Below are 278,313 nucleotides of genomic sequence, written 5' to 3'. Positions count from 1 at the left end.
TTCATGCAGGACCTGACTCCATCTGGGAAGACAACAGTAGAAACTGCAGACTCGGCCATCGGTCTAAAATCACAACCCTGAGGAGGTCACTGCAACGTCAGCGCTATGGAAGAAGAGCGCCACGATCTCGACAAACGACCACTCTGAGCGGGTCACATTCAAGCTGTTCAACAAAAACAAAAGAAAAACGATGTTGAGTCACCAAAGACGATGCTTCAAACGTTTTTTCTCTCAGGTCGATAATCCTCCCACAGATTAATCCAACGTGAACTAATCTCCCCTCAAAAATAAATGTACAAAGATATATTCAGCAGAACAGATCACAGAGTGTGAGTTGTCGTTTGTGGCAAAATGAGGAATAAATATCTGCATGTGATTTTCAAACGAGAGAAAGAAAAAAAAGAAGAAAAACAACAGATACTGTACACGCTACATGCTAAGAGAAGAATACAGGCAGCTGTCTCTCAGCATAAGACAAGAAGAAGAAATGTTCCTTTTCTTCCGACTATAAAAATACCTAGAATCTAGAATGAGTGTAGAAAAAACTTTACATGTACAAGTCATTTACATCCAAGGCCATTTTTTTCCATGGGAGTGGCAGGTGAAGAAGAGCAGTGGACACAGATGTGAACAGGGTGAAAAATAGGATTTCTTCTTCGCGTATTGGTGCAGAATGCCATGCTGCTGGGACGAAAGACCAACCTCCCAGATTTACCCTTCAACTAGAAATCCGTCAAGATGTCTGGTCGGTATCTTATGCGTCCCCAAAGTCCAAAAGTGATGGCCGTGCGGTATCAGTCCAAAATCAGTCCGTAACATCGTCGAGGAAACAGATGCTGCTTCAGCAGAGGAAGTAAAGAGCAGATTTGTTTCATCCGCCCAATGTCCACTTTCTTGCCGAGCAGTTATTGCCACTATTCAGCCAGCTCTCTTCAGTGTTCTATATATATATATCTGGTCTGGAAAACGGTAAAACTGGCCAATAGCCAGCAAAAAAAAACAAAAAAGAAAGCTCGTCTGAGCTGCTGACGGCTGATAATACAATATGTAACTGAAAATTGAACTCATCTTAAGACATGGCTGCAGAATGTAGTTTGTAGTATTCTTGAATATTTCCAATTCAACACAAGATCAAAATTAGTGTGAGTTTCTTCTTCTCGTGGGATGTCGCCCACACCAGTCCCCACTCTGCAACAAATCCCAGCCGCTATCAGACGGGCTTCAAAACTATCATCATTTTATCGATTTGATCCCTTCAAAACAATAACGAAATTAAAACAAAACTTAGTGCAAAGTACAACCATTTGATTATTCACATACAACTTGTCAAATGTCAGTAATTTTTCAGTCTCGATAACATTTATTACCGACAATAAATCACTTGTGCAGCGCAAAAAAGAAAAAAAGGGTCGGTTACCTGGATAAGCTTGCTCCCCCATTACTTTCACTCAGCAAGAGAACACTGGAGTCAGGTGGGCTGTACTAAAAAAAACATGTGACTACAATTCCCAGAATCACCCGTCAGTTTCCCTTCATGCCATTCAAGCGTTAGTACGAGTTATATTTTGTCAGTTAGAGCACCCAGTCTACACGTAGTGAGATCAGCTTGAGTTATGTCAGATGTTTTTTTGCCAGGGAGTGATGGGAAATGTTTCTTTTTTTTTTTCCACTTGAGGTTTCCAGCCCACCTGAGCTCCGGGACCCTGTTTCATTGTAAAACAAGAATAAATGAGATGAAACAAATTATAAACCACCCATGTTCCTTCATATTACTCACTAGTGTCACCAAGCTGTTTTTCAAAGCTACATAAATATATATATATAGCTAAATAAACAAAACGGAATAGTCAAACACCTCACACACACACACACACACACACACACACACGCACACACACACACACACACACAGAAGAAACCCTCCGGGCATTTCTCATCATCCACCCTTAGAAACGTCCCTCACTTGGGTTCACTGGAAAAACAGTTGAGCTCGGTTAAACGACGAACTGTTAAGAGGGACTGGTAGGCAGCACCGCACGCTTTAAAACACATTAAAGACTAATTGAAAAGAGGAAACTGCCGCTCCACTCTCCTGCCCAGCGCTTCATACGGCTTTCTCACATTTGAAGTAAAACACGACTCGGCCTGGGTCAGGAGCTCACAGCCCACATACCTCCACCGTCCCAGTTAAGCTAGTTAACATAGCCTGTACGGCAGAATCAATGACTACTGGGATCACCTTTCATTTAAGGCCTGTCGGTACTGTAGAATTGTCTGATTGTGTTTTTTCTTTTTTTTTTTAGCTCAATCAAACATTGACACTTTGTTGTTTTTTTTGGGGGAAAGGAAGATTTGTTTTCCCCTGGTTATGAAACTGACCTCTTGCACACATTAACACATTCACACACTCAACAAGGGAGACTCGGGTCCCTCAAGCCAAATACATGGAGGTCACCAGAACCCAAGTGTGTTCAGGAAGGGGTTAACACATACACTCACAGAGAAGCACAGACTCAGGGGATATCTAACTGAACGATTGCTTATTCTCACTGACAGCCATGGACTTCTTCAAAATCCTTCTTTCCTTTTGGGGGGGGGGGGGGGGGGGGGGAGCTGGATGAGTTGAGTGCGTTGTTGTTTTTCCTACCAAAATTATTTTCACATCGTCTCCTGGTAGTTCTATTTTAGCCAAGTCTCCGATATTTTTAACAGCCCGAGGCGTCACTGTGCGCGGCCATCTGGCTGCCTGGTGTCTATTTGACCTCCAGGATGGAGGGGTTGCACTCCATGATGGCCACAATGATCTTGTCAATGTAGTCCTGGAGTCTGTAGTTGATCTCCTCCTGTTTGTGGACCGCCTCCATCAACTAGAGACAGAGAGACGGAGCAGACAGCCAGGGTTAAAAGTGATAACAGAGTCACGGGACAAACCTTTTGCTTGAATATGTTTCACAGATTCTTTCCCGTTTTCTAAAAAACCCACCTCTACGCGAGACACATTGTTGATCTCAGCTGCCAGGGAGTCGGAGAAGGAGGCCGACATCAGGTTCTTTGCTCCCTGGATGCTCAGGTTGATGATCTGGCCGTTTAACTCGTCGTTCTGCTCTTTCAGGCTGCGGTTGTCCTGGAGAGTTTATAAGTCGAATGTAAACACGTCGTGAAAAAGAAACGGTACAGGCCTGATCCTAAATCATTCTTCCAGTCGTGCAGCATGTGCGTGCTACCTGTTTAAGTCGCTTGATCTCCTGCTCCAGCTCGGCTTCGCGGGTCCGTGTCTGATACTCCTGCAGCCCCGCGCCAGGTGTGCGCCCTCTCTTTGCTTCAGCCTCCAGCTTGTAGAGCTGGAGGTGCTCGAGCTGCTTACGCAAGTCCTCGATGAGCTGCGGCGAAGTAAATCCAGAGACACCAGTTAGTTATTAGGAATCTTATAACACAAGGGGTGTAGGACAAAAGACGGAACGTTTAGTACATGACAAGGATGTTATCAAACTCTACGCTGTGTTGGAATATTTTGTACGCAGAGTAGTGTTTATTTTGGACATAGAGAAGCCAGTCCCACCTCCTGAGTGCACTCTTTCTCTTTCTGGCACTGGTGGCGCTCGTGGCTCAGCTTGTCGGCCATCTTCCTGCGGGACTCCGTCTCCTCCTGCAACTTGTCGGACATGGCCTCTGTCTCATCCTGCAGCTTCCTCTTCTCCTGGACGATTACAAAAAAAAAAGAAAAAAGGGGAGGGTGAAGAGGAGTGTTAAGGCTGGTAAGATAAGGAACAACAAAAAAAAGGCAAAACAAACCAATAGATGGGATATTGTTGCTCTCACCTCCTCTAGTCTCTCGATGTTCGCTCGGAGACAAGGAACGCATGACCTCAGCTCACTGTTCTCCTCGTCCAGCTGCTGCAGCCTGAGAAGCAAACACAGACACACATCAGAACCCTACGTCACAGCCACAAGGGGACACTGCTTGTTGAGAGTAAACGACGCTCTACCACAGGGAAACAGTTTACGGTCAGTGGCAGGTTAGTGCCACAGGGTGGCAGTGTAGAGCCACAATGAACGCATGAGACAACAAAAAGTGCAAACTTCTCAGGGTGTCAAACACTGTAAAGATCCAGTTAAAATGATCACAGCATATCAAAATCATCTGCTGGTGGCAATTATTATTTTTTGTTGTTTTTAACTCATCAACATAACACACAGATGTACAAACCTGTGTTTAATGAACCAGGTAGCATGTGCAGACTCCTGTCATCCATCTGTTCTACAGTAAATAAATACATTTAGCCAAAGTCTTTTCTCTTCTGCTCACCTGGCCTGCAGGTTTTCCAGCTCCAGCCCCCTCTCCCGCTCCAGCTTGATCAGGGCCTCCTTGTGACGACGGGTCTCCTGCTGCAGCTGCTCGTCAGCCTGGAGCTCCTGCTCCTTCAGCTGCTCCTCCAAGGCGTTGGCCCGGTGCACCAGGTGAAGGTTCTCCTGGCGCAGCCGCGTGTGCTGCTCCCCGGATGACTCCGACTCCTTTTCCAGCTCCGCCACTCGACGCTCCAGGAGGAGCACCTGGGGGGAAAGTGCATGTCTGAATGTTAGTAACGCAAAACATCCAACGTGTATTGTAATGCTCCTTCTTCCTTCAACAACTACTGTTAACAGGTGAGAAAGATGCATCAGTTAACCTCCTTGTCAGATGAGCCCTCACCTTGTCTGTGATGTCGTTGTCCGCGAGCTCCAGGATGTCCCGCGTCAAGTCGCTCATGGTGTCCAGAGTCATTGAGCTGTTCTGGAGGAGATGTCTGTTCATGGAGAGGAAACAAAAAACATCAATCCCTCGAGCCAGTTCACGTTAGAAAAACTACTGATTTTGTAATATCGATCTTTAACAATCATAGTAGGAATATAAAACGTACTGAAACCAGAGCAGCTGTTTGGCTTACCTTGCTACTTTCTTGCTGGAAAGCCTCTTGCCAGCACTGGATGGGGGGATGGGGGGGGAGACACACAAAACAACAGGAAAAATGGTCAGGAAGAGAAAAAGGATAAAGGAAGGAGACACCATCTCCTGGTATTCGTCCAATCCAACCCCCGTCCCTCTCTCTGCTGGCAGAGGAGCCCCACAGAAAACAGGACGTATTGAGGTGGTTCTTCACTGAGTTTTGTTGAAACTAAAGCCACAAGATATTCACACATCACAACAATCCAACACAAACACAGCAGCCTGTATCTACAGAGTCTGACAAGTGCTGATTTAGGCTAAGTTTTGACCCATTACAGAAGCTTTAAATCAAACCTAAAACAGGAGTTTCATAGATTTCTAAATTCCTGAAAGTGAATTCTGAAGCTCAGAATCACGACTTATTGCAAATTCAGATCAAATAGGATTTCAGCATTACTACGTTTCTGTAATAGAGCTACTGGTCAGCAATCCTGGATCAGCAAGTCTGTTCCGATAAAAGCAGTCTCTTTGAAAAGCTTTACTCCACTACCAGCAGTCATGTTGCAACAGCACAAGTGAAGCATGGGGGAGAATGACGTGGAGAGCCGAATAACACTGGACACCACTCACCTGTGATACCTGGGGTTATTAGTTCAGATTTCTACAATCAGCTTATTGTCAGATGAGCAAAATGTTTGTTATGCACGAGTGACAAATCATAATTTGCACAGATGGCAACAATGAGAAGGAGCTGTCTAACGTGCATGGTAGCCACAGAAATACCTTCAGTGAGTTTTTCCAATCAATGAATACCAAATGTGAAATATTAACACACTGCAACTCACACACAAACGGAGAGGACAGGGAACAGTGGGCTTAAAACCCACAAAATAAACCATAATGAATGTGTGAGAGTACAACGTGTAGCACACACCATGCCAGTACAACACAGTCCGCACACATTATGAGAACATGCATGGTGCCGTATCCAATCAGCACGGCAAACACGTGCACACACACAGCTTATAGACGGAGTGGGTTGTGACGGGCGCGTTACCTAGTCATCTCTAGGAAATTGAGGCGCGTGGAGAGGTCCTCGAGACGACTTATTTGTTTGTGACACTGGCTACAGAAAAAGTCCAGCGCCTCCTCCCTGAGGAAGCTCTGAAAGCGGTCAGGGAGAGGAGCGGGTGCACTGGAAAGAGGAAAACAGGGAGGAAGAGGAGGAGGAAGTGGTGAGTGACGGACAAGAAGGGGTGCACTGAGGTGGGACAGGAACACCTCTGGGGTTGCAGGAGGTGTTAGTGAAAATACACAGGAGAGTTTGAAAGAGTAAAGGAAGACAGCGGGAGGGAGGCGTGAGAGAGACTGCAGTGTGGCTTTGATTTGTTTTCCGGGCGGCGTAAGGAGACATAAAAAGGAGATTTTATTTCCCTGCTGCCAAACATTGTTGTCTATTCAACATCTTTGCTGAGAGATTAGAAAACCTACGGTCGCAATTAAGTGAACAAAAAAAACTCCTCTCCTCACATCACCTCTGCCAGCTGATTGTTCATTCGGGGGACCGAGTCAGGTCTGAATTATGCAACGCTCTGGCACAGCTTCCTGTTTACGTAGGCGGAGACACGGCGCGGCTGACTTGGAGCGAGTGGCTGACTTGACGGTCGTGTGACGATGTCGTACCCGAGCCATTTGCAGCGTTAAGGATGAGATTGTTAAAACCATGCTCGGAGCGCTGTGTGTGTGTTTTTGAAGAACAGACTGTCCCAGCAGTGTGTGTGTGTGTGTGTGTGTAGTCAAAGAGCTGTGATATGTACTGTAGATGGATACATGTGTGGGCGTGTGTGTGTGTGTAGGCAGCGCTGCTACATGCGCCAACGATGAGCACGATTGGCTCAAAAACACGGTGACGCATTCGTGAGTGGGTGAAGTTTGTGGGATGCAGTAATATCTTTTGGGGGGTATGATTTTGTTTTTTTGGGCCCAACCACCACCAACTTGTATGACATACTGCATGTAATTCACTGACTTAAATGCATTGATTTTGAGGATTCATAATCATCAATATCTGTATTTTGTACATCCTTTGTTTACTTTGTGTCCGAAAAAAATCTAACAAACAGCTTGCAAAGCATTCCTAACAGTAAGGTTGTACCTCTTATTTCCCTAATTGTCAATGAGCTTCAATAACAGGGCAGTTAGTTGTTAACAGCTTCCTGGCAAATCACAGAAATATCCCCAGAGTGGGAATTACGCATTATCCGGCTTTTAGTCTCTGATGAAAACAGAAGGAGGAGGAGGAGGAGGAGGAGGAGGAGGAGGAGGAGGAGGAGGAGGGAGGACGAAGATGACTGGGAAAATGCTACAAAACAAATGAGTAGTGCCACAGAGAGAGACGTGCGTTATGCATGTGTAGACATTTGTCACACGGTTAAAGTCGGCCTGTGTCTGTACGACAGCTTGTTATATACTCCGTCTGTCCGTCCCAGAAGGCTTGGCAACAGGCGCCGCCCTTAAGACTTAACTTACATAACATTTACTCAGACTACTCGGGATCACACGAGGGCAAATTAAAAAGGAGGCACACTTTTAGAGCAGGATTTAGATAGATAGATATATAGATATATACTTTATTCATACCCAGGGGGAAATTTGTAAACTTTGTAAATTTGTATTTAGCCCAATTATCCACATTTCCAATAAGCGTTGCGACAGTGAGAGTAAGACTGACGCCGGAGTGAACTTTGTATACACTTCATTAATGTTCGCCCTTCGCCAGAAAAGGAGGCAGATAAGGGCGGGAAGGACGTCTCCAGATAGCTCTTATCATCGTTCGACCTCTGTGTCTTTGTCGAAAGAGAAACATTCTCTCCGAAGAACGTAAATAAGGGCATTAGAACCTGGACAGCACAGCTGAGAACGTATCACTGTCACACCTCTTATCAGTGGGGGTTGATAAAGGAGAAAGTTACAATGACATCCACATCGTTAAAATAATCTTCAGGCGAAATGACTTCATGCAGCATTAGAGGTCAACGTGTGTAAACTTTGTCTTTGTCAGAGCTCCTCATACCTGGGAGAGAGCAGCGAGGAGCCATTGATCTGCTCGGGCGGCTCCGCGAGAGGGGAGTCGCCCCCCCCCCTCGGTCCCCTCCACGCCGCTCTCCAGCAGCAACTCCGAGGTGTTACTTTCCCCGAAGTCCTCGAAGTGCTCCTCCTCTCCGCCGATGACCGTCACCAGCGAGTGGTTATGTAGCTCAGAGTTCAGGGAAAACCTGAAGGGCACATAAGAATGGATTAGTGTTGGTGTGTGTGTGTGTGTGTGTGTGTGTGTGTGTGTGTGTGTGTGTGTGTGTGTGTGTGTGTGTGTGTGTGTGTGTGTGTGTGTGTGTACAACAACAGAGTAGTTCACTTACGGTCCGAGACAGAAATAGAGGGAAATGTGCCAAGTTTAGACCGGATAAAAATGGAGATCTGACTGGGTATAAACAGCCATTTACAAAACCACAACGTCAGCCAAACCAAACAAGGCCTTTTTGACTTCATTCAAAGAAAATAAGACATGCTATGGGACTTGACTGTAATACTGTCTGGATCACAAGTTGTTGGTGTTTTGGACCCAGAGGCCTGGAAATGACTAGAGCCTGCTGTAAAATCCCAAAACAGGTACAATGAATCTCCCCCCCCCCCCCCACGAAGAGAGCAACCGGACAAGTTGGACGATCGCTTGTCTTCAAAAGGTTAATCTGTTAATTCACATTAATCCCAAACGTCTGCTTTGGCTGAAACTAAATGCTTTGTGTCTCGCTGGTAACGCTGCACCACGATGGGGCACATGTGAGAGGACCATAATGGTAGTTTAAAGAGGGTCAAGCGTAAAACATGTTCTTCACTGCGCTGGCAGAAAGGGCTACGACTAGGACTTTCATAACTGGTTGGTTATTTTACACAACTGAAGAAAACCCTCTACAGGCTGGATCTGGAAGTCGTCGCTGTGAAGAGTCTGTAAATGAAGTCTTTGATGCTCATTTCACAGGAAAGCTGGAAAGCCGGCCTTTCCTGTTGTCCAACAGGATGTGCTCCATGTCTGAGGCGCACACACACAGGACGAGGACGTCCGAATCAGCAGAAAAGCTTGCCTTCTCAGCACACAATGGCAGAACCCCATTCTGCTTGTTGACAAGACAAATGACACTCATCGGTCCAACTTTAAAGCTAAAGCATCACCTTGATTTACAGAGTGAAAACCTAAAATCATTAACTGTTACACATAAAAAAAAAAAAAAGAAGCGGTCAGGCTGCAAACGTCTCTTTTAAGCAGACGACAATGCAGTTCGAGCTGCAGCAACGTTGGGCTCAACTGGTTAAATAAACAACCAAGAGTCACTTACCCTTTACTCAGGCTCTTACGACGTGGCCCCATATTGAGGTCCCTCACGCAGAGCGACGGCGACGAGAGCGAACGCATCTTTGAACGCCCTCCACTGCCCTGGCGTGAAAGCCGCGGAGCAACTGGAGTCACCACACCGGACAACCAGAGTGGAATCCTGAAGTTTCACAGGGTACGCCGATTTAAAACAAAAAACCCACAACTCTCCAGCGGGGAGAAAAACAAAAAGGGGGGGGGTCTGCTTTTGAAAACAGGCAACGTCTGCGGTTCTAACGAGCTGCCTATCAGTGCCACAGGACCGACGCCGCATCGTCCGTGCCACCCGAAGGACCTGGAGCTGCTCCAGAAAGGCTGGACTGCGAGTGGACTGCGAGTGGGTTAATCAGATTTGAGGCTAAGCGACGGCCGACAGACAGTCCCGCTGACCGTCCGAGGGCCAAATGTGTGTGGGGACACGGGTAAGACAGGGGAGGTTGGGGGAGGGTGGGGGAGGCTAATCCTGTTAGATTCTTAATCCCCAGTCCAGTGCATATACTCCTACCCTTAATAAGGCTAAAGTTAGCAGGGCTAACACACGGCAAAATCTCAGTTCACATATTGACCTTTTTGTTGCATTTACTCACAGTCAACATGGAATCTCTGTGAGTAGCAAATTAGTTTGAGACTTTGAGAACCCCTTAAAAAGGTTTGGGCATGAAGAACATGCTCATATTTTTCATAGAAGCGGATACTCTACTGGTAAACGGAATATAAATGTCACAAGAGTGTTGTTGTTCCCGTCAGCAGTGGACAAGTGGAGGGGAGAGAATTGAGCCCACGTCAAAGACAGAAGAAGAAAAAAAAGGTGAAAAAAAAAGCGCTAACTCAACACTTCCTGGAATTCCAGGCTCAATCATGGAATAGGAAGTCCAAACACATCCCCGTCAGGCAGACCACTCCAAGCAGTCACCAGGCCGGACAGACGGGTCACAGCGTCAGCAGATAAGGCCTCGGTTCTCTCTGCACTTCCTCCCTTGTGTTGACCCGGAGTGCTTTATCAACGAGAACAGGCACGGACAGGCACATAGACCTCATCTGCAGCAACTACCTGTCTTTAACAACAAGAGAATCTCCAACTCATCTGACGCAAATAAGTCTACGTTCACATTGCAAGCCTGAGCGGTCAATTCGGATTTATTGCTCAGATCAGATTTCTTTTTTTTGTTGTTTTTGTTTGGCTGTTTACATTATTTTCCAAATGTGGCCGATATCAGTTTCCAGTGTGAATCGACCCACGTGCACGAAAGACAATAACAACGACGTCACGCGCTGACGTATGGAAGAAAACACGGGAGGCCACTGAAGTCGGCGTTTACGGTTTCATTCGTAAATTCCACAAAAGTGTGAACAGAGCCTAATGGATGACAGCTTAATGCTGTGTTTCTGGTCCAAAAGGATTCATTACTTTGTCATCATCACATGTAGTTCACTGTGGTGCTACTTTGTCTAATGTGGTAGAATTAAATGGATGAATTGCTTCTACTAAAGACTCAACACTAAAGTCCGAATAACGCCAACTCATCTTCAGAGGACACAGACTGGCAGCTGTGCGTCAGTAGGAGAAACTCATCACATCAGCCCATTTGCAGGAGATTCAGATTGCAGTAGTAGTCAGGAAAGAGCAAATAGCCTTTTCTATTTTCACTGCTTTGAGTGGGCAGTGCTGGTGTTGATGGGGACTTAGATAACTGGGTACTTTTCAGCGCACAATGTTAATTATGTTAACATCAACTTAACATGATAAGAAAAGAGACAAATAATCAGACTCCAGTCCGAAGCAAACTTTACTTTGTAACATTGTGATATTGTGCACAATTGTGAAATTCAGACCGACCTATTTCCGCCGTCTTCAGGGTCGTGCAGCGTGGCTTCGATGCCGCTGTCCGTCTCCACGTCCTCGTGCATCTCGGGCGGTACGAGGGCCCCCGTGTCCTCATCGGTGAAGGTCTCACACTCGCTGTAAGTGCTCTCCGAGCCCAGGTACGCGCTGTCCGTCACCTCGTTTTGCTGCCGGAACAAAACAAAAAAAACAGATCGAAGAACAAACGCGTTACAGTTTTGTCCATCGAGCAGTGAGCAAAACCGATCTGAATAATTCATCCGAGGTGACCACAGGGCATGAACACAAACAGAGTGTGTATATATAAACATACTGTGTTTCCTGATTAAAAGAATAACATGGCTCGAGAAAACTTTGCTCCAGTAAAGCAATACGAGTAGTGCCCATCAAGCTGTTGCCATCATTGTCATGATAAAACACACTTACAGGTTGATCAAACAGTGTAGAAAAAATGTCAAAGATGGTCTATTTTGAATATTTAGGTCCAGCCAGTAGTTACCGACGCCAACTATGCCAACAAATCCCAGAGCAACAAACAGGCTTCAGAGACAGACTGCTGTGATTCAGATGGCTGTTCCAAGTAAAAAAAACCTGCTGCATCGACACCTCTAAGCAACGAGTTCAAACCAAATGAGATTAGCTGAGGCTTTCCGAGCAACAAGCACCAAATGCTCAGCACAAAACCCATACGTGCCAAAAAAAATAAAAAGAACATCTGAATGCTATGCTATGAAGGCAAGGCAGGTGAGTCCTGTTGGAAAGCGTAACGTACCATTATAAATGCAGCGTCGAGAGGAGAAGCAGGGCCCAGAACCATTCTCACACCCGACAGGAAGGCCAGCCTGCAGTGAGAGCTAATCACTACAAATGCCTGCTCACCTTCACTCGAACACAGAGTACATTTGGAAAAAAAAAAAAGGGAAAATACTGTGACACTTCGTTGAGCTCCGCTGGGTGGTCAGAGGGGAGGAGACAGAGACAAAGTCCAAAGAGTAGCAGGAGTCAGCTGTAACGCTCTCAAGTTAGAACTGTCTGAGCCAATAGAACAGAACAGGAACATCCGCCAGTGCATAACCTGCATCACTGTTGACGATTACGGTTGTTATTTGGTTCTATTTAGGAGTCAAAATGTGAGATGGAAATGTGAAATTTAGCAGCGGCAGAAAATATTTATAAAAGGAAAAGCGTGGTGGACGGGGCGTTGCTTTCCTCTGGTGCCAGGCCTCGGCTGAGCGGCCTTACCTTGCCTGTTTTGAAAGCAAACAGGTCGAGAACAGCACGGCCATTGAGAGAGAGGAACCCTTCTCTGCCAGAAACTCGGGAGGGAAAAACAAGGCCACGGACACAGGTGTGGCGTCTACCTCAAACATAAACACAAACTTCCCCCAGAAACTCCATTTACGAGTTCCAGTAAACAGCAAAGAAACTTTGACACACCACTGGACCTGACACATTGTTAGGGGCCGTTTTGTTTGTCCAATTTGTCACATTGGAATAAAACATGAAGGAGCTTATCGAATGATCGTATGTAACTAAACATAACATTGACAATTAGACCTCAAGTGAAAGAACTAACCCAGATAGACGGAGCATTCGGGAACTATTAGAAAACAGTTTACTGTTTAGAACACATGCAATTATATACACGGATCATTTAACATTTTAACTCCACCATCAACTTGGTGGTACTCTATCCATTTCAATCTATAAAAAGATCGAACTACTTTTAACTCGGCTTTCATTGTGTTTTGGAGCCATTAAATACAATGAGACTGTACAATACATGAGGCACTGTGTGAGTGTCTCTTGAATAAAGCGTACTAAAAGGATGCATTTCAGACAAATGCCTGATTTAATCATGAAATCATCAACTCATGAAGTGGAGGGAACCTCCTTTGTACTGACCTTTGGTGCATAGGCCTGCACTTCTAACCCACACCGAGAGAGGGAGCTGACACTGTGCAGTGTACAACCACTAAAAACAACACTCGTAGCCCTGCACTGCTCAAAGTACACACACAACAGCAGAAACGTTTCAATTTTGTGGAGCGCAGCAACAATGATTAAATATGTTAAATATACAAGTTACAGCGCACAGGAGGAAACAGGAATCCCAGATATGCGGACCACAACTGTAAAAACATGAGAAAAAAAAAAACTCAGGGCACATTCCAGCTAATTCAATATTTGTCAAAGAATACTCGAAAGCCTCGCCAGCCAGATGCTGTGGAACATTCACAGAGCGGTAATGATAGCTCTGCAAGCCACTGGGTGAATTACAGTGGGAAGAGAGTGAGAGTGCACACGGAGTTCAGCCCTGTGACCTTCACACTGTGCTGCTGTGTGCACCGATGGGAACCTAACGCACAACTGGACCACACACACACACGCACACACACACACACAACTGCAGAGGCTAAGCTCTCCTGTGCAGCGCCTCACCTCGTCGTACTCCTCGGGACAGCCCACAGCTCCATCGCCTGGACTGTAGTTTACATTGTAGAGCTGCGGCTCCGGACCTGCGCATATGAGAGGGAGAAGAAAGGGGAGAGGGGGGGGGGGGGGGGGGGTTAATGTGTGCAGAACAAACAGATAAAGTCAAACAGCGAAAAGGAGGCTCAACAAAACACAAGACCGGCGGGAGCAGCACCTACGCCCGTGTGCAAACAAACGAAGAACTGGAGAAAGAAGGCGTCACAGCAGAGTTTATCAAATGTAGCATGCTACTACTAATAGACCGCAAATCCACCGTTACTGTGATTCATTTTCTTCTTCTGCATTGTGAACCAGTTCACAATTTAATTTCCAGGAGCCGGTGGGCATTGTTTCTGAAGCGCACAGAATGATAATGAGACAGCAATCTTGGATATTGTTTTTGTTCGCGCCCCGCTCTCTGGTTAACGATATTAAAAATGTTCATCTAAATGTCTGCCGAGATCTATGACGGGGCCGAGGCCACTCTCTTCATCTGAAGGTACACGGGTGGCTGCTACTGCAGGCCTGTGAATGTAATCATGATACATCTCATACAGTATAATGCTAACATACTGTGTAATCTATTTGCATTACAACCGAATGCTTTCACACATTATTCTAATCTAATAACAGTTTACAATGCGTTTGTGTATTATAACTTCTCTAATCTACATTAACATGAGTTTACTCTTAATCATGAGGACATTTTATCTGACTTTCTGTCACATAAAGTCTTCCATTTCTCTTTGTTTTGCAAAGGAATGCATGTAACTCCACTCTTAACAGTGAATATCTGTCTTTGGCGATCTGATATTTCTGCCTGTAATGCGTTTGCTCGAGTACGCAATCAGCACATTTTAGAGTGCGAGTCCGAACGGCCCGACTCCGGCATATTTACAGTCAGCAATCTCAGCGAGACCTGACCATAAACATGATGTAACTTTTACACACTCGCATTTCAAGGGCTGTAGAATGTCATGTAATGAGTGTATGGGCAAAATAAAACAATAAAAAGAAATAAAAAGGACAAGAAGCCACTCATATCCAATTCAAATGTGTCAATACGGGCTTCTGTGGAGAGCACCGGCACACAAGCGATGTAACCCGAGCCAGACGAGATGGAGCCAGTGTGGCTCGTGTATCTGGTAAACAGAGCTGTGAGTGGCACCCTGCTGAGAGAATAGAACACAAACAGTGTTCTCCAGAGCTGCCAGGACACCCAAAAAAGGGCTGCTGTGCCCCCCTCGTCTTATGCAACCCGTTGCTCCTCGAGACTCGAACACATCGCAGGCTGTTTAAGTGAAAGTAATCCGCACCGAATGGGAAAGCCGGCTTCTGTTTGACCGACACACCTGCAGTCTGTTGGCGTAATGTCAGAGATATCAGCGGACTGAGAGGTTTTCTAGACCAACTGTTGTTGTTCCAGACATGCCACAGCCACGACAGGGGGCAAGGCATTTCCACGGCCTGCGGGCCTGTCTTTATTAAAAAAGGTATCCCTGCCAGTAACAAGTGGCGCAGAAGTTAAATTAAAAAGAAGGTGGAGCGCAATTAAGTTTGTATTGAAACGGGACAGGAGGTTTGGGGGGGGGGGCTGGAAGGAGCAGGTTTTTGCCCTCTGATTACAGCAGAGGTGGTGGAGAAAAGGATCTAAAATTAAAAAAAAGCGTCTCTGCTGCACTCCCCCCTTTAAACAAGCATAGTGGAATTCAGTCAGCATCGTGGGAGTGACCTGGGACGTCACAGTAGAGGTCTGTTCTTCGCACACTTAATGTCTCCCAGCGAAAACGTATCTGATTCACTCTCCGTATTTCTGATTACACCAGACGGGAGGCAGTAAAGACAGGACGTTGTGTTACGGGAACATAATGATCTCCGGCTGGATTCCGCCCCATGACATCATGGTTACAGGATACGCAAGTCAGCCAAACAAGATGCCAAAATAAAACAAAACAACTTCAATGACACATGACCACAATTCATACATGACAGAGAGCGTCATCTACCGCCTGTTAAGGCAAACATTTCAGATTGCCTATGTTTTTGGTGATGTATAAGCACAACTTGTGTTTTGTTTTTTTAAATACGCCAAAACAGGCAGGTCTGTGTAATCTGACTTTACAACACAACTCGTGACACGGCGGGTGAAACAGAGAGGACGGTAAATAATTTAGGTGAATAGGACTCTCTGCCCCGAACCCCGTCTCTCTGCCACTCCCGCTCTGAGAGCTTGCCAGTGAGCCCATGTGTCTGTGTATCTCATGCTTTCCAGTGCATGACTTATTGATGGCGAGAGTAACCGGAGCCGTGCAAACCCAGAACGAGTGGGGAAGAGCGCTTCCAATCGATTATGGCGCACTATCGCGATGACGTCGCCGCAAAACCCTGTGCAGCGTGTCAACACAACCAGCTTTGTGAAGATGTCCATTTGGGGCGTCGAATGTGCACTTCAGTAACGGGTATGACCATTGAAAGTAATATAAAGAGTTAGATTAGATTAGATTTACTGCTGAGGTGACCTGGAGACATAACTGTTAAAACAGGATTATAAAATGTTTCCATTTTAAGGGGGAAATACAGCGTGCGAGTCCTTACAACTCACAGCATTCTTTTTCAGGCTCGTAAAGTGGAACAGCAGGGCGGTAAAGTGGTTAAAGAGTCCAGTCAGAAAGAATTTGGGTCAGTCTTCTGCCTCTTGTCAGCTGAGCGATGGACGTGAACATACTGTGTTGACGACAATATTCGGCGCGGCGGGGGGACGCAGAGATGTGAAGCCAGATGCTGGAGACTAAATGTAGGCGCAAGAGTTTGCTGCTGAGGTTGTTTTAGGTTATCAGCAGATAAGTCACTCAAAAAAAAAAAAAAAACACAAAGAGATTTAGATGTCACAATATATTTAGTAGGTAGGTTTCACAGATGATTCAATGTAGAGCCCCCAGAGTCTTAACCAATCAAGTCCATAAAAAGGGAACACGAGATTCAACACGTGTCACTTCCTACATGACATGGCAGGTGTGTGTTAAGACGCGCGTCTCAGGACTCACCTCCATTGCTGATTGCAGAGATTCCGCGGTGGAAGTCTTCAAAGCTGATCACTCCCAGTCCACTGGGATCCAAAAACTTGGTCAGATCCTTTACCTGAGGGGACAAAAGAAACATTCAAATATCATCAGTTCTGCCTGGATGCTTCCAGATTATGTCATAAATTGAGTAATGGGGCGGACACTACTTTACTGCAATGTTTGCATGCTGACTTCAATGGGAAAAACACGTACAGAAGAACAAGTCAGTCACTGAGCTGAGCGCAAGCTACGCTAACACGACTAAGAACTCTTTCTTGGGGTAATTTCACTGACACGACAGTTTTACTGCAGAATCATGTGAACTCCAGAGATTATGATTACAGGAGCAAAACGTCAATAAAAAAACGACTTCTGGCCTCCTGGAGGAAATCATATTTTGCCGACATCAAGTGTTTCTGGGCTTTATTGGATTCAGGGCAATAGTGAGTTTACCAGGATTTAAACGTGTGCAAAGGGTACGGCCTTAAAAGAAGAAATAAAGCTTTACAGACAACTCGTTATCACCAGGGTCATGTTTTTAGGTAGTAAATAATCAACGCCTTGTGGAATCTTTCTGACATTAGACAGATATCTTATCTTAGACGCACATTTATTGAAATGCCTGCGTGTATATATAAATGAAGCACTACAGCCTTTCATGCACAGACACTTTGTTGCACTCAGCTGTTCGATGAGTTACATAAATGCACCTACACGCTGTATATTCCTACAGTCAGTAACATGGCAACAGGCGGATGTGCACTTCAGTAACTACAGGACATCGGAGCATAATAATACATTTAGTTGTCTGGCTCCCAAAGTCCTAACCTGGGTACTACATATGCGTCTGTATCTGTTATTGATGGCGCCGAGCAATCCCAATCTATTTACATAATTAATAGACAAAAGTCAAATGTCATCTCTCGGGCTCCCTCCCAGCATTACACACTAACCCTGTTATTACAGTCAAATTTAAAAAGGCGTGCAGTCGCTGACAGAAGACGCTGGGAAGGAGCCTGAGAGTATGTCGGGCGAGGTTTCTGTGGTTTCAGCTCACTTTATTCCTCGAGGAAGCGAGCACACACAATGTGAAGACGAGACTCACATTCTGTCTGTCTGTGTCTGTGTGTGTGTGTGTGTGTGTGTGTGTGTGTGTGTGTGTGTGTGTGTGTGTGTGTGTGTGTGTGTGTGTGTGTGTGTGTGTGTGTGGCTTCTGTCTTCAACACTTTTTTTTTATATCAGTTACACATAAAAACAAGTTGATCTGCTTACAAACGCCGAGCTGTGACTCTGAGAAAGCTGAAACTCCCAACAAACCCCGTGGCTCATGATCTGGGTTTGGTGAATTAAGCCCAGCTGTAGTTAGAGAGAGGAGGAGTGTTGGTTCACACTGCAGCGCTAAGTTTAGCATGCGGATGCAGGGGCTCATCCAACTGCCATCTGTGACATGCTCAACCTTTCCATGCAGTTTGCTACCGGCCGTAGGCTGAGGAAGGGCTGGTGGAGAAACCGGGTGTTTTAACTTGTGAAACTGAACTTCTGACGTTCGGTTGAGGTCACAGCGGTGGGCGTTAGAATGCAGCTTTTTAGTTTTCCGTTCCTCAACGCAGCGTCGCAGCTCACAGGAAGTAGTGTTGTTCCATGAAGCTATATCAGAAGCACCTCTGCTAGGTGAGGGTGATGAAAACTTAGGCGACGGAGAGATGAATCACGAGCGCCTGGCTCTGGTAACTTCTATGACATGCAGTGAATTATTATTATTAGTTATTGCGTCTGCAGTATGTAGGGCAGCGTACTGTAGTGACATAGGACTTAACGGGCTGGATGAACCGCTGTAAGAGCCGAGGCAACCAGAGCACTATATGATGAGGAAGCGATCCATGGCCTACATCAGAGTTGTTAAGCTTTTTCAGCGGTGCCAGGTCCCTCAGGTCTTGTGAGCAAAGCCTTTTGGCTATTCCTAGGTCTAACCTAAAAACTAAAAGGTGAATGGGATTATAATCCAGTTGTATTTTGGCCCCTGAGACCCTGGAAACGCCTCTCCACAGCTGTTAAACCCATTTATATTTATTAATTTAACGTTGTGTTGCCCCTGGATTATCCAATCTATAGTCTGTTGTTTTTTGTTATAATGTATATTTGACCTGCCGTCTGACTGCCTCCATTGTTTTGGGTCTCGCAACATGCTGTATAATTACAGAGTTTACTGGCATGACGTTCCGGCAAGCTAAAAATGTACTTCTTAAAACTATTTTACAATGGTACTTTCTGGATAAGTATCTAAAATGCAAAACACAGCGTTGTATAGATACTGCATTATGTATTGTTACAGCCCAGAGAGAGAGTGTTAAGGCACATATAAAAAAATAAAACAAATAAACTCAAAGGCAACTCTGTCAGCCTCCACAGCGGAGCGGAGCAGCGAAGGCACTGTGTGGTTTTTCTGTTTCCTCTATTTGTGTCTAATCAGTGGCGGGGCACGCCTGACCGCCTCCACACAGACCGCTGTTGTGCGTAACCCCATGGAGAAGAATACGCTTTTGGTGAGAGTCTTTCCCTGAGGGGGGGGGGGGGGGGGATTTCACAATAGTCCCAAAAACAAAACTGTGATAACTGTGATCATGTAAGCCTAGCGGGGTTGGCGGTAGATGATGAACAACAAGGCAGAATGATCTTAGGGTATGAAAACATTAAAACACACACATACGCAGGAAAAAAAGTGAAGTCAAGAGAGGGGACGTTTCAGGCCATGGGGGACATTCCATTGTGGATTAGAGGGGCAGTACATAAAAGCAGCGGGTGATGGGGAGGGAGGCTGGCCAAAGTAGGTTGGGAGAGTCGACTGACACGAGAGACACGACCACAATGCAGTTCAATATGGCTTTTGTGCAGAATTGGGGTCAAAAGCAGTGAGCGAAAAGCAGTGAGCGTGGGGGTTAGAACGATCTTTTCAATCACTGAATTCGAAGATTTGGCACATGCCTGCCGGACATTTCACGTGTGAGGACGATGTCTGTCTTTCAAGACACTAAAACTACAGTAAATCAGACGGTTTCATGAGGCTTCAAATCAACCTTCCAATAGTTGTGAATAGTGTAAAAAGGGGTTCTGCTGAGAGAGATGTCCCAGGAAAGCGCTTGTTGAAATGCGTTTAAAAGTTGACTTTATTTCTACATGACATGATGCTCATATTCAAACCACAATGATGTACCAGCGAGTGTGTGTGTGTGTATGCACTTGGTCACTATCGTTGGCTGGAATCATTCTGGAGACAACATTTGCATGCTTAGCATACAAGCACCAGCCGAACACACACATGCAAATACCTCCTGAATAACTTCCTGCTGAGTGTGACGGGTTGCTGGCATATTTGCAAAGTGGTACACAGTAATACACATGCGAGGCCTGCTCCTAGCCCCCAACTGCACTATGGGAAATGTAAATATTCATACTAAATCGTACAAAATTGCCTCTTTTAGAGGAATGGCAACTAAAGTGGAAGAGTGTAACCGTTAACAAGACTTCCACTTGGCTTACATCCCTAGTAGCAATTTAAATTCTTATTGTTTTAAAGTGTTATTTATGGATGTCCTTATGATGAGTTATGACCTTTTTGCTCGTGGTTTTCTCCACCACACTGCTGAGATACTTGTTTTCCCACCATGGCCCACAGTATATTTCACTAATCTGCAGGCGTGGAGGCTTTTCAAACCACTTTTACCTCCAGAGGACTGAACTACGAGGACATGTGAGGGCAAAGCTTATTCAAATATGAGAAGCACACACGTACTGCAAGCTGATACGAGGAGAGTGAACCGTCGGCTACCTCAGCAAAAGAAACAGTCTGACTTTGGCTGCGTGTCGGCCTTGTTAGATCAGACCCGACTTTCCCGCTGGTCCTTGAGTTCAGCTAATGAATGCTAAATCCACGGAAAGGTTTCATGCGTTATGTAACATTCCACAAATTCTGAAGATAAGTCCGTCTCCGTCTCCTGCGTGCTCACTTATTGCAAATGAGAAAGGCAAAACATGCCAAAGCCTCCGTCTCTCTCTGATCACGAAAGGAGGGAAATCTGAGACGAGTTTCCTGCAAGAGCACAAATTAGCTCTGGCAAACCCCAAAAAAAGCAGGTAATCAATCTGCACAATTTGGTTAGCAGTCCTTTTTAAAGAAACAAAGATCCAAAGGGATCTGCTGGAATCTAAGCAGCACGGAGGAACAGAAAAAACAGATCACACCCATGGAATAAAACAAACTCCCCGTGTCATGTAAATGTCTCACCTTTAGCACTGCCTAGCAAAACAACAGGTGGAAATGATTTACATTACACTAACATGACAAAAGCTCTGCTCCTCTAGCCCTAAAACAAGGTCATGGGCAGTTAGTTGGTGGATTGGCACCCAGACCATGGACTCCCTCTGACTCAGGGAAATACATTTTACTCTTAATCCTGCACAGTTCCCCCCCGCCTGGGGAGCCACAGATACCTACGGCGAGACACGGGACGGGTCAGGGGCACCAGGGGCGCTTTGAACCGGGAGGGACGGGATTAAAAAGGGTTAGCGAGCCAGCGTCACACTCTGTGTGTGTGTGTGTGTGTGTGTGTGTGTGTGTGTGTGTGTGTGTGTGTGTGTGGGGGGGGGGGGCAAAGGCCTTGCTCAAAGTCCCTCAAAAAGAGTTTTTTAATTGAGCTGGTTAATATATTCTTTAATTAAACATGTTGCTTGAATCAGCAACCGTCTAAAATCAACACAGGGACCCATTTTTAAATGGATTATAAATACTGCAAGTATCTTATCTTCATGAAGAAATAGAGATCAATAAATGAGTTTAAAAAAAATGTATCTCATGTATGTTCATCAGGACAGTTGTGTGTTTCAGCTACCGGTTAGGTTACATCCTTGTTTGCATTTTGCTGTTATTTGCAAATGGTGTGATCACCTGGTGAAGCTCAGTCGGATTCTTGTAAACAAATAAGATACAGACGAGCACGTCTGACAGGAAAAGAAAATGACATCATTGTTACTCCGGGGGCGCGTGTCAAATGTGTGTATATTGTGAATTTAACTTCCGGTTGAAGACTAGACCAACGCCTGAGCCTCAAAAGGATCTGGGTACAGTTTAGTTAATACCTTTACACAGATTAAACAACGACACATTCCAATGAAGCAAACTGCCTCTCTTCCCTTTCACTGCTGGTATAAGTAACGGTGAAACTATTTCACTAAAGGGGCCGTGAGCAACACATGGACGAGGGTCATGTGGGTGGAGGGACTTCTCCAGAGATTATCCCCAAATATGCAAATGAGACAATGAGGTTTTTTTTTTTCCCTTTCTTTTGACATATGGAGGAGTGCCGGGCCGGAGAGAATTCATTACAGCCAATATGCTTGACATATTTATCTGGATGATAACCCAAATCCTGACTCTTGGACACTCACCAAACATAGCTGACCGACTAATCCAGGCATGGTTTTAATAATACGCAGGGGGTATTAGCCAAATCTATCACATTGATTGTACCACATTGACTCACTTTACTTTTAAAAATAGTGACTTGCAAATAGATTAAGATCCTAACCGACTTGAAGTGCTGATAGCAAAGTGACAGATAGATTTCAGTTCATTCAATCAAGCAGGCTTTTTTGCAAGAAGCTCTCTCTCTCTGAGGTTCAGCAGAAAAATCTATTATGAACCATTTATATGGTTTTACACAGAGTCCACTCAGCATGCATTACCCAGAGGCTGCTGCTGCTGCAAGCTTCAAAAACAAGGACATCAACAGAAAAATAAGGCATCTCACCTGATCGGCCCCGTAGGCGGCGGCAAACTCCATGAACTCCTCGATACGGACGAAGCCGTCTCCGTCCTGGTCTAAAGCGTCGAACACAGCTTTCAGCGGGGAGACGTCTTCCTCCCTCGTATTCACAGCCGAGACCATTGGCAGTGAGTCATCTGCCACCATCTTAGAGAGAGAAATGGTCTCCACAGTTTGCTCACTAGTCCATCCGGCCTCAGGAGAAGACGGGTGTAAATCCGGAACGGAGAAATCAAAAGAAGCCACTTCGTGACAATCTGCTCCTTCGAGCCGGTTCCCGTCCGGCAACCTCTCCTCTTCCCTCTGTTCGGTTGCTGGATCGGGAACGCCTCCATCCTGGACACCCGGCCGAGGTTTCAAGTCCCAAGTTTCCTTGTCGTGGACCTCGTCGTGGACCTTGCCGTGGACCTCGCCGTGGACCTCGTCATGGACCTCGTCGTGGACCTCGTCGTGGACCTCGTCGTGGACCTCGTCCGCAGTCGAGCACAGGTCCAACGCCATTGCCTCATTCCCTTGATTTTGGGCCTCAGAACAAATATTGTCCTCCATCAAATCCGCAGACTCATTCTCCACAGAGCAGGTCTCAGTGGTGGAATCCCCCTGGACGAAGACATCTTCAGCCAGAGGCACCGTCAGCGATGGAGGTTCAGCTGATGAAGGTTCGGCTGACGAAGGTTCGGCTGACTGACGCAGAGCAAATGAGTCATTCTCACCTTGTTGCTCTGAAGTCACACTTCTATTTACAGTCGCTCCCGCGTGTTCCACCTCCGACTCCTCTGCTGATGAATCTAACGGCACACCTGTGCAGATAACAGCGGGAGGACTGGCGGGACGCAGGCTCAGACTGCCGTCACAGTCTGGAACCTCCAGGTCCAACAAAGGCACAGATCCTTCGCAGCGCTCCAGCGGTGTGTGCACTTTGTTGGGTGGGAGGCAGTTCTCAGGTAAACCTGGCAGGGTAGAGCTCCAGGCTGGAGGCAGATCAGTCACTTGATCGGGGAATAAACCTGTGTCTCTGGTTTCAAGGGACAAAGTCTCCCTCCCTGCCTCCTCCTCCTCCTCTTGTGACAGGTCTACCAGCTCCTCACTGACACCCTGTGGGTTTGACTCACCCGAGGAGTTTGGGGGGAGACAAGAGAGTTCATTCGAGAGGAGGTCTACCAACAGAAATGGATCCCCCGTGTTGGTCTCAGGATGCCTGTCGGAAATGTTCGACGGAGAGGCCGGCACACTGAGCCTCATTAGCTCAGCCTGACTACTGAGGGTCTCCAGAGGGCCCTCCTCACGGGCAGAGCTTTTTCCAACCACATCAGTGAGTTTGGGAGAAAATAGCCACGACAAAGTGCTACTCAGCTCATCGGGTCGCTTTCCTGTGAAGGACTCTATGTGAGAAGTACCACGAAGAGGAGCGTTGGGATTATTGGACTGATCTCCCTCAAACTGCAAACCTCCATAGGAAAGACCAGAGATATCTATTAGGTCGTCCAGCTCTACTACCGGCTTGTCCTGGTAAACGTTTTCTTCCTCTTCACTTTGTTGTTCCTGGTCGCCCTTTCTGAAATCCAAACCTGTCTGGCCACCCTTGTTTTGACCGAGATCACCTCCATTGTCTGAATCCAGTGGGTGAAATCCGAGAGGAAACGCATGTTCTGACTCCCACTGTGTGAGCCCCAAAGGGCCAGACAGGACGGTGGGTTCCATTTATACTTATGTGATCCACTTTACACAAAGCTGGTGTACTATCTCACTGCTGTCGTCGAGATCCAGCTCGTACACTTTAATGCCATGTTGTTAAACGTCATCCTGCAAGCATTGATCAACGTTAGGTAGGTTTAGAAACAGTCAGGCAACGGGTTAACAAATACTATTTGTTGTTTTAACTCCAGTCGCTGTCATCCACATATTGGCAACTATGTAACGTAAACTCAAAATCCATTGTAATGCCTGAGCCTCGCTGACGGTAACGTGTGTTGACCTACTATGTGCCTCAGCTCTGTCCTCAGATCCACGTCTGGTTGTTGCCAAATGGTTCGGCTTCAGCACATCCAACGCCAACATGCTTCACCTCGGCCCTGGAAGCTGACAATAAAGTCTCAGAAAACGACCGACAGCATCTCTTCTCGTGAGCCAATTTGACAAATAAGTTAACGCGTTAAGTCGCCAGTGTTTGTCAACATTAGCTTTCTTAGCCGATTATCCGATTCTTATCCAGCGCGAGCTAATTTGCCGAGGAAACGATGCTGGCAGACCTCGAAGCTAAATAAACCTCGAGCTGTAATGTTAAATCTCTCATAACGACACGAACAGTCATAACCTCCCACTGAATGCATGATAGCGACCAACGTTAACTCCTCCTTCGAGCATCCCACTTCTTCCGTGCCATTGGCCCAGAGACGCTGCTAACTGACTAAGCTAGCGAAATTAGCCTATTAGCTAGCTTAACGCGCGAGCCAGTCCAGCTCGTACCCCTTCCAACTGAACGTAACCGGAGAGTAGCCGCGCTATCCGGCTGTTTAAAACGAAACTACGGACACTGTCGCCTCCGTGATAGTCCACGGTTATGTCTTCATTTCGACACCCGTTTTCAAAGCGGCAATCCACCTGTGTGTCCGTCAGCAGACAGGCCACACGAGTGACGAGACGAAACCTCTGCAGATGCTTCTATCGTCCTCGTCTCGAAAACACTTCAGCCACAGCGTCCCTCCTCGAAGCCAGTGGTGAAACAAAAAGGGGGATGAAATAAGAGCAAAAAAGCTCCATCATTTGGCAGTCAGTCCACCTATGTTGATTACAGAAAGCTCTCGCATCAGCATCAGCAGCGTCCCATCATCCTCCTCCTCCTCCTCCTCCTCCTCCAGCCGCATACACAGCGCTGACGTTTCACGCAAGCGTACAAAACACCCCGCAGTATCGGGCTTCAGATCGGCTATCGAGCGGTCCTAGTGTTGGTGTTGGATTCAAAACAATGTCCTGCACTCGTGTAGACACGTTTTAAGTATAAGCAGCCCTTCACACAGGTTACAGTTCAAGGTCTGACATAGAGGAGCACTCAACTGCTCAATGACATTTCAGCAAGGGACCGTTTCTTTAAGCATAACTATTCCACAGTTGATATATAAAAAAAACATTTAACAATATGAAATAGTTGGAGAGCTCAAGTGGACAGATGTTTATTATTTTTATGAAATAGTGACTGTTGAGTGGTTGCAATTGTAATGTTTTGGCGCCCCCATCTGACCTGCAGAGGTTGTTTTCTCTTCAGGTTTGCAATTGCTGCATCTCATTTTGTTCATTTAATCCTTCAGAACATAATCAACATTAGTATAAGTCACAAGAAAAAAACCCTCAGATGTGGGGTCCCAACCCCTAGGTAGGTGGGGAACCACTGATTAAATCTACTGGATTTGCATTACTAACAGTCCGCTCCTCTCTACAGGTACAGTCTAAGCCTCAGAGATTAAAAAGGGAAACGCATCCTTCTGCCAGGTGAACAGCAACCAGAGGACAAGACAGACAATGTTCGTACATTAGCAAAAAAAAAACAAATTACTTGCAACTGTTTTATTAATAAATCAGAGGTACTCAACAATCACATTAAATGGCATGTAATAAACATCATTATACATGAAATGCATGATGACAATACACAGCAGTGTAATGGGTGAAAAATCCCCAAATTGTTATATAAATTGATTTATTACTAAGATTGTAAACACATACAATACAGTAGGTATACAGTATGTTAGTGTTCAACTCCTCCTGCCACTTAGTAATACACTCTTGGAGCAGCAGTGGGTGAGATAAACCACAAATACTGGAGCATGATCCGTTCTACAGATGGCCTTAATTACTCTTTTGTTTTCAGCATTTACTTGTCTATTTTCTTTTCAGATGACCAATAACCTGAAAGAAAATCAGAGAGACAAAATCAAAATTAATATAGGTTATACTGTTTTCCCGTCATTTAAACAATTTGACTTTAACTCTCTAAAAAACAGAAACAACAACGCAGAGCACAACCACCATGGACCTCCAGCTGTCCCTCCTCCTACACACCTGGGTCAGGAGGAGGACAAAAGAGCCCCTGTTCAGAGTTTAGCAGATTTAGAGGAGGCTATACCCAGCAGCATGGAGACGTCGTTGGCCGAGGTCAGCCACGATCCGCCGTCCGCCACCAGGATGGCTCCGGTTACATAGGAGGAGGCCCGGCTGGCCAAGAAAAGAGTGCAGTGGGCCATCTCCGTCTTGTTGCCGGCTCGCTGCAAAGGAATGGACTGGAACGCACCAGCAGCCTCCCCTCTGGGACCACCTGAAGGCATTCAAAGTAAAAAGAAAATACATCCCGTTACGCTTTTTATGGCGGACCCCTACAGGCCTGTCAAATTAAGACAAGCTTCATCAGCTCCACCTGTCATGTTCCAAATATGATTCCTTTTGTTCCTTTTGAATGGAACATAACTTTATGTTATTTAACACTATTAACTATTCAATTTGTGACTTTGGTATTATCAGCCGATAACAATAGCCTAAAAAAGGTACGTTTCTGGACAACCTCCCATCTGTTTGTGAGGGTTATGCATTTGTTTCTTACTGTACAGAGATCAAACCGTTGTTTGTAATAAAAAGATACGAAACGACAACAAATATTTAGTTGAATCTTTACCCAGTCTGCGGAAGCCCTCCGTGCCAGAGACAGGACCTGGAGCCACAGTGTTGACTCTCACCCCACTGGGCCCCCACTCCACAGCCAGGTGCTTAGTCATGGCATCTGGGGACAGCAGAGGCAACACTGAGTCACCGATTCTAATTTTGATATTTAATTGCAATAACGGCAAGAAAGCTCTCACCATTTGCAGCCTTGGCAGAGCCGGCATGCACCTGGAGGCCCTGTCCCCTGTATCCAAGTGTTGCAGAGATGTTTACTATGTTGCCACCATGAGCCTGCATACAAAAATGATGGAAAATAATGCAATGGCTGAACAATCTAATCTGCTTAATAGTGCAGAAGCAGCAGTTTAAATCCCCTTTAGAGTCGAGGTATTCAGTAATCTCTGATCTTTACTGGCCTCTTGTGGTGACCAGAGTGAACTGCAGAGAGTGAATCTTATTGAAAATTATTCATTAATAACCTAGTTGTGTTCCCTAAGATACAGTATTACCGTGATTTCAGCGCAATGAGGTCATAATAAACGCATACTGTAGCTCCTGAGACAGGAAATGTACTTTACCTGGAACCACTTCTCATAAACCACCTTGCTGGTGTTGAATGTACCCATGGTGTCGATCTCCATTACCGTCTTGAAGGCATTGAAGGAGAGCGAACTAGCCGGGCAGAGGAAGTTTCCAGCAGCATCTGTCAACAACAGCCACCGTGACTTAAACCGAAGCCATTAAAGCTATAAATACATTAACGATGTTAACACGTACAGATGTTACGTAGTGACGTTAGCAGTTTGTAGATGGGACTAGGGTGCAAAGATAGAAGATAAAGACAGATACAGCAAAGGGGAAGTTGATGATTAAACTAAAATCTTTCACACTCGACCTTGTGTTCAAAAGTACACGTGTGCATATTCACGCTTACAGACACCTTAAAATGTATTTGCGCCCATGTTGGCGGGATGCATTGTACACTGACAAAAGAGTGTGAGGGTGAGAGACTGTGTGCTCCCACCACAAACGCAGTGATCATCTGCACAATAACACTTTTTTTCCCCCGGCTCGTTACTAAGAGGTCACATACTGTTAATGAGGATGTCTACGCGTCCCAACTCTTTCAGCGTCTCGTCCACGGCAGCTGCGATGCTCTCAGGCTGCCTCACATCCAGACACATGGGCAGGCAGCGGCGTCCGGACGCTGCAGACAGCTTTTTAGCGGCCTAGGCAGACATTATTAAGGCCAATGCATTATTATCTACATCCAGGCGTAAGGGATATCATTTTAGGATTGTGGAAATGATGCAAGAAGAATCACCTCTTTGAGCTTGTCCAAGTTCCTGCTTGCAATCACTGTGTCGCAGCCATGCCTGAAGGAAAGGAAAGAAATGGTTAAATGGACTGTACTTGGAGAGTGCTAGTCTTCTGACCATGTAAAGCGCAGTAACACTACACCACGCAAGGTGCCACCGGCCCATCAGGACTCTATTTAACGATTCACACCGCAGGCACAGCTTGCGGGAGCAATTTTGGGGTTAAGTGTCTTGCCCAAGGACACATGGGCCTGGCGGAGCCGGGGATCGAACCGCCGATTGACGCTCTACCACTGAGCCACAACCGCCCCAATAACAATATTAATGACCAAAGGCTGTATTGTGTTGATTAGAACATGAATGTTCAAGTCAAGAGCAGTAGCTTCATGTCGGGGTTAATCTGACTGGAGGCTAACTAGACAGCCAGGACAACAACAGATGCAATAACAAGTGTGTGCTGCTGGTCATCATGCTGAAAATCATCCATTTGTGCCACATGAGTCAATTATTGAACTATTTCAACTTTGTCACACAAGCGGAATGATGGAAGTCTGACCGTCAGATAACAAAACCAGAAGGTTTAAAGTGCACCTACAGAGAAACAGGCAGGTTGATCCTCTCACCTCATGAAGATTTCGGCTATCCTGAGTCCAATGCCAGATCCACCACCTGTAATAAAAGCAACCTGATCCCTGAAAAATAAAGCAAACCCTCAAAAGGTCACTACTGTTATTGCAGTAGCAAGCATATCAACAACACTTGTTTCCCTCTAACATCACACCAGGCAATGGGAACTACATTTAAAAGCATATATGCTTCCACACGTACTTCAGCAGATCCGGACTGTAGATGTGTGTGTATGAAGCCAGGCAGTCATCGGTGCCAACATCTTCGGGCAGCAGCTCTCCTTTTCTCTGTGGCTCTGCCATGCTGGTGAATAATGCGCGTTAATTAGATGCAATCAAAGTGGCATTAACCGTAATCACAATGCAGTAAAATGACATGGTCTGTGAATGCAGGCGGTGCACAACATAACAGAAACACCTTAAGTTACAATGGTGCTCTGCAGCAGTTTGGTGAAGCTAATAGTTGTTGTCAGGTTTGCCTTTAACTCTCAGGATTGCGCAGAGAAGTTCAGTTGACGCGTAAGTTAACGAGAGCTCGCTACTGTCACGTTACCTTCTGGGTAAAACGAGTTCTGTCGTCCAGCTGCTCTTTGGTGAAACACGACTTCCACACGAAGCAACTAACTAACTCGGGAAAGGCCACTTCACATTTATGCCTCAACCCGCTACTTGTGTCTTTTCAGCAGGAACTATTTGTACCTTGGACGCTAACTTTTTCGCCATCCTTGAGCGATGCATGATGGGCAATGAAGTCCGGTCGAGGTGCGTTCAAGAGCACAACTATCTTGCAATCCTAACTTATTCTCGGTTATTTAATACAGAATATGTTATTACAGGAAGTATATGCATGAATTGGGGTTAAAAAAAATACAATAAATACAAATAATACAAATAAAACACTGTGAGCACTGGACTTTAGAGGTCAGGGTTGATTTGATTCAAACTATATCGGAAAGCATCTTGCTAGAGAGGCTGTAAAGGTCTTTGCCAAGCTGGAGCGCAAAGGAGAACCCGGTGAGTCTGTTGCTCATCTACAATAACATCATCCTCTAGGATGGCACCAGCGAGGGAGTCCACCGGTAAACCAACACTGAAATGAACGATCCGTGGTTTACGGTTTCAGGGCTGATGCTGATCAGTGGTGCATTAGTCTGAGAGTGGCCCTTATTGATCTGTACTCTGGGATTTACTGTTGGGAAGAGCCCTGTGCAATGGATCCCTCACATATGTTGTTGGGATGGATACCCGTCTGTGCACTGAGAGGTCTGAGAGTATCAGAATTGCAAGATGAGTGCTTTAGTAACTTGATTTGTTTTTCAAGAGGCCGGAGTAAACAGCAAAAGCAGAACAGTAGAAGATTAGAGGAGATGATAGTGGATGCTTTTAACACCACAGAAGGTTTTAACAGGGTGGGTTTACCTCAGACGACCTTCCAGTGTTCTGACCTTTTTCAAAGTATAGCTATATACTTATATATACTTATATATAAGTATGTATATAAATATATTATGTTTGGGAGGTGTTTGTCTACTTTCTTAATATTAGTTTCTATTATTCTAGTATAATATATTATGCAAATCACCCACTTTGTGATGAAAATTAATTTGCATTGTCTTGTTTTAATGGTAAACGTTATATCATGTATGTAGGGGTAGTTACACTGCACTGAATTACCATGCAACATTAATACAAATCATCTTGAAAAGCAGATGTTTCAGATGGATTACCAAACTAACTTTCTTATCAAGTTCTATTAACTAAATAAAAAGGATTCCAAGATGAAAGAAAACATTCACAAACTTGAAACAAATCGGGATAAATGGTCAGCAGTTGTGTACACATGACCTGTACGAAAAATGTCAAAAATATAATACGAGTCTGTAATTTGATGCCAACAGCCAGATGGCGCCATTTGTATCTTCTGCTTTAATCCACTGATAAAACTATTCGCAGTGCTCTCAATAAGTACCTACAGTAAACATGCAAGAGAATGCCTCTCTCTGTAAATCATATATAATATATAATAAATATACATATATGGTTCAAATCACTGAAACTTGATTCACTTGTTTTCCTGGAGTCTGTGTAGATAAAGTACGTTAAACACTGTCTGTGAAATGTTCCAGCGGGCATAAAAACAACAATGGCTCAAGAGATTTTGATTTACAGATTTTAAAAAGCTTGAATAGTCTTGTTTTACGGTGGGGATTTTAAGATTTTAAGATTTTAGTGGCTTTTAGGGTAATCCTCCTTTCCTTTCTGTTTTTTTCCACCAGATTAGATGTTTCTCCAAAGCCCCTTCCAGTTTTAGGACACAATGTAAACCAGACTTTGGTGTTTCATTTTTACCTCTTTACTGTTATTAAACTAGTTTATTTCTTTTTGCAGCACTGTTTATACCATTTTCCCCATTTGGTTTTTGAATTAATCAAAGCAACTTCAAGAAAGATGAAGTAACTTATTCACTGGTAAAGGCTAAAACCTTGTTCAACAGTAGCATAAGAGGAGAAGAGTTACGAAGTCAACAAAACAAACAAAGTGACTCACTAACGCGAGGTTACATCCGCACTAATAAGCTTCCTGTAGTTACGCAGCAATATCTATTAAAAGGTTGTGAACGTTAACTAACATTGGCCACCATAAGCTGCTGGTAACACCAGACCAAGTGAGGCTGTAGCAGCAAAACCCCCGAGTGTGTTGAAGTGAGTGTGTTAACACTTGTTTCTAACAAATTACAGTTTCTCTTTTTTCTTAAAAATGATACAAAGTCTCGCTTTAAAAAAAAAAAAAAAAAGAGTCCTTTGTCAAAGAGTGCTTGTTGAACATGTTTTAAAGAATCCTGATGCAGGAACATCAAGGCATGTACAAAAGACTGTCTTTATTCAGACAACCAGACTAAATGACTCGGACAGTTAATTGTTTCATGGAGCGAGACTCAGCTCAAGCTATAAAGGTCCATTATCCCCTGCCGGCCCAGAGGCCAGAGCAGGCCTACAGCCCCACAGCTGGTCCTGGACTCTGTCCGTGTCTCTGCTCGTGGACAGTCTGTGCAGCTTTGCTCTGGACTTCTGTTGCTGGGTTTGACTTGTCGGATTGTCCGTTCTCCTCCAGACCCACCAGCCTGCTGCTGACCTCCCACAGCCTGCGAGCTGCCTCCTCGTCCAGGGCTTGGGGCGCCGGTTCCTTTTCTGTCATCACGTCATAGTAGCCCCCCGTCACCCCTTCCATCTCCTCGGACACTGCCAGGTAGACGCTGGGCTGGGCCCCCAGCTCTGGGCTCTTTACCAACAGGGAGAAAAAGGGACCTGCAGGGGGGGGGGGGTTGGTGGGGACCACAGGTTTGCTGGTTTAAACTCAGCAGGAATACCATGTTTGAACCATCTTTCAGATCCTCTCCTCTATTAGATTTATTGGCAAATGTCAAGTAACAATCCCGGAACTTACTGGATTCATGTTGTTGTCCAACGACAAAATGAAACGCTTACATGAATGTGCAACAATTATTGTTTGTTCATATCCAAATCTGGCACACGTTGACTCTGTGGATTTGTATTATCTTTTAAATGATCACAATAACAAACACGGTTCTCCTGTGGAGAGGATTTTTATTACCTTTGAGTGCATGTATTAAAAAAAAAAAAAAAAACTCATTGCACTATAAAAAAAAATGAACGAGTGCAATCACTGAAACAGTAACGAGAGCGCGTATCAGCAACAACATTGGTGTACTTTGATTTCAGAGGTTTTATTTGAACTGTAATATAATCTTAGTTGATGTGATGTAGACACTTTATAATGAATGTTTTTGCAGTTCAAATGTGGATCGGAAACTTTTTATGAACAGAAATGCGGTCAGTTTATGTTTTATATTTACACAGACCTAGTAGAGTAGAAGAGAAAACTCACTGAGCAGACCAATGCCATGTAGCAGAGCTCATACAGCCCGAGCTAATTGTTCCATGTGCATTGGATATAAGCATTTATTGATTTCTCTAAATTCAGAATCCAATAAGAAAGCCGGATACTCACTGAGCACAGAGCTGGAGAACCGGGATTGGTGCAGACCCGTGTGCCTCCCGAGCTCCGTGGCAACAACGCCTGGGTGCACAGCGTTCACTGTGACTCCTGTGCCTGTTAAAACACACACACACACACACACACACACACACACACAGTATTGTTTAAAAATACATATCCACTGGCCAATTACAAACAAGAACATAGGCCGTACTCCCTCCCACACATGCCCACATAAGCATCAGCCCGTAGACTTGCCTTGTAATCGCTTGGCGAGCTCTCTGGTGAACAGAACATTGGCAAGCTTGCTCTGACAGTACGCCTGCTTGGTATCAAACTTCTTCTTCTCCCAGTTCAAGTCCTCGAAGTCAATCTTTCCAACGATGTGGGCGAGCGAGGCCATGTTGATCACTCTGCTGGGGGCGGACTCTTTCAACTTATCCAGCAGAAGGTTGGTCAACAAGAAGTGGCCTGGAGGAAGACAGAAACCACCGGGGGGTCAGGTAGGGACGGGGAGAGCGAGGCTTTGTTAGAATTAAAATATAGTTTAGATACATTTTGTCACAGAGAGTTGAGAAAACCCAGACACCCCCCCCCGTCTGTCTCCGTTTGCCCGTTTGTTCAGTTAAAGTCGGTACCTAAGTGGTTAACTCCAAACTGCATGTCGAAGCCATCTTCTGTCTTCCCTGCTGGACATCTCATGACTCCGGCATTGTTTACGAGTACATCCACACGCTGCTCCTCTACAAGACAATGGACTTGTTATTTAAGAAGCTGTTACTGGGTGTGCTTTGTTTCAGTAACTGAACACATAAGTGGAGAAGTGACACAGCGGCATGCTTTGTTTTCTCACCTCGTTGGATTCTCTCTGCAAACTCTCGAATGGATTTCACGGAGGCCAGGTCGAGGTGACAGGCGTAAACGTGAGGATTCAGGGTCTTCCCTCTTATTTCCTTTGCAGCTGCCTCGCACTTCTCCATGTCCCGACATCCCATAATGATCCGACCCCCTGAAAGATGCCGAAATGGGGGAAAGGAGTGTGTCATTGAGCGCAGAAGAACTGCTCAAGATTTTATAATTTGTGTTGGGGGTTTTTTGCATTAAATTCAGAGTTATAATTATTTTCTCCGCACCTCTCTTGGCCAGTTCTTGGGCAGTCTCCTTCCCGATGCCTGTGTTGGCTCCTGTTATAACCACAGTCTTTCCATTGATGGTGGCCTTACTGGGACACCGGCCTCCTGTCACATGGTTCCTATGAGAAGAATTGAAGTTCAGTGCCATCTTATTTAATAGCACGCCTCCTATTTCAGCATCACAACCAGGCGTCATGGATTTCTCCCTGAAAACTGAACCTGGACTTTTTATATATCTTGTGCCAAAAACAATTGCCAAATGGGAAAAGCGGGCCAATGCAACACGGCCCCAGAACTTCAAGGGCCCAAAAGAAAGCTCAAGGCTTACTGTGTGTGAACTGGTTTGTGCTAATCTTATTATTTTTATTTAATAAAAAAATTCTCTCTGTATATATATATATAATTATTATACTGATGAACTGATGTAATAAGGGCCTTAGTTAGGTGGAGCTATGCTTGTAACCACATGATGTCACATAAGTGAAAACACCAGTGTGGCTTGATGGACTTTATTGCTTAGGCATGAAAAGGTTCCTTGTGTCAAAATCTAGTTTTAAGTCCTTCATTATTTTAGTTTTGTGTTTATATGTTGCATATATGTTGTGTTTGATCACCCAGCAATCTCTGGGACATCTAAGAACCCAGAATAGGAATACTGTACAAATTGCACAAAGAGGGGGACGAGTGGGGGCCAAACAGCTCATGTGACACAAAATAGGAATTCTTTTTGTATTTTGAGCTCTTAAATCCAGGACTTGACTTGAAATCAACTGTTCACACGTTCTGTTTTGCTCCTTGTACGATTGTGTAGCATGTCCTCTCAGGTTACGTGGTGGAGAGGAGGTTGTGTGGCTCAGGCTCTAGCTGTTTAGCTGTTTGGCGACACCTGGAAGCTGCATGACGTCCTCCTGGATCCATCTATTTCCCATATCTTCACCATGTTGTCACATGGATTGTCTATAGTGCAATTGTATTATGTTAGTCTATTCTATACTGTACACACACAACATCTATTGCAAGTCTGTCTGTCCAGGGATCCCTTCTCAGTTGCTCTTACTTGTTTCTTCCATTTTTGACCCCTGTTTAAGGGGTTTGATCGGGCTGTATAAATATAATTGTCATGACTGTTACACTGTTCTTAAACAAAGAATGTCCTAAAGTTCAACTAGCCTTAATAACTGAATGAGCGAACAGAATGTCACCTTTACAATCTATTCATTACAATACAATAATGTTATACAGCCATGGAGCCATGGAGGTTGTACTTTGTGGGCTTGTTGTGCTGGCTTGTGTACAGTAAGTTAGTAGTTAAGTGCTGTCTCCTCACTATGAGAACCCGAAGCTCAATACCAATGTTATTTCCTTAATAACTTGACATAACTAGGCTACCTTTCAACCAACACAAACATTACATTCAGGCCCGTCTGAACGTATCGCTAGCAGCGTAACGTTACATGTATAAGCGGGCAAATGTGACACAAGCAAGTGTAAAACACACAGTTACATCACGATACAGTGGGCATATCTCTACTCACTTCAGTAAAGCAGCAGCTCCAAACACTGCTCCAAAAAAAGAGACTGGTAAAACATATTTGCTCATGGCTTCCGAATAATGCGGACGGCATTTATAGCTTAAAAAAGCTGGTTCTAACACCGTTTCCACAATTTGGTTTGACAATATACTCCAGTGCCACAAGGTTAAGCGCGCATGTTTTTAGCGTCATCGACAGAGCATAAAGCCCCATGGCATTGTGGGAAATGAAGTACAGAAGGAAGTGTACGTCCAAAACAAGCAATAAACGACTTTTTAGCAACATTGTTGCATTGATTTTGTAAATAACAGACACAGTTATAAGAAGTACTGTAATAATGTGAGTGATTTTATATCTAGAGAATGTATTGTGTGTTTTCTGTTCAAAAACATCTTTACAATTAATTCTGACGTTTGCTTTTACTCCTGAGATGTATGAAAGTGATGCTAACTCAGGGAATCTCTCAATTTAATTTACATTTGTCCTTGCCATCACATGTTGGGAATAAAAATGTCATGAGAACAGAATAAAATTGGGGGCTTATGGGATGATTTTGAGTCCCTGGAGAAGGTAAGGATTATATGATTTACAGTGATGTGGTTATAAATTGCTTTTTTTGGATTGGAAACAAACAATGTGAAATTACTTTGCTGTTCTATCTTTTGGGGAGCCAGGTGAGACTGAGTGGATGAGGCAGAGGGAAGAGGCATCTATGAGATGGTCTGCTCGCTGCTGTGGAGGGTCACACTAATGCATTACATTACATTAAAGTCATTTAGCAGACGCTTTTATCCAAAGCGACTTACAATTCAGATTCTATCACACCGTAGGCAACGGGAGCAATTTTGGGGTTGAGTGTCTCGCTCAAGGACACATCGACATGCGACTAGTGGAGCCTGAACTGCCGATCCTCTGATTGAAAGACGGCCCTGCTCTCCATTCAGCCACAGTCGCCCCATAATGCCTGGAGGTGCGAGGGCTGGGGTATAGCTGTGTATTCAGCATCATTTTGAGTTCAATACGTGTTACTCCACATGTTCTCTAAAGTAAAAAAAAAAATCTCTCTTCTTTTCAAAGTGTACCTGAGATTTTTTCTGCCCAAAGTGTTTTTTAAAGTAAGTACTGGTCGTCTACTCATTCACAAGACATTCTACCTCCCTCCCACTTTTCCTCATGATGAAATCACCTAAGACAATTGTATACTTTCTCTCTCTCAGACATATTAAGTGTGGTTTGTGGAGTGCCCTGACAGTTTAAGGCAAACACTTTCATGGTTTTTAAAGTTCTTGGACTTCCAATCCACAACAGTTAGGAAGAAACAAGAAAAACAGTTTTTGTGTTCTTCAAATTATCATGCTCTTTAAGAGACCAAAGCTTGAGGCCCTGCGTTAATATCCCTCCACTATGACGATGCAGAGCAGCTAGGACACAAAGTATGTGCACGAAGATACATTTGAGAACAGTGAAAAAACAAGGCCACCTTCTTGCGACAAGATGTAGAGAACTTGAGGTGACACATAAAAAGTAAAAACTAGGACGTGAGTCTGGTGCCTGAAAAAATAGGAGAGAGGAGGCGAGGGAGGAGCAGCCCTGCTCTATTTGTTCACACCTCAGAGGTGTGGGTCCCCGGTGTGTTTTGACCCTCCATGCTCTCTGCTGGCAGCCCACAGAGCTTTGACCTTCACTGTGATTTATGACGGGCTCTGTTTCCAAGATGACCTCAAGGGAACTCTTCGCCTCGCTGCCTGTTGGCCTCACTCTTCCGTGTGAGACACCTGAATGTCTCAAAGAGTCGTTGAAGATGTATTCAATCTGCCCAACTAAAACAAAGGGATCAGAGTCAAATTATCTTGTTTCAGGAGACATGGAAGATCATATTCCCCTTTACTGACTGTTTTTTCCTCTTAGGCTTCATTCTCTCCCCCCCCCCTGTGATCTGGACAGCTTGAAAACAGTTTATCTTTCACTCTTCTCAGCATGAGCCGGACCTGCATCTCTTCAATGTAAATCTGGGCTTGGAGAACAGAGGAAGCAGAAGAAGGTATATGCATTGACGTAAAACCAATAACTCAAAGGAATAAAAAGAAGTTGCTCAAATGTAATATATGTGACTGAGGTTTGAGTGTGTGAGGGGAGATCAAGACAAGTAAAATATCCCTTCATAGGGATCTTCAGCCTTCAACCCATCTGATCAGTGGTATTTGATGATGCATTAAGGTTATCTCTGTCGATACTTTCTCAATCCAATCCGTTCTGCTTGGCAAACGTGTCTGGCAGGAGGCCTGTTGTTAAACATGTATACAGTAAAAGGGGAGCTGCCAGGGCACTGAATTCATTCAAAAGTCTTGCCTTGGTGTTACCTAATAAGGACAGTTGGCAAAGTCACCGCGTGAAGAACTTGAGGCAATACGCTGTTGAATTATGCAAGAGAGGGGCAGCTTGTTGTCCCTTCAAAGCATGAATCAAAAGTTTTTAAAAAAAAGCTCACGGACGCATTAGGGTCGGGTGGTTCGATGCTGCGTCCAGGCGCTAGGACCCGGGGCACGTGAGCGTATTAGTTTGCTAGAGGGTGGAGACGGCGAACAATGAGGGAGCTGACTGGTAGGACCAGCAGAGGAGCAAGATCTGAGACCACCACCACCCCCCTCCTCACCCACAGAGTCCCGCTGGACCATAGGACTAAACAGACTGACCGGCAGACAGCGAGAGCAAAGACGCAGAGCTGAGTTTAGAGAGAGTGGGGACATGTGGGTTGGTCCACGCATGCATGAGAGCAGAGGTTTGCTGAGTTCCCTGCGTGGATGTGAGTGAAAGGGTTCGCCTCAGCGCGCGTGTGTGTGTGTGTGGTGCTGAACTGGGTCATGCGGACCACTGGTGGAGCGAAAGATAAACACGCACCCTCCTCCCGCTGCTTGGCAGGTTGAGATGGTGGGCGCTCAGAGGAGGGATCCCAGCCTGTGTCCTCATCTCAGCCTCCAGCATCAGATGATGCTTTGATTTATTCAGCCTCCGAAGAAAGTGAAGAGCTTCTCAGGAGGACTGGGATCTTCTTGGGCGGGCAGCAGGCACAGCATCAACGGCGAGATCTCATCCGAGCTTTAATTCCATCCGTGAAAACTGCGAGTTTTTGTTTGAGGTTTTTAAATGGACCCGCGCGTGTTTTTGAACACCTATACCTGATTGATAAGTTCTTAAGCGAGGAGACCCATCGATCGCTTTCTTGCAGACCGGAGCGGACCGGAGCGGACCGGAGCCCAGCAGCTCTGCTCGCCGAGCGGATGCAGGACCATGGAGGAGAGAGACAGGTCGCCAGCAGGTGAGCGAGCAGCCCAGACGCACCCTGAGGTGCCTGAAACCGAAATGCCAAAGATAAAGGTTTAAAAATGATTGATTCATAAAAAATACATCGTTCAGATTTGTGGATTTGAATTGTTTTCACACGTAATTCTGATGAGTGTGAGCTATATGTACGTTGTGTTGACGGAACTTGGACTCATTCTAATGGACAATATTCATATATGAATAATATATTCGCTTACTGCCCGCTATAGTCTATAATAACAAATCAATGCCAGCAGTTATACAGCACTACAGCTGCATTTACCACTAGGATGAACTCTAACTCGAGTTAATTGTTGCGCTGCGTCTACATTTGTATCCTCACCCACATTCCTTCATTCATTGAAACTTTTTGGGATTCTGTCTGTGCTAAATGGACGCGAGGGGATCCACATCTAATGACCCTTTTATACTTTGTCCAGCGCGGACAGGTGATATCTCATCGTTAAAGCCGTCTAATGCATTTAAATTAGCAGCTGACTTGATAGAGCATGAGCCTGTAAAAGCAAAGCGTGGAGGTAATGGACTCTAAATGAAAGGCAACAGCAGCTAATACACAAGGATTTGCTGTAGTAATGGCTGGGACCTTTTTAAAAGGAATAGTTCATCCCAAAGTCAAGCAAAATTCTGAGTCCAAATTGCGTCTCTGGGAACAAGTATGTGTATTATTGCCCAACACACTGTAAACACTGTAAATGTATACAGAGGGAAAGAGTTTAAACATCAGCTATTACACTTAGCATTCAGTTCCACCTGAATCAATCATCCCTATTAATATGCATAATGGTAGAAAATGCTGCACTTTCCAAATACAAACACACCTTAAAGAGCAGATATATGCGTATAAGTCTGGGATCTTAAATTAAAGTGGAGTCCAAAAGAAAGACCTAATCTTCCCTCAAATGATCCACCTTGAATTAATCAAAAACATCCGGAGAGTCATCCCAAACGTGACCTGCAGAGCTAATAGGGCGTCTGCCACTACGGACAACAAATAAAAGGACTGCAATCTTACGGCTTAAACAGATCCCAGAGAAGGACCCAGTCCAACAGCTGGCACATACACACCAGCCAAACCCATCACTGCCCCTCACATGGCCACAAAACTGAAAGAAAGGCACACACACAGTTTATCAATGAATACGGGCAAAATGGTGTTCAAAGAACATCTTACCAACATTTAAATCAGTTCAATAAAAGGAAATCAGAGTCAGCAGACACAGTGTGACACATAAACAGAAATTATGCAAACATTGTCAATTAGTACATATAGAGGACGTGAGTCTGTGCCTTGCTGGATGGATTAAAGAAATAACACATCACATAATATCTGCACATTACGTCCTAACCAGCAATTATTAGTGAGAAAACAGTGTTTGATTTATGTACAGTATGTTCTTGTCTTTAAGTGTCTTGTACATTCTGTCCTACACTCGCTTTTGCAGCAATAACTTATAACCTGCCATGCAATTAAAGCATAGTTGGGTTTGAATTTGAGAGCGGGGGAGAGCGAGAGAGAGAGAGAGAGCGAGGGAGAGAGAGAGACAGAGAGGGGGGGGGGGGGCTAATTGCAGCATCAGCAATCAGCATTAGTCCATCGATTGTGGTTAGAGGCTGTATTGTACGTGAGCGCGATCACAAGCCACCATATACTGTTAGTTTGTCTTGAAGTGGAGGGCGAATCGGTCAAAAAAAAAGGAGCAGTGTCCTCCTTAGCGATGCTCTTACATCATTTAGCCACACCCCCTTTTAGACCCCATTTTCTGAGCTCATAATAGGCTCACATTTCCCCATGTATTTGGCATCAAAGGGACAGAGTCTACAGCATGTGGTACAAAGAGAGGGATGCTTCAATTCAGTCTCACTTCACCCAATCCCGCTCTCTCTCTCTCTCTCTCTCTCTCTCTCTCTCTCTCTCTCTCTCTCTCTCTCTCTCCGTCCCTCTCTCTTGTCACATGAAGCCTCCCTATTGGAACTTGAGGCCATTGGATTGTGAGAGAGTGTGGGTATGGTACATTATTCCATTATTGCAGTGAAATTTCACTGTGAAAATATGTTTTACGGTACATGATTATGATGACAGATGCTCTAGAGTTTCTACAAGATTGATTTTTTCTGCATTGGCATGTTTGTTTTGGCTTACCAATGTGCCTGTTTTTTGTCTTTGTCGGTCATTTGTGGTCCCTGCGCAGTACTAGAGCCAAGTGTCCTTCGCCTCCCATCGCTCATCTCCACTCTCAGTCATTGTTTGGATCCCTTTAACCTTGGGTTATCCCTTTCCAGGCTTCAGTTCGTCCCAGCAGGAGGCCAATGGCCGGCGGCGTTTCTGCCAGCAGGCAGCAGCGCATGGGATGTGTGGCATACAGTTGCGAGAGAGAGAGAGAGAGAGAGAGAGAGAGAGAGAGAGAGAGGGATGATGGGAGGGAGAGTAGAGGCGAGATAAGTCAGGGATGGGTTACACAGCACTCGGTCCCAGCAGGGATTCTCCATATGAACAGCCGGGCCAAGCTGAGAGCAAGTGATTTGTCAAAGTGAGTGGCCGTGGCCCAGGCCGCTAGTTCACCTATCACAGCACAGCGGGAGGTTTCTTCAGCCGCGTGTTGACGGAGGCACTAAACCCACCTACTCACCGGCTCTGATGTTCCGTGTGAGGAACAGAGTGTCCTGACAGCAACACAAGGAAGCCCATTTTGGTCGTTTGATCGAATGACAGATTGTTTTGGATGGCAGTCATTTGTTTTTTATTCTATACACACTGAGACAACAAGGAGAGGGTCCGACGGATGCATAATGTGCGTCTATGCATGCAGTTGTTTTCTCTCAGTCAGTGAGAGAAACCACGTCCGTCACATCGTATTTCCCTCTCTGTTCTCGCTGTGACCCCAGAGGCGAGGCACGTTGGGCATTTTGACAGTAAATTGGACACAAGAGATCAGTCTTCACCCATAATGACTCTTCTGCCGAGAGCAAAGCATCTAGTCCATTAGTAATGGAGAGAGGTAGCACCGTGAAGCAGGCTCTGCAGTCTATTTCTTTCTTTCATTAGTCCCTTGTTTACATTGTCGAGAACAGACAAGAGAGAGCTAGGAGAGGAGGAAGGAAGGCAAAACGCTGCGTGTAAAGCGGCTGATATATGCGTTGTGTACATTGAAAGACATGTGTTAAAGATACAGATACAGCTTCAACTCTGTTGCCCAATTTTTCATCTTTTCCACGACCACGATTATTAAGCTCATCCCCTGTATGTGAACCTGAATTCATGTCTGAATCTTAGCCCTATTTATGTGCTACTCAATGTCATGTCACAGTTTATTGAAAGCAAAAGTCAGGGGATCACCAAAGTCAGTGGGATTGATCATGTGGGGGAGATCATGAATGTTAGCACAACATTTACCAATAGCTTCCAATGGCTTCCAATAGCTCAATAGTTGTTGAGATATTTTAGTTTGGACCAAAGTGGGGGACAGATTGGCCAAGCAGCATAGCAACATTGCCATCATGGCTAAAAATAAAGCTTATCTCTGAGAACAGTTGAAACGTGTGCCACCTGAAGTCCACATTAACGCCTAAACTCACAAGTGTAACCCTCAGAGTTCAGAGGCCAGATCACAGCCCGAGGCTGTGAAGAGACTGTCTGTGAAAAGAGAGACGGTTGTCAGCTGCATCACAGGATAAATCTCTGTTCTCATCTTCAGGTAGGTGTTTATTGAAGAAAAAGGTCGACTGCTTCTGCGGTTTAATCTCATGTGTGACACTTGCAGTCAACCACAACAGGTATCCAGACCGGCGCTGTGGTTATTAGGACGTGAAACTGGATGTTTTTTCCGGGAACGACGTGTTTTTTAAGAGGGTTATACTGCGAACGCACTCAGCTCTGTTTGAGTAATTGCTAAATGGACCGAGATTGCCAATCTGTATTTGAGGGGAAATTAGTGGCAGGAAAACAGATCATTGCTGCTGAGCGAATCTCTTGCATCTGCACTTTTTAGGAATTTGGAAAAAAAAAACAGGCTTGTTTTCAGACTGTCACTGCATTTTGGAGTTTATTTACTGAGATTTTTCAAACGGTTGTCAAACACTCAAATGTCAGGGGATTTTTCATCACAATTAAAACATGAAAATCCCAAATATTGTTGTTTCCAGGACTAACCTGAACAACAAATAACAATACAAGGAATAAGTGAGCAGCCCAGGGAACTGTTGGCACAAGGCAAACAGATGATTGACAGTGAGTGGGACTGGCTCAAAAAATACATTAAAAAAATTTGCCTCAAGCCAAATCATCATCTGCATGTTGAGTGGGTTGCTGTCACCTTATCTTTGAGGACAGGAGAGGAGCAGAGGGCAGCATGGGAGACCAGTGGGGGCATGTGGCTGTGGTCGAGCACGAACGCTGAGCCGTGCGGAGGCTCACAGCTGCCGCCTCTCAGAGGTAGGAGCACAAAAGGCCTTTGAGTGTCACTGTGCGACTGATACACCGGACCTCCCCGCCCCCCCTTCTCACAAACACTCACATACAATAATCTCCCAGAGACCACATAACTTCATCACCACACCTCCAGGCGCACTACACTGCAGTTTTTGGTTCACATTTACAGCATCATTGCAGCTACGGGGATCACCGTCTCCCAACTACTTATCACATTTCAGAACTCTTAATTCAGTTCTGCAAAGGAAATGAGTACAACGCATCCTGCACTGATGTGTGGTGGTGGGGGGGGGCTTTTGTCTTTGTGGGAGCTGAGTAATGTGATTAAGATCCATGCTGCAAAATTCTGCCCGTGGAGCTGACGGGAAGAAGTGCCAGTAAACAAGCGCTCCCTTCGCCCTGCTTTGCTGCCGCTGATGAAGCCTATGGGGCCATGCCGGGTGGGGTTGTCAGAGGAAATGTGCTTCCAGTCCGTCTGTCTGTCCTGTTTAAATGTTTAATCACCAAACCTGGACCGCGGACCGGTCAGGATAATGACCAACTTTTGTGTTGACTCGCTGGCGGCTGTACAGTGGGCACGCTCAGAATGAGTAGGCTACAATATTCATAGTCTCTTATATAAGCATCACCATGATAAAAATCAAGAAGCAAGTGTTAGAGATACATTCAGGGGGCCACTTTCTATTTGCGGAGTTTTCTTCTCCGACAAAGAGTGATGAGCCAAGAACGCCAGGCTGCAAATGGCCGCATCCTATTTTAGTTTTCGCTGTAATAGCTATATTTATCACTCTCTTCCCACAAGATAGCAGAGGAACCTCAACACCTTTCAGAACAAAACCTCCTGCGCCGTGTTCTCATCAACTGTACATTTGCTATACTGCGCATTAATTCAGTGCTGCAACCCCCACGATCATGCACCTGCCTGTCGACACAGACACATTTGAGATACTCTCGTTCAAACCAGTGGTGCTGAGAAACTGGCTGCAGGGAGACAAGAACAAAGTGCAAAGCAGTTGCCTTTGAATGATGGATGAAAAAGGCCATCAGCTAAATTGTTTGCGCTGATTTGATGCCCATTAGTGGGCCTGTGTGTGTGTGTGTGTATGATGCGCATGATTGGATGATTACATTTGATTTTGTATGGAGGGGGGTTGAAGAGAGACAATGGGTAAGATCATTAGTGTGATCCACTTCATTTCCTTAAAAGGGTCCGTTTTGTACAGTTTGGTTAATAGTTTTATTGTTTGCTCAATCACTGTGGCAGAAGCTCACCTGCACAGTCGCTCATCTCTGATTTTTAATTTGTTGTCAGTTGGTACATTTAGTGTGCAGCTGTATTTTCCCTCCAGGGATCAGTTTGACCTATTTCAAACTTGGCACTTCTGAAAATCAGCAATCATCTTTCTGTTGCAGTATTTCTTTTCTTATAAGCTCGTAAGCAACCTCTTTTCCTCACAGCACAGCTGGCTGTATCTGCTGTTTTGGAAAATGTATGTGTATGTATATACCTCAGAGTGGTCACAGATGATCTATGGCACGCCTTACCAGCGTGTATATGCCATGGCGCTGTCAGCTCTCTCCATTTGTTTCCATTTGTTTGTCCTTCTACCTGGTCGTATTGATTTTCCCATAGCTGTCTGCCAGTAAGTGCTGTCTGAGACCAGCCATATCTGAATGCTGGCCAGAGTGATCTAGAGGGACACCAGGGGGTTTAATACATTTACTGAAAGCACTTCCCATGTTGATGCCTTCCCTGAATTGATTGTATGGAAATGAAGGTCTGTTAAAGCCTCCCTGATTTAACCACCCTTTGGGACACGATGTGCCGACAGCTAATACAAAAATACTTGAGATGATTCTGTCATAAACACATTCAGGCAAAACATTTATATCGCATTCATTTTTTTTATCTTGTAACTTTTTTTTTATCATTGTCACATTTTGTTCAAAAGATGAAATAACTCCTATAAATGCAAAATAACAAGAATAATAAGAGTAATGTTTGTAAAATACCCCCCCAAAAAACACACAAATCAAATAAATATTCCCTCATTAATCTGCACCATTATCTAATATCGTCATCGTAGCAGATGAAAACCTGACTCTGAGCGGTGTGTGTTCCTCTTCATTCAGTCTGCCCCACAGCGTCAAGGCGAGCCTGTCTCTTTCTCCGTCTGGGCCGGGACGGGTGGGCAGTGGCGGGGGCTCCCCTACATCCAAGATGGGCTACTGCGGAGGGGTGCCCGTGGAGGACATGCAGGCCCTGGCCATCACCTCTCTGTCGGCAGCAGACATTGCCAAACAATATGAGCACATCCGTGAGCTGGGGAAGGGCACGTACGGCAAGGTGGACCTGGTGGCACACCGGACGCAGGGTGAGTTGGTTAAGATCTTTACCCTTCATCTCTTGTATTAGTGTGTCTTGAGCGTCGAACATACAAGCACAAAAAAAAGACATGTCGGACAGCAGATTGTTCAGATCTCCTGCATTGTGCCAGCATTGCTCACAGCTGAAGATAACCAGCTAAGGCAGAGCAGCATGTTGTAAAGTCTCAAAGCACGGCGCTAAGACATTAATTTCGGCAGTTAAAAGGGTTTGTTGAGGATTTATTTAGGGCTACTGTTTAATCCTTGGTTGTAAGAAATTCAAGGTTACAGAGCTGGCGTGGTGTGAAAGCGGAATAACGAAGCAATGTGAAGTATTGCAGAGTGAGGCTGAGAGGCTGAGAGGGCGGCGGAGATTTAAAGTGCCGCATGCACTCCAAAAGAGCCTCTGTATTTCTGCAGCTGCGATCTTGAACAGCTGACTGTAATGTGTGTAACGGAGAGAAGTTTCATTCACCGTACATGTTTATATGAATGAATGTAGCAGCTGTCATTAACACAGCGTTCGGTAGTCGGCAACCTCTCCACTCTCTCAGAGTGTCAGGTGACACTTTCAAATTCACTGTAGGTGCTTTTTTCGACTTGTAGTGTTTTGGATAGTAAAACGTGGGCAATTTGATGTTTAGGTTTGATCTACATGTTTATGTCTGGATTTTTCTTTTCTTTTTTAGGCACCAAAATGGCACTCAAGTTTGTCACCAAGAACAAGACTAAGCTCAAGAGTTTCCTGCGGGAGTACAGTCTAACTGGCTCACTTAGCTGCAGCCCTTTCATCATCAAAGTCCTGGACGTACTCTTTGAGACGGAGGACAGCTATGTGTTTGGACAAGAATATGCCCCCGCCGGGGACCTTTTCGACATCATCCCCCCGCAGGTAAAGCAATCATTCTTCCTTTCACCAATCCCCGTCCTCACTCAGCCAGAGCTGCTCCAATCAGCCCCCATGTTCAAACAAGGCAGTTTTAACAAGTTCTCCTGGGATTGGAGCCTTGTATTAGTCCCGGTTTTCTCTCTGCGCAGAGCTCTCACTTCGTGCTATTCCAGTTGATGCGATGGGTGCTTGACTTCAAGGTTCTTCTAAAGACTCATTAAAAATGGTTGCAGCGGAACTCAAAACTTAGACTCTTTTGTTTCAGTTTTTGTTTTTGGAGCGCATCACTTTTCAAACTGTTCTTTCATCCCACCACTCAATATAACCATCACCTACTCTTTTTCAACTGTTCTGTAACGTCCTCACCACGAAGCTCTTTTTCTGGTATCACCTCTCATAGTCTCACCTCCCACACAATGTACTGTATATATTAGACTGCGTTAATCCAAATCGCTATTTTTTCTGCCTTTGTTTCTCCAACACTTTCCTCCGCTCTCTCCTCTTCTCAGGTGGGTCTGCCAGAGGAAATGGTCAAACGCTGCATGCAGCAACTGGGCCTGGCTCTGGACTTCATGCACAGTAAAAGCCTGGTGCATCGGGACGTCAAGCCTGAGAACGTGCTCCTGTTTGACCGTGAGTGCCGCCGCATCAAACTGGCTGACTTTGGCATGACCAGGCGCGTGGGGTGCCGCGTAAAACGGGTGAGCGGCACCATCCCCTATACAGCGCCAGAGGTGTGCCGCGCCAGCCGCGCTGAGGGTTTCCTCGTGACCACCAGTCTGGATGTTTGGGCGTTTGGCGTTCTGATCTTCTGTATGCTGACGGGCAATTTCCCCTGGGAGGCAGCGCTGGCGGCCGATGCCTTCTATGAGGAGTTTCGCCGCTGGCAGAAAGCAGGGTGCCCTGTGGGGACCTACCCGTCCCAGTGGCGCCGCTTCACTGACGATGCCTTGCGCATGTTTCAGCGGCTGCTCGCCCCCGAGCCGGAAAAACGCTGCGGAGTCAAGGACGTCTTCTGCTTCGTCAAGTACGAGCTGGTCAGCGAGCTCAGGCGCAGAGCATCTTGCCGAGCCAAGAGAGGCGAGAGGTCAAGCTCGGGAGTGTGCACCGGCAGTTGCACTCCCTCCGCATCCTCCACTTCATCACGCTCCTCGCACAGACACCCGGAGCCCTCCACCCCTCCAGGAACAACCTGCCTGCGCCCGGCACCACTCAAACGCAGTGTCCTGTCCGACCCGCTATCTCCCAGAGAGGACTCTGGGCAACACCAGTCTCCAGGCCGAGATAAGAACAAAAGCCAGATGGTAATGGCCACTGCCATCGAAATCTGCGTGTGACCACGCGAACGTTAGCAGCGGAGACTAGATGGCTTTTCACAGTAATGACAAGCTGTGAAGAGGTGTTAACGACTACCACAGAGACTCCACTGACAAAGAGGTAGCCTACTTTAACCACGAAAGAGAAGCTCAGGATCACATCCCCAGCTGTGGAAATGGACACCATCAATTAGCGGTACACGCTTGGACAGCTCATCACTGGCATATGCCGGTTAGGTTTTTGATTTGTGACCAAAGACTGCTTCCAAAGCTGAGAAGCTGTTGAAGAGTCCCATGATGTTGCTCCTCTCAGCGGCTCATCCTGCCATCCAGATATTTGTGTTTTCTGCCGTGGTGGTGCTAATGATTCTATAATTAGATACTTCATAAAAAATGGATTCTGTCTTTTCTCACTCATCACTCAGTGTCTCTTTACTTGAGTTTATGTTACGTGTCTTTACCAGTGTTTATTCATCTCAGAGTATAAACTCCGGGGAGGCCAAAACATCTGATCTGGTGATGCCGATCAGTGCGAGGCCGGTGATCCGAAGGCAATCTACGCAACCTGCCGTCTCTCAGACTTCCTGCCAACTTCCGATGCATAAAATTTGTCTTTTTCAAGAGAAAGTGTTATTAAGAGAAAAATAAGAAAAATAAGAATCGAAACCTTTATGTAGCAGTTTGTACGAGATGTCTTCTTCGTGTAGGTGACTTACATGAAGTTCTCAGAGAGAGGCATCACCTCAGGACACTTCAGTAGGTAACTTCCTGTTTTATTATTAATGGCAATTCATTGACTGGCTGAAACACTCATCTGTCACTTTTGAACTGCTCTCAATGAGATTTATTTCCAGTGTAACTAAATAGAATACAGGGATTGTACATTTTATCAGTGAAAAAAGGTGGTGAACAACGAGCAAAGAAGACGAGCAGAAATGTCTTTTTATTGTTTCTTTTCTACCTGCCTCGTGTGCTTGGATGTGTATGCGTGTGTTTCAAATCCTAAAGCACAAGATTTTTGTAAAGGAGGAGAACTCTTAGTGAAAACTACGACTCTATATTGTAAATAATTTGATATTTCTAGGAGTGCACCATATTATCAGGTAGTTCAACTATGTAGCGGTACTCATTTTCTACAACAGGGAAAAGAGGTTTTAGGGTTTTGCAGTTTCTGTCGGGGCAATGCATTGTATGTAGCAACAGAATATGACGTAATGTACAGTATATCACAACAAATTAAATATATAGAAATATGATCAAGAGCCTTTCACAATGTTTAACATGGTAGCAGCAGCAGTTCTCTTTTTTATTTGTATCGTTTTGGGGTTTATTGTCTGAACTGAACCAAGCTTTCGAGACAGATTGATGACACACACATTGATGAATAGACACCACTCATTTCTGCATTTTCCTGTCACTACAATCGTATCGTGAGCAACATCCATTTCCTGTGTAAAACATCATCGTGCTTCCTGATTGTTAACGAGTAGAGTCCATTCTTCTCATTCCACCCAGTCTTCATTCAATCAGCAGTTCAACGCCTTCACAAATGAATTTGCCATCATCACAAAAGGTGTTCTAATGTTTGATTATCAACATTAACACACAGAAGATGTTGTTGCACCCCGTATGCTCACCTTTAATTTCATTTGCCTCTCTCTCTGGGAATTCATCCAAATGTATCCCTTGAATAGCGGAGCCCAGGTGTTTGTTTTCTGTAGGGATGACCTCTGTGTCAGCTATAGATGGTCTGCGAGCTGATGATAGACCCTGACCAGCGTTCTGCTTCAGCTTCCAAAGAGATACTCCTAATTATGAAAGCATCTAAAAAGCAGAGTATGTTCAATGTGAATGCTTCAATGCATGCTCATTACCATTGTTTTTCTTGCTTGAATTGCGTTACTCAGGTGTGTGCGTGTCTATGTCAGTGTTTGCGTGTGTGTGTGTGTGTGTGCGTGAATGTGTGCTTGTCTTCTCTTTTCTTTATTTCCCCAATCCTCCCATGGCAGCCCATCAGCTCTGTCGCCATAGTGACAGTGCCAGTGCTCCCCTGGTTCGTCTTCTGTCCTCTTCTTGAAAATCAAGTCTAATTGAGCCCAAATGAAACAACTGGTCACCAACCCCCTCTTCCAGTCACCCACAGCTCCTCATGACAGTTGCTTAGCTTATTATACTGGATGACACATTTCTGCAGTTACACATTTTCCTGTATTTTATGAGCCAGTTCACAGACCTAAGTCTTTATCCAGTCTCATCAGGCATAATCTAAACCGTCAATGGTCCCAATCAGTTTCTTTGTCTCTTTCCATTCTTACTCTTGAGTCTGCAAAGGTATCTGATTGAGGCTGAAGACTTGTCAAGGTGATGTGTTGTATGCTGAGGTGTTGGCTGCCTCATAGGATCTGTCAAAAGGTAATCCATCAGCATATTCTGGTGGAATATGAATTAGCCCTGCCCTACATCTTGCTTTTCGGTTTGTGGGATAACGTAGGATCTACACATAGTAGAAAAAGACAGGGATTAGATGGACGGTGTGTTAAAGGTTATAGAACGTAAAGCCACTCAACGTAACGCAACTCAATGCAAAACAAGTAAACATAGCGCAACTCAACATAACTTGATGCAACTTAAAGTAACTCAATGTAACATGGCGTAACATACTACAAAACAGTACGTAAAGCATCATGGCATGAGAAATCGTGTCATGACAAAATCAGTGACGCATCATAACATGACGTTACATGACGCAACATAACATGTAGCAACATAACATGAAGAAACGTAACGTGATGCGACGTAACATGACGCCACATAACATGAAACATGACGCCACTTAACACGAAACATGACGCCACATAACATGAAACATGACGCCACATAACATGACGGCACATAACATGACGCCACATAACATGAAACATGACGGCACATAACATGACGGCACATAACATGACGCCACATAACATGACGCCACATAACATGACGCCACATAACATGACGCAACGTGTCGTTCTGATGTGAGCAGCTGTGGCTTTGTTAAACATCCATTAGCATCGTTTAGACTACTATCAGTTGTTGCAATGTGCTTTGCTGTTTCTCATGGACTGTTATGACAGGAATTGTCAAGTTTATTGATGAGGTGTCAAATTATATCAAGTTTTGCTGACGTGCTAGAGCAGCCTTCCGTTTACCCAGATTATCCTGATCCAATGATCAGTGAACTGTTTTTTCTGCCAGCAAGTGTTGTAGAATTTAATGTAAATACTATATGTACTGTGTCTTTAACGAAATAAAAAAGGATTCAACTAAATATCCATATGTTGAAATAAATTCATGCAGCACATCTTATGGCTCCAGGGTATTTCTGTGGGTATTTAGAAATACTGTGGCGGTATTTTGTTTCTGCCTCTGCAGGCAAAGCTCATTCAGACCAGTTTTGTATGGTCCCCAGACTCCACATTAGATGAAGGTCAGCTTGAATCACATGTGATTTCCCGAGGCTTTGGTCTGGTTCGCCAGCAAACCCCCAGACTATTTTAATATGCTGACTTCCTTCTGAAAGCCCAATTAACACATCTGTAGATAGGAGTTATCTGCAACCCTCAAAGAGCAAATGAGTTCAAGGGCGGTTAGAATATGGCACCGAAGACGAGAACAGCAATCAGCCCACCAGCCCTTCATACTCTGCTGTTGTGTGAGAGTGGAAGAGTTTGCTCAAGTTGTTATCAGACTGAGTTAGGACAGTGGCGGTAAGCTGTGGTGTATCTGCCACTGAGAAAAACTAATCAGTTCAGACAATGCAAGACAAAAGAAAGGTCAACCATGACACACAGGGCTTGTGTAGTGAGTGGAAGCTTGTCCTTTGTGATAACCTGTTCTCTGCCCTTAAAGGGCTACAGCAGTCTAGTGTCAGTGTAAGAGTCCTAATTGTGTTAGCTCAAACATACATCTGAGAAGATGGAAAATGTTGAAAAGTGGAGGCATTTAGTGGAGACTACAGTTGTATTTAAAGGGTGAGGTCACCCAAATCACAAAAACACATTTATCCTTTGGGGTATCTATTTTTTTGGTAAAAGCATACTCAATAGCAACTTTTCTTTCCAGAAACAATGTCTTATTTCTCAGGATAGCTTCAAGACATATTATTATATTGCTATCTGCATGGCTATACCAATAGGGTTAAGTGTTTTTTTTTTCCTCTTAATGGGCTGAAATGACCCTGTAAAGGTTAATTTAGCTGCAGCTTTTAAAAAACTGTCAGCTAAACCAAATTGGTTCCCGGCAGGCCTGGGGGAATCTGGACGTTAAGCCTTTAGTAGGTGGGCAGGAGCACGGACCGCTAAGAAAGTGATCTCGGCAGCTGTCTCCATGAGCTCAAGCGTTATATCTTCAAGTGTTAAATCCTCTTCAGTCATGCTCTCTCCACAAGGGCTAATGTCGGTAACATAAGGTGATTGTGTGACTTACGGGGCGACCGTTCACTGTTCTGACTCTTGTGACCATGATCTCTATGATGTATCGCTTGGACAAATATTCAAATATTACAACATTTCAAGTAAGTAACAGTCTCCCCCGCAAAGAAATCCCACTCAGTTTGATGTTATCTCTGCATAAAATGTTTGACAGAAAAAAAGAGGCTATCAATTCCTTGTCGATTTATATAAATCAACGTGAACTCAAAGAAAAATAAGAAATTCAGTTGTTCTTACAGAAAATCCTAATGAAACAAATTCACTTTAACATTTCTATGTAGCTTATTCAGCTCTGGGCATGTATTGTAGCTCACAATCTCTAAATTCTGCCATGCAATACTTGAAATACTGTATGTCTTTTCCAAAGCTCTGTCACACATGAAGATGTGGAAACAGAGGCATGTAATTACTGAACATGCCCGTCTTGCTGGTGAACAATAAAAAGATACAGCTGCTGTGTGCTTCACATACACCACCCAGTGCGAATGGCTTCAATTCTGCTGTGTAAGTGGGCAAACATGTGCAGGCGAAGCATTCTTCTGGAGGCTGAATGCATAGTAAACAAAGAACGATATTTTTAAGTTTTCCAAGCCGCATTCTGCAGAGTAATGCTATTCCCTGCTAATTTTAACACCACAGGAAACATACTGTACAGTAATAAACCTCCTGCGTCACCTCAGCTTCCTGCCTCTGCACCTACAGATGAATCACTCTGGATCCACCGAATGCACCATGAACTATTCTTCCGTCCCTGATGTATTCTGCAAAACAGCTGCAGGCATGACGCTGGAAATGAAGCCGGAGATTTGAAAAGAAACTCGCATAGTGATGGTGATCTCACGGCAGGGGTTGACTGTGAAGGGATGTTCCCCCGCTCCCTCAGATCTGGTATCACGCATCACGCGAAATAGTGTCTGATCTCCGCTGGAGAGCTGAGAAAGAGAAAGGTGAAGAGACGAGAAGAATGGCACAGCAGGAAGCGATGTGTCAAGTGGGACAAACGTGTTTGTGTGTGTCTGCTAGAGAGGGAATCACACAAGGACGAAGAGAGTGTACACAAAATATTCCGAGCTGTGGAGTCCTTAAAAAATAACCTTCTGTATACTGAATGTGCCCTTATTTTAGGTTGCTGAAAACTTGTATTTCATCAGGAACCCCTTTTTGTGTGTGTGCTGCCTGAGTTGTGACACTAAATTTTGTCAGTGGCAGACATAAACTCTCAGACAGTGTGTGGTCATCTGCCAGCATTGCTATAGCAACTGAGAAAATCTCATAGAAGAGCTCTAAAAATCTTGTTTTAGAAACCGGCACTGTACTCCTATGAGCACTTACTGAGTATTTGATTGTGTATTTCTGTTGTGCCGAAACATTTTGTCCTTTATGTTGGAGTGGGTGTTCTGTCTCCAGCACGGATGGCTCATTAAGTTGGAGGATGCCGGTTTGGCTGTATTTTCATCATATTTTCCCTCAAAACCCAACTGCGCTACCACAAAAAGTCATCCTCCAAGCACGTATAATTTCATTTTTACCATGATTTTTCGAAACATCTAGAAAACCACTGAGCAGATTGCTATATGGAATTAACCTTTACTCCCAGTGTGTGATACACAATTAATCTAATGGCCCTTTGACCTTCCCTCTAGCACCACTTTGACAGATTTCCATCAAATTTGCTGTGGACATCCGTGGTCCATAGAGTATGAATCATCGTGTTTTTGTTGACCTCCTGATCCGTCCTCTAGTGCCACAATCAAATATGTAAAGAACAACGAAATCGTATGGGAAGATTGCCATCAATTATACCGATAACATTCATGCTCTCCCAAAACTAAAACCTTTGCATCTTCTATCATCATCTATAAGATTTCCTCTTCTGCCACCCTCAGGCCAAAAATTAAATGAAATATACAAATTTTAATCTACCATACCAAATGTCATAATCTATCACAATTGTATGGGCAGATTGCAGATTGTGTGGGTTTATTAGCATTTCAGATGGATTTTAGATCCACTCTGGACGCTTAATGCTGTGTAATTAAAAGGGATCTTGAAATGAGAACAACCCCAATATAAAATACATCAAAATATTTTCTGGATAGCAGATGTTTATTTGAGCCATGAGACAATACATTGCCAGATCTAAAGGTCATTTTAAGAGGCTGGTGTGCTTAGTTAAAATGTCACGTTGTATGCTTCGATGTTTTACTGCTTCAATTCAGAAGTCACATTTGTATCCCGTCAATCATGAAGAATACTGTTGTCGATTTTTGTGGCTCCAAATGAATCATGACCACAGGAAACTTCACATTCATTCATATTCATACTAGCACCACTCAGCAGAAATTACACCGAAATTATCTCTGCATTTTGAAAGCCTGACTGTGTGCTGTCTGCCATGAGACCTGCTTGTGCCACCCACAACATCTGCCATCTCCCATGCTTCAATTCTTCCAGGTCTTCACTTCCAGCTCAAAAGACAGAACCACCACCTTGTTATGTATCACCAATCTGTGATGTGAGGCACAATGATACTTATCTAACGGCAAAGTATCATGGCAGGTCGTGAAATAGTCCCAGAATGCAATCTTTTGCTTTTGCCTACATGAATTGTCCATGTTTTTGTGTCGCTCAGCACAAAAACAATGCAGATAGAATGGTCAATCAATTAGGATCCTTTTTTTGTGGTGGACACACAAATGAAACGCATGCAGCTGGTGACTTAGTATTGATTAATTATCGAAAAGACGCTTAAGGTGGGTGGATGGGTCCAGCAAACACAGGTCTTTTAACTACAAGTCCAGTCTTCATCACTGTGTCCTGAAGTGTTGTTGTGAAGTGTATAAACTTCAAATAAGTGGAATTCGTGTTTTGTCAATGATAATCTCAAAACATCAAGTAAGCTATAAAGCTTTGTAAAAATGTCGACTTGCGGACAATGTGAGAGGGAAACACCCACATGCAGACTAATTCTACACACACATTTAAATGTAGGCTATGTGTATACACACACCTAACGTTTCTCCATCCTGTGATGACCACCAACCAGCTCTGCTCGTGTCCTGTCTTTATCCTCCTCCCTGTTGTTTAATGACTGCCTGAGCTACAGACTTGAACCACCTGTGTCCACCTACTTTTGTGTGTGTGTGTGTGTCAGTGGATGCAGACATTTGCTCATGCATGCACGTGTTGAGTGTGTCTTTGATGGAGAGTAGTCATTGAGTTAGTTGCATTAGTATGTCCCAGAGATCAGCAGACCCATGAGCCTGGGTTGAATAGGATATTCCCTGGAGCAGCTGTATGGTAATTTAGCACTTTGTTAACAGAGATCAAGCTGATAAAAGCTGTGCTGGGCTTTTAAATGCTAAGTTCATCATACAACATGACATTATTTTGGAGAAGAATGTCAGTGAAAATGAAATAGATAGTTTTTACATAACAATACAGACTGGTGGTGTTAGAAACCCATGTTTTCCAGATTCACAGTCGCATACATTTCTACGGGAAAATGAGGCTGCATCACTAAAAAATGTCTACCATGCGGAAGTTATGACGTCATAAAATCCTAAAAGACACATACAGGGTTTTTGCATTTGCTAATCACAAAGTTAATAGATGCCTATTCAAAATGGCAGAGCATATTTTCTTTATCTTTCCGGCATCTTAAGGGTGCTGCTCTTATAGTGTGGGTCTCAGCCACAGGAGGTAGTTTTCAAGCAGAAAAGCCCTCAAAGTGGCCTGTAAAATCAGTTTTTTTCAAGTTCAAACGTGGAGATGAAAGAAATCACTACGGCAATGGTATAAAGCTCTGCAACTAACTTTATTTGTTGGCTTTGTGTCTTCGCCCAGTGTGTTCCGCCTCATTTGCTCTCCACAGTGACTGTTTACCTGCATGCAACCAAAGACCGCTCAAACATGATCGGTCCATACTATTAGGACTACCAATGGACACAAGAACGCTTCCGATTCCAAAATTGTGTCCCGTTGCGTACTGATTCTGTATTCATGGGCAGAATCTGTTTATAGAGACGAGATGGAACAAAACACCAAAATAAAAGCCGACATAAACCACTATAAAGTGCTCTGTGACCATGTGAAGTTATTTAAACTGATCTGCACCTTGATGTCTGGTAATCACCTTGAAATTTAAATCTTTTTAAAAACCATTAAAAAAAACAACAGCACGAGCCATCATCTCGAAACTAAAAGGGACATCTGAAGACATTTGAGACAGCTGTAGAATCATGCTCAATTTCATTGTGCGTAAACCTGCCTCTGTAGTGCATTAAATTCCTGTGGCGCATTAATAGTCTATTTAAGTTCAGCCATGGCTACATGTGATGCTCCTATATAAATAGCCTCAACATTATTTCATGAGCAAAGGTGTAGGTGCACTGCATGAACAAGTCTCATTGATTAATTTGTTCCACGACAGCAGGCTAGACTTTTCATATCTTTCTCTCCAGGTCCACATGGAGTCATCCTGCCAATGTGTCGAATTAGCCTTCCTCTCGAGAGACAGAAACAGTTATGTACAGATGGTGAGTATGTGGCACCACGAGAAAAGATATGGTTCTACAGAAAAGAGAATAATCCTATTTAGGTATCAGTTTGTCAGAAAGGCTGTTGAATAAAATCCTTTTATGTGAAAACCCCCCAAATTTGAGAAGGAAGTGGAAGAGAGGCCAGGTAGGAGGGGCTTTTGCTCTCTCTTTGAATCATATGGAAAAAAAATGGAGTTATGGCCACAGATAAAAAATATTGCACTCTTCTTTTTGGGAAAATGTTGCATGTTTGCATGCATTTTGTTGTGATTGTGATTGTCCTAAATGAGAAAAATGCAAATAAATAGGTGGTCAAGTATGTTTCTGCCAGATCTACTTTGTGTTTGTGAGTCTTTGCTGCCATTGAACATTTTAACATTTTGACATTTGTATTCTGTGTTCTTAAAACACATCGTTTTGAATGTTTTTTCACTTCAACAACACAGTCAGAAAGTGTAATATAACGGTACAGTCAAGGGATATTACTTACCCTTACGTGTTAAAACCTGTATATAGTTATTGTACACTAAAAATGTCAACCAAACGTGCAGAGCAGGAGATGTGAAAAACATTTATCACTCTAATATTACTCTACAAGTTAGCTCTGTTACCAATTTCGGTGACAACCAAAGCATCTCCATTTCAGAGTAACCATGGGCTGTGATGTTAACTAGCCGTTAACATTTTAGTTTTAATGAAGTGCCTTTTAACGGCACCTCAACATTATAGCCTTGTTCGCGTAACGGTCTGTCGTCTAATTTTAATTACTCACATTGGCTAATGGAAAAAATAGCTAACTAGCTAAAGTTAGTTGATATTTATTACAACACGTGCAAGTTGGCTAGCTAGCTGACTGGACATAAATGTTTGTGATGTTGGACTTGTTGACAGTCGATGTATCGATAATGGTGTGACATGATATCAACTGCACTCATAAAACATGTACATACACTGATAACAGGCAGCTTCTATAAGACGAGAGCAGATGTAACGTCAGCATAAATGTCTTGATGGGAGTTAGATGGGAACCATTCTTTTTCTGGCCAGTAAATATAGGCTACTAGCGGCCTACTGCTTTAGTTTAGTTTAGCTTAGCTTAATTTAGCTTGGCGTAGCTTAGCTTAGTTTAAAGACTAAACAACAATTAGGAAAACAGCTGTATAGGTAACAACAGTCTTTTTTAATTTTTTTGGACTGTATCAGACCATCTATTTCCCCCGATTCCAGTCTTTTAGCTAAGCTAAAAAGACTGGCTGTAGCTTCAAATGTCGAAATATTCCTTTCAACATTTTAGCTTGTATGCTGGAAATATTGACAAATCAAGTTAACCTGACAAATCAAGTTAACCCCAGAAACTTGTCAGTCTTCTCAAAGGTATTGGGATGTTTTTCTTTTTAAATAGGTGGTACGTTTTCTATTTCATTTCTTCCACTCAAATAGTTTTTTTTTCAACGAGGGAGAAGGCAAACTCCATAGCTCATCTTGGAAGTCAGCATTGGTGACATTGAGACAGACATGCTGAAACACAACATAATAATTAATCACAACTTTCTTGCCTGTTAACAGCACAACTCCCTTTTGGATTGTGGTAGACAATAGCATCGTCCGCATGTCATTGTCACCTTGTAAATTGCAAAGACCGCTGGGATTCTGCTCAAGCGCTTCTCATAATCAGTGTCGTTACTTTCAATTATCTACTAATGAGTTTCGGTAACAAGTGGGGAAACAAGAGGTGCAGCTGTGACAGAAGAATTACAGCTCGCGGCTCGGCGGAGATGATTCATGTCCACCACCATTCCCTGTTTGCAGGAAAACAAACCGCCACATCCGGCTGGATATGGGGAATGCTTTCCTGCATTGTCTTGACTGGATGATTTAAATGGCTTCTTATTTGGCAAAGACAAGCAGAGGTTAATCATTTCCCCTGATTACAAACGGGCCAGAGCAAGATTTGGTTTCTGCAAGGAAGCCAATATTTGAGCTGCACACCTCAATGTGACATTTTACGGAAAACTATAGGAAACACTTTCCATCAATGCTTTCACTGGCAGCCGTGTTCGGTGACTCCCCTCCAGTCGGTCTCTCAATTAGTGTGAGGGGTATTTAAGACACCTGTCGGGATATGGATTTTGTATTATTGAGAAAATAGCCTGGTGGCCAGGATCGTCCCCCTTGGTGAGGTCCCCTCAATGCATGCGGTGGTTAAAGAGCACAGGCGGTAAATGCACCTGTGGAGAAAAAACACCACAGCTGTTTACTCTCCCACTCCCACACTTTTTTTTGACAAAGCCCTGGTAGTCGTACTCTAAAACAATAATATTTAACTGCTAAATATTTCTTTCATTTGTTAAAACAATATGATTACCCCATATGCTCACAATCTTGAGTGGCCACATATTTAACGCCTTTGACCTTGAGTAAGTATTAAAGTGTTTCTTTTTTTCCTGAGCCCGATGAAATACAGAAGCAACATTTTTCACCGAGAGGGAGAAACCTGACTTGATTTTGAAAGCATTCGTCCTCAACCTTCCAGTTGGATCTATAGGTTAACACATACGCCATCTTCTGGATCTCAGTGTTTGTGTTGCCTGAAGGGCCGAAAATATGAAGCTGCGGTGATCAGGACGGTCAAAGGAAGTCAGCCTTCTCCGTCTGGCCTTTTTTGTTCCTCGCCCCGTATCAAATAGCTGCTACAGTATATCCTGTACCCGCAGGTTTTTTTGAACATTAGTGGCTGGTTTGATGAAGCTCGCTGCCCCGCTGCACTGACAGCTAATGAAGAATCCTCTGCGTTGACGTCACACACTAGACTTACTCACCTCAAGACCAGCCGCACCACCATCAGCCATGGACGAGTGCACACCAGAGACACTCTCTGGGAATACAGCCTCCACACACTCTCCTGTCTGCAATGGATGATTCAGCCAGCGGTGACCCAGCGCTGCATGCTGTCACTGCCAGGGAGAGAATGAATCTATTTCAGCTCCTGTGTGACATACTTATGGAAGGAGATTAGAGCCAGAGAGAGATGGAGCTGGAATTTCATGAATTTGACTTTGTCACGCTCATGTTGAGTGGTTAAATAAAAAAATTACAAATTAAAAATGATTTTATGAGGCAGAGCTTGTAATTAAAATGCAGCAGCCTGAAGTCCACTTATTTCAGTTTCACTTTTCTCAATTTAAGTTCACGCTCTTGTTATACATACACTTAGGGGTGATACTGTAGTAACTGAGTACATTTACTCACGTACTGTACTTTATTAAGATATTGAGTATTTCTGCTCAAGTAACTATTTTATTTATTTTCAAGAATTTCTTGATTTCTTCAGAATCAATTCCTACTAACTTCTTAGGAAGTTTCCTAGAGAATATGTAAAATCTTTATAAATTAAGCAACTACTAAGATACACTAGCTGACAAATATTGGTTACACTTCATGGGTTCATAAATTCTGTCCTTAATTAGAAACTGTCCAGTTAATTACAATATACCTTTTGATCAGATCACAGAAGGCGAGCGGAACGTGGACATTTCTATTCCCCCAAAAATATGATAATTTGTGAATATTCACTCGGTTCAAACGTGTTTCAGGTAAATTTGCAACTAAGTTCGAACCCAAACAACAGAAATGTTCTTCACCGCTGCATACGGTGCTGTATAAAGTGGGGGCAGATTCGCATGTAGCTGAAAATAGAAAGTAATTGAAAAAAGTTGTGTTTATGTGCTGCAGGTCGAGGCCTGAGTGAGTCATACTGTACACCCCTGTGAATGAACTGAAGAAGTGAATCACACTCACTACCAACAGTCTCATGCTGCTCTGAATCTCTTTGTCACAACCTGTGGTCTCAGTGATGTCTCTGCTCAGACAAAGTTTGATTGGGGACGACAACACACGCTGCTGGTTTTCCAAGAGGTGATTAAAACGAGTCAGTCTGAAGTGGTTGCTTTGCATCTGGCGTAAACACACGCCCGCCCATGTTGCCAGGGTAATCTCAATTTATCACCGCGGTGGGTAACAGGATATGACTGGATGCTTGTTGTTTGTCATTAAACGGCAGCGGAGAGAAGCTTTTATGAAGCAAACGGCAATCCCTCCCGAGACAGCCATCCAATCCTCGTAAAATACATAACACATCGTGAAAAAAGACGAGACGCATTAGAAAGGCAGCAGCTTGGAGGATTTCTTATTTGACTGTGGGACTGACAACCACTGAGTGTTTTGTGTTAATGAAAAAAGAAAAATGACTTCACTCTTGTCAAAGCAGGAGAAGAAAGACACAATGGCTCTACAATATATCTCATTAACGGCATTAACAGTAGAAATACGAGGCGGCATAGACTACCTCGTTAATTATCTCATTGTATATAATGTAATTTCGACAGCTCTGCTGGCTCTTCAATTTCAACACATCATTAAAGCGAGCCGAGGCTCTGCTCCAGGGCTGTATTGCTCGGCTGATGAGGTCACCAAACAGTTGAGGGTCAAACTAATATCCGAGCAGAGACGTTAGAAGCAGTATTTGTCAAAACGTGAAGTTTTTTGGGGGGGGGTAAGCAGAGAAACTCACTGCTTCTCACCAAGAGACAGATTTAAAAAAAAAAGAAAGAAAAATGCTCTTTTCCCCCGTCATATCTGTGATATGCAGGCCGAGAAGAAAAGCAATTTGTCGTTGTCTTCTTGATTGTCAGCAAGCCTGCACGCTCTCAGTCTTTGCGCTTGATTCAGAGTGACATAAATAATGACATTTGATTATCAACACAGAGCGAAATAATACTTATTAAAGACAAAGTGCTGCCAGTTGATTACTTCTCTCATACTGACAGATTCTGAAAGAATATATCTTTGTCTGAGCAGTGGACTGTTTGAAAAGAAGGGGGGTAAATCTATAAATCAACTCAAAATAAATGAAACTACCTGCCTGTCTACCTGCAATTACTCTGCACGTGCACTCATTGAGTGAACCAGAGCCTCCCACAAGCTGCTATCTTGACAGCTGTAAGTGCCAACAACAGCCATGTTTATTGTTTACGTTCATAATGATGATTTTGGGGGAGTGGCTTTGAAGAGAGTGATGCCAATTTGACCAATTTCTCGCTAGATTTATAGATTTTGGGATCAGGCGCTGCTACTTTCGTTGGATAAGAGTTAGGTTGTTTTTTTTGGTGGTATAATTTTTTTTAAAACCTAGTTTACGCTTACTGGAATCTCAGGATTACTAACTGTAGCTTTAAGTCTTAAATCTTAAATCTTGGCTTCGGAACAAAAAGAAGAAGAAGCATGAAGGGAATTACAGTGGTTGCTGTTAAATGAACTTTATGAATGTTTGCGTTCTTTGTTGATTTTTCTTTTCTTCTTTTTTTAAGCATTCCCATATGGGTGGAGAAAATTCTCCAGATAAACCATAAAAAAATATTGAAATACAGTAAAAAAAAAGAAAACACCACAAAGCTGAAAACAGGGTTTATAAAAGCGGACTATTTGGAAATACATGGTTTTCACAGGACAAAGATGAAATGCAGGTTTATTGTTCAAATAAAATAAAAGAATACATTCCTAAATGACTTTTGGCAGCGCAACTGTAACCTGTTTGATTAGGGGTGTCAATATTTAGTGACTTATTTTAATTTTTTAATTCAGAAAAAGAAAACACTGAAGTTGTCGAAGCTGTGACTCAGTCTTCACCCTGAGATGTATCAGCATTGAGCACATCAGAAGCCCAAGAAGAGGAGGAGATATTAATAGTCTTCATCTTTGAAGGGAAGGTATTTTAACCATTTAGACATCGTTCTTCTTTCCTCTTCCGTTTATCATTCACCCTCCAGATTTGTCTTGTGACCCTTTGGAGGGGGACTTTCACTGACTTGAAATGAAGTATTTATATAATGTTATTGGTACTTTTACTGAAGTGAAGAATCTGAATGTTTTCCAGCCCTGTTTATGGGTTTAACCTCATCTGTTAAGAGTATTCAACCTCAATATTCTACACATTACACCTGTTATCAGCTTATCGGTAAATACAGTAGGCATAATATATGGAGTGATAATCTCTGTCAAACATTCTGACCTGATCAAGGTCCGGCTTGGTTTAACACATTGTCTTCTCCTATATAAATAAATGAGTGAAATGTGTGCAGATGTTACTTATTTAAGTGTCTTAAGTTCTCAAATAACAGCTTGTGAAATGCGACATTGTCCTCAAATGATGTATTATATATATTATGTAATTTCCAGATATACTTACCTTTAATGTTGAAGAATAATGAGAATCATGGCCTTCACCTATTGATTATGTAAGTATCACTGGGCTGAATTCACATGAGAATATTTCTGTCCAATCTCCGGACAATTCCATCAGAAAATACAGCTCCACCATCGGACCAGAGTTATAATCAGAGGTCACGGAGGGCAAGCTAAACCTGAGAATAAACTCAGTCAACACAATCAAAATAAAAGCATTAACAGCACCTGATTAAGTATAAATGTCCTCTATATCGGGATCAGGTGTTCAAGATATAATTACAATATGTTCTGGGGTTCCGGTTAAAGCTTGTTACGCAACACACTCAGCGGTTGATTAAATTTTGTCCGCTTACGTAAGCCTTTCTTGAAAGCTGGGTCTCCGATGCCGTACACTGGAAGGCAACGGGAAAGGAGTTTAAACTTTAATCGTTCTTAAAGTACTTTGGCCTGTCTGACTGAACCAGCTGAGTCTTGGCAACTTAAGGTTGGCCCAAATCAAAACAGATGCAAGGCAGCAATTTGGAAGTTAAAAGCAGCCTTGACTGCAAACGATCCTCATTTGAAAACCGTTTGGACGGACAGCTCAGGCAAGTGAACGTTTGCCATTGTGAAACTCCAAGACACAACGTTCAGCTTTGGAGTAAAATAGATAAACATGCTGGCAACCACACACACACACACACACACACACTCACAGCCGCCAATAAACAGCTTTAAAGTTGAGGTTGCCTAGCAGCAAACAAAATGTAGCCGGCAAGGTTCCTCTATCTCTGCTCTTCTCAGCAAGCCCTCTGTGCAGCTGAGAGCATCTCTGATTTGGATAAATTAATACGATGAATGGAATCAGAAGTCGACAGTGAGCCCATTCCTTTTTGTTCTGCACAAATCTATTCATTTCCTCGTGGTCGTAATAATCCAGAGAGCATATTCTTCTGTGATTAGGGTGCTTCGGTAATATAACTCTTATCATAATCACAGAAAATAAAACCCTCATATGATGGTTTCCATGACTTTCTTTATTCGATTTCTCATGTCTCGTGAAGAAGATAAAAAAAAAGTTTGCTAATTAGCTGGGGTTACCTAAGAGTCTGCATAAAACACATTATTTAAAGTAACTATGCATACCAAGTGAATTGAATTAGCATTTTGCATGTAATGCACAGTACTGTTTTACCCGTGCATTACTTTTCTTCAGCATCCTCTACGTCCCCTTCTTCATTCATTTTTCCTCATCTTCATTTGCATGCGTGATGGTTTGATTCCCAGCTGTCACTCTAAAATGCCATAATACACAGCAGAGTATCTTGGGACATGAGTATTGTGTGGCATGCATAACTTTTGTACTTGACTGATTAGCCCGGGACAGTTGGCGCACTTCAGAAACACGATAATTGTGTTTTTATACCGTCCTGATGAGTCTGCTACGCTCGAGCACTGCTGCGCTTTGTACCGTGCTGCAATCATCCTCATTATCATCCGCTAAATCTTTTAAATAAGTTAGTGTTAGTGTTCACATCACCAAGAGGAAACAACAGCTTGGCCCGCACACACACGGCGGTGTTGTTTATGCATGTAGGAGTATTTCAGGCAGGAGTTCATTTCCAGGTTCAGGTTCATTTCTGGATTAAGAAATCCAGGGTGGTTCTGTATCTCAGCTGTTTCTGCTGAGTTTAAGGAGGATGTTGTGACATGCAGATTGAATTACTGTAGGTATACAAATAGCACATTTTATTAATAATGCTAGTGCTAAATACATTCACCTATCTGTCTTGCACACCCGATACAGAAAACGTTGTGTCAGCTTTATAAAGCCTTTGTTTACTTGCTTTGAGAACACCAACTGTGAAACGTTTCCCATCATGCCGTGCAAAAACGTAGAACTGAGAAGTATCAGACGCACTATGAATATCATATCATATCTCCAGAGTGCATACATTAACATGTTCAAGCTGAGCCATCCTCGCTGCACCCCATTTTTCTCCTCTCCCACTTTTTCCCCCCCTCTCCTTTACATTTCCTTCTCGCACCACTTTCTCACCGCCATCCATCCTTCCCCCGTAACTTCCTCTCTATTTATTCCCCCTGTTACATCCTGCCCCATTTCTTCCCTCTACACTTCACATACTCGCTTTTTGTGGATGGGGGTGCATAGCAAAAAAAAAAAAAGCATTCTTCCCCCGCAGGATCCTGAAGTAGATCTGACGTAGTTGCATGGGAAGAATGACGCAGATGTATTCATGAGAGTAGGGGGTGTATTCCGCAGAAGTGGAACAGGGGGGGGGGGGGGAAGGTGGCAAAAGGGGTGCAGGGGACCGAGCAAGAAGTCAGGGAGAAGGGTGAGAAACGGAAGGAGACAAGGGAAGGGGAGTGGAAAGGGAGGTGACTGAGGGAGACAGATGAAGAGGGGGGCATGTGAGAGGGGACAGATTGATGGATGAATGTTTGCGCGAAGCAAATGCCAATTTACTACACCAAAGCAAGTGTTTCAAATTGAAGTGATGTTGAGAAAGAGGCTGGAGGGGGGGGATCCTCTTTGGATTCATAGCTCCCCCTTGTTTTCATCTTCACATGCCTCCAGAGTGGAGATTTAAAAGAAACTCACCTGAAACCAAAATAAACCCAACAAATGATTTAACCATTACCCGCGCGTGTTTGTTTGCACATTGCCAAAACACTGTGCATTGCACTGTGTCCACATAACAGCTACAAGCTTATGTATCAACAGAGTTACACTTGACTACAGATCGCAGGAGCTGAATAACAATCTCCTGCATACGGAGAGCTTTTGAAGCTCTGCAGACAGGATTTTTTACCATTTGTCAAAATACATAAAAATGTAAAGTTCTGTGGTTTTGGTGTTCTTATTCATTGGATACATTGTTGTTATAAATATAGACGACTATAGCCACTTGAAATGTCATGCGTGTTGAATTTACAGCCCTATGAAGTCTCAGCAGTTACACAGTGACACCTCCTTGATAGAGAGAGCGCAGCATGCTCGAGAAAATCTCCTGTCAAATCGATTTCCACGATACGCAATCTGTGGTGAATTACATTTAAATCCTTTTCACTGGAAACGGAATTTAAAGCTCAACCAGTGTGAGTGAAAAAACAAAACAGGTACAACGCACTGATAGCCTCAGCGGAGAACGTGCCTGTGCAAATAATAGGATATATATCCAGGACTGCTGATAATAATGTTTGACAACAGGTGCGTAGGGCCCCTACGTGTGTGTGTGTGTGTGTGTGTGTGTGTGTGCTCTTAACGTTGTTTTCCACCATGTGATATTTACCTTAACTGAGGACATTTGTCATCTGCCAGTTATCCTTTCAGAAGGATACCCTCAATATATAGCTTACTGTTGAATTATCTTTTCTGCAAATGCTGCCTTCTCCACATAACAAGGAGTAAATTAAAAATGTATATATATATTTTACTGTCCTAAAACTAGTCAAATTTCAACAACCAGAGTCTAAAGTGCTGGAATTTTTTGGCCCATAAAATATCCGACATGTGCACATTGTTTATTGTACAACGCGATCTCTCCCCCACAATGCACCATGTTTTCAGTGAAAGAAAGCATAATTCCTTGTACTAACCTCGGTGCATCTCTCTCCACCGACTCATGTGACCTGTTATCTTCACTCTATTACTACATACAGCAGCTGTCCCCTGACACTGCGTTCAAGTGACATGCTTGAACAAAGATTATCCAAAATGTAATGGTCCATATTGCGCTCTCTGCAATTTATATGATCATCCCAACTCCTCTTCAGGTGGGGGGGGGGGGGTTGCATTCATGTCTCTATGGACGTGCCATAACGGTGGGTTCCTCACAGTCATATAGCCCATTGAAGCTCTTACATCATCGTCAGCGTCAGAGAGGCCCCGGTCTGGATTGCTAAAAAATGAATCACGTCGAAACTGGCAGATATTAACAGAAGACCAAAAATACACCACCTTGCACACTTGCCAAGAAATGTAAGCAGGGTATCGGAAATTCAGTTAACCGAGGAAAGGACTCGCGGAGGTGAATTCGTCAGTGAACGGAAACGTTTTTTTTCTCTTCTGCTTTACAGTGTTCTGGTTTGTTTAGTTGCCATAAACCAAATGTATTCTCTTTATCTTGTGCTTTTTTTTTTTTCCAGCCATGTTTATTTCTTCTTCAGTCTGTGCTCTTTATGCCATGCTCTTTATTGGAAAATAAAAAAAGCCTTGATGGCTTACAGGGGAAGTGCCATCTGTTCTTGGCAGACTTGATCCTGGCTCTGATTATGACGAGCTGCTATAAATATAATCAGGACATATGTGATGGAAACACATATGTCTGCAGAGATTATATATAACGAGGATGACGTGATTGCGTTAAGTATCATTACAAGTGTCAATATTGACGGCCTTTTTTTAGGGTCCATGTGCAAATGAAGCTTGTGCTGCATTTTTCTTTTTAAATCAAATGAATGGATTTAATTGATTTTGCAAGCTTAAGCAACAGAAGAGGATGATTAAGAGATAATCAAGAAGGTGAGCAGGCTAAAACAGACACTTTCTCTGCCTCCCTATTAAAAACTACCCCCCCCCCCCCCCCCCCCACACACACACACACACCCCCAACACACACACACACACACACACACACAGTCCCCAACACAACGCTCCTCCCTCTGTATCATCAGATCTTCATCTGCAGCTCCGTGTTATTCTTCTGGACGATTGATTTCCTTGATGCACTGAGTAGCCTCCTCCCTCAGCGCAGGAGTGTGTGTGTGTGTGTGTGTGTGTGTGTGTGTGTGTGTGTGTGTGTGTGTGTGTGTGTGTGTGTCTGCATCTGCATGTTGGAGCAGCAAGCTGAGGCCAGCTGTGTGCTTTCCCTCTGTCCCTCTTCGCTGTCTCTGTCTGACCCATTTTCCTCTGCAGGCTGAGGACAGCAGCGACAACACACGTGAAGAGGACTTGATGAAGCAAAGTGATGATTCGGGGGTGAGAATGTAACAGATTTAGAGGGGGGGGGACAGTTGATGTATTAAATGCGATAACACTTCTGTTGCGGTTAGTGGTAATTGTTTCACAGATATTCAGAGCAGCTTTAATATTAACTTATGCAGAACATCGGCAAGTCTGTATGAGGAATTTCTTCTCGATTAATATTACAGAACCAGACCGTGCTAAGCTGCAGTGGACAGCAACTATCTATATGGGACTCTCTGCTAACAGTTTTCAATTTGGTCATCGTTCTGCACTTCCTCTATGGGTGGAAACTCAATATTGCACTTAAAGGAGGGACGAGGGTTCTCTTCCTTTGGTGCAAACTGTGGGGAGGGTGCACCTTGAACACGCCTGGAGACCACATGCTGCAGGTGGCCTGGGACCATTTGCGATCTCCCAGGGGGGGGGGGGGGGGGGGGGGAGCTGAACAATGTTGCTGGGGAAAAGGACGCCTGGGTGGCTCTGATCACCCTGTTGCCATGGCAACCCTGTGCCGAATAAGTGGTGAAGAAATGGATGGATGGATGGATTAGTAGAAGTAGAAAGTTGGGAGTGCCCAAGAATTTAGCACTGGCTGGAATAACATTTGGGCTGAAACACCAAATACATGCAAGCCAATGCACGGGAAAAAGGACAGATGTCACAAAATATTGAAATTAGATAAATCAATGCACATCACTGTTGGCGTTGGCTTACAAAAGAAGACATTTGTCCACGAGTCATGCACTTTTAGCACTTATACAAACAAGCAGACAAACACGCAGCAAGCAGCTGTGTTCATTGAGGTTATTTCAGCACACCCTTAAATAGATTAACAGCACCACCATGCAGCAAAGCGTGTTCGAAGAGGCTCGGATGTGAAGGGTTTGTTAAACAAAACATGAACAACATGACAGCAAGTTTGCTGAGTATATTTTAAGAAGCAACGTGTAAAAAAAAAAAAAAAAAATGACTTATGCAGAGACAACTTTTACTGCAGGCAATGATACAAACACATAAAGTCAGGATGTTAATTAATCTCTATGTCTTAAGATAAGAGTCTGCATGGAAACAACAGCGTAGCGACGCTCGTCACGGCACTAAAACGGGTGCAACAGAATAAAGTGAACAACAAATGTGGTAAAAGATCAGTGCAACTAATGGATAAGCCTCGTGTGGCTGACATGGAAGAAATGGGCCCATGTCCTTCTCGCTCTCTAATGAGGAACTGGTGGTGAACTAAACAACCCTCTACATGATTGAATTTGTACAACTCATTAGGCGGGAGTGATTGAATATGCAGCCGTATAAACGGTGAGGCCCACGTGCCCGTGACCTTGCAGGCTTGGAACACACGCACCTTTAACGTTTTTTTTTTTAAATCTCCTGTGATCATTTCTCAGCACAGCCAGCGGCAACCGATGCTGGCTGCAGCTGGGAACGATATTCCCAGGGTGGTGACCAATCAGAACTCCTGTCATCAGAGCAGTAGAGTCAGACTTAACAATCGATTCATTCCTGCTGACAGCCTGAAGCCTGGGGCAGGAGTCTCGCTAAAGTAATAGAGGTCTAACCTTCAGGTTTCCATGTAAAAAAAAAAGACACTTTGGTGGCCGTGGGTGATTGCATGTACTGAAATAGAGCCGCACCTTCGCAGTCTATATTTTGTATGAGTCATACTTTGAACATATGCAGCTTTTCTGAGAAGATGAATGCAGTGTTGTAGTCTTTTCTCAGAGGTAATCACTTGCTAACACTTCGTATTCTCCCCAGCGCTGAAGACACTGAGAGACACATGATTGCCAACGACAAAGAAAAGATAGGACACATGGTCTACCGATGTCATTGCAAAGGTTTTAATAGGATGAGCTGTGTGAGAGGCTTGCACGTGTTGTTGGGGGAGCACTGTGTTTGGGCACAGTGCTGGGAAACAAAAGCTTCCTCTTCATGTTCAGAAAGTAATTATGACAGGAGGCGAGAAGGGTCCAACAGGATTTTTCCATAACAAACGGTGACGTACTTAAAAAGGAACAACAAAAAGTACTGCACATTCTCTCTGTAGCAGCCTATGTGTCTAAATACCTGTATGTGTTCGAGGTTTGCGACTACCATGTCTCCAAAGAAAGCAACTCTATCTATGCATGCGTAAATGATCTCCAAGCCACTGACATCTAATCACATTGTACTTCTGGGTGTGAGGCGGCACATCTTCTCGACTGTTGAAACATTTGTTGGTGAAAACAATGACAACTGTGGGAAAAGCGACGCGACTATAGGCACGGAGTAAAAGCTACTAAATGAAAGGAGACATTCCGACATGATTAATCCGGGTGCCAAGTCAACCAGCTCGCCTTCAAGCTCAGGGTGAAAACACAAAGGGCTTTCAATGTAGAAGGTTGTCTTCCTTTATTTATTTTTTTTTCTGAAGTATTCATCACTAGTGAGGCAGTCAAAAAATAGCTTGCTCGTGTTGCGAATGCAGAGATGAAAGAGTGCAAAAAAGGCACTTCGGGGAGAGAGAAGGCTTTCCAGGCTAATTGTGGTGGCGTCTCATACATAGTGTATCAGCACACAGGGTGCCGTGTCTGTCGACTTTGTGCCCAGCAGAAACAGTCTCCTGTGGGCAGCTGTGAGGAAATGAACTGTGTCTAAAATGAAAACAATTTGTACCCAGCATTTCTTTTTAAAAGGGACATGGCAGAAATCGCAGTACTTTTTGAATGCACTTCTGTTATCAGGTGTATCTGTTAGGTGGAGAGCAAGAGTGCACAATGAATAGAAAGAAAGTCTGCCTGTTTACAGTATCTACGGATATTTGGAGCAAGATCTCAAAGTGGACTCACTGACAAAGTGACGCCCAATGTTGTTTTTGCTGTGTGACGTCCAATGCGTGATGTATTATCTATCTTACATCATTTCCCCCATTCCCATTCTGGAAAACCATTACAAATTAATGAACCCTCAGAAATGGTTGCTCTCCAGACTATAAATTCCATTTTTAATTATTATGACGCATTCAGGCAGAAAGATTCCCAGGGCCTCATGCAGCTCAACTGCACAAGATATGAAATCGGTTCCTGGAAGAAGAGATAGCAAAGGTGAATATGTGCTATTATAGGCAAAACCCACAGGAAGTACTGTTGCTCACACACTGTGGGGGGGGGGGGGAATACGTCTCACCAAGTGCATCAATTATGACTTTGAGGAGTTTTACAAGTTTTGGTTTATAGCCATGTCCAAGGCATTGAAATAAATGAAAACGTTATTTGATTTGTGGACCGAATGAATAAATTGGCACATTCCCCACACAAATAAATTGCTCTATTATCATGCAGTTGGATCTCATTATTTATTTTTTTTGTCTTCTCTTGTCTCAGCAACGATTAAGAGAGTTACCTCTCTGTAAAGGAAATGCAGACGGTTTCACCTGCAGCTGCTGTCTGTGCTCTGCAGATAATTGTGAGCAACCTGCTTTGTACAAAGGAAGCAAGTCTCTCCTGTTTTGACAGTTTGTGCTCCATATCATCCTCCACTGACTGAACCTGACAAGGCCATGTGACTGTATTGTTCCCGAAGTGCACACTCATCTCCACTCTGGCTTTCCAATCAGTGCAGCACATTTTGTACGGGCGCAGACGGTCGTTTTTCTATATATGATCATGTAAGTGCTTTACAAATGGTCCTGAATTTTGCCACAAAACTGTGAAAAGGGACGATCGTTAGGTGGCTTTATTCTCCCGGCCTGATCCTCAGCACAACGGCTGCTAATAGATGTTGATCTGAGTTCTGTATCTTCATGCATTTTGTCCCAGGAGACGTGCCCTGGGCTCACTCATTCCTACTTCTTTATGATGATGAGAGATGAGAGGGAAAAGAGATTTTTGTGAAAGACGGACCAATAGAGTATTGTCGAGGAAGTTAGTTATATTGCATATTCTGGTCCTCGCGTGGCATTTATATATGAATACTGTAATGAGCTGGCATTATTGAAGTCCTTCATTATTCATGGAGTTATAAATCTTATAAGATATGAATAATTTTAGTATGGCTAGAAGACATACGGTATAACATGAAGACAGAAACTGCCACTTAAAGTTAAAAGAGTAAATTCACACTTAAACGTGTTATTAAGCTAAAAACTAAATCACACAAATCATAGATGATACTGCATGTGTGAAGAAGGATCTGCACTGACTATAAACTAAATCAGCAAGCAAGCAGATAAGTCTTAACAGCTTCAAAATGAATGAACAAATGGTTGAAAGATATAATGAATAAACAGTGAAAGTGTTAGCTAAAGGTAATGGACAAACAGTTGAAACAGATAGCTGAACGTTTTGGATGAATGGTTGAAATAGCTCAAATAAATGGTTACATTGTTAGTTAGCTAAAGTTATGACAAATGGTTCAACCAATCATGGGAAGGCGTATAAACAGCATATTTTAAGGACATTCCACGTGTCATGACAACACATTTTAGGCTTTTATCGCAGTGGTGATGACAGTGGTGCCAAGTCTTCAGTCTTATAATAAGAAATAATGTCATTGGTGTCAAAAGTTCACTCCGTGGCATTGCTCTCATTGGGATGCAAGGACTATGGCTGGCTTTTAGCAAACACACTTAGTTAGGTACACCTCATATGCTACTTTTCTGGCCCACTTTCCTCCATTTTGGAGATATATTTGTCGAGGTGAAAACTGGGCCAGAACCTTCCCATGAGCCTCCACATGTAGACGGGAATTAGATTTATTACCCAGAATGCCCCACAAGGGAACCCTGTCCCCTGCCCTGTCTAGGCAGAATCAATGAAACATGGAGGGAAGAGGAGAGGAGAGGAAAAGAGCAAGACGAAGAGGAGCGGTAACAGCTATTTGGATCTACAGCGCACCCAGGAGAGTAAAGGGAAAGAAATCCAGCGAAAAAGAGAAAGGGGGCAAGTGAGAGTGCAGAAGGTCCACAAGAAGTACAGATGAGCTCTACATCCATGCAGGAGCTGTCATACCACTTGTTAGGCGATAGACAGTTTTATTTAAAGCTGCTTTTGACAGTATTTTTACATCAACAACACATGATGACTCCACAACAAGGGAATTAAAGCCAGACTCTGCAGCTCCCATCAGCTATCATTGTTTTCTGGTGCAAAAGTGTCCGTTTTGGTTCACTCTCACTGCTTTCACAGCGTTGTCTTTGGCCGCAGAACGCAACAGTTTCCAGTGAAAAAGCACCACCTGCTCAGCACCAAATGGCAGACAGACACAGTTGCAGTAGCAACATAGTGGAGCATTTTGTGCCTACATAGCCGTATGTTTCACTCAGGAGTTGGTGGGGGGAAAAAAAACAGATCTACAAGGAGTCTTAGTTTATTATCCATCCTCTCATCCATCAGTCATTGATAATCTGTCAGCAGACTCCACTGTGTAATCTACTGAACTAGACTCTCTGGAAGTGTGGAACAAAAGCAATTTGTATTCAGGCACCAACAGGTGCATCTTTTGAGCGATAACAAACGTCTATAAACACATCAAAATAGACCGAAAGATTGTAGAATGAGTTCTACAATCCAAGTGTAATAATGCGAAGTTGTTGCACGCTTGAGAAAAAGTAAATGCCAAAAAAAACAGGAAGGATGAATAGTTGAATGTCTTCAGCTCCAGTGGGTATGTGCGTCTGTAAAATATGGCACCAAACAGCAGCTGTGGAAGTTGTGCTCAGATCTTTTACTTCAATAAAAGTAGCTGTTCCAGAAACACTGTCACAAGTAAAAGCCCTTCATTAAAGATTTTATTTAAAGGCAGAATGAGCTGGATTTGTCGCTTGCGGTTTGCAAACATAACATTCAAATTCTATTATTACTGTACATGTATATATGTACATATATATATATTCAGTCATATGAAAGGAATAGAGTAAGAGGTACAATATCTGTCTGAAATGTAGTGGAGTTGAAGTGTAAGTACTTGTACTTGGATGAAGTATATTTTAGTAACTATTTGTGGCTCTTTTTAAAATTGCAGGTACTGCCATCTTGTCCCAAATGATATGTCAACATACCCATAATAATTCCCTCATAAAGTCGAACACAGCTCGTCTCAATGTGACGTCCGGCCATTGTTGACACGACTCATTGACAGCGCCTGACAGCAGCTCCTGGCTCCTCTGTTTGTTCTTGCCGTCTCTGATCAGACTCATTCAATAACCACTCAAAGTCCCCCCGAGCGTCTGCACAATGCAACAGTAACAGATGGTTAGCGCCTGTTTGTGTACATACGGCACATATGTGGGTCAGGTGCGCCACGGGTCGCTGGTTGCCATGGGAACTGGGTATCAAACATGACTGCGATCTCTCGGAGAAATCGACTTGTGGCCAAGCTCCTGCTCTCGCACCTCTCATCCCCTCTCAGCAGTTAACCCGTGCGGATTATGAGGGAATATTCAGTGGGGGGGGGGGGGGGGGGGGGGGGGGGGGGGGGGGGGGGGGGGGATTATTATCATCAAAACAAGCTGGGACTGAGCTGACGAGAAGGGAGATGAAGCATCACTTTAGATCAATAATCCAACACGCATCTGGTCAGCCATGAAGCACATTGGTGTTGCCTTTGCTGCCATTAACCTAAATGTACAGTACAAGATCCTAATCCCACACTTTGACCTGGATTATCATCTCCACCTCACACTTGGCGCCTGTCTCGGATCTGCCTGTGCATGACCTTGGGGATTCACAGTGAACACAAAGGGATTCTCCCTGCCTGTCTCTGCCTGTCTCCCTCCATCACACACACACACACACACACACACACACACACACACACACACACACACACACACACACACACACACACACACACACAAGCACGCGCTCTGTATGGTAAGCGCACGTGATTGGATTCAGTGAGCTGGTGATGCATGTTGAATGCTGATGAGGTTCTCTGGGTTCTTTCTTGAGAGAAAAAAAAAAAAAGAGGAGAAGCGGTAGAAAGCTTCCTCTGTGCCTGCAAGACAGAGAGGAAGGAGAGGAGAGAGAGAGAGAGAGGGGGAGGGAGGGGGGGGGGGGGGAGAAAAAACAGACCTACCACAATATTCATCAACGTCAGACCCTCACCTCCTGGTTAGACCATGCACGTGCGTCCAATCACATATCGACACACACATAGGTGGAAATACCTCCACACACTCACACTCTCTGTGATGCACTGCTGCCCTTTCTCATCACATAATTCATTGTCATTGTGTCTTTGAGGACTGTAGTGTACAAACGCTCCTGTTAACATGGCCTCCCTCTCCACTGCATCTTCCCATGCTTTCCTGCCGTGGATATGTACACAAACCTGCTTTGTCCTTGCAGTGTCCCAGTTTTTTTTCCTTTTTTTTTATGTCTGTTCAGGCTAATGAGGTGAACAATTAGCTTGTGGCACACCAGGGAAGCGTTTCGGGTCAGCAGCATGCAAGGTAATTTTTGGTGTGAGAGAGCTGCAGACAGGGGATCGCGTATTTATATACAGGATGAAGAAAAGATCATATTAGGCTATTGATGACATCAGTTGTCAAGTCAAGTTACTGATTTTTTGTGAAGCAGCAAGTTGGTCCCAAGTCTGGTTATATTCATTACTTCTCTTATTGTCAACAATCCAACAAAAGCAAACAATTAATTGATTAGTATTTCCTGTGTAGTAAAGCCTGATATTGCTTATTGTTCTGTGCCATAGAGCTCCATCCAACAATGAACATGGACACTGTTTATAGTCAGTCCCACAAGCCTGCTGCTGCTGTAAATACCTAAACACTAAGTGCGTATTACTCCGCTTCTGAAAATAGTCCCCAGAAAAAAGCACTCTTTCCTCCTGTGTGAGCTGCATGTTTTAAAAACTACAGTGACCAGCTGTTTCAGGAACGGAAAAATGAAACTCTGTATTTGTTTTATTAAGACTTGGGACTTCAGTAGTGACAAATAGGCGTCACAATGAGTGCCACGGACCAACCTTGTCTTTTACAAAATGACGTTACCGTACTATTAAACTGCATTCTCAAATACAGTATGTTGGAAGTAAAACGCGTTTTTTCCCAAAACTACTTGGATAGGTTTGTAAAAAAACCTAGGTTTGGCTTAAAATACCTGTTTGGTAGGTTACAGACCTAAATCGAAACAAGTCAACGTGGACTATTGTTTCACACGGGACATGACCGACGGCCTCCTGGGTGATCATTTTGCTGTCAGTTAGAAGCCTTGCCTCCCTTAAATGTTAGCTATTCACTAACTGGCTTGACATTTAATAGGACAAAGGTTTTAAAACAACACTCCAGGGAAACCCCTATAGGAAAAGTGTTATTGTTTAAATATTAAAGCCCCAAAGATAGAGTCACAATGTCAACAACAGTGCTTTGTAATCTGTATTTGTAGTGGATACAATTTCCCCTCAGGTTAATCAAACTGCATCCAAGCAGAACTTCATGCTTCAGTGTGAATGGAACTCTTAAAACATTGCCCAACTGCAGTGTAATAGATGTCAGAGTGTACGTGGTCTTCCATTCAGTGGCATTCTGCTCCAGTATTTGATCTGTCTAGAAGTTAGTCCCATACTCCCGGTGGGTGTAAATATCCTCCCAGGCCTGCGACGGCTGCTCCTGAAATCCATCTGATGATTGAGTCCGGAATGATGCCGGCTGTCTACACTTCTGACAACATGACTCAACACTCGCATCCAATCGCCGTCGCACTCAAACAAGTGACATGACAGCACATTAGCCTGAGATGAAACGTGCACCCTGCTGCTTTTTTTGCACCGCTGGCATGCAGATTCTGATTTCTTTCAGTGACTTGAGTGTTTTTTTTCCTTATAAATGACACACTAAACCAAAAAGGAACTGTGGGTCCAGGGTATGTAAAGGTCGCCAGTTTTGCAATTATCATAAATTACTATCGCCGTGTGTAACTCAAAGTTGTTCATTGGATGTATTACACTGAATTGGCATAATAAAGCTTTGTCACTGCTGAGTAATTGTCTGTCAGCTGAGATTTATTCAATTCCCATTCTCCTCAGTTACCTAGAAGTATTAAATGAAACCCCAATTGACTTTAAAATGATTCTGTTGGACAGATGAGCCTGTATTAAATCTTTAAATGTATTAGGTTGCTCTCCATGTTACACTGAGCATCAGCATCTTTCCACATTATCTGCAGGGAAGAGTGTTTTTCCAGACGCAACGACATCTAAGTAGAGAGTCATCAAAACAAACCAGCCAGGTGAATTAGATGTACCTTGTCAACGAGGTTGTTGACTCTTTAAAAAGCGAGCGGTGTTATGACAGAAGTTCAATTTAAATCTTCAAGTACCTGCTCGCACTGCAGCGGCAACTTCGTGCACACACCGACAAAACGTGTCCATCATTAACATTTCAACTGACCTTTTCTGTGTGTCAAAACACACCCAGCTATGTCACGCAGCACCTTGAACGTCAAAGAAAGACCTTTATGTACAAGCAGAGTCCCCTGTAAACAGTGTCACCACAGGGAACCTCACCTACGAGAGGCATTTTGTGCTTATTTTGTCCTGCTGAAGGTTTAATTTAGTCCACAAGCCCACAGTACATCAGATAAAAAAAAAAACACAGCCATGCTTGTAGAGCCATCTTGTGGCGTTTAGAGGTATTAAAGTCATTCACACCAGAAAAGGTTGCATTACAAAGGCTTGAAAACAAGAAGAAACTTGTGCAGTTTCTCACAACCGGTTCAAGCATACAACTTCTGACACATCTCTAATTTGTGAAGCGCCTCACTTTCCACTTCCTTTTAGTAAGCACGTACAGTACGTTTGTGATGAGTCTTTTTTCTGACACTTAGACATATTGTTTTTCTCACCTCTTCTCACTTCCTGAATATTGTGTAGCCTAGAGTGCTAATCTTGAGTGAAGATCATCAGTACGTGAGGCTCAGTGTGAAAACATTGGTTGGTTTTGTGAGTGTATTCTTCTGAGACCTTCAGGCAATCTGTATAAAGAAGTCACAGCGAAAACATATGCGATCTTATCTTTAATATTAGAAGCATGTGCTAACCGTCGACGGACTGGAACGCTTGTTCATTGCTCACATCACCCCTTTTGAACTCTGTCTGTTACTGTATACTGTTTAAATATGTATAATATATCTGAATAGTGATTATAATTGATATCTGAATAAACGATTCACCACTGAAAATGTACTTAAATTAATTTATCTCCCAGCGGCACCCCGGCAATAATATATAAAAAAGTAGGTGAATATAAAAATACTATTTAAACAAATTGTTAACTTACATTATTCTCTGTATTATTCTCAATGTTATATTGATATAACAGAGATCAATATTAAAATGAAAAATATGTTTGTAAAAGTTTTCTTCATAACTCTGTTTAAAGTCATGTGTATGTTTTTTCATGCTATTGACTGCAGAACAACATCCTCAGAAACCCACTTTGGTGTGTATTTAGGTGCAGTTTTGAGGTATTTCTACTTTATTTGAATATTTACATTTTCATGCTACTTCTACTCCACAACATTTCAGAGGGAAATATTGCCAACTATACTCCACTACACTCATTTGACAGCTGCAGTTACTTTTCAAATTAAGATTTTACATTAAAAACAACACCAATTGTAAAATATCGGTTAAAGATCAAACCATGGTTGGTCTAGTTATTTCCATTGAGATGTCCTTGACTTGTTGATGTGACCTTTTAAACTTTCTTGATGGTTTCATTCAAATAACGATTTGAATCCCATAGAAATCAAACTATCCAATATTTCACTAAAGATTAAAGATTAGAGAAAAAAATCTGATTTGTAGAGGCCCAATATAATGATCATTCTGTACTTTTACTTTGGTAAGATTTAAAATTGTACTTGCAATATAGAACTTTGTCTTTTACATTGTAGTATTGGTACTTTTACTAAAGTAAAAGATCTGACTTCCACCCCTGGAGGAATGCGTCTAATAAAAAGTCTCACAGGTCTCACAGGTTTGCTCATATAGTGTCGTAACATATTGAAACATTTGTTTAACATTCTTCTTATTCTCAAGGGGAAGTAAATTAAATCGAGTCAGTCAATTGATATGTAATTTAGATAACTGCTAAACAAACATGACCTCATCAAAAATCATTATAATTGTATCAAGAAGTGCTGCTTCAGGATCTACAGTTAGTGTACACTGATAATGAACCCAATATGACATCCTTATAATAATAATATTCTCATAGAAACTTACAGCGCTCTGGGTGAATCTCTAATGATAACAGATATTGATAATGTTTTTATGATATTCCAGGGACTTAGTTTTGCTCTAAAAAGTTGCATAAAATACAGGAGCATGAGGTCAGTTTACAGTTACCGCAAACATGCTCTATATTTTAAACATGTAGCTGAACCCAACTGTCTTTTTTAGGTGATAATTTGATTCGAGGTTCGTTTAACTGTATGGAGTAGCCGCATACTTTATTCAATATTATCTATTTCCTGTGTCATGTCATGGAAATATCCTCATTTGTGTTCTGTAAAAACTGTTGTTTCCTCTTCTTCCTCTGTTATATTTAAGTATATATAAGTAGAGGAACCTGGTGAAATACAAAGCTAGAATCTTACACAGTTTACCGGCAGTGAAAGATTTCTTTTTTTAATAACTCAAAAATCATAATGAGTTGTGTGGTGAAAGCTACATAAGTTACGACTTGATGATGAGACGTCAACCATTAAAGCGTTACCACTGAACCCGCTGTCCCCTAAATTCACAAAGTGGGGTCCGGGGCCCCCTTCAGGTCTTTTACGAGGCTTCTTGGGATGAACTCGAGGCCGCCGTCCCCTTTTCTGGCTCTTAAAAACAGGAATTACCACAGTTTTACACCGTCGGTAGTGTTTTGTATAGCGGCAATATCCACCGAGGGGTTACACTTTACCCGCTTTTTTCTTCGTTTCGCCGGCTTTACTGGTGTTGTGTCTTCAGCTGTGGATGGCTGAATGGTGCATGAGCCGTGGAGAAAAGAAGAGAGAGAAAAGAGAGAGAAAAGAGAGAGAGAGAGAGAGAGAGAGCTTCCCCTGGCAGGCATCTTCCCCCTCAGTCAGTCTGACCGCCCACAGTCCGGGGGGAGAAAGTGCTGCTTTGTGAATGAAGGGAGCGGCGGAGGGCAGAGAACTAACTTTAACCAAAATTATTTCACAATTCAACCGGAGGCGCCTTCGACGGTGCGACACGCGGACCAAGAAAATACAGTAAGTCACGACGGCCTTCTTTTTTTTTTTGGCGGACCTTGTGTGGCATTGATAGAAAGCAGATTGACAGGCTTTTTTTTTTTTTTTTCGACGGAAAGATGCATGCATAGCAGCCCAACCGTGACTGGAATATAACTGTGGGCGAGATGGGAGATAATTTCAGGGCAGCATTGAACTCCCACAGACTTCGTTTTTTAAGACGTCTGTTTTGTTGCGTGTTTGTCCCAGCGTGGTTTCCCTAGAGAGTGGCTGTCGGGCAAACCAAATGTAGCTTCTTTAAAGACACTTTTGGAGTGATTTCGGGATGAAACGGGATCGGCAAACCGCATCATGTGTTTGTAACTTGCTCCCCGAGAAATGACACCGATCCGAGTCGTTTTTTTCACACGATCTGGCCCGTTTTTTTGTCACTTGATCCTATTCATTCACACAGCTTTAACAAAAAGCATTTCACAGTTTCATGCAAAGTTTCCGTCTGCTTGCCAGCGTATTTCGCAACATTACATGACTCATGCCGAAGACGTGCACTCCCGATGTCACCATGAAACAAAAAAAATAGACTCATAGAAGCCTCATTCATGATATTAGGAGGCTTCTCCTCCTCTAGGGAGTCTGGTCTGCAAGTAGTAAACATGAAATTTGATTACAGTTCTGCGAACACGCTTCTGGTGCTCCAGTCAGTCCCTTTCTCTGTGGCTCAGATTGTGTTTCACTATTATGTTGTCCTGTGAATGAGATCCCAGCATTGCTTGGTTTTAATCAAGCAGAGTATCAACACTCACTCGGTTCTTTTATTTGACTGAGGAATGCCATTTTCTTCTTTTGCAGAAGCTCCGCTGTCTGGTTATATTCGGAGAAGCTGTGAATCATGGCGGTCAGTTTGGCCTGCCTCTGCCTGGTGGTGGTGGTGGTGGTCAGTGGTGACCCCTGCCTCATCATCAGCGAGATCAACGCCGACAACCCCAGACTGGACACCACTGAGTTTGTGGAGTTGTATCACACCAGTGGACAGCGGGCTTCGCTGGACGGCTACACCCTCGTGTTCTTTAATGGCAATGGAAACATCGCCTACAAGGTGCTGGACCTCAAAGGCCACAGCACAGACGACAGGGGCTTCTTCCTGGTGGGCTCGGTGGACATGCTGCCCAAACCAGCCATCCTCCTGCCTCCCAACACGGTCCAGAACGGCCCGGACGCCATCGTCCTCTACCACACGTCTGCCTCTCGCTACAGCGAGAAGATGAACGTCACGGCAATGGGGCTGGTGGACGCCGTCGTGTACATGACCCGCCGCACCGGGGGCGCAGAGTTCCTCGCCGAGACTCTGACGCCAGGGGAACCGGCCTTCGTCGAGGATGAAACGGCCCTGGAGGGGGACGAGTCGATCGAGAGGTGCCTGCTGTCCGAGGATCGCTGGGGCTTTCAGGTGTCCTCGCCCTCCCCGGGTCAGAGGAACAACTGCACCCCGCCCGCCGCCCCGGCGACCATTCTGGTCATCACTGAGCTGAAGCTGGGAGGAGGGCAGGTGGACGGGTTCGTGGAGCTAACGGAGGCTCCGGCTGCTGGTCCTCTGGTGCTGGTCGTGTTGGATGGGAGAACAGACCGGGTCAGCGTGAGCGTGGACGTGAATGTGGACACCCCCAGGAACGGGTTGATCTCTGTGACCATAGAGAAGAGCTACATGAAAGGTCAGTGTTCCCCCGAGGTAGTCGTGGGTTAATCGTTGTACGATCGCTGTTGTTTCAGCTCTTTCGTTCATCAGGTTTCACATTTGGTAAAGCTACATATCGGTTTTGTTAAATCTTCATTCATTCACTCACTTTCGTTTGATTGTGAATTCTTTGTTCCTGTTCTGATTTCTTCCCAAGGAGATGAGTCGGGGGCAGTGGCCGTTTACAGTGGCAGAGCCTCAGATTTCCCCGTGGGCAGTCCACTGAGCCAGATACAGCCTCTAGACGCCTTTGTGTTTGCCGGACCGGGAAACAAGCCGAGTGCCAACCTCTCAGAGACTCTCATCCCAGGCAGAGAGCCCTACCAACTCAGCAACAGGCAAGACACTACGATGGTTTCCCCCCCGCTCCTTTTTAATTTTAAAAGTACCCCGCCACCATTTGGATGCAGTACATCCAAGAGATGGAAAGAATCGGTGCTAGCTTGGTGAAGCTCGTGGCCTATTTTTAAGACGTGTTAGTGACATTCAGTGGTCATTTTTGAGGCGAAAGTTTCAAGTGTTGTGAAACTGTGTTTTACTCGGAAAGGGTCAACTTGTGACCGCTGTTCCTCTTTGTTAATGCTTTTTTTCCTTCTTTTTACTGTTAAGCGTGCGTCATCACCGGAGCAGTGCTCCCACGTAGGCTCTAAATCACACTGAGTCAAAGTAACCTAAATGGATTTTGACATGACGCTCAAATTTGAGCAGGAAGTTTAATTCACACCTCACTGCTGAAAACTGAGCGTCATAGAACAAAACTGACATTTGCTCCAACTTAAAATGTCAAACCTACTGGTGGCGCTGGATGACAAGTCAGGGGATCACTGAAGTCAGTAGGATTCATCCTCTGGGAACCATGAATGTCATGGCAATTCATCCAAACAGCTGTTGAGATATTTCAGTCTGTGTTGCAACAACTGACTGACCGACTAGCGAAGATCTCTAAAGGAATGTAGCATTACAATTGTTTTTTTTTTGTATTTCAAGATTATATTATTGGATAGCCACTGCAAAATATATGAATGTTCCCTACAACACAAACCAATTTTAATATTCTAACCCTGTGAAATAAGGCTGAACTCATAAGGGTTGTTTTTATTTTGTCAGTTTGAGAGAGGGAGGCTACTATCTGAGTCGCTGTGGTGTGGCCACCTGGGCCAGAGATCCTGGGGTCTTCTGGGAGGCCCCGCAAACCCCCGCACAGCCCAACCAGTGCCCCTGGCCTCAGATCTGCCCCTACAGTAATGGTGAGTGTTTGAGTTCGCTTCATGCATTTGTATTAAGACGCTTCACATTATGGAGATCTGAATGTTGTTTGACACAGCTTATGGGATTTAGTCAAAGAAGAAGGGTTTTCTGCCGTTTACATGCAGTAAGGAAGGGAATAGGTGACGATAGAAAGGCAGTCAAACATGGAGACTTTCAACTGGATTTTTTATTCATCTTGAGGAACCAGGAAGTAAATCTCAGAAAGAGATACACGTGCTCGCGCACTACATCAAATGCAGACAGCGTGCTGAACTGTGAAGGAACTGAGGATCAATGGGACACGTAGTGCAAAATAGCAACTGAAAGTTTGGCGGGGGACGCTGCGCCAAGAAGGAAGCGGCATAAAAAGAAATGAAAGATGAGGTATCAGTTGCACAGAGGAAAGCCTGTGATTCATGTGAACTCCCAACAGGTGATGAGCTAAATGTGTGATGGAATATTCTAAGGATCAGCTGGATTTGTCCAAATTTGACAGTGAAAAAAATAAGTCACATGAAATACAAGAGTAAGACTAAATGGACGTCGTGGTGAGATTGTTCTCTCAGCTACTCTTTCGAGGTCAGGAAAGATCTTTGAACCTCAATATCCTTATCATTTGGAGAGATTAAGATCTTTATTTATTCCAATATTAAGCATGATGTGTGAGCCCTGCCCGGGGTTACACCCAGATAAGATCTCCAGGTTAACCAAACTTAATTTGGAATAGAAAACAAAAAAAGCTTTTCATTCATCTCTAACCAGCAGTACCTCAGTCAGAGACGCATTAAGGAAATCCAATTTTGTGGGAAAGACTTTGCTCTCTGAAGGATCTCTTATTGAGTCCTCGGCAAGTCAACAGTATCAATCCTTTAGCAGGAGGCTGGGGAGGTGGAGGGTGTTGCGGCAGGAAGCGGTGCTGGTGTGAGGGGAATCAGCAGAGGACAACGATGAACGAACTGTTCCCTTCTCCTTTTAGCCATGCTGTTCAGTCTGTCACTTGAGTTGAATCAATGTTCTTGCTTTCTGCTGAATGTTTGTTGCAGATTATTGTTTCATTAGTATAAAAGCAGTGTGTTCCTAACAAATCTGTGATAAAGGAACAATCCTACTGTAAACTCATGTGTTGGCTTACTGCATGCAACACCAACAATCAGCCAGTGTGTTTATATTTAACTTCAGACCAAAAGCTTCTTTCTACAATAAATGATGAAATAAAGGCACATCAGGTTACAACTAGTGTATATAAAAAAGACAGTCTAACTAATGAATATGAACAAGTTAATACAAAATACTATAACTCATAACAATTGACAACATATAATCAAGTTCATATTTATATAATATTGTACATCTATATATTGTATGCAATATCATGATGCAACACTGCCATCTATTGCCATTATTAGGTACTGTGTTAAAGCTGTACTAACCATGAAATAAATGGAAAAGTAAACATTGTAATTAGGATATTCAAATGCATTATAAACAAAGCAGACAGACTTCAATGTGGTTGTCTCATTCGTCTACATCCCTCCTGCTCTGAAGTGCACTCATCTCTTATGGAAACTTCCAAAGTTTTTTTTTAAGAAGCTTAAGTGTTTGTAACCATCTCCATTATTTCAACAAATCCCTGTGGATGCAAAGTATCTGCCACAGGATTGTGGTTTTAGATACACTTATCCGCTTTCTTGCTAATCAGAATACGCTCATATCCATCCAAATAAAAATCAAAGTGAAGTAAAGTAAAACTATTCCTTTAACAGCGGCCAATTGATAGCTTCCTGTTATGCTTTAGTGATTCCAGGAGGTACCGATTCACCATCTCACCTCCCGCCCTGGGGGAACAGTGACTTCCTGATCAATGAGCTGAACACTGACACACCTGGCGCAGCCGAGGACGGCGAGTACATCGAACTTTGGCACCCATCAGGACGCCGGGTCTCCCTGCAGGGCATCTGGATACTGCTGTTCAGTGCACACAACAACAGACCCTACAGGGAGATCAGCCTGAGTGGACACTTCACCACATCTAAGGGCTACTTTCTGCTGGGCAGTGACAGGCTGGTGCCAGCTCCGTCACTCCGCCTGCCTCCTAATACCATCCAGAACGGCCCAGATGCTGTGGCACTCTATCGCAGCCCGTTTGGTCCGCCGTCGGCGGCCCAAAGGGGGATCCCCACCAAGGGCCTGCTGGATGCGGTGGTGTACCGGCAGAGAGGATCGGACAGGGAGGCGCAGGAGCTGAGTAAAGCTCTGACGCCGGGACAGCTGCCTCTGCTGGAGGATCCAGAGGTTCTGCCTGGGGATGAGGCCCTCAGCCGCTGTAGAGGCCTTTACCCCTATGACCTGTCTGCTTTTTCAGTAAGTACGAAGTGTGAAGGTTTCAAAGGGCACCCTGAAAGTAGAGAATCTCTTTTACAAAGTGGTGGAAACACAACATTGTGGATAACAAATAAAGACGAAGGCTCATTAAAACCTTCGTTTCTAATGCATACAAATGGCAGTAATTAAAGGAAATAGGTTGCCATTTTGGGGAATTTATTTCTTGCCGAGAGTTAAATTACAATATCGATACCACCCTCATATCTGTGCCCTAAATATGAATCTACACCCTGTTAGCTTAGCTCAGCACAAAGACTGGCAACAGAGGGTAACAGCCAGACGGCCACCTCCGGTTCTGAATAGTAAAGCCAAGGTGGAAGTGCCTTAAACCTGCATTCTCTCTACTGGCCAGCAGGGGGTGACACCTCCTGGTTACAAAAAGGAGTCCAATTCTATGTCTATGAGAAAATGAGCCTACTTCTCACTTGATTTATCACCTCAGTAAACATTGTGTACATGAGTTTATTGTCTCAATCGCTAGGTTCAAGTCTTCAATACAGCATGATGTTCATTTGGTAAATGACGGTCCCATTTATAATAAAATAGGAGTCAACGGAGTCTTGTTGAGACTCCAGGAAGTTGCTGTGCGTATTTGAACTCGTCCTTTAAATATTTGGCTTTTTTTTTTTTTTGTCTTTAAAGCAGAAGCTTTAAAAAAAATGTGTTTCCTCCTATTTGAATTGATGCAGATGAGTCCTTATTGGATATGTTGCAACCGTTAGAATCATAAATGTCTCAAACGCATCAATCAGGTGGCTCCACCCACACCTCTGAGGGAGAACAGCTGCCCCCGCCCCCCTCCAGCCCCTGAGGGTGTGGTCATCAGCGAGGTGGCTAGTGGCCACTGGACCAACCACAGCCAGCAGAGGTCCTTTGTGGAGCTGCACGGGCCCCCCATGACAGACCTGCGGGGCCTGGTGCTCTCCGTGTTTGACCAGGAGCACAGTGGGACCGTCATTGCCCTTCCTTTGACCGGATCTGTCGACCAGGATGGATTTTACATCGTTGGAAATGTCACTGGAGCAGGTGAGGACAGGAGGAGACCTTGTTGTTCAGGGATAGAGCTCCTTTTAGGAAGACAAAACTAAGAAAACCTCATTCTTAATCTCTCTCTCTCTCTCTCGCTCTCTCTCTCTCTCTGTCCTCCCCCCTCTTCTTTTTCTTGTTTTGTACCCATTCCCATCATTCTCACCATACTCCTTCACCTCCTCTCTCTGCGGCATAGATCAGACTTTCCTGGAGGGCTCCGCGGTGCCGGTGCAAGGCGCAGTAGTCCTGTGCTATGACCTGTTCAGTGTCTGTCGAGCTGGCACTGCTCTGACAAATTCCAGCCTCAGAGATGTGCTGGTGTTCAGTGAAAACCAGCGGCTGCTCTCCTCTCTGTCCACCACCAGAGGGAGACAAGTCATTCCAGCTGCCAGGTAAAGAACAACGCGAATAACTGACAACTTTTACATGTTTGAACTTTTACACTAATTACAAGTCTTTAACCCAATTAAGGCTACAACCAGACTGCTGAAAATGTCACACAGAAGCCTTCATCTTAATTGAGGCCAACGAGGGAAAGATCCTGGTCAACGACTTTGGTTCCTACTCAGTTGTGTTTTTTAAAAAAAATCACAGCTGGTTGTCTTTTAACAAGGAAAGATTACGATGCCAGCTAATCCTGCACCGCTAACCAGGGCAGGTGAAACTGTCAAGACAAACAAATCAAAACGGCCCGCCTACAAACCACTCAATAGTCTGACATATAACAATGTTTAAACACCTTTATTCACTTCACCATCTATAATTATTCCTCACATTTGAGATCTAAGAAAACGTTTAACCAGAATGAACATGTTGAATAATTAAATCAGCATGAAGCCGTGGCGGGGGGGGGGGGAAGAAAAAAAAGGAGAAACCCTTTTCGAGTTTCGTTCCAGGTGGGAAATCTTTGAGGTAATCGGTCACAATCAACTAGGGATATATGAAGGTGAGGGGGCGGCGCCGACCACCTCTGCTTACCAATTTCCTGGGGAGAGCTATTGATTCCCGACTGTGATTGTGTCGGTGTTAACTCGTTACAGCAGCGCTCGTATTCCATCACTGCAGCTCAGGGGAACACGAGGCGGCTTTGCCGACAGACAGTGTTGTTATGGAGACAACCAGATGATGTTGCGAATCCAGGTTCATGAGACCGATTATCCAGGTTCACCAAAAATAGGCTGAATGAGAGTCAGACTTAAGGTTGTCATACGGGCTCCAAATAGTGCATTCATACAAAGTTTAAACATCGTATAGTGCATTTGAGTGGTAAGCATTTCTGTGTATTAAAAGAATCTATGTAAATGTTGCAAAATATATTATTACCTTTAAACTAATGCATGCAAACCAACCTCTGTTTAGCTTCATGTCATTCTAGACTTATGATCCCTGTGGCAGCTGTATGTATATGTTCGTTATTCATACATGTTTTGCACGTGCAGGTCAGTGGAAGATGGTCCTGTTTCCCTGAGCCGGTGTTCGTGCTGCGAGGTGAGGAGCCCCTCCTCCTGGACGAGCTCCTCGCCCACACCTCACGGCACAAACCTCTGTCCGAGCTCCGCCTTCTCGAGTCACATTGACCTTTGCCTCGGGCCGCTGTCCAGCGACTTGCAGGAGCAGTCGGCAGGTGAGGCGTCATAACCTCAGCCTAGGTTGAATTGTGCAACATGTGAAAGTGAATAAAATATGGTCTACGGATAGATAGAAGGTGTCATGTCGTAAAGCTCATTTGAGGCCATTTGAATTTTTTTATTTTTACACATTCATTTACTTCACATGAATACAAACATTGTTTACACACATACAGCAATGAGGTATGTCCTGGTGCCTTGTTGCTGCGGCATCCTTTGTTCGATCCCAGCTGGGGATTCTTTGCATGTCATGACCCGCTCAACAACAACAAGAATTTACATAAGAATGAATGTAAAACTACACTTTTTTTGTTGTTTTATCTGTCTGTAAAAAAAGATTTTTTTCTTGTCTAATGGTTACAGTAAATATGCCTTTTTATAAAAAGCCGACATTCTTCTTCCCTGTTTTTCCCAGACTGCAGTGGTCTGGTCCAGGGCAAGAAGGTCGCGGAGGTGGCTGATTACCTGGAGCAGAGGTGTCACTGTGGCATCTCAGCTTTGTATCTTCAAGGTGAGGCACTTTCACTCAGTGTACACAGGCTGAAACTTATATAAAAGAAATTACTTGTATGTTCGGTGAATCGGAAAGAAAGGATTATAGACCGCTGACACGCTGGGGGAGAACTGAATGTTGCTGTTACCATGGCGTTGTAAAGTAGGGATAATTCAGCTGTCATGTTGAAGGAGGGCGCCGTCGTAGCGTCAATAGATTCTGAGTGTAGCGTGGTAAGTAATTCTCACGGAGGCTCAGGTGTGACTATTTCCTTTCACGTCCTGCATCCCTCATGTACACTAAGTAACTGTCATAAATTGTGCGCTTCAGATGTAAACGTCCCGTCCTGTTTCCCATTCACGCAATCTGCCAAGCTAAAGCATGACCCGAACACATTCATGCGTAGATAATGAAACATTTGTCCGTCTCTGCGTGCTCCAGGAGCCAACTTTTCCTGTGTGTCTGGGTGGCTCCGAGTGTGGGGGAACATCCAGGCGCTGTCGGACCATCAGAAGGCCCTCATCATCCAGACGTCGCTCATGAAGCCCTCATCTGCGCAGGGAGACGTCTGCTCTGCTCCGACCACAGACCGCTACACAAGCACAGGTTAGCGTGACAGAAGCCTACAGCCGAGTATGTGCTGAAGACGTGTCGCAGCTCAAAAAGAAAGCAGAAGCTAATCCGCTAACTCAACCGGTTAATAGTCTGCTGTACAAATCCAGCTTCTTTAACCTCTAGTATGGTCCCCTAGGGTCTAAGCATGGCAGCCAATCCTTGGTCATAAGTTGTGGATTTCTAAAGGGAACAAAATGTGTTGCTGCTTTTAAAAGTTTCATCAGGATGCTTTTAATGTATGAACTGTTTATTTGACTCTCTCCTAGCGTCTGCCCTGGGCTTACAGATCGGGCTCATAGTGGCCGTGCTCCTGCTGCTCGGACTAGGAGCCGCTCTGTTCACATATTTCTACAGGAGGAGGTGAGAACTCCTCTTATGTTATTCTCCTCGTGTCTCTCTGGTCTGCTGGACGTGCCGACTGATCACAGACGTTTCTAAGTGCCTCCTTTGCATCACGTCGACAGCATTTCATTTCTATATTCTTTGCTAGTTTGCTGGAACTCATCGCCAAGCCAGATCATCAGCATAATCGTTTGACTTGCGATGCCTCTTTCAACTACACAGTGATTGAGTGTGAATAGCATATTTGAAAATAACTGTGTGTAATTGAGAGTCTATATTGCTCATTTTACCTTGAAGATGTGCTTCTTTAAGATTGATGTCCCTCTCATGTCTGTACGGTTACGGTAAAAATAGAACTACAGCCAACAGAGATTTATCTCAGCGTAGCATGAAGACAGGAGGAAACAGCTAGTCTGTCCTATAGCAGCTCATAACCTGTAAACTAGTGACCTTCAGAGGTGCTGGTAGGCAGATGTGTTTACATTTAGGGGGGAGCCAAGCTACCTGTTTCCCCCTGTTCCCAGCTTGGTATTTAAAGAAAACACGTTGCATCACTATGAATCTGTGTGGCTTTAATCCATATTTGTGGCCCGTTTTCAGTTTGCAGAATAGCACATTTGAAATGGTGAAATATCAGCAGTAAATGTCAGGTTTTGGTGTCAGACTGTAGTTCAGAATTAAAGAGCAAGACCCTCTTAATTGTCTTCACATTTCTACGCTAACGTAGGACAGTCACGAGTTTGTGGTCGAGATGCAGATTTCTCTTATTCTTGGCCAGTAAAACTAGCCCTGTGTGTGTGTGTGTGTGTGTGTGTGTGTGTGTGTGTGTGTGTGTGTGTGTGTGTGTGTGTGTGTGTGTGTGTGTGTGTGTGTGTGTGTGTGTGTGTGTGTGTGTGTGTGTGTGTGTGTGTGTGTGTGTGTGTGTGTGACTCAGACACGGATAAATAAACCATGAAACTCCTGAAGTACTTTGAGTGACTGGAACCTAGTAGTGTCTCTGAACGAGTTAAAGCATGACTATGTCTCTGTTCTCAGGCGCCCTCTGGACTATTACACCATGGAGCTGAATGAACATGCAGAGGGACTGACCGATCTATAATCCAGGCATCTGGAAGTGCTTGTGTGTGCTTGGGGAGGACTTGAGCAGAGAGAAGCGGGGGGGGGGGGTAATCAGAGGTTCATTTGACCTGTGCGTAATTGATTGTTTCCACCACAAGTGTCCTTCTGTGTGTCTTTGGAAGATCACCGACAAAAAATGACTCGTACTTGTCTGTTAACGGCACGGTTGGATCCGGTGTGTGCGACGTGTGATATTTCATGGCACCCCGGTGACACTTAGAACAGGCACAAACATGTTTTTCTAAAGGCGGGTGTACAACCGTTGCCTATGAACAGTGCTGGTTACTACTTTTACAAGGAAAAGGAAGAATCTTTTTGTTAAATATTTGAGTTCTAAATGGTCATTTTTTTTCTTGACTTGTTCATGTTACTGTGGAAAAAGCCTTTTAAATTAAAAAGTTTCAACAACCATGTTATGCAGGAAGCTCCATCAACTAAATGACCTTCATCACATTCTCAGCTGGTAACTCTTTAACCAAGATAATATTCGCCGAGCTCCCATTTAGTCTTCAAAACGATCGACTTCCTGCTTTGTTCTCCTGCTACTTGCTGTAAAAGTCCATTTTAGACTCTAGTCGCTCAAAGGGCTTGATTGTCTTTTAAATGTGAATGTCTTTAGCTAACCTGTGGTGAGTGTCTGTAACCACTTTTGTATGCTGACTTAAAGCAAACTGTTTACATTTTCTTGATCGAAAGTTTGAAAAAGGAATGTGAGAGCAATTTCTTGAATGAAGAGTATTTGTTTTTTTTTTTAGAAATGAGAGATTGCTTAAGAAAATCAGAACTACTTTTATGTTTCACTTGTGTGTTTTTTTTTTTTAGTGGCTCGGAAACTACTGTGCCTTTGTACTTGTGTGTTATTTGATCAGCTGATTCCTCATCTATTTGAGTGCAGCCATCTCGGCTGCAGCCATAAGTGTGAATACTATGGATATGTTGTTGGTTATTGTTGAGGGGGAGGGGGGGGGGGGAGCAGTTATTGCCAATCTGAAGGGATAACTTACTGTGGAAATGCAGAGATTAGTCGGGTTCAGAGCAAAACGGGAAATATTTTGATAGGTTGAGTTCATTCATTCCGCTTTTTTGAAGAGATTCAAGAAAGTATGAAAATAATCATACAATTGCCAATAGAAAGTGTCATGAAATAATGTGTAAGCCTTGATATGCTCTATTTGTAATATAGTTGAAGTGCCGCTTACCTTGTAATGATGCCTTTCTCATCTGCTGTAGTGCACAGAATTTGAATTTGTTTGCTTTAATTGTCTTTGTGAGGAAACTTTCCTCCTCCGTTCTAATTTCTCAGTATTGACATGGACATACTCCTCTGTCACGCAAAATGAACCCAATGAAATCAAATGTATTCTACAGCAACACTGCTGCTTTCATATGAGTTCTGATACTTTGTAAAAAAGGAAAAACTTAAAACCAGCAAAGTCATGTAAATGAAGACTCCCCCTCCATTTTATTATGTAATGTTCATACAATGTCTTATAATGTAAACTTCTATATCTGTAGGTTTTGTGTCAAATGGTAAATTTCCAAAACGAAATGCTTAAATCAAAAAGCAGAAGTAGGGAATTTCACCACAAGATTGCACCCTATGTAATATATTGCAAATGTGCTGACTCTTGAATAAGATTTGAGATATGTTCGCACTGAAGAAGCCGTACAATGCTGAAGACGCCACTTCTGCTCAGAGCACTTGTTCATATGCACTGACAACAATCGTACCAAGTGGAAAAGAGCGAGATCAGGAGCAGCAAAGTTCAAATCTCAAATCTAACACATCTGCAAGAGAATCCAGACACGTATACATTTTTTTGGGGACGAAAAAGTCTGCGTACATGCAGAACATGTCAAAGAAAACATTGGAAAGAAAAAGTTTGTATCATCTGCATCCCCAGGTTGCGATTTCAAAGCGTTCTTCCCGGTGTTTGCCTTCCAGTTTATTTCCCCCCGTTTTCCTTCCAATGTCATGCACATGTAGCAGGTTTGAAATAAAATACTTCTGCAGACGTGCAATTTGTGCAGTTTCACAGTTGTTTTTCTCCTTCTCGCTGTGTCTCGGCTTTCTGTTGGATGTGCTCCCCTCAGTTAGTTATCAAATATAGAATTATTATGATCTCCGGCAAATGCACTTCCAAACTACTTCTGTATTTGTTGATGTTGTGTATAATTAGAGCATGACATTCACCGGGTTATACTTTGCGGTAGCTATGTATTATTTGCTTGAGATGTTTACTTCCTGCCGATAACATATAGAATCCTATCTCTGCTCTTTACAGATTTATAACAGGCAACATTGTCCCCCCCCCCCCCCCCCCCCCCCCGTCTGCAGTCGTGCTTTCTGATGCATTTGAAACCTGAAGCTCTTTATCCTTCCCTCTGAAGAAACCTTTCCACCAGTAATCATGTCTCCTCTCAGCTCAGCTCTCCTTTGTGGTTCAGCAACAACTGCACAGTTGAGTATCTTGTCTGAATTTGAGGAAACCAAAGCATGGTGAAACATTCGGGCCTTGCGTGCCGAACAGAAGTATGTTTCTCGTTCTGTCTTGTCACTGTTCAACCTGCTAACCACAACACAGGAAGGCAGATGAGCTAGACAGGAAGGAGCTGCAGCATGAAACCGTATCTCCAGCAGCAGCACTGACTTATGATATGACGGCTGCTGTGTATTTTTTGTCTCGTTTAATTAGCTCGCTAGTCCTCCATTAGGTTTCACTCCGTTGAGCTTCCTCCAATTCACACTTGTCCTACACCTGTTTTTTGGAAGAATGATGGCGTTACTGCATAGAACATCTGTGTGGGCAGCGTTTTACATCCTTTGACACATTCAGACGACTTCAACAAGCCCAAGGTGAGTTACCACAGCTTTGTGTACTGCACAATAAACTGTATATTTTTAACCCTCACAGTGACTGAACGATTGTTAAAGTGACTCCAGTCATAACTATTAACTGTCGAGGCCAAAATGGTGTTTTGAAATAGAAAAAATAAGATCTTCATGACTTTTACTCACTTTAAGCTTCAATACTGACATACTGGCACCTCATTGACATGTTTTATTTCATTTACAAATGATCTGGATGGCTTTTTTTAGTATTTAGTAGCAAATGATAGGCCCCTGCTACCTGTTTTTCATTGTTGCTGATGATGAGTATTGTTGTAATTATTATGAATGTTTCTGCAGTTACTGGACGCCCGCCAATTTAAAGCGGTCGAACACTCGCCCCAACCCATTTCTACAGTGGCAGTATGTTATTAAGTGGTAGGAGGTCTTAAGTATGTCTGTAAACTGAACAACGGAAGCTGGCACGCTGTGTCGAATACATCTGAGTATTTTAATCAGCTTCCTTTGTGAGAAGTGACGTGATCAGCAACACACCACACAGGAAGGCGTTCGCCATTTCCCGTTTAGTCTCGATGAAACCTCAAGCATAATTTGAATTTATGTTTGCAGTACTTTCACTGCCACTTGTGATTTGAATCATATTAATAATAACCCTCACTTATGTGGCCATTTCATATAAATAGATGCAATACTATGCAATGATTTGCACAAGATAAATAAGAGGAAAGATACAATAGATGGTCTCAGACCAGTCAATAGTTTCCAGTTGTGCTTAGGAGTGCAGAATTAAATGTTTTTTTACATGATCTGATTAGTGCAAATAAATGTATTTGGAGCAACATTTTAATGAGACATGTAGAATGAATTGTTTTTATTCTACATGTCCGGCTATGATAAATGGTATATTTTTGGTGATAGTTTTTAAAAATACATACATTTCGGGCCGGCAGCTTTTAGGGTTCAGAGTGTTAAGATGCGTCTTGTAAATGAATATATACTCTCAGAGTATATGCAGAATAGCCATCCGTTTAGCAAATGTGTCTGAAATTCAAAATAGATCCAAACATTATCAGTGACGGCTTTAGAACAAATTGGATTGCCTGACTTAATACACAACATAAGCATTAAGGATAATAGAGCATGACGTCTTTGGAAGATATTGAGGCCTCGGTTAATTTTCTCACCTCGCTTCATCACAGCATGTCATGCCCAGCTAATGATAGTTTCACATTGTGTATGTAATGTTATTTTATATTGTGTGTAGACACAAACAGGAACGTCTGAGGGCAGAAACTATCCGACTTTCTGATGGAGAGGAGGGCACATTATGATTCTATCATGGACCGAAGCAAACGCATCACGTGGCAGGACGACTGCTACGTGGATCTTCAGTCTGCATCCGGCTCGTCCTCTACACAAGCAGAAACAGAGGGTACGAGTTTCCTGGACAGGTTCATCGTGTACTGTCAGCTTTGGAGTGGTTCAATTTTGATCATTCTCAAGAATTTGTAACCACAAAATACCAAAACAAGCGGTATGGTTCTTTTTGGAAACACTAACCAAACCTTACCTGGACGTTTTTCGAGTTTGCAAAGAGTGCTTTTTAACTTACCTGGAGAGGATGGCTGGGGTGACTGGCTTTGCTCAATATTCCAAGGAGATTTTTAGAAAACGTATGTGTCACATTTGATAAAACAAATGTTAATGGCAGATACTCATGTCTCGGGGTTGTACAGCTTTTAAATTCAAGACTGAAGTGGGAATGAACAATGACCAGTGTTTTCTATTCTCCCTAAAATACTTTACTTCCGATATCTTTAAATGCCACCTGGACGTTTTTGAATGCATCATTGAAGACCTCTTGAAGCAGAATTATGATGAGTACATTTGTATTGTTTGGTGAAGTTTGGAAAAGCTGTTGTGGTGGTGTGAAGTGGTCACATTTGTCTTTGGGTAATGCTATGATCATATGTTTCACAAGCACTGGTGATAATTGCTGGCGCATGATAATTACTGGAAAAAAACACTGGAAAAATCTTGAGCTCCTGTTGTTTGGATTATTCAATTAGCTGTTGCGCTGTATGTTAAGTGTTTTTCCTTGAATGACTGCATACCTCAGTCTGATTAACACCAACATTATTCAAATACAAAAGGAATATTTTTCTCCTCGAGGCTCCCTACATGCTTGTTAAAGGTCGAATGATGAATAAATGCTGTAGGACATTTGGATGCTGTGGTATGGTAAGTCAGGTAAACAAGAGGCTGTGTGAGGCTTTTCTGAGCTGAGTTCTAACGTTAACATGCTCACTATGTCCACGCTTACCCGCTGATATTTACTAGGCGTATGTAATGTAGGCTACAACTACATTTTCATTTCACCATTTTAGTTTAGCATGTTAGCATGCAAAACCAGGAGGATTCATCATAGATCATGAATATCTGTATCAGATTTTGTGGCAACCCATCGAGTAGATTTTGAGATGTTTCAAAGAATATGTGAAAGTTTGAACTTGCTGGATTTGAACACACAACATCACCGGGTGGTTTCATCCATATTAGAGGATCTAAGGACAACGGGTGTCGTGTGCTTTAAAATTGACTAGACTTCATTTTATCTTTCATGATCACAAATGTCTGTGCAAAATTTCATTGTAATCCATCCAGTAGTTGTTGAGACATTTCAGCCCGAAACCAAAATGGTTTACCAATCAAACAACCAACAGACAGACAATGGATTGTACAAACCCTCAGAAATACCCTTTCTTTTTACAGCACTTGAAATGATGATTACAGCACTTGAAATGATGATTTGTTTGGGTATGTTGTGAGATGATCAATATAAAAATAGCTTTTATGGAACAAGCCATCAAATGAAGAGGAAGGACCTGACCTTACATACAAAATTCACAGGAAAGATAAGGAAAGGAAAAGAGGAATAGACTGTTAAATCAGAAGAAAATGCAAAGTACAAATTTAAAAAATATATATAACTTTGAATATTCATGGGTATATGAAGCAGTAGGTGCCGGCTTAAACAGCTTAAAGTATAACAGAATAATGTTTTAGGGATTGACAAAGGATGAATCAACAATGGCTGACAAAAAGATAAAAAATAAACCGAGGACAACCTGCTCCTCTTGTATGGCAGCATATTTTCCTACTGTACATCAGAAAGGGTTGTTCTAGCTCCAGAAATTGTCTCTTTTATTTATCACTAGAACATCTCAGTAATCATTTCTTACAGGTTTTATCTGCCATCTGTTTTTGTTTTAGATCTTGACTGGATCCAAAAGCATCAAGACCAGCTGCAACGCTTCATTACGACCTCCTTCCTGGAGGGGATGTTAGCCCACCTGAGAAAGGTGGATGCGGTGAGTTCAGCCGAGGAGACCAAGATCAAGGAAGCCACTCGGCTGCAGGACCAGGTTAACATGCTCACAACTATTGTCGCTGGCAAGGACACTCAAAGTTCGGATGCTCTGCGGGGCTTCATCGAGAGCTCAGATTCTCAGGTGGCCCAGCTCATCATCAACCACGGTAAGGGGCTTAAATGGGATTTGCTCTCTGCGTATGTCTTTCTTTTAAAGGGCGAAGATCATCATAGCCGGGATAGTGGTTTGATAAATGAATCTCCTTAACAGCTTTTTAGCCTCAAACATGATGGGTCCTGTGTTAAATGTAACTCATTGGAAAGCACTTTGCACCACTCTTAGGATAAATACACCCTATAAATAAAATCCATTTCCTTGGCTCTAACAACTTGGTACTCAAAAGATAAATAATCCGAGCCAATTTCCTTTTCTGCAGATTCCATGGTGAAGGAGCACAAAAAGGTGCTGTTACGACGATATGAGCAGTACAGAGACAGAGATTCAGTCAGCTGCCCCAAGCTGAACATCTCCTCAAGAACGTTACTTCTGGTCGATGGACTTTCCGACATCCAGCAAAAGGAACATGACTTAATGCAGGTGGGGGCGACTCGAGGCAGGAAAAGAAATCACCTCAGACCGCTGGGGTTGACCAAACTCTTGGACCCCCTGACACGGGTCAGTTTACCTCCCCGGGTCTCCCTCACAGTCGGGGTGGCTGGTATCGGTAAGACAACCTGGGTCCGACATTTCATTAGACAGTGGAGCCAAGGAGCCATCTGCACAGACGTGAGCTTTGTCTTGCCTTTCACTTTTTGTGAGCTGAACTCACTGGAGAAAGTCTCTGCTGAGAGGCTGGTGAAAATGGCTTTTCCTCATTTAACAGATCCCAGTGTGGTCCTGAGCAGCTCCTGCCGCACACTGCTAATACTTGATGGTTTGGACGAATTCCGCTGGACTTTAAATTTCTCCGATGCGGCTCCTTGCAGCGATCCAAAGAAAGAAGTGTCCGTTGATGACCTAGTCACTAACATCATCCGGGGTAATCTGCTCCCTGACGTGGCGGTGTGGGTGACCTGCAGGCCAGGAGTGGCCTCACTCATCCCTGGAGGATTGGTTGACAGGGTGACTGAGATCCCAGGGTTCAGCCCGCAAGACATCCAGCTCTTCCTAAACTACCACTTCTCTGAAAGGGACTTTGGCAGTAAGATATGGGCGCACTTGGAGTCCCATAAGATCCTCATGGTGATGTGCTACATACCATGCATTTGCTGGATCGTAGCTGATACTCTGATGTACATCATGCAGAGTGAAACGCAAGAGAGCCTTCCAAGGACTTGTACTGAGCTGTACGCTCACTTTTGTTCCATGAAGGCAGAAGTAGGTGAACCAAGAGGCAGGGAGCCCGTGAAAATTGAGCAGCTTCACGGGAGCAATCGTAAACTGCTGGGGAACCTTGGACGACTGGCGTTTTATGGGCTCCTCAAACACAAGTACACCTTCAGCGAGCAGGACCTCAGGGCCTATGGAATAGATCTCCTGTTAAGTCAGAGCAGTCTTGGTACCGGAGTTCTTGTTCGGGAGGAGTTGGCCATATACACAACATACCGGTTCACTCATTTGACTCTGCAAGAGTTTCTTGCAGCTACCTTTTACCATATCTCCTCCAAGCGGGCCATCTTTGACTTATTCTCAGAGAGCACCATGTCTTGGCCAAAGATTGGTTTCCAGAACCACTTCAGAAGTGCCTTTCAGCACTCGCAACAAGCTGAAGACGGTCACTTGGATGTGTTTGTGCGCTTCCTGACGGGCCTGCTGTGCCCAGTGGCCCAGAAACCTCTCGCTGGGCTTCTTGCCCTTGGAAAAGATGATGGAAATCAGAAGGCGTGGGCAGCGGGGTTCTTACAAAGCCTCTTGGTCAGCGGGGGTGCGGTGGTGTCCCTGCGTGCAGTCAACCTGGCTTATTGTTTACACGAGCTGCAGCACACAGAGCTGTTGCGGAGTGTGGAGGAAGACTTACAGCTCGGTAGCCTAGCAGGGAAGCTAACACGGGCTCACTGTGTTGTGCTGGGCTACCTTCTGCATGTGTCTCCAGAGTGCAGCAAACAGACCAACCTAACGGGCTCTCTGAACTACGCAACAGTGAAATGTTTGCTCCCACAGCTGCTGTACTGCAGCTATCTCAGGTCAGCTCCCCCACAAACACCATCTCCTTGTAAACTAAAACTCAGACGAAAGATTGCGGTGTGAAACTTCTCCCTTATCTACTCCACAGGTTAGAGAATAATCACTTCAAAGATGATGTCATGGAGTTGCTAGGAAGCCTCCTGAGCGCCAAAGACTGCCATATCCAGAAGATGAGGTGAGAGCACACTCAATAATGACCACGTGGTTGTAGGATTGCTGTGGTGGTGATTGACGTTAACATTTTGTACATGTGTGTACATGTGATGGTGACCTCTTTTATTTACTCCCTCAGTTTGGCAGAGAATGCCATCAGTAACAAAGGTGCCAAAGCCCTGAGTCGAGCCCTTTTGGTGAACCGGACGCTGACGTCTCTCAAGTGAGATGCCTTTGACTGAAAGTCCCTGAAATATGTTTAAATGTCTGCACAAATATACATTGCTGCATAGTATTTCTACTATGATTCTGTATATCATCTAACCAGCTACTTATTTATAATTATATGTAATAATTTAGTCTCCGGAACAACAGCATCGGCTCTAAAGGTACAAAGTTCCTGGCAGAGGCTCTGAAAATGAACCAAGTCCTGGTATCAATCAAGTGAGTCAATTTGGTTGATTTTAGTGCATACAAACAATTGTCCTACAAGATGTCAGTGTAACACTTTCATTTGGTCAAATGGCTCAATGTCCACCGATCCTCAGCTTCCAGAACAATGCAATTGAGGAGGAAGGTGCTCAGGCCCTTGCAGAAGTACTGCACTGCAACCGCAAACTGGTGTGTCTGAAGTAAGTAATGTCGGCCTTTCCCTTGTGTTTTTTGCATTATCCTTTGTGTGTATAGTGTGTGTGTGTGTGTGTGTGTGTGTGTGTGTGTGTGTGTGTGTGTGTGTGTGTGTGTTTGTGTTCATGCTAACAATGAAGAGTATTTAGTTCATTTTTCTTATGCACGTAATGATTCAGCATACGGAAGAATACGATTGGAGCGGGAGGAGCCAAAAGGATTGCAGAGGCACTGAAGACGAACCGGACTCTCACAAAGCTGATGTAATCTTAAATCGATAATATTCACTGATCATTTCATATAATGTGCAATTATGCATACATGTTGTTACATTCAGATTAGATTAGATTAGATTTTCCTCTGTTCTTTCCACCTTTATTGTGGATTTATGTTTACAGTAGCTCACTGATAGACTAACTTGGGGCTTGATTTGTTTATACAAAAGGCTTCATGCTAGGATAGCATAAATAATACTGTATTACAGATCCAGTGATTGGGTCACATACTGATCGTGAGGATTGATGATTTAACCTTTTTTTAATGTGTCCAGTCTATTTCTGTTCTTGCCTGCAGTCTTTGCAGTAACCAGCTTGGGGACAGAGGGACAATCGCTCTGGCAGAGGCTTTGACAGTCAACCACACTCTGCTCTCACTCCAGTCAGTACTTTGTGCACAGGAGTGCATTGTAGCATGATCCCTAACTTAATATTCAAACGTCTACTGCTAATGCATTTTAACATTGTGGGTCGTTACACTTTTGTTCACATACTGTGCATAAATGACACAGTTTGTCTTGCAAGTGATTCACGATGGATGTGTTGAACCTTTCTCTTGGCAGACTTCAGAGTAACTCAATCAGCAACAGGGGGATGACAGCCTTAACCAAAGCACTCAGGCTAAACCGAGGCCTTGTCTCCTTGAAGTAAGTATATACCTTCGGCTAAGAAACCTCTGATCTGTTTAAGCAAAGTGTCATCTCTCATGTTCTTTACCTGGGTCAATCTTATTAGAATTATCCCTCTTTTAAGAAGTAGATTGACAATTTGGGAACTGTGTTCTTCACTTTCTTACTGAGAGTCAGATTAGAGTAGTTATAGCACTCTCATATCTGTCCGGTAAGCATATTTGTATTTCGTACGATGGCACGGTAAGCCAATCAGAAGCAGAGTACGGCAGATCAGAGGCAGAGTAGCGCGGGTCATGCATTCACCATCTGAGGAAAAACTCATTTGTGCCCGGTAAATAGAGGATTGACACGACATCCGGGCTTACCTACGTTCCACTAGTTTAATTTAAGGCTCATGCCCAATGTCCACAGATACGGACTCACAGAGTTTGGGGCACGTTTCAGCAAAGTCTGTGAGGGTGTAGCGTAAAGTGCATGAGGGCTCTCTGGCAGCCATTTTGAGCCCTTTATGTGCACTTTCCATAAGCCTGCATTTCTGCAGCCTTTGCCAGAGGGGATTAGCTACAATTAATAGCATCATTACGTTAAACACAGGGTTACCAACAAGTTAACAAAGAGGACGGCACATGTGTTCAGTCTGGCATAATGACTTAACAATAAGAATTTAAGATTTAAGGTTGTACAAAACAAAACATGAAATGCAAGCAGAGGCTATATTACACACCTGCTTTTTCATCAGTCATTTCTTTAAATTGTGCTTAGTGAAGCTGCAGAGTAAACAGATTACTTGACAATTACCTCTCATCTCGTAAAGGCGAGAGCCTGGAAGAACAGAAATGTAATTGTAATGTTTAAATGTAATGTAAAAAACCCGCAATTATAAATAACGTGTTTTGTTGTCATCAAGGTAACGTGAAATGTGAAAGGCAAAGTGTTGTCCAATCATATTCAAACCATTACTTGCGGCTTCTGTCACTCAGCAATATAACCAGCAACACCAGTTTAAGTGCCTGAGGGTTAAGGCTTAAGGCTATAGGGGGGACATTGGCGTTGGGCTTAACTCTCGTCATTTGTGGAGCTTGTGACGTAACCCGCAATGATCTAGGGCTTATGGGAAATGGTGTTTAAAAGCTGCTAAAAATAAACTAAATAATATTATAAACAACAATGCTCGATTTGTTATTATTACCATCCTTATCTTATAGTTTTGTGCGTTACTATAGATGTCTCCGAGGTTTTCTTACCATTGTAACTGAAACCTGAAGTTCTGGTTTCACATCAGCTCCCTATCCAGCGACAGCCAGCAACACGTTAGCTTAGCTTTAGAGCTTTAGAGGTGCTGGTCGGGGGATTTTGACACCGCTGGGCAAAGCTAGGCCAGCTGTTTCACCCTGTTTCCAGTATTTATGCAATGCTAAGCTAAAAGCCAAGCAGCCGCTGGCTGTGGCTTCATTTTTAATGTACCGACATTTGAGTGGCATCAATCCTTTTTCATCCTAAACCTAACTCTCAAAAAAAAAGCAAATAGTGAGATTGTTGGGAAAACTTTTCACTTATTTTCCTTTTATGTACGTTTCTCTCAGTTTGAGGGAGAACTCCATCGGGGTGGAGGGAGCAAAGAACATGGCCCATGCCCTCCATGAGAACAACTCTCTGCAGGACCTCGAGTGAGTCACACCTCATTAAAAGCATCGTGTAGAGAAATTCCCCACAGAGGCATAGAAATATCCGACTGTTCAACAAATGTCATTCCCCCATACTGTGGTATGTCACTTTGGGCTATTGTATGAGGGGACACTGGAAAATCTTGTGAGATCACTGAATGAACGCTGTGGTTATAAGCAGATATTCACAGCTGAACTTCAAGGCATTAATCATCCCCAGTTTTTATGATCATTTCCATTATCGCCAAGTTAGTAGTTTTGTCTGCTTGAAAATGTTGCGAAAGCAGTGACAGACTTTGAATCGCACCTAATTTTGACACTACTATAACACGTAACGTGTTTTGGTGAGGATTGTCTGGTTGGTGTCTTTATTTGTGTGTGTGTGTGTGTGTGTGTGTGTGTGTGTGTGTGTGTGTGTGTGTGTGTGTGTGTGTTTGCATCACAGTCTCACAGCCAACCTGTTGCATGATGAAGGGGTTCAAGCTATAGCTGGCGCGATCAAGTGTAATCGCGGCCTCACCTCTCTGCAGTAAGTGAATCCAAATGCAACAAGCGCGCATCTAGACGCACAGCTGAGCCGGCAAGTAGTTCAAGCATCACCAGCTTCGCTCGCTTTGAAAATATTCCTGAGCTACACGATGATGGCACAAGCGTAGACCAAATGAGCCACCAGCATCAACATAACCTTGATTCAAGATTCCCCAAAACTTCTCAATGCAGACAAGTTAAGTTCGGAGCGTATATGACGTTTTTAATTGTTTCAGCAACATTTGAAAGAAAATCAGAATACATAACAATAAAGAGCTGTTAAGCTTGATTAGAAGTTCCCTAAATGATCAGAACCAGTACACAAGCACACGATCACAGCACACAATGCTTTTGTGAACAATGTTTCCTTAATACTTTTATTCTCCTTGCTTGTGACACATGAGAAAATACAGAATTTGCCTCACAGTTAACCTTGTGTGCCTCTCTTTCTCTGTTTACAGTCTTCAGTGGAATTTCATCAAGTCGTCTGCCACCAAAGCTCTGGCCCATGCGCTCCTCTCCAATGCCACAATGCAGCTCTTGGAGTAAGGCCACCGGTTTAGACCTCGGCATCATTACCCCATGATTTCCAATCAGCTCTTTTCCACACACTCTTTTGTCTCTGTGATTTAATGTATCTCCCCTCTGTTGACATTCTCTCTGAACATATGGTTAGCGACATGATTAGATCGACTGATTGTGGTCTTATCAGCCACGAAAGAGTCGTCAGGTCACAGGTAATATTTACAGTTGTCTCCGTTTGTGTTTGTGTCTCCATCTTCTCTGCAGTCTACAGGAGAACGCCATCGGAAATGAAGGCGTGATTTTTCTTGCCGAAGCCCTGAAAACCAACGCGTCCCTGCATACATTATGGTTGGCATTACAGCCGTGTACAATGGTTGATCAATATTTAGATCTTTAAGTTCAAATGAATGACAGAAGACAGTTTTCAAACACAAACATATAGCTATAAAGTTACATTTAAAGAAGTTGCGATTGACCAAAATCGTTTGACATGTTTGACAATTTGTTGTTTTTCTATTACTTTCCCATGTGTCTCTTTAGTCTCCAGGGAGTCTCCGCGAGCACAAGTGGCGCAATTGCAATGGCAGAGGCTCTGATGAGGAACCAAACCCTGCAAACGTTAGAGTGAGTCCAAGCTCTATTTTGTGTCAAGCTGTTTGTTTGTTATTTGACATTCAGCCACATAAGCAGCTCATTTAAAACCAACAGAGCTCAATCTTGCTTCTCAGTAATATTTCTGTTTTTCTCTTCCTGTCAGTTATTGATTCTCAGTGAATTTTGATTGATTGAGTGTCAGTCAATTAACCAGAACCAACCAATGTTTTTAATCCTTTACATCCTGTTCTTTATTTGATTTCCCATTCATTCAATTCGGGCTAGACAATATTTACTTTGTGTCTATATGAATTTGTCAATTGTCAGATTTGTTTTTTAAATCCTCTATTGGTATATTGGATCACTGTAGGCAGTGGGACATGTTTTATGATTATATTGAATTGTTGATTTATGAATCAGTCTGACAAAGAACATTGACTTGTGAGTGCTCTCGGTCTCGGGTGTTTTCTCATATACTGTAGATGGTTTCTTTCAGTCTTTATAAAAAGCTCAACTCAATTGAAATTAAAAATGCATCTCCGTCTGTATGTAATTAGAATGAATTCAATAAGACAAGAAAGAAGAACAGGTTAAGATAGAAAAGTAGTATCAGAAAGTATAATGTTTAAGGTTGTCAAAAAGAAAATGACACGTTGTGAACTGAAGGCTGCAGAACAACAAAAGCCAGAATGAGCGTTGGGAATTACGCTCTTTGTGAACCTCTCTAATTATGCAACAAACACAAGGCAGCTCATTGTGAAGCTGTTCATTTCCCTGGCTTGGTGAAGAACAATTATTTTTTAATTGCAGACTGTGTTGAAACAACACTCAAAAGTATTGTCATAAATTGAGAGAAGGATAATGTCTGGTTCTATAAAAATCCTCCTCAGTATTTAGTATTTCACTTCTGTCTCTTATCTTTACAACTTCCTGTATTTTACCTTTATAATTGATGCTGCCAGTGTTACAACCCACTCATTGGTCATTTATGTACAACAACTTTTATTGTGTTACCGAATGATAGCACATTTCGCATTGTTTCAGTCTACGTGGGAACACTGTGGGGATGGAGGGGGCGAAGGCTCTGGCTAACGCACTGAAAATCAACCGAAGCCTCAAGTCTCTGAAGTAAGTCCCGACTGGAGTTTGTCCTGATTCATGTGAACCAAAATTTCAGTATTTGCCCAGTTTAGACAGCATAAAGACGGTCATTTTCATTTGACCTACTATACTGTGAAGAACATGGAAACACATGCAGAGAGAGGAAAGCAGAGCAGGATGCCAGAGCAAACACCCTCATCTCCCCGCTGTTTACCCTGGGCGCTGTTGGTTTTTCAGGGGAAGTAAATTGTTCCTGGGTTGCCCAAATCAACTGTGGGAAGAAGTATTTATTTCCATTTTGAGTTTATACCACCCCATGCTGGATGTTTTGTTAAATTCTCTTCTCATTTCAATCACAAATACCAGCAGATGCATGACAATTTGCAAGTATAAACACATATATGTACAATTATCATTACACAGACCAGAGTTTGATTTACAGCAGCCTATAACTACAAACATGAGCTTTTATGATTGGAATAGTAATTTCTAAAAACAAAGGCAGATGACCAGAGCAAATAATGGAAGAGCTGATTTATTCAGCAATATCATTAAAAGAAAGACCAGACCAAAAACAAAAGAAACACAAATAACACCAGTCATCAGAGTGCAGCTCTTCCTCACAGCCCTTTTTGGCATTGTTAGACTGGACCCACTGTCTTCTCTTTCCTGCCCAAAGAAGAAAACATATGAAAGAAAATTGCTAGTAGTCAAGGGTCAACATCAAACACACTACAGGTGGATATGGAGAGGCCAGCAGCTGGATGAAAAGGGAACGATGCTCTGCTGAAGTTGAGAGGCTGTGCAATAGCAAATCTTAGACATTTCATCATAAACATCCTGATAATCTTTGTCGTGGCTAATGTCACGTCACCAACATGGTTGAATGTTGCTGGTTTCATAGAAATTACATCAAACATTAACATTGTAGAGAGAGAAAGGAGTTCAGGACCTTCAGTGGCCACATCCTGCTGCCAACGTCAAAGGCAGTATTATTACATACATGCTCTTATTAATGTCTATGCATCACAATAGTTTATACATTTTGATATCTGGGTTCATCAAGGGTATATACCATCCGCTCGCTCTCCAGGAGATGGGGGGGAGATGGTCATGTCCCCAAGCAGACATGCTCATTAGCAATGGAGTGCCATCGGGGGCAGGAAGCTGAGGACTGTGGGAGGCACAAGAGGGAGCACCGATGTTTTTACAATAAACCTAAACAAATATCCATAAATAAAATCAACTACGATGTTAAAAAAAGTGAGTTACCTATAGGTTCTTGGTTTATACTTCTGGTCAGTCGGTGCAGCTGTGTTTTGGGGAAAGCTGCTGTATCCCTAATCCCTAAACACAATCGGTGAAAATACACAAATCTGTTACAACACATGCCATACTTGCTGCAAGTGTTGTAACTAAATCCAGCATTTTGCATTTGAAAATAAAATCTTTATGCTTTCTTATGAAAATGTATGTTTGTCTTTGTGTGCATCATCAGTCTTCAGGAGAACTCTCTGGGTATGGACGGAGCCATATTCATTGCAACAGCTTTGAAGGGAAACCACCAATTGACTTACATCAAGTGAGTTTTCTTCGTGTGTGTTTGTGTCCTTTCAGGGATGATTACATGCTGTCATTTTGCTCCCATTAAAAACGGCATTTCTTCTGCAGTTTGCAGGGAAATGGCATTGGAGAATCAGGAGCGAAGGTCATATCTGATGCTATAAGAGCCAGCGCTCCGAGCTGTGTGGTGGACATCTGATCAAGGAACACAGCCTCTACTGAGGAAGGTCGCACGTGTAACATAGTAATAACAGTATAGTGTTATCAGAAGTAGGCGTATGTAATTTAGGTAAAGCTATATGTTGGTGCTGAATATCCCTCTGTAACTGTTTCACTGTATTTTAAGAGATAGATATTCACATATTTATTATGATATTATTATTGACGGAGCAGTTGCCATAAGGGATGAAGTCTTGAGAAGGGTAAAGATATGTTGAGTGGCAGCATATTTCTGTATAAAAAACACACAACAGCCACACATCCATTACATAGTGGAGCAGCAGCCCTGTTATCTATCCAAATCAAATGTCAATGTGTACATATGCTTTATTTGCACAATGAATCTGGTGTATAGCAATAAAATGTAGATCAACTTTTATTGTCCAACATTGAACTCGGCACAGCACACAGTGAAATGTAGCCTCTGCATTTAACCCACCCAGTTGGTAGCTGTGGGCAGCTACTGTACAGCGACCGTGGAGCAGTTTGGGGGTTCTGGTGACTTGCTCACCTCTCCAGCTACCATTCCACACTTTGCACTTGGTCCATGCGATAACTTGTTTCAGTGTATTTGTATAGCTCCAAATCACAAATTTACCTCAGAGGGCTTTACAATCTGTACAGCACATGACATCCTCTGTTCCAGGACCCTCGCAATAGGAACCTTTAGTCGGAACAAAAGAAAGAAACATCTGGGAGAGCAACAGAGGAGGGAACCCTCTCCCAGGATGGACAGATAGCAATAGATGTCATGTGTACAGAATGAACAACATAATGGAATTACAACACAGTCAACACCTGATATACAGGATTCATATAATGAGAGTAGTAAGCAGAATATTGATGGAAACATTACGACTATAATAACAGCAGCAGTGGATATAACAGAATAATAATGATAACAAAAGCATTGCAGTAACAGAAATGTGACTAATAATAATAATAGTAGTAGCAGTGGGAGTCAGCAGGGCCATGACAGGAGGCACGACCACGGTCCAGATATAACCACGATCCACGGAAACCTGCGAGGCGAGAAAGCACAAAGACTCCAAGGAAGAAGCAAAATTAGTAATGAGCATTAATGGGACATGAATTCACACAGAAGGAGAGAAAGAAGAGGAGAGAGGAGCTCAGTGTATCCAAGGAAGTCACCCAGCAGTCTAGACCTATAGCAGCATATCTAGGGGCTGGTCCAAGGCAAACTTGAGCCAGCCCTAACTATAAGCGTTATCAAAAAGTAAAGTCTTTATCCTCCTCTTAAATGTAGTGTGTCTGCTTCCCAGACTGAAAGGGGAAGCTGGTTCCACAGAAGAGGAGCTCGATAACTAAAGGCTCTGGCTCCCATCCTACTTTTTAGGACTTTAGGAACCAGAAGTAACCCTGCATTCTGGGAGCGCAGCTCTCTAGTGGGGTGATGTGGTACAATAAGCTCTTTAAGATGTGATGGAGCCTGGTGGTCTTCCACACTTTGGCTTACCATAGAAAACAATGTGTGTGTTGTGGAGCCCCAGGCCCCCAGGCTGGCAGTGCCATTTCATCACTAAAAACAAAAATCACAAAAAACACACACTTGCACACCCAATCCTGTCCTGGGATTCATAGGTTCAGAGGCTTGATGTGTGAACAATGCGCAAGTGTTACACACTGAACGATGACAATGTCCATTCAGTTTTCCAGATGAATTTATTGTGCTGTGAATACAACAAGACAGTCTCAGATGAATATCTGCTTCTCACAGAAATACACAAATTCCCACACGTCGTCATTTTCTCTAACCGACTAAAACAGACAGAGGTACAGGTACACATGTGCCGACAGATGATTAGAGGCACGTGTACAACCATTCATGGCAGTGGGAGTGGAAATAGGGATTGTGTACATGCACGCATTCATATTGATTTATATATGTAAATCACGCCTACTGCTTAATGCTATACATCTAATGCAGTGTTCTATGCATATTTCAGCGTTTTTTCATCGAGCCCAGGGGTTGCATTATGCTCCCACAAAAATCCTGTGAAATATTTTTCCAGCATTCAAGACAAAGAGCTTGTTTGTCTTTTTGTCATTTTGCATTGCAGCTGCGGAGTCATCATTGGATGCTTACAAATTCCTAAGATTGTATTCGGCCTGCACGTCTTACTCCACAAAAATACCAAATAGAAAGAACATTTGAATGAATTCTTTGTGATTAGAGACACTTGAGCATCATTGAGTCCAGTCATAATCAACATGAGTCACTACGTTTATTATCCTATTCATCATATGGGCATCATTTTATGTTTGCAAATCTGATCACAAGCCAACTTCAGAGACGTTTTCGACAATCACAAACGGGGAGTGAGAGAAAGGGTAATTGCATTACTTTAATTTATGTCTGTAGTGCTTGAGGTGGACAGAGTGTCAGAGGAAATTGCTCTCTACATGCAATATTATGAACAACATCAACATGAGCCTAACCGAAAAGAAAAATAAACGACTGTATGGTGACAGTTTGAGTGGGTGTGATAATTACTAACCAATGTGAGCTGGCCTGGGCACACTGTGAGTACGACATGAAAAAACAGTAATAACAAAAACACAGTAATCAATCATATCTATTCAGCCTGCTCTTTAAATGAAACTGTCCAATAAATTGAAAAGCAGTCACACAGCACATCCTCTCATAAAGCACACAGAACACATGCCTGAGACCGTTTAAGCTATAGACTTGTAATGCTGCTGCTGAGGATAAATATATGTTTCTTTACTCCTGGTTTGATTGACAGTTGAAGAGATAACGCGTGCCCTCAAACAGCTGAATGTCCTTTTACAGGAGCTACTCCAAATAAAGAATCCGAGTGCTGTACTTACAATCACAAAATGTTAGAATTCCCATATTTTCAGACTCCAGGGCTTGGGCTTTGTGCATGCTTTTTGCTTCTTCTCTCCATCAAGTCACACAATTACTTTGTTTTGATCATTCAAAACAGCTCTATCCCTCTCCATTTAAGGGCTCAGTATGCGTGACACACAAGTTTGCATACAGAAGCTGTGATATGAAATGTGTTTCTTTGAAGAAACCTGCATTAACATATTTTTTTGGCCACTCGGGGACACCTGAGTAAAAGCCAAACCTTGATATACTCGTGGATTCAAACCTACATCACAACAAAGTCAGTTCTTACAGAAATAGCATCGAGAATATGAGAAGTCACTGTAATGTGATCTTCTCAGGTCTTTGTGTAAAAGCTCTACAACAGCTGCAGCTCATTCAGAGCGCTGTATGGTTGAGTCCATAGAAAACTAAGCGCTCCAGTTTTCAATGCTCAATGTTATAATTAATTCCACTTTGCACTTAAATCAGTTTATTTGTGCTACCATGAGACATACGGCCCTGAAAAGTGTTAGAGGTGATACTTATGGAGGGAAAGAGATAACATGATTTGTATCGATCCACATATGAATTTAGAGAGGTGATAGAGAAAATGGCTTTCCCACTACCGAAAAATGCCTATTCTGTTGCTGTCGAGCATCAATTCTGGCTCAGACCAGGCCAATTTGCTCTCAGGCCTCTTTTCATTCATCCACAATTTGTTTTCCCACTAGCCTCCAGACTATAGCCTCCTCGTGTTGTTGTCTGATGGACCGAGTCTGAGGCAGCATCAGACCCATGTCCCTGGATCCCGATACATAAACTTCAACAATGACAAACATTCAAATGCAGAGTGAACAGACCAGCCACGTTTCTCCTTTACAATTCAAAAAAGATAATAAAGTTCAACTGAACTCAGGGGCTGAAAAACAACATCACAAAAACAGACTGCAGGATGAAAGAGTCTAATGAAAACCCGATGGAGATGTAAATACCAAAGCTCTCACAGATAGGTTGTGCTCAGGCCCTCATCAGACTCATATCATCCCCTGAATGAAATAATTCCTCGAGGACGACAGTAAACAGCTTGAAGAGAAAGCTATCCTTGGTTTCATTATCACTGAATACTCTATTGATCTGTTGTGGTATAAATGCCCCGATGGTTTCATCCAAGCAAGCCATTCTTCCACATTTACTGTGCAACTAAATCCAGAGCCTCACATATGAAGCTGATGTTTAAAGGTATCATTTTAGATACCGTATGTAGTCTGTCTGCACTGTTTATAAGAAGCTACTGACAGCAGCCAGTTAGCTTAGCTTAGCACAGATACTTTCTCCGGTCAAAGCTATAACTTTTGGCAAGAAACCTTTGCCTCAATTTCTAACCCTAAGTTTAGAAAATCCAGAATCTATAATTAAACCAAAGCCACACACATAATCGTAAAACATTTTCATTATGAATTTATCTTTTGATTTTTTTTTCAATTGATCGTTGTGACAAATCTAAACATTATATTAAAAAAAAGATCTTGTCAAAGGCCCTGATGATGGCTTTAAATCACTTAAAAAGTTGGAACTTTTGACTGGTTTGGATTTTTGGTGGAATAATGACTTCAATATTTAAAGATGATCCAAATTGTAGGTGATTGATTTTATGCTGATGATCAATAAACCTATTTGTTTCAGCACTTGATTAAACCTAAACCAGACAATGAATAAGTCACTAAAATTACACCCAGAAAAAATATTAAGCCCAAAAGGAGACACAGCTGATCCTTAGTTATCTTAATTATCCATTTCATTACTGTACAACTTTAAAACCACAGGCCACCAAGCACAAGCTGGCGTTCTGATCTTGTCTCCGTAACAAGACGCTCACACGTTCATGTGTCAGTATTGGTAATGTGTGTGAATATTATGGGTGCTATTGCTAACAAGATCACACTATGTGCAGACTTTGACCCAATTGACTCAATGAGTCCAGTCATGATTAAAAAATAAAAAAACACAGCAAAGGTGCCCTCTTGGATGAATCTGTAGATAAACATGTTAAAGTGCCCTGGTTGCCCAATATGTAAAAAAAAAAAGCACACGATAAAGTTGGCCCACTTCCCCACAAAGGGTCCCTCTGTGCCCCTCAAACAGCATAACTCCGCCACTGCCATTTATATGATCAGTAAGTGGTCTGTATGGTGATAATATGGATCATACAGGGGACTTTTGTTCAGTGACAACTTGATGAATGAGACGTTTCGCAGGCTAATTCATCTAAAAGTTAACTTATTTATTAATGATTTGCGGGAAGACCCTTGATTTAACAAAAAAAAGCTGTGACACATTTTTTGCAATAATGGACCCATTCTGCAGCGTTATTTTGCTCCTCCAGCGCCGCGTGTTCAGGAGCACTTCTTTCTCCGCAGGTGTTTTAATGTTTTGAAGGAAAATGCCTGAACATTTCTCAGTGGAGAAAGCATTTTGTGTCCATTTCATCAATCGCTCATTCTGTGTGCGTTCAAGAAATCGTACCCTATAGCTGCTCGCCTCTATAGGCTATACCTGACACCGGTCTAAGTGGTTTAAAAGTCACTTTGCGCCGCATGGTTTCGCAAACTGCTGCGTGCAGCTTCAGGTGCAGTAGCCTACGTCACGCAGCACCATTCAAGACGGAGCGTTTCTTCACCGCCGCATCTCAGTCAGCAGCGTTCTCCTTTTCAACGGACCTTCTAACTGTAAGTCTCATGCGAATGCTTTCTCTTCTTTTGTTTTCAGCCAACTAGAACTGTTTTATGCAGAATAAGTCCCAAATTAAAAGGGATTTATCCATAACGCATTATGTATTTTAAAGAAAATGTTAATACCATAATAAAGAAAAATAAACTTGATGAACAATATTAGAGTTTCTTTCATACGATGTATGTGCATCTTTATTTTTGTTTCCATTTCTCACTGAAATGATTGTGAGGCTATTTATTACAAAAATAATAATTATTATTATATGTATATATATTAAAAAGGTTATTATTGTCTAATTGTCCAATTTAAGGGAATGTAATGCCTGCAGTCTTTCAAAGTCAATTCTTTAAAGAAGCCTGTAATAGCAAAACTGCATGCACCATCATCTAGAAGCATTATAAATTGTGCTTGAGGTTTTTTTGCACTCTATATCTTCATTTTGCTCAACAGTGTTGTTTTGTGTCTTCTTTGTAACTTATGATGACAGCATTACATCCCTTAAATATCTTCAGAAGCTTCACAGCTTGTTGAGTCACACCAGTTATATTAACACTGTTTTTCTTTTGATAACCTAACAGTTTAGGTTTACACCTGATGGTGTTAGCCAATAAGTGTGTGTGTGTGTGTGTGTGTGTGTGTGTGTGTGTGTGTGTGTGTGTGTGTGTGTGTGTGTGTGTGTGTGTGTGTGTGTGTGTGTGTGTGTGTGTGAGAGAAAGAGAAAGGAGGATGGTTTTATGGAAACACACTACTGGCTTTAGATAATTACATATTGTTATTGATGTTATTAGCCACTCAAATCTTTTTGATGTTGCTAGAATAAGTCACATTATGATTCCTGTAATCATGTCACACCAAAGAGAAACCATGAGGCAGTTCTTGCGAAACTGATCCCGATGTGGTCTCATTCCTTGAGCTGCTAAAGGCAATGACTGTCAATACCTAAATCAAGTCAGTGTTTGGGTAGTCTGTTGAGATACAGCAGCTGGCTGCGCTGAGCCTAAGGCGGGGCCCCAACAGATAATGGGTGCATGGGGCTTTCTGAGCTCACTATATGCTAATAAATGTGGTTCCACTTGCAGGGCCACAGGGAACACTGTCAACCTCATATTCATCAGCACAATCATATTTATTGATTTATTGTACAAACACATAAAACCAATTTCATCCAATTCCTCTGGGTAATTTTCACTGCCTCTGTATCTAGATTGACAGAAAATGGACCAAAAAAAACAAGATGCCTTATGATAATCTCCTCCTAGAATTTAAAAGCTATTCATCATTTATATGTTTTGAGATTGACGTTATCTGTTTTAAGTGTATTCGATTTTTAAATTGTTTTACCTCAACTGTTCTCACACAGAGTTATGCACTGTGCCATTGTCTAACAGACAACTGCTGCAGGAGGGATAAATACACATAAATAAATGCACAAATGTGCATAGTGATAATGATGGTAATAGAGTGTGGATTTTAGAATCGTTGAAATTATTTTGATGGCATATTGTTGTGTTTCCAGAAAAACAAGACAGTCCGGGTGTGTTTCAGTAAGTCTGCAGGTCCCAGTGAGTATGTAATGTGTGCATTCTGGAAAAGTGAAAATTTGATTTCATCAATGAGTAACAAAAACAAGATTCATTTGCATATTTAGATGGGTTTGGTACTTTGCCATATATTTGAAGTTAAAATGCGAGCTTGCTTGGATGTGACTGTGGCTGAGTGGAGAGCAGGGCCGTCTTTCAATCGGTGGGTTGGTGGTTCAAACCCTGGCTCTGGCTCTGGCTCCGGCACCACTAGTTGCAAGTCGATGTGTCCTTGAGCAAGACACTTAACCCCGAAAATTGCTCCCGTAGCTGTGCCTACGGTATGATAGCATCTAAAATGTAAGTCGCTTTGGATGAAAACGTCAGCTAAATGACTGTCATGTAATGATGTTTGAGCTTCACTGAGCAGAATGATGATTCTGCAGAGTTTGACACTAGAAGGCCGTTTTCACATTAATCTGTTGAGGGAGGAAAGTTTCTCTGTGCTCACCTTGAATCTCATTTTAAGACGTGTGCGTTCAAATTGATTAACTGGAAATCAATCACGGTCCAGTGTGCAAATTCCACATCCACTGATGTGGAAACGTGAAACCTCCAGTTAATAACACACACTGAGAATGTACACAAAGGAAGCAGCCGTGTGATTAGCATATCCATAGTTTTCTTAAACAGAATGTTTATTATGTCTTTAAGTATCTTTCTTTTTGCTTATTTTATCAAAATTGTTGAAATCAGACGTCAAAGACTGTGTGATCAAAGAGCTTTTGGCTTTTTCTTTGTTTAATTGGCAGCGGCACCTCAATGTCCCTGCAGTTTGTGTCTGTGTCTAATACAAAACAGAAAACATTGATTTCTTGGATACTAATTGTAAAACAATATACAGTATGTTGATGAATTTGACTGTAAAGGACACAGCATACTGTGCATCACTTTGAACCCATTAACCACCTTTAGGACTCATCGCAGTCAGAAATGTTTAAATCATCTGCATAGGGGATTCAAACATATACACTGGTCACGAGAGAGGGAGCAACACACGGATGAACTGGCACTCCCTAAAATGTATTTGAACCTTGAATTTGGCCAGCACGAACTGAAATCTTGAAAAAGCGTACTCCTTGAGCTGTCTAAGCTGTTCTGTTCTCCTTCCTCCTCTCAGTCTTTCCAATGACGAAGTCTGCAGTGATGGACACGTCACAAAACATAATGGCTTTGGTGTGCCTACTCTTTCTCAAAGTGCAAAAGGTTAGTTTTCATGAAATATAATATCAATCCATGGATTGATAATATCAGACAAGGACGCTTTTCAAAGTAAACCTACCTGCAGAACTTTCTTTCCTCCAAAAAAGGCTAAAATGTTGGAGTATTTGTTTTTGGAAATGCCCTTACAGTGTGAGATGGCCAGTGGGAAAGTCTTAGAGGAGACTTATCTGAAGTGGGTCCAGTATAAAGAAGACTGTGTCAGAATGATAGAAAATGAGCCGCTCCCTCAAGGTACGGAATAACTTCCTTCATACAGAGTCCTCATGCAAAATGGAATATGCCAAGAGGTGGAAAAGGGGAGGAGAGAGTAACAAGGAGAATGTCGAATTATGCCATTTCAATTTGCACCAAAAAGGATCATCTATGGCTTTTTTGTTGAAGAACAGGTATCTTTTCAGTTTCTTATGGTTTGTCTTCCTAGCTGGCTTGTTCTGTAACAGGACATTTGACCGATACGCCTGCTGGCCAGATGCTCCTGCTGGCTCTGTGGCCAACATCTCATGTCCTTTCTACCTGCCCTGGTATGATCAAGGTAACTCACCCTTTAAGTGAGTCTAACATTGACAGAACAAACTGAAATATAAATGTATTTCTTGTTGAGTATGTTTTTGATGTGTGGCGAGGTCGGTGTTTAACCAACAGTACTGGAAACTGGTTAAGTGGAAATTTGCTCAAGATATTCAATTTCCCTAGAACTTAACGTTTATATCCTCACTACTGACACTGAGAATGACAGCAAAGCATAGCCTGCAGTGTGTAGGGGGTGACAAAACACGACAAAACAACCGTTTTGGGAAATGTATTTATTTGTTTTTTTGGAGAGGGTTAGTTGAGAAGATTGTTGTCGAACCATATCTTTAAAGCACTTTAGAATATATCAACCTCGTGTCACAGCAGTTTAATGAAATAGAGATGTGTGAACATGGACATGAATACATGCCCATAATCTACCTGTCGTCTGCCCAGTGGCGTCTATGCTGTGATTGGTTTGAACCCCCTGTGACTCTAATAATGAGTAAACTGATTGACGGATTGACTGACTGCTTCTCCTCCAGTGTCCCGGGGAGTTGTGCGTCGGCTGTGTGGCTCTGACGCCCACTGGGAGAGAGATGACAACGGCCAGGTGTGGAGGGACATGACCCAGTGTGAGGAGGAAAAAGAGGTCAAGTCTCAAGAGGTACGAATGTCGACGAACAAAATGTCACCAGCCTGGGTGTCACTGCACTGCTGAAACTGGGGTGGTTTCCTGTCAGACCAAAGCCATCATGTAAACAGCTGAAGGAAAAGAACAAACTCTGCAGTGATATGAACCCATCACACATTCAAATTAGTGCCAATTAGCATCAATTGTAAGAGGTACAATGAGACATATAGAAAGATAGGCCTACATCAGAACAGGGCAAACCTTTCGAGCCTAAATCAAACACTAATTGCTTAATTAGGAATATAATGGTGACAATAAGGAGTTGACAGCCTAACACGACTCGCCTTTTCAACAGTGACAGGAATCCTTGGCAGGAATCCAGCTGCAATTAACTCAGTTTTATAATATAATCTTTATTATTTATTGGTTATTTTTATACAGCTGTTTTACAGAGTTTTTTGCCAATACAAAAAACCTTAAACACTGAAATCCTAAATACCCACAAGTATGCCTCAAATGCCTAGTAAATATGTAAATTACAAGAGTAGAATATCTATATAACATCAATATACTATATACATCAATAATATTGTGTTTATATGTGGATGTACAATGCCATTAAAATAGACCTCTAAAAGTTCACTAATAGTTGCAGCTGCCAGTGCACAGAGCAAGCCTACACATTCCCTAAACTCTAGTGCAACATCCCATCACTTTGGCTTAATCAGCATTTGACATCAGAACATTACTTGGCAAGGCTTCATGTCTGCAAGATTGTGAGTGTTAACAAAGGGAAGGTCTGGGTAGGTTTATGACTTTCAGCTCTCACCTCTCTCTCTTCCCCATTTCATATTTTCCAGGCATACAGTCACATCTTTCATTCTTAAAAATGTATAGCAAAAATGAGAAACTTTGTGTCTAAGTAGGATTTAGAAGAGTTAATTCACGCTTTTATTTCATGAAGGGTGGACTACTGTAAGGCACTCCTTACTGGTCTCCCCGAGGAGACCATTAGACAGTTGAAACTCATTCAAAATGCCGCTGCTAGAATACTGACAAACACCAAAGAGAGACAACACATTTCTCAGATTCCTAGATCTCTCCACTGGCTTCCAGTTAAATATAAAATAGTATAAATTTCAAGACCCTACTTAATGCGGTGAAACGGCTTTCAGCTATTATACTGCCCTGATTGAGTCAGCTCCCTTTGGAACTATATGCTCCAACTGTAGCCATGTTTGAAACCAAGCTGAAGACATGTTCTCTTTTCCACAGCGTGTAATTGATCAGTTCTTATGGTATTTAATGTATTTCATTCTTTTCATTTTAAACGTGTCTGTTCTATTATAAGGTTATACAAACTTTTCTGTACTTTCTTTACTTATCTTATTTTCTTTCTTTCTTTTTTACCAGTAAAGCATTTTGATGACCTCTGTTTATGATAAATTTCTGTATAAATAAACTTGTCTACCTAATGTTATGTGAAAAATACAAAATAGGTTCATGAGGTGCATTACCAATAGATTTTTAGGATGGATTTGACATCAAACTATATTTTTTTTATTGTTTTCATCTTTATATTGTAAACGCCGCTACCATAAAAAGACGTTATGAGGTTCTACTTCCCGTGACTGGTGTGGATTTGTCTTCACAGCTGTGGTTCAAACAACTGATGGTGAGCTTCAAGATGTTGTACACGGTCGGCTATTCCTTGTCCCTCTTCACGCTCGTTACGGCTCTTATCATTCTCCTGAGCTTTAGGTAAGCTAAACGAGGTAAATGGGTAAATAACAAATAGCCAATCAGATAACTGGCTGCATCATGAATTCTAAATACAAATCAGTTACCAAAGAAATTGCACGTCTTCAACAATCATGACAATCAAATATTAATGCCGGTAACAAGGGTTGTATTATTAAGTAAATGTTGAACGGAATCAGCAGAACCCAATTTTGCAGTTTTATGTGACTAATTGTATAACCTTTAGCGTGCACAGAGAGGAAGAAGAGAAGTGATTCAAGGGTGTCAAACAATACATTTATAAAAATCAAAGACAAAGACAAATAGATGTTAATGATGTGCTTTTTCGGGTCAGATAAAAACAGCCCATTAGAAAACCAACAAAATCAAGAACGGAGACGCTGTATACAAATTCATATTTAAAGGGTCTAATTTGTGGTACTGGTTTGTCCCCTGACAGGAAACTGCATTGCACCAGGAACTACATTCATGCTAACCTCTTCATGTCCCTCATCCTGCGAGCTGTATCTGTTATCATTAAGGACACAATGCTGGAGCGCCACTGGGGAAGAGAAATCATGAAACACGGAGATGTGAGTGAGATGCTCAGTCACCAGGTGGGTCTCGAACTGTAATGAAGATGGTTTACTGTTGTTATTTGTTGTAGTTTAAACATTAGCCTTTTTGTAATGTGCATTCTTTCGTGTCGATTTCCTCCAGGCTGCTATTGGCTGCAGGGTAGCACAGGTAATGATGCAGTACTGTGTCCTGGCCAATCACTATTGGTTCTTTGGAGAGGCAATTTATTTGTACTCTGTGCTTATTGCCTCAGTGTTCATCGACAACAACAAATACTTACCTTACATCTGTCTTGGCTGGGGTAAGTTCCATCTCTTTGTGCCTCTTTGTGTACTTTCTTAAGTGACCACAGAGCATACCCTATAACAGCAGTGTGGCTTTTATAGATGCATGCCACGGGGAGATTTACACAGCATCCACGTGTGATGCTGTTTTTGAAAGCACCTACAGCACTGAATCCTGCAATCTTCTCTGTCTTTAGGAACTCCACTTCTATTTGTGGTTCCCTGGGTAGTGATGAAGCAATTGAAAGAAAATAAAGAGTAAGTGTGTGTGCAGGTGTGTGTGTGTGTGTGTGTGTGTGTGTGTGTGTGTGTGTGTGTGTGTGTGTGTGTGTGTGTGTGTGTGTGTGTGTGTGTGTGTGTGTGTGTGTGTGTGTGTATGTGCCTGCTCCCTTTACAAATTACAAACAGCTGCCTTTCCTTCCCAGGTGTTGGGCTGTCAATGAGAACATGAACTACTGGTGGATCATTCGTTTCCCAATCCTTCTTGCTTCACTTGTAAGGAAGCCTTCTCAGTGCATGAGTCATCATCATGACATGTTGGTCTCCTCTGTTAAATATATTGCATAACATACTTTTTTTTTTTTGCTCTGGATACAGCAATTCATATTTAGATTTTCTAATCAACAGATCAACTTTTTGATTTTCGTGAAGATCCTGAAGGTCATTCTTTCGAAATTACGAGCCAGCAACCAGAGTGGATACCCCGATTACAAACTTCGGCAAGTTGCCTCAGAATATTTTCAATGACGATGAATTAGATTTGTTCTAATCTTTTGTCTATTTTCTCAAACCACGACTCTACTGTTATCGTTCCGTCAGGCTTGCCAAGGCAACCCTTACCCTCATCCCTCTGTTTGGGATTCATGAGATCATATTCATCTTTGCGACAGATGAGCAGATAACAGGTGTTCTGCGCTACATTAAAGTCTTCTTCACCCTTTTCCTCAATTCATTTCAGGTAGGTTCAATTGGACCCAAGAGTAGCTGAAACTAAAACAATGTAACCATCCAGACATTATCTAATGTGTCCCTGTACAGCAAATATAGTTAACAAGACTTTATGGTGACTTCTCTGCAGGGTTTTCTGGTGGCTGTGCTCTATTGCTATGCCAATAAAGAGGTTTGTTGCTACATCTTATATTCTCATTTCATTTTATGTATCCTAGAAGACTAACATAGTACCAGTCACAGTATCTGAGAGATAACATACACACATCTGCATTGATGTAAACCTTTAGACTTTGTCTTAAATCATATTGAAACAGTAAATAATCCTGATAATGGTAGTGATAATCTATTTTCATCTTCTTAAGAAACCCCTTTAGTGTTCTGGTGAGGACGGGAAGCTGTACAGATCATCCAAGGATGCATTAGAATGAATATTATTTTAAGTCATCCATTTCTGTTCGGTGTCTAATGGACACCATGGTGTCACCATGGTGATTGACTATTCAGTTTCCATTATATTTTCAAGCACCAGACTGAAAATTACACAAAAAGACACATTAACTCTAATGGCTCCCCTCTCCACTCTGAGTGCAGGTTAGGACGGAGCTGAAGAGGAAGTTACGCAGCTGGAGGATAGAGGCTGAGGTTGTCTGCTGTGGACAGTGACTAGCCGTTCCTGACCCTCGGGTAGACACGTTGTCCATCGCCACAGTGCCAGAGCGCAACAGATCCTCCGCCACAACAATGAGGGCGATACCCGATGGTTCACCCACTCCTGAGAGTTCACTTGATTTTAGGCGGCAAGTTCAGACAACCTCCCCACAGCCTGATGCTTCTTCGCTGCACCGTCCATCAGTGGTAAATGAAGACAAAGGCCCGCAGCAAGGGGATCAGGTTGACACTGGACAATCGCCTGAAGTAATGCAGGTGTCTTTCGTCATTCACCTTCGAGACCCAGTGGAGTTACTCCCACATGTTGTAAATATAGATTCAGATTGAGTACATTTTGGCATTCCCTGTATATTTAAAAAATGATTTGTGGTTTGTTGTGAATATGTAAAATTGTGAATTAGTGATTGTTACTATGTAAGTTGTAAAATTGTGAATATGTGAATATGTGATTGTGATTATTCAATACAGGAGACATTTGGGCTATATGAATAAAAATACATTTGTTTACGTTGACTTTTTTCATGTGTGATGGAAGCAGTGCATACGTTTCAGGATGGGTAATTCATTATCTGTGTATGATAGTGATCACTATCACTCGATATGATTGATGGATAGAATGAATAGTAGGCTAGTGAACAAAAGCAATAAAGTCAACAAAAACATAAGTCCCAAAACAGGTTGTAAATGTCAAAGTTAATCTACACCAGAACTGTACATGTCTTCTTTACGACACGCATTTGGGAGATTCTCTTTAGAGTTCCTTTTTGGCGAACTTCATTACCCAGAAGCGCCAGGGAACGCAACGCAAAAGACGTCATTAACGTCGTCCTGTCGGCGGAGGCTGGAGCGGGAAGGATGTGAGTGCTGCAGTGAGTCAAGACTGTTGTTTCCTCGGTAACGTTAACCCGGTAGAGCTGGAAAAAGCCCTTTCATGTCACAATGACGTGAAACTACGTATATTATCATTTTTGGTCTGTCGGAAACGGAGAAGGAGCTTTTTCCGCTCATATAGCTGCTTGTTTTTTTGCAAGCTAACGTCTCAGCTGCTCGAGTTGAAGCAAGACTGAGACAGCAACAGGTCTCCAATGGCCTCTAAAGGTAAAACAAACTGTAAAGAGTTTAAAGCAACAGACACCGTGAGCTAGAAGCCGTAACTTGACAGTTCGTGCTGTTATGATCCACTGTCACTGAACCCTGTTTTGACTCGTGCAGGTTGGCAGCATCCCTACGTCAACATATTCAAACATGTCAAAGTTGAAGACTGGAAAAGGTCTGCAAAACAGGGGGAGGTGTCAACACACACGGTAACCTGGCTACACACTGTTCTGCTTAAAGTTATACTTTACCCCCCAAACTATCTTTTGAATCTCAAACACTGCTGTAGGCTTGAGAGGTGGCTGTACACAGTGTGTAGATGTGTCCCCCATGGTAGCTGCGCTTGAATTTCTTGTCAGCTACAGAAACCTTGTGGAGAGAATCACTTTTTCAGACCAAAGTTTGTTCACTTCATGTCCACTTTTGCTGAAATCCCCACAGGACAAGAGACTGAAGTGTTCAGTGTTCAGGATCAGGGGTCCTGTTCCTGCCAACAGCTACATCCTGGTACCCAAAAACAGCAGCCAGTCTCTGGGGCTGGTAGGGCGCTACTTCTACCTTCTCTTCAGGCCGGCCCCCGGCAAATACTTTGTGGCCCACCTGGATGTCTCTGTGGAGGTATCTGACCTGATTTTAAGCGTGTGTGTGTGATGAGATCAAGTGTATTGACATACCTACACTGTCTCAACGGGACTGGAGTTTGTTTTGACTGACAGACTAATCCACACTGCTGCTTTTCTTTGCTAATTGCAAACTCTCTCTCTCTCTCTCTCTCTCTCTCTCTCTCTGTCTCTGTCTCTGTGTGTGTGTGATGTGAAGGAGGGCCAGGTGGTCCGTATCTCTTTTTCCAACATGTTCAAAGAGTTCAAGTCCACAGCTACCTCGCTTCAGTTTCCTTTCCTCTGCGGAGCCGCAAAGGATCCACTCTACGAAAGCACGGCCAAATCGGCAAGACATGGTGAATACGTGCACACACGCACGCACGCAACTGTACCCGTGAGCTATTGTTCGTATGCGTTTTGCTTTGATAATTTGCCGTCCGTTTGTATATGATGTAAATAATCTTCCGACGTGTTCCAGGTGTGGTGGGTCCAGCCCCCGCTTCAGTGCGTTGGACCTGTTTGATGCTGGATCTGCAGTGCACACTCTCTGCCTACCTCAACCGCTGCCACAGTCAACTAAAAAGCGTTAAGCTTTGCGCCAATATGGAGGTGAAAAACATGTTGACCAGCGACCTGCTGCTGGACCCAGGTGAGCCTCCGTTAAATAGATAGATTCTTCACTGACCTGTTCCAGGGAAATGTAGTGCCGCGGTCTTTGCAGAGCCTCCCATGCATACATTATACGCCGCAGCATAACGGCATGGAGCAGCAGATACATCCACATTTATTCAAACATACCTAGAAAAACAAGGCAGCTACATACATGGCTGTTACTGGTGTGTTTTTTTGAAGTGATGCTAGGCAGAGGGGACAAAACTCGACATCTGTACACTTTGTTTCTATATGTGAAGATCACCGGTGAGTTTCTGCAAGCTTGGGAATATGTCATGTGGATAATAAGAATAATACAAAGGGATGTTCTTTAAAGGTTACTTAGATACAGAGATATTGCCGAAGGTGCTTTGAGCGAAAAATATGGCTTTGTTATTGAAGCGTTGACGAGCCCTGTCATTGTTAAACTAATTGTTTATTCAAACCACTCAATTCAAATATAGCCCTGAGTAAAATACATTGAAATCAGACAGTGTTTTTAGAGCACTTCAAATATTTTCTTCACATTCCCTTCATTTAGTATCAGACTGCATCCTCAGATGTCTACTTCTTCTTCGTGGATGTGTGACATCTTTACTTTGCGATTGTCTCTTTCAACAGGAGTTTCCTTCAGCGACGCCAAGAGGATGGGTCTGGCTTCTTCTAAGGGAACAGGTCCGATGCCCAGAGACATGTCGTATCCTGTGCCCAAGGGGGTCTCCTGGCATGACCTCTATGATTATATCCGGTACGGTAACCTCACCTGGGACCACAATGCACATCACTGAAATAGTGCTAAAAGCTAAATCTGCCCTGAAATGATTGTATCAGTGCACCTTTAACAGAGATTAAGAAATGGATTTTTACATATTTCAGAGACACTACCATCTTTTATATATGACTAGTATAGTTATTTGCACAAAGCACATGTCATATAAGATAAGATCTTCAGTCTATATTGTTATGAATCCAAGAAAACTAAAAGGTTACCTGCTTCTGTCACCATGTACGGCTATGGAGTCCCTTATCTTATCCTTCTCCAACAGGTTTCCCTCGGAGGGAGCAAAGTTACCGTTTGACTCCATTCAAAAAGGTAATCTCGAGCCCGAGGCTAGTAAGTCAAGGAATAACACACTGTTCATCATTTTCATCATGAAGTATTTTCGGCTTTTACTGCCCTTACATGGGTCTGACTTTTTCCAGCTGCTTTTAAAAAGAAATTGTCATTATTTTTCTTTTTGCTCTGCACCACACACACAATTATTCTATCATTTATTTCATTCCGCTCTTACCTGTTTTGATTGTTTATTGATCAAAGAGTTTTTAATAAAAACAACACTATTACCGAACAAATTCCTTGGATGTGAACGCCTGCTTGGCAATAAAAATGGATTCTGCTTCAAATACATGGAAAAGTCTCTCCATTAGGAATGTATTGAAGATGACTGGCTTTCTCTCCCAGACTGTGTCTCTGACCAAAGAAGCCCAACTAGAGCGGAGTCTAGCTGTGTCAACCTCAGCCAACCAGTTCAGGACCGTGTGTCTCACATCCAGCGGGTCACCTCTCCAAAACCAGTAAGACTCAAGTATCTTTAAATCCATTCTCTCTGATTCCGATCAGCTTGACTTTTGTCTGTGAAAATATGGCAGATGTCAGTTTTTCCTCCTTCTGTCTCCTCAGCTCCTGAGGAATCGAACACCCGTGGTGACCGACCTACCGGACCTGGGCGTAGTTTCCACTCAACAGAGTGCTGACTGGCTCTCCCATAACAGGGACCAGCATCAGCAAGAGTCGACAAGCTCCAGTTCACGGCCGTTCACATGCAGGCCTCCCTGGGATACCGATGACGGGGGAGTTCATGTGCACGTTCATACTGAGGACGGCTTCAGCGAACGTGAGGAGGAAAGTGAAGAAGAGGTGAAGCTTCTTATTGACTCAATTCAACCCAGACATCCAGTTCAATACCACGTTCCTCTCTCTTTGTGCAACTTTGTGGCAGCATTGGAAACTCTATTAATCTCTTTACATTCCCAGTTTGTTTGCACTCCGGTGCCACATCCTGTCCATCTATCATTGTCCAAAGAGCCCAGGCAGGAGGTGAGCGAGACGAGGGCAGTAGAGAGTGAAATAAAACCAGCTGCTGTACGGCATGTTGTTTGAGAACTCATCACGATTCTTTTCCCTTTTCCTCCTCTCCTTGCTAGAAGCTGCTTCCAGACCCGATTCTCAGGCTCGATCGAATCATCGGCTTCGGAGGAGCCACCACGAAATGTGTACGCTCATGCGGAGTTAAACCCTTATCAGGCCGGCTTCACGTACTTTGTGATTTTCATTAAATGCATTCAATCAAAGACTTAATGGGAGTCTAACAGCTGTACTTCATGACACTGTAGGCCCTGTGGAGCAAATCGGGTGATGCGGTGGTGTATCCGTGCCACGCCATTATCGTCTCCATGACAATATCGTCGAACCAGCAGAGGTTCTTCATCGGCCACACTGATAAGGTAAATGAGCTGCGATGTGATAAGGTACAGCCTTTTGATGCAGTTGGATTCTGTGTTTATTCCCTCCAAAAAAAATGTGTGTGTTCTCTGTAGGTGTCTGCACTGGCTTTCAATGGCAACACAACCCTGCTGGCCTCGGCACAAACTGGAAACCACAGTGTAGTTCGAGTGTGGAACTACCACAGAGGAAACTGTCTGGCCATGTTTAGGATTCATGCTCATTCATTATCATCTCTTAGGTAACCAACTGCTCATGCACACGCACACGCGGATGATAAGATGGGATAAGCCTTGATGTACAATAATACAATCAGGTCGAAGCTGACGTCGATCACTGCTCGCTCGCACTAATTTTGTCTTTATTTGTTTTCTGTCCCTTGTCGAAGCTTCTCATACGGCGGCGGTGTTCTCTGTGGAGTGGGTAAAGACAGCCACAGTAAAACAGTAAGTGACAAATGCAAATGTTCCCACATTAATATTCAAGTAATTATTTTTCTAATTTGTGAATAAAGGTAACAAACACAAGCTGCGCTGTCGCTAAAATCTGTGGCGAGAGCCGTGGGAATTATTAGACAACGATGGAAAAAGTGCAAAGAAACACCGTGTACCATTACTTCGGCTGATATCATTTTAAATGTCACGCTATAAATCAGCTCCTCTCATTAGAGGCGATGACTCGGCAAAGCTTTAAGCCGACTGTCTGTGTGTGTGTGTGTGTGTGTGTGTGTGTGTGGCGCTGATTCAACCTTTCATAGATGGTGGTGGTGTGGAACACTTCTAACGTCAGTAAAGGTGGAGAGGTGACCATCTTAGCCAAAGCACACACCGATGTGGACGTCCTCACCATGAAGGTCGCCTTCTTTGACGATACAAGGTACCCTCCCTGCTCTGCGTTTGTATTAGGGTTGATTGTTTGATTGTTTGATTTAGCCAACGGTGCATATTTGCATATTTAGGGACGTTTTTGGATTGTAGTTTATTTCACACATACTCCTTATGGAATTAGGAGTTCTGCAAAGCGAGTTCTGTTAATCCTGCAGATGTGTCATGACAGATTTAGGTTCACTCTTACACACTTGGGCTTTAGTAAAGGAAGGTGTAGAGGGCCTGGTGCAAAAGTGCAGTTTTTATGGGTAGTGGCAAAACCTACAGTATGTTACAAGAGTGAAATGCAACTGGTCTCAAGAAATGTACCAGCCACTTCACTTTAAAACACAAGCCAGCTCAAAAATGATAATTACCAACATGAATCACCATGTTCTGAACAGACAGAGTACAAACTAACTCAGAAAAACAGTTTGAATGTCAACGCGATGAATGAAGCTTCGAACTATCCGGAACAGCCCTACAAAACCACACAGGCCTTGGATGTATGAAGAGAAAGACGGTGGGAGCTAGAAGGACAGTAAATTTAGAAATCGTGCTCTCTTAATCTACGAGTGTGCTGGTTTCAGGATGGTGTCGTGTGGTCGCGACAATATTCGCCTGTGGCGAGTGAGGAATGGGACGCTGCGCTCCTGTCCAGTCAACCTGGGTGAATACCACTCAATGGACTTCACTGACGTGACCTTTGAGGAGGGAAATTCCTCCAACCAGCACCTTGATGAACGAACACTGTGAGTGAGCAAAGCGGACGCTGACACTATCCTAGTTTACGAAGGATTGGCAGAAGCGTGAACCTCATCCACATCCACCGAAAACATTATTATTAAATGATTACTGTTTCCCTTTTGTGATTGTCTTCCCGTAGATTTGCCAGCAGTCGGAGTGGCTACATCTTTGAGATCGACTACAGCAGAGTTGGTATTAGAAATGTCAGGAGGCTGTTGCCTGCACAGCAGCAGCATGCAAACCGCCGGGAGAAATTGACTTTTAACACAGGTGTGTTGTTTAGTCGTTTTAAAGAGGGGATACAACTTTTTAAGAATCTGTGGGTCATTTTGTGTGTGTGTGTGTGTGTGTTCCAGGTCCAGGCATTGCCATCAACAGCATCAGTGTGTCCTCATCATTTTGTTCCACGGGCTCTGAAGACGGCTTCCTGCGTCTGTGGCCCCTTGATTTTTCTACCATCTTCCTGGAGGCTGGTAGGCGTAATATTTACCTGCAGCAGCAGCCTGACGGGTCCCAATACGCATTTATAATCTTTAATACATGTATGTTTACAGCTGCATCTTTGCTATTGGCCCCACATGGGTTTTAGTACATTTTGGCAGTGCAACCCAGGTCATTGTTCAAAATGACCGACATTCAAATCGTGAATGTGAGATGATGTACCATCCTCACACAGACAATGACTCGGACACGTGTCATTGTTTTCAAGAGCACGAGGGACCTGTGAGCCTGGTGTCGGTCTCCTCAGACGGCCTTCGGGTGCTGGCAGCCTCCTCCACTGGTAGCCTGGGTTTCCTCGATGTGAGCAGCCGTGGTTACAACACGCTGATGAGGTCACACACAGACGCCGTGCTCGGCTTCAGTGTGGATGGCGTCCGTCGGCATCTCACAACGGCCTCATCCGATGGCACAGTGCGCATTTGGAATATGGATTCCTTGCACCAGGTCAGTCAAAACCACAATTAGTTATTTTGTTCACCTCTATTTCTACTGATTTGAAGATGAGTATATCTTTACACCAGAGTAACTGACACTGCCTGTTATCGACTGTTTAACTGACTGTCTGTTGTCTCCTGTGCTTTAGCTGTATGACTTCGTGTCAGAGGACGGCCCCAGTTCAGTGGCCTTCCATCCCAGCGAGCAGGTCTTCTCTTGTGGCTTCAGCTCCGGCATCGTCCGAGTCTTTGACATCTCCAGTGCCAAGATGCTGGCCGAACACAAGTACGTCTAAAACTATAGTGGAAGCTCCAGCTCCACCAGTGACTGCAGTTCTTCATTTTGGATACCAAAAGCTTGCGTCTGGGGACAATCACTATATGCTATTGTATGATATGTCGAGGTGTATCGCATTACTTGAACATAGAGACCATAGATACAATTCTTAGCTGCTGGCCAACTGCTAGAAGAAAATACACGATAACGTGCCTGGAATAGTAAACCTACTTTCGCACTGATGATGACGACTGCATTCGTGCTCTTGTTTCTCTGTCTGTTTGTTTGTATGTGCCTGTATACACATATATATTACAGGCAGCACAGAGGTGAAGTGGTGGGTCTTGCCTTCTCTCCGGATGGGGAGTTCATGTACAGCGCTGACTCTCAGGGCTCTTTGGCGCTTTACAACGCTTCTGAGGAAAACCACAATGTGATCAGAGTCGTGTGTATGTATACACACACACACACACCCACAAACGAATGCACGAACACACCTTAACTTCACTTATCAGAAATGTGAACTGTGAAACTATCAACACTATAGGACAAGGCATACACTTCCTTATATGATGTGTATACCAGGCGGTGTGTTGTTTGATTCACTCTCTACCCGATTGGCTAGGTAATGCGTTGGCCCGAGGCACCGAGCGCGCTCCCGACGCTCTCACAGTGAGCAGTGACAGCCGCTGTCTGGCTTTCATCGGCCCCTCGGAGTACATTGTCACCATCGCCGACTCGCAGTCTCTGGACGAGGTATCTTGCACACTGTCGGCACCGCGCCATATGTCGCATTGCTCAAGAAATAGTTCGTATTAATATGCATGTTCTTATGTGTCCACCTTCACCTGTTCCATCTCTGTCTAGTTGCTCCATGTAGATGTGAGTATTTTGGACGTACAAAGCCCCCGTCTTGATTCTGCACTGAGGGTCTGCTTCGCTCCGGCCTCCACTGAACACTTGTTGGTCGCCACATCAGCTAACAAGATCCTCTGGGTTAGCACCAAGACGGGCCGTCTACTCCGAGAGGTAAAACTGCTGAGCTCCTTCAATGTACAGTTTGCCTCTACATGGTCATTTTATTCTTTTTTTTTTCAATCGTATGGTGGATTTCTGTCTTCCTGACAGGTGTCTAAGGTGCACAAACACCAGTGCTCGTCCCTGGCTGTGAGCGAGGACAGTCGATTCCTGCTGACGGCAGGACACAATGCTGTGAAAGTGTGGGATTATAACACGCAGCTCGACGTTAGCTCGCAGGTAGTCAACAATTAAGGATTTTCTTATGTTTCTCGCTATCATAGAAAGTCTGTTCATTTAAAGCAGCAGTATCAGTAGTTGATGTTGTGTCAGTAGTAACTGAAGCGTGGTTCTCTGTACCAGATGTTCATAGGCCACAGTCAGCCCATCCGCCAGGTGAGCTTCACCCCCGACCAGCTGGGCGTGGTCTCAGTGGGAGACGCCATATTCCTTTGGGACTTCCTGGCACATCCTGTTGAGCCCTTAATAAAAGACAGCCGGTAATAATCGCTGTTGCATGTTTGAATCTTGTCGATAATGTGCGCGTTACACTTTTTACAAGCGTTACAATTTTTTTTTTCTGTCCTCACAGTTCCTCTCTAAGATTAAACTACATCTCAACTCCTAAATCAGGTAACTCAATTTAAAGTTTGTATCCATGCTTCTATGTTCTAAGATACACCTGATTCAAATGTTCTTACTCATGAAAAAACGGTGTATTTATGTACCAGCTCAACCAGACGTTAGTGGAGTTCAGTTGTCCAATGGGATGCCTCGACAGACGGCACCCCTCCCCTCCTCACCGCCATCACGGCTGGACATCAGCACCCTAGACCAAGTTGAACAGGGGGGTTAGTTCTCTTTCACACTTCTAACTACTGTGAGGAAGGTTTAACACTGTTTATATCTTAGCTCTCAGCAATAAATATGTAGCAATACCAAGAGTCACGCTCTACACATGTATCAAGCATGTATTTGTTGCTAATGGCCGTACCAGAGGTGTTTAATGGACGCAGGGACTTGGTTTATTGTCACCCTCGGTCATATTTTCTCTCCCGTTACCCTCCTCCAGCTTTGGGCTCCTTGTCGATTTGTGATGACACCCCGACCATCCCCACCGCTGCAGCCACTGGTCCAGGTCCCTCCTCTGACCCCAGACCTGCCGTCTCCTTCCTCCAAGTCACAGAGCTGGTCGACACATCACCCTTGAACACAAGTCACATGAACACTGGTAAGTGCCCCACTGCATTGTCCTGCATGAACAGTGAAGGGGCTTTCGGTTGATTTTTTTTTTTTTTATTCTCTTTTGTCATTTAGTTGAGTTGAAAGGGAAGAAGCCAGTCCGTCCTGATTGTTACAGGCACTTTATCCCACGTTTCAAGACCTCCACTCTTGATCAGGTAAAGACTATGACGACCTTATATAATGATAGACTCTTGTCACTGGGCGTATGTTAGTGTGTCTTAACGTTGTCTCTGATCCAGGCTGCTGTGGCTCCCCAACCAGGAGAAGAGGGCATAAAGCTGAAAGCAGTGATCGGCTACAATGGCAATGGGCGCGGCAACATGGTGTGGAGCCCTGACCAAGGTTATTATAATCTACTGAAAGTGAAACAAAAACAGTAGATATCTTAGCCTACCTCCTCACTAATGAACTCTGTCTCAGAAATAATCTCCGGCCACACTAACGTGCCAGAACACTGGGACTGGTTAATGTTTTGCCTCACCCAGCAATCGATTTCTGTTGCAGGTTTGTTTGCGTACTCGTGTGGCTGTGTGGTGGTGGTGGAGTACCTTCATACAGGAAGCCAGAGACACTTGCAGGGCCACAGCGAGGAGATCTCTTGTCTGGCCGTCACAAATGATGCAACGGTATAGTTCATAGCTCTAAACTTCACCGTTATGACCGTGATTTAAAAGACGCTATGTGGGGCTTTGATGGGGACAGTAATTACAAAGTAATGACAAAGAACCAACACAGACTGAATGAAGAAAATTAGGTGAATTGCATTGTGGTCTTTATATTTCACAGTGACTGACAGCAAATCCGGTTCAGCATTAGCCGGTGTGTGTCCAAAGCACTAGTGATCTCATGTCATGTGATAGCCCTTTAAGTGTTTCTGTGTGTCCAAATTCTAAGAAAACATATATATATATAATACATATTGTGGACATTTGGTGCCATGGGGAAGTATCACAGCAGATGGTGAACACATTTTTCATGTCCGAGGGTCATTATTAGATCAAAATAGACTGAATAGACCTCAGCTGGTCAACACAGCAGGGCAAGAAATCCAGTAAATCAGCTGGTTGGTTAGTCACTGCAGGAGAACACGAATGCATTCGCCTCAGTCGTTAAGCTAAACAAGAGGAGCTGAAGGAAACTAACATCCTTGAGTCCATTCTCAGCGGGAGACAAGAGAAAGGAACATCCTATCAGGAGATGGATGGACTTTCACTCACGAGTGGGATATGGGGTCAAATCACAGTCGATATCCGCGAGCACAGATGCTTTGAGCGTCCCCTGGCACACGATTTCTATCGCTGTTCTTCTACTAGAAATTAACTTATTTATTTGGAGCCGCACAGTGTGCAGACCTCGTTTGTGTCCTCCATTTAAAACGGATGTCTTTGTCTAAGAAAGCGGGTTAAAGGGAGTCTTCTCACAAGCTAATGGATTAGATGTCTGTGCATCATCTCTAAGAGAAATTCAGACCCGTCAATCTTGGGGCACAAGAAATCCAGGACTTTCTCATGTTCGGCATACGTCCCGTTAGTCCTGTGTCTTATGGAATCGTAGATCAAACATGAAGGTGCCTTTCTGTCTGTTTTACTTCCGGTCTAGACGGTGGCATCAGCAGCCGGTGGCAGTAATGGTAGCAAGAGCCTCATCTGCATTTGGGACGTCCAGAATGGAACTTGTCGCAATACCATCTCCTACCACGGGGGCGCAGTGCAGACTCTCGCTTTCTCTCGGGATGATCGCTTCTTTCTCTCTGCTGGTCAGTCAAATGTAAATTAGACTGCATCAATCAGTCATTAGCATTTAAACTTAAAGTTTAGTGCCGGTTTGACAATAATTGATAACAAATTTAAAAAAGGCCGATCGAGGTACTCTGCTACTACTGACCACTGATTCTTTCCGAAAAGGAGACTTTTCCGACCCAGAGGTGGCTCTGTGGAGCAGTAGCACCTTCGAGCTGCTGTCCAGTGTGAGGGTGTCGGGACCGATTCACGACGCGGCCTTCAGCCCCTCAACAGCCAGCCAGCTGGCCTGTGTGGGCAGCCAAGGGGCGTACTTCTGCCTCATCCACACGCATGGCTCGGATGTAGACCTCAAGGTAAATGACCACAGAAAAACACGCTAGATAAGAGAGAGTGATCCACTATCTTAGCCTAAAACATGCGATCAATGCAGTCTTCTCAAGCACTCAACTACATTTTGAATGGGTAAATATCTTAGTTGTCCTTGCGTTGGTACATGAGGATTAACCGCTCCTTCACACGTGTAGGTCCAGAAGGTGAAGGCGCCAGTAGAAGTGGGCGATGTGGAGCTGACGGCTCTGTGCTACCACATGGACTCCTTTCTGTTCACCGCCACCAATCGGGGACACGTTTGCATCTGGGACGTAAACACACAGCGCTGCCTCATGACCTGGGAAGCTGATCAGGAGGAGATCGGTACAAATGGACCCTCTGTATATTCCAACCAGCTAATTTGGCTTAATGCTCTTTATGGTTCTCAAAGAAACAAAACTAGTCTTGTTGTTGCTTACATGCATTCTGGTCCTGGGCTTCTACAAACAGTTATAGGACTGGTATGGTTTCTTGGTTTAGGAGTGCTGCAGTGTCGAGGGAACCGTCTTTTGACAGGCAGCAACACCCGCTGGTTGCGACTGTGGGAGGTAGACGCGTTACAGGACGTGAAGCCTCAGGAGAAGTACTGCGATGGGGAAGACAGGTCTGTATGTGTCGGTAAAACGGTATATTTCTGTTTTATGTATAAGGTTGACCTACCCTTGTACTTAACCTATACAGTCCTCTTAAGAATATCTCTAGAACAAGTTATATAGCTGTTATTTTAAATGATGGTTTAATGTAGTTTTATGGTGCTTTTTCATTTCTGCTTGGCCTGACTAAGACAAAGAATTGACAGTTTTGGTTCCACCTCATCCTCCAGTGGCCATGCCAATAATAAGGGGTTCATTGTTTTTGGTCTGTTCCTCAGTGGGATCATGGTGGTGTTGGAGCAGGAGATAATGCTGGATGGGACGACGATCAGTGCAGCATTTGATAACACTATGGACATGGGCATCGTTGGCACCACAGCGGGAACCATCTGGTACATCAACTGGTCAGACAGCAGCAGCATCCGGCTGGTCAGCGGGCACAAGGCCAAGGTACCAGTGTGAAAAATAACCACATGCACATCTTGTGTCTCCAGCAGGAGCTGGAACACACAGCTTATACCTGGGAGGCAAGTGTGCTGTTTAGCATAATCATAATGGGTTGATGGCACGGTCTGCCCGGCTGCATGTTACCCGTAGTGACTTTCCTAAAGCTAAAGCTATAATTGTAAAATATGTCTAATGAACAAATATTATAAACGCATCTGTTACTGAGCTCTACAACAGCTTGTGTCCTGTTTACCGAGCTCACTCTGGCTGAAATGTGAACTGCCAATCTTTTCTTCCTCATTTTAAAACAGTTGCTGCTTAGATGTGTTTTATGGTGAATAATCAGTTTTTTGCTCTGTGGATGGCGATGTGAATTGGTTGTTTCCACCACTTTGGTCCAGACTGAAATATCTCAACAACAAACGAGATGGTTTGCCATGAAACTCTGTATTGACATTCATGGTCCCCAGAGGGTGAATACCTCCGACTTAAGTGATCCCGTGACTTTACCTCTTAGGCCATCAAACAGGCTTTTACTAAAGAATCTGTATTAATGGCCTGTCAATCACACATCAGAGGCGATCCCCAAGGAAGAGGAGTATTTCTTATTGTGCTCAGTTTGCTGAACGTTTGCACCAGGAAATAAAGATGATCAAGTGAAGTAATGAGGAATACGAAGACTCACTTTTTACATTGTTGTTTCTATGATTTTATTTATATTTATGTATTTCATATTTAGTTTCTATTGATTTACCTGGCAAAGGAATGTAGCAACCGCACAAAAATGACCTTATGTGACTCCTGAGGAAGCTCTGTGAGAGGGTCGTGCTGCTAATGTTAGCATCTTGTACCAGTATTGACATTCTCTTCCTGTGTGTGTGTGTGTGTGTGTGCTCCTCTGCGCTGTCCAGGTGAATGACGTGGGTTTTAGCGCTGACGAGAGACATTTTGCCACCTGCAGCGAGGACGGCAGCGTGAGGGTGTGGTCGGTCCCTGGCAACGAGCTGGTGGTGCAGTTTCAGGTGCTCAGTCAGGTGAGAGGATACGCTTAATATCATAATGTACTTGTTATATAAGTGATAGTACAAGCTGAAGGACCTTGATGAAGCATCTGAGACAGATTTAAATATTGTGGTGAAACGAGAATGTTTATGACTTGATCTGATCATAACAGCATTCGCCCCTTACATAATACCCCCCCCCCCCCTATGTTTCTTTTTCTGTGGGTCAGGCCTGCGGCTGTGTGTGCTGGAGCCCTTCTTCCAGTAAGGAGAGTGCATGTGTGGCAGCAGGATACAGCGACGGGACCCTGAGGATCTTCCGGCTTTCATCCTCAGAGATGGAGATGAAGCTGCATCCCCATCAAGTGGCTGTCACTGCCATGCAGTACTCTGCTCACGGTGAGAGAGGATAGCAGCAGCTTAATAACCTGCATCTTCTGCTTTCAACTTACTTCATGATGAAATGATTAGAGGGCCGCCTCACTTAGCCCCAGTCTTCTTAGTCTCCGTCTACTCCTTTTTGTGAGTGTTTCTTTTAACATCCTCCAGAGAAGAGCCATCATCCACCAGGTTGCTGTTTTAGTGGTCAAACACAAATAGAACAATGTATAAATGATCAAAGGACAGGTCAAAGCAGGGTTGAGTAGTCAGGAGAAGAACTTCATGATCAATTCTATGTGCTCGCAGTAGGTTTCCTGTTATATTAAAGCAGCTATGTTACATCCGGTTCTGCTCCGTAACACCTTTTGGCCCCCTACAGGTCATGTGATCCTTTCAGCGGGGAAGAATGGTCTGATAGCTGTCAGCAGCCCAGTGAATGGAGCGACTATACGGGTTGTCAAGGACCACAAAGGAGCGCCGATTACCACCATCCAGTGTGTGAACGAACAGGTCAGCCCACTGAATCGGATCAAGGAGTGAAGCTTTAACAGAGCGTCACATGGCAGCACAAAAGAAGAATAATGAGAGAAATTAGAATAGCACCTGAACGGCCGCAACAATTAGTTATGAACCACTAAGTGCTGAGGCCTTTCTTTAACAGCAATCACTTATCAATCAAACATTTTCGACTTCCCCATGGACACTGATTCTGCATGATGTTTGAATTTCTTTCTCCAAATGCGTGAGGAACTGATGTTACTACATATCACCTCTGACCGAAGCTTGTCACTGTGAATATATACTCTGAAATGACTTGTTTGACTTGTTTGTTCTTAATAATCATATAGAAATGGAAACATTGACATTTATACATATGAAAATGTCATCGGCCATAACTTACAAATGTGGGTTTTTGTTCCAAGTGCCATCAATACATTTAGAAACGGCGTCTAGTCTCAAAAAGCCACACGGAATCGATTTCAAATGTTGATGAGTGACTTGAATATTTGTATACATCAGGCAGAATAATATAACAATAGCAGCCTGATTGTCTATTTCATACACATTGAATACTTTCCTGAATAGATATACATGTGTTCTGTTTTCAATTCAGCTTCACTTTACAAAATCCCCTTCATGTATCGTACAACGCATACGTACACTTGGCTTCTCCAGTAACCGTGCTCTTGCTTCTCAGTACAAAAGGTTCCCTGACATTTCCTTTCCTGCCTTATGACATTTTAATGACATTCTTTCATCAGTATCTGAAGCCGTCTATCTTCCAATCCTCAGTGTAAGAATTTCGGACTGGAAGGCAACGAGATGTGGTTGGCTGCCAGTGCCGACAGACGCGTCAGTGTGTGGGCTGCCGACTGGTTGAAGGACAAATGCGAGCTGCTTGACTGGCTGACATTTCCTGCTCCGGCCTATTTTGGGGTACCTTCTGTGTTTTTAAGTAGTAGTACACGGTGATAATGACTAGAAATATCACTCCAAATGTTGAGTGCTGCTTTTTATCTCTTTTTAAGTCTTGCGGATACTCGATCCCCCTTTTGTTAAGTAAAGACATTATCGGCATACTTTATAAAAGTTTAATATTTAACTATGATGCTGATACTTAACCTCTAAGCCTTTTCATTCTAAAGTATTATTTTTACATTTTTCAGCATATTGTTGCAACCTCCTTTAGGAAATTTGCTAAATAAAAGAGCCTTTTCCGTGTCAAACCTTTGCACGTCTAATATTTTTGTAACCCCTTTGTGCTGTAGGATGACCGCCCACCTCCCAGTCTGGCTGCCTTCTGCCCTGCAGACCCCAGCCTGGTGGTCTACACTGGCTATGGAGTAGAGAAGGAGCTGTCCTTCTACAGCCTGGCTAAAAAACAGGTACTAGAAGCACACCCACCGCTTCACTCCTCTACCACAGTGATGTTCCTGTACCTGTACAGAGCAGATGTTGCTGGCAAAATGTCCACAGGTCTGCGTGTAATCTCACACAATATGTTTTGTTTTTTAACTACAGATAATGAAGAAGATTGCCCTGCCCGACTGGGCCACATGCTTTAGCCTGTCCTGTAAGAGTCAACTCATAGCTGTGGGATCAAAAGGTAAACTCGGGCCTTGTTTTTCATGGTGTAAATCCGTATGGTTACAGTGAAGAAATTAGATTTCAGTATTATAAGTTTGGAGCACGTTTGTGAATATTTTCTCCCTGTTGTGTCTCATTTCTTATCAGAGCGAGTGTTGAAGTTGATCAAGTCGACCAGTGGCAGGTTCCAGGACTTCCTGCAGCACAGTGACTCACTGCAGACGTGTCGCTTCTCTCCGTCAGGGACGCTTCTTTTCACTTTAGCTTATAATGAGATCCTGCTGTGGGAGGTGCAGGGCCTCTGAGGGCCTCACATCTGTTGATCCCGGTTCACAGGTTCCTGGTTTAAATCTTTATTTTATGTAATTAGATTGTTCTATATTTATTTTTTTTAATTCATTGAATATTTGTAGAGAAGCTTTGTGTGAAGTTGTTGTTGTTTTTTCATGTGTATGGTTTTAGAATACATTTTTGTTGAAGAGATTTGTTGTTGCCTGTCCAGTCATTTCTAATTTCTGACTATTTATTTTAGATTTTCTTACAGTTGCTGTCCTGTCCACTGTTTTTCAGTGGTAAATAGAACCATAGTTTGTAGGCTGCTGCGGGATTGGATGGGGTTTAAATGAGAAGCAGCATGAGCTGTTATCGCAGCATGAGCTGTTATCACAGCATGAGCAATAACAATCTGTAATGTAAGAGGGCTCCAACAATGCCGGGTTTGTGCACGCACACATACAAAAGGAGAGACTGCTACAGCCAAAGACGTGTACTTTTACTCATCTCTCCACCAGAATGATGGAGGACAGACGTACTGTTCAGAACATTTTGCATGAATCTTTTGTTAACAAAGCTCTTTCTGTCACACTGGAACTGGGATACTGTCATTATTGAGAGCTCAAATGATCCTCTCCATTTCCTCCCTTGTTTTTGCTTTTGGAGATTTATGTATAATATACACATAACTCCTGGTGATCTTCCTGTGCAATGGATTCCGCAACGAAAACCCCAATTTTGATTGCTTTTTTTAAAGCAGCAGTGGAGGTTTGCATGCGGAAAGGTGGAGATTCAGGTTTTGAGAATCACCCCAATAATGTCAGTTAGATATGACCGCTATTAACATTTTGTATTACAATTCATTCTTGATTCAGATTTCACAGGCTGTAAAGAATAATAAAAATAGTTTCAACAAGGCTTTATCTTTAAGATTTAGGCAGCGCCATCACTTTGATAATTAAACCGTATATTACATGATCATGATAGTGTTATAAGGGATTGTTTTACTCTGAATAATCACCTCACTGGAGGTTTATTAACATACTGAGGTGTTAGACTCCCTGAAAATATGACAGCCATCCATCTCATCTCTGTCTTTTCAAAAGTGCTGACATTTGAATATAGCTATAAATATAATTAATCTTAATTGGTTGGGTTTAAAAAAAATAGGCTGTTTATCGTGGTTTGATATCGTTTCAGTAAAGGATTCACCAATGACTTCGCTGTTAATGGGGCACAATTTTGGGCAGAGGTGGAAAGCAACAGAACATTTACTGGTAGCTGTGCTCCTGTACAAGTTTAAAGATATCATCAAATGCACATTAATTACAGAAGCAGTCGCTGTCAATACATATCTTGCTCCATCCAGCAATGCTAATTAAATATTATTAGCATAGGCTTACTATGTTATTGAGATAAAGCTTCATCTCTGATGAGACTTTATGCCACTATGAACATTTTTATTTTGTTGAACGTTTTATAGGCAAAACACGAGAAGCTCACGTGGGCTGCAGGGCGTGTGTTCCGCCGGCAGAGGGCGTGGTTTCACCGTCTCCTCTGTGAACCGGAATGATATGGTTTCACCTTGGGTGCTGTGGAGAGGCACACGTTTGATTATAGCTAGACATTTGGCATTCAAATGAACGATAAATGTCACTGTAGGACTGTAGCGCGTGTGACTGCTGGTCAACCAGAGGAGAAACATGAAGCAAGACGTCAGGATACTCCTGCTGGGGGAACGTAAGTCATTCGCACTGACAGCTGACCACAAGCTAACAAACTAGCGTTAGCAAACATTAGCTCTTGTAGCTAACTTACGAACTTGTCGCTGGATTTATGTTGGCTACTCCTGGTGGCATGGTGGAGATAACAGGGACATTTAGGTCTGCACTAATATATATATGTCTTCTTTCCAAACGGTACTTTCCGCTATGCTAATTTAGCTCAGAGTAACTTTAGTTTCAAGTTGTGAACGGTTAGCTAACTTGGTAACTTAACGCTAACTTAGTTAGCTTAACTTAGCAGCCGAACAGAAGTTAGTAAACGTGAGTTTTGTTTTCGTGAGATAACATAAAGCCGCATTACACAATAAATACATTTAATTGTCTTATTTTTTTAAAAAGTTCTCTGAGTCAGAGCATCGACGTGTTAGCAAACTAACGCTAACTGTAAATATAACGTTAACGGAAGCTGCAGTCAGACCGTTGCTTTATAAATTAACGCCAACAGAACGGTTAACATAATTAGCATTAGCATTACCTCTCTTAACTATAAACATAACCATGCTTTAGTGAAAGTGACACTTTTACTACACTTTTTATTAGCTAGCTAACTGTTTATAGAGGGTAACGGTTCAGTATGACCGTTATAGTATGTTCTGTATGTGTATCAATGACATATTTTCTGTGGCTGAAGACTCAACTGTATAGTTGCAATACGACAGTGTTTACTAACTACATGCCATATTAACGAGCAGCACTATTACACGCTCTGTAATAACGAATAGTTATGGCTAACTTGCTAGTAGCTGATCGATGTCCTTTTACAGGAAGTGCGATCACTTCATCACACAAGTCAAATAAGGATCCTAGAGTCTTTCTCTGGCAGCTTCTCTCCTTCACTTCATGTTGTCTCCTCCAACAGCCAAGGTGGGGAAGACATCCCTCATCATGTCTTTGGTTGGAGAAGAATTTCCAGACGAGGTAAAAGTCTCAGGTTGTATCTAACGTGGGCTTTTGCAACATATTATGGCTTTTGCAGCATGTTTGTGCTTTGTTTGACATGTTCAAATCAACTCATTCTGCTCTGTACTATGTGGCCACTGTAAGTGTTTCTGTGTGACCTTTAGCTTCTTTTAGTTTAAGTACACTTACTGGCAAATGTATACTATTGTAGGTACAACAGAATGCACAGAGAAATGTTCTATATCATGCATATGGTATAATGACTAATACATTTTGCACTACTGTTTTTGTCCCCCAAAAATTAAACTTTGTTTACTAAATCCATGGTTAATACACCATGGAAAGTGTGTGTGTTTGTGTTATCCTGATTAAGTGATGGTTGACAATTTGTCTGCGATCTCTGAAAGGTTCCCTCCAGAGCTGAAGAGATCACCATCCCTGCTGACGTGACTCCAGAGAAGGTGCCCACACATATAGTGGACTACTCAGGTAATACGGAGGACCACCGCTATTCATTCCTCTGACTGGTCTCTATGCTTGTTGCACATTAAGACACAAGCTGCAAAACTATTACGTGTGTGTGTGTGAGGTTTGTTGAAACATAAAGGTCTGAGTATCTTGACTTTGATATCCGTTTGTGTCTGTCTTTAACAGAGAAAGAGCAGAGTGATGAAGTCCTTAGAAATGAGATCATCAAGGTAAGTACACCTTACACCACTAATGAACATACTGAACACGATCCGATCTAACAAATGAGATCAAAACCAGATGCACTGAAGGATTCCTTTGGGCTGAAATAATGTTGAGCAATGCTGTGCCACCCCTGATTAAGAATAACAACTTTAAAGCCATGTAAATGGATGTCTTTGTTTAGTTTTAGTAGCATTTTATTATAAATGTATTCAAGGTTTATTGAATTCTTACAGCTGTTCTTTCTCTAACCCACACAGGCTAATGTGGTGTGTGTAGTGTATGATGTCACCAATGAGGAAACAATAGACAAGGTAGTAACCTGCTAACGTACAAGCTTTCCACATACTGTACATTACAATTACTAAATGCATTTAAAATACAAATTGCACTTGTTTCTGCCTCTTGTTTTTTTTTCAGATCAAAACTAAATGGATACCTTTAGTTAACGGTGACGCAGAGAAAGGGAACAAGTATGTTTGTATGCTGTTGATGGGTGTGTGTTACCTGAGCTCTTCTGTGCCAATGTCCTTTGCACTCTTCCCTACTGTTTGCATGTAATGTTGGCAAACTTGGTAATCGGGAATTTGTAGCTAAATTGTCCAGAATAAGACCCTGCATGCAGTACACTCCGTTTGAATGAGTACTGATTTACAGTATTTACAAAATAAACTGTTTTATTGAGATTCACCCTGTCTCCTTGTGTTTAATCAGAGTTCCCATCATCCTCGTGGGAAACAAGTCTGATCTTCGCTGTGGAAGCTCGATGGAAACCATTCTCCCCATCATGAACCAGTTCTCTGAGATTGAGACGTGTGTTGAGGTGAGACGTATCCAGTGTGCTTATCACTGCAGTCTGTTTACACCCGCTAACTGTAGCGTTGAAATGCACACGATTGCTGCGTTTCACACACACATATTTACACGTGCACACTTTATCTAAACCTTTAGATTGTTTGGATGATTGTATCTGTGTTCTTTCTGCCATTCTTTCTCTTTCAAGTGTTCTGCAAAGAACTTGAAAAACATTTCCGAGCTGTTCTACTATGCACAGAAGGCCGTTCTTCACCCCACTGCTCCTCTTTATGACCCCGAGGACAAACAGGTCAGATGTTTCTGGAAATGTGATGCTAACTGTGGAGTCAGCGTGTCTGTCTCTCTCTCTCTGTCCACTTATTTACATCTGTGCATGAAAATGATTGGTTGATTAATAATAAGATTTTTGTCCCCAGCTGAAACAACTGTGTGTCCGAGCCCTGAGCAGGATATTTTACATATCCGACCAGGACAATGATCGCATCCTCAGTGACGCTGAACTCAACTGCTTTCAGGTAACCGTTAAAAATCACTGAACATAATGTCTTCTTGGCACTTATTTGCACGTACGCCATTTGTTTGCTATATAAGAAAATGTATCTTTATGTGTAGAAATCTTGTTTCGGGAATCCTCTGGCTCCTCAAGCCTTAGAAGATGTGAAGACAGTAGTTTGGAAGAACACCAGTGACGGGGTGCAGGACAATGGCCTGACCCTAAATGGTAACAGCCGGTCATGAATGACAACATGCAACTTTAAATGGTGTCGTTGCAAGGACACACTCAACTAAGTGTCTTCTTTTTCAGGCTTCTTGTTTCTGAATACGTTATTTATCCAGAGGGGCCGACATGAAACCACGTGGACCATCCTCAGGAAGTTTGGTTATGACGACAACCTTGAGCTGACTGATGATTACCTTTACCCCGAGTATGTCCATGACACCATTGTACTGTATCCGTCATCTCGGATGCAAATGTTTATACTGCTGATAACTAGCGTTACAACAAGCTGTATTGCGATATCTTTGGAGAATAAAGGTCCGTGTCCGTGGATTCTACGTTGCCATCTGTCTCAGATTCTCTGTTTCCATTTGGCTTTAGCTTTGTGTGTGTATGCACTAGCTAGGAATGCTCAGGTATCTAAATATCAAATTGTTGTTTTTCTGTTGTCAGACTACGAGTTCCAGTCGGCTGCACCACAGAGTTCAATCCTTTAGGTCACCAGTTTCTCCAGCGGCTGTTTGACAAGTACGATGAAGTGAGTAGCAAACCTAGTCGCCTTTGGTCTCAACGTCCCACTGGACAGTAAAGTGTATCAGTTAAATGTTGTGAGAAATGTCATTGAAACAATATGATTATGTGTTGAATATATTAGGGGGAAGTATTTCAAATGCTGTCTTAGTTTTCTCCATGTCACATGCAATAAAGGAGTGTTTCCTTGTTTTTCCCTCTCAGGACAAAGACTGTGCCCTGTCACCGGCGGAGCTTAAGAACCTGTTTTGCGTGTGTCCTTACATGCCGTGGGGTGCAGAGGTCTACATGACTGTCCCCACCACAGACGAGGGCTACATCTCTCACCACGGCTACCTTTGTCAGTGGACGTAAGTATCTCACCTCTCGTTAATGATATAATGTGACTGCATGCACTAGCGTTACACTTTTTGTGCACTTATAAGCAACGTATGTGCCGCACAGTTCAAAGTCACATGTATGTCAATCCCGTCTCACGCAGGCTCTCTGCGTACTTTGACATCCACCGTTGCCTGGAGCACCTTGGATACCTCGGCTACCCGATCCTCACTGAGCAGGAGTCCCAGACCGCCGCAATCACAGGTGTGTGTGTGTGTGTGTGATTGACTCAGTTCATTCATACATGTTATTTTTGTGTTTCTTGTGAGCAGTAACTAAACGATGACTCACTAGTGATAATTGAGGTAATATGAGGAGCTTTTACTTGGCTGTATCTTGTATTAGTGTCTCTGTGCAGACGTAGTGTGTATGAACAAGTAGCAGTCCGAGGCCAGTCACTGCTGCTAGTCACACACATTCTGTCTTCGTCTCAGAGGTCAGGCTTTTGGTAACCCTGCTTTAGATGTCATAGAGGCCAGTAAGCCACAGAGATTAGCGCTGATCTTTTAACAAGGGGGCTAGTTACAGACTCAACCTTTCATTTAGTAGTGTTGATGTTGTTATTGTACATTTATTTTTAGCCGAGCTAGCACCTCGCTCTCAGTAAAGCGATGTCGGTTGGTTGCTCTGATCGCCTGTAAGTTGGGTTATTATCAGACTAACACGTTGGTCCTGAGTGAGACGTCGCAACGACTGTTTGATGGATTAAAGTTTTTGTGCACAGATTCATTGCCCCTAGAGGACCAATCCTAAGGTTTTCATCTAGTGCCACAACAGCTGGGGCTGACAAAGTAGAGTTTAGAGTGATGAATAGTTGAGTCAAGGCGACAGAAAAGCTAAGTCCCAGATATCCTAAAATGGTGAATGTACAGGCAATACACCCTCTTGATTGAACTTTCCAGTGCCAGCACCTTCGAGCCAAACTTTACAGTTTTTGTCCCATTAGTGATTTATTTTGTAGTTGGTTTCTCCCGGGTCATCTTTTTAGTTATTTATTGTTATAGTCACACTTTTATTTTATGCTCTACGTGTCTTGTGACGATCAGTCGTTTCCTCTGACTTTCCATCTGTAATGTCGTGTTGCCTAAAACTGCACTTACACGGGTGTAATGTGTACCGGCATTGATTTCTAAACCTAGTTGTTATGCCCTGTGTGTTTGAGCATTGTGTTCATACTGAGTGTTTCTGCTTGTTTACATGTGCAGTGACACAGGAGAAAGAGGTGGACCTGGAGAGACGCCAGACACAGCGGTCAGTGTTTCTCTGCAAGGTGATCGGACCGCGGGGGACTGGCAAGACCGCCTTTATCCAGGCCTTTGTGGGCCGCAACGTTGTGGTACGGCACCATCTGCTAGTCTGGAACCGAAAATACGAAGCTTTGCATAATTAACACTTCTTCTCGTAACTTTGGATAATGCTAGGTAGTAGTGGTTTCCTGTAATACTTGTTTGCCTTCTACAGAATAAAAGAAATTCCAGCAGTGCCTTTACCCCCTACGCCATAAACACTGTCCAAGTCAGCAACCAGGAGAAGTACCTTATAGTAAGTAGCTGCCATCCTGAGCCTAATGTTGACCTTTAACCTCTGACCCTGATTAACACCATGCGCACACTTCTCCTCCCTGTGCAGCTCAATGAGGTGGATGTGGAGGTCGAGTTCCTGAAGGCGTCAGACGCCAACTGTGATGTGGCGTGTCTCATGTATGACGCCAGTGACCCACATTCCTTTGACTATTGTGCCAGTATATACAAGGTGAGTAACGCCACAATTACAGAAGCATTTCATTTATTAATTATCATTTTTAGTATGTGCTGTTGACTGAATCCAGCACTTCAGAATGGGCAAATAAGAGACGGAGCTGCTTGTAGCTTATTATTATTATTATTATTATTATTATTATTATTATTATTATTATTATTATTATTATTATTATAGTATTTACTCAGATCAAGGTGTGTACAAGAAGACATGGTGTTGGTCTGTTACTCTGATTATTAGTGGAATAAAAGGCCCCATGTTAACAGGTCCTGTATTACCGGCTGACATCAACACTACTACATTTTCATTTAAAATGGCCTTTTTAAAACGAAAACCATTTCTGTCCACACAAGCGCTTCAGCACCGTTTTATGATTATAATTTCCGTCCACACTACAGCGCCTGAAAACGCATATCACATGACCACTCGCGTACACTGGGCCTGTGCGTGTAAACAGGAAGCAGACTTTACACACTCTGCAGTTGGAAAAGAGGGACCAGAGATTTATTTTTGCTTGGAGCGATGACGAGCTCGAATAAAAGTGATTTATTCTTTTCTTCACTTTGTTTACATGTACTGTGTATCTCAATGAGGTTTACATAACTTCATTATGACCGACTTGCAAACGAGGTAGATTCTCTTCTCTCTCAACTGACGTTTTTTTTTCTTTTTACTCTTAATCCCATTTCTTCCTCAGCAACACTACATGGAGAGCAACATCCCATGTGTGCTGGTCGCCTCCAAGGTGGACCTTCCTGAGGTCAAGCAGTTCCACGGGACGACTCCAGCAGAGTTCTGTTATAAACACCAACTGCCTCCACCTCTGCCCTTCTCCAGCCTGTTCCTCGACTCCAGCAGCAAGAGCATCTACAAAAGGCTCGCGTGGGCAGCAGTATACCCGTACGTAGACATTGAAAATATAAAGATCAGTTACAGTAGAATGTTTAAAACATTGACAACAGGGATCGGTAGAGATGTAGGTAGCTAGGCATTTATTTTGCTCATGGTTTTAGTTGTTGCATTGTGTGACTGGACCTATTTGTTCCCCCCTCTATTCCAGACACCTGAATGGTTCCAACATGAGCAACACATCATTCTGGCTGAGAGTGGCGTTGGGCTCGGCTGTGGTTGCGGTTCTCGGCTTTGCCGTCTTCAGAGCCGTCGCCAGACTTAAATGATCAACAATCGGCTTCTTCATTTTTTTTCCCAGCCTGACGCTCCATCAATCCATCCACGAAGGCAAAAACATCAGAGACCAGATTCAAAGCCCGCCGCTTCGTTTTACTCTTCATATCTCTGCTCCTCTTCACTTTGTCCTTCCCTCCGAGTCCGTTGATTGCAGCACTTCAAAGGAAACTGGATACAAATTCTTCCCTGCGCTGCTGTGCTCAGCTTTTTCTGCCTTACGTCGTCCAACCAGGTTTAGTAGGAGTTAGCCTGTCACCGCTCACTGCATTGAAACACGACCAACTGTTAAGATCCAAACGGGTGCTTTATCAAAGGGTAGGAAATGCACCAAGATGTTCCCGTCTAACGTGTATTCAATTATGTGTCGGGTGTAAATGGTGAGATTGGGGAGTTTTTATAAACCTACTGTGTTTCTTAAGCGTAAAATATACAAATGCCAAATTGACTAGACTGAAGAACCAAAGGTCAGCACAAAGGGCAAACATTCTGACTGGCTGCTGCTGAATATCTCCAATGAACTGCACTCATGCTTCTGACCATGCCACCTCAGACACTAGATATTCTTATCTGACTTGCCAAATAACTCCAGCGGCAATGAGCAGTCAAAAGCATGTTATTTGCCCCCTTTAAGCACATTGTTATGCCTACAAATGATAAAATGTTCATGTGTATAGCAGTAAGGCCTGCCTCCACTCCTCTGCTGTGGCAGGGAGCGATGTGCATGAAGAAGAATGGTGGTTTGTTGATACATCTGCAAAAGGACAGAAAATATTTTATGCAGTAAAAGGAGGCCAAGCAAACCTTAAATATCTGGTCAAATGAATCTGCTTCTTTCTGTTCACATTGAAATGGAATTCATTGATTTAGATTGAGACTGAAATAAGTTAATGATCTGTGATTTTTTTTTTCTTTTTTCTATTAACATACTCTGTGCATACACTTTGACCTTCTTACATAATCTGCCATTGCGTTGTTTTTCCAACATGAGTCGGTCATGTTTTGTGCGTTTTGTTGCTTGATTTAGCCGGGGACCTGGTGTTTCTGCAGAATACACTTCTGTGACTTTTAAAACATGGCTGTCTTTCTTACAGACATTGAACTGATTTAGATGCTTAATAAAAAAAGACCAGATGAGACTGGATGGGGAGCTTTTGCCCAAAAGACGTTGTGGATGATGGGATGAAAGATGAATGTTGTTCACCTTGTTGATTCTTTGCATCTATTTTTTTATAGCTGATAAATTTTGACTGAATTTTGATTTGTTTTTAATTCATACACAAGTATTAGACTTCAGAGACCTGACCACACACATTTCGTTTTAATATCTACCTTATTGACATGTTCCACATACCATATTATCATCACAAAACGTGTGTACTGAAAGTCATCGGGGCTGTCAAAATTCATGTTGGGTTACTCCAATATACCCACATCAACACCATGCCTCGGTGAGTCTGGATGCATTGCTTTGATCACTCGGCTTACTTTGCTGATACCAGCTCTGTTTCTAGAGATAATAATGAATAACACTATCAATGGTAATTTTTCTGTGTGTGATCTTGACTTTCATCAGTTTGACTCCGGCCTGTGCTTCTGACGTCTCAGTCCCAACTGCAGTCCAGAGGAGTCGTCGATTCTCGGGAGGACACCACCACTAGATGGCGGTGTTGCATGTCGGGTGAGAGGCCAAGTAGTGAGCGCTGGGTGTGTCTGCAAAGCCGCCACCCCGCTGCTCTGCAGCCGCACTGATACAGTAGTGACATGTGCAAGAATAGACTGCGAAAAAAAATAGTAACTGCTGTATTTTAACCTTAATGTTCCGTATTTAGTACAGTTTTTTTGACTAAACATAATATTCAGACCAGTTTAACAGAGGATTCCCCCCGCAATGTAATCTCTTGGCCTCATTTACCACCGCCCTATCACTTTCAGTGACTTTATTTTGTGCACGTTTATTTCACCATGAATATCTATGATACACAGGCGTTTACTTCATAGCAAAGCGTGTTCTGCCCCCATAACTAGTTGGTAAAGCAGTTAAAAGGTAATTCAGAGTGCACGATTCTGGTCATTTGCATGTCATTAACACGCGTAGACTAACTTAACAACATGCAGTCTTCTAAGTGTCAGTATTTTCTGTGTTGCATGTCCTCTTACGTGTATCTGCCACAGAACCCCCCGCCGCATTGGAGCTTCCATAGGTGGGTTTTGTCTGCATCAGCTTAGTGTAGCTGTAATTTAATGCAGTGCCCTTAATTGGTTAACATGTCTGATATCTAAAGGCGACAATGTCTCCAGGCTATTAAGCAGATTACATAAAACCTGTTCTTCAAAACACAGAAATCACTCTTGACTGCTTCACAAAGCAAGTTACGCACGCGTAAAATGCGCGCAATAAGTTGAGCCAACACATTTAGTAGAAGATGACAAAGGTTTATTGAATTGCAGTAAAACCAGTCTTTAAAAGTGACTGAACACAGTGGGATGTTTGTATAGTATGAGTCGTCTGAACATGAGGAAATATACAGAATGGAGCTTGAATGACATCTATAGAGCCGTTAGGAGAATCTTGCTGACGTCCACTGCCTATGGGCTGTACATTGTAAAGGCTCAACAATGCTCTCCATTGTCACATTCGTATTTTCAGTATGCCCCCGTGCACTAACGATGACTATTCATAAGTTCAACTGTATGTAATTTTTTCCCCTTTCAGAACGACGCTAGTCTAGCCAGTATGTATCCAAGGATCGGATAGAAATGAACAGCATTATTAAATAAAAAAAATGCTCACAAGTATGTCTACAGCATCTATAAGCTATAGTGCAATGGAGAGGAAACTACTGGTAAAAACAGCATAAGTTTGCATGAGAGCTTACAAAAATAATACATATACGAAAACATTTCCTTAAGTATTTACAGTGACTTTGTCTCTCTGATATTGTCCTTTTACTTCTTCTTGCCTGTTTTGGCTCCCTTTTTGGGTGACTTCCCCTTGGGCTTGGTTGCCCTCCTTGCTGGTTTTGCCTTGGGCTTGACTGCCTTGCTTGCTTTCTTGACTGGTGCCTTTTTGCCTTTCACCGGTGTCGCCTTTTTCGCGACCTTTTTCACTTTCTTTACAGGTGCCTTCTTGGTTTTTTCCGGCGTCTTGGTCACTTTCTTAGGCTTGGCCACCTTTTTGGGTTTGGAGGGCTTCACTGCCTTCTTTGGCTTGGCAGGTGTCGGCGCCTTGGCTGACTTTTTGGAGTCCTCTGGTTTGGCCCACCTGAAGGATCCGGACGCGCCGATGCCTTTGGTGTGGCGCAGGTTCCCGGCCGCCTCCATCCTTTTAAGGGCCAATTTAATCTGCACATCGGCGTTCTCGCCCACCTTGTAGTTCTTCTTCACGTACTTCTGGATGGACTGCCGGGACGCTCCGTTCCTGCTGGCGTCGTGCGCGATGGCTGCCTTTATCATCTCCGAGTATTTGGGATGAGAAGCAGGCTTCTTAGGCTTGCCTGCCTTTTTGGCTTTGGCTGGAGTGACCGACGTCTCTGCCATGGTGACTTTTCTTTGGAGTTAGTTAACAAAAAAACAAAAAAAAGTCCAATGTGGTGTAATTTCAGCCGACTACACCAGAGCGTCAGAAACAGAAATATATACGCACGGCCAGAAATAAAGCTTTTCTTCCAGAAAGTCCGAGTCGGCAGACAATGCCACACTAACTGCTGTCACAGTAAAAATGAAATAATTGTCCTCACGGAGTGACGCGTCAGTGCACCGGATCACTTAAGTGTCTTATTCCACGGGCGCCTCAGTGAGCCTATGAAGCCTATCTGCGGACGTGATTGAGAACACCAACTGCCAGCAGCTGATCTAGCCGACTCCATGGAACTGGCGCCGTCCTGTTTGTGTTTCTTCATCCTCCAACTCCTGACAAATATAAAAGCTACGGCTGAGTACTGATCCACAAAACATTATCGGCTGATAGCAGAGACATTGGGCTTCACGTGGACACACTTTTTGTAAATCCTCCGCGGCGGAGAACAACTTTTATTCCAGGAAAACCCGCTGGAAGTAATGCGGGCTGTGAACAATTTTGCACAATTCGCGTTAAATTGACCCAAACAGACGCAACCTCGGGCAAAATCAACCAATGCATATCGAAATTGTATCTATGCTTAAGCGGATGCACGCGGTTCGGTCGAGTTCTCTTTTCGTTTTTGCTTTTAATACATCGATACATTTCCCCAACTAACACAGTCCGGCCATTGACTTTGAATGACGTGGTCGAGATTATTTGCTGTTAAACCTCCTATAAATTATATGTCACGATATCTAAGTTACAGGTGACACTTGGGACGATGATGCGGGTTTATGTGGGGGGAATACGATGGATAGGTTCGCTGTTTTTGCTGATTTTTCGACAGAATTGCTTATAGCTGTCACTATGGCAGTCGCCACTCGAGGTCCATTGTCAGGAAAGTTGCCAACACCTCCAAAGATCAGGGACTCTGATACCGGATCCAAAAATGGATCTCCATATTTCGGATAGTGGTGCAAGTGGCTGCTGTGTGACCAGGTGTTAGTCCAGCTGCAAGGGGGACTGCACCCGAAACGAAAGTCCTTTTAATACAAGGCGCAGTGATGGCTTTCTTTTGTTCAGGAACTGGCGCATCAGACCACAGTCAATAACAGGTTTGACATTTGGCTTTTCCTCATTTTTATGAGGGTCTGTGGAGCCGGTCCTAAACAACACAAACCTCCCAAATTACAAACTTTAATCTAATTCTCCTGTAATATTTATTCTTATAATAGCAGGTCTGATGTCCCTCCCTGCAACGCCATTTTGATTCCTAAAGTCACAGCCACTGGAGTAGTGCTTTTCCCCGACTTTTGTGGCATGGTTATCTGAGTTATTGGACACTATTTTAAGATTTTTAAAAATCCCAATTCTGTCCTCGTCCACACCATCCTCAATGGTACAAAGTAATATCAGGCTGTTTGTCCAAGAGGTGGTCCTCTACACTGTAGAGTCTACAGTGTAGACTACAGTGGGATACTGCTTGAAAAAATGAAGGGTCCACTGTTGTTCAAATAACATTATGCCCAATTAGCTTTATTAGTTGGCATAATGGTATATAACCTACATGTGTGCTGTGTATATTGTAGCCGATAAATAGTGTAAAAAGGAAGTTAAACTACTGAGGAAAACATCAGTGCCTCTGCCCTTCTATCTCCACCTGTGTCCTTACAGTGAGTTGATGGCTGAGAATTTTGTTTTTTTTTGGTGCGTGTTTTAAATGGAGGGTGGGTGAGTTAGTGAGCAGGCAGGGATTGAATGAGTGAAAACGGGGAGGGAGGAGTGAGTGAGTGAATACGTGATTTTTTTTTCCCGAGGCACAGGGAGGGAGTAGATGAAAGGGTGAGTTGTACTACATAGCACAAGTGCATGAAAGAGGGAGGGGGGAGTAAATGGCCGAGGGTGAAGGAATGAATAAGTGAGTGAAGCGCGTAAGGAGCGCTGGAGTGAATACACATATTTGTATGGCGCAAGTAAAGAGGGGAGGAGCACAATTAAACCACGCAGTGCGTAGCTTATATGCGTATAGCTATAAATACACAGCAACGTCTCCACGATAACATGAACAACATGTCTATTGTTTGCGACTCCTTTTCGGGCCATGTGTTACACGGCTATAGCTTTCGGCCTGTTTTGGCAATTTGGGGGTTTAGGGTATTGGTCCGTTGTTTTTGGCACCGTTTGTCCGGAGTGATGTGTTTTTGGCCGCTTGTGCCCCGTTTAGGAAGCGGGGCTGAAAAGCAGCCGCCAAACACAGACTCCCCCCCCCTTAGACCACTCCCTTTATTAGCCGACACAGGGACGTCCTCCCGGGCCCTGCCCAACGCATTTCAAAGTAATTATCAGTATAATGAGATGTTGCTTAATGACCAATGCGTTTTATTAGGCCTTCCTGATTCAGAGGTGACTGATAATTAGAGGTTAGTAGTTATTCAGTGATTGTTTGTGAATTGTCCCTAACAGAATGATATACACCCTGCTGTGTTTTTTTATTTTTATTTTTGAGAATTGGTGCCTTTGTGGCGTGGGCAGAGCTGATAACATTAGTTGATTAATGTAATAATTAATTCACAGAAATTAGTCCTCACTCCATCTTTTGGTGCAGTCATTCACTACTGCTGCCAGCACACTGGAATCTAGCTTCACAGTTGTATAATTGGGGTTGCCTATGTCTGCCATAATGTTCAACTTACATAATGCTTAATCCAGTGCTGGTTTATTCGTCAGAAGTTGGAGAGCGTCGAGTGGGAGGTATACATGTATTTACAGAAGACAGCTACACCATCCTGTCAGGAGTGTGTTAGCGTTGCATCTCTAAATTTATCCAATGCCAGTTTGTAATTTTAGCTGAACTAAAACCTTCTCAAGTCCAGTCATGGGTATTCTGGGTAACATCACCCACAATTTCACTACTGAGGGCCTCCTGTACTCCATATCAGGGCTGTGGATCAGTCGCGTGTTAGGTCCAAAACGGTCCAACACATGATCACATTGTGCTCCGTTAAAAGCATTCTTTCTGAGGACTGTTTGGTCGTTTACTCTGACTTTGAAAGTCAGATAAGGTCAAATTCAATCAGATCTTTTTTATTTACCCAGGTTGCAAGAGAAGACGGTCTGCAGACAGGTTTAAGATTAGATCATTTCTCTTTTTCCTGCTATGAATCCTCAGGGTTTCTTTACACTTTTACAAACTAATTTACCGATTCTTTATATGTATTTTGCTCATATACTCATATAGAGTTTATAGCTTTTTGATTCACTGAGATTGCATCCAAATCAAGTTTCACTCAGCCGGTCAATAGAATAGGATTGTGAGCAGTATTGTTGTTTCAAGGATGTAGATTTTTTTCACCCATTTGGTGTATTGCTATATAATTATGTTGCATGACTTTGACAGATCAGATGAAGTGCACTTCAGCTGTTAATCACAGTTACAGTCTCAAAACTAGTTGTTTGTTTTTTTGTTGTAGATGTTAGATTTTTTTCGCAACTTCTATAATATTATTTCAATGGAAACCAACTGTGTATTCATCAACATTTACTGGCTTCTGCCATCATCTGCATGTGACAGAGTGTAACACTGGTTCCTCTCTAGCAAAGCACTTTAAGTAAAACACATAAAAAAAAATACAGAACAATGCATACAGGTATAGTTTATAGTTTATTGGCACAAGAAGATTGTCAAAAATATAGGAAAAGTATTTTTCATCTTTGACCAGTTGCATCTTTCCATATATCCCCGTGTGCAGTTTTAAAGTGCCACTTGGGCCCTTGAGCTGGACACCATTTAGTTCAGCTGCCCATTGCGCTGCCACGGTTAAAATAATTAAAGTTTGCTCTAAACTTTGCTCTAGACTTGCTCTAAACTAACAGCATGCCATGTTGAAGACAACAAAAGTGAGAACAGGACATTGACACACTGGCGGTTTTAATGCACGTTTCCTCGGGCCAGCTGTGGCGTGAGTGTGCTCTGTAGAGGTAGTGTTCGGGTATGTTCGGGCTTCGACAGTTGTGACAACACTTGGATGTGTGAGCAGGTGTCAGCGGCCAAGTGCTGTGCTGACTGCTGCACGGCCGAGCCAACGAAGGCCCGTCAGTTTGGCCCACACCAAGGCTCTCTTTGTCAATGTCTTACCACTCGCGCTCCAAACACACACCCCCCACACACACACACTCCACTCCACCCTCCCTCATCTTATTATGTAGAGCAGGTAACTGTTTCCACAATGTCAGCTGTCAAACAACCTCTCACATGACAGGCTTGTCATTAGACGCAGTCTTTTCAGAGCACCTGTGGTCTATCAGTCAAACCAGCAGAGATGACTCTGACTCTATTCTACTGTCATTGTCTCTCATGCTACAAGATGACACAGCAGTTTTGTCAAAGGGTGACTTTAAACCGAGGTGCTCAATTTAAAGATAATCAGTCGGTTATAACGTTCATATTAGTGATGCAACTAAAACGCAGAGTTGCTGCTTTATTTCCAAGTTGTTGCACATGTGACGTGTTGCCCACGAGCCATAACGTCTAATTTGACACTGATACATTACCAGAATGCTACATTTAGCCCTAATCCTGACTTTAACCCTTGCCCCTTTAATACTTGGAGACTTAGGAAGAGTACACGAGCAACTCAAGCTGCTGCAACAGGCTGCCACTAAACCAGAGCCATCTACTACGTCTAGAATTCAGTATAATTGTGATACTTCTTTAAAAAAAAAAAATGCAAACTATCAACGCTCTTTAGTTTTTTGGACACAATGAGAAATGACTATTTCATGAGCATTTCATGTCTTTGTTTACTTTGTTTTGCGTCAAAGTTGTGCACTAAAAATACCAAACAATGATTTAAATCGGTTTTTTTATTGTTCTAATGCGCTCTTTCTACTTTAATGTACAACATTTTCCAAATGTATAAGAGCTGGCAGAAGTATTTTGCGCAATATCCTCATACTGTATACTGGTGACTTCTGATCGTAGCCGCGTTTACCAAAAGAGGGCAGTAGCAGCTTCAATACAAGGAATTATTTGTGTTATTTGCAAACATTATTACCTCAGACTTGGTTTAAACAGAATTAGCACTGCTACACAAACAAAGGCTAAATTATTGTCAAAGAGTTACAGTAGATAGTAATAGGTGTGTAAACCGTACAGTACATGTACGCAGTAAAGACACTTCGGTATGTTATCGATCTATGCCCTATCCTAAACACGGTCTTAATTAAAGTACAGGGGTGATGAGCTCTGATTATGTCAGGTTTAGTCAGGTGAGACATCATAACTGGTTTGTCAGCATTTCTTTGATACTCTGCGGTTTGTTCATGTGGATGTCGGCCAACAGGGCTGCCCTCAATTTAGGATGCAACTGCACGTTTGGACACCAGAGGTCTCTCCAGACTTAGACTCCAGAGACTGCTCAGGAAGCCTGTGCTCAGCTCAACCGCTATAGTGGCACCGTGACACCGGAATGTCAGAAATAACAATTGATGTTTTTGGAGACAGACCTGTCCCAGTACGAGATGTTAATATTGCAGCAATGGGGCTGAAAATGAGGCTTCCCTATGAATTCCAATAAATTACAGTATTACAGAAATGTTAATACGCCCTTTATTATTTACACTTTTGCCTTTTGCGTTCCCTTTCTCCTCTTAATTCTTTCCCCTCTTCAACCTCCTTCCTCTAACTCACTGCTTCCCCTTCCTCGCTTCTTCCGTTTTATGTCCCCGAGAGATCTTCTAAGTGGAGCAGTTTGGACTAAAACTGTGTCACTCGGTGACCTGATTCATTTTTCTGCCATTTTTCATCATGCGGGTGATTCCCTCTATTGCACAATCCCTACTGCTTGGCATTTGGCGGCTCGAGTGTTGAAGCACCATCTTTTTAAAATCACATTATTAACAGGTTCCAGACAGCCACCGGAACAACTTGTCTTCCTAATTCATAAAAGATAAGGTCAGCTAAGGGAACGTTAGAGCAACACCGTAATGCTGTGATCCTGCACAGTGACAATACACTGCGGAGTGTTTAATTGTATTTTCCAGACTATAGTGCCAGTCTTTATGAGCGTTACCAACCCTTTGAACTCACAATCTTGTGGTCAGGTCTTGTGGTTGAAGTTCAATTCCCTCCTCTGTTGAGCTTTCTGACCGTAGCTCTTCACTCTGCTCTTTTAACTGCAACTTATTTTAATGTTTGCTTCCCATCCCCGTGTGTTTCAGGGTGGTTGATGGCTGGAGTATTTCCCTGCTTACACTGGACCGCTTTCCACCTCCCTTGGATGTCTCAGAAACATCCTGATCAACCTGTGCGGCTGTCTCCTGTCGGTCCTTCGCAACAACCCGTTTAATTAAGCTTTCATGAGGTAATGTTTTATTATTGCTTTCTGTAACACAACATATATTCTTCTGACCCGATATAAGCTTCAGCAAGGTATACAAGAATATATTTTCTGGTAGCAGTTTGCCAGTCCGGTGCATAAGACTAAATGTGTGAGATATTGTGTAATTGATAGTTTATTTAAGTATCTTGCACCTATTGTTATACGGGCTTATAAATTACTAGACAGCAAAAACAACCAAGGTGCTCTCATGACAGATCATTGCATACAATTCCACGAATCCAAAATGAGAAAGTTTCTTAACATCCTCTACTTATCCCGTCTGTCTACGCTGCTCTGCATTGTCATATCTAACAAAAACAAAATCTCCTCCCTTAAAAGACAACTCAACATATCGCCTTCAGACGACCAAAATAAATCAGGATTATTCAACATTCTTTTTTTCAGCTAGCAGACTTGTTAGGTAGATATAGATGAGGGGAAATGAAACACAAAAGGTAATTCGTCCTCAACTCCAGCAAGATCACAGGGTTAATGTATCGGCTCTTAATTAACACGCAGAGACTTCCGCCTTCTGCATAGTATTTAAAGTATGCTGAGATATCATTTTAAAATTGCTTAGAAATTACTGTTATTATAAAATGTTGCTTTTACCATTTATGCATTTAATAGTACAGTATCTGCATCTTAAAATAATTAAATAATTGGGAGGTGTACTATTCTAGATTTGAACTTTGATCAAGTACTATAAGGTTGCCAGCATTGTAAAAAACAACTCTTGTCAATGCTGAAATTGACATTGCAACAGTCAAAATTGAATACACCACAGAGTGTTTTTTTTAGTTGACATCTCTAAAACTAGACTGAGCACCAGGGCTGAATTTCATCCAAGTTAAAGGCGGACCAAACCTTTTTCGAAAGTTTTGGTGCAGCAGAAATGTACGATAAACAGTGATTAAATCCTGGTGGAAAGTTTAGTTTGCAACCCATCTTTTTAGACTGTAAAGTTAGAGGAGCGTATTGTGCACATAAACAAATCCGGACAGTTTGCTTACACATACAGTAATTGGTGTACATGAGGCGACCGCTGTATGAATGAGTGTACAGCAACCCTGATGCTGAAAACCTGGCAAATAGACTCAGACCTTTTTAAGGCATGCATTTCTAGCTCCTTACCATCCGTTTCACTGACAGAAACACAACTATCCGCACACAGACGGCAATAAATAAACACCTGCCTCATGGACCTCAAGGTCATTAAGATGGGGAGGAAGAGTGCAGATTGCCGGTCTAATTAATGTGCCCTTCTGCCTCCCTGAAAGACCTTGTTATTCTCTCCCTGCTCTCGCACAGAAGCAGTGTTTTGTCTGCTGCTCTCAGGCCTTGTTAAAGAGGAGCAAGCTGCCGGAGTTCATTCTGCCGTCTGCATCCATCCACCAGGGGTGAATGGAACATGAAGGGTTTAGTCAGGCTCAAGGGAGGCCATTCAGTTGGGGACGCTTCGGGCAGCAGAGACCGTATTTCACCGGAGGCTTATCTCGCGCTGTCAGTCATCCGGATAATGTCATTTGGTAGCAGTTTAATGGAAACAATGATACTGGATTGCTGGATGCTGGTGTGACCCATGGTGGGGCTGAGTTGGCATCGTATGCGTGTATTTGGGAATGTTGTGTTCCTGCATCGAGCCAAGACTGTGTTTGTGCTGATGTTACGTATACAGCTCATACACTGACATCATGAATTCACCCTCTTCTTCAGTCGTACACATGCTAGTGCCTGGGTGTTTCTTCCTCACAGGGTTTTCTGCTTTATTTTCTTCCTGCACAGGAGGCTTTTCTTTAGTTCATGGTACTCTAGTCTATCATCTTTTTGATGGGAGTCGTGAGGTTACCAAGGCAACTGTTGCATTCATTTTCACTTCACTTTGGCTGCTCTTTCAATCTGTCTCACTTATGGCAGTTTGCAAATTCTCCAGCCCTGACCTTTATAATTAGATTTGGCTTATTCATGCTCACAACCACAGAGTATTGTCGACAAATCTGAACATTGATTAGTCGTTGAAAAAAAAGCCCCTCGTGGAGTGACATCCGTCCTGATGTTGCCTTAGACTTGGACGGTCATTATTAAGGTTAAACTTAAAGTGTTTCAGAATGAAAAGTCTGGGAGCTCTTCTACGTTCAAGGTGGCATCGGCCCAATCCATTAGGAAAAATAAAGCAGTTACTCGTGGCGCCATATAGTCAGCAGCCTCCGTTTTTCTCGCATTAAGAAGGATTTATAAGCCTTCCTGCCTGTAAGAAAATGAAAGCCCAAACATCTGGTGCAATAATGGCACTTCAACAGGCAGAGGCTCAGTTTGTAACCGAGCCAGAGGCTGAGTTACACCGCTGGTGGTGAATCTCACAGGGAAGGGTTGAAAAGACGAGAAACACTCCTGCCTCAGTGTAGGCTGAAGTCATCACCAGGTCTTTAACCCCGACGACGTCTTCAGCTCCAGGGCATTTAAGGGTCTTTCACTATTTTATGAGGTAAGATTCACGTCCCGGCGCTGCTCCCTCCCCCTCATAGCCATTGTCCTGAGGAGGAGGGGTCACTGCGGATTTGTGCAGAAGGAAAACACCATTTTAAGTGGACTTCAATGCAATCAAGCACAACAATTGCCCGCCGCCCACATGAGCAGTAACGCGTTCCTTTCAATCATTCGTATATTCTGACCCTCTCGCTCTGCTCGCTGCACGCCACTCTCTTTATTGTGCATCAGATTAACATAATAAGAGCCCTTTTTCTCTCATTACTTCTAATGACGTATCATATTGTGGTCTTGTGTTGTTGTCGTGGTGGTATTCATTGGAGGATCACTGAGCCATCTAAACAGTCTAATTCTATGTTATGTTTGTGCATGTGTGTTGGGGGTGGCAGTTTGCTTGATTGTGCAGCAGGGCATACAATGCGCTAATGTGCCAGTGCTTATAATTAGCACACAGATGTAAAGGGTTGCAGAGCAGTCTATGGTTTTCTTTGTGCACCGGCAGTGCTATTGATTTCATTAGTAGTTTCATATTGTCCCTTATGCCATTCATCTCCTTTGTCTTCTGTAGCCCCTTAAATTAACACATGGTTAGGATTTCACCATATGCCTGCGTCTTAGTAGCTTTTGTCTTGTTTACAGTGTGTGGGTTTGTGTGTGCATGCCTGTCAGTAACAGACCAGACGTGTGTGTGTGTGTCTGTGTGTGTGTGTGTGTGTGTGTGTGTGTGTGTGTGTGTGTGTGTGTGTGTGTGTGTGTGTGTGTGTAAGCGTAAGCGCAAAGCCGCAGTGGAGCCCATCCCCTGAGACGCCTTACTTGTAGTGAAGAGAGGAGCTGCAGCCCATGGCCACTCCCTCCCCTTTTCCAATTGGAAAAGAGAGGACACCTCCCTCCCCTGCCTCATTGGTATGCAGGCAGCGCAGCGTGTGTGTGTGTGTGTATGAGGAGAGGGAGAAGAGAGAGAGAGAGAGAGGTAGCAGTCAGTGCAATGGGATAGAGGAGAGCGAGGAGGAGGAGGAGGAGAGTGAATGAGAGCTGCTGGATCTGCCTTGCCTGCCCTGCCTGCCTTGCCTGCCTGTCGTCTGCTGAAGCTGGGTTTTGCCGCCGCGCCACGCTGCACTGGCACAGAGCAGAGACACGGCCCATTAGCACCACCACCGTCCACACTCTCGGCACCAACACGGAGCCACACAGCACCGGTTCTTACTCCAGCGACACCACCAGCACGGAAAAAAACCAGGGAGAGGGCTCACCGGGCTTTCTCCATCATCAAGGGGGGGAACACAGCAGCCACGAAAGGGGCCTGGCGTTACAATTTTAGGCACCAGCTGCTACCTCAACCAAATCCCCCTCCACCTTACCCCCATCCTTAACACCACCACCACCACCACCACTCCTCTCTCGCTCCTCCCTATGCCCTTGTCCTCGGCGGCTCCTTTCACCTCCCTGGCCAGTATATGGATAGAAGCTCCCTGTTTCAGCTCATACAAGAGCAGGTAAGCGAGTGAGCAAGGCAGCGGCAGAGGTTTCTATGGTTACGGGCTCCCGGCCACCTCGTCGTCTGTCCAGGGAGTGAGACGTGGAGGCTGGGGTGAGAGCTGATGTTGCGATTGATAGCAGGGGCTGTTTGCACGAGCGAAATGAGAGCGTGAGACAACATGACGGACGCAAGCATCATGGAGCCATGTGGGCCCAGAGAATGTGAGGTCAGATCATGGCTTATGGGAAGGAGGGGGGGGGGGGAGGGGTGTGTGTGTGTGTGTGTGTGTGTGTGTGTGTGTGTGTGTGTGTGTGTGTGTGTGTGTGTGCGCAAATAGAGGATATGCTGTGTGAATGGATGTACAGATGGAGTGATTGGAGCATTCTCCATTTGAGGAATGCCACACAAATTGTGACTGGTCCATTACAGCTGCTGCATTAGCGTTTGTAGAAATCCTGCTGTGTGCGCGTGTGAACGGTTTGTGCGTCTGTACCTGTGAGTGTGTCTCCTTGTGCGTTTTCTATGTTGACCACATCCACAATCTTCTCATCTCAGGGTCACAAGAACCAAAGATTGCAAGATTATTCGGGTTTATTTATTTCAAGGGGTCAAACGACGAGGCGGTTCCTGTGGAGACCAGGTCACGGTTTTCTTCTAGAATAGAAGCTGTTATTTGGCTTTAAACTTCTTTTCTTCTTTTTCAGCCCTGCTGTTGAAAACACAGCGTTAGTGGTCATAGTCAGGCCATTGAAAAATGTTCCTCTTGACATCTGGAGTCCTATACCCAAACTGCTGCTTTGTCTGTCCAGTCGGATCTATGTTTGAGTTAAGGTTTGGTCTACCATCTCCAAAATTAACAGACCAGTATGGATTTGAAAGCAGAAAGCAATATCTATATTTGGCTAGTGCTTCCTAAAGACGTGTGTGTGTGTCTCCAGCTCTATTTCATGTCTTGCATTTAATGCAATCTTGCATTCTGTCTCATGCTTTTGATGAATGGGGATTTTGGCTGATTGACAGAGCGATCGGGCAATCATTCTGTCCACTAGGGAAGAATCAATTATCTGCTGCTGGGTTTAGGGGTCACGAGTGGCCCATCAGCAACACATTGATCAACATGCTCAAGAGCCTTTAGGGAGACGTGTGTGTGTGTGTCTGCGATCATGTGCACAGTTGCTTTTTTATGAATATGTGTGTTTGTTTTTATACTAAGTGGAGGAAACCCGTGTGGGTTGAGTGAGAAGATGCTCTGTGGTCACACTGGTGAGTCACGTACTGTATAAACACGTAAGTGATAACAACTAGTTAGTGATGCCTCAACTACACATCTTCCTTCATAGACACATGTTAAGGCGGTATCAAAGAGGCTGACTCATCTGTGTCGATGTAGCAGGTCTTTGGGCGCGAGATGAAGCCAATACGTTGTAAACGGCTGGTTGTTCTATTGATTGTGGGGTTTACTCTGCTTGCGTCAGTGTGATCATATAGACAAACTGCGGTCCTTCTTTTAAGCTCAAGTCTAGACCAAATCACTCACACTGGCTGACGACGAGCCTTTTCCACCTTTGGGAGTCCATGCGGCGGCCTTTGATTTGGAAACGGTCTCTCTAATTAAAGTACAATGAAGAGAAATCTGCCAACAGCATTTGGACTGTGAACAGGCATGCTTGTTTTTAGCCAAGCCTGCTGCTGGTCTAAACATTTGGCACTTTATGCTCATCTTTATCCGGGAAAATGTTTTGCAGAGTATGCCTCTTTCTTTTTCCTTTTTTTTTTCCAGTTCTGGCCACCAGATTTGAAATCGTCCCATTCACTGGAGGCTCTGCACAATGACCACAGAGTCCCGCCGCCTCTACGCAAAGCCACAAGAGCACCTGGAGGTCAAGGGCTTTGCTTGAGGGCATCTTAGATTTAGCCATTTGTAAAAGGAAGATTGGTGTTTTCCAGGAATGTACCTCAATTAGGATGTTTTGCTCCAAAAGAAAACGGGGCATGCTTAGTTTATACGTGCACTGCAGGTATAAAGGAGAGGAGATATTGCAGCCTTGTCATACAGAACCACAAAGAAATGCTGCAGGGGGGAGAGAAGGAGAAAGCAACAGTAGCAACATGAGTTTTTTTTTTTATTAGTCTTTGTCTGCAGGAGGTTGCAATGCTGAGCTCAGGCTATTTCTGGCCTATGCAGGCTCACACATATGCTCATGATCAGAGTACACACACAGACGCAGTTCCTCTGACAGTCTTTGTATTGCAGCAGCGCCACTGATGGTCGGCAGCACTAAGTGCTCCACCATTGGTGAATATCTCTCCATGTGTCATTCAGTTTTTATTTGGCTTATTTATATCTCTCCCATAAGGACTTTATGGCTCTGAATATGTTGACATATTTATGTCAAGTAGAGAATAAGGCTCTTATACACTGTCCCCTTTCATCATTCTCTGACGCTAATGTACATTGAGCTGTTTGAAGACGCCTCTGGCTTGTTTGTACTGTGTCTAAACGCCAGGAAATGGAGTCAGATGATTGTTTGCATCAAGGAATATCCCCTCTGTGTCTCGCTACAGTAGTCTCCACTTGAGGAGAGAGTGGTTCGGATCTTACGGCCATCACATCGCAAAGCCACCGTGGTAAAATTTGAGCATAATGATGGTAACAGCGGGGCAGAACATAAAATTGTGATAATTACAGAGTCGGTGGCCCCAGTTGTTGGTGAACACCAGTGAGTCCTGAGGGCACCAGACACAAATCCAAAGTGTTTTTATCTTGACGTCATGCAAATATGCTCAGCCCTGTAAATGCCACTGCCCTCTGCATATACACAGCCCTGTTCAAGCCTGACAGTCTTGTTCACAGGGACCAGTCTGTAATACTGGCTCTGTGCCACAGGGTTAGTTAGTGAGTGCCGTACCAGTGCTGGTGCTAAATTTCCACCTCATGGAAGTTATAAGTAGATACCGTTCAATCAACAACTATCAACCTTCCAAGCAATTTCACTTTCAACATCAAATAATTGATGTATAGTGAAAAAACTAATACAACTGTGCCATCTTGAGTTGGCTGATAATTAAGGGGAGTGCATGCAAAGTGTGACCATTGGAATCTTAACCATCTCTACTGTACTCTCTGCCTCGTATGACATGACCACAGTTTTAGCTACAACTGGCTTGTGCCACAGTCGGAGGGCCTTGTCTTGGTTGTGTGTCGGTCTTCTGCAGGGAGGACGATAGAACTGGCTGCGCTTCAGCCCACTGACTAGAAGTCAGTCATGGCTGGGCTTTGTAGTTTGTTCCCAGGCTGGAGGATTCATTCTTAAGCCCCTGTGGAACGGACGGATAAGTCAGTTGCAGGCTGGGGTCTCTGAGCCTGAGATGGAGGTAATAGAGGTCCCGGGGGTTAACAGTAAGATTATTCCCCTGCAGTCAGCATTTTACTCCTCTTTGCCCTCTTCCTCATACTCGTGAATACATTTTTTTCCCATGTCCAACACCTTCACCTTCCATCCCTAATCTCTCGCCCCGCCTCACTTGACATCTACACCCTTCTTCCGTCTTATTACCGCCTCATTCGTATCTCATTGGTCTCTTCTCATCCATCTGTAATCTATTTCTCCTTCTGCTGCTCTGTACCCTTTTCTCCTTTCATCGTCTCTTTCTCCCCCCCCCCCCGTTTGTGTCTTTCCTTTGCCTCTAGAACTCCAATATGTCGGGGAAAGAAGGTGGGGGGGGGGGGGGGTGGGGGTGCAAGAAAGGGAGGACACACACGGCGACTGGTAACCATGGCAACGCATGCAGCTTGTCAAAGTGTCGCCCTCACCAGTGTTGTATCGCTTCAATAACTGCTTCCCTCTCAGCGCCTTTTCCCTCCTTCTTCCAACCCTTTCTTCCATCGGTCTCCCCCTAGTTCATGGACGTCATCAGCCGGCCCAGGAAAAAAAACAAGCTCTTCTTGCCAACACTCATTCATCTCAGGGTACCTCATCTCGCTAATTGATAACCCTAATTGGCTACAAGAACCAATCCTCCACCTCCTTGTATCCTCGGCAGACAGTCTCCCCTGTGTAGCGTTCTTCCTGAATAAGGTCAGACCGTGGAGGGAGTATAGTAGGCCTATCTGTGCAGTATGACAGCTCGGCGTCAACACTTGGTTTGCGTCAACGCGTGCGACCATATACGGTGCGGCTCTGTGTCTGCGCCGCTGCTGTACGCGTGGTGATGTGCTGACATATGGAGGCTGACGGTAATCAGACGTCCCCGGTGTGGCTCTCTGCTCCCCGCGTCAGCCCGGGCTGAGCCAGGAGCACATTAGAATCTGATCTATCTCCCCTCTGTGGCAAGTGGATGCAGAGCACTGGAGTGTGTCACAGCCCTCTTATAGGAAAGAGAAGAAGAGCCCGACTGCTGGGTTTGGCAGATGCACAGAATAACAGACATTGGCGAGGGATTTTTATTCTCTGTGCGTCCTTGTTTCATTTCTGGCTGTCTCTGTTCTTCTCATCTCTCTTTTCATACATTCTCCTCCTCCTCCTGTTCCCTCAACCTAATCATTTTTCATTTCTTTTATTTCATCAACCTCTGCTGTTTTTTTTTGTTTTTTTTTATGTGCTCCCACGTATCCCCACATGTCATCACGGTGCCCAACACGTCACAAATGCTGGCCATATCTGCACCATTTTGCCTCAAGCTTCCAGCGGAGAACGGAGTGTGTTTTAACAAACGTCCATGGAACACACAGTTTAAGGGGATTATCTAAAAATAGAGCTGGGCCCGTTTTCTTTCTCCTCTGGGTTCATGAATTTGCTTGTATGCCTAAACACGGCTGGCTGTCTGACTCAGGAGCTGAGTGCTGAGATTATATGGAGATGTATGAGGGACAATGACGAAGAGGGAGGTCTTGAGTATTGTATGGATTTTGCCATTCAGTGTAATCAGTATATGCCCTGTGGAAAAGTGTGTGTGTGTGTGTGTGTGTGTGTGTGTGTGTGTGTGTGTGTGTGTGTGTGTGTGTGTGTGTGTGTGTGTGTGTGTGTGTGTGTGTGTGTGTGTGTGTGTGTGTGTGTGTGTGTGTGTGTGTGTGTGTGTGTGTGTGCGCATGTGCGCATAATCTTTATTAATACGGATTGAGTCATGTTGGTGTTCGGAAAGTATGTTAAAGTATCAAAACTAACAAAATTGCTTCCCCGCATCAACCAGCAGTGAGAAAACACTCATTTCCAGTCAAGCATCATAAAATTAACCAATTAGTTCCTGCCTTGGCTGTGCTCTTCCAGGTGAATACATACATACATTTTCAGTGGAGTTAAAAAATCTGATTAAAAAAAGAAGGATGCTTGTGTTCAACTAAATGACCGGGGTGGCGAAACTGAAGACAGTGTTGGGGGAAGCAGAAGCCCATACAGTACACTTGTTCAGAAGGAGATGCACACACACACCAAAGGATTCCCGGGTTGATCCCTAGCTTCTCAGTTGAGCAGTGGAGTTCTAAGCCTTGAGCCTCCTGCAGTAGGGACAGACACGCCGCAGCGTATAGTTTAATGCCGCTCTCCACATGCAGCCAATGAAACGCCTTTGTCTAACCATGTCAGAGCGGGCCAGGTCCAGGCCGAGGCGGCCTAGACATGATTCGCCTCGTGGACTCATGACACGGGCAACGATGATCCAACACGACTGACTCCACACTGACGCAACATCTGAAAGCTCACTCCTCCCTGGGGCAACAAGAAGCTGTTGGTTTACTATCTGAAACCTAATGAGGCTTAGTTAGCATTCAGGAAACAGTCAAATGAGAAGCAGCAAGGGCTCCTCCCATGTGGTCTCTTTGTACTGCTACAGATTGTCCTCTGGCGCATTTTCACAAACACAATCAGATGTACTAAGGAGAGCTGGCATGAGAAATTAACACTCCATTGCAGAGCAATTGAGTGCATTTAAGAGGAGGAGAAGGAGAGGGAAGAAAGGTCACGTAATAAGCATGTGAAGCTGCTGCCCCCCCCCCCCCCCCCCCCCCCACCCCCACCCCACCAAAAAAGAAACACATTACATAAACCATACGTAGATACACACCCTATACTTTACAAGACATTTTTAAGCAGGCGCTATTTTAGACGACTACACTCAGCCATTTTTATGACACTCTCCCGATTAAATCAATTACGGGGAGCAGCGCTGGCGTACAGACGTCAGCAGTAATAACCCATGGGGCCGTGGGTCTCAGTGAGTGAGTGGTGATTAAGAAAAACCGCACTGACTATATGCTACAAATGTGACCGGGGTCGGACTCACACAGTCAAATGAAGCATCCGCTCAGGAACAAACACTGAGAAGTCGAACCGCATTTAATGCTGAGGGATTTCTGTTTTCGGGGGAAACTGCAGGTCACTATATATTAGAATGAGGGGGCCGCCTGTCTCTCCCTCGCTGCTCCCAACAACAACAACCACCCCGCTGTTTGCTTTGACAGACCTGCTCCTTTTAATGAGGTTGAATGGGTTTTTTTTTCTCTTTAGGCAGGTCTAATTCTTTCAAAGGCATCATAGAGGCAGCACAGCTTAATTATTACTGGTGTCGCTGTCTGAGCTTATGCCTTCAGTCTTGTAGCTTTCCATTTATCTTTATCTTTTTATGTATTATGTTTCTGTGTATACGTCTCAGCTGTCTCGCACTGATGCATTCTCCCTCAGGGCAAGCTGACACTTCATCTCTGCAGTGCTGCTCGCTATTACAAATCACGATGCATAACTGAAACAACATCTTCAATACATGCGTTATCAGCGATGTCGTGTTTTTTTTTTTTTTTTTTATCCCAATGGTCTGAGAGTGGGCTTTTGTTTTTCCAGCTGGACCCAGACAACACCGGTTTCATCGCAGTGGAGAACTTCACCAGCTTGGTGGAGCACCATGAGCTGCAGCTGGACCCGTCCAAACTGGACATGCTGTTAGCCCTGGTCCAGAGCAATGAAGAGGGACAGGTGTGCTACCAGGAGCTCATCGAGCTGGTGAGTGGAAACCAGACGCACGCACACAGATACAGGTCGTAACACAGAGGGATTTAATGTCCTGCAGTACAGACGCACATTTCGACACACTTTCAGAAAGGTTACAGAATTGATTCAGACAGAGCCGGCAAGCTCTGCAGTGGCGAAAATTGACTCGACCATTCAGGTCGTTGTCCTGCAAAAAGGAGAATCAATCTCTTCAGTTAATGTGTCGGTAAATCCAGACACTTAACCTCCACTATAGCCGTGCTCGACACCCACACCAAGCTGACAGAGCCACCGAATTAAAGCAACAAAATGTATTTATTCTAACTCATGAATTCAAACACAAGAAATATATTAAATAGTGAAACAGCAACAAAACTGAGACTGGGAAGAAATATGTTTTATATACTAGTTTGAGAACAGTCTGTGTACTATTATATTCTCTTAATATGCCTCGTTCTAAGGCAGCTTTACAATTGTTTATTAGAAATAATGTAGAGTGCAGCCTCCTTTACATCAGCCCTCTTTCTGGGATGTGTACAGCTATCTTCCTCCGCTATATGTGGTGCTATTTTTTGTTTGATCCAGCTCATTTCAGTGCATTCTCATCTTCAACCCTCCCTTCCTCAAGCTAATTTAATATTACCCCCCCCACCCCCCCCCCCCCACACACACACACACCCCCCTTCTTTTTTTTTCTTTTACCTGCCTCCTTGAACCCTCAGATCTCATTTCCTTCTCTTTCATTCTACACTCTTGAGCATATGTTCGGTGAAAAAAAATAAAAAGCCTGCCTCGCCTCCGAAAGCATCAGGGAGACACTTTGAAAATAGCCCATCAGCCAAATGCAAATTGTCTTCGATTAGCCCAGCGTTGGTAGTAGCAGGCAGTAATCTGAGGTAATTTAAGAACGCCCAGCCTCACACAGATATCGACCCCCGGGTCTGATCTTAAAGATGTGTCTGATACACACACACACACACACACACACACACGTGAACGCACACATACCATACCCACACCGTTATGTGCATGCATGCAATTTGCATATACACAAACGCTTTCGCTTCTTCATTATTAATTAAGCCACCCACTTCCTTTCTGTCCATCTCTCTACTCCCCCCCCCCTCTCCCTGATGTACACACACTGTCTGAACCACAGACTCATACACATGAGCCCTGCCAGTACAGATTTGCTGACTAATTTAGAGGATATTCAAAAGTTGATGTAAATCTGCCCCCCCGTCGCCCCCCCCCGCCCAGCATGTGATGCGTGAACTCTGCAGATTCTCTATGATGAGCTCCAGGCTGCCACTCGAAAAGTGCCGCATGTAGCATGACATTTTCAACCAGGTCAACCTGCAGCCTTCTTTCTCCTCTCACTCTCTCCAGTTTTCTTTTTTTCTTTCGTCCCTCTCTTCACTCACTCTCTGTGTGTGTGTGTGTGTGTGTGTGTGTGTGTGTGTGTGTGTGTGTGTGTCCTCATTCCATGCCTTTTCGATGCTTTCAGCCCACAAGATGTTTGCTTCTGTGTTATGTCTCTTAACGGGTGTGTTCAACATTTTCTGATTTGTTGTTCTACACAGTGGAGCCGTGAATCCACACTGCTTCTTTCGACCTCAGTGGGTGTAAATGTGTTTGAATCGCACTGTTGGGCCTCTCAGTTGTCTGTGTGAGTGTCTGTGTCTGTCTGTGTGTGTGTGTGTGTGTGTGTGTGTTTGCACAAGACTGTCTCTGACATCGTTCGTGCTCAACCCATCTTTCATGCAGTGCGATCTTAGCCGGAGAACTCCCATCAGTTCAGCCAGAGGGGTGAATAAGTAACGCTCTGCTAAAACCTCTCTTGGGGAACTGTGCACACTCGCGCGCACACACACACACACACACACACACTCACTCATGCACACTGACAAACCGTATACTCTAGGTCTGTATCAAACCACAAATCCACATCAGCACAAACATCCTACACAGCAAGACAACCAGCACTCCTTTTACACGCAGTGACACGTTTATGCACAATTACACACAAAGATTTTGTCGACGCGGGAGGCTGACAGACACCAGAGGTGTCATAGTTCACACATGGTGGGGCTTTATGGGGACGATTCTGTGATAGACGAGTGTCTGTGAAGGAACTGAGGGTAAACCTGAAGTCGTATGTATTCCTCTGTGTGAAACTGCACATATTGATTTCTTTAAATAGAGTCAACCGACGCTATCATGTAGCAGTTGTGTAATTGAAGATGTGTGTCATTGTTTTCCTTCGGGTGGTAATTTAGCTAATGTTCGACGGAGATCCAAAATGGCTGCCATGGTTCATTTTACGGCTAGAGGGTGTTGTAGAGATTAGGATTTAGGATTCTCTTTGTTCAGGTTGGAGGATTTGAAGACTGATGCTTTGCGCCTCATCTTTACCCTTCTGCCCAAAACATCTCCCCTTGTTACCCCAGGAGACATGGTTAGATCAATGCTTAAATAACATGTTCTTTCATTTTCTGCTGGATGAGTGTTTTGTCACATTTAAAGTAGTTTTGTAAGAAAGAGAGCACTTACAGAGAGCCGAAATGAACTTCAGTTACAGTCCCAGGCTAGAGACACTCTGTAGTTTATATACAGTATTTAAAAGTTTGTCATTTGAAGTTGCATTAAGTGCCCACAGTGCATCTGTCTCCAGGGACGCTACCTATCAACATCGTATCCCACACCAAACTCCAGTCAAGGCTTTCTGTTTTAGATGGATTGCCGACTAAAAGTGATGCACTTTGCTTAAGTGTCCTGCAGTGAAGGGTCCCCCCCCCCCCCACGAGTTTTAGCACCGTGATGATTAAACCATAAAGCAAGGCTGGGGCCACAAACTGCTGAGGGAAAAATAGATGGACTCTCACTTTAAAAGGGTTTGGGCAAGAAAGAACCTGAGTATGTGGGTCAGGGTGGAATCAGAGAGGCTGAGATCCACAGTGATTTAGATTCTGCTGTGAGAGTGCATGTGTCAGAGAGAGAGAGCAACGGAGAGGGGGTTTGGGTTCTTCTGAATGACTCACAAATTAGATGGCAAACCGGTATAGTGGCACTGGTAGTGAATCACTATGTAAGCCTGGTTAATGGGCGCAGCCTTTTAATATTCTAACGATAAAGGATTTATCGTATGTGTGTCAACCAATGTGAGTGAAAGATGGCCACCACCATAAACTAAGCAAAATTAAAATAATGTATCCGATTGTTTTTGTATCTGCAGTGCAGTCGCCTGAATGGCCTTTAAACCGTGTTTTTTAAAAATTGTTATTACTAATTAGTATTGAGCTGTGAGGTATCGACCGTGTGGTGTGGCTAATTAATCCATCAAGGACAATTGACTAAAGCTGAGAGCAGCATGTACAGTAGACAACATGCAGCTACCAAGAGGAGGAGGATGGACTCTTGCTGTTTGACACACACACACACACACACACACACACACACACACACACACACACACACACACACACACACACACACACACACACACACACTGCTGTCAGTTTGGCCCATTCAGCTGTCCCTTAAGGGGAATACTATCTTTATCTTTGTGCTCTTAGCCTCAGCATCAATTATTCCCTGGCAGACGTTGCCTCGTCAGGAAACGTCCACGGTTACCGATGCACAAGTCAGAGGTTTTCCCCCCCTCCAACGTTTTATGTGATGACATGTGATTTTCGGTGCACCTTGCTCTCTGTCACTCCTCTGTGTGTTATCTCATGTTTTGGCTGCTCAGGTGTGCCTCGTCGTCTGTTCGCCGTCTTCTCTCTCCCGCCGTCACTTTCAAAAGGCTGCTAATGCTCACTTTAGAGGCGGCAGTCCTGCATGTCAGAGGAGGCGAAGCAGAGTGATAGCTCTGCTTAGCCGTGTCTCCGCGGGAACAAATTTACACAGAGGCGGTATGAATGGGAGAGGAACCGGTGCGAGGTGGAGAGGGCGGCAGGTGTCGTCACCGAGCCAAATAAACTCAGAAAGCTGAGACTTCATTTTCGAGAAGAAAGCCAACAGAGGAAGAAAACATAATCATATTTACGTCCCTCAGCCTCTCTCTATTCCACCTCTTTTCTTCAAATTGACACGCTCATCTTTATTCTAAAGATATTTAAAATGAAAAAGGAGATGTCTCTTCATCACTGTCCATCGGCGGCACCTAGAATCTGAGAATCAAGCTCACCTTCCCGTCTTAATTTCCATCTCTCTGCCTACTCATGTCCCTCTGCTCCTCTTCTTCTGCGTTCACTCCCTGCTTCATGTATAGCATAATTACATTTTCCAGGCCTGATTTCCATAGTAAATATGCATCCCTCCATCTGCGGGAGAGCCAGCAGCCCTGCTCAACATCGTTCTGGTTATCATTGTGCAACAGGCCCTCACACCCTCTCTGTACAACCACTATAGTGTCATAATTACCCTCTTAGGGTAGTTACCACTTCCTGCTCTGCTAACTTCAGGGATTAGCACTTTTTTTCTTTTCGTCCTGTTTTTCCTGAGCAATTTCTTAAAAAAAAGAAAAATATCGGCAGCTGCTCTGTTTATGGAGCAGTCTGTTCATTACTTCTTTATTATTTGCTCATTTATTTACAGTCTTCGTCCTCCAGTATATTTAGCTCATTAGCTTTTATAGATATTGACCCACAGTTTCATTCACCTGTTGTGTCGACATATAATGAGACTACAAGCAGCAGGACCCGGCTAATGAATTACCAATGGTATACTTTAATGGCGGGTTGTACTTCCTACAGGCCCCCTCCGGAGGTTTCATAACACTTCATATGAGGCTGCCATGTTGTCTAAGGTTACTATTATTAGAAACCTATACATAAGGTTTGCTGTTGTGGGTTTATACTGTTACCAGTTGCAGCTGCTGCCCACGTCACATCACATTATTGCACATATTGTGATTGAAGGATAATTATATAGTAAGCCAGTTGTTCTCAAAGGAGCTGTATTGTTTCAGCTATACAGGAGACTTCAGGCATCTGGCATGGCCACCGAGTGCCTTGAAGTAGCTCTTACCTGGGAAGCATGCACACTGGTTTTCTATAAGGAAATGGAGATATCTGTTGAAGATCCCTGCTGTGAGGAGCTGGTCCAGTATTTTCAGTGGTAACTCTGGTGGAAAAGATCCCTCTGTGTTGCTATCCAGACAGTTCTCTGCCTCGGCTGTCAAAATAGTGGCATTAGGATAGTTTTCATCCTAAGCCTTAAAGAACGTATCAAGAGTTGGTCCCGCTGACCTGCAGGCTGCTGCAGAGCTCCTGCACACTAAGCAAACCTGGAGTCTGTGATAACATGAATACACACACACACACGCACGCACGCACACACGCTCGCACACACACACACACTTTCCATGAAATAGTTCCTCTTGACACAGATTTACTTTTCAAGGGCAAAATCACCCCGACAGCCCATTTGTTATGATGTCTGAACTGCTCTGCCATCAGTCACGTTTATATTCTGTTTAAATCAAAAACACTTGCAGTTCTGTCATCTCTCTTGTGGTAAAAGAAAGTGATCGCCAGTTGTTTATACATGTAACATGGCTTTTATATTAAGAGTTTAATTGCTGCTGAGATATATGGGGGAAAAGATATTGTATGCCCAACGTCGGTTAAATAAAATGTACGCTGTTCCCACGCTTTTAACGCATTAAGGTTTACACCGCCTACTTTCTGGATTCATTCTTGTAATATCTTCAACCACAAGTTGAGTGAAAGTTGAAGACTTTTCTCTAATACATTTTATTGCACTCATCTGACAGATTTCTACCAAACACCTGCATAATGCTCTCATTACTTATATATTTTATCTCTGTGTCACATGAAAATAATGTAGCAGTTTTGAGGTCCTGATTAATATTTTCGTGTGAGAAACTTTTTTTTTTTTTGCCATTTTAGTTTCTTTGTGTTCTGAATAAATGATCGACCCTGAAGTCACACATGAATTGATTGTAAAAGTACATACCAGGAATGAAACAATGAGCTAGAAGTGCAAAAGAAATACTGCCATTGAGCATGAATACCAAACGAGAAACTTCACTCTTCACTGTCTCCTCTGAACAATATACGCAGAACCGTCTTCAAAGGAAAGAAGTGTCATTTCTTTCCCTTGACTATTTGATTATAAAAGAAGAACTTACATAAACCGTCGTGCTATCCCTTGTGAAATCCATACTTAATAAATGTTGGCTCCCCATCGAGGATGATTAGTCACATTGATGAGCTTCCCTCGGTTTATATGAAAAGTAGCTTCCCCTCATTTACTGATGCGTGATCCAATTAGCGTGAAGAAAGTTATAAAATGAAAAATTCAGCAGCGTGATGAGATCTGTTCTTCCTGGTAAGGAGTCCTCCAGCTGCTGACAGTGATGCTCATAAAACCACTTGAGACAAGTTTATTGGAGTTAAGTCATCAACAAAACGAACAGGGAATGAGCTTTCTGCTGATTCCTTGAAGTCACAATGAACTATTTTGTCAGCTTAAAAAACAGTTTCTCATCTTTTTTTTTAAAGATGTAGAAATATGCATATTTGCTCTCTTGCTGAAGGATAGGTGAGAAGATTGATACAAATATCTGTCTGTTGAATACAGGGCTACAGCGGTTAGTTTAGCTAACTTAGCCGTGCTCTGTCCAAAGGTAAAACATCCACCGACCAGCACCTCTGAAGCTCACTAAATAAAATGCTAGTTTATATGCCAATTGTGTGACTATTCTTTGACCTAGAACTGGCTGCCAATCTCAACCTCACAGTCAAGATGTCAAGAAGTTAAACAAATTGCAATGTATTAGTTAATGTGTTTTAGAGATACTGGTTTATTGCCTTTGGAGAGAGCCGGGTTAGCCGTCCCCGGCTCGTTTCCAGTCTTTATGTTAAGATAAATTAAAAGATTGCTGGTGGTAAACAAGAAAGTGGTATTGACCTTCTCGTCTGACCCTCAGCGTGAAAGCAAATAAGCAATAAGTCTTATTTGGAAAGAACGATGTCCATCAAGTTTCTTTCGAATCCGAGCCGTTGCCCACAAGAAATTGCACTGAACTCTTGAGAATAATGAGTTTTTTCACCTTTTCCTCAGATGAGCAGTAAGCGCTCCAGCAGTTTCCGACGGGCCATTGCTAATGGCCGCCGCACGCTGCAAAGGGAGATCCTGCTGGATGAGACGGGACTGGGTCTGTACAAACGTTTTGTTCGCTACGTGGCTTACGAGATCCTGCCCTGCGAGACAGACCGACGCTGGTACTTCCACCAGAACCGCCTGTGTCCCCCACCTGTCTTCATCGCCATTGTCACCATCGTGCAGGTGAGATCTAGGAGGAGACACCATCGACATGTCAGACAGTGAACTGAATATAGACGATCCTACCGATGTAGCCGACTGATTCAAATGTTCCTGAAACATTCTTTACTTGAGTCTGTGCTACTAACCCACAACCCTTATTTTAGACTGTTCTGTTGGCTCAGTCGCTTCAGACCCACCGAAAAGGTTTTCTGCCTTTGATCACACGCTTTCACTGTGAGCTCGATATGAGCTGGTAACCCATTTGGGAGTCAGGGGCTTAGTTGGTGCATTTAATGCCATTCCTCCAAAGCTGAAGCCCTCTGTCATTCAAGGGTATTTTAGACACTGATTTTGGGACTTGGAAAACCAGGTTAGTAAGCACCGTGTGTCCACCACAGTGACCCATTATGTTCTTTTGGTATCAAAAGAGAACCATTAACATAGAAGCCCTCACAGACCACTGTTAAATGGTTAACGGTTAAACGGCAAAAATAACCTCCAGCTTTTTCACAAAACGTCATCATTTCCCCTGAAATCATCATAATTCACAGGAAAGAAAGCCAAGTGCTCTTATATTGCCTCCAAATGGCAGTGAATGGTCTGTAATGACAATGAGGCTGTGATAATAATGGTTCACATTCATTTTAATTCGCAGAGACAATGAGTCATTATTCTATGAAAATAAATGAATGGAATTGAACCAGATGTGCCATTTTCTTCTTCTTCTTCTGCGAGCAGTAAATTGTCTCCACAAGTCTAATAAGCGTCAGCTGAGGAATACAGAAAGAGAGGAAAACGTCTTGTGTCTTTCATAAAGCACGATGGGTTTTGCGCCTCTCTGCAGAGAGAGCGTGTTATGAGTATGTCAGCAAGAACTGACAGTTTGGTGTCATTTCTGTGTCTGTTGCAGATTATCGTGTTCATGTGCTACGGCATCATGCTAAACAAGTGGGTACTGCAGACCTATCAGCCCGACTTCATGAAGAGCCCCCTAGTCTACCATCCCGGCCACCGTGCACAAGTGTGGCGCTTCTTCAGCTACATGTTCATGCACGTTGGGTGAGTTCACAAACCTCCGCTTGCCTCATGTTGATGTCCGCAGGGCTGGTTCTGTTCAAATCTGTCTGGTTGTTGCAGATGATGCACTCTCATTTGCATTTTGTTCTCTTTCTGTGCTCTCTCCTCAGTTTGGAGCAGCTCGGGTTCAATGCTTTACTGCAGCTGATGATTGGCGTTCCTTTGGAGATGGTCCATGGCATCTTACGAATAAGTCTGCTTTACATGGCAGGAGTGCTGGCCGGTGAGTGTCTTTTTAAAATAAGTGTTTCATTATGTAAAGCAGCGGTTCTTGAAGGGAATGTCGCGGGTGCCTCAAGACGGATCAAAGGGTGCTGCAAGATTTTTTTCTTTTTCCATTTTTCATTATTTAATGAAGAAACTTAGATTAACCACAAGTTAGCAGTTTTACATTATGTTTGCAAACATATCAAAATGGAAGAAATAGGAAATAATAATGCAACAGCTAAGATTGGTGACAAAAAATAAAGTTCAATATCATTCTGCAAATTAGCACAGCCTCTTAGCCTGAAACTGGTGACTTCTTCTTTTCCGAGTAGTTGTGATAGGGCCGATATTATTTAAGTTAATATTTACATTCGTTCATATGCTGTATGTCATAATACATCTGTGCTAGTTTGTTAAGATACAGCACTATAACAGATATTCATGGAGTAATTTTTAGCTGAAAACTGTGTACGTGTGTTGCGTGAGTGGACATGGGGTGGGGGAGCCATTGGGGTAAACGATGTAGTGATGTAGCACATAGTTTAGATAATGTTAGCAAATGTTCTGACAGTTTGAGGTCATCTGCAGTGCAATATGGACAGTGCTGTCCCTTTTTTTTAAACAATGACATAAACAGAAAAGACAGTTTATTCTCTGTTCAGCCCAGTGGCAAAAAAACAAGCACTCTCAGTGGACGGCGAGGAGTTGCCCAGAGCGATTACATTGCAGCCCGTTTAACTGCTGCCGTCTGCAGCGTTCCCATTCAATACGGGACCAATTCCACAAATTGTTGTCCCCATTAGTCACTTGGACACAAAAAACATTGGTTGTAAAATACTGAAGTTACCCTTTAAAGAGCTTGTATTGGACCACATATTTGCTGTGTATAAAACAGCAATTACTTTTAGCAAGTAATTACTTTCCTTACCTCCAGTGAGGCTGAATTTGTGAGCATCTTGTCCTCAAGCTGACACCCATGAGTGGCCTGTTTGATGGTTTTGATAATAAATCTGGCCCAGCTGGTGGCCCAGATCTTTGAAAAAAGAAAAGTCTCCAAACTAAATGCAGCGGAGTGATTCATGGTGCCCAGAGGCGGGGATGCAGCACTCGAGTCTTTTGTTGACAAGAAAACGTATTAACTTTCATCCTCCTTCAAGCCAGTTAGAAGATTGGAATTTCTTGTTGCGGCTAATGCGTAGAAGTCACATCAACACTGCTGCAAAAACCTCTTTCCCCTTTCACCATTATTTGATTACTGTCGAGAGCAATAACATAATTAATATTGAGTTATATTGGTTCATTTTCCGTGACATGAATTTGAAACTTTCTTTTGTATGTGACAAAAACTCTCTGCGCGTACAGTAGTGGAATGGAGTTGAAGTTGCTCAAACCTCCTCCTGCTGTGTAAGAGTCAAACCCTCACTCCCCAATGCACACACACACTCCTAACACTCATGAATTATTGTAGCTTTGATTTATTTTAGCTATGATGACAGAGAAAAAGCAAGCGAGCATGGGACTTAGGGCAGGATAAAGTAGGAGAGTGATGCAGGGGTTCTCTCTGGGGAATTAGTCTAAGTGCAGTTTGAGATGCTGTTTGGAGATTTAAGCTGCTGCCTGAATCAAAAAGGAGGAAGCAGAGAGGAGATGCTGGTATTTGTACCCCCAGAGCCCAGAGTTGAACTGCATTCATTAGAACTTCTATGCTCGACTGATCGTAGTATTTAAAAATTAAATTTATGTAGTACTGTAGTAGTGTGTAACTGTCTGGAATTAGATTAGATTTTCTTTTTGCGTTTAACTTTCAACACGACACAACAAATCAATTCCTGCTAAGCTGTAAGGAAGAGCTGAGCTGCCTCAAGGTCACAAGATGATGAACGACTTCAAGCAGCGAAGTAATTTCACCTTCTGATTCTGGTTGATGGAGTGGACATTGGAGCTGTGCTGGCACACATGTTGTGATCTATTGGGGGGTGAGTCCTTTAGAAAGGAAGTGCACTTGGACTCTTTGTAGGTGTAATTCTGTGTGTTCGGAGTTTTGTGGGAGTCAGTGGGTGTTAATGAAAGTTCAGCGGTCAGTTGGTGTCGTGAGGCACACTATGGTGAGGACGGCAATGTTGCATGGAGAGATCTTGAAGTCAACATAATGAATTTGCAATCCTTCAAATTGGCAAATATATCAATCACTTTTTTTAAATTTTTACTTGAAGGTGCATCATACAAGGTTGAAATGAAATGACAACAGAGGACACATAACAAATGTGTGAAAGCTCCGAGCAAACGATCATTCAAGGCCTTGTTTGACATTTTCAGATTAAAAGAATATGAGACACTCTTCGGAGACACATTTTTGCATGAACAGCCAAGTTTTAATCAAAGGATGAGAGCACTAAATTAAATAAATGAGGCTCCTGGCTGCTTTTATCTTTAACCTAATTTGAAGCTGAAGTTCATACAACAAACTGTATAACCATACTAGCTGCCCGACCCTCTGCTAGGTGGACAGATGTATTTGTTCATTCCTCCTTTCACTGATCTATTTAATATCATCATCAACCATTGTTTATTTAAGGAAAAAATTGACTGAGCATTAAGGTCGTTAGCAATACCCTGAAACCACATTTATATGTGCATGTCTGAGCGTGTGTGTGTGTGTGTGCAGACATTTGTTCTATAGTGTTTCACTGCCACACACACGTTGCTTTAGATTGCTCAGTGAAATTCTTAATTTTTCGTTGCCCATGGCTGTCTCATGTTTATATTCATGCAGTCTTTTTCTTGCTCACGAGTTCAATCATGACGGCTGTTGCTATCAGCTCCCGCACGCATGTTGCTTGTTATTTTGTTTTTGTGGGGCAGCGGAGCTTTCAGGTTATGGCTGCAGTCGGTGGGTGCGTGTATGGAGCGGCGTGCTGCAGGTATTGTGCTTTTATGTGTGTGCCTTAACACTCTGCAAGACTGTCTGCACCGCAGGGCTTGCTTTCAAACCCAAAAGAAATGTTTTTATTTTGCTGCTGCAGTCTTTATGTGGAAGATCATACGAATTGACATTTAAAAGAAAAGATAAATAAGTTGGTTAAAGTGCAAAGTTTTTAATTGTGTATAGCCTACCCTACGCATTTGTAAACCTTGGATATTGCTCGGGTCCTGTACCGTAGTACTGAAAATAAAGTGTGACACTGTACATTCTGTCCTTGGATGTGTGCTGACAAAAGGAAGAATTCTCTAATTGCTTTCTGCCGTTCAGACCTTGTCATCTCTCGCTTTGCTCTGCTGCAGTAACAACAGATGAATAGCTCCACTTGAATGTCGTGTTTCGCAACACGAATAGATACAATTCCAGAGAAGATGAATGTAAAATGTTGAGTCATGCTCAACGTTTCAGTCCAGCTCCACGTTAAAGGCGAGCAGCTGCAATATCCCTTTTTTTCCCTCCTTGCTCCTTTGGGTCTCCTTCTCTCGAGCCAACAGCTCCTTCAGCTTCCTCGTGTGCTTCAGGACACCAGCAGGTGCCAAAACACCATGTTTTTCCTCGTAGCCCCATGTGAGCCCCAGGCTGTCTACCTGCTCTAACGCCTTACATTTGAGACAATCCAAGTCCTCCAGCAGCATCTCATAACAGCAGTCTGCTGTGTCACCATGTCCCACTCAACTTAGGAAGCAGTGTGTTGTAGAGGTTTTAGTGTTGATATACGATGTATGATTTTGTCACTTAAAAATACCTGGGATCTCATTTATGCTGAAATATCAACAAATTATTGAGGAACAGAGTGTGTTGCTGTTTCAACAAGAGCGCATGGTTGTAAAGACAAGTGTGTGTGTGTGTGTATGTGTGTGTGTGTGTGTGTGTGTGTGTGTGTGTTTAAGACCCTTATTTAGAGAAAGCAAGTGTTTGTCATGTGTCTTGCATATTGGTTGTTGCCGTCATCCAACTCTATTTTCTGTTTGCTGTTGTGGAAAACCATCTTATTTTTTTTTTATAAATATCTTAATTGGATTTGTTTTGTTTATTTTTATGGGGACAGAAACAGACGCACAAAATATTCACTGAGCAGAACAATGCCACAAATCATAGCATTTAATTGGCAATGCTTGTCCCCAGATGGTCTTTTATAAAAACAAATACATAAGCAGTGCAATAAAATAAGGATGATGATAAAAGTAAGTACCATCAAATAATAAGCCCCCCCTCCCAGACTATATACCTGATTGTTCTATCTAATTTAGATTTAAAATTATTGAAATTATGAAGCTGTTTGTCTGAATTCGCAGGCCAGTGGGACTGTGGTTGTCCTGAGCATCTTTTATTTTCCCTGTGTCACCTTAAGTTCTTAAGACACATTAGACTCATAAACCTGCAAACATGTCACTAAAAGAAAAGGTGTTTTTAATATCATTATTTTCTTTGGATAATCAGCATCTAACTTCAGACAAAAACAATAATTGGACCGACATATGAAGTCTATAATAAGTTCCCTCAATTATTTATTGTATTTATCGTTATACAAAATAGGATGCATAGTTGCATCGTTTCAGCTGCTAATACTTCGATACTACTTCAGTATATTATCAGAATACTTCTTCCTCCGCTGTCCCTTAGTAAATAAAAGGTTAATATAAAATGCACCTCAGTAACTAACCTGTAAACCCTGAGAGGTTTCACTTTAAGAACCTGTGGGCTGGCTCGCCGACCTATGGAGCCTATGGTTTGAATTATGCAGGAGCATTTCCTCCCCCTCATGTCCAGGAGCCTATAAACAGAATCTACCGTTTACTGTAATACACTGACCAGCCAGTGTTGCATATTACTAGCCTCACGCAGCTTATTGGTGTCCTCAGTCAGGGGAAGGAAGAGACACATATGGCCTGATGTCGTTTGTGGCCTGTTGGGAAATTGTAATGGAAATGTGATAAATGGCCGCATGTCAGTATAACCTCATTGTTGCAAGCTAGCTGATGTTGTCATTACTTAAAAGCGCCATGCCAAGTTCCATGTAATGTTTAATCCTTCAGCAGTTGATTAATGTTGTTCTGATATCAGGGAGGACGGCGGCGGTGTTGGCTTTCCTGCTGCGGCCATGAGGCTGGCTTTATCTTGGGCCTTAATTTAGACGAATGATCAATTCTGCATCCTCTCAAGCTAATAAAAGCTCATTCAGTCTCTAAACGACTGGAGCACTTCAGGCTTATTTTTTGCGTGTGTTACACTACCTGTCCCATGTTCCTGTTGTACAACTGACTGGTGCTTTATAAAGGCACACTGCACATATAGGCAGGGTAAATATCATTATACGTGCTGCTAGTGAATAGAGGGCCTTGGTGTGTGGCCAAGAGTGACTTTGTCCATCATCCATTTTTGCTGATGTTTGATGTTTGGTCGAGGCACACAAGCTGCAAGTATGTCTATTATATGGAAATCCCTAAAGCCTAGAAATACAGCTTTCTACAAGATTAATAAATTAAATTGAGTAATTACTACTACTTTGATGTTAGATTTCCAATTTTTATTTACTGTTCTTTGTTGATTATTTGTCCTCTGTTCATTTGTTTGTGTGATGAAGTAGAAAGGTATTATACGACTAAGTGTTTAAAAGAAACATTTAAAAAAATCAAAAAAATACACCTTGAGTGCAGTGTAAACATTAGTTTTTGACTTTGGTGAAGTAGTATCTTGACTCAAGAAAGTTACTGCCTACGGGGAGACGTTTGGATTTGTTTTGGAAAATGGGAAGTTTTTGTTGGAGCAAAGTTCAGTCAGATACACAGAACCTGATAAGTGAGGGCAGAACGGAGAGAGGAAGCATCAGAGAACAGCGGTGCTGGATGAATTACTCCCGCTGCCTAATGGGTGAGACTCTGACTCTCAGACTTTGTCTTTCTGGTACACTGGTTTGACCGGCTCGAGGTGAATCCGTTTGTTTTTTTTAGGCCCGTCAGAGCTGTGTAGTTGTCCTTGTGTTGCCATTGCTTGCTGAATACCAATTATCTCTTGCTTGCTCACTCTTTGAAGGCCTGTTGGTGGAGTGTGTCGCTGTGAGTGACACGTGCAACATTGTCGGTAGACGAGGTCAGATTTCTGTCTTTTTAGCCGACCTCAGCTGCAGACCGCTATATGGGTACAAACCCTGATGTTGCGTACCGCGCCGAAGAGTCTGATCCTGTGTTTCTGGTGTACTCCCCTGGTGCTGAGCTGAACTGAGCACTGAGGAGGCAGGGTGACCTTGGTGCGTTGCAGAGGCTGCCAGCGTGATTATGGTAATTCCCAACCCCCCCACCATCCCACCCCACAGTCAACTCTTCCGAGGTGACACCGATCTCACTTCCTCCACAACCCCCCCCCCCCCCCTGCAGCCCCGCTGATAACAACACTGAGGGAGATGAATATTTCTACTGTAATGCAGCCTAATTGAAGGTAGCCCATTGTGTGGCGCGAGCCCACGGTGTTTACGGGTCTCCATTTGCATCGACTGTGTGAAGCCTATCCAGGACGGCAATATTTGTCGCAGACACTCGGTTAGATTCAGGAGGACTCTATTTCTCTGCTCCGTTTAAATTACATTTACTTTGGTGTTTAGTTTCTCCAATAAAGAAGCACATCACACTCGCTGTATAGCCACTGCCGTGGCTTCATAACGTTGAGCACAGGAAGTGATTTCATGCTCTCTTTCATTGGGATGTAGAATTTGAGTCCAATATCAAGTCCCAAGGTCAGCTATTGTGCTTGTTAGCTGAAAGGCAGTCGTGAGTGATAACCGCTTTGGTCGTGACAGGAATACAGCTCTTCTTACAGAAACACAACTCCGGGAGCACAGTTTGCACGTACGCTCACTAATTTCCAAATTGTGTCTCTTTGCTTCTTCAGTTAAAGGCATGCTTATATGCCCACACACACTCACCCAGATCAGATATGATTATACTTTTCCACTAACGGCTGGTGCTGCGCTCCGCGTCTCTCGGCAGCTCGGCGGATGTGACTTGCGGAGACTATTGATTTTCCCTGATGCCCCCTGGGCTCTGGGGTAGCATAAATATTATCATATTTTTTCCCCATGTGGCAAATTTAGACAGGGCAGAAAACTGTTAAATAAACCAAATCAATCTCTACGGAAACCAAGGGCAAGGTGTGTTTACAGTGGCCATGTTGGCACACTGTGAAAATGATGAATTGTATTCGTTCCTCCAGGCCAGAGCTTGGCATCGATGACGCTGATTGTTTTCATGTTCCCTTTTTTTGTGTATATATATACATGAGGGGTCCTGGTTAATATTGTTTCTCTTCCCTGCTCCTCTGCTTTGACTGCAGTGCGTGAGCTCTGTAGTGTTTTAACCCCTTAAATGATGCCGGTTTGGATGCCCCTCCACATCTTGATACTAAACATAAGTACAATTTGCAAGACTTCCATCTTTGCGTTCACATCATCTAAAGGGTTTGCTTCCCTACCGCCTGCGCTCCAGCAGGGCACGAGGAGATGGATGGAGATGTTAGATTGGATGAGGACCGATTGCAAGTCGTGCTTCTCCACTTTAAGGAAAGCGCCAGCGACGCAGATGATATTTCCCTTATCGCTTTCTGCCTGGATCACACAGACGAGTCCGTCTCCTTCCCAGGTAGAAAATGTCTTTAATAGAGCTCCCCTGGTCTGACAGTACTATTATAGTTGAAATGAGGCTTTGAAATGGATGCGACTCTATTAAATGACATTTGAAAAGATGAGCTTTTCAAATGGACTGTAAAATAGACAAAAGACCATGTGACAGATGGTTCTGCCTCCTGTTGAGTCACCCTGACATTTGCTTATTTGTACTCCAGTCACCTGCATACAGTGTCTGCTCATATACCAAAAGCAAAAGAAAACCTTCTTGACGCACGAAAACGAGAAAGCAATTAGTTGCTACAGAATTAATATAAAATTATTTTGATAATCAATACATCATTGAAGTCATTTATACAACACAAATGTGTGTGAGAGAAGATGAGAGAGAGAGAGAGAAGGCGGGTATGACGCACAACAAAGGTCCCATAGCTAGAATCGCACCCAAGACATTGTGGTGATATGATGTGCTGTAACCACTGGGCTACCAAGGCGCTCCTTGATTAGCTAAATTAATAGAATCTAGAGCCCTATTTATCTTGTAATTGAGCAGCAGTGTATTTAAAAAAGAACTAAAAATGTTTAGTTATGATGACATGCTTGCTCTCTTAGTATGCGTTCTGTGTCACCTTTCCTCGCGCACTCACTCCTCCACTCTTTCCATCCGTCTCCCTCACTTCTTATTTGTGCTTAGTAAATAAATCTGATCAGGCATTTCCCCAGTTTATTAGCCAACAGAGGCAGCCCTGTGATTGCAGGGGTGCTGACTACAGCACATCTCTGTGCCGGGCTGTGAGATTTAATGCATACGGGAGGCAAGTGCACACAAATACTGCGACTTGAATCTTAAAGGCAACAATCCCATCGTATCAACGGGCTGAGGTTTCCCTTCCTGATGCTGTCCTGTGAGCGTTTCACTTTACTGTTAAAAAGACAAAATGGTAATCATGATGGAATCTACTGAATCTTTTCTTACAAATTATTTCATGTCTTATAATGAAACATGACAAAATAAATGTAAGTGGTTTATCCTCGTAGCTTATACCAACAGACTAAATAAATGAGAAAATAACCCCACAGCGGTGGGTTGACAGATTTGCTTGTATGAAATACTGACTCAATCACCTGAATAAATAAACACACAGTGTCCTTTAATTGTCCTCTCCTGAGTAATTTATTGGCTGACCAACCAAGAAATGCAAATCAATGAATATTAATGTTCTCAGACATCCATCTGGTAGACATGTTTACAAATGAAGTGTTAGGTGATATGTAGTTTTGCTTCCCCGATTACTGTCTTAACTCCTGACTAAATATGTTTTCATTATGGTGTCTGTGGGTTAAAGCCGCACTAATTCATGTTTTTATATTAACGATGGGTCTGATGACTATATGTAGCCCAGCGTTAAAAGTATCACACGTAGAGATGAACCCACGGAGAAATATCACCTGACTCTGCAGTTCCCTACAGCTCTACCGAGCTTTACATCTTATTGTTTTGGTTCGGTCCCACCGCTCTCACCAGCTTCAATCACGAGCGGGCAGCTCTTTTTAGCAAAAAAAGCTTGCAATAAACTGATGAACATAGTTGAGCACTTAGCAGTTAAAGAGCCAAATATTTCCCTCAGGAGTTGATGAAAACCAAACAGAACTAAAGAAAACGAGTGAATATTGGATTTACATTTGCTGGGCTGCCTGAAGCACATCTCCAAATGAATACTGATGTTTTTTTGTATCAGCTAGATGTGTAAATAGTAAACTGCTTAAAATATCTACCATATCAACTGAGTATATGTCCATGTTTACAGCTTGTTATGCTGCCTCCAAAAAAATCAATAAATGCAGGTTTAACTTGTGGGTATGTATTTTACACAAAGCAGTGAATGCATTCCAAGACAAGTTCTGAATTTAATAAACATGCAATGTGCCTAAGTTGATCTAATATATTCAATATATTAAACCATACGTTTCCTAAGTGTAGTCCTATAAACATCTTTTCGACAAAATGTGATCATTAGAAATCAGCCACATTTCTCCAGGGCCTCTTGATAGAGAGCAGATAGTCTCAGTAATCACAGTTGATAGCTGCCCACGCATACAAACTATAGAAAGCACGCAGTGAAAAGGTCTGTAAGTGTTTGTGCAGAGGCATATTTTCCCAAGGATTAGAGGATTTTTTTTTTTTATTGCGACACTTACTTTGCTCTAGCGCAGCCTCCACTGGAGTGGCTACAGAGAGGCGCAGCCTCAGGCACTGTCAAGCCCCGGCCATGGATCAGCTTACCATCCCTTGTTTGCACCTTATCCCCGAGAGACTGAAAATACAAAGTTGACCCATAGCTTAAGGGCAGCCTGGAGTAACAGTAATGATGTAGCAAGTTTAGTTTGACAGAGAGGCTCAGTTCTCGGAGCTGCATTGGGGGATTATACTGCGGTAGATCATAGCCCTGAGTGTGGGGTTGACTTATACTCCGCACAAAGTACATAATTTTCACTGTCTACACTGCCGTGCACTTTGAGGATGTTGATGACGACTTCAGGATGGCAACAATAAATAATCTGTGCGTGAGATGGAATGTGTCAGCTCTGCGCTAAAATAATCGCACAACTTCGCGTCTCAGCCACTGCTGAGTGCGAGAATCCTAAATCTTAAAATCCCCCTAAGCAGGAGAGCCCACATGACAGGAGTGTTTAATATTCATACTGTATATGGGAGCCTCTCACCAAAGCACAGCGAGCAGGAGGCGAGAGCCGTTTGTTTCCTCCCCGTGGAGCCCGGCTCTTCCTCTGCGCCGGAGGTCTCAGGTTGTCTTCTCCTCTTCTTCACCCACAGATGGTTGTGTCACATCCCTGAACAAGTGTCTCCAATGAAGAGGGGATCCTGGCTGGTGTTAACTGTCATGTTAGAAACCGAACGGCTTAAAAGACTCTTAAAGCTGCTTTAGTTAACACATCTAATCAACACATTTGAATCAAGTTACAATGTGTAATGTGGAGGGGGTTGATGGTCGAGGGTATCCCCCGAGTCTGCAGTTCCCCTCAGCAATGAGCTTTAACTTATTGATTTCAACCCTTTAGTTTTAGTGTTGCAGCCAACAATTTTGCTCTCAAAGCATCGTTTTCAGCTGCACATGGCAACTGTTTTTCGACAAAAGAAGCTCTAAAAGCTCACTACAAATGGCAGCCAAACAAACCTCTTCTACAGGTAGTGATTAGCTGGTATCTTCCCCAAGAGTTGGTGGAGAGACGGACGAAGCTAAAACAAGAGTGAATATTGGACATCAACATCCTCAGGTGGCCAGAATGTGTATGTAGACTAGTGTCTATAAGGTGTTTATAAGGTGATAATAAGTCAGTGTTATAGAAGAAGTACAGTATCATTCTGCCTCCACAATCTTTTATAAACATAGGAGATGTTGAGAAAATATTTATTTTTTACTCAACACTTCAATATATACTGGAAGATGTTAACTTTTTTTTATCGTTCTCTTTATTATTCACTTTGTTAAAGCAGGAAAATAAATTAATTAATTCGTAAAACTTAATTGTACTGAATTAAGAGCAACAAAAGACAAAATTAACTCACAAAACTCTCGACATATCGCTCATATTCTATCAATATTTCATCAATATATCTCCCAGCTCCACTGCTCTGAAGTAGTAAAGGAACCGAAACAAATTGTGAAGCTCCAGAAAGGACTAAAAAAAGACCAACTCAGATGTTGATGCTGCTCCAAATTTAAATTCTCCTTCACTTTGAAGAGATCGGAGACCACATATGCTACACTGTGTAATTGCAATTTTGTGGAACCTCTAAAAATGGAGCACTGTAAATCTCCTCAAATCTTCAGCTGAAGCGCCAACCTTCATATGCCCCATAAATCCATGTAAAATAGCCCATAGGCGTCGGAGCGGCGCGAGATGAATGACTCTGATTACCATCTGTCTTTCCATGATCATCACTGCCACCACGGGCTGACGAGGCGTTCGTTAAGACGATGTTTACTCTGTGCGGCCCCACACACACACACACACACACACGCACGCATGCACATAATGTGAATGTTACAACATGCATTATAGATCCGAGATCACAACTCCAGCAAACCCCAACTGTGATTAAAAAGAGACTGTTTTGTTTTATCAGTCCTCTCCGCTTCCCTTATCAGCTCATTTGCATAATTAATAGTGGCTGACGCTGTCCTCACGAGCAACTGCAACTGGGATTTTTCCTGCTTGGAATGCTGTCCTACTTCGTAGTGTCACTGCAGCCTGGTGGATGCACCGTGCTGCATTCGGGATTTTGTAGCTTCGCACACTTTTAAACACACACTGACTGCTGAAAACAGCTGCTGTTCTGCATTCTGTGTGGTCCATTTTTGTCTTTTGTTTGAGGGTATTTTTTGTTATTCTCATTAAAAAGTGGACATGCGTTACACTGAGATACACAACAATGGACATGGCAAAACGTTTCCTCCTTCTACCTTCGAGAATGCACACACAGCAATGTGCAGACCAGAGTGAGCGCCAACACTGGTCTGTCACAATGCAGTCACGTCCCACAACTCTTCAGTCATCTTGCCTTGACCAGGGAGGCAGTCATGTGACCTATAGACCACCATAGATAGTACCAATATGAGTTATACCATCAGCATCCTTTTTAAATAATATATACTATTTACAAAAAAGAAAATGTACAATATTCCAACAATCTTTTCAGAATATTCTTTAGCAAATACAATCTTTCATCTTAACCCGTCAACGGGTAAGAAAAGTTGAATGTAGTGATGCACCGACCCGACGTTTTCAGTCCCGATACCGGTACCTAAACGAGTACCGACACAACACCCGTTTTTGATTCATCATTTATTAGTCCATTACAAAAAGATTTAGCAGTTTGAATGATGAACATTGCTGGGCATTTATGCGCACTAAAAAGACATTTTCGTGAGAAATGCAAGTGAGTTTAGATACCCCCTGAAATTTTGCAATTGAGGCTTTCAGGGGGTCTCAAGTGTCAATCAACGTATTTCACATTGAGGGAACCTCTGAAAGATAAAAAAAATAGTTAATATTCAATATTTTCACCCATCAATGGGTTTTGATGAAACACTAACGATAAATAACATTTTTCTGCGTCAGTCCCTGAAAATTGAAGAGCAAAAAGCATTGTAAACTTTGCACTGACATTCAATATTCGTACCTGATTAAATCTGTGGTAGAAGAGGCTGTTTGAAACCTCTTAAGGAAAGAATGAGTTTTCAAATGGCCTTACTCCTTCAAATAGTATGAAAGGCAGACGCAATGTAATCAACCGGAGCAATTGAAAACAACGTGTGTAAGTGCTCACACCAAGAAAGTAAAGGACAAGACTTCAACATCAAATAACTGCTTGAAAAGGATTATTGTTCATACATAACTATTAATTAACAGGGATGCAGTTATAATATACTGTAAGTGTGCAATCACTTTACATTACAGTGTTATAATGTTCATGTTGTCGTCACTGCCACGACCGCTACTGCACTTTTCGTATTCTAACTTTTTAAACAGCACATTTGGCTTCTGTCCATTTCCACATATCCCAGATTGCATTTTGCTCATGAACATAACCCGAATAATCTTTAGAGCACACAAAATTGGAAATGACCCTCTTCAGTGAGGTTCGCTGTGTTCTCCTGACCTCACTTTGATCAGAGATCATTTTTAGATGGACTTTTTTAATTGCAGCATCCTGAAGGAAAATCCAATTAGGAAATATTCCATTTCAGTTCTTTACCATTTTAATATAATTAGTCAGCTGCAGCTTTAGCAGACGGCTCCTCTGCAGGAACCTCCTTAATAACACAGAGCACGTGGATGTGAGTGTGTTGTGTATTCTGGATGTCAATTTAAAGGGCATGTGAGGGTGATTTTTACTCAGAAACTTTTATAGAAATGCTCCTCGGACGGTGACTTGAGCTGCTGCGTGATGAGTAATCTGACTCCCTTTTTGCCCCTCTGCTGTCCTTTGCTCTTTCTCTCTTCCTAACCACACACACACACACACACACACACACACACACACACACTGCGTTGCTACTCTCCCTCTCTTACATTTACGCTCCTAATGTCACTCTCTCTCTGTCTCTGTGTCTCTCTGCAGGCTCGCTGACGGTGTCCATCACCGACATGCGTGCTCCAGTGGTGGGCGGCTCCGGAGGGGTCTACGCTCTGTGCTCAGCACATCTGGCCAACGTCGTCATGGTAACTGTCATCATCATTGCCTCCATTGTTGCGTTTGAAAGCAGTTTCCAGCGGTGCCGAAATGTCAGAGCCATCCACATGGCGTGAGATGGACACCCACCACACTATAGCTACTATGCTCTCTCTCTCTCTCTCTCCCTCCCTCCCTCCCTCCCTTTCTTCTTCTTCTTCTTCTTCTTCTTCTTCGTCTTCGTCTTCGTCTTCGTCTTCGTCGTCGTCGTCGTCGTCTTCTGCTGACAATAGATGTTTGTTGCAGGTTTTCTCTTGATACATCAATTTGATGTATGTATTTTCAGCTTTTGGAAATGTGCCATTGAATATTCCATGTGACCTCTTTGAACTTGTTGAGTAGCTTAATCCACCACAACATGTTTTCACTGTGCTTGTCATTTGTATGGATGAATCTAAAGTGAACTGGCTTTACGGACGCTTCCGTTAATTATTGAGACTGTGTTTATTTACGTCCACTGAACACACAAGTAGTGGATTCCCTTGATGCTGCTCGAGAGCTTTTTTCTCAGTATTTATTTGTTTACGTCAAAAGGTTTGTATGTGAAATGCCTTCCACATTCTCTCCAGCTCTCGAGGCGGTGTTACATCTGACGAATCACTTTAACTAACGTTGCCGTTCACCGTGGGCAGCAGAGCTGCCAGCAGGGATAGAAATCAAAGTGCACCGACAGGCCTTCAGCAAAGACTCTTCTGACTGTGTGCTCTAAGCAGCTAACAGATAGTTTATTTGGTCTTTTTCGCTTGATGCCTGTTTGTAGCTGGGAAATCCTTCAAGGCGCGTCTTAGTTCTGCTGTGATGAGTTTGTGTTTTTGAAGGAAATCTTGAAACCTTGTCCAGTCTCGTCCTAGTAAACTCCCAGCCATCTCCCATCAACCATCATCATCCGTTTCACTCAACAGACATTTTCAAGCGTCGCTGTGAGCATGACGACCCAGAAGTCATGCAGCTCCAGCTAAAACATATTGGAACCATGTAGTGCACAAAGTCAGCTGTTTTGGTTTTTATATTTGTGTCTTCTAATCAACAAGCACTCTTTCTTCGAGTCTCTGAATGATCCCCTGCACCTCACACACACACACACACACACACACACACACGCACACGTATGCAGATTACCTCAGCAAGTCTCCATTTCAATGTCGGCAGTGTGATAACAAGTCTAACAGACTAAAGGGATTGGCTGTTGTTTGGTTTAAGATCGCCCTTCTCCTCATGTCACGTCAAAGCAAATTGCCTCCCATCAGAGAGCAACATCACCACATAACACCCAGCTCAGACTTCCTCCTCTGCACCACTACGTTGACCTCTCCCCTCCATGATATTAATCATTTATTGGTGGAAATATATAATCTATATATCCTCGCTTGCTTTTAAAAATATGGTCGCGGCAGGTTTTATTTATATTCTCCCGTCTTTAATTTTGCATTTATTTTTGCACTGTGAGAGAGGAGAAACACTGGGTGCTATGCTAAGAACTTAAGGAGGGATGGGATTGGTACAATGTTTCATCCTAGGGAGCAAATGTGTTATTCTAAATTAGGATGCCATTGTTCTTTCCCCCCGGAGAATCACAACGGCTATTTATTGGCCCATTTTCCCCGTCTGTTAAATTATCTTAGCCCTAATTAATGGAGTGCCACTAGGCTGGAACCAGTAAGTGGAGAGCAGCCAGGTGTATAATCGCGTCTGTGTGTAGTGTAAGTGCTGCCTCCTCTCTCATATGGATCTTGGTTGTGTCTCTTTCAGGTCTAAATATGTCCAGAGGATGGAAACTGACGCATTTATTTTGCTAATGCACTCGTATATTTGTCATGGTTGTTTTGTGTCGTGATTGTTTATGCTGACGAGACACTTTTCGCTCCGTGTTGCAGAACTGGGCCGGGATGCGTTGTCCATACAAGCTGCTCCGCATGATCCTGGCGCTAGTCTGCAGTAAGTTGTCCAGATTTACTCTCAAAGCCCTGCACTTGTGTTCTCACTGTTGCTTTCTATGTTGAATGATGGCTCTATCATGGAATTGCGATTGTGCATAACCCTATTTTTAGCATATTTAATGTCTTCACACCTGTTCACAATACAAATGTCTCAGCAACAGACGTGCTACTCAAGCTGTATTTGTTAATTGCGCAGGGTGAGAGGCTCCACGATTAGACGTGTTGCTTTGTTTTCAAAGCATTTGAGTCGTACCACTCGTCCCTTTTCTCTCCACGAGGGCCGATACACTGTGACTTTCATTAGTGAGCAATATGTTCCATCCATCTGTCCCGAGCCTGACGCCCCCAAACTGAGAGAGCAGCGAGTCTCTGCTGCAATGTTTATTTCCTCCTCAGTGTTTTACGAACAGGGAATTCAGCTTTTCTCAATAAAATGTGACACATCGTTTTTGTGAGTACTGTTAGGACTGAATTAACATTTGCTCTGGTTTTATACTAGAAGTGTTGAGTATTTTTTTTCAGCTAGGACTCTGGGAGAACAGCAAATAACATTTGAAAGCAATTTTTTAAGTAAAGATCCATATAAATCCTCTTGTGAGCTTTCTTTGTGTGCAGAAGTAGACTTTGATAAAACACCTACTTCACTACACAGTATAGCTCAACTTTAGGCAATTATATAAAGTCAACACTGACCTAGGCCCTTTATATGTGGTTTTACAAATGACTTCTTTTCTTAGAAGGATGATGAAAAATAAAGTGTAAGTTACAGGGAAAGCCAGATAAACCCATCTAAAAGTTGCACACTAGTGAAGCCAGAAAACACAGTATTTAACTCTGACTTTATGACAGGGATTTGGCTTTTGGAATCTCAAAGATACTTAAGATACGTAGATACGTAGATTTTCTTTCCTTCGGACATAGCCAGGCCAACTGTTTCTAACTGTTTCCAGTCTATTTGTTAAGCTAAGCTAACCAGCTGCTGTAGCGACATATTTACCGTGCAGACATGAGTTATTTTAAGCCGTGATAGAATAACAGGACGGCGGTGTGGTCTGATGTCCTCACAGCAACAACCATTAGCAGATACTAAGGAGGTTCTGTCTTTCATCTCTCCTCTCTCCTCCGCAGTGAGCTCAGAGGTGGGTCGTGCAGTCTGGCTTCGCTTCTCACCGCCGCTGCCCTCCTCGGGGCCCCAGCCCAGCTTCATGGCACACCTATCGGGGGCCGTGGTCGGTATCAGCATGGGGCTTTTGATTCTGCGCAGCTACGAGGAGAGTCTGCAGAAGCAGTGCTCCTGGTGGGTCATCGTCTTCTCCTTTATCACCTTTATCCTCTTCGCCATCTTCTGGAACATCTTTGCATACGAGCTGCTGGGGGTGCAGATACCACCTCCTCCCTGATGAAGGCCCCCCCACCCCCCACAGGCCCTCCTCCACATACACACTGACCCCAACCCTGCTCCAAACAACGGTTCCCCCTTTGACCATAGTTAGCATTTCCTGTCAAGTTAGCCCAAAATGAAATGATATGAAATCATTCAAAACTAAAATTGACCAAGAATCCTTTTTTACAGATACTTTGCAAATCAAAGAAATATGTCTCTTTTATTAAAGAGGGATTACAGTAGCAACAAGTACAAGTGAAAGTCCCTCAGATCCATTTTAAAGAGCATTATATCTTTTTATATATACGTTGAAAACTCATCCACATTACCAGCACGAAACGTTTTTCATCAACCGCTTCTTTAACTGCCTCTTTCATTTACGGAAGGAAGAATCTGTGTTTGATTGCCTGTGGTGAAAAGGAAAGGGAATTAAAGGGAGGAAAGGAATGTGTGTGCTTCGGCGGTGACGATGCTGACCACACGCTACGAGAAATGTTCCGTCTTTGAAGGTCAGAGATCAGCATCAGCTGCAGCAACGCCCCCTACACTTTGCTTGTAGCACTTAAGCAGAGTTCATGGCTGAGTCTGAGACCTTTGGCTGTGCTACAAATCAGAGCTGCAACTGCTTTTAATGAAGAACTAAAGGAGAATTTCAGGAAGAGCACATTTATTTCTGGGGGCAGCAATCAAAAAATACAAAAGCACCAATGAAGTATGATTGCTGATATGAATATTTATATTCACAGCCCTGCTGCAACTCACAGGGACTGTGACTTTTTGCTGAATTGCTGACACACTGATTCAAAACAAAAAAAACAACTAACAGAACGTTTTCTTCAAATTGAGCTGCTAAGCAGGATCTCCTGCCCGATTATAAAACATCAGTCAAAATTCTTTGCAGCGCAAATGGCTTTCCCAGAGCAGTTGTAGGAAGAATGGAGTAAAACGTTTTATGTGGATTCTGTCATCTTCAAGGAGGCATCACCGTCATTTTCATTTCATGGGGTCTTATTTAGACATCTGTTTTTTTTGTAATGTTATTTCCAAGACATAATACCAACACTGTGGATACGGACTCATAGTTCACACAACATAGACAAGACGTGAAGAGGGGAAATGAAAGCGAGCGGACAGGAGAGAAAAGAAAAGGTACATCATGAGTAAGGGATCGCTGAAGTTCCCTGGATGGTCAACACTTAAGAGAGTGAACTCCTCTTGTTGCTGTTTCAAACTAACCACCAACTTGCTAGGCGCACCGTGTAAAATATGCCATGTCATGCTCCGTGGCTCTCAGCGAGACAAACACACACACACACGCACACACACACACACACACACACACACAAGCATACTGGCCTCTGCCTGTTCTCGCTCTGACAGACTGAACTGGGGAGGGCAAGGATGTGTCATCGCCTGACCTCTGACCTTTGTGTCCCAAAGGGCATTGGGGTCTCTATTTCGGGCCCAGTCTATACCTCAGTTTCTCATTCTTAGGGACTGTATACTTTTGTAAAGGAATGTACCTATAAAGAAGAAAAAAAAGTGTTATTAAGTTGTCCCCGTTTTTCATTTGATAGTGGATGTGTATAATGTATGTTCATAACCAAGAGTATATTTATTTGTATTTTTTTCCTCTTTGAGAGGGAAGAGAGAAACGTTTCAAATGGTGCAAAATTAATGCTATGATTGTTGTTCTTCTGATAACTCCTGTACGGCTTTGATCCTCTGAAAAATAGTCTATGTGGCAGAATCCCCTGGTTTGTCAGATGACCACCGATGACTCGAGCTTGATTTTATAAATCTTTAGTGCTTTACAAAAATAAGCCATAGAAAGAACTGATTGGAGAGGGTAAAAGAAGAGGAAGAGGTTTGTTGGTAGCTACAGTGCAACTTTGTTCTTCAGTGTGATCAAACATCATTTCTTCATTGTGAATATTTAACAGGTGAGGTGGAAGGAGACAAACTGTGCCAGTACGAGCCTGTGAAACTCTGGACTGTTTGAGATATTTTCATGTAGCGAGACTCATTTCACAACTTGTTTGTAGTCGTTGCAGCTTAATTGTGCAAGTGCCCACATCTCCGAACTCTCCCCGCGCAGAAGCCTCGCTGCAGCTCTTCTTTTGCAAATAGCAAATTATGGACGACGCTTCTGTCCTACTTTTTATCTCCAGAGTGATTCAAGCTTTTTTGGAGAGCTGAGGCGAGGATAGCAATTACACTTACTCATGCTACGTTCCGTTTTTCAGTCTTTCAATCAATAATTCATTTGAATGTCCACTGGCTGCCTGGGGCGAAAAATGTAATGCATTTGCCAATTTTGATAGTTGGTCATAAATACGGTCCTCCGCATTTGTTTCCACATGAAACTGTCAGAAGTAACAGAAGACTCCGTGTTAAATGAGGAAATCCGTATGAAATAGCCATTTTCAGATGCATTAAAAACAGACAAGATCAGCCAATACGTGGTCGTAATGGATCTTTGAGAGAAACCCTTGTGCATACTTGGAAATATTATTGCTTGGTATAGCAAAGATGCATCGCTGAATAATGCATACATGCCCTGTTGGCCTATAATGAAGATGAAGAGGATGCCTGAGAGGAGGTTAATGTGCCTCTTTACTTGAAGATTCATAGTGAAAAGGGCTAGTGAATAGCTGTTTTTGTAGAACACATTAACTGTGAATATTACCCCTCCTGGAAGTACATGCAGGATGAAAATCTAAGGCTTGTGAATTCTTGTTGCCCCGAAAAAGATACTCGACTATGTACTACTCCTCATACAAGGTGTTTGGTTTATTATGTTTATTAAATATCTTCTGAAAAAAGCACACAATAGCATCATAAACAGGAGAGAAAATGAGCAGTGTGTGTATCTTAAATTACCAAGTGCATGGGGCTATACTTTTCAGGAGTAGCTTGTGTGTCTCTCTCCTAAAATATGCCGCCGCCTGTCTGATAAAAGCCTCCTCCTGCTCTCAGACAGCATCTTAAAGGAAATGAGTGATTGAGGCCTGACTCGCATCATCTGGCTTGACAGTATGTGTCGGTTTATGGTTTGTGAGGGATGGCGGGACAGCGGAAACAACAGTGTCGGCACTCTTCATAAAACCTCGGCAGCGTACGTGCCACGTGTCACAACACCCCCGGTGTCAGGATGATGCATGGCTGCTGCGGGGATACACCGGAGCCCAAGGCTAGGACGTAAACAGGATATCTTCCTTCAATAAGTGGATCTGACAGGCTGCATGATGTTAATTTAATTGCCGCCTTTTGAGTGACACGTTTGTTTTCAACAGTATAAGAAAGGCACGGGGAGAGATTGGCATGAGCTGAATGGGAGCAGACTATCGATAACATGTGATCCATCACTTTGTGTGATCCACACGCCTCCCCTCTTGATTGGTTTCCATACAGCCATGACTGCGATACGAGGTGATGTTAAAGGGTCAGCGCCAACTTTTGAGTCTCATTCATACGTGAACCCTTGTTGGTGTGACTGCACACAAGCTACTGTTCATTTCTGTGCTCGTCTGATTCAAAAACAAAATGCAACGTACTTGACATTTTTCTGCTGTTTCTTACTTCCTGTTCCTGTGTTTTGTCATGTGTGGGCTTTTCTTTTTGCAGTTCTGATGATGTAGTTAACTGACATGTTGCCATGTGCCATATTCTCTACTGCCATAAACATGCTTTGATGCTTTTTTACCTCCCTATGCCAATCCATTGTGCTGTTATGCCCAATGCCTTGTTATCGTATATATGTGCCCAAAACTAAGCACCGGGCAGAAAGGCTGCTTTGCCGTGTGGTGTATTATTTTACATGATCATGCACAGAATCCATAGGAGACATTGATATTGTTAGTATATACAGTAGCTGCTCAGAACTGCTGCTCACCAACAAGCCGGCCAGGTTGCCTTTTCTTAGTGTTTATTGCTACTTAGATGTATATCTCACTGCAGGACTTTGCAGGTAACGCAGGCTACTGTAGCTCCAGAGATGGAATTGTTCTGAAAAACAAAGACGTTGAAATATGAAATGCTGATCTAGGGTTCCAAGGCCCCCAAATGTACAGTCTTTAGTTCTCAAAATATCCTGGATATTGATGCATTAAAATGTTTAATGTGGTCAGATTTAAAGGGTATAGTATCTGGTTTGGAACAGAGAACATTGCTAAAGTCTTTGTTTCACAGTTTCTAGCTTTGGTACGGATTCTTTTCATGTTCCCCAAAAACTGCCTGAGCCACTCGGTGTAATGCAAATATCAACGTGGAAGTTTCTTAAAATGAGTCGTTTCCCTCTGAAGGTTTAGAATTCTAAAAAAAAAAAAAGAAAAAAAAAAAAGTCATATCTGTGCTGCTGTGGTAGTTTTTCATGAGCTGCTTACTTGTATTGATAAAAATGGTGCCAAGCTTACGAGGTTCAATCTCTGACTTGACGAGAGGTTGTACCAACACAGCGTTTACAAAAAGAAGAAGCAGAAGCTATTTTTCTCGGTCATCAGGAAAGTAAAGGAAAACTAAATTTACATATGGATAATTTATATCAAAGTCCTCATTAATTATTTCACAATCTATTGTACTTTTTAAATGTTCTGAACGGAACCATTTTATATTGTATATATATGAATATATTTTGTTTTATTTTGTACTGTTCATTGTACTTTGCTTTAATTTAGAAACTATAAATAAAGAACAATACTGTGGCAACGTCAAACCGCTGTTTTTAGTGTTTCAGCACAAAACCATTATCATTGTGCTGCAACGTACAACTGTATGACTGGACTACGTGATACCAAACAAAAAAAATGCAAATACTCTATATACTCCATTTGATATAAAGGCTTTATTATTTTGGAAAAACACAAAAAAAAATCTGACAAACAATAAAGCAAGTTTAATGTAAAACATACTGTGCACTATTTGTTTTTATCTTGTTTTGAGCTTCTTTGTTGGTCTCTGGTCAGTGTCGGCATCTGAGCGCTTCTCCTTCACATCAACCTCCTTTAGAAGTGGGAGCTGGTGCTGTTTGGCTGTGGTCAACGCCCACAAACACAACTCCAGCCTGTGGGGCGTCCAGTCCTGCTGGGGATCCGCTGAGAACGAGAGGGGAGGCCAGAAACCACAATCAAAGTAGAGTTCATGTGGCTTTTTTCTTCTTTACACTGATATTAAAAAGGTATTTTTATGTTCAGAGTGTCCTAAAAATAATTATAAATATAAATTCCTTCTGATGAAATGTTGTACAGCAATAAAAGATGAAATCTTCCACTTTGTATAGGCACTGTGAAAGTTTGAATACAACTGTTTAAATGGGAGAATAAAAGCACAGCGCAAACTACAAATGAATAGTCCCACATTTAATTCAAATAAAAGGCAGTGGCAAATGGAAAAGTTTTACGCCTCGAGTTAAAAACAATTGTTTTCTTGAACTTCAGATATGTGGTGCATAAAAACTGAGCACTGCCTCTCAATGTTTTGACCCTGGGGACGGTAAGCAAATACTGCATAAACTAATGTTTTATTTATTAGTGGCTTCATATTTTGTGTGCTGTATTGACAATATGGGTGCACCCACATCTCTTGTGTGCCCGTCATTAGCTCACCTTTGTTTAGTTTTTCAGTGCACTCGACCATTTTGCCCAAGTAGAGAGTGTAGTGCTTGGCTGTGTATTGGATGGGCTTTAGTCCTGGTACACTCTCCATGGCTTCATCGGACATGAAGGCAGCCTGTTCCGGAGCTCCTGCTGCCAACATAGCTGGATCAAAATGGACAGTCAGCCCCCGAGCCATGCTGAGTGTATTCATGAGGTCAATACAAACTATTTATACATAGCAGGGAGTCCCGGCCACTCAGTCCACCAGTGTATGGACTACTCTGTGCACTAACTGACAAGGCTTTCACTTTGTGCTTTAAAAAGTATCACACAGATGTTTTATCAATAGGAATACTTTTATCAATTTGCTGAAAGCAGAATCGATACAGTGTCTTCAGAAACAGAAGGGAGACGCTGTGCTAACCTGAAGCGGTGGCTGGGCCGACGCCTTTCAGGGAGCTGAGCTCTGCGATCGCTGCCTGCACATCAGGCAGGAGGCTGAAGGCCTTTCTGGAACACGTCTCCACGGTGTCCTCGCTGTTGGAAGCCACCAGCTGCTGCAGCCTCGGCCTGAACTTCCCTCTCTGCAGGAAAGCACACGGGGGCCACTCACGGACACAGCTGATGCACCGTAAGCGCCTCTTCTATAGCTAGCCATCAAAGCTATATGTTTTGAGGGAATATTTACTGACAAAAGCTTTTGTTGTGGGTGGGTTAAAGCTCCTTGGCGTTCTAATGATGTAATGTCTAGACAACACTTACAGTGAGCTTCCACTCCATCAGTTTCACCAGCTCTGATTGAGTGAGATGAATGTCAGGTCGACTTGAAATGAGTGCAGGCAGCTCCTCCTGGTACCTGACCACAGATGAACGCAGGTTAGATTCGGTTACCTTCAATCTTATTCTCAAAGCGAAGATTGATTCAACTTAATTCATTTAACACATTTCATATACAGTGATAACCATATTACTTTATACCTAAATTTACAAAAAAAGACACACTAAACCTTTTGTGACAATCCTAACTTAAGGTCCACTCACTAGCTTCTTCCAGATCTTTATCATGTGACCTTCATCAACAGATGGGAGTTTTCTCAGTTATGGAAATAACTTGCATGAAGGAGAAGTACTGTCATGAAATCGTAAAGCTAAAATGTCAACAAATCCATTTCCACTACAGCTGAGCAAACCCTCTCTGATGATGAAGTCCCTGTGATACAGTTGAAAGCCCCAGAAAAAGCTTTTGAGTGGACCTTGAGTTGGGATTGTTTTGTCAAACTTCTATTTCCTGGTCAAGAATGAACTTTGACGCTTAAATCAAGACATGTATTTTGAATGACTGAGATAAATCAATTGCATAAAATACTGGAAGCAAGATTTACTACAGAGTGAAATGAATTCAGTGAAATTGAATGAGGAAATGTTAGGAACAAATGATTTACCACTTGTCGAGGTTCAGCAGCTTTCCAGGTTTCTTGCTTTTGGACTTTGCCTCCACTGCATCCCAATATTTCCCATACACACTCCTCCATGTGGCTGGGTCCTCACAAGCAAACAGAGCACTCATGTCAACAAAGAGCTCACACCATCACCTGCAAACAAAGACAAACGTGATCTGAATGTCAGTTTGTTAAACCTCTGTTCTACAAGAATGGACTTCAGCATCACACCATTTAACATGCGATAGTACTTCACCTTCCTGCTGAAACAAAACAAAAACAGATGTTCTCTACTAAACTACTGAATCAATTGTAGTCGCGTAACGTGGCGATGCTTCCGTTATGAGGTACGGAATTCCCGCGAGAAGATACCCGCGCTAAATACTACTTCCATTAGAGAAGAAGAAGAAGAAGAAAAAAAACTACTTCCGGTGCCGCAAGCATTGAGCAACAATCTCAGAAGGTTTGTCCCCTGAAATACTTTGCATTGACTTTGCGTAGACACTGTCACCCAGCAGTATACATATATATTTATGTGTTTTACATTTCTCTAGCCGCCCGACATACTTGTACAACTTATGTCGCGCGCGTTTCGTCTTTGCAAAAGTACTCGGTAGCTAGGTTAGCCAGCTAGCATTAGCATCACATTCCAGCCGTGTCTGTGGTGCAAGTACACTGCAGGGCGAGTTTAGCTGTTTGAAGCCTTAACGTGAAGGAGCTAACGGATATACGTCACATTTAACCCTATTTTTGAGGAAAGTGAACGACCACCTACGCTCGAAAGCAAGGGTCTAACATTAAGTTACTAGTCAAACTGAACATTTTGTATTGTTAATGCACATGTCACTGGAGTGAGAAGGCTTTCCCACTCTCGGGATCGCTCGTTTTGTTCTCCACTGCATCGTGAGGTTAGAGCAGCTATTAATCAATCACCAGCACGAGGTAGAAGGTGATTGAGTCAAACCAAACTTCAGCGAAGGGGAATCCCAGCACGGTAGATAGACAGACCACACAGAGGTAAACAAACACTGGTAATCTGACATTATTTAAATCTAGAAATCATAACAAGTATGAAAATATAACGCTAAAGCAGGAAGGTGACAGACAGCTACTAGATATAATTTGGTAACCCCATGATAACGAGATCATATATTCTCTCTAATAGTAACTTGGCTCTCATGGGAGCACATGAAGAGGACTCTGTGCTGCTGCAGACATTGATAAAGCCGGCAGTTCTTCCACAAGTAAGTACTGAAGCCGTTTCACTGTCTAAAATGTTACACATACACACATGCTGTACATACTGCCACCTCTCCTGCCTCCTGTATCAAGTACTGTATAGATCTAACGTCGTGTAGTGCCACCTTCTGGTGGATTTTCTGAACTGCCTTAAAAAACATTTTACATTCTGCTCCGATTTCTTTTTAAAGTAGAGCTGGAAAAGCAGCAAAATCAATTGCTGTTCACCTGATGCATCAGTGACGTCACTGTTGTCTGCTCCAGGAACATGGAGAAGATGTCGCGTGTTACCACAGCCCACAGCAGCAGTGCCATCAGTGGCCGAACTATGTTCTGCCACTTGGACGCTCCGGCCAACGCCATCAGCGTGTGCCGGGATGCCACGCAGGTGGTGGTGGCCGGCCGCAACATCTTCAAGATCTACGCGCTGGAGGAGGAGCAGTTTGTGGAGAAGCTGAATCTACGTGTCGGCCGCAAGCCCTCGCTCAACTTTAGCTGTGCGGACGTCATGTGGCACCAGATGGAAGAGAACCTGCTGGCCACGGCTGCCACCAATGGGGCGGTGGTCACCTGGAACCTGGGGAAACCCTCTCGTAACAAGCAGGACCAGCTGTTCACAGAGCACAAACGCACTGTCAACAAGGTGTGCTTCCACCCCACAGAGGTTTACATGCTGCTAAGCGGCTCGCAGGACGGCTTCATGAAGTGCTTCGACCTGCGCAAGAAGGAGTCGGTCAGCACTTTCTCAGGTAGAATATTGTGTGATAAGCAGCAGATTATTACCATTAACTGAAATACAGCTGCTGAGTGTTTCGCATGGCATGAACTTCCTCTTAACAAGTCTTTACAGTGTTGTTTTTCTGGAAATCTTTTTTGTACACTTTAACTTTTCCCTTTGCCTCCAGGTCAGTCAGAGAGCGTACGGGATGTCCAGTTCAGCATTAAGGATTATTTCACGTTCGCTGCAACCTTTGAGAATGGCAACGTCCAGGTGTGGGACATCAGGCGGCCGGACCGCTATGAGCGAATGTTCACCGCCCATACCGGCCCTGTGTTCTGCTGCGACTGGCACCCTGATGACAGGTACATTAAAATGACTTTGTGACACAAACCAACTGAGAAATCTTGAGGTTTCTGGGGGTCAGTAGGGTGTTTTTTTTTTCTATTATTGTCATTTGTTAATAGCGTTCTCCCTTTTTCTTTCTGTTTTAGGGGATGGCTGGCGACAGGGGGCAGGGACAAGATGGTGAAAGTGTGGGACATGACCACAAACCGGGCCAAGGAGATCTACTGTGTCCAGACGATCGCCTCAGTGGCGCGGGTCAAGTGGCGGCCTGAGAAGAAGTTTCATTTAGCCACCTGTTCCATGATGGTGGATCACAACATCTACGTGTGGGACGTCCGCAGACCTTTCATTCCCTTCGCCACATTCGAGGAGCACAAGGATGTGACCACTGGTATTGTGTGGCGCCACCAGCACGACCCTCACTTCCTGCTCTCTGGCTCTAAGGACAGCACACTCTACCAGCACATGTTCAAGGACGCCACTCGTCCCGTGGACAAGGCCAACCCCGAGGGTCTGTGCTTTGGACTGTTCGGTGACTTGGCCTTCGCAGCCAAGGAGAGTCTGATCAGCAGTGACGCCAACAGAAAGCCTTACCCTGGAGGCGACCGGCGCTACCCCATCTTTTTCTTCAAGAAGCCCGACCCGACAGAACAGTTTGCCCATGTGTCCAGCGCCCTCAGTGTCTTTGAGACAGACTTGGACAGTAACCGCATGGACTGGTTTGTCAAGACGGCACAACTCTACCTCCTGTGTGGGAAGCCGTTCACTGAGCTGTGTGATCACAATGCCAAGGTGGCCCGGGAGCTCAAAAGACCTCAGGTCAGACCGATCAATACAGGAACAAATCTATTCTTGGTGCTGTTGTTGCTGTCTTTTTATTTTATTTTTAAATAATCCTGTAGGTTTTGTTGTTTTCAATTTAAATGTGACCATGACGGATTATGATTTATTCAAATTGATAGACATAATACTGCAAAATAATGACTGTGTGTGTGTGTGTCTGTGTGTCTGTGTGTCTGTGTGTCTGTGTGTCTGTGTGTGTGTGTGTGTGTGTCTGTGTCTGTGTCTGTGTCTGTGTGTGTGTGTGTGTGTGTGTGTGTGTGTGTGTGTGTTCTATTAATCTGTTGATTTATTCATCGTTTGGTCTTAAAATATCATAAAATCCTATAAAATGCCCTTCATAACTTCCTAGAGCCCATGGTGATGTCTTAAAATGTATAGTGTTTGTATGTAAGTCACTTTTTAACACTTTACTTTCAACAGTAATTGTGTTCGGCATGTGTGATCTATAACTTGTCTTCTTTTCTTTAATTTAAAGGTTTCCACAACATGGACCATGTTGAGAATTATGTTCTCTGACCCAGCAAACCCCACGACGCCCGGTCTGAACCACAGCCTCAGTAAACTGGGCGCCTTGCCTTTAATGAACAGGTAAATGACCTCCTCAGTGTGCCGTTGCAGCAGCAGCAGCGGTGTCGGTCGTCATCTAACGCTGATGCACATTTGTGCTTTCAGTTTCAGCATGAAGGAAATGGGTCCAGGGATGAGCACAGAGAGCAGACTGGAGCGCAGTAAAGGTGAGAGCAGGCAGGACAACGTCCACCTGGAGCCGGGGAACTTGCACCTCAGCATTAATAATGAAGGTGAGAGTGGCCATTAAAACTTCGAGAGGCTCATCCGTTTGTCCTTTATGTTCTCTGTGTAATATTCAAGACTTGTTTTGATTTCCCCTCAGAAAATGAGGAGACGGAGGGCAGCGAGGGCCAGGCTGAGTATATGTTCGGGGATGCTGAGCTGGATGACGATGACCTCTACTCTATGGAGCAGGAAAACCAAACAGGTCAGTCCCGGTACCGTCTCTGAGGAAACCAAAGAGCTGCCTACGTAAGTGACTGCTATTTATAACTTCCTCCATGCGCAGCACTCTTTTGTCTAATATTATCTCTGCTCCCCTTTTTGTCCCGACAGAAGAGCAGGAGTGCACGCTGCCCCAGGAGGCCTTCCAGCTGCGCCACGAGATCATGGACAACCCGTCTGCCCCGGAGCACCTTCAACAGGACAAGGCCGACTCCCCGCACGTCAGCGGCAACGAGGCAGAGGTCACCTGTCTGACACCCATCGAGTCCTTCTCCCTCATCTCCATTTCCCAGCCGCTGTTTAGTCCACATTTACCCGCCAGCTTCTTCTGTCCCATCGTGCGGGAGATGCTGAGCTTCTACGCCGAGCAGGGCGACGTGCAGATGGCCGTGTCTGTGCTCATCGTCTTGGGGGACAGGATCCGCAAAGAGATCGATGACCTCACCCAGGTCAGATGGAGATAGGTGTTGAAAAAAACTGCATTAGAATAATTCATGGACTCAAGGACTCTGGAGGTTTTTTTGTGTCGGCAGGGGCATAAATATAACATTTCTGGTTCTTATGTACTCCTAAGAATGACTTACTGACTTCAAGCTGATCTTAAATATCTGATAAATAAGTCAGAAAGGTTACCGAGATAAATATTTTAGGTTAAATGTATTTCCACTATCGTTAGTCATATGGAAAAAAAATCCAGCAACGTTTAGGGATTCTTTAGGCCTTATGTATGACGAAGTTGTTCACTAATAAAACAGCAAAGTCTTCAAATTAAATTACGCCGTTGCAGTTCAGAAGACCGAAACCCTGATCTAGTTGTGCTTTTGTTCCAGGAGCACTGGTACATGTCCTACATAGACCTGCTGCAGCGGTTTGAGCTGTGGAACGTGTCCAATGAGGTCATCAAGTTGAGTACGTGCAGCGCCATCACCTGCCTGAACCAGGCGTCGACAACACTTCACATCAACTGCAGCAACTGCAAGCGGCCAATGAGCAACAAGGGCTGGATTTGTGACAGGTATGAACCGTTGGTTGGTTGCCGGACTGCAGACTTTTTGAGTTTTTGTTATTTATTTGAATTCTTACATGACCCGCGCCCTGCGTCTCTCCTCTAGGTGCCACCAGTGTGCCAGCGTATGCGCAGTGTGCCACCATGTGGTCAAGGGACTGTTTGTGTGGTGTCAGGGCTGCAGCCACGGCGGACATCTGGAGCACATCATGAACTGGCTCAAGAGCAGCGCCCACTGCCCCGCTGGCTGCGGCCACCTGTGCGAGTACACCTGAGCCCATCACGAGCCCACGATCACACAGCCGGTGCTCTGTGGGACTGGGAATCGGATCACACACAAAGCACATTCCTCTACATGGGCCTGGAGTCTCTTATCACTATGGGTAGAAGGACGACTCTCTGTGTGCGTGTGTGTGTTTGTGTGTGTTTGAAGTGAGATTAGTAAAAGGTCTGATATACTGCGTCTAAAGGAGGAAGAGGATTATATGCTCTCCTGGACAGCCAATTCAAGAGCAAACGCGTTCATGTTTGAATTGGTGATTATGAGCCAATGGTGGATTTTTGCATAAAAGCGAATGTTACAACAGATATTCACAGAATATAACTATATTTTTGTTAATTCACACTTGCTGCGTTTTACATTGTTTTTAAAGCCCTCAGTAAAATCCTGAAGGCTGTACAGGAGGAATTGTCTGTTCATCTTAAGTGGATTGTTAATGTTTGTACATAATGGTATGTCTTATTTTGAAGGACTGTAGATAATGTTGAATTAATTTATATGAGAAATAGCTCTATTCAGGCAATACATTAAAGCAATACACTTGGATTAGTCCTGGACCTGTGACGTCTGTTTTGTCAACTACATTTAACATCCTGTCAGTGTTTACGTAGCTCTTCTGATGAATCAGTCGATGGAGCCTGAATATATGAAGTTCAAATGTCCTGGATTCATTCATCCGCACAGTTTCACACCTGACTGTGGCCCACTACAGCTCGTCTTCTACTCCTGTGTGCTAAGCCGTTCCAGTGGAGCAGTCGGGATAAAACGTTTAGCTCGAGGGTACCTCAGTGAGAGGAAAGAGACTACTTATTCATTTTCCCCCCGACCACACTTTTCTCTCTTGGGCCCAGAAATCCCAACTGGCAACCCGCCAACATCTCTAGCCTCAAGTCTACACGAACTCCTGTCTGTTGTCCTCACTGGTACAGTAATCATCATCTCTAGTAGTTTCCCCACTATTAAATCTTGGGTTGTCCTGATGATCATGGGGGTCAGAGCAGTGATGCCTGAGTCGGCCGGAGTCTTGAGTTAATTTAAGAACCTGCAGGCTGCAGGCTGGTGGATCTGCATCAGCTGCTAAAGCTAAACTCGGCCAACATCCGTATCGTGCCAACGATGTTAACTGAGCAGCAACCGTCAACACATCGCTTCGCCGCCAAGGCCCCGGGCACAGTGGAGGATTTTCAGATGTACTCCGTACGAGGACATCCCGACCATCGGGAGGGAAACCTCAGACCCAAGAGGCTCTGCACAGAACGGCTCTGTAGTTTTAGCCAATTAAAAAGTGACCGCGTCAATAGAATCAGACAAATATTGAGCCACTAGATTAGAGATGTCAGGACGTTAAGACCAAGCGTGAAGACAATATTAAGTGTTAAATATAGTCTATAATAGTTTGTAAATGTTCCAATATATAATATATTTCCTGAACTGTAATGCAGAGCTCTATAAGAACCATGAATCCAATTTGAAGGTTTAATAAGTAAAAAGGAAACCAGACTGTTCAACAAAACTGTTAATGATCAATTAACTTATGATGCACAAACGTTATGCATTGTGGATTCATCTCATCGCCACAAAATTGTCAATCATGAATAATATTGCAGTTTAACAGAAACAAAATTAACATAATTATGTTACTTTACCTCTGAAAACATTATACAACTGATCATGGAATCTCTCCCAAAAAGGCTCATTTTTATATATATATATATTTATATTCTTTCTAAATAGTTTGGATCATTTTGTCGTTTCACCTAACTAACATAAATACTGGACCTCCAATACATTTGCAAATATTCTCTTCAAGCTGTCATGAAATTTGTTTTGGTCACATGTTTGCAAATGAAGCAAGAAAATAGCAACAGTTGTCTTTCTTACAAGGATGTGCTGCTCCAACATCTGATTATGTTAAAATTGAAAAAGTGTCCACACTCAACTTCCAGGCAACACGGGTTTTAATACAACAAAGACTATCTGACATTTGGGAGAATTTCGGGGTAAGACGGATTACATTTAGGAAGCTACAAAGTAAATCTGAATGACATACGAACCACTTCATTGCACCACTGACATCTGTTGTAACAGTAATGTATTTCTGTAAATGATTAACTGACAGTCTTCACACTTTTCCCTTAAATGCATTCAGCAGGACATTATTTTCAAACAGCATACGAATAAGATTTCATTCAAATAAAGTTCATATAACTCTGCAGAAAGTCTTTGACTGCTCTTCAGCTTGTGGCATCATTTAAACCACATTTCATGTTGGAAGAGAGTTCAGTTTTTCTTGAAACATTTCACAGCATTACAGCCTCTGATCCGGGGTCAGTCCCTTCTCCTGGAGTCCAGCATACAACCAGCACAAGCGAGTGAGGATCAGGTCCCCTTCCTGCCTGTTTGTCATTACACTGCAGCAGCTGCTGCCGCCGCCCTCGGCCTTGTCCACATCTGGCGAGCTCTGGTCCGTCGGCCAATCCGTGAGGAGCGGCAGGTCAGCTGTCTCCCTCCCTGAGGCAGGGCCGGCCTCGTCTTTTGGCCTTCTCTCGTGTCAGTGAGATTGTTCAGGGTGGTTAGATCACCCTCCGTCAAATATTGTCAAGAAGCCTCCTCGAACACAAGAAAGAAAAGTTATTTTCTCTTAAATGATCAGCGCTGGAACTCTTTCAGCACTTGTGTTCATCCAATGAAATTCATAAAGAGTACTCACCTGTAAACGTTAAGGCCGTTCCCAGCTATCGGACACTTTTTCGGGGGCACTCAGTCGCCTCAGACTGTGAAGCACAGTTTGCAGGGTCCCCGCTGTAATGGTGAAACAAGCAGTCGACAGGATTAGCATTAAGCGTCACTGACGACACAAACTCACTGAGCATTACACCGCCTTACCCAGTTCTTCTTCATGGGAACCCAGCTTCTTCAGTAGCTCTGCAACACTGGAGCGTGTAAAGCCCTCTCCAGCTGCAAAGAAAAGTAAAATAATGTATTTATTAATCCACAAAAAGGGAGTTTTCCAGCAATGGCCGCCTCAGCTCACCTTTAACACTATTGTCACCTTTAGTTTCATCTTCCACGGCAGCACATGAGCTGCTATTCCCATCCGTAGTGAAACAGGAGAGCAGTTCAGCGCTGCAGGCCCTGGACTTCGCCAGTGTGGCGTTCATGTCCTGAGCTAAGCGGTGGTTCTCCACCAGCTCGCCGTGGACCCTCCTCCACGCCACCTTGTCCTCCATCAGACATCCCTCCATCACGGTACGCAGCTCCTTCTCCTGAGACACTTGGCTCTGAAGGCTCTCCGCCTCCTCGCAGTGCTAGACGAGGAGGAAGTTAGTTTAACGGGGGGGGGGGGGGGGGGGGGGGTCTACGATTTTTCTGAAATGTGACACATTTGCATCGCTGTTACTTTGTGTAGCTGAATGGCCATCTCCTGCATCTCGGCTTCCAGCTGGTCAGCGTAAGCCTGTTCCAGGGCGTCGCTGGGTGGCCGCGCGTTGCTGTGCCATCTCGCTATAGCCGAGGTCATCTTTCGCTTGGGTCCAAACAATCTGGGGTGCGAGAACGGATTCAGCATTTCACGAGTTAAAACACAGGCTCGTAATGCGCTGGGGGTTAGTGTGGAAGAGTCTCTCACGTGATCCCTATTTCTTTGAGATCATTTTCAGTCAAGGTGAGAAATATCCGCAGGTCAATGTCTTGCTCTTCAAGAACGGGGAGATACTTGGAAAAGCCAAGTTGTTCCAAGAACTCTGCCAGATCCTACAGAAATAAGAAGATTTTAGACCCAAGTCAGACCAGAATAGACCATGAACACACACACCACACATTAGGGGTCGAATTATGAACACATCAGAAAGTAAGCGACGGTAGACCTGCCTTTGGACCAGCGTAAGAGGGTGGGAGACCACCATGTGAGAGCAACCCACAGTTCCCTGTACCGCTTGAGTGAGACGCATCGTGGCTTCCGTGGCGACTCTTGCCCTTTGAGTGGTGGCCCTTGTTTACTCTGCGAGAGCTGCTCTTCTTGCACTGGTCCGAGTCCTGGTGGAGAGAGGGACACCGTGTCACAGAGCGATCGAAGCACAATCGGGTGTCGAGACTCCCAAAGTGAAGTTGCGCTCACCTCGTTACTCTCCACCGAGCCTTCCCAGTTGAGGCCAGTCACATGAGGCAGGCCTTCGCTACTGCTGGTGCTGCTGCTCCTCATGGTGGGCATGTCGTTTTCGAAGAACGGACTGTCATCTGTGGCGGCGTCATAAAAACATTGGATTGCTTTGGCAGACACCCAGTGGACATTACTTACATCACATTGCAGTGTGTCTCCCGGGGGGGGGGGGGCTTTCTTCCAAAGACACATTGCCGATGTCACAGAGCACTCGTGATTGTGTGCCTCTCACCTCTGCTGCTGTTGCTCTGGCCGTCCAGCTCGTTTATGGGCGAGGTCACATCGCGGTAGCGGATGCCCTCGCTCTGTTCTCCGACATCAGTAATTGAGCTAGGCGGCGCTGCAGGAGGCTCTGTGAGGAGAATAGTAGTATTAACAAACGGACTATATTTATGAATTAACCGTAGGTACTAGATACTCTGAACATGTGTCTGGTAAGGAGACGGGATATCTCGTGTGACAGTACCACACAGCTTGCTGGTGCCTCCTACTCGGAACTTGGCAATGGCCTGGGGCCCGTCGTGGATGCTAACGCCTTTGGCTCGGTTGCGACTTGGCCTTGTCCGCGGCGGTGCGCTGTCCGAGTCCTCGGAGGAGCTCAGGTCTTCAAAATGTCCTGACGGGTTGGAACACACACACAGAAAAACAATCAATAAGAATATAAAAGACACGGGATGACAACATATTTAGTATAAAATAAGCAATGAGGACCTGGTTTGGTCCTTGGAGAACGTAAATCAATGAGGCTGATGATCTTGGTGTAGCCGTAGAGCATGGCTAGGGCACGGGCAGTCTCTCCTTTGCTGTTACGGTCATCCACCTTAACTTTCTGGAAACGATCAAAACAAAGCAGGTGTCATGATCATAAGGTGATCATCACCCATCCTCAGCGGTGTGCAAATGTAACCCACTCACATGATCTAGCAGGTACTGGACAATGATCTCATGTCCAGAAGCAGCCGCCTCCATCAGGGTGGTGAAACCAGACCCCGGCTCCCTGTGGATGAACGTAAAAGGAATGACGAACTGTGGCTGAAACTCTGGAGTGCTGCAGTGCTTCCGGGGAGGAATGAAGACACTCACTTGACGTTGGCGTCGGCGTTGTTATCCAGCAGGAACCGGACCATCTGCTGGTGGCCCGTGCTCGTGCAGTGGAACAGAGCGGTCCAGCCTCGAGAGTCCTTCAGCTCCAGCTCTGCACCTTGCTTTTGGGGTGAGAAAAAACAAGAAGCCTTTCAAACTCTGAATAACAAAGTGTTAAAACGGAGAACCTAAAATCTAACGCATCAAGAAAATACCTAATGATTGTTATTCCATCTTTTTGATGGAGCATCTCTTAAATTCAACCGTAGATTGCTGACGCTGAAACTTCATCTGTCTGTGTCCATTCTGTGATATATACCAGATCTGACCTGAAAGTGCTCCTACGGGCATAAACCATATTGTATGAGCCTTTAATGTGTCATTGTTACTAGCAGGTGGCCTTCACTTACATGGTGCTGGATATTAATGTTAAAGGACCATACTGGTGGCTTTGTAAGATTTAGTCCATTCACTATAAATCCAATGAGCTTTAAATGATTGTTGTGTTCACAATTTCTTAAAGGACACTGCTCTTCATGAGATGAAACCTCCCTCATTGAACATTCAAAGACAACATCTGAGTTTTGAGAATAAGCTGCCAAACATTTGCGTTGGCTTACTGTTTGCCTTCTGGGTTTTTGTATGTATGTATGAATGCAACGCTTATCAGCAGCAAACCATCCAATCCCTTTGCGTTTTGTCGCTGAAGTGTGAATATGCTGCGTGGTGATTTTTGCATTCATGACTAAAAACTTATCTCAACACGTGCTGTTTTCTGAACGCGCCAACATTGCGTGGCATGAACTGTTGCTGTTACCTGAAGCAGAAAGTATGCGATGCTTTCATTCCCACAGCTTGCTGCCAGCATCAAGGGGGTTAACCCTTTGGCAGTGGTCGCATTTACATTCACGCCGGCCTCCAGCAGGAGATTTGCAATGTTGTCATGGCCGATGTAAGATGCATACATCAGTGGGGTCCACCCGCCGATGTTCTTGCCATTCAGGTCCACCTCACGTCTGAAAGGGACACAAGATCTTTGTTGTGAAGAGCAGCTTGGGGAGCAGTAAATGATCGGAGCCGATATAAGGATTGAGTTCAGGTGTGAGCCCTTTGGCATTGGTGATATTATTTAGGCACCCACTTTTTGATGCACTCTGCCACCGCGTCATACTGGCCGATGGAGCAGGCGGTGTGGAGGTCCAGGGGAACGTCCAGCTCCTCGAGGCGCACCAGGGAGTCGCCGAGCCACAGGGAGAGGCTGGCACCCAGCTGCTCTGATTCACTGGCTTCGTCGCTTAGCTCAGACATTTTGTACCTCGTGTCCCTCCACACACCTGGAAACAGAGGTGGCCCTGATAATGAGCAAGAGAAGAGGTTGAATTTGTGATAAATATGCAAACAACCCATCTATGTTTAGATGAACATCTTTTTTTTTTCACTGAAAATTAAAATCACTATTTCATCCCCCACATTACAACTTGATTTTCACTTTTATTTTAATAAGAGCAGTAACTTATTTAGTCCCTGCATACTGAACGTTAGTTAAGTGTTTCATCGTGTAACGGTAACATATTTCATCCTAAGTGTTAGCCAGTGTCTGCTTTAGTTCTTCCTCTTTAAATGAGACACGTTCGTCCTCAGAGCTGCTCTCTGCTTGCAGCCTTTTACTAGCTGTAGCTTCCAGCTTTACTCTTTAGCTAGCTCCCTGTTAGCCCCCGGTATGAACTACTACACAGCTCCCTGATAATCTACAGAGAAACCCAATACACATGACGAGACTGAACGAAACTATATGTTACAATATGTGCGAGTATCTGGAGTTAAACACTTACAGTCAACAGGTACCGTTAGTTTGTTTTCTCAGCGGCTGACACTTTTTTGTTTTGTGTGTCACGCTCAATTGTGCTCGTGTTGAATCATCCCCCGCCGTTTCCTGTTTGAACGCTGACGTTTTTGATAAACTTTTTCAACAAGGCATGCACTAATATATAGTAATCGACTGACTTGTTTGATATTAAACACTTTGAATTGATCTTTAGGAAAAATATTCAGTTCATTCGTGCCAAAGAATCTGATTGTTCGAGTCTTAGGCACTGGCTTAAACCCCTCAAGGGATCCCTAAAAATATCTGAGTCAGCAGATCAGAGATTAAAAACTCACAGTCCAAACTAAAGATTGGTCACATGTAGACAGCTTTATTTGGGTCGTCACAAGCTAACTAATGAATGGCACTGTAATGCTATGATTAAGTGACTGTTTACAAAACATTTTCTCAACTAATAAATGTATTTGGGGATGACGTTATGAATGTAAATATTCATATTCAGACTGCCGCTTACTAATTACCCCTTCAGAGGTTTGACCTGTATAAAAGCAATAATTACCAAGCAACATTTTATAAAAACAAAATCCTTTATTTAGATATTCGGTACATGCAGTCAGCAGTTGTTTGTCTCCCATTATCTCCAATGTGGCCCACAGTCACAGTCCGTATGTCATGTATGGTGTCTCCTGGGTGCAAATCAGAGAAAATTGAAGTGGAACTCCTCCTTTGATGAAGTAAAGACAAACGCTGGCGTCTGCTCCTGCGTCTGTGCTTTCGGGTCTGTGTCCTGGGCAGCATCCAGGTTCTCCTCTGTGGCTGGTGTCTGCTTTTTCACCTCAGCTCTCCGGTGGAAAGATGACTTCTTTGGAGAATCTGAAACAACTTTGACCTGAGCTGAAGCAATTTCTGTTGAGATTAGAGAAATCTTTCAATTAACAGCACTTCAACCTAACTTAAAAAGTTCTTTCGCAGTTAATTAGTTATTTTTCACTGCTACAATCCACTCACCACTCTGAATGAGTTTGTACTGCTTGCTCTTCTCCTCGTCCATTTTTTTCCTGTAATCTCCGGTCATGGCTCTCATCACCTGCCTCTTCTTGGCCAGAGGAGCTTTCGCGCTCCGCAGAGTCTTCAGGGCACGAGAGGCTTCCTCTTCTGCACGGAGAAAATATGGTATTAACACGTGTGCTGTATCTAGATACGCTATACAAAAGGTAAATACCTCCCTTTGTAATACTACAAAGTGTTCACACTAGGCTTCGCATGTGTACCTCAGCACATGGTCTGAGTAATAATACTCCAAACATATATAGTGTGAAGGTAAACGTCATACTTTGTTTTGGTGTACCCTTCTGGGACCCCATTCCCACTTCCAGCTGCTCGATGCACCAGTCCAGCTGTCTGTTCAGCTGCTCCTCTGCACTCTGAAACACACACGGTCACATTCAGACATCAAATCAACTTGAACCCGCTACGATTACTTTTAAAGAAAATGATTTCCTACTGACCAGCTCTGCGTCCTCGCCGCCTTGACTCCCCTCAGCTGAACTTGCCGTCTGCTGTGCCTCCGCGCCATCAGAGAGGTTTTTCTTTCCAGATTTCTTCTTCTTCTTCTTCTTTGCTTTTGATTGCGCTGACGGCTCAGGTGGAGAGTTAACCTCCTGCAGTGGGGAAGGCTTTTCCTCTTGGACACCGTGTTGGCTGCTTGGAGAGGAAATGTCTGGGCTCTCTGTCGTCTCCATGTCTTCCACAGGAGGAAATTGAAAGTTGAAGGCAAAAGCAGCGCCCAGTCCTGTAGAGGGTATCTGGCTCACTCCTGGTTTGACTGGTGGAGATGGTTTCTCTTGAAGTGCTGGAGCGTTGGCAGGGAGGAAGTTAAATCTGAAAGTGTCGAGGGGCTTCTCAGCTCTGTCGTCGACAGGACCTGAGCTGTTTGAGTTTGGTTCAATATCTGTTGAATGAACACACACTCAAACATATGAACTTCTTGGGGCATTGACTTTAAATTGCACTAATTACCTCAAATCGTATTTTAACTGTAATTGTAACACACACACATTTGTATGACATAATCCAACGTCATTAAAAAATATTAAACCCACAACTGATCGAGGTAATTTCTCTTAAATAAGATTAGCAACATATTTAAGACTAAATTCCGACAATAGACAACACACGTGCATACAGCAAGGCTCGTATGGAATGCATTCAGCTTGTGTTGAGTAAGATTTGATGTACCTATAAACAGCAGCCTTTCCTCTGCCATGCTATTACTTCCAGCGTTGCAGGTTGTCCGTTGAAAGGCATCTGTGAGACTGAACTATTTAACTCGACGCCTCAGGAATACAGACTTGCTCGGCGGTGCAGGCTCACGTTTTAAGCCAACATTTGTGAAATACTTACATTTTCTGTTCAGCGTTGTTGCGGTTTAGGAACATTTACCATCGGTGTCACCTGAGAATAAGTCCGTCTGGTGAAATTTCCCCAACGAGTGTCGTTCCGCTTGGTGGTATTCTTGTGACCCAGTTATATGAGTGAGTGGATTGACAAAAACAATATTTGAATCACTATAAACTAACAGATACATACACAGACCTCACAGACTGATTTGACGTGTTCGTAGATGAAAAATAAAGACATGGATAATGAGTGAATAGGGATAAAGGAAACAACGGATTCACTTGCAAATGAATGTGAAAATAAGGCTTAATTATTAGCTATTTAACTTGTACAGACAGAAAGTAAAAATCAAAATGAAGGTACAAGAGAATATAAGAAGAAATAAAAGTATACAACAAAAAGTTTGCAATCATAAACACGGTGTATGATGATGAGGATGACTTGAGAGTAACAGGATATGGTAATCTTATGAATGGCAATGAAATAAGTGGAATTTGTCACCAGGGTGTTGATGGCCGGCTGCTTTCTATCAGTTTACAGCTGAACCCTCCTCTTTGAGCAGGAACAACGGATCAGATTGTTTGTGGCAGTCTGTTGCTTGACCCCGTGTTGCCAAACGGATGTTAATCTAAGAAAGGAGGGGGACACCAGCAATGTATGATATCAACAGAATGATCCATCTAGGCTCTGTCAGCAGAAACATGATGTGGAATTAGTTCATGGCGCCAGTACTAACTCAGGTTTTCACACAATGCCAGGTTTTTTCAATTTCCTTTTCTTTCATTTCTTCTTTTTGTTATGCTCTTTGTTTAATTTTCAGATTATAGCCAAATGTAGTTTTATGGACTCAAAACAGCTGGCTTGTGCTAGAAACGGGGGGTGTGCAAGTGCATCATCAACATATGTGTGTATTATCACCTGCCATGTCCACGCTTTTCCCAATCCACTATTGAAGCTTACTCAATTCTACACAGCATTTATATCCGTTGTTTTTCACATGGTATCATCGTTCCCTTTTAAGAAAGGAAGCTCGGTGAGCACCATAATTTTATGAGATTGTTTAATCCTAAAGATGTAGAACAAAAAACATATTCCAAATCTGTGCGGATTAGGAAGAAGCAGTTTCCGGTTGATGAATGAATGCAAAAACATGTCGATACCCTCAAAGAAGGCACTTCAGTATGCGTGCATCATTTTACTTAAAATCAGAGGATAGTGGTCGTCCTTATTCCCTCCACTAATCGCATTCCGTCAGGGATTTGAGTTTGGACCAATCCTGTTGGTTTAGGGGCGGGACTTCAAGTGCCGTTCCTCTCAGACTATAAATACCATCTTACAATCCCTCCGCTCAGAACAGAAGACTAACGTGCAAAGTGGTTACACTGTCAAACCGGAACAGAAACGCAAAAGGTAACGTGAGAGTGTCAGCTTTTTTTGTTGTATTTTTCGACATTCTGTGTTGATTTCCATACAACTATATGCTCTAGTTCAATTTCCCGGTCGTTAAAAATGTTAAAACACGGCTCTGGACTAGCGGTTATCGACGGTCTCTTGACAACAAAACGGCGCGCGCCATAGCCAGTCGGCTAATGTTGGCTACATTTGTGATGCTAAGTACCAACTTCACTTATCAAGAAACGCGTGTTAATACAATTCAGCGTACATCTAAGGTTTAGTTCACTTGAATGGTGGGTCAAATTGGCTTAGATGTTGTCTTAAATATTGATGTCCTTAAGCCTCACCGGTATCGGTAGCTAGCTGGCGCCATTTTGCAACAGTCGAAGCTAGCTTTAAATTCTGCTAACGACGGCAAAGAAACGTGTATGTGCACTGTGTCTTAATGGTGGCACCGCTGTAGACGAGCTTGTTTTGTTTAATTTAAACCATCGGTGTGTCGGTAGAGGTTACACTATATCTGCACATCAAGACGCGTCCCCTGGCAAACGAGTTGCAGTTTGCAATACGCTTGCTCAGCGTTTGTACGGTTAATACTGAAAATAAGACAGGAATTGTTTTATGTAAAGTTATATTCTATTCGAGGATGTAGGTCATAATAAGAGTGTCAACTATAACGTTGCTGCAGTGGCTAGGGCAACTGGCTCGGTCCTGTAATGATTGAAATACCGAGGACGGCACTTTTTGAAATTAAATTCGTTGTTGGTCTGATCTTTTGTTGTTTCCAGACCTGCAGGTGAAGTATGGCTCGTACTAAGCAGACCGCTCGTAAATCCACCGGAGGAAAGGCGCCTAGGAAGCAGCTGGCCACCAAGGCTGCAAGGAAAAGCGCGCCATCCACTGGTGGCGTGAAGAAGCCCCACAGATACAGGTGATGTTACACATGTTCATACATGCTGAGGTTTGTTAGTTGTGTTGTAGTAAGGTCCTTGTGATTACAGTCTGATGTTGCTGTATCTAGGACTGAGGCAACCAATAACAATGTAACGATCTGAAATGAAACAATGAACATTGTTGTGCTAAAGCATCACATCCCTTGTTGTTGTAGGCCGGGTACTGTTGCTCTGCGTGAGATCCGTCGTTATCAGAAGTCTACCGAGCTGCTCATCAGGAAGCTGCCTTTCCAGCGCCTTGTGAGGGAAATCGCTCAAGATTTCAAGACCGACCTGCGTTTCCAGAGTGCAGCTATTGGTGCTCTGCAGGTGAGATGTCATTCATTGTTGCACTACTGTTTTGAGAGGAAACACTACTAGGCTTAAGAAATAACTTTGGTTTTCTTCTCCGTGTAGGAAGCCAGTGAGGCATACTTGGTTGGTCTGTTTGAGGACACCAACCTGTGCGCTATTCACGCAAAGAGAGTCACAATCATGCCCAAGGACATTCAGCTGGCCAGGCGAATTCGAGGGGAGCGTGCATAAATGAGTGCTTGGATTTTATCTTTTTAGTGGGGGGTGGGTGGGGTGGGTCTGACTGGGGTTTGTTTTTTGTAAATCTTGGAACTATTACCAGCATGTGTACCTCCTAATTTGTTATGTGTAGTTTCAGGCATGTTTTTCTTTTTGTACTTCATTTTACTCTTGACTTTCTCCTTGATTGTCCTCTTTACTGTAGAGCTTCATATCTGAAAAACTAAATATCCCACTGCCTTTCTCAGGTTTGCAAATCTATTTTAGACTCTGTACCATTTAATCCTGTGTGCATGTCATGGGATTTCTTGTTGTGCTGTAAATAAACTTTCCGCTACCTCAAATTAGTGACTGCATTGATGTCTAAATGCATACATTTAGATAAGGAGATTTGTGGGTCAAAATTGACACGTTCACATAAATTAAGTTGGGGCTTGTTGATACAATGTTGTGTTTCAAATGTAATTACTAAAATGCATTGATGGAGAAACGAGGTGAAACCCAATTCATTGGCTTTACATTTTTAATCCATATGTTTCAACAACAATTTGAAAGAAGGCAATGTGTGTTCTTAACTTGGAAATGGAAAAGTCCCATTGCACTGGACGGCTTCAGTGTCATCCTAACAATGAAATAACACTTTTCACAATAAATATAACCTGAAATATATATACATCTGAAGTCACACATTGGTTAACTTTATTTCTCGTGCGCTTCTTCCTCCTCCTCTTCATCGGAAAGCAAGCCGGGTAAATGCTCATACAGCTGCTTCTCCAGCTGTACATCAATGTCCGTCTGGCCTCTCAGTGCACACCACAGTAGAAAGCCTGTTAAAACCAGGCTGATGGGGAGGACTTTCCACCAGGGCCGCTCATACTGGCTCCCCATGGAGCGGTCCACTTTCCAGGTTCGGTGACTGGCTTTACTGGTGGAGAACTTGAGGGGCTCATTGTTCACCTCTTCATCACCATCTTTGGACTCGGCGTACGTCTGGGAGCTCAGAACCAGGGGATGCACACTGTTCACTCGGCTAACAAAAAAGTACATCTGTTAATCAAATGTATTATCCAACAACCCTACTGTATTCATAGAAAGTACTTAAAATAACTACAGTGTACACAGTAATGTTAATAGGAGCAGTTTTTCCTGCATACCCAGTACTTTGAATATTTGAAACTGGTCAAGAAGTAAGAAATATCAATACAGGTATTTGCCTCAATCTGGTATCAGTCAGGATCTAATACTTTTTATAATTTTGTATACCTCAATTTACATGTCTCATAACTGCTCCAACAGTGAATTATAAAACATATCCGATGGAGGCAGCCATTTTTATATGATTTGAATCATTAACGCCTTCTAGTCTCCAATCTACACTGAACAGCAAATCCGTGCTAAACCTTCAGGATTTGCCGGTGAGTATATAGAGGTTACGTTGAGTTGCATCATGGTGCGTTCAGGGTCTACAGTAAATAGTATCGGGCGAAAATTATAACGTTTTCATGGTGTGTTCAAATGTCGACCAGGTTGATCAAATAGTGACAGACAGTTAAAGACATAACTGATTATCATGTGTGACCTTATTTGTGTATTGAGCATCTTTGGTTAATAGCTAGCAAAACGTGTGACTCTAGATACTACGGAAGCTCCATTTTTGCTCGTAGACTAACTTACAGGTGTTAATCGTATGTGACCATACCTAAACATGTTAGCAGTGACAGCATAGCTTACATTACATAGTATCGGTAGGTCACAGAATTAGACAGAACCGTTTAAATAAACATCGTCATTGAACCGGACCACTACTCCAGAGTCAACGTGGTTTCCGTAGACTCACCCAGCAGTCGGTGAAGCGTTTCTAACAAATATCCCTCGACTGAAGGAAGCTCGCATCAGACCGGCGAAAACTCGTCCTGTTATTGTAGACATCTCGGACAACTGGTCATCTTAGGACTCGCGACGTTATCCAAAATAAACTGAGGGTTTTCTTACAAAACGCACCTTGTTGAGGTCACATAACTCATCGTGGTGCAACCTTGAAGTGGTTCCGGCGTCGCTGTTGAACTCTGGTCAGGACCGTTCCACTAAGATTTATAATGATTTCTAAAATCACTCCACATTATTTATCTGTTTCATCAAAATTATTATTACTACTATTTTATACTGTTATTAACATGTGTGGATTAAACCTTTTTTTGCCAGAATAGTGTATATCTGATGTTTTGCGTATAACAATATCATCTATATCGTTTGGTATAATTTTAATTTAGGGTCCATTTACGATCATATTACGTGATCTTAGCAGTAGATAGAGTTGGCACAGTTGTAGATTACCTTGTAAATGAAAGTTTTTTTCCAAATGCTCAATAATGAACATTGGATCTCAATTTGTGTATACGGGAGAGGCACATTAGACCCTTTATAAACGTTATTTATTGTAATTTCAGTCCTAAATATCAGCTGCTTTATGTTTTTTAACTCAGCATTAAATTCACTGTTTTCTTCTTTGTGTTTTAATGCTGTAGTATTATTGCCTTTTTCTGCAGGAATATATTTCCGAACCACTAGCAATTCGGAACCATGATCATTTTTGCTATTTTAAAATATAATATATATTTATAGTATATAATATACGCGATATCCACAGATGCTGAGGGCTACTGAAGCAGTCACTTCGTCACATCTCTGTCGACCAATCACAAAACCAAGAGCGATATCTGTCCAATCACGAGTCACCTATGCAACATCACTTCCTGGTTGAGTTCACGTGCTTCATCTGTGCTGTTCAGATTTCTACACGCTTTCTTCGCAGTTAAAGTAAGTATAAATGTGTTTAATAGCAATGCAATTCAATAAATGTTTGGTCCATGATTAGGTTTTAGCGGATTTAGCGTCTTCTGTGACGCCTGTCGAAAGGTAACCAGCTGACGTGTGTTTATGGCTGTGAAGAACTGTTTACATGTGTTGCGTATTCACATTCAGTTGTAGTTGTAGTTCTATTTCTCTGTTTTAGTGTCCTGAAATATTTCTCCCAGCAAATTAAGTATGCAAAAGCCTCACTAAGAGTTATTGTCTGTCCATGTATTACTATATAGTATGTATGTGTTCCTGCTGTTTAGTTACGTGCTCATGTTTTTGTTTGTAGGAAAACATTTAATCATGGCCAAAGACAAATCATTGACAAATCTGGCAAAAAGGAAGAAATTGAGTTCAGATGTCACGGTTCATGTGGAAGAAACGACGGAGACCAAAGTAAAAAAGAAAAAGAAAAAGATGGAAGTTGAGGTGAGTGGCACAGTCCAGCACGGTTCCATTTTCAGATGACACAAAAGGAAATTGCTTAAAATAATAAAGATTGATTGTTTATTTAATCCAGGAGGCTCCAGTACAAATTCCCGATGTGAAAATTACAACCAGTGATAGAAAACAGAAGAAAACACAGAAGACAAAGCAAACTGAGGTAAGTGTGTTAGCTGTTTCTCTGAGTACTCATTTGTGTTGCTTCATACAGAAAAATCATAACATGTGCTAGTAATAACACAGTCCTCAAAGCAAGGGTTAAGGTGCTGAAAAAATACAATTTAGTGCAGCTATAGTTTATATAACTAAAATAATTTACATGGGGAAAAAATGGTCTGTTGTTACATTCCAGGTGGCATCAGAAATATCTTTAAAAAAAGTGGAAATCTATGTTGATTCAAGTAGAAGAAACCCCTCAAAACAATGTCAAAATCCCCAATAAATGTTGTGTATAAATCTTAAATAACTGATTCAACAAGTGTTTCCACAACAGCTGGAGAGGCGCAATGTCATCTGTTATCTGTGTGACCTACAGTATGCAGTTGGTATTTATTTGAGGGGAGTAGAACAGTTTGTGGAAGGTTCGTGGAGCTTTCATTTGAGGACTGGCTTGGTCTGTCGCATTTTGCTCGGCCACGTGTGCTCGCAGCTGGTACATGGATATATTTTCCAGAGGCCAATCTGTGTAGCTTGGCCCATCTGCTCCTCAGTTTTTCCTGAAACGTTTCCCCAAGGAAGCTGTAGATGAGCGGGTTCAGGCAGCTGTTGGAAAAGGCCGCCAGCCTGACAGCGTGACCTGTCAGGGGGTAGTCCTGCCACAGTGTGCCACGGTTTGCCTCACCTCTTAGGAGGTGAAAACTTATAAACGCATTCTCTGGGAGCCAGCAGAGGAAGAAGACTAACACGGCTGCTGAGATCATCCGCAGGGCTTTCTGCCTGCGAGGGTTCTGCTGTTGGCCATCCTGGCCCCTCTGACTCCGCTGGAGCACCCGCGCTATCCTCCAGTAGCACACACCCAAAATGCAGAAAGGCAGCAAGAAGCCCACTATCACCTCCAGCCACTGAATCTGGGTGACGTTCGCGAAGCAGAAGCGGAGTTCTCCGATGTGCTGCCGTTGAGCTATAGCAAAAGGAAACACGGTGAGCAAAGACGAGGACACCCAGATAAGGCAGCAGCTGAGGCGCGCACGCGGCATGCTGCGCCCCACGAGGCCGGTCAGGGCCACAAACCGGTCGAAGCTCATCCAGGTCAGGAAGAAGACGCTGCTGTACATGTTGACCTGCTGGAAGAGGTTCATGAAGGTGCAGAGGCCGGGCTTGTCGTAGTAGCCCTGCTTCAGGTTGAACACCTCGATCAGAGAGTCGGCCACAAGGGCGAGGTCGGCCACGGCCAGGTTCACAAAGTAGAGGTCTGGGGCCGTCAAGCGGCTGCTGGGGTCCAGGTTGACCACTAAGATGAGGATGTTCCCTAACAAGCCGACAGGGAACAGTAATATGATGTAGAGGCTAGAGAGGAACAGGCTGAAAATGTACAGCTGCCCGCTCTCTGGCGCGGCCTGCAGAAAATCAGAGACGACGGCCTTCGTGTCATTTGTGTGATCAGTGAAGACTATGGGGTCCACGCGCATGGTTGTGTCCATATTACGCTTGATCAGGTGTTAGTAGTGGCCCTTTTCCAAGGCTTCTGTGTCTGTGTCGTCTTCCTGGATGTGTAGTGATGACCACTCTTTGAACTAGACAAAGAGGAGAAGTGCAGTAAGGCGAGCGTGTTTTCAGCTTCTCAAGAGTTGGATTAAGTTTCACTGAATAGACGTTTAGGAGACAATTTACATTATAAATAAATGACAACACTGAATATACTGTATATTAGTTAATGATCATTATGGGCAATTTGGGATTAATGAATATTTGTCTTATAGCTTAGCTGTTTCTGTTTTAAAAAAGTGCAGCATTTCTAAAAATGATTTCAGAGTGAAGATTAGGGAGAATGCTTCAAAGTGAAAATACATTTTTTTTTTTTTTTTTGATAGACAATCTCAATAGTGGAGCCGCCTGGTATCCAGTCTGAGCGGGGACTTCTGTTGCATGATGGTCCCATTTTCTCTCTCCCCTTGTTTTCTCTCTACTATCTCGTACAGAATACAGGCATGAAATTCCAAGAAAGACTTAACAAAGTCTTAATACTTGTTATGCTACAGTTGCTTCAGACTAACTGTTGATCATATTAACAGATACAGATACTTTAGATTGAGAACTATAAGACGATAAAAGTCGGGTAGCTTTGATAAAAGTTATTTTGTGATTTCATATAAAAACGTACCTGAGTTTCCTTGCACTGCATTGCGTCTTTCTAATCCTCCCTGTGACTTTGAAAGCAGGTGTCACATTAAACCAAGAGAAGTGTTTTTGGTGCCACCCACCACACACAGCGAGAGGAAACTGCAGGCTGGCACGCGCACACACGCACACACACGAATGGTATCTTTTCAGCCAAACATGAAAACATTTTTTTCATCATAGCTTCTCTGTTTATTAGCAATAGATTACGTTGTCACAGTGAATGTCCCCTATGTATTTTTTTATCGCCTAATTTTATTGCATAAATTATGTCAAGATAGCGCACGCCGCCAACTTGTCGACACTGACACTGGAAAGCGTGAACGCGACTATGATTGTAGAATGTTAAAATATATAAATATGGGAGCCAGGGGACTTTAAGCAAACACAGACTACCAGTTTATTTACACAAAACAAGATGGAGGACAGTCTCACTTCATCATTTCTTTTCTTTAGACTCCATAAAACAAAAAGTTGCGTTTAGCAGCACCGTTGCTTGTTGTTGTGGTTTGCAGGAAGCTGTTTGAGACTGTCGAAGATTTCCCTTGTTAATCATGTAATGCATCAGGTTTTGCATTTGATGATTTTGTGACTTTCCTATAAGGAGTATTGTAGCATATTTTCATCTTTGACTTTTAAGTGTTGTTACTATGATTTTACACGGTGTTAAAGTCTGAAATTCCAGGGTGAATTTTCCTACTGGTCCCTGGCTTCGTACCACCATGTGTTGGCACCAATGTGATCCATGCAGGTCACTTATTCCTAGAACTGGTGCCCATCAACTTCTCGAAAGCGGTTGGAAAGTTCAGAGTATCGCTTGTCTGCCTTGTTTTGGTGTTTTTAACAGCTCTACAAATAATGACATGAAAAATATTGACACTGTTGGCCGAAGCTTCTGACTGACTTTTATTTTCCTTGACTAAATGTTTCCTACGTGTCATTCGGGGGTTTGTCTCAATGGGCTTTTGTGCAAATGGTGTTTATGAAAACGGAGTCTGTTTTGCGAGAAAAGAGGTTTGACTGAGAGCAGGTTCAGGAGGGAAAAAAAGTGCGCCAACTACAAACAGTAAGTCGTTGTTTAATGGTCTAAATCATAGTTAATGTATAGAAACTAGATATAGTTATTATTGCAACAGTGACTATAACAACTGTCCATGTTGCACTATTCTGCAGATGTACAGAAAAAAAACAATTTTCTGGGAAGAAAAGTACAAAAAAAAAAAATTTTAAAAACAGTTTTGCAAACTCTGACGCTGGAGACACTAAAAAGGAGAATGTATTCATTTAAAAACCTTTAAATTGTCACTTAAGTAAAAAAAAAAGAAGCATTAAAAGCCTTTTAAAATTTTGATTCAGAATATCTCTAAAACATCAGATTTCAAAAGTCTTAATTTCGATGCATCAGAAGAGTTCTGCTCTCGCATGAGAGAAAGAGTCTCACTCCTCTACGACTCTATGTCCTGCAGAGTGTCTGTGATCTCGATGTGGGGCGCTATGATGTTTCTGTTTGGTTGTGAGCGCCCCGGGCTCCGACAGCAGTCCCTCAGCTGCCTAAACGCCCCGTGGAGACTCTCTCGACACGGCCTGTGCATGAACAGCACGAGCAGGAGGCTGGCACTGCTCCCCGAGAACAGCACGAACTCGGCCACGCTCAGAAACGCTTGCTCCCTCAGCCACTCCTCTGGCTGTGCTTGTTGTTTTAGTTGTGCTCCTCTCACCAGCGCCACGCTGTAGAAGAGCTGGCAGAAAAACACGACCAAAGTGACTGTCAGGAACACGGGACCCTCCTCGGAACCGGAGAGGAAACGTCCTTTAGATTTCCACTGCCGGACGCAGCCACCTATCACAAGACCCAGTTGGAGGATGTAGGGAATCAAAAGAGCCAGGCACAACCTAGCGGCTGCATAGGACACACCAGCAAGGACCGGATCCATGAAACACTCGCGTTCTTGCTGCAGATCACCCCAAGGTCCAAGGAGCCCAGCCAGGAGGAGAGAAATCAGGATGGAAGTCAGGATCACCAGAGCCGCACAGACCCGAGGCTTCCTCAGCATCGCGTGGGATGGCGGATCCAGGGTTAGGACATAAGCCATGAGCACTAAGACCAACAGGCTGCACAGAGAGGCTGTGTTGATGGCGAAGGAGAGAGCAGCACAGCCCAAACCCGTGGTAAACAGGTAATCGGGTCTGTAGGCCACTGCGTGGAGAGAGAGGAGCAGAAGCAGCAGCTGGAGGACACAAAAGGCCCAGAGCAGGCAGTCGAGCCAAGCCAGCCGCCTTTGGGCCCTGTAGGTCTGGATGAAGCTGTAGAGCAGGAAGCAGCCTGCCATGAAGCCCAACCCCGCCAAGACACTGTAGATATAGTTTGCCCTGGAGGTAATGTCATTGGCTGCAATTCTGTCAGAGATGGGGGAACTGTTGGAAAATGTAGGTGTGGTGGAGACCGAGTCCACGCTTTGATTAGACTGAAAATGAAAAGAGAAAACACACTGATGACATTCTGTTCTCTGCAGCATCACGTTTGAGTATCAAACTCCAATCAGCAGTCTTTTAAAAATACCGTTTAGACAGTGTTTACGGTTGCTCGGCCTGTGAATCATCAAATGGGTTTTACACAGGAACATACTCTTACACAATCTAGTGCATTTTCTTCCTAAATTTAACTCAAAGTTGAGACCAAATTTGAACTTAAGTGGAAGTCATTATTATAGATCTCTAAAAAAACAAACACATGTAGTGCTGATTTAGATCTAGTAGAACAGTTTTCTTTTTCAAATCTTTCTACGACCACATGCCCAGTCTTTGTCTGCTCCCCTTTGAGGAACCCGCTCTGTGAGAACACATGTTTCCACTTACCATTTTTGCTTTCGTCACCCACTCCTCTCCTGTGTAGTATCCACCAGCCCGACGCTGCTGATTGACTCAAAGCTCTGAAAATGATGCTCGTTGCATGGACACGGACGCTCACTGTGAAGGACTTTTTAATATTTCTGTGGGCAATACCCCGCCAGCATACTTTTAGAATGACTTCGTGGCCATGTGATCAAATCTTGTCCTCCCCTCCCTCCCTCTTTTTTTCTTTTTTTTTTTCTTCTTCATCACTGTGCAGACTGAGGTCTGTTTAATCGGAGCATACTGTGTCCCTTGTTTAACTTCCAATGAGAGTTAACCGCAGTCTTTAAGTTGCGCTGCGGTCACTGGCTACTGAGACAAAACGGCTCGAATTTGATTCTTTATTTCTCTTTCCAGTAGGTTTAAATAATAATTAATTTCACCCAGTTACGAAGTGAAAAATAAACTGAAATCCAATTCTTGTTTAGTTTGAAACTTTTTTTTTTTTGGCTCCTCTGTATGATTAGGCAACGGTGGTGGTGGTTGTTTTTAAACGGTGCAAACGTGTGCTGTGGATAAGAGTGAGTCCTTCAAATGCAAAGCTGAACGGATGTTGCACACCGCAGTGAACTTCTCTCAGTTTAAACGCGTGTGTGATTCTGACCTGCAGACACAGGAAACACCATCCCTCTGAGCTGCAGCGCTGCAGGAAGTGATTCAAGCTGAAAAAGTGCTTCAGCTTCCTCACGTCTTTACACTGTTGCACAAAAAAAGGTCACATTTATTTTACATTGTACTGTAGAAATGAAAGGGGCAAATATTTGAGGCATCTAGCATTGACCCAGAAAACTGTAAAATACTGAAAAATAGCAGGAAATGTCTGATCAGAACTCAAACGTGGAATTATTGTTCTAACATTCTTCTTATCATTCCTTCACAGTCGGTCGCGACCGGTTATTTAAGGATGTTTGATAATGGTTTTACGCAAGGTCTGTTAATGTCAGTAATAATCTCCCATGAGCCTTTTGCTTTGCTTTGGTTTGACAGACACACGAGCTGGAGGGAGAGGAGGACTTGAGCCCGGAGGAAACGCGGGTTCTCGAGAGGAAGATGAAGAAGATCCTTAAAAAGGAAGAGAAGAAGAAGCTTAAGACTGAGGGAGAGACCGTAGCGAAAGCTGAAGCATCTGGACCCATTGCACCTCAGCAGGCCTTAGATTACCTCACCTGGTAAGAGACGCTCTTAGTCAGGACAGGACAGGTGTGTCCACATTGTCTGTCCACTTAACCAGGGAGCCAAGAGTTGGCTTAAAAACAATTCACATATTTACTTTTCAGTCATATGAATCCAGAATACCACAAAAGTTTCACAAAACATTTTAAACCTGACTTATTTCCTGAGTAACATTTCAACAAAAAAATAAACATAATCAGGAAAACCTAAATAATGTAATGCAATTCAGTACAGCCCCCAAAACATATGGCACTTTGGTTATGTTGGTTACTTGTGTTGAGAATGTGTTGCTTCAACTGTCTGGTAACTAGTGAGGGTGTTTGTGTTGTTGGGTTTGGTGAATGAATTTAATTGTATCTTGATGGGAAAGGACACAGGTTTCACACCTAAAGTTCAGTCTACTAGTCATAAGGAGCACAACCCTGTAAAATGTTTTATAATATTGTGTCTCTGTAGAATGTTTAAAGTCTGAGAAATATAACCCTGCTGACATCACCTCGTCTTGAGACAAAACAAAAGAGTTATTATAACAGAAAGCCCAAACATGAGGCGTTGACTTTGAAAGATAGTTGTTTACCACACAGGCAGGAAAGATGCAAAGTTGCATCGGGGGAAGTGTATGATCTAGTGGTTTAGAGCTTTACTCATATTAGTGACGAAAGCTCTCGGCCTCTACTGCCTTCACTGTTCTCTTCTAATCTGTCTCTTGTGTTACAAAAATGCAACACTAGATCTCTGAGTACCTCTTCAAGGTCAGGGTCCTGAAACTTGTTATGTATATTGTAGCAAAAAAAAATTCAGTGAATGCTATAAAGCAACCAAGTATAATAACACGGACAACAAACTGGTATCAAAAATCAACACCGTTTCTTGTCATTCAACTCAATGGTTTTGTTGTTGCAGCTGGGCTGAAAACCGTGCAGGATGGAAGTTCCAGAAGACCAGGCAGACGTGGTTACTGCAGCACATGTTTGACTTCGTGCAGGTAAAATTAACCAGTGTGGTGGTGGTGATGATGATGATGATGATGATGGGGGATTTTACTCAGCTGAGGTTCAGAGCGATGTCTTCCTGTTAATTAGTTTGTGAGTTACACCCTCTCTCCCTTCATAACATAAAATGACATGTTTTTAAGAATGCCGTGGTTTTTTTGTTAAATTTGCACGATGTGAACATAGCACAGAAAGTTGAATCTACGAAAATTTGATTTTTTTTACCTTTTTAGAATTGCATTGTTTTAGAAGAACAATATACTAACTTACTTATTACCAATAATTACTATTTATTCATACACTTCAATATGTAAACTAATAGACAGACAACAGGATTCAAGCAACATGATCATATGAAATACTCTCGCTCTCTCAGATTCCAGATGAGAAGTTCTCCGTACTGCTCCAGTACCTCGAGGGGCTGCGTGGAGGTTCCAAAGACACCACAGTCCAGAAGGCCTTAGTCCTGGTTGAAGAGTCGGGACAAGCGCCAGAGGACAAAGATGTCCAGCAGAGGGCGCACAGAGCCAGAGAAGTCATCCAGCTGCTCTCCTGAACCCACCACCATCAAAAAGACTGAAGCATGTTTGTTGATCAGTGGACTGAATGATCACCCTGGTCTCCAGATAGGATTAAACATGTTTGATATGTAGCTTTTGGACTGGCCCTGTAGGGAAAGTATGTGTTTTTATTAAATTACCAGTAATGCTCTCATTTTTTTAATTTGAATGTGTCTAGGTAACTTTTTCCTTCTCTATATCGAGTGTGTATTGTTGCCTGGTAGTAATCAGTCATCAGAATAATTTGTAAACAGTATGGAATCGGACACGTCATTTTTTTTATTACAAGTTATACAGTTGCTACTTTTTTCCCACCTCCAAATGTAAATAATTCCAGAGTCCAGTTTCACCATTATGGACTGACGAGGACAGATGCAAATCCCCCACAGATGCAACAGAAAGCCGAGCGACTGCTGGAGTAAAAAGTTTCAGGAATGTGTGAAGTCAAAACATGTTTGTGCACGTCAAAGCCCGTAATCTGTGAAGTCACTGATCAGAATAACTTCATCCACTCCAGGTATAAACACGATGAACAGTGTTGGACGTCATGGTGTCTCCTACCCACTGCAAGACATACACCAACCAAATACAGTACAGAGTACAAATCTTCACCTGTAGCAGTTTTTAGGGACTCCATTCTGTCTTGTGAAGTTTGTAAACCTGAGACATGAATACAATCAACTTTTTGCCCCTTTAAAATATTACAAAAAAAGTTTATTTCTCAATATGTTGACATAATTTGATTCATAAAGATGACTGACAAATCCAGGAGTAAAATTATTCTCAGTGTCACTTGTTTGAATTATCCTGTGATGCTGTTGCTGTTCTATATCGTCCAGCGAGTGTCTGTGTCGCTCACATTGTTCAACAAAATAAATCCACTCAGGTGCTTTTAAATGGAGAGTCGACTTGGTTTGGCTCAATAACACCGTTATCTCCCCGTAGTTGTTGATCCTCAACTGTCGCAACCGCTGTTCCTTTAGCTTCATCTGCAACATATAGCAATGACATTGCACAATGTTTATTTATTACGCTCTGTATAAAACGTAAAGAAGTGAACACACAGTCTGGATGAATTCACTTACTTTGCTTTGAATCAAAGGGAATGTTGTGTTGAGTGAGGAGAGCCTGCAGTCTCTCAATCTCTTCTCTCTGTTTTTGGAAATCCTTTAAAAAATAAAGTTGATGTCACATTTTAAGCAGTATATGTAATATACATGATTTTGTAGGCTATTTGGAAAAGTACATAAATGTACACACCTCTGTACACTTCTGTAAAGAGTTGTGTGTTTCTGAATCAGCTGTAACTTCCGGCTGCTGCTTCTTCTTCACCTTTTGGCTCTTCAGGAGACCAGCGTCCTCAAAAACATCCTTTAAAAGATTGTTGTATCCCTGCAGCAAACGTGTGTTAGTGGTAAGAACATTAAGAGAAATGCTGAACAAAGGGGCTGAGCTTTGAAATGAAAACGGTCTATATGTGTGTGTTTACACCACGAAGATTACCTGCTCAGTAATAAGACCTTCATAGCGAGCCTGCTCAGCTTCATCCCATTCCCTTTGGAGCGTCTCACTCAGTGTCGGGTACACTTTAAAAAAAACAAAAGTCATACAAATGATAAGAAATCCTTAATAACACTGACTCACCCCGCTGACTTGTGCTGTAAGACGGTTCTTTCGTCTTACCTAAAAGCGAATGTGGGTGGCAAACAAGTGGGGTCTCAAAGGTTAGCGAGTACACACAAGTACTGGGCTCTGACACTTGAGAAAGCTTGCTGCTTGCATTGCAGACAAAAATCACCTACAGAAACATGAAAAGAGACAAGTTACATATATTTTCTGTTCATATTGTTGATATAATTGTCACAATGCTTTTGAGTTGATGAATTGATTAAATGTTGGGGCTAAGACTTGTTGGTGAATATTAACTGATGTATTTGCGGTTTAAGGTTTCATAATTATCTCCTCAAGAGTTACTGAATCGCTCTTATATTGAAGAAGAAAGATTTATTTAAAACCCATGTAACCTTTGTTTCCCTGTTTCTCGTTCCACAAGTATCCCCGTCTCTCATCCACATGCCTGTGAAAGTGTTGTTTTCCATTTCCCACTCCTGCCAGATCCTGTTAGAAACACGCAAAAGGCTGCTCTTACAACAAACCCTCAGCTTACTGCCAATCATTCACATATTGATATTTGCAATAAGGGTAATCGTAGGTAATATAATGTAAAGGAGACACATCTTACCCCAGTATCCCACTGTAGGCATTCCATCTAAATGACTGTTCGTGTTGGGTGATGTTGTGAAATGGACATAATTCATATTTATACCTGCAAAATAATCCAGACACACGAATATCCTTTAAAGTGTTTCCAGACGTGTCAATGTAACATGCATGTAAAAGACAATCGGCATCCAAAACAGGGTCATTGCAGAGAGCCAGTGGCGATGGGGATCACGTGTGAGCATGACATGCGATATAAAATACTTACGTTGACTCCGTGAGACTGAAGCACTTCCCAGCAAGCTGATGAAAATGTGCAGGGCCTTGAGGAAGACATTGATGATATGATGAGTGACTGAGTTGATCCACAGAAAACATCTTGATAACTTTGTCAACATCCTCTGGTAGACCATTTACCTTTAAAACATTTACAACACAGGATTAAATGAAAGGTAGGCTTTTAAATGATGTGAAACTATTTTACCAGACACTGGAGAAGGGGTCACTTTAGGCTGTAGTCTGCTTCCTTGAGCCAGAAAAGGATTGTTCAACCTAAACACAGAAGCTCAGTCAGGAAAGGGCGAATGTCAACAAGGTGCAAGTTACACTGGGACAAATCTTTTACTAAACTTACCCAAATGTGTTTGGCTCCTCGACTATCTTCATTTTACCGGCGAATCCATGATTTACTGTATAAAAAAAGTCGACATCAGCATTAAATCAATGAACAAACAGCAGCATCACAATGTAATGTGGCGCATATGTTTCGGTATTACTGACATTAACACAAAACACACTCAGCAGAGTATAAGCACTTACTGAGAAGAGACACACAGACCAAGAACAGTCTTAATAAATGATGTATTCCGTTATACAAACGCTGCATTGTTGTCTTTTGAGGGACTAAAATGTGCTATCAGTTGTTTCTAGCTACATTTCCTGGTTCGTCAGATGACAGGGCACGTGATGAAAATATGATCTGAGCATGCGCAGTTTACGTCTCGGACAACGACGTGCTTTCCACGAGCAATAGCCGATTAAACTAGTTTAAATAGTGTAACAAAGAAGTGCGTGATACATGCAGACTAAAGGCAGTTGTATTGGGACAATCTATTTGAACGTTTGAATGGTGTACCCGGAGATAAAATACGAAACGTGTACTTTTGGCGAGCTACTTTAGACAAACTGTTGTGTGTGTGTGTTTGTTTGTGTGTGTGGTATAGCTAGCTAGCTAGCAGCTAACGTCAGAGGAGAGCAGGTGAACATGCTGGTTAGTTTTAACTAACAACTTTAACTTGCAGCATGGGGAGAAAGAAACAGGGCACGTTTGTGCGCCCAGGCAACAAGGGCAAAGAAAAAAGGCATAAAATGAAGGGGAAAACCTTAGAGGCATTTACAGAAGAAATGCACACTGCTTTTGAAGGTAATAATGAATTAACTAATTACAGCCAAAGTTGTGTTCTATTGTTTCCTAATTATGTAACTGTTTGGGGCTTGCCTCATATTTTGGGGGTTGTATGAAACTGTTAACTTAGGCTATACAGTAAGTAAATGGCAATTCATTTGTTTTACATCAATGTCATGAAGAATAAAAAGTGTGAGTAAGAGTGCTCACACTCGCATCATAATGTACACTTTGTCCTCTCTCTCTGTGTTTTTCAGCAAGTCTTCACCTAGAGAAGGGAGCGGAGGCCCCTCAGGTGAAGATGCCTTGTCCACTTGCCATGTGGGAGTTGGGTCACTGTGATCCCAAACGGTGTACTGGAAGAAAGTTGGCACGCAAGGGCTTTGTACACAACCTGCGCCTCAATCAGAGATTTAATGGACTCGTACTGAGTCCGATGGGGACAAAGTATGTGACCCCAGCAGACAGGTGTGCATTGTTTTATCATTATAGCGCATGATGATTCATAACCAAGCCATACACTGGGACACATTCCAGTTAATCGAGTCATCTTATTTTTTTTTGGATTGATCTGTTAATAATTTAAACTATAAAGTTTGATCTTGAGATGTTTTATGTCTGATCAGCAGCCAAAAACATAAACACAAAGATAAGCTTATTTTAAAAATGTTAAATCTGTTGGTCGAACTTAACTGTTTTTTGTTTTGAAATAAATGTCTAATTGTGAACAAATGATTGACATTGTCAATACTTTTTGTACGGACCTTTCTATACAGAGAGATTGTGGCTAAAAATGGTTTAGCAGTGATCGATTGTTCCTGGGCTAAACTGGAGGAGACTCCCTTCAATAAGATGGTGGGAACTCATCCCAGGTTACTGCCATTCCTCGTAGCTGCAAACCCGGTCAACTACGGCAAGCCTTGCAAGTTGTCCTGTGTTGAGGCTTTTGCTGCCACGTTCTGCATCGTCGGTAAGGCCTTAGCTTTAGTTATTCAGGAACGATGTACTGTATTGTCTTCATGGCTGTTTCTTGTAATCTGTTCCAAGTTATGACAGTGTATCTCTAACATACTGTATCTGATTTTTCAGGTTTCGAAGAACTAGCAATGCTCTTGTTGAATAAATTCAAGTGGGGGACAGGGTTCCTGGATCTCAATAAAGTTCTGCTGGACCGATATGCTGCATGTCAGTCAGAGGAAGAGCTGCTCGCTGTAGAAAAGGAATATCTCACGTCTGAACCAGTGGAGGAGGAGTTCGGTAAAATGGGGGAGATAGAAATAAACTGGGGTCTGTTCCGGTGTTTACCAACATATTTGTGTAGCAGAGATGGCCGGGGTCATTTCAGTCCTTATTCTAATCTTGGTTCGGCTTCATGTTCAACTTCTATCCCCGAAGTAGATCATATCTATTCAACTTTAAAAAGACTAAAATACTAAATATATATTTCATATTTTCTTTTCCTATGTTGTCTCACCGCTGCTGAATTGTTTTCTCAAAAAGCTTCTAAGCTGTATGAATTTCTTATGAAGATATATTATAATTCATCAATTATCGGCAGCATTCTCTAAAATGTTAGACATTGACAGAGATGTTTCTTGCATTGTTTCCTAGACTGCTGATCAGTAATACAACAGATCATTGTGATTAATTTCAATTGCTGAATAAGTCAGAGATGTTGGCAGCGATTCAGAGGTCTGGAACCAGGCTAAAGTGATAACCTCTATGGTTGAAGCATTTTCTTAACAAATGCTAATTATCTCCCTTCTTCACAGATCCATTTGATGTTAACTCTGGAGTAAAATGTGGGAATCTCAACCGACGTCTGTGGTAAGCATTTAATATTGCTCATGAGGGCATTTTAACATGCAACCACTTTCAGAGTGAGGTAATCTCTCAGACACTGTTTGAGAACCTTGTAGTGATGAAATGATAAATGAAGCATTAGTACGGATCCAGTCATTTGGTCAAATTTTAGATTCTGCATTTTTTTCTAATTTTATACAACTTTCAAATGTGCAACTGAAATAACCTACAACACACCTGTACATGTACTAAGTTCTTCAAACTGTTCTTCTGTATTTAGTGCACCTGAAGATGAGGACTCTAGTGAGGATACGGACACCTCAGAGGAGGATGAAGAAGAAGAAGAAGAAGAAGAAGAAGAAGAAGAAGAAGAAGAAGAAGAAGAAGAAGAAGAAGAAGAAGAAGATGAAAAAACAGAGAGCAACATTGAGTCAATACCAGTATCACATCATCATGAAGAGGAAGAGACTGGATCAAAGTCATCACAATAAAGCCTATTTCAACTATGGATTTTTACTACAAAGACTGGCACAACTTTTTCAACAATCATGACTCATACATAACCTGAAGGCTAACTGTGGCTATGCAGTTTTGTACAAGCATCCAAAAAAAAGATACATTTATACAAAAAGTGTATGTTTGTCTTCATTTAAACGCAGATTAAATAAACAAATCCTTGCAACCTTCATATTGGAATACGTGGTGGTTAAAGTTCGATACGCATGGTTTGATGGATAAACGCAGACTTGTGGGCTTCTACACAAAAGTTGGAGCAGCCTGAGGAGTTAAAATGGTGTAGGAGACCTGAGGAGAAGCCTCACTACAATGCATTAGTCAATCTAAAACAGACCGGCGCAAAGATACATTTGTGGGCCACGTTAACTGCGGCATCTGAATATATATATATATAAACAACTGCAGCCGTCGGACTGAATTCCTATCAGTAAGATGAAGTTCAGTAGGTTGTAAATGTGTGGAGGGGGGCGGACACAGCGGGACTCTCCTCTGCTGTCCTGCGGTAACATTGTTGTGGAACGACGTCACAGCTCGAAAATGAAGGCGCAGAGGCAGCCATTACTGGAGCTTCTCTAATTATTTTATTCCAAATAAATACTCGAGGAAAACTCCCATGGCAAGAGCTACAAGTCAGCTGGTGAGTGTCGCAACTCTGAAAAGAATAACAGTTCGAAGCCGGTGCTCAAAATGTACAGTGTGGCGGCTGTTTGACAACAAATAGTTAGGTCGGGCCTTCATCTGAAGAGCGGTGCTAGCCGCAAAAGATCGTCCAACGTTACGACTCACTAGCAACGTTAGCTCGCTAATGTTGGCTAGCACAACACTTAATGTTTGCTACGTTAAACGGGATTGTATAACACCTGGCTTAATTCATGACCAAATGTTCTTTTAATTATTCTATATTGGCTTCGCGTTTTAAAATGCTTGCTGATAGTTTTATAGGATGACCATTCCCCCTTGGTCAGTAGCGTTATCTGTTGGCTGACGTTAGCTAAACATGTTCGCGCTTTCGAACGATGCTCCTGCTTGCTAACAAGCTAACGGTAGCTAACAAGCTAACGGTAGCTTTACTGCGTTCCACCTTTGGTTAGAAGGCAGCTTTTTAAGGTTAACACTTTGTAGTTCGATTGTCAACCCATTAACTTTGAAATTGCGACATTAATGCTAGCACATCAAATTCGACCGTGACTGAGTAACGTTATGTGAAAATGGCATAATGTTTTGAAGTTAACGTTACTTGTTACCTGGCTTGCTAACGTTAGCTAATTGACTGGCTGTTAGCGTTAAGTTTATAACTCGCTGTCAGTGATGGTCGGCTTTATTTGACAAGGCAGCAGGAGCTAACGTTAGCTTGCTAGCAGGCGTTAGTTAGCAAAGAAAGTTCGCACAGGCCTGTTGTTACCCGAGTACTTAGGGTTGGGTTAACGTTAACGCTGACATGTTTCTAACAACCATTACGTGGTTGACCTACAGTAATGGTTCAGTAGAGAGTAATACGACTAACGTTAGTTGGCAACAATACAGTCAAGTCCGGGATAAGGCAGCTAAAAGGCCACACCTTGGTTTTGAATGAGAAGAAGCTAGTCCAACTGAACTAGCTAGCTAACTAACACTAACAGTTGTAAGCTGAACAACATCAGCACTGATAGTTCTAGTGGTTCAGTAAGTAGAAAATGAACAACATTGTTACAAGCGCCAAAGAGTTTGTTGTAAAGCACAACCTGTCGCTGTATGTTATCTTCGAGTCCTCAACAATTATTTTGTGGTTTTCTTGTACTTGTTTGTTCGCCTTAACTGCCTTTCAGTTTGATCATGTGGATACAAATTGTATGTGTTCAGTGCAGCTGAGGTAGTAAGTACAACGGTCACATGAAAGCACTGACTTTGACATAGTTTTCACAACTTAAACACTGGAGGGTGGGACCACCAGGCTCAGAAGCGACGTCTCCAATAGTCGCTGCATGTCCTTATCAATTCTAGACTTTGCTCCTCGAGGGGTCTCACTTGAAATTGTATATTTAAGATATTCTACCAACAGTGTTGGGTGCAGTCAATTACATTGTCAACCGTGGATGGGGTGGCTCTACTCTATGTGATCCAGATCTCATCTACCTTTATTTACACTAATTGCTGGAAAAGGTTGGCTAATTGCTCGTATATATTTAATTATACACTTATACACTTGTCTATCACTATTGTGTTATCCTATTCAGGTGTCATTATGGTGCACTATTAGAAAGCTGTTATGAAATCTGTTTGCTCAGAGAATGATGGTAAAAATATTTAAAGCTTGCCAGCATACCGATTGTTAGTCATAATGAAGGGATGATTCATTACTTTTTAGGTGTGTTAAAAGGTGCAATCTTAGACTAGGTCTAAGAAGAAGATATACTATTTAAACACTGTGTGGACATGGCTTTTTTTAAAAACAAGAACTACAACTGCATCACCCTGCTGACTGATATGTTCTCAATGTTCCCTCTCCTCTACCAGTATGATGTTGTGCCCATTCAGCCCAGCGTTGTCATCTGTTCCTGCTCGCATCCATCAATGGTAAGAAACCACCCTGACTCCTGCTCGCCACTTGCTATCCCAGGCGCAAGCAGTAGCCACTGTCCCAGCATGGAGGGCTCCGCCTCAGAGGCCCGTGCTGTAGGACCGTCTGCCAGCAGCCAGGGCGCAGACCTCCGCACACAGCCGGCTGGCCAGGCCCCTCAGCCACGCAAGAAGAAGCCAGAGGACTTTAGATTTGGCAAGATACTGGGAGAGGGCTCCTTCTCGACGGTATGTAACTTGCATTCCAGTTAGCTTTTGAATTATACCTGGGTAGATGTCGCTACATGCTAGCATTCTTTTGATTAATATGCTTGGATGAGGCGTCCTCAGTTCATTTGAGGGGAATTGACAAAGTAGGCCCTGTGAGTTTCTCCTCAGTCAGACAAGAAACTAACATGCCATGTTGTGTATTTTTCTGTCTCAGGTTGTCCTGGCAAGAGAGCAGGTAACGGGTAAAGAATATGCAAGTAAGTAATAATGCACCAGCTTTTGGTGAATGATGTCAATGACACTTATTATCAACATGTAAATGTTGCTTGGTGTATTTTTACTATTGTATCCTAAAATTGTCTTTTCTCTCCACCAGTTAAGATTTTAGAGAAGCGCCATATTGTGAAGGCAAACAAAGCCCAGTACGTGAAAAGAGAAAGGGATTTGATGTCGAATCTAGAACACCCATTCTTCGTCAAGCTCTACTTCACATTTCAAGATGATGAGAAGTTGTGTATCCTTCTAATAAGTTTGTCAAGGCATGTGGTGTATTAACTACTTACCTCTTGTTTTATTGTTAATGTGTCAAAAACATCTTAGTTTGTGTTTTTTTAACAATTGATTTCTGGTAATCATTCTTCCTTAACTAGCTCTTCTTAGATTTTGGCCTGAGCTACGCTAAGAATGGAGAGCTCCTGAAATACATTCGCAAAATTGGTTCTTTTGACGAGACCTGTACTAGATTCTATTCAGCGGAAATAGTTTGTGCTCTAGAATACTTACACAATAAGGGGATAATACACAGGTAAGACTTTCCATTTGTTTTGTCCTTTTTGCTTTTTTTGATATGTGTGTATATATAGGCGTTTGTTTCCCCATAAGTTACAACTGGTTTGTCTCATTTCAGAGATCTGAAACCAGAGAATATTCTTCTGAGTGAAGACATGCACATCCAGATAACAGATTTTGGGACAGCAAAACAGTTATCATCAGACAGTAAACAAGGTATAACCACAGTCCTTATTTTACTTCAACATAAAGTATAACAAGTGTGTTAAGTACATCAATTTAGCCTTCTACTCCTTGAGAGCAGTACGACGTTATTCATGTCTTTTAACCATTTATTTCCTCACTTTGGCAGCGAGAGCAAACTCCTTTGTCGGAACAGCACAGTACGTGTCTCCAGAGCTGCTAACAGAGAAATCTGCCTGCAAGAGGTATGAGGTTTTGGTCATCACGCAACTGTGCTAATCATTGTTCTCTTTTGATGTTTGTCAGATAATGGCGGCATCACATTTCAACTTTCTTCCTGTATCTGTTTTCCTCATTTTAGCTCTGACCTCTGGGCTTTGGGATGTATTACCTATCAGCTGGTGGCTGGTTTACCACCTTTCAGAGCTGGGTGAGTACTAAGTTGAAGTTAATTGTTTCCATTGTTTGATTTTGTCATTGAACTCTAATGCTAGACGTGACAAGAACCATGCCCCAGTTATGTTACTCTAGCAAACAACATTTCATTAACAGCCCCTATTATTTTGTTCTTTTCCTCTTGTGTTTCATTTGTTGCAGAAATGAGTACCTAATATTCCAGAAGATAATAAAGCTGGAGTATGAATTCCCCGAGAAATTCTTCCCCAAAGCCAAGGATCTTGTCAAACAGCTTTTGGTAAGTCATTAAGAACCAGGATTCAAAGATGTGAGATACCATTAAATGTTACTGATATCCGTGGGCACTTTAATTTGATAAGTTCGGGGGTCAGTTGGTGTTTGTTATTTACAGAATGGAAATGCATGTCGCATTTGTTTTTCTCTTTTCTCTCAGTCACTGGACCCTTCCAAGCGGATTGGGTGTGAAGAGATGGGAGGGTACGACCCTTTGAGGCAGCACCCCTTCTTCGACACTATCTCCTGGAGCGACCTCCACCTACAGACACCCCCCAAGCTCACCCCCTACCTGCCAGCCATGTCTGAGGATGATGAGGACTGCTATGGAAACGTAAGATATTTTATTACAGTCCAGGTCCCCCCCCCATTTCTTTTTCTCCATTGTTTTGATTGGTCATGGGAAAACTCAGGTGTGATGCTTTGTTGAAAAATGTATTCCCCTGAACAAACCACAAGCATCACTATATCTTTTCTCACCGGTCTCATTTCTCAGTATGATGACCTCCTGAGCCAGTTCAGCAACATGCAGGTGGCCCAGTCCAGCTCATCACACTCCCTGTCGCCACATGAATCCACACCCCCGCAGAGGTCCAGCAGCAACATTGAGCAGTACATCCATGACCTGGACAATAACTCTTTTGAGCTGGACCTGCAGTTCACTGAAGAAGAGAAGCAGCTATTGCTGGACAAACAGACCACTGGAAACCCCTGGTAAAGCCCCCCCATGCCAATGTGTCGACCTGTTAGAGTCGTGTTTGTTGTTTTATGTAAATCTGAATCTTTGAAAATGTTCATTTGTTGTAGAAAAACTAATGCTTTGAGTGAAACCGAGTGGGGGTCAGTAATCTGATGTTGCTTATTTACACAGGCACCAGTTTGTGGAGAATAACCTGATCCTGAAGATGGGCCCAGTGGATAAAAGGAAGGTGTGTGAATTCAATGCCACGTAATTCAGGATATATTTAGCTAGACTACACAGTGGCTGTGTATGAGATGTTTGTAGTAAAACGTAAACAGCTTTTCTCGCTAAGTTTGGCTCAGCATAAATGAAGTCACCTCCCATGGTGTTTCTCTGACTGATGACATATAGAAAGTAAAGATGAATTCAGTGCTGTGCTTAGGAGAGTCTCATAGGCCTCATAGCCCCCTCTGTTGGTGAGCTAATGTCTCGAGACGTGTGGCATTCCATTGCAGGGTCTGTTTGCTAGACGGAGACAGCTGCTTCTCACTGAAGGACCACACCTGTACTACGTGGATCCTGTAAACAAGGTCCTGAAAGGGGAGATTCCTTGGTCCCTAGAGCTACGCCCTGAGGCCAAGAACTTCAAAACCTTCTTTGTTCATACGGTAAATTATGTTTTTGATGTCTGTTCAGTATATTGATACTTGCCAACTCCTCCTATGTGGTTCACCTTTTTAATTGTTTTTTTCATCTCCTGTTATTTTTTTTTGCAGCCTAACAGAACATACTATTTGATGGACCCCAGCGGAAATGCTGACAGATGGTGCAAGAAGATCCAGGAAGTGTGGAGAAAGATCTATCAAAGGCACCAAAACCCCGGCCTATAGGAGCACAGTTCCTCCTCTGGCCACTCCTCTTTAGCTCTGAGGCCAATCACTGAGCAGAGTAACACCCTCTTTAGTGCCCTTCATCACCGCAATGTAAACAAACTCTTAGAGACGCTGGCATCTAGACCTTGTTTGTTTTCCTGAGTAGAACCATGGGAAAAATACAACTTTGGATTCAGGGTTGCTTTGCTTGTTCTTTGTGCTCTCTGTGAGGCTTCTATTGCATTTTTCCATGTATGGATGATAAGACTGCCACCATGCACATCTGCTTTTTGTACATTCTGCAGGGGGGGAAGAGAGGGGCAAGCTTGTCCTATAGAGGGACACGCGCTTGGCTACCGCTAGGACTATCTCAAATGCAAGGACTGGTTTCCTGCTCCAATGATACCATAACACAAAATCTAGCTTTTGTGAACCAGAGCCTATCCCGATATCTTAATTAAACCATATCCTATTCCTACATCGTATGTGCAAGCTGTAGTCAGGCCCCACTTCAACAGCATAATACTCCATGGTTGTAACAGATACTGTACGCAGATTCAGTCTCACGTGTTTACCAAACTCAAATCCTATATATATATTTTTGTCAGAGCCCAAGTGTTCCCACGGTATTTGAGTTTTCTTCTTTTTTTTTTAGTCTCTTGGAACTTGCTTATTGCAGTCAAACTAAGGTCTCGATGTAACAAAGCAGAGTGCCGGTCTGCAGTGAGACATGGGTCTGAATCAGTCTCTATACAAGTTTCGAGCCTTCTGTAGCCGTTACTTAGGATGTGTTGCTAACAGGGGGCGGGTAAACATGCCACTAGCTTGTACTTCCTAATCATAACTTGCTTATCTTTCCTGCATGGCCAGTTTTGTAGCTCAGCCTTGTCCGCTTCTCTCTCTCTCCCAGGGCACTGGAGATATAGTTTATTCAAGTTTAAAGGTGGGTATTTTTGACTGCATTGGTAACCATAGCGTATTTTATTGGATGATTTGGCTGTTCTGTACCATTCACTGGCTATTTCTTTGTGATGTGAATTCTGCAACTTCTCTTTCGGTGGGACAGTCGGCTCATCTTCAGTACGTCCTATTGAAAACTAAATCGTGTGTGCTGACCGCCCCATGCTGAACAGAAAACCTTCATCAACAGTGATACATACACATACTATCATTCTCCGAAGCAATCACGGTAACGCTGTTGTCCCTGGACAAGATGGCAGAACTGCCTCATCGGGCCCATCGGCCCATTTTGTTTTCATTCTGACGTTTGGCCCAATAGAAATTAAAGCGACTGATTTAACTTGTGCTCTTGTTTTAGCAATATGTATTATCATAATGCTTTTAATTTTTGACATATTACCTTAAGGTCCTTTCCAAAGGTCCTCTTCCTTCAGCTGAGTCTGTGTGTGCAGTGTGTGACTGGAGTATAGGTGAATAGGACCCTCTGGCCCTGGGGCCCGGGGCTCAATGTGGTTGGATGTCAGTTAAAAGATATCTATCTGATCCAAATAACCGATGAAAAATTGCTGTATCTGTCTATAAAGTCGAGGAAGCACTAGAGTAGTGTTTTCTTCTAGTTAGAAAAATTGTTTGAATCAAGTCGATGGCAGTCGGTTACATTGTGTATGGAATACTCTACCTGGCTTGTAACTGACTAGAACTGTGATGTACAGATGATGTATTATTAAAATCTGAAGCAAGTAATGCAATGATATTAGGATACAGTTTTTGTATTTTTATTCTTGTATAAGGTTATTTGATGGCTATTGTTTAGCCTCTAGTTCATTCTGTGTTATTTAAATTCTAATATATGAATCATTTGGATTGAAGTCATGTTCAGGGGCCATGTTGTGTATGTATTGAGATGTAAAGCCTTTGAATGTGAATAATTATTGTAAACTATAATATTTTACAGCTTTTTTCTTACTATATCATACATTTTCTATTTGCTCAGTGATTTAATCATATTCTGATAATTTAATGAATCTGTTCATTCTCTCTCTGATTATTTGTGCGCTAGGTCAGTAGATGTTGAATGATGAATTTTCCACTTAATGCTTGGTAGTCCAGTAATTAAAGCATGTAGGGATTTAGGCATACAAATAAAGCCGCGTGTCCTGTCTTCTGTTATCAACCACAGTCGTGACACCGTGAAAGCAGCAGCAGCATTCAGTGGCAATGGCATCTCACATTTTGCAACATGTAAATAAAGTACCGGCCCATTATCAGCGCTTGTGTGTCGTGAAAATTACTTTTAATACACATTGTATTGCAAACACGGGAGAAAACCTAAACCTGGTTGGTCTTCAGTATGTGCGAGCATGCTGTTCACCAAGTGACATATTTATACGCTGTGACATCTCCGGGATGTCGGTATCAAGAGACCATATTGCTCCACATCGAGGCGTCAGTGGATGAAACTCGGGAGAGCCTCTCTTCTCTGGGATAATCTACACAAAGTGTCTGTGGGTGCTGGAGTGGAGTGGGCTGGTAGGAGTGGCCGTGGCGCTGGCAGCCTGCTTTGCATGAATCGTGGAAGTCAGTGGCTGCAGCTTAGATATTTCCTGTCAGCCGCACACAAGCCTAGGCGAGGGCGGAGGAGACGAAGAGAGGGATGGCAGAGAACAGCTCCGAGACAAGCGGTTCCGTCCACCGGAGATGTTTGGCCCATTCTGCGGCGGAGAGACACGTCCCAGCCGGTGTCGGGGCATCGAAGTGGATCCGACTAAACGTCGGGGGGACGTGTTTTTTAACAACGAGACAGACGCTGTGTCGAGATCCAAAATCATTTCTGTACAGACTGAGCCAAGCTGACCCCGAGCTCGACTCCGACAAGGTAAATGCTAAGCTAGTTAGCACTATACTTAGGAGCGCAATTGGTTAACTCCACTGTAATATCCTCTAAATTACTTTATCGTTGCGTCCTGTGTTGTTAAGCCACTGGGATGGTTGGTGACTGTGTGTACCCGCTTGCTTAACCACACGCCCCGCTGTGTGAACATCAGTGTTTATTCATACTTTGTGCTAACTTGTGTGGCTAACTAGCATTAGCACGCGAAGCTAGCTAGATTCCGACAGTCCCCACATGACATATGATCTTTGCTGCTAGCTTCTGTGTGTAGCTGGCTCATTTTTGGTCTTTTAACAAAATTCGTTGCCAGGTCTTGCGGTTGTCGTTACTTCAATGCGTTGTTTAAAGTGTTGACGTAAACACCGTCGCGTGGTTTGAATAGTTTTACAGCTTTTTCAGGCTAAATATCAAGTCGCCCCAGAACGTTAGTTGGAAACTTTCTCCGTCTGAGGCCGAGCTGTGCGGTGTCAAAACAGTGACATCAACCAATTGTTCTCCATTATTCACAAAACTACTGTTAAATATTAAACTTTGAACCTCTCTGGAGATAGTGTAACCCGATTGTGTGCGCGGCTGTGGATGGTTTATTATAGTATTTAATGTAATATATTACACTCGAGTCAAATAATTGTATAACAGAATAATTTCAGTAAAACATGAAATGGACTTTTAGCATAATATTCTAATAGCCTAAATCTCATGCCAATTTCTATTTTTATATAATTTAGTGCAGAAACGCTGATCTATAATTTATAATGTGATGTCTACAAGCGTTCGTGCTGTAATTGACTTATCCAAATGATGTAACGCTACACATACAAGACTTTATTGCTTGATCAATTTGTGCCCCTCCTCCCTCTCTCGATGTGAGTCTGTGACTTGGCTCTGTTCGCTGTGCAGTAATCAGCCTCTGTGCTGGTGCTGAGGCTTCTCTAATGAGCACATAAGTCATTGCCAAGTGGAGTGAGGTGCTGCTGAGGATGAAGTCACTCCTCTGCCTGAATGGCCTCAATGCTCCAGAAGCAGGCTTCTCTTTGTTTGTCCATATGCCGGTTCTAACAGCAGTGTGTGTGTGTGCTTGAGGGCCCCCGGCACTGTCAAACACAATGTATTAGTGTCTGTATACATAGTATAATATGCTCTGTTTTTCGTCGTTCGTTTTACTGCCCCATTGTTCATTGTTGTCATCTACGTGCACCGCTGCCCTAAGCTGAGGCCGTGGATCATCTCGTATTTTCATGCAAATATCTTAATCTCTCAATAATCAGCTTGCTTTTTTGTCCGTTTATCCTCCCATGAGTGACGGATCAGTCCATCTAAATCCCTTTGTCTTAAGTGTGCATCAGACTCGCAGGCCATTACCGTGCAGGCAGTCTCATTATAGATAGCGTCTAGTGAAGGGCAGGTTATTGGATATTATTTCACTTGCTGCTGTGTCTAAAACAATTTATATTGACATGATTTCATCTAATCAGCGACTGAGCCAAGAAGGCCATCTTTTATTTATTTATTTTTTATTTTTTTGCATCACAAGACTGCATGTGAATATGAAGCCCAGCCGAGGTAACGGATCAGAGAAGAGCTCTGTTTCTGTGCGAATGCAGTATTGTGTTTCCCAGCCAAGGAAATGAGTGGTTCAGTTCCCAGTCACGCAGGCTGACGTGCTTCAGCCGGACTCTTGAGGAGAACTGCATTATTCATGTTGTTGACTGGAGCCTGTTTTGCACATTGGGGTAGAGTGGAGGAAGTGCTGAAACAAGGAAGCCTTTTATTTATAAGTATTCTTTTTAAATAGTTCACCCTAGAATGAACATCCTACTCATACGATATTAACTAGGTTTGTTCGACTTGCGTGAATATTTGATGCCGCAAAATCATAAGCAGGTATTGCTCTCAAAGTCATCAGTCGTCCAATCAACGAGCTGAGAGTTGCACATCAATGGGCGTCCGTCTCTCGCCTGCTTTCAAACGGCTCGGCTCTCGACCACTCAAGGAGAGGCCCAGCTTTCAAGCTTTTGAGAGCTGCATCAATTTTTCAAGCACTCTCATCACAAAGGGTTCTTGTTCCTTCCACATCTTATTCTTTTCATATTTATATCCGTTTGATGCACCAAAGAAGTTCTCTCTCTGCGGCATGTGTGAGGAGAAATGTGGTCGCGTTTAATGCCGTATTCAGCTTGTACGTCATGCCCGAGCACACCATGGGAGGCGATTGTAAATATTTAACTCCTGCTCTGTCTTCTTGCAGTAAGTGCTCAACGGGACAGTGCAGAGTACTATTGGCAAATCAGGTGCGACTCGAGGCCGATTGGCTTTATTGGTCTAAAGTCACCTACAGTTGCTCATAGCCGTGTGTTGCAATAAATTAAAATGTTGTCATTTGGAATTTTATTCCCCACCAAAGTCAGTCGTCAACGAGACCAATCATCTCACTTCCAGCCTCTTTTTTTCTTTTCTTTTCTGTTGCAATGCACATTTCTCGTTCTGCCAGGAGAAAGCTCCAGGTCGCAGTGATTTTCTGGTTTGCCAGCTTAGTCGTGAAGCTACTTAACTGCCTCTCGTTACAGCAGCAATGCTTTTAGGGAATGTTCAAAAGGAGCCGTTTGTTTACCGTCGTCATTGTTCTGCAAAACGGTGTTGCCTTGCAGAGTTGAAAATGGCAGAAAGGCGATCTGTTCTTCCCAGCCTTCGTGAAAGGTTAAACTCCTTCAAATGCACCGTGTTAAATATCTTGAAATATGAGATAGTTTCACATAATATAGCCCTGATGTGCTGTGTGTATTATTTAGAAGTTGAAGGCCCATTTGACGATGCCATTACTGCTTGTACTCCAGAGGGACTCCTGGCTTCCTACTCTACAAGGATCAGGCTTCCACTTGGCTAAGTAGCTACAGTCATGTGATTCAGAAGATCTACTGCAACATCTTTAAGTGGTGTTTCTGCAGTAAGCTGGTGCTCCAGCCTCACTGCAGTGAAGGCTGAGCAGCGTTTGATAACGCTTTCATGCAAATTAGAACGACTTCACCGGTGTTGCTATTTCTCTTTGATAACGACTGCTAACCACCATCTGGTGTATTATTTGAAAGTCGATCTTATGTGGAATTTAGCAGTGAATATATATATATATATATATATATATATACCTACACCTACACCTGTCCGGCTTGACTGGGTGAATTGTGCCACGCAAAGGTTTGGTGTACACCCATTGTTGTCCTCGCAAGCAAACATGCAGCGACTTGTTAATTTAGTTGAATTAGGAGTTGACGTTCAGCGTTGATGTGTCTGCAAAAGCCTTGTTGGACATCACATGCTTGAAGGGTGGGTCGCCATGGTGTTTCCTGTGGGAGGATGTGTGTTGTGTGTAGAAGAAGAGTGATAAGGTTAGTACTCAAAGCCCACCCTTCTAATTTGCTTCTGTTTACCTTCATTTCAAGTTATCTTAGGTTTGAAGCCAGTCACGGTCCGGCCTGCTTTGACTTGGCTCTTGTTATTGTAAGGAAGACTTTGCACGTTCAATATTTTTACAACACCAAACCACAGAGCACTATGTAGCCTGACCTAAAGTGAACTGACCCATTACTGGTGGTCGTTGTGGGCGTCGTTTCATTTGTTGGCTTTGTAGGTCTGGCATTTTTATTTCATCGTTAAATCTCCATATTGTGTTACTGAAGCTATTGTGTTTGTTAAGATAGCAGGTTGGTTGCTTTTCACTTAAACACTGATATTCATAGATAAGTTTTGTTCATCATCACCATGATCGTGTTATAACACGGAGATGGTGAACTGTCTCAGACTGAGCATCGAGGCCCCCCCCCTCTCTCTGCTTGTTGCCCAGTGCCCCACAGCCGGGGCCCGCAGAGACACAGCCTTTTGTTTCTCATTAAAGACACTGTCCCCTTTGTGTACACGGGGCTCCCGTATCAGAGCCCCCATAATCATCTTTTTCTGAACTGGGTCACTGTCACCCTGCGGTCCCCCCATAGATGCATGTGCACCCTGAGGACCGGTGGCGGCGGCGACGACAGGCCAGAAAAGCGGAAGGTTTACAGAAGTGTAAAGTACACATATGGTGTCTTTGAGCGTTTGATCAGTGGGAGTGTTTTGAGGCCGTTTACAGAAGTACATTTTTATAATGCAGTCAGCCTTTTTCACAGCAGACATTTTGACTTATCATAGTAGGATGGGCGCAGGTGTTATTCACGGCGGTTATTCAAATGTCCCAGTACGGAAAAGGGAATTAATGTGAGAGTCACTGGGCTATTGGAATGCTCCCTAAATGTAAGTTATACCATTTGTATTAGCCCACACATGGTAATGTTTTCTGCCTTGACAAGTTCTTGTTATAGCAGTGGTTTCCCAAACTGTCCCTTCACAGAGCCTTTCCAGTAAAAGTAGGATGAAGGGGGAAATGGGGAGTGAATCTAAAGTTGAATTAATAGACCTTTCGTCAAACAGACATAATGACTTATCAAACGCAGTAATATCAGTAATTGGTGGAATGCACCTCTGCTATTACCAGTCCAAATTCCTGCTACGAGCAGGGTCAATGGATCTCATTCATTTGGTAAAAACGTGATGCTGGAGGCCAGTAGTAGACACCTGAGCTTCTATGTTAACATCAACCATTACGTACAGCTTTGGGCTGTTGCAGGTTCTGCCTGTGCTTGTGCTTAAACTTCAGTGACTGTGGAAGTGTAAGGAACTGACACAGGGCGATAAGACCAGAATAGAGCTCCATTAGGCTCCGGTCGGATATTTTTGCATTGGAAATGAGGTCAACCAGCCAGGAGGGTTCAGATTCATTACAAAGGAAAATGCACAGGGACCTTCTCTCATTATTGAAAAGATTAATGGGTTTTGAGTTTAAATCCTCTCTGAGCTTGTGAAGACGAGGTAACTATGACTCGTCACGTGTTCTTCATAGTAGTCTTGTCTGTTTGAGTTTGCTCACGGCCTGCAGAGTGTGACAGCATTGCAGCGACCATCAGTGCGGCCGATTGCTCCTGAAGCCATAATACCCGACCGATGCAAAGTCAAACATCCTGTCGCGTTTCAGGATCGGCACAACATTTGCTTAAGGTCTGTCCTCCCTCCTCCGAGTGCTTTAGTGAATGTGAAGCTGCAGTAGTTATACAGCAGTTCAAACAGACTCGTATTATGTATTTGGCCAACTGTGTAGCAGACCAGGGTTGACTCGGCTAATTGTTGGTTGTAAGCCGCGGTGCTTTCTCCTGCTCCCCGCGGTGGATTCAGCTTGCTGTTCCAAATCTTTTTTTCTTTTTTTTTAAATGTTCTGCTCTAATTGTTTTAGACGGTCTAATCAAAGTACTTACAGAAATAGGGGAATACCCAGTAGTTGTGAGGAAAACTGGATCAAACCCAAGGCCTGTGGGAATAGTGAAGTGATATCCCAAAGCTGTCGCACATGTGTGCGCATGTTCCCTCAACCCCAGTAGAGATTATCAGCACAGGAGCTGACCTCATAATTCTCATCCCTCGAGTTTTATTCCCTGATGCACAGTGTGTGTGTTTTTTTTTTCATCCCCCCACAGATTATGTTTCGATTCAGATATACGTGTGCACACTGTGTCCCCTGTACTGGATGCTTAGAATTAAAATGACTAGCAGTGGTTCTGTTAAGTGGGGCTGAATGTTGAATTGTTTCTGAAAATCGAACACTGTCAGTGAATACGGTGTTATTCTATTAATCACATCCTCCTCCTTCTCCGCAGGATGAAACTGGTGCCTATCTCATAGACAGAGACCCCACATACTTTGGGCCAGTGCTGAACTACTTGAGACATGGCAAGCTGGTGCTCAACAGGGACTTGGCAGAGGAAGGTAATGTCTCCGTAGAATATTTGAGTTCATCATTGTTGATTGATTGTTGTAAAAAGTGAATGACATGGCAATGATTGCAAAAATATATATATATATAGGCAACTACCTATTTGTCCATCACGTCTCTGTTTTGACAGACCAAAAGTGCAACGCAAATCATTTGACTGGTCAAAGGAGTAAAGATTCTCACACATTACTCTTTCATCTCTGCATAACCTTAAAGTAGTAGAAGGATGTGTCTGCTCTAAGCTTAAGTGTTTCTCTTTTCCTGTTTCAGGTGTGCTAGAAGAGGCCGAATTCTACAACATCACATCATTAATAAAGCTCCTCAAGGACAAGATCAGGGATCGCGACTCTAAAACATCACAGGTACATGAAGTTTTATTTAAAATACATTTTCCCCATGAATATGACCGTCTTTTTCCGTTCATTTTTGTGTTATTTCTCCCTTTCGATTCCGTTTCTCTCGTGTGGTTTTCCCCCTCTCAGGTTCCAGTGAAGCATGTTTACCGTGTGCTGCAGTGCCAGGAGGAGGAGCTGACACAGATGGTGTCGACCATGTCTGACGGCTGGAAGTTTGAACAGGTAAATCTCTTCCTGCGGGGTTACAGCAGCGTTCCTCCTTCCATGTGCTTCACCCACCCCGCTAAGCAACACATTCACCCAGAAAGTCCAATCCTCAATATTGGAAATGGCGACAAAAAAAAAAAAAGAAGCCAAACAGCAAATCGCATCTTTCTCACTGTCCGCATACATGATCCGGGCATCCCTTCTGTGCTCTGATTGGTCGTTGCAGCTTGTCAGTATAAGTTACGGGCGGGCCCACCAGTCAGAGTTTCTGCTGATTGTGTCAAGGGAGGTGAAGGGAGAGGAGTCTGCTTTGCCAAACAACAGCGGAGAGGTGTGTCTTAACAAATTTCTGTCCACGGGCTGGTCACTGCATGGTCCCCACGTTGGCCGTCGTTTGTCCCAAGTAGACACATAGCTGTTGGTCATTTCTTTGAGTTGATTCTTTTCCATGTTCATCTGTACTGCTTGCTCACCAGTGAGGCTAAGAGACCATGACACTTCTTCTTGTCTGTGATTTTGTTTTATTATTTATTTTGTTTTTTATTCATACTGCATTCACATTTTTTTTTTTTTAAAGCCTGTCAACGGCTTTCTGTGCTTTCATGTAGCCACTTGGCTGTTTTGGGGACTGTGCTGTAATATAGTGCTGGTTGTTTTAGTGGTGTAGTGTTGTTTTGTCTCCCCCCCCCCCCCCTCAAGGTAATCTACCTTGTAATCGATATAGATTCAAACATTAGGAGTGAATAGTCCAGGTTTACATCAGAGTGTGTGTTCAGCTGGCGCTGCCAAAGGCTAATATTTGTAATGAGAAACTACACTTTGTGTATTCTATGTGAATGGATCTCTCTGAGACAAGGGATCCCATTAGAGCTGAAATCTCTCTAATCTCCTTACACAGGTCAGATGGGAAACTCCTCGAAACACTCTTTATGCAAAGCCGAAAGCTCGGCCGTCAGCCCAGGAGAGTGTTTTGGGAAGATGAGCTTTAATGACCTACGGCTGGTTTAAGATCCCATTTAATACAAACAATTTGTCGAAGTGTATTTCCCCCAGAAAGTCTGAGGCGTTGGTGCTCGTTGACTCTTCAGCAGCATGACAAGTGGAGTCCATGGCAGCTAGTTGGGATTATTTGGCGATGCCTAATGTGAGAAAGATTGCTTAACAACAACAAGTCTCCGGCAGCAGTGGCTAATGAGGCCATGCATGTCTGAACATGCACACCTGGGTACAGACGGTATACAAGCAAGCTGTGTACACACACTTAACATTCAGCAGTAAAAAGCAGTTATTCAGGAACAGGAACTGCTCTGTTTTGTTTCTCGCATGTTTTTTCAAGGTGTGCACGAGGGTTTGTTTATATAGATCTTATCGACGTTTCCTTTTTAATATATCTTCTGTCCGTTTGTGTCTTTTATTCAAACTAACTTGGAATAGGAACATTTTCTCATGCAAATTGTTTTCCGTGACAGACGCATTCGGTGCTCAAAAGCCACTCGCTGTTAGAAGCAGTAGCTTCACTGATGTTGGTTGAATTTGGGTTCTGCACTCGGTTCTCGCTCCATACTTGTGGTAGAGTGTTAAGCCGGGCTGCTGACGACTTTGCAGACGTAATGAAATGGTAAACGGACTTGCATTTGCATAGTGCCTCTCTGGTCTTCCGACTATTCAAAGCGCTTTACGCCACATGACAACATTCACGCTCATACCATTGCCATGCGAGCTGCCAGCCTGCCCATCAGGATTTAATCTCAACGCTCATTCACACACCGATGCTCCCGAGCCCTCCGGGAGCAATTTGAGGTTCAATAACTTACCCAAAGACACTTCGACATGCGGACCGGAGGAGCCGCCAATATAATCGATCCTCCGGTTAGTGGACAAGCCATTCTGCCTACGGAGCCCAAAATAAAACGTAGAGTAAACCAATCGTCAAAGAAAACAGATTTTAGAACACAGATCGTAGTATTGTTCTGAATTAGTATGGCAGTCGAAGCACTAAACTAAATCCAACACATGTTGTCTTGAGTCACAGAGCTAAAACAATCTAACTTGAAGTTTGCTCCTTTTGTATTAGCTTTGTAGGCGATACTGTAGTTTTCAACTTTTGATTGTATCGATTTGTTTCCAACTCTTCACTTTAAACGAGCATGGTCCGATCAAATCCACTGTTCCCCCGTCGTCTCTTTTCAACCGGCTTGTTGCTTCCTGTGGTGGAGTCCCTGCACTTTCTGACTGTGGTGTCTTTGTGCTTATTTCTTTTATTATCATTACCTTAGTGGTCCACCAATTATTTTATTTACGTCTAATTACTTTGGGAACTCAATTTTCTGTTTGCTCTTTGATCTTCATTAATGTTTTATTTTGGTTCTCAATGCTGGCATTTCTGCAGGTCCTGAAAACACAGTTTGTATAGTATTTTACAAGTTGAATTACTTAAAACACATTTCTAAGTACACTTTAGCTCTTGAATTAGGTTTTGGAGCCTCTAACGTCCATCTTTTCTTGGTGTATTAGTTTAAAAAGTTTTAAGTGGATTGGCCAAGTGGTGTCCATGACATTCTGGGTTTAAACCTCACTGAGGACGTTTGTGTGTCATCTCAACTGTATCTCATATTATATGGTGCATATAACAAATTAGATAATTAATCCTAAAAACACACTTCAGAGTCAGGGTTACACCGACCACACTTCGATTAGTCTAGTCTGTATAAACTGCATTGAGCTATGTCTAATTAGAGAACCTCCAAAATCATATATTGTCGAGCCTTAAATTCGAGTTGCATGAACCTTCTCTGCTCCTTGATTGGTTGTTAACCTCTTCTACGTTACTTTAATGTCTCCCTGCCTCTGTTTTCCCACCATGAGTAACCCAGTTTCTGCCTCTACTTCATCAGTCTAAGGCTAACTCTTCCTCTGTGCTCTGCTCTGGTGTCTCTCTAGCTGGTCAGCATAGGCTCCTCTTACAACTACGGAAACGAAGACCAATCCGAGTTCCTGTGTGTAGTCTCCAAGGAGCTGCACAATCAATCATACGGGACAAACAGTGAGCCCAGTGAGAAGGCTAAGGTAAGTGTCTTGAGTTTGTGGGGAGGCCACGTTGAGAAGCCATCCACAGCAAACGTCTGTGAATGATGGCCTGTGCTGAATGTTTTAAATGCGTCGCATTTATGAACACGCCACCGGGGGAACTGAGGGAACTGAAAGCACCTCTGCTTTATTGATGAGAAAGCTCTATGAAGGAGAACATTGTGAATATTTAGTCCCACAGTTAAGAAACGGCCTGCCTGAAGAACCGCCGGTGATCAGAGAAAAAAGAAAAGTATGAATTCAAGCAAAGCAGACGTTTTCTTAAGTGAACAATGACCTCCTGTTCAGGCGTGAACAACTTTCATTTAGCTGCTGACGACTAGACCACACAAAGGTGTCTCAGACAGAGCTGACTCAGCGTTTAGACCTATGTCATGCTGGATTGGCCCTTGAAATGCCCCGTGGGAGCCCCGCTACAGATGAAGAAGCACTCCGTTACATGTCTATTGACGCTGTTTTATTTTGATAGAAATATTAAACACTACCAGTGCATCTGCAGAAATTCAATATTGTATTATTATTGTATATATATATATTTATTTTTACCTTTTTTTAGTTTTGCTGAATGTAGTTAATATTAATACCCTCTGAACATTAATCCATTAGTTTTATTTTTCCCCTCGTTCTCCTTTTCAACATGTTACACCTCCATTCATTCCCTTTATTTTACAACATGCCGTTCTTGTCTTCTGCTGTCTTGCATGCTGCATGTTGCTCAGAGTGAGGACCAAGAGAGCGATTATGAAATGACTCTGATTAGGGTTGAGCATCTATGACTCACTGGTGAGCGCTCCTCTGCTCAGAGTCCCTCCACCAAGCCTCTCCAGCGGGTCCCCCTCTCTTCCCTGTGCCTCTCTGATACAGGTTACGCTACTGAAAACTTTTTTTTCACGTGTCAAAGACGAGACACTTTAAACCAGAGCAAAGGGACTGAATACAGGTTGAAAACCATCTTGGGTCTTCACAGTCTACAAGCCAGAGCTAAATCAAAAGCCAGATGGCTTTTTTGGGGGGGGAACCAGATGGGAAGAGCTCCATTTGTTTCAGTAGTGTAAATAAGACCCCTGTAATTATATTCATGCTCACAGCCCTGTTTAACGGAGGACACTCTGAATCATCAGCTGCAGCAGTTTTGACTCATTCTCCCTCATTCAATGACATTTAAAGGGAAGGGAGGGTTACTACACTCACTTTGTCCATTTCATTGTCAAAAACGGTAGTTGTAGATAAAGAGGTTTTTATTGTCATTGTAGTGATGCAACGAAATTCCGTTTGGTAGCACTCAGCCAGCCAGCAGCAGCAGCAAACAACATTTTTATAGCGAGTGCTTGAACCAGTAAACTCAACATGCATAAATAAACAAAACGCTACTGTTTAACCGAGAGCACCGGGCCATTTTCCAGTGTTGCTTTGACAGCACTGGTGGCGTGTTATTTATTTTTTTACTGCAGTAAATGTGGCAATACGTCTTATGACATCTGTATCAGCCAACCCTAATCTCACAAGATTTACACAAAGAAGATATCTGTTCGGTGGTTTAGATTATCTCAATTTGTGTGACGGCAATTAAGTCCCAAAAGGGAAAATGGGTGAAGCAGAATGGTGATAAAGAAGCTCCTTTTAATAAACAAAAAAACAAACCTTATCTTCTTTTAAATTGACACGCTGCTGCTACTATGAATGATTTTGCTGAAAGCTGAAATACAAGTTAAAAAGCGCCTTTTTAAATCTATCCTGAACGAGGTAACGTTACATTTTAATTCTGCTGCCGTTTCCTTCATAGTGCTCAGTTTGGTCATCTCTTCTGTAGTTCAGAATCATTCCTCGGGCCGTGGTTAGTTTCAGCTGCATGTCTTTCCAGTAGCAAGGAAGCTTCATGGGCTCCCCCACAATTGGCTTTAGAACCACGTACTGCATAGTCTCCGGCACGATGCTTTATCTTCCTCACTCTGCACCCCGTCCAGTAAATTAGGATCAGCCAGCGCGTAGAGTAAATGTGTGAGTGCTCCTGGCTGGGAGAGTGTGCACTGTGCCAGGAATACAGTGGACTTTACAGAGTCAGGAACAAAACCCTCTTTCTGAGCATGTGGTACGATGTGTTTTGTGTTCATTCTGTCATGTTTTGGTCTTTGCAGATCCTTCAGGAAAGGGGTTCCCGGATGTGAAGAGGACTCGGTATTATGAGCTCCAGGTGTTACGATGCGAACATATCATCTTTGTGGAAGAACGTTTGGCACAATGGAGATTTAAAGGAGGGGGTGTGCATTTATTTTGTCTTTTTCTCTCCATTCTTTGTTTTTATTTCTTGATGTAAATACGTCTGTTTACTGACAATTTGTGCCTGTACATTTAAACTGGACCTTTTTTTTTTTAATTAGTGGCAATTTTTAGTTTTTTTAATTAAGAATAAGGAATTGCAATCGACTAATGTTTTACGCTTTAGAATATGGCCATCATCACATAAGGCCAATGATTCACTCAGGGTCACCTATTGAGTTCATTCATAAACCCTCCAAGTCTGCTAAGGGATCAAACCGTCTGGTCTCCATCACTCAAGATCATTGTTTAGAAATGTTAAGAAGGGAATTGTGTTTATTTAGCACATGGTAAAGAGTTCAGCTATCAAATGTGAAATTCACCCCAAAAAAAACAAATCGATAAAAGGTTTTCCCAAAGATTTCAAACGGTTATACTGAGATTTGTGATCATGAGGATCCCAGCTTTACAACACGCACACTTTCAGATGCATTTGAAACATTTAGAAAAATCTTTTTTTTTAATGTATATTCACTGTCAAAGGAACAATAATATTCTCAGACCAGGACGACAACAGTGGACAGCGTCAGTGATTTGATGCTGTAGGTAAAGGGGCATGGTATGAAAGCCCCAACATCACATAGACCAACTAAGAGGACTTTAGAGAGATCAGTCATATATGGCGATGCGAGATAATTCTTGTTCTTTATTGCTTAAAAAGTAACTTGTGTAGTTGCTTGTCTTGCAACCTGAGTAACACAATTGCCCACAGAGGGCCTGTGTGTGTGCTGTGGGATTAAATGTTTTCAGGAAGTCCACTGAAAACGTGTATTCTTGTTATACGGTTACGTATTGGATACACGTTTAGCCACACATTTCCATTCAAAGTAAGATGTCTGCTGCTCCTGCCAACATGGACTTTATCTCTAAATGTTGTGAAGTTCAGATTTCCATCGCTTTTAATCTGCCAGACATTTTGTCTGAACTCCTCATGTTCATAAATCTAAAGTTAACTGCCCAAATAGTCAAAGGTGTTTTTAAAATGTGAATTCTGTTTTACAATGACATCATTTTTTTTTTTTTTTTAAACATCAGTGTCCTGTTTCTTGTCGGGACAAACATCCTGGAGACAATGACGTCTTTAAAAAGAAAAAAAGATTTCCTCTGACTTTTGAGTTTTCTTGACTAGTTTATTGTTTATGTTTGAGGGAACTTCTTGTTTGATTAAGATCTTTTTTTTTTTTTTTGAGGGGAAGTGTTTGAGGTTTCGGGGGCTGGAGCTGCTTGAAGGCAGCGGTGAAGGACTTTCTTTTCATATCCACAGGATTTAGTTTTGATGTAAATAATCCAAATTCAATATTAATATTTAACTCTTTAAAAATAAAAACTGCACGTTTTGTACACTGTAGAGAAAACACAACTTGGAACAGAAGTTGTTTATACTGGATCTTTAAAAAAAACTTAATTTTGACAATGTTAACTCCTGTTTTGCGTTGTTTGTACAGGACTCTAGAGACTTCTGAGTCAGGATTGAAACAGCTGATGCTGAACACGGTGTCTTTCACTGAGAACATGCCTGGAACATGTTTTGATAACCAATAACAAAGCGATACTTGGCTGTCTATGAAGTTGACTGTTACATTTAAAAACAAATGTATTTTTCCTGCATTGTGATAGTTTCTTCGAAGCGTTTTGACTTGAGTAGATTTCGTACACAGCATTACAAGCACTACAGTGGGAAACGGCACTGTGCACACTGCTTACAAGCCTGTAATGTTGATAATGTAAATACCGCATTTTAGAACACTTTTTTTTTTTTCTTTTTTTTTTATAGAAAGTTGTTTTCAGGTTTGATGTGTGGTTTTGATAGGTTGGATATTTCATTCACAAATAATCATTTAGTGTTGCCTTTCCCCCCCCCCCCAATGACCAAAATCCAATGTCCTATATGTATTGTACACGTTGATCTTAGTGTCAGGGATGAGCAAACTTTTCTTAATGCTGGCACACTTTGTACATAGTGACGACACACAAACCTCCATTTACTCACATGTACACGTATACACTTGATTAAAACAATTTTTATAATGTCGCGAAAAACAAGTATGGATGCATGTTTTTGATATAGCTATACACATATACACACATACACACACACACACACACGAACGCGCACACAAGGGCTTTTAAAGTGCAACATTTGACATCTGCAAAGAGGTTCAAAGTAGACTGGATTTCCTGCCAGAGCTAGGCTATGTTTACATTTGCTATTAGTATTCTGAAGCCTTCCAATTATGTACTGTCTTGCACTTCCTCACACACACACGTTAACATTCGTCTGATTTGTGTGACCACAACAACGGCAACTAGCACTCCCCGCTCCACACAAACTGATATTCACACGGACGTGCTGACCGACGAGTTACTCTGTCCAACTTCTGACGGCCTATTGAGCGTTGCAGACAATCGTGCTTTGAAGGCAGAGATGCTCACTTTTCATAGGCTGAACCCACCTGCGTTGGGTCAGAGCAAAGGTTTATTTACATCTTTTGAGACTTTTTCTTTTTCTGCAATGAGATTTAAATCATTTAGCTTTTATTTTTGCTTGGTTCGGTTGTAACTTCATTTGATATACTCTGGTCTGAGGTGTTTAACCCCTCTACTTTAGCAGCCACCTTTTTAACTGCCCATCACGAACGGGGCCGCCTGGTTGAGCATTTGGCATCGATTGTCATTTCATGTCATGGACAAACTTATCAAATCTGTAGCCTAATACTTATAAGTGCCCAGTTTGTTTTGCATTCAAGTCATAAGCCACAGACACTGTAGTGCATGATTGAAGATGATCACACTTGTAATCAGAGGGAATGAATGTGTCATTTTTCCTCAATCTAGCAATTACATCAATGAATAAGGTTCTCATATCACTACATAGATCACTATTCTATATGATCTTATGCAATGTTAAACGTGTGCAAACTAAGTATGAGGTTAAGGGGATATGTCTATATGGTCTTGCATCGGGTAAACCCAATAAAGATGTTGTCATTCATACATGTGTGTAGCTTGTTTTTATTTCCAGGTGTGTTTACCCTGATCTTTGTTAGTAATCATACCATATTGTACATCACATAGAATTGTCCTTTCACATATAGATACTGCAGCGATAAATGGAGAAGTCATGACAACAAATCCTATTTTTTGGTGAATAGCGTCCTCTTGTGTCAGTACCTCAAAACACCTTTCAATGGCTTTAGTTGCCTCGAAACATGCCTGTTTGTTTTGTAGATCTTTTTGTTTTTTAACAAGGGAGGATAAAACAGTGTTCAAAAGTATGTTTATGACAAAAGAATCTCACTCAGTTTAATCTAAACTCTTTAGTAAATGCTATTTGATTTGTCAAACGTTTGGGTTAACGGTGCCTATGTGCCTTCAACGGTTTACGGTCTTTAATCGAGACAAAGATGTTATACAAGAGAAGATAGAAACCCGCCGTGTTTGTTAGAATGGGACATCTCTTGTTTGACATTCATGATGTATGAAAAATGAATAATACGTTTTATTTATAACAACAATGAACAGATGGTAGGCAGCAGATATTCATTGTAATACTCGTAATACCTCTCTCGTGTATTTTAAAAGTTAGAACGGAAGCCTGCTTAATTTTCGGTATAGAGTACGTGAGACAGCGCATGCGCGATGAGCAACAGCCGCAAAGCAAAGATGACCATCGCTTATAACTCTTCAATTCTTAAGATTTCAGTCCTGGTTGGTTTAATTTATATCTGAGTAAAAGCAGTGGAATTTACCCCAATAGTTTAGCAGTATGGAGTCTATGGCTCCGTCCTAAATTCCATACTAACATGTGTTTTCAGAATTGTGTGCATAGTTCCCTTTTTTGTGTATACAATGGAGAAAAACTCAATACAGATTTCTTCCGGGAATGTTGCCACAGACACAATTTTCAGCAGGTGGTCGAATGAAATGTAAACTAATACAGAAAAAAACGGAGACAATCTTACGGCTAAATCATAAATCGTTAACAGATAAACCCGCACCTACGAGCTCGAATTGCACACTGCAATATAGAACATTTGTCCTGATCCACCTCGGGGTATTTAAGCAAAGCCGGAAGTAAACGACGGATGAGTGTTTCGTTTCGCTGTGTCTCTCTTGAGTCGGAGCGGTTGGTTTTTCAGGAGGGAAACTTTACAAGGTTTAACGGGATTTGAGCACGATTAATTCATTTCGCCTAATTACCAGAGCCAGTGCTGCCATACTGAAAGGTAAGAGCACACCTTAATTACGTAACACGTTAATTTAGTCGTGTATTATGATATTTTACCCGCTTCAGTTTGCGCCATTTTTGCTAGTTTTGTAATGCACAAATGTGCGCCTTTTAGCTCTGGCGTTCTTTGTCCCTATTTTTTAATGGGTTGTGATATGGTCTATCCCTGTAGGATAATTCACATCACTTATTGCTAACCCAGATTATGTATGTATAAGCGTTGGAAGAAAGGCAGTTATCACTTTTCTGTCATCCAAAATTGTGTTCAAATCAAGTGCAATTGCGCATTTTTGTGCTGCACCAGGCCGTGTCAAGACGCTAACAGCACCAGCGCCTGTTGGGATACAACATGAATCTGGCGCACATGAGTTAGCTCGTCAAGCTACCCGGCTAGCTTGCTAATCAAATGGCATTCTTGGTCAGGTTGTTGACATTGTGTTGACGGCAAGTTTACAGTAAAGCTCAGCGAACACTTAATAAATGTAACGTTGGTGGTTTAATGTCCTGGACCTTAAGTTTAACATCAGACTAAACGGAAGGAGCAGGAGAACCGTGTTTTGTGGACATGTAACGTTATCACCAGCGGCTAACTTAGCTAGCCACCTTAGCGTAGCAGACATGTTCAAACGATACTTTAAAAGGCATTACTTTAAGGAGATAAACTGTTCAACACACGTCCTAACTTTGACATTATATAGAGTATAATCCACTCTTATAAAGTTGGTTAATGCTGCATGGACAGTTTGTAGTTATTGCTGTTGCTGTTCTGTTGCTTTGCCTCGTTTTCTTTATCACCAAAGGATCCAATTGAAGGTCTTAATTAGAGCTCCTAATTAGCTTTGAAGCAGACTGGCTACAGCGTGGTGTATAGACACCTTTATGTAATGGTACAGTTTGTGTGACTGTGCTCACACTGACCCATGATGGGTTGAGTGCCATGATTTAATCTGTTATTTACTGATTAATACAACCCTTTTTAGTAAGGAGGAGCTAATTAATTAATTGGACGAACGAGGATGTGTGTGGTAAGTCCTGGTAACTACATGATCTAATGGCAGGTTTTCAATTTCTAATACTGCAATGTTTCTTGTATAATTGATCACTTCACAGAAGGTAGGAACCTACATTCTACTGTTAGCAATTGTATACACACTAACGTGCCAAAGCCTTCAGTAAGGAAAGCTTTCCACAACCCAAATGTTTTTTGCTTTATTCATTAGTTTGTTTTTCTGGTCCAAAAGATGTTTTAAAAGTGGAAATAAGCACTAAATCCTGACATCCTCCTTTGCTTTTATGCTTTAGGAATAACTAGACTTAATTGACCAATCATTCTTATTCTAAAAACTATGTACGGTGACAAGTTTTCAAGGCAATGACCTTGGCAAAGTTTAGGAATGATAAATCCCCGGTGACAAGTCGGACCTGCTTAGGAATGGTTTCATATCATTTACTTGACGTTCTCTTTCATTACAGGAGTCCACGAATCATGTCAGGTATTGCATTGAGCCGGCTTGCACAGGAGCGCAAGGCATGGCGGAAGGACCATCCTTTTGTAAGTAGTCGTTGGCGCCTCAAGAGATGCACCTGTTCTGGCTCCACTGTGTATCTTGAGTTGACATTCGATTAAGTCAAGTCCTCTGGTGAACACTGGTATCTTAACAGTTTTCTCTATCCTGTTCAATCTTTCAGGGATTTGTCGCTGTACCCACAAAAAATCCAGATGGAACCATGAATCTCATGAATTGGGAATGTGCTATTCCTGGAAAGAAAGGGGTAATGTGCTTTATAGTCTGTCTGCATTCATAACATATTTGCTTTACGCAGCAACGACTGCTAAATGAGAAACACGGTGACATGAACACAATTTCTCTGTGCTCATGTAAACACCATATTTTGAATATGATCAAAACCGGGATAAGGCTACTCATGTAAATGCACTCAATGATATTTCTGTAGCAGGTGTATGGCTTTGCATTATATTGCATAATACTATTATAGAGGCATGGCTTGCGATTTCTATAGAGTGCGGCAGGTACGACGTATTTTTGTAGGCCAACCTGGAAGTTGGCATTGCCCTGGTTCCTTAAACAAAAAGCCAATGGGATTATTTTTTTCTCATTGGATTTTGGATAATTGCAGAAAACAAGTATATAATAAGTTTATGGTATTGCCACGTTTTGTTCAGCAAGATAATCTTTACAAATGAACACCACTCTTGTGATCTTTGAAGCGTGAATATAATCGCCAAAAGTAGAAAGCTAATGTAAACAAGCTACAGCACAATCAAATGACTTCATGTCACCACCACGAAGCCAGCGTTTGGTGTGATGACTTTGTAGATTCATTTGTCCACTTGTTACGTCCGCTTTTTTAAGATGTAAAAATTCACACGTGGGGGTACCTACTAATGCATTTTATGTCCCAAAACGGAACTTTGAATCTGTGACTCGTAGACAAAGGAACAGGAAGTGCAAAAATGTAAACTAATTTCTGGGTTTTAGGGCTCATTCCTGCAGCACTTGATTGTGCCAGCATAGGTAGTGAATATCATGAGTGTCCCCAAATGTCCATGGACCAAAACGGGTTAGAAAAGTTGTTCATTCTTGGAACCGCGATGAGCCTTAAACATGCTTTTAATATTAATCTGGCAATAATACCAAGGTTTTAAGTCATTTTTGGTGGGACATGTGTTAATATGAATCCAATGGTTGTGTCTCCTCAGACTCCGTGGGAAGGAGGCTTGTTCAAACTGCGCATGTTGTTCAAGGATGACTATCCTTCTTCACCTCCAAAATGTGAGTTATTGTGTCCGACCTGTGGTCAGTGTAAACTCAACCGTTGATGTGATCTCTACACACTCCTGCATTATGGAGTCAGGAGATGGAAGTACTAGCCAGTGCTGCGCAGAAAAATGCTTCGTCTAGAATGTAAAGCCAGGTGCACCGCACATGTCTTCCTTCAAGGGTATTGTGCACAACCACGCATAATCCCTGTCCTGAAACTGTCAGGAGTCAGGAGACTGTCAATAGCAATGAGTTGATGAAAACCTAATGAAAGTGTATAAAATGGCTCAGGTCAAGAGACCCCAACCCACTCGACGAAGAGGCAGTGAGCCTCAATATGGTCCCTGCTAATGTATCGATTGTCAAAACTCTGTCATGGCTGAATAAGACATCCAGTTGACACTTGGCCAAACTGAATTATAAATCCCTGCCAACATGTTGAAGGATCCTTGTAATGAGACAGAATGTCATTTATAGCTAAGGGCTTACTTTACTAGAGTCTGCTAAAGGGTTGCTATATTGATCTTAACTCTGTAGTTAAGATAGTAACCCATGTTTAAGATGTCTCACTGAAGCTGAGCATCTGCTTGACATCTTGGTTGTGATTGGTTCAAAGCTGCAGTAGATCACACAGGTTTTTCCCGCTCCACCATTTGTGTTTGAAGGCTTGTTAATGACTTCAGTCTGTTTAAGCAGATCTAAAAGCTTTGTCATGCTAATTGTTTCCATTCATTGCTGTTTAAAAGTTATGGTTTGGATGTGAACTGCTGACTCAACCAGTAGGTGGTTTCACATATACATCCCATAACTGTTTATTTAACAGAATTGCACAGCATTCGCCTGTAAGGATTTGAGCATTGATAAAGTCATGCTAAACAGAATTGTTACATCACCCTTTTTGGTTGCGCACAACGCCCGGGCACTGTGCCGTGTTTCTAACATTCATCAACGGGGGTTGTGTTGTCTGAATGTGACATTAAGACATTAGGCCGCTGCTCGTGTGAGGAACAGAAGTTGCTGCCACTTCACTCAGTGTATACTGTGGGAAAGCCTAGTGACATTTGTGGAACTTGTTCATCTTGTCTGACATTTGTAATGGATCCGAAACGTAAGTGCACCTAACATTTTCTTGTGTTTTTTTTTAGGTAAATTTGAGCCTCCACTCTTTCACCCAAATGTGTATCCATCAGGCACAGTATGCCTATCTATTCTAGAGGAGGACAAGGACTGGAGACCAGCCATCACAATAAAGCAGGTTTGGATTGACACGCATACCTCATTAAGTCTAAATAAATAAAGTAATTTTATTTATTTATTTGGTTTTATACTGTATTTCTAAGAATCAATTGGCTTTAAAAACAAAGCCAGGGAAGCAAATGATATAATTGATGTATTTTCAATTATCTTGACATAGTTTATTTAAAACTTGAAATAAAACTGGATCTAGAAAATTAAGTTCTGATATTCAACTTGAAATATATATCAAATATAACTATTTTTAATTTGGACAGCTAATATGTCCGTTTGCATTGCCTGTGCTGGAAGATAAGTCATTCAGAGACTTCATACAACTTTAGTGACTAACAAATATTATAAGCAGCCTTTATTTTTTTATAATTTGTTTAATTTCTCCTTCAGATCTTATTAGGTATCCAGGAACTCCTAAATGAACCAAATATCCAGGATCCAGCCCAAGCAGAGGCTTACACAATCTACTGGTGAGTGATTTCATCTTTTCCATGTGACGCTAAAACGTGTAAATATGAGATGATTTATATCTCTGCGTGTCTGAAAACTGCTAAGGAAACTAGAAGTCTATTATTGATCGTCTATGTTGCAGCGCCAAAATCAGATTCTAAGTTTGACTTGCACTGTAACACCATGGACATACTTGACCATTAAAGCCAATTCTGGTTCTCATCAGTAAGTGTGAACACGTACAAGGATTTTGCCTCTGGTATGTAGTTGCTTTCAAAGTACATGCACAGAAATGGCATACGGCACAACAAACGTAAACGTCTAACTACTATGTACAGATATACATGTAAAAAAGTGTGTATGTTACACACGTGCATACACTCGGAATGGAAGACTTCTTTATTGTTTTCATAACTCAAATATCAGTATTTTTAACTTAAAAATGCATTGAGCTCATGACAAATAAAGTGGTTATTATGAGTGCAAGTCGGATGAGACGGAGGTTTTGTAAAGACTCTGAACCGAAAGCAGCTCTGCAAAACCTTGAGGTAGAAGTGGTTCTGGTGGTGGCCGCTCTCCCCCAGCCTCTGAGTTCACACCCGACACTCATAAATGCACAAAAGCCACGACGTCCGTTAAAGGCCATTCAGGCGGGTTATCGCAAGAAAAATAAATATTGCTCGGATGGTTTTGTTTTTTCCACCATATTCTACAGCCCCAACTTGAAGAGGCAGCCGTGAAGTATAACTGTTTGTGTTCTAAAGCTCTGGATGTGTGTAACCTGAACTAATACAAAATGTTTCACAGCTCATTTTAATCCAAACATTAACCTATAAAACTGCTGAATCCTGAAGATCATATTGTTTTTAACTTCTCCATACTTTCTGATTTGAATAATTGATCCGAGCAACATGATAACTGCTGTTTTTTTAACCCCTTTCCAGCCAAAACAGAGTAGAATATGAAAAAAGAGTTCGAGCACAAGCCAAAAAATTCTCCCCCTCGTAAGGGCGAAGACTTGCTCCGCTGTGGCAGAAGGAATGGGTTTGACAAGAATCACCTCCCCGCTCAGTCTCTCAATGAATGTGCTCCTCTCACATCAGGACTTAAAGACTTCTATTTAAACTCCACACATTCTGTGCCATCCGACCTATCATCATTTTTATTTTATTTTTTGTTCTTAATTTGCCAGTTGGTGCATAATGCTGAGAGGGGATGGGTGCGTCAGCACCCTGGTCATTTATTTTTAAACATTTAATTGTCTTATGTGGTGCAAGGGACAAAGCTCGGTACCGGTTTCATCAACTCCATGCAAGCTGGCTGTCATCAATGTTCAAGGAAGAAAATGTTTTTTTTGTTTTATAATGCTCTTTCACAGGGTCTATTCCTTTTTGTCCCCCCTCCCCTTTTATTTTCCATAAATTTAATGTAAAATTAGCTTATTTCATTGTCAGTATTTCAACTGCTGTATAATGAATGGCACTTTTATACTGTTGTATCTCACTAGTGTCTCTAGATGGCTCTGTCTAATTCTCTTTCCCAGGTTTTCTATTCAGCATGCTGTAATATACGATAGAATCTGCTGCCTTGGCTGTCTTTTTGTTATTCAGAGTGTTTGCTATGAAATAAATAAAAATGGCCATGATGACTGAGGCAGGTAGGCTTACTTCTGTATCAGACTTTAAGGTTATTTGGTGCTTTGTTCATGTTTGTGTTGGCGTAAATAAAACTTTCTACAAAACTTTAGCATTTTATTTAATAAGTGATTAAAATACACGGCAAGCTTAACTTGACCACTAAGGCTTCAGAGACTAAAAAATACAAAATTAATATCTTAAGAATATCTGACATATTTAGTTTACAGTGACTCAAGCAAAGGTTATGCAATTAATATCTACATTATGCATAATGCGTTGGAAGCATTTTACAAACAAGTGCACATTAATGTAATAGCAAAGTATGTAAAAACAAATTAAGAATGTGCTAGTTATTTTTAACTTGAAGCGTTTAATTTCACGGCCTAAATGTCTCGTTGAACTTCAGGCCCGACATTATTTGAAGTTCATCTTCAGACTAGTTAACTTTCCAGTTACTACACACACACTCATCAGCTTATGCTTCAGTAATGGCCTCCATTCTGATGAGCCCTGTTGGCCAGGATTTGGTTGATGAGCTCCCAGGGTCCACTGCTGTGACCGGACCGCTCTGCTGGAAGGCGCTCAGGGTGCAGTACTCATTGCAGTACCTGGGAGGATCCTTTTCCAGCCAACAGCCAGAGTCTCCTTGAGCAGGGCTCCCCGGCTGTGAGCTGAGGGTCAGACTCTGGTGAGAGCTCCCTGCAGATGACGGCGGGGTCATGGTGATCACAGCGTACGGGATGCTCAGGAGAGAAGTATCGCAGCCTGCGTCGGTTATATTGCTGTATGTGCCGCCCTCCATCAACTGGTCGTGAAACTGGAGCTGACGCTCTTCTTCTTCCTCCTCGACGACTTCACACTCGGTAAGAGTGTCAATCTGGAGCGTCTCCTCTGCCTTCAGCATGTCTGCTGTGTTTTCGTGTGTAACCACCCAGCTCTATAATCACAGTCGTGTTTAAGGCCATTGTTATGAGATAATTGTCGGTATTTTATCTTAAGCTAAACCTACCTTGAAATCACCCTGGCAGTCACTGTACAGTGTGTGGAAATAGGGTGCTGGAGTTGGGATGAAGGCGCTCTGCCTCCACCTGTAAGTGTTAGAAACATAAAGAATATATATTTTGTGTGCATTGGTTGTAGGAATTGGCATTTGTTATACCGTACATTTTCTGAGTGAAAAGCTGTAAGGGGAACCTTACTTTTTAACTGGAGCGTAGCAGATCAGTAGGAAGAATGGCACCAGCACACACAGGGGGATGAGCACCTTACCCAGTCCAGAAACAAATGTGTTTGATGAGAGCTCTGTATGGATTTACATGCAGTAGAAACATTTGGAGAAGAAAAAAGTAGAACAAAGTAAGCCAAGATGCAAAGTAATGAATTTACAGTCGCTGCATTCTCAACAAGTTGCTGTAAGATAAAGATCGTCTTCATTAAGCTTAGATCAGCTGAGACTCACCATTCACAGCCGACTCTGTCTCCCAGTAAACCTCAGAAGACCAGTCACTCCACTGTCCCCTGTAGTAAGCCTGATTAGGACTGGACCGTACTCTTGCAGCGTACTTGGTGTCTGGCGCAAAGTTCTGATCATCCACAGAATAATTCAAACTGTTGGTGTTGATTTTATGCGATAACAGCTGAAATAAATAGATATGGAAATATGTAATTACTCTTTGTAAAGGAGAGAAACTTCCTGTATGGGTTCCCATTTGTGTCCCATTAGTTTGCAGATAGATGGGTAGATCAGTAGATACTAAAGTAATGTTACTAAACAGATGTTTATAGTTACAATTAAAAATGTTCAGTTGCTTTAAGTTTAATTTTGACTGTCATAGGAGATATTATCTGTACTGCCAGTCATTTTAATCATGGCACAACATTGTGTGCTGAAAACAATTTAATTTAGCTGCACCAGATTCACAGGATGTTTAACGTTTGCAGTGGTAGCTGATGAGCACTTTTAAAAAGTAGCACTTAATATCACTAGTATAGGGGCTGGTGTGATATACTGATAAGAGTAATGATATGAAATGATATCCCCCTAACAAGGTTAATCCAGCCCTGCTTACTGGGACACTTGCGTGGAACAGAGCCATCATTATGTTCATAGTTAAATTCATCAAAATGTGAAAAGGTACCTAGTATTTACATTGGAAAATACCTATGTGTCAAAAAAAAGTCACAGTTCCTCATGACCCACTGAGCTGACAACCACAGTGACCACTAATGAAGCTGCTGTGGTCGTTTCATCATTTGGTAATTTTCTCTTTTCTTTTTATTCTGTGTGTGCAGCCTGTTCCCAGGCTTTAGAACGTGACTCAAACAATCAGAAAATAACGTTTTTATTCTGCTGATTCACGGTTCTCACTAATGCCGGTTCCTCTTTTAATTCACTCTCTAGCTCGCTAGACCACTGCTGCGCTTTCTCACCCTCGCTCTCTCGCTCACTTGTTGATCCGGAGAGGAGAGACGCATTTTAAATGCCGTGTTAACAAACAGCAACCGACAATGTGGCTGTATGTTATACCTTTAGGTGTTTTCATTCATCTTTAGATTACCAATTTGTCCATTGCTCTGTTGTATACTTTAATACACCAATTCCCAAGTTTTCATAGATTATTGATTTGCCAATACATTTTAACGGACACAAACAGGCCTCAAACAGACCAGAACTGTTTCCTGCCTGTTATTCTCTTATTCCCACCAACAAAGAGCACTCAATTCTTGTTTGTGTATCATTGAATCTCACGTGTGTGTCTCCTCTTTTGTAGTAGTGGAGCTGAAACTTGAGGTTTTCGACAAGACTGGTGAAATAATCATATTCCTCATAGGTGCTTATCCAGGTGAAGTGGTGTTGACCTGAGTTGGGGCTGACTGTGAGTTGGCACGGTGCGTTTGGTGTAACTAAAGAGAGGACACATTGAAGACAAACGCACACAAAAGGCGGGGTTTTAAATAGGCAGACATCTGTATTTGTATACACAAATGTGTTCTGTGTGTCTGGTTTTGAAAACTGACCAAAACCATTGTGTTCCTTACTGTTATTCTTGGGTACATATTTGTCCACCAGCTGCTCACAGATTTCAGGCCCATCATTTTGGCTGTGACAAAGCGAGATTTCAAAACGATCTGTGTCCATAAAGGTCACAGAAGGTTCTGGAGGTACTGGATTGGATTTTCTTAAGGAGCAGAAGTAATCGTCATCGGTGTTTGTCAGCGTACACACAGACTTCTCTCTGCACAAAAACAGTGATGAAACACAATGTCATCATCACATTTAAGGTCATCCATTATTTATAAATGCCAGTGAAAAAAAAGCCTCACTTATCATATGTATCTGTGAAAGTGAGGCAGTAGGAGCTGTTGCTGTCTGAGTAGTTTTCTGAAGTTGCGATGCTCAGGGAGCAGTTGAAGGTGTACAGGTAATCATTCGCACAGTGAAGATGGTGGTCCACCCCTGAAAAATGTACAAGCAATGTTTTATTGGGAGTTTCAGGAATCAAAGCAGAGATTTCACTGTGTCACCTCATCCAAGTAAAGGATCCCTTTAGCTGGTGAATAATCCTCTTTGTATTTGTAGGCTTTTCTATTTATCATGTAGGTTTTTTTTTTATGCATACCATCCACTTAAATAACCATTACTGATGACTCAATGATGTTTTAAACTGTACGCATTGTTTTGTGGAAGAAACAGACGCTTTTTTTACTTTACAATATTTAAACTGCAGACTTAAAGGATAGTCCCAGTAGCTTTAAGAGGGAAGCTCTTTGTGGCCAGTTTGGACAGGAAAAACAATTACTCAGACCAATAACGCTTTTAATGTCCATATGGAAATATTGGTATTGTTTTACGATAGACTTTAAAAAAATATGAACTTATCCTTTTAATTGTTTGCTGTAAAATGAACAAAACTGCAGCATTTATTATTGACCCACTGGCATCTAAAAGTGCATGTATGCTGGTTTATTGTAAAATGGAAAACCTTACATCACAACATTAATAAAAGATAAAAAACGTTTCCCTTTTATAATAAGAAACATTAACCAACTTTTCCCATTAGGTCTAAGATCAAATAGATTATTGCTGAGGTCCTACAAAGTATAACAAAGCCTATGAAGCACTTATTCTAACTTTTAGTGTGCATGATGTTTTATCGTTTTTAAAACATCTTATATTTACATTCATTCGTTATTAATGTGGCTTTTGTCCCGATCATGAACGTACAATCCAAGCAATCTGATCTTAATGATTCTCTTATCACATAAAACAAAAGGAAAAACTGGCTGGGACACAACCTGTGAGAGGATTTCCATGCAGACAGACAATGTCGGCAGATACAAGCAGAAACAGGAGCAGCAGCTTCAGCCTCGGTGGAGAGCGACAATCCATCACACCGGACGATCCAGACGTCACATCAGCACTGAGGGGTCTTGATATAGTCATTCTGCCCTGAAGCTCTCGTAGAACAACGTTTATTGACGGAGGCTGAGAGAGGGAGGTGTCAGCGAGTCGGTGCACACTGATAGCTATCACTCACATGTCTCTGCGGGGAGAGGATGTGCTTTTTTTAAGCGAGCAGTTGTAAAAGGAAAGTGTGTGAAAGGGGTAAGGCTTCAGTTTCACCAAACATGATGCTGAATCTCACATCACAACCCTCTAATCTATCGCACTGCGCACGGCATTTGGTTCCTAACATGAAATTTGGTTTAACAGTAGTATTTCTATCTTAATTGCTTTAAAACAGATTTGAAAATACAAAATGCCGTGAGTCTGTACATGTTATACGTTCATTCTTTCAGTGTCCTTTAGATCTCTTCACTGATGGTAACCGATTGAATCGGCACAGAGCTGGAGGACATTCGTGCGATATCAGCACTGTGGTGAGATTCATTTCAATCTATGATGCCAAAAACACAAACACATGCAATGGTGAAACTCGAAACTTGTTACATCACATCTTACTGACAAAAAGTTGTGAGACAAATTCTCCTGTACTGCAAGAAATCTGCAGAGTGGGAACATAATCTGCTCAACATACAGGGATGTCCGTCTAAAATGTCCCATGTGGCACTGTTTATGCATGCACTGACGTGACAAATCTTTAACGCTCTCGATAAGAAACTAAAGTGACTTACGTGAATGTGTTCAAGCATAATATTTGCGGCTGTTCCACTGAGCCGGACGTACGTTGAGGAACACAGTGTATGTCTGTGGATCGTTTTGAGGCTACTTTTAGTAAGCGAGCACTGAAATACCTACATTAAGAATCATTGTGGCACTTACAAGAGTGTTGTGCAATGTGTAGAGCAGCAACAGGAGATCAAGTTGAATGTTTGGTTGTGTGTCGTGGTGATTCTATAAAAGATACGACCTGACAGTGTCTTCCTCTGAGGCTCACAGTTTTGTTGATTTAGAGTTTATAACTTACTCTAGTGTTAGTCGAACACAGCGCATGAGATCATTTTCTAGTTGATCAAGAGGACGTCTGCAAGCTTTCACGACAAAACAGGATTTAATTAAATGCAAGCCTGTTCAATGGGGCAAGGTATTGTCAGCGTGTCGACTTCACCCCTTGTCGCACTTGTAGCAAAGGTTAAACATTTAATTTATATATATATATATGTATATATATAACTTGTTTCAGAGAGCATCTGAACATGAAAAAAGGAAACATGTTACCACACAGAGGGTCATGTCAATGTGATAACAGAGGTTTCAGTTTAATTTGTTTTTTTGCTGTCCAAAATATCCGCAAACTTCTGATCACTTCACCGCAGAGCATAAAGGAGGCCTATTTTTATTTGTTGAAACCTAAATGACTTTCTGCCCCCCTCGTGTGAAGCAGAGTGAACATGTGTCGAAAATGTGCTTGAGATCAGCAGTAACGCCCTTGTGACTTGTGAATATTATATAAGTTTTTGTATTGTGCAAGAGCACAATCCCTGATACGGTTGGATTTATCTGAAACTTGTTGCAGTTCCACAGAATCTGATATGAGGGCTTTTTTCAATTTTCTTTTAGTGTTTTGATAAGAATGCTTCCTTCTTTGTGATAAATATTTTAAAATGACAGCAAACAGTCCTAGATGTAACTTTGGCTTGAAATAACACGGAATCTGATGTAGATCTGAGTGAATGATTGACTTTCTATTTAAAATATGTAAAAACAAAAAAATCATAGACTTGCAAACATTGTGTTATTATCATTTAATATTTCCCTGGTAGTTCCCTGTCCTCAATCTCTTAATTGCAGGTCCTTTACCTATCCGGCAAATATAAAAAGAAAGACCGTTAAATGAACTTAAATGACCTTTTCCACTTCGATATAAAATCTGCTGTAAAATAATAAAACAAGTCCCCTCTGAAGTCTAAGTATATGGCATGTATTTTCTATATTTAGTGTATACAAAGTGTTACAATGCACCAGGATACAAAATATGAAAAATGACCCTGTGCAAAATTATGGGTATATAGTGTCTATTTAGATCAGGGATCTAGTTAAGCACCCGAGGCACACCAGCAGGGCTCACTCACAAGCTAGTTTACCATCAAATGAGGACAGGGTGATGGCAAAGGCTTGCAGGGCACACATGGGGAAACTGTAATCCATGGAGAAGACATCCTCCGCTACACGCCCAAACTGCATCACTATGTAATCATCTGGAAAAGACGGCAGCAGCAGGGGGGGGCAGAAAGAGAGGAGACAGATGACTGTGAAGTTAGGAATAAAGACAAGGCAGCCATTTTCTTTGTGGTTGATGATAGAGGAAGAGAGTCACGTCCTCTTACCGTTGTCAGGGTGGACGATCTGGAAGTTCTTGACGGAGGCCTGGGTGACCCGACCGTGGAAGTTCAGCACATATGACTGAGTCTGTTCGTTCCAGCTCGGGGATTTGTTCACCAGTGTGACCAGTTTGTCTGTGTTGCTGTTCGCATGGCGGACCAATAGAGTATCGGGTTCCTATGATAAGATAAACATTTCAGTTCCACCGACATATTTCACACTTCATCAACATCCTCACAAGGATTGTTTTTTTTCTTTCTAAGCTTACATTTGTGGGACGAATGGACACTCTCTCATCGTTCTCCAACATGCCAGGGATGATCACTGTCATTTTCCTAGGACCCTTAAATCCCAGCACATTTGTCTCCTGGAACCATGATAGCCAATTGTATTACAGGTTTTATCTCTTCATATGCTTTGTCAGATGTTAGAGTGTATGGAGTTACGGTTGAACTCACGTAACAAATTGCTGCCAGCTCTTGCCGCACTGATTCACACTCTTTGATGAAGGGCTTCTTCTCAGGGTTTTCACCGCCATCATAGACGGTGAACTTGGTACCCAGGACATTGGACCTGAAACAAATACGTCTGGTCTGATACATGATCTGTCATCATCTATAAGGTTAGAGATCAAAATGTCAACCTTGCCTGAAATAAGAAAGATAATCATGGGGGTGCATTCAATTCCATGTAAAATGATTGCCTCCACAAATCATGGAGGAATTCCCAAAACATTTCCAATTTACACTTGGGATGCAATTGTGGTAGAAATGCATCAAGAGACCTTTTTTTTGTGGCAGATATTATGACACAACATAGCAGGAAAACCCCAGGTGTAGATTCTACTATTAATGATGGCTCCATTCCATTTCAGGGGTTTTAGTGCAAGGACGCTGGTGTTATGGATGCTGGCTCAGGCTTACGGAGAATGGAATTGACACATCGTTAGTGTTATTAGTTACGCCAGTGATGTTCCTGCTACATCAGGGCAGATTGTGTGCCATAAATAAGTACTTCAGGTCCAGTTTTGAGAACCACTTGTTTAGTTTGATGACAGTGGATTCTTCAATGTTTTCTGAAGGGGTTTTGAAAGCGTTTAATGGGGAAAAAAATGGTTTTAAGTTCTTTCTCAAGGTTGAAATATAAGAGTTGTACCTTAGTTTTCCTATGTAGCAGTTTGTCTCTCTGGACAGATTTGTCGGGTCAGTGGAGATGAGATAGTTTGATGTTTTGCACTTCTTCCGTTTTCTGCCTGCCATTAGGAACACCTTGGTGATGGCACAATGAAAAACAAGTTTTTAGACGATGAAACGAACTTCGATGGAAATATGACAGCTCAAGAAAGCAGGATCATGCCATGAGAGCTTAAGTCAATGTGCACAACGACTGGGTTCAAATTGTGCAGAAGTGCCAACCCTCTTGCCGTCCTCCTTCTCCATGTGGAGGTAGTAAGTCGGGTAAATGCCCTTCTCCATGCCTCTCCTGTCCCTGGTGACCCTACACTGGATCGTCACATCTCGGGGGGCTGGACGCAAAGCAAACTTCTCAAGATCCTCCACTGACATTGGAGATGTTGCCTGGAATGAGAGTGGAAATGATTTCAAAAGTCGTTTTTATGCTGTGTGATTAATCTAAACAAGTTGCATACTTGCCTAATTTGCTTTTGACAATACACAAAACAGTTTTTTACTCGTAAATGTCTCACTCTTTCATTAGATTCACTGTCTGAAGATGAACTCTCTCTGTAGTTGGAGTTGAGGGAAGCGAGACTCGGCTTAGTTCTCTCTGCTTTCTTTGTCTTCTTTTCCCTTTTCACCTTTTCCTGGGTTTCTTCATCTTTGCTCTCTTCACTTATTTGGCACCTGGCTGTATGATAACACACACGAATGTATTCCTCACAACAGCTTTACGGTATTGTTGATCGTAAAATGCACAGGACCAGACAGGTCTAACACATGACTCACATGACTCACTTGTGTTGAGTTGTTTTTTCTTCTTAGGCGATTGAAGGACAGGCCTCTGGGTCCCCTCCTCATTGGTCCCCTCCTCATTGGTCCCCTCCTCATTATCGCTTTCTTCATGTTTATTCTTCTTTGGACTTGCCATCTCCACCACTGACTCTTTCCCCTGGGATGAAACCTCCTGCAAGTGATTCTCTGCAAAAGAGGAGACAGACGCTATAAAAGCTGTTCCATTTATGTATTTATGATATTAAATAAAGCTTAATGTTTAAAACTGTAAGTAAGGTGATAATAAATTGAACGTTACTTTTCCGCTCTTGTTTGGTTGTCTTGTTTGTCTTCTGTGGGTCTTCAGATTCTTTCACTTCGTCTTCCTTCTTTGTTTTTTTCTCCTTCTCTTTGTCCTTTTCATCGTTCTGTTCCATCTCTGACGGAAAGCACAATAGCGCATTGCTGATAAATAATTAATGAATTTATAATTTAATCAAAGTATTCCTTAGCCTTACATGTGCATGCGTGAATACACAGAACATGCATAAACCCATGCGGTCACAGGCCACGAAGGGCCCAACGTATGTGTGCTCTCTGACACATACTACACTATTTCAATCCTTGAAATAGAGCAAGTAATTTGTATACACACACACACATAAATAAACACATCAACATCACATGAGAATACAATATTCTGCTTTCTATATTCTTACGTTTGTCTTTTTCCTTTTTCACTTCTTTCTTCTTTGTCTTTTTTCCTTCCCCCTGAGCATCATCCTCCCACTCTACCTCGGGCTCTTTGTCCATCTCCAAGCTCATTTTCTTGGGAGTGACATGATTGTCTGAAGGCATCTCATCAAATGTCATGCTTGCTGTCATGTCACATTCTCCTAATGTGATCTCATCCAGTGGGTTATCATGGGCATGTTCAACCAGATCTCCAGAAAAAAACATACAAAAAGTGTAATTGCACCATACAATGGATTTAATATTCTATTAAAAAAACAAAACAGTGCGAAATATAAATGATTCTAATACCAACCACTCAGGGAAGTGTTGCTGAGGGATTGGTTGATCAACAGAGGTGTTTCATCAGAGCGGGACACTTTGTGCTTTCGACTCTTTTGGCGAGCATCCCGATTGGCTACTACCATTTGGGAATCAGCCCTCTTCTTTTGCTGCTTTTTCATCAAAAGAGTTCGCTGTGGGAGAATTAAGTATTAGGTTTAGAATTCAAACTGTCAACTCCATGTTCAGTGTTCATACGTGGGGTTACAACTACAGAGATAACAGTGATTCTTATGTCGGTATATATGGTGACATTTTGTTGTCATTTCATTTGATGGTGACAATGTTTTTTTAACGCATGTAATGACAACTAAAGTCAACAGACCATAAGCTAAACACTATTATGAGGTTTATGTTTCACTGATGTCTAATTTTTTATGTTGACATGCTGGCCATATTACCTGCCAAGATAATTCTCCAGTGTTTTCGTTGCTGCTGTTTACATTGCTACTGATGCAAATTTTAAAAATGCGCAGCACAACAGGAATGCCCTACTGTTTTGTTTTTTGTTTTTCTTGTGTAGCATTAAAAGGACAACAACTGCATGTAGTATTTCTTTTAATTCTAGATAGCGAGTTGTAACAATTATACAGCTGAAGACGACACTACTGATTCTGGATCAGTTTAAATGCAGGTGCCCATGCATCATTGTTACTGTTTACTACTATTTTAGTTACTTCAGCTACTACGAGTTATTATTAGTACTTCTACCACTGGCTCTATCTGCTGGTCTGTTATGTAGTACTCTACTGATATACGCCAGTAGCTCACATACTGTACAGTGCATACAAACAGACTGTGACTTACAGTTGAGCAGTAGCACCACACAGCAGGTGTTTCTGACACAGGTAGCCCTGACCTCAAGACTCAAGAAAGCTTTATTTATTTGCAAAGCTCTGCCTCAGCTTTAAACACTTGTCAGCTAATTAGCCTTAACAGTGAACAAGTCTTTGCTCCGCTGTCAGTGTGGATATCGCTGATAAATGTATATTGATCCTATATCTTTTTGATAAAGGAACATAGATACAAATCTACTCTGTCAGGTTACAAGTATATGGAGGCTGATCTCTTTGTCAGTTAGTTAAAGTGCATTGTAGTTTTTTTCCCAAGTTTGAAATAAACCAAAACATATTTGGTCACTTTCATGTGTAAATGACATAAAATACTTAAATAATCCTTGTTTATTTACCTGGTTGTCAAGCTTCTGCTGTCGTATATCGGGGTCCTCCATGTCTGTGTGAAAGAATCACTGCTAATTATAATGAGTAGATAATTAAGGACCGGCTACATAAAGACAACTGATGAAATCCAGCATCGAGTTCAATGCGAGAAATGGTCCAGTCTCCAAAATAAAAGAGCAATTAAATATGGACGCGCGCGTTTGTTTGCGGCTCCCTGCTCCATGTGACAGTCTGTCCACCTGCATGGAGCAGAAGGCAAAGTGGATTAAAAGGGGATAATGTTCTTAGACTGCGGCGCTCAGTCAGTATGGACAAGCAGTCTCGGGGGCAAAGCAGGCTTTCCATGCCTGCTTTATGGAGGCGCTATAAGGCCCATGTTACGGTTTTAAACGTGCTCCTGTCACCCAATTTACAACAAGTCAGCAGTCTGCATCACTTACCCAGGCGTCACTGGTAAAACACGGAAGCCGCAGCCTGTAACCGCTTCAAAGTCTCACCCAAAACGTGCCTCTGTGCTGCTGTCGTCACACCGTACATCACCTAGAGGGGCTATTAAAGTAATATAAAACGTCCTGGAAGACATAAACCACAACAGACGGGGGCTATTAGCGACACTGAGTCAGGCTATCTCGTTGCCATGGATATGGCTGCCATGCAGCAGCGATGAAGCGCCATGATTTAAACAAAAGAAAAGAAAATTACAAAAACAAATCAGAAAATACAATTCTTCATGTCGTTATTATGAGTTTATCTGTAACAAACAGCCTATACTTGTTTGCAGGATGAATTTGTAACCTATTTATTTTCACTCACATACAACTGAATTAGCTCTTAAACGTTAGTTTCATATGTTTCA

The 278,313-nt window shown here is 43.0% G+C and overlaps 27 protein-coding genes across 40 annotated transcripts; 14 read left to right on the top strand and 13 right to left on the bottom strand.

The window, feature by feature from the left end:
- Positions 1 to 2,738: 2,738 nt before the first annotated feature.
- On the bottom strand, positions 2,739 to 24,250 carry rab11fip3 (RAB11 family interacting protein 3 (class II); the record flags this gene model as incomplete). The annotated part of the gene is given in 15 exon segments (XM_079182886.1): positions 2,739 to 2,867; positions 2,984 to 3,124; positions 3,225 to 3,380; positions 3,560 to 3,697; positions 3,820 to 3,901; positions 4,307 to 4,551; positions 4,691 to 4,784; positions 4,926 to 4,961; positions 5,982 to 6,119; positions 7,998 to 8,066; positions 8,068 to 8,199; positions 11,188 to 11,360; positions 13,636 to 13,712; positions 16,713 to 16,806; positions 22,535 to 24,250. Coding segments are annotated over 15 exon segments (3,405 nt in total). The 3' UTR covers positions 2,739 to 2,753.
- A 1,846-nt stretch (positions 24,251 to 26,096) lies between these two features.
- Positions 26,097 to 29,863, bottom strand: decr2 (2,4-dienoyl CoA reductase 2, peroxisomal). Of its 2 annotated transcripts, none has more exons than XM_079182831.1 (10): positions 29,698 to 29,863; positions 29,347 to 29,448; positions 29,142 to 29,210; positions 28,524 to 28,575; positions 28,293 to 28,428; positions 27,778 to 27,902; positions 27,397 to 27,490; positions 27,213 to 27,317; positions 26,606 to 26,858; positions 26,097 to 26,452 (listed from the first exon to the last, which is right to left on the bottom strand). In XM_079182831.1, the coding sequence occupies exons 2-9, from the start codon at positions 29,445 to 29,447 to the stop codon at positions 26,638 to 26,640; spliced, it is 903 nt and encodes a 300-aa protein (XP_079038957.1). In that variant the 5' UTR covers position 29,448; positions 29,698 to 29,863; the 3' UTR covers positions 26,097 to 26,452; positions 26,606 to 26,637. The 2 variants fall into 2 exon arrangements, with proteins under 2 accessions (XP_079038957.1, XP_079038956.1); XM_079182830.1 differs by having other exon boundaries at positions 26,670 to 26,858.
- Positions 29,864 to 31,537: 1,674 nt separating this feature from the next.
- On the bottom strand, positions 31,538 to 35,998 carry LOC306712625 (retinol dehydrogenase 13-like). Its single transcript, XM_079181999.1, has 7 exons — positions 35,830 to 35,998; positions 34,295 to 34,413; positions 34,015 to 34,170; positions 33,800 to 33,904; positions 33,420 to 33,632; positions 33,174 to 33,275; positions 31,538 to 32,449 (listed from the first exon to the last, which is right to left on the bottom strand). Exons 1-7 carry the CDS (start codon positions 35,892 to 35,894, stop codon positions 32,136 to 32,138), a joined length of 1,074 nt encoding a protein of 357 aa, XP_079038125.1. The 5' UTR covers positions 35,895 to 35,998; the 3' UTR covers positions 31,538 to 32,135.
- Positions 35,999 to 39,104: 3,106 nt separating this feature from the next.
- On the top strand, positions 39,105 to 48,187 carry sbk1 (SH3 domain binding kinase 1; the record flags this gene model as incomplete). Its single annotated transcript, XM_079183056.1, has 4 exons — positions 39,105 to 39,142; positions 45,728 to 45,969; positions 46,651 to 46,853; positions 47,360 to 48,187. 4 exons carry the CDS (start codon positions 39,105 to 39,107, stop codon positions 48,185 to 48,187), a joined length of 1,311 nt encoding a protein of 436 aa, XP_079039182.1.
- Positions 48,188 to 80,504: 32,317 nt separating this feature from the next.
- Positions 80,505 to 92,064, top strand: LOC306713237 (uncharacterized protein). The gene is made up of 12 exons (XM_079182885.1): positions 80,505 to 80,624; positions 81,453 to 82,312; positions 82,493 to 82,673; positions 83,443 to 83,582; positions 85,379 to 85,944; positions 86,718 to 86,991; positions 87,191 to 87,386; positions 88,434 to 88,618; positions 89,038 to 89,133; positions 89,557 to 89,721; positions 89,997 to 90,090; positions 91,108 to 92,064. The coding sequence occupies exons 2-12, from the start codon at positions 81,493 to 81,495 to the stop codon at positions 91,169 to 91,171; spliced, it is 2,781 nt and encodes a 926-aa protein (XP_079039011.1). The 5' UTR covers positions 80,505 to 80,624; positions 81,453 to 81,492; the 3' UTR covers positions 91,172 to 92,064.
- A 1,846-nt stretch (positions 92,065 to 93,910) lies between these two features.
- Positions 93,911 to 107,852, top strand: nlrc3 (NLR family, CARD domain containing 3). 2 transcript variants are annotated; one of them, XM_079182638.1, is made up of 19 exons: positions 93,911 to 94,048; positions 95,307 to 95,474; positions 97,316 to 97,579; positions 97,850 to 99,596; positions 99,686 to 99,772; positions 99,890 to 99,973; positions 100,111 to 100,194; positions 100,299 to 100,382; positions 100,557 to 100,640; positions 100,951 to 101,034; positions 101,216 to 101,299; positions 102,868 to 102,951; positions 103,394 to 103,477; positions 103,938 to 104,021; positions 104,266 to 104,349; positions 104,542 to 104,625; positions 105,640 to 105,723; positions 107,195 to 107,278; positions 107,368 to 107,852. In XM_079182638.1, the coding sequence occupies exons 2-19, from the start codon at positions 95,351 to 95,353 to the stop codon at positions 107,456 to 107,458; spliced, it is 3,405 nt and encodes a 1,134-aa protein (XP_079038764.1). In that variant the 5' UTR covers positions 93,911 to 94,048; positions 95,307 to 95,350; the 3' UTR covers positions 107,459 to 107,852. The 2 variants fall into 2 exon arrangements, with proteins under 2 accessions (XP_079038764.1, XP_079038765.1); XM_079182639.1 differs by lacking the exon at positions 95,307 to 95,474 and having other exon boundaries at positions 93,952 to 94,048.
- A 7,963-nt stretch (positions 107,853 to 115,815) lies between these two features.
- On the top strand, positions 115,816 to 121,230 carry LOC306713405 (glucagon receptor-like; the record flags this gene model as incomplete). Its single annotated transcript, XM_079183079.1, has 13 exons — positions 115,816 to 115,851; positions 115,998 to 116,100; positions 116,291 to 116,401; positions 116,925 to 117,046; positions 118,668 to 118,774; positions 119,214 to 119,370; positions 119,474 to 119,633; positions 119,814 to 119,874; positions 120,042 to 120,111; positions 120,244 to 120,335; positions 120,436 to 120,574; positions 120,695 to 120,736; positions 121,159 to 121,230. The coding sequence occupies exons 2-13, from the start codon at positions 116,004 to 116,006 to the stop codon at positions 121,228 to 121,230; spliced, it is 1,230 nt and encodes a 409-aa protein (XP_079039205.1). The 5' UTR covers positions 115,816 to 115,851; positions 115,998 to 116,003.
- Positions 121,231 to 122,228: 998 nt separating this feature from the next.
- wdr90 (WD repeat domain 90) lies at positions 122,229 to 138,134 on the top strand. Its single transcript, XM_079182804.1, has 43 exons — positions 122,229 to 122,334; positions 122,449 to 122,540; positions 122,773 to 122,949; positions 123,151 to 123,289; positions 123,412 to 123,582; positions 124,206 to 124,332; positions 124,631 to 124,698; positions 125,047 to 125,159; positions 125,266 to 125,502; positions 125,620 to 125,682; positions 125,790 to 125,858; positions 125,979 to 126,089; positions 126,183 to 126,328; positions 126,476 to 126,533; positions 126,845 to 126,963; positions 127,544 to 127,705; positions 127,840 to 127,970; positions 128,057 to 128,173; positions 128,410 to 128,645; positions 128,785 to 128,921; positions 129,231 to 129,361; positions 129,538 to 129,668; positions 129,780 to 129,941; positions 130,041 to 130,169; positions 130,293 to 130,429; positions 130,522 to 130,562; positions 130,661 to 130,780; positions 131,002 to 131,160; positions 131,247 to 131,329; positions 131,414 to 131,516; positions 131,679 to 131,800; positions 132,774 to 132,930; positions 133,079 to 133,269; positions 133,441 to 133,609; positions 133,766 to 133,889; positions 134,157 to 134,328; positions 135,237 to 135,359; positions 135,557 to 135,725; positions 136,087 to 136,217; positions 137,001 to 137,144; positions 137,477 to 137,593; positions 137,730 to 137,814; positions 137,943 to 138,134. Exons 1-43 carry the CDS (start codon positions 122,322 to 122,324, stop codon positions 138,098 to 138,100), a joined length of 5,544 nt encoding a protein of 1,847 aa, XP_079038930.1. The 5' UTR covers positions 122,229 to 122,321; the 3' UTR covers positions 138,101 to 138,134.
- Positions 138,135 to 139,638: 1,504 nt separating this feature from the next.
- On the top strand, positions 139,639 to 147,967 carry rhot2 (ras homolog family member T2). Its single transcript, XM_079182806.1, has 19 exons — positions 139,639 to 139,808; positions 140,712 to 140,770; positions 141,160 to 141,241; positions 141,407 to 141,450; positions 141,703 to 141,756; positions 141,863 to 141,915; positions 142,157 to 142,265; positions 142,446 to 142,547; positions 142,675 to 142,773; positions 142,871 to 142,979; positions 143,064 to 143,184; positions 143,430 to 143,514; positions 143,712 to 143,857; positions 143,989 to 144,089; positions 145,091 to 145,221; positions 145,347 to 145,427; positions 145,515 to 145,637; positions 146,341 to 146,543; positions 146,704 to 147,967. The coding sequence occupies exons 1-19, from the start codon at positions 139,772 to 139,774 to the stop codon at positions 146,819 to 146,821; spliced, it is 1,857 nt and encodes a 618-aa protein (XP_079038932.1). The 5' UTR covers positions 139,639 to 139,771; the 3' UTR covers positions 146,822 to 147,967.
- Positions 147,968 to 149,254: 1,287 nt separating this feature from the next.
- Positions 149,255 to 150,596, bottom strand: h1-0 (H1.0 linker histone). Its single transcript, XM_079182835.1, has one exon. The coding sequence runs from the start codon at positions 150,366 to 150,368 to the stop codon at positions 149,778 to 149,780; it is 591 nt and encodes a 196-aa protein (XP_079038961.1). The 5' UTR covers positions 150,369 to 150,596; the 3' UTR covers positions 149,255 to 149,777.
- A 10,115-nt stretch (positions 150,597 to 160,711) lies between these two features.
- On the top strand, positions 160,712 to 193,482 carry rhbdl1 (rhomboid, veinlet-like 1; the record flags this gene model as incomplete). Of its 2 annotated transcripts, XM_079183072.1 has the most annotated exons (8): positions 160,712 to 160,750; positions 167,568 to 167,726; positions 174,807 to 175,031; positions 175,921 to 176,069; positions 176,198 to 176,310; positions 190,035 to 190,135; positions 192,020 to 192,080; positions 193,211 to 193,482. In XM_079183072.1, 8 exons carry the CDS (start codon positions 160,712 to 160,714, stop codon positions 193,480 to 193,482), a joined length of 1,119 nt encoding a protein of 372 aa, XP_079039198.1. The 2 variants fall into 2 exon arrangements, with proteins under 2 accessions (XP_079039198.1, XP_079039199.1); XM_079183073.1 differs by lacking the exon at positions 174,807 to 175,031.
- Positions 193,483 to 198,296: 4,814 nt separating this feature from the next.
- On the bottom strand, positions 198,297 to 201,813 carry LOC306712631 (uncharacterized protein). 2 transcript variants are annotated; one of them, XM_079182009.1, is made up of 6 exons: positions 201,787 to 201,813; positions 200,503 to 200,652; positions 199,823 to 199,916; positions 199,485 to 199,644; positions 199,070 to 199,222; positions 198,297 to 198,559 (listed from the first exon to the last, which is right to left on the bottom strand). In XM_079182009.1, exons 2-6 carry the CDS (start codon positions 200,625 to 200,627, stop codon positions 198,393 to 198,395), a joined length of 699 nt encoding a protein of 232 aa, XP_079038135.1. In that variant the 5' UTR covers positions 200,628 to 200,652; positions 201,787 to 201,813; the 3' UTR covers positions 198,297 to 198,392. The 2 variants fall into 2 exon arrangements, with proteins under 2 accessions (XP_079038135.1, XP_079038134.1); XM_079182008.1 differs by lacking the exon at positions 201,787 to 201,813 and adding an exon at positions 200,756 to 200,831.
- wdr24 (WD repeat domain 24) lies at positions 200,936 to 206,490 on the top strand. 2 transcript variants are annotated; one of them, XM_079182007.1, is made up of 11 exons: positions 200,936 to 200,962; positions 201,665 to 201,743; positions 201,930 to 202,487; positions 202,644 to 202,821; positions 202,951 to 203,623; positions 204,123 to 204,235; positions 204,320 to 204,447; positions 204,540 to 204,644; positions 204,773 to 205,110; positions 205,492 to 205,676; positions 205,774 to 206,490. In XM_079182007.1, the coding sequence occupies exons 3-11, from the start codon at positions 202,007 to 202,009 to the stop codon at positions 205,940 to 205,942; spliced, it is 2,370 nt and encodes a 789-aa protein (XP_079038133.1). In that variant the 5' UTR covers positions 200,936 to 200,962; positions 201,665 to 201,743; positions 201,930 to 202,006; the 3' UTR covers positions 205,943 to 206,490. The 2 variants fall into 2 exon arrangements, with proteins under 2 accessions (XP_079038133.1, XP_079038132.1); XM_079182006.1 differs by having other exon boundaries at positions 200,937 to 200,962; positions 202,003 to 202,487.
- A 1,238-nt stretch (positions 206,491 to 207,728) lies between these two features.
- On the bottom strand, positions 207,729 to 213,074 carry anks3 (ankyrin repeat and sterile alpha motif domain containing 3). 4 transcript variants are annotated; one of them, XM_079182012.1, is made up of 16 exons: positions 213,022 to 213,074; positions 212,331 to 212,541; positions 212,007 to 212,205; positions 211,190 to 211,311; positions 211,022 to 211,103; positions 210,818 to 210,935; positions 210,573 to 210,722; positions 210,339 to 210,458; positions 210,065 to 210,183; positions 209,818 to 209,982; positions 209,576 to 209,700; positions 209,348 to 209,489; positions 208,982 to 209,255; positions 208,834 to 208,905; positions 208,658 to 208,749; positions 207,729 to 208,557 (listed from the first exon to the last, which is right to left on the bottom strand). In XM_079182012.1, the coding sequence occupies exons 2-15, from the start codon at positions 212,495 to 212,497 to the stop codon at positions 208,667 to 208,669; spliced, it is 1,938 nt and encodes a 645-aa protein (XP_079038138.1). In that variant the 5' UTR covers positions 212,498 to 212,541; positions 213,022 to 213,074; the 3' UTR covers positions 207,729 to 208,557; positions 208,658 to 208,666. The 4 variants fall into 4 exon arrangements, with proteins under 4 accessions (XP_079038138.1, XP_079038136.1, XP_079038139.1 ...); XM_079182010.1 differs by having other exon boundaries at positions 207,729 to 208,554; XM_079182013.1 differs by having other exon boundaries at positions 207,729 to 208,554; positions 209,000 to 209,255.
- A 526-nt stretch (positions 213,075 to 213,600) lies between these two features.
- Positions 213,601 to 215,464, bottom strand: cUnh8orf33 (chromosome Un C8orf33 homolog). Of its 3 annotated transcripts, none has more exons than XM_079182034.1 (5): positions 215,418 to 215,464; positions 214,523 to 214,965; positions 214,348 to 214,438; positions 214,023 to 214,169; positions 213,601 to 213,920 (listed from the first exon to the last, which is right to left on the bottom strand). In XM_079182034.1, the coding sequence occupies exons 2-5, from the start codon at positions 214,754 to 214,756 to the stop codon at positions 213,712 to 213,714; spliced, it is 681 nt and encodes a 226-aa protein (XP_079038160.1). In that variant the 5' UTR covers positions 214,757 to 214,965; positions 215,418 to 215,464; the 3' UTR covers positions 213,601 to 213,711. The 3 variants fall into 3 exon arrangements, with proteins under 3 accessions (XP_079038160.1, XP_079038158.1, XP_079038159.1); XM_079182032.1 differs by having other exon boundaries at positions 215,253 to 215,458; XM_079182033.1 differs by having other exon boundaries at positions 213,601 to 213,887; positions 215,253 to 215,458.
- Positions 215,465 to 216,749: 1,285 nt separating this feature from the next.
- Positions 216,750 to 218,619, top strand: h3f3d (H3 histone, family 3D). Its single transcript, XM_079183215.1, has 4 exons — positions 216,750 to 216,824; positions 217,598 to 217,740; positions 217,918 to 218,071; positions 218,159 to 218,619. The coding sequence occupies exons 2-4, from the start codon at positions 217,613 to 217,615 to the stop codon at positions 218,285 to 218,287; spliced, it is 411 nt and encodes a 136-aa protein (XP_079039341.1). The 5' UTR covers positions 216,750 to 216,824; positions 217,598 to 217,612; the 3' UTR covers positions 218,288 to 218,619.
- Positions 218,620 to 218,760: 141 nt separating this feature from the next.
- uqcc4 (ubiquinol-cytochrome c reductase complex assembly factor 4) lies at positions 218,761 to 220,298 on the bottom strand. The gene is made up of 2 exons (XM_079183216.1): positions 220,113 to 220,298; positions 218,761 to 219,305 (listed from the first exon to the last, which is right to left on the bottom strand). Exons 1-2 carry the CDS (start codon positions 220,202 to 220,204, stop codon positions 218,975 to 218,977), a joined length of 423 nt encoding a protein of 140 aa, XP_079039342.1. The 5' UTR covers positions 220,205 to 220,298; the 3' UTR covers positions 218,761 to 218,974.
- Positions 220,299 to 220,935: 637 nt separating this feature from the next.
- Positions 220,936 to 230,728, top strand: chlsn (cholesin). The gene is made up of 6 exons (XM_079182399.1): positions 220,936 to 221,092; positions 221,421 to 221,560; positions 221,652 to 221,735; positions 227,792 to 227,973; positions 228,881 to 228,962; positions 229,346 to 230,728. Exons 2-6 carry the CDS (start codon positions 221,435 to 221,437, stop codon positions 229,523 to 229,525), a joined length of 654 nt encoding a protein of 217 aa, XP_079038525.1. The 5' UTR covers positions 220,936 to 221,092; positions 221,421 to 221,434; the 3' UTR covers positions 229,526 to 230,728.
- LOC306713198 (G-protein coupled estrogen receptor 1-like) lies at positions 221,765 to 223,215 on the bottom strand (the record flags this gene model as incomplete). The annotated part of the gene is made up of 2 exons (XM_079182847.1): positions 221,765 to 221,776; positions 222,232 to 223,215. The coding sequence occupies 2 exons, from the start codon at positions 223,213 to 223,215 to the stop codon at positions 221,765 to 221,767; spliced, it is 996 nt and encodes a 331-aa protein (XP_079038973.1).
- Positions 224,981 to 226,977, bottom strand: LOC306712966 (uncharacterized protein). Its single transcript, XM_079182459.1, has 2 exons — positions 226,769 to 226,977; positions 224,981 to 226,377 (listed from the first exon to the last, which is right to left on the bottom strand). Exons 1-2 carry the CDS (start codon positions 226,769 to 226,771, stop codon positions 225,358 to 225,360), a joined length of 1,023 nt encoding a protein of 340 aa, XP_079038585.1. The 5' UTR covers positions 226,772 to 226,977; the 3' UTR covers positions 224,981 to 225,357.
- On the bottom strand, positions 229,786 to 232,700 carry gnptg (N-acetylglucosamine-1-phosphate transferase subunit gamma). Its single transcript, XM_079182398.1, has 11 exons — positions 232,569 to 232,700; positions 232,384 to 232,438; positions 232,234 to 232,301; positions 232,018 to 232,072; positions 231,772 to 231,855; positions 231,554 to 231,647; positions 231,213 to 231,327; positions 231,033 to 231,115; positions 230,790 to 230,921; positions 230,615 to 230,696; positions 229,786 to 230,518 (listed from the first exon to the last, which is right to left on the bottom strand). Exons 1-11 carry the CDS (start codon positions 232,633 to 232,635, stop codon positions 230,412 to 230,414), a joined length of 942 nt encoding a protein of 313 aa, XP_079038524.1. The 5' UTR covers positions 232,636 to 232,700; the 3' UTR covers positions 229,786 to 230,411.
- A 55-nt stretch (positions 232,701 to 232,755) lies between these two features.
- On the top strand, positions 232,756 to 235,632 carry tsr3 (TSR3 ribosome maturation factor). 3 transcript variants are annotated; one of them, XM_079183275.1, is made up of 7 exons: positions 232,756 to 233,172; positions 233,412 to 233,622; positions 233,931 to 234,124; positions 234,244 to 234,411; positions 234,927 to 234,981; positions 235,238 to 235,315; positions 235,364 to 235,632. In XM_079183275.1, exons 1-7 carry the CDS (start codon positions 233,052 to 233,054, stop codon positions 235,446 to 235,448), a joined length of 912 nt encoding a protein of 303 aa, XP_079039401.1. In that variant the 5' UTR covers positions 232,756 to 233,051; the 3' UTR covers positions 235,449 to 235,632. The 3 variants fall into 3 exon arrangements, with proteins under 3 accessions (XP_079039401.1, XP_079039400.1, XP_079039399.1); XM_079183274.1 differs by having other exon boundaries at positions 235,238 to 235,318; XM_079183273.1 differs by having other exon boundaries at positions 235,238 to 235,632.
- Positions 235,633 to 235,990: 358 nt separating this feature from the next.
- pdpk1b (3-phosphoinositide dependent protein kinase 1b) lies at positions 235,991 to 243,683 on the top strand. Its single transcript, XM_079182807.1, has 14 exons — positions 235,991 to 236,110; positions 237,967 to 238,257; positions 238,454 to 238,496; positions 238,616 to 238,753; positions 238,900 to 239,044; positions 239,147 to 239,244; positions 239,381 to 239,456; positions 239,573 to 239,641; positions 239,809 to 239,905; positions 240,062 to 240,235; positions 240,398 to 240,615; positions 240,773 to 240,830; positions 241,099 to 241,251; positions 241,360 to 243,683. The coding sequence occupies exons 1-14, from the start codon at positions 236,087 to 236,089 to the stop codon at positions 241,471 to 241,473; spliced, it is 1,698 nt and encodes a 565-aa protein (XP_079038933.1). The 5' UTR covers positions 235,991 to 236,086; the 3' UTR covers positions 241,474 to 243,683.
- Positions 243,684 to 244,042: 359 nt separating this feature from the next.
- On the top strand, positions 244,043 to 259,117 carry kctd5b (potassium channel tetramerization domain containing 5b). 2 transcript variants are annotated; one of them, XM_079182571.1, is made up of 7 exons: positions 244,043 to 244,291; positions 250,042 to 250,150; positions 250,428 to 250,519; positions 250,640 to 250,735; positions 250,947 to 251,051; positions 253,661 to 253,786; positions 255,943 to 259,117. In XM_079182571.1, the coding sequence occupies exons 1-7, from the start codon at positions 244,070 to 244,072 to the stop codon at positions 255,970 to 255,972; spliced, it is 780 nt and encodes a 259-aa protein (XP_079038697.1). In that variant the 5' UTR covers positions 244,043 to 244,069; the 3' UTR covers positions 255,973 to 259,117. The 2 variants fall into 2 exon arrangements, with proteins under 2 accessions (XP_079038697.1, XP_079038698.1); XM_079182572.1 differs by lacking the exon at positions 250,947 to 251,051.
- A 1,107-nt stretch (positions 259,118 to 260,224) lies between these two features.
- On the top strand, positions 260,225 to 266,567 carry ube2ib (ubiquitin-conjugating enzyme E2Ib). The gene is made up of 7 exons (XM_079183231.1): positions 260,225 to 260,349; positions 261,825 to 261,903; positions 262,041 to 262,124; positions 263,074 to 263,146; positions 264,280 to 264,389; positions 264,773 to 264,852; positions 265,777 to 266,567. Exons 2-7 carry the CDS (start codon positions 261,838 to 261,840, stop codon positions 265,838 to 265,840), a joined length of 477 nt encoding a protein of 158 aa, XP_079039357.1. The 5' UTR covers positions 260,225 to 260,349; positions 261,825 to 261,837; the 3' UTR covers positions 265,841 to 266,567.
- Positions 266,568 to 266,595: 28 nt separating this feature from the next.
- On the bottom strand, positions 266,596 to 269,759 carry LOC306713508 (interleukin-21 receptor). Its single transcript, XM_079183230.1, has 6 exons — positions 269,509 to 269,759; positions 269,219 to 269,373; positions 267,929 to 268,106; positions 267,669 to 267,771; positions 267,479 to 267,557; positions 266,596 to 267,406 (listed from the first exon to the last, which is right to left on the bottom strand). Exons 1-6 carry the CDS (start codon positions 269,606 to 269,608, stop codon positions 266,945 to 266,947), a joined length of 1,077 nt encoding a protein of 358 aa, XP_079039356.1. The 5' UTR covers positions 269,609 to 269,759; the 3' UTR covers positions 266,596 to 266,944.
- A 3,236-nt stretch (positions 269,760 to 272,995) lies between these two features.
- On the bottom strand, positions 272,996 to 277,507 carry LOC306713360 (tubby protein homolog; the record flags this gene model as incomplete). The annotated part of the gene is made up of 12 exons (XM_079183028.1): positions 272,996 to 273,129; positions 273,259 to 273,430; positions 273,522 to 273,620; positions 273,712 to 273,826; positions 274,409 to 274,521; positions 274,669 to 274,830; positions 274,959 to 275,119; positions 275,227 to 275,409; positions 275,522 to 275,641; positions 275,922 to 276,146; positions 276,251 to 276,410; positions 277,466 to 277,507. The coding sequence occupies 12 exons, from the start codon at positions 277,505 to 277,507 to the stop codon at positions 272,996 to 272,998; spliced, it is 1,686 nt and encodes a 561-aa protein (XP_079039154.1).
- Between the last annotated feature and the right edge of the window lie 806 nt (positions 277,508 to 278,313).

This window comes from Pholis gunnellus (assembly GCF_910591455.1).
Source record: "Pholis gunnellus genome assembly, chromosome: 21".
Lineage (NCBI taxonomy): Eukaryota > Metazoa > Chordata > Actinopteri > Perciformes > Pholidae > Pholis > Pholis gunnellus.
Note: the sequence above shows the minus strand (reverse complement) of the source record. Positions and strands in the feature narration are given on the sequence as shown.

Coding starts and splice junctions, on each gene's coding strand:
- LOC306713237 (XM_079182885.1), top strand. CDS start 81,493: ATGGCGGTCAGTTTGGCCTGCCTCTGCCTGGTGGTGGTGGTGGTGGTC. Junction 82,313..82,492: donor AGAGAAGAGCTACATGAAAG/GTCAGTGTTCCC, acceptor TTTCTTCCCAAG/GAGATGAGTCGGGGGCAGTG. Junction 90,091..91,107: donor ACATATTTCTACAGGAGGAG/GTGAGAACTCCT, acceptor CTCTGTTCTCAG/GCGCCCTCTGGACTATTACA.
- LOC306712625 (XM_079181999.1), bottom strand. CDS start 35,894: ATGAGCAAATATGTTTTACCAGTCTCTTTTTTTGGAGCAGTGTTTGGA. Junction 34,171..34,294: donor CCAAGAACTGGCCAAGAGAG/GTGCGGAGAAAA, acceptor GGCATCTTTCAG/GGGGTCGGATCATTATGGGA. Junction 33,633..33,799: donor GTTTGGAGTTAACCACTTAG/GTACCGACTTTA, acceptor GTCTTCCTCCAG/GCCACTTCTTGTTGACCAAC.
- pdpk1b (XM_079182807.1), top strand. CDS start 236,087: ATGGCAAGAGCTACAAGTCAGCTG. Junction 239,045..239,146: donor AATAAGGGGATAATACACAG/GTAAGACTTTCC, acceptor GTCTCATTTCAG/AGATCTGAAACCAGAGAATA. Junction 239,642..239,808: donor TTACCACCTTTCAGAGCTGG/GTGAGTACTAAG, acceptor CATTTGTTGCAG/AAATGAGTACCTAATATTCC.
- kctd5b (XM_079182571.1), top strand. CDS start 244,070: ATGGCAGAGAACAGCTCCGAGACAAGCGGTTCCGTCCACCGGAGATGT. Junction 250,520..250,639: donor GCGACTCTAAAACATCACAG/GTACATGAAGTT, acceptor TCCCCCTCTCAG/GTTCCAGTGAAGCATGTTTA. Junction 251,052..253,660: donor TGCCAAACAACAGCGGAGAG/GTGTGTCTTAAC, acceptor GTGTCTCTCTAG/CTGGTCAGCATAGGCTCCTC.
- chlsn (XM_079182399.1), top strand. CDS start 221,435: ATGGCCAAAGACAAATCATTGACAAATCTGGCAAAAAGGAAGAAATTG. Junction 221,561..221,651: donor AGAAAAAGATGGAAGTTGAG/GTGAGTGGCACA, acceptor TATTTAATCCAG/GAGGCTCCAGTACAAATTCC. Junction 227,974..228,880: donor GCCTTAGATTACCTCACCTG/GTAAGAGACGCT, acceptor TTGTTGTTGCAG/CTGGGCTGAAAACCGTGCAG.
- rhot2 (XM_079182806.1), top strand. CDS start 139,772: ATGAAGCAAGACGTCAGGATACTCCTGCTGGGGGAAC. Junction 143,858..143,988: donor GGCTACCTTTGTCAGTGGAC/GTAAGTATCTCA, acceptor CGTCTCACGCAG/GCTCTCTGCGTACTTTGACA. Junction 144,090..145,090: donor CCAGACCGCCGCAATCACAG/GTGTGTGTGTGT, acceptor TTACATGTGCAG/TGACACAGGAGAAAGAGGTG.
- h3f3d (XM_079183215.1), top strand. CDS start 217,613: ATGGCTCGTACTAAGCAGACCGCTCGTAAATCCACCGGAGGAAAGGCG. Junction 217,741..217,917: donor AAGAAGCCCCACAGATACAG/GTGATGTTACAC, acceptor TTGTTGTTGTAG/GCCGGGTACTGTTGCTCTGC. Junction 218,072..218,158: donor CAGCTATTGGTGCTCTGCAG/GTGAGATGTCAT, acceptor TTCTCCGTGTAG/GAAGCCAGTGAGGCATACTT.
- wdr90 (XM_079182804.1), top strand. Junction 129,362..129,537: donor CAATGTGATCAGAGTCGTGT/GTATGTATACAC, acceptor CCGATTGGCTAG/GTAATGCGTTGGCCCGAGGC. Junction 137,145..137,476: donor CTGCTCCGGCCTATTTTGGG/GTACCTTCTGTG, acceptor TTTGTGCTGTAG/GATGACCGCCCACCTCCCAG.
- nlrc3 (XM_079182638.1), top strand. CDS start 95,351: ATGGAGAGGAGGGCACATTATGATTCTATCATGGACCGAAGCAAACGC. Junction 99,597..99,685: donor CTGTACTGCAGCTATCTCAG/GTCAGCTCCCCC, acceptor TCTACTCCACAG/GTTAGAGAATAATCACTTCA. Junction 104,350..104,541: donor GCGTCCCTGCATACATTATG/GTTGGCATTACA, acceptor GTGTCTCTTTAG/TCTCCAGGGAGTCTCCGCGA.
- LOC306713508 (XM_079183230.1), bottom strand. CDS start 269,608: ATGGACACAGATCGTTTTGAAATCTCGCTTTGTCACAGCCAAAATGAT. Junction 267,772..267,928: donor GACAGAGTCGGCTGTGAATG/GTGAGTCTCAGC, acceptor AAATCCATACAG/AGCTCTCATCAAACACATTT. Junction 267,407..267,478: donor ACTGCCAGGGTGATTTCAAG/GTAGGTTTAGCT, acceptor CTGTGATTATAG/AGCTGGGTGGTTACACACGA.
- decr2 (XM_079182830.1), bottom strand. CDS start 29,447: ATGGCAGAGCCACAGAGAAAAGGAGAGCTGCTGCCCGAAGATGTTGGC. Junction 29,211..29,346: donor TACAGTCCGGATCTGCTGAA/GTACGTGTGGAA, acceptor TTTATTTTTCAG/GGATCAGGTTGCTTTTATTA. Junction 28,576..29,141: donor ATAGCCGAAATCTTCATGAG/GTGAGAGGATCA, acceptor CCTTTCCTTCAG/GCATGGCTGCGACACAGTGA.
- ube2ib (XM_079183231.1), top strand. CDS start 261,838: ATGTCAGGTATTGCATTGAGCCGGCTTGCACAGGAGCGCAAGGCATGG. Junction 262,125..263,073: donor CTATTCCTGGAAAGAAAGGG/GTAATGTGCTTT, acceptor GTGTCTCCTCAG/ACTCCGTGGGAAGGAGGCTT. Junction 263,147..264,279: donor TCCTTCTTCACCTCCAAAAT/GTGAGTTATTGT, acceptor GTTTTTTTTTAG/GTAAATTTGAGCCTCCACTC.
- uqcc4 (XM_079183216.1), bottom strand. CDS start 220,204: ATGTCTACAATAACAGGACGAGTTTTCGCCGGTCTGATGCGAGCTTCC. Junction 219,306..220,112: donor AACGCTTCACCGACTGCTGG/GTGAGTCTACGG, acceptor CTTTTTTGTTAG/CCGAGTGAACAGTGTGCATC.
- tsr3 (XM_079183273.1), top strand. CDS start 233,052: ATGGGGAGAAAGAAACAGGGCACGTTTGTGCGCCCAGGCAACAAGGGC. Junction 233,173..233,411: donor AATGCACACTGCTTTTGAAG/GTAATAATGAAT, acceptor TGTGTTTTTCAG/CAAGTCTTCACCTAGAGAAG. Junction 234,982..235,237: donor AATCTCAACCGACGTCTGTG/GTAAGCATTTAA, acceptor TTCTGTATTTAG/TGCACCTGAAGATGAGGACT.
- anks3 (XM_079182012.1), bottom strand. CDS start 212,497: ATGTCTGAGCTAAGCGACGAAGCCAGTGAATCAGAGCAGCTGGGTGCC. Junction 210,936..211,021: donor TCCAGTACCTGCTAGATCAT/GTGAGTGGGTTA, acceptor GATCGTTTCCAG/AAAGTTAAGGTGGATGACCG. Junction 209,983..210,064: donor GCTCGGTGGAGAGTAACGAG/GTGAGCGCAACT, acceptor TCTCTCCACCAG/GACTCGGACCAGTGCAAGAA.
- gnptg (XM_079182398.1), bottom strand. CDS start 232,635: ATGCAGCGTTTGTATAACGGAATACATCATTTATTAAGACTGTTCTTG. Junction 232,302..232,383: donor GAGGAGCCAAACACATTTGG/GTAAGTTTAGTA, acceptor TTCTGTGTTTAG/GTTGAACAATCCTTTTCTGG. Junction 232,073..232,233: donor GACCCCTTCTCCAGTGTCTG/GTAAAATAGTTT, acceptor GTCTTCCTCAAG/GCCCTGCACATTTTCATCAG.
- h1-0 (XM_079182835.1), bottom strand. CDS start 150,368: ATGGCAGAGACGTCGGTCACTCCAGCCAAAGCCAAAAAGGCAGGCAAG.
- cUnh8orf33 (XM_079182032.1), bottom strand. CDS start 215,280: ATGGCAGAGGAAAGGCTGCTGTTTATAG. Junction 214,170..214,347: donor GAAGGGTACACCAAAACAAA/GTATGACGTTTA, acceptor TTCTCCGTGCAG/AAGAGGAAGCCTCTCGTGCC. Junction 213,921..214,022: donor GTACAAACTCATTCAGAGTG/GTGAGTGGATTG, acceptor TAATCTCAACAG/AAATTGCTTCAGCTCAGGTC.
- wdr24 (XM_079182007.1), top strand. CDS start 202,007: ATGGAGAAGATGTCGCGTGTTACCACAGCCCACAGCAGCAGTGCCATC. Junction 202,822..202,950: donor GACTGGCACCCTGATGACAG/GTACATTAAAAT, acceptor TTTCTGTTTTAG/GGGATGGCTGGCGACAGGGG. Junction 204,448..204,539: donor CCTCAGCATTAATAATGAAG/GTGAGAGTGGCC, acceptor ATTTCCCCTCAG/AAAATGAGGAGACGGAGGGC.
- LOC306712631 (XM_079182009.1), bottom strand. CDS start 200,627: ATGAGTGCTCTGTTTGCTTGTGAGGACCCAGCCACATGGAGGAGTGTG. Junction 199,645..199,822: donor TGATGGAGTGGAAGCTCACT/GTAAGTGTTGTC, acceptor GCTTTCCTGCAG/AGAGGGAAGTTCAGGCCGAG. Junction 198,560..199,069: donor CACTGAAAAACTAAACAAAG/GTGAGCTAATGA, acceptor TCTCGTTCTCAG/CGGATCCCCAGCAGGACTGG.